General features: G+C 33.7%; 6 protein-coding genes across 9 annotated transcripts; 3 read left to right on the top strand and 3 right to left on the bottom strand.

Annotated features, from left to right (window-relative positions):
- Positions 1-29,506: 29,506 nt before the first annotated feature.
- On the top strand, positions 29,507-54,061 carry LOC124359737 (cysteine-rich protein 1-like). The gene is made up of 3 exons (XM_046812731.1): positions 29,507-29,658; positions 52,385-52,537; positions 53,931-54,061. The coding sequence occupies exons 1-3, from the start codon at positions 29,619-29,621 to the stop codon at positions 53,969-53,971; spliced, it is 234 nt and encodes a 77-aa protein (XP_046668687.1). The 5' UTR covers positions 29,507-29,618; the 3' UTR covers positions 53,972-54,061.
- Positions 54,062-82,693: 28,632 nt separating this feature from the next.
- Positions 82,694-204,515, top strand: LOC124359736 (protein piccolo-like). 4 transcript variants are annotated; one of them, XM_046812727.1, is made up of 14 exons: positions 82,694-82,819; positions 92,425-92,542; positions 106,184-107,769; positions 177,450-177,508; positions 182,439-182,539; positions 183,123-183,944; positions 184,536-184,894; positions 185,843-185,967; positions 186,836-186,952; positions 188,985-189,104; positions 192,344-192,412; positions 193,601-193,729; positions 195,438-198,470; positions 203,213-204,515. In XM_046812727.1, the coding sequence occupies exons 2-13, from the start codon at positions 92,435-92,437 to the stop codon at positions 198,383-198,385; spliced, it is 6,543 nt and encodes a 2,180-aa protein (XP_046668683.1). In that variant the 5' UTR covers positions 82,694-82,819; positions 92,425-92,434; the 3' UTR covers positions 198,386-198,470; positions 203,213-204,515. The 4 variants fall into 4 exon arrangements, with proteins under 4 accessions (XP_046668683.1, XP_046668684.1, XP_046668685.1 ...); XM_046812728.1 differs by lacking the exons at positions 82,694-82,819; positions 188,985-189,104 and adding an exon at positions 187,667-187,759 and having other exon boundaries at positions 92,336-92,542; XM_046812726.1 differs by lacking the exon at positions 82,694-82,819 and having other exon boundaries at positions 92,338-92,542.
- A 6,776-nt stretch (positions 204,516-211,291) lies between these two features.
- Positions 211,292-218,813, top strand: LOC124361473. The gene is made up of 2 exons (XM_046815523.1): positions 211,292-211,417; positions 216,962-218,813. The coding sequence occupies exons 1-2, from the start codon at positions 211,400-211,402 to the stop codon at positions 218,261-218,263; spliced, it is 1,320 nt and encodes a 439-aa protein (XP_046671479.1). The 5' UTR covers positions 211,292-211,399; the 3' UTR covers positions 218,264-218,813.
- Positions 218,814-222,723: 3,910 nt separating this feature from the next.
- On the bottom strand, positions 222,724-228,225 carry LOC124361472 (glycine-rich RNA-binding protein 8-like). The gene is made up of 2 exons (XM_046815522.1): positions 228,043-228,225; positions 222,724-223,462 (listed from the first exon to the last, which is right to left on the bottom strand). Exons 1-2 carry the CDS (start codon positions 228,061-228,063, stop codon positions 222,887-222,889), a joined length of 597 nt encoding a protein of 198 aa, XP_046671478.1. The 5' UTR covers positions 228,064-228,225; the 3' UTR covers positions 222,724-222,886.
- Positions 228,226-251,599: 23,374 nt separating this feature from the next.
- Positions 251,600-258,987, bottom strand: LOC124361471 (prismalin-14-like). Its single transcript, XM_046815521.1, has 2 exons — positions 258,906-258,987; positions 251,600-252,335 (listed from the first exon to the last, which is right to left on the bottom strand). Exons 1-2 carry the CDS (start codon positions 258,915-258,917, stop codon positions 252,000-252,002), a joined length of 348 nt encoding a protein of 115 aa, XP_046671477.1. The 5' UTR covers positions 258,918-258,987; the 3' UTR covers positions 251,600-251,999.
- A 9,515-nt stretch (positions 258,988-268,502) lies between these two features.
- Positions 268,503-278,923, bottom strand: LOC124359735 (shematrin-like protein 1). Its single transcript, XM_046812725.1, has 3 exons — positions 278,763-278,923; positions 277,062-277,221; positions 268,503-269,482 (listed from the first exon to the last, which is right to left on the bottom strand). Exons 2-3 carry the CDS (start codon positions 277,080-277,082, stop codon positions 268,961-268,963), a joined length of 543 nt encoding a protein of 180 aa, XP_046668681.1. The 5' UTR covers positions 277,083-277,221; positions 278,763-278,923; the 3' UTR covers positions 268,503-268,960.
- Between the last annotated feature and the right edge of the window lie 9,435 nt (positions 278,924-288,358).

Below are 288,358 nucleotides of genomic sequence, written 5' to 3'. Positions count from 1 at the left end.
TGACATTAAAGTTAATGAATTATAACGTTACTTAGAAGGTACCCTTTAGATTGACGATGAAGATCATATGGATGCCATTAAGTAAACTTATACATAGGAGCATCATCAATAAATCCTTGTTTGAAAATAGTATCATCGTTGGACAACTTTGTTCAAAAGTTTTCGAATATTTATAAAAATGAAGTTTTGCGCAGAAAGAAAATTTACGTACATCTTGGCTATAAATCTAGGAAATATTTTATGGTTAATATAAAAAGGGAGTTATTACATTGAATCGTTGGATTGGGGCTATTAGTTTAATAACTGACTAAATCCTGACAGTTTTAATGATTAATTACTATACTAACTGTGACAAGTGATGACTATAACAATTTCTGTCTTTTAGTTATTATAGGATGCTGCAAAATTGCTTGTAGGCAACCGGAACGGTACCAACTCGTCAATACACTATTAATAGATTTTAGATTCAAGACTGGGTCCAATTTCTTAGAGCAACAAATATGAGCCTTGAAAATTGAGCTAAAAATATAAATTGTACCATATTTTCAGATATTACGATGACACATGCTGTGTATATTGCGCCATAGCCATAAGTACCGCCATAAGACACGTATCAGCAACAGTGGCCTGTCCTGCAATTTGCTGTTTCCAAGGACACCGCCGACAAAGCAAGGCGGCTCCAGGACCACGGTTCAGCAGCGTCAGCAGCCTCTCAGCACTTTGTTCTGTCAGCCGTCCGTCCGCCGCCGACCAAGAATGTCGCCTGTTTAGTTAAACTAACGTAAATTCTCGGCAATTAACACGTTCAAGTGAGCTCAGTTAATGGGGTATTGCGAGTCTCTATTCTTTGGTCATTAAGGAATCCCTTGAAAGCTGGTTCCCACTATCTCTTTATAAATATTGGACTTTTGTATCACCAGGTAAATAAATTTAAAAAGATAAGAAAATTAATTTAAGTAAGGTGCTGAGTTGAGGGAAAGGTGTATGAAGGTTATATACGAGAACAAAATACACATTCTATTTGAACCAGGAAGAAGAAGTTAAATTATCTTCGAATTACAACTCTATTAGATATATTGGTCCATTTATTTACGTTCACATGACTGCTGATTACTTTAGGTAGTCAAATTGTAACATCTCCGATGTCAGAGACTAGCGGATTGCGCACGTCTCCGAATTGCTTAAATCATGAAAAATCCTCTTTTAGTTCTAGTTTACGTCAGACAATAACTTTCAGTCATCCGAACTGGTTCAGTACAATGCTTTCACCACTAATCAGAAGACAGAAACACATTGAAAGTGGTTAAAACATGAAAAAATATTCTAGAACCAACCGATTGTAACCAAAAAGACTAAACATAGTGGAAACTGAAAGATTCTAATAACTTAGAGGAGTGTTATATCCTCAGGTCCTGTTCAGAACTCAGGTGATATAGAGAGTGATATACCGAAATGAGATAGTCCAAGAAATAAGTGGTACATTGGTCAACAGCCTGCAGAGGCAAATGTCAAAATCCAGAAGTTAGGGGACTGTAAAGAGAAAGCCTTGCATGTGGTTGTAATGAAGTCAACGTATTGAAGGTTTAGCCCGATGGAACAATGATCCATTAAAAACCATGTGTCTAGAAATATAATGCCCTAAGGACTCCAGGAAGAAAAAAACGCAAGATACCCTGGGAGTAATATGCTTCAGAGCGGCTTCCGCTAGAATATTAATTAGTGTTTTACAAATCATGAAACTCCATATACACAAACTTTCAAAGACTTTGAAATCGATTCGGAAAATGGGACTTTTGTGCTCTAGGATGGAAAAGATCTTACTTACTTGGAGAGTGACTTGATAAACTTAAAACAGACTTTCATTCAAAGATTGGGAACCACGATTTAGTAGATTTTACAGACGTGGTGAGTAAAACAACCTACTGAGAAAAGATTCTGAAAATCCGGCGGTAGTTATGAATCAACCACTTAGTTGTAAAGAGTTTAGAACTGATAAAATTTGTAATCGACAAAGATTACAACGCCCGAAGATTGTGTTCTTAAAAAAACTTAAAACTTACAAGACAAGAACTGTGAGCTCTGAAGAAATTGAAGTTAAATTGGTATAATGATTACAGAAGCACTTTATTTCCCATAAAACCTCGCAGCGCAGCAGTAAATCCCTATATCTGGATCTGGGAACCCTGTTAGCGTCTTATATGGTCTATGACGAAGGTGAATCGAATATCACAGGTTTTAAGTACCTTTACAGTACGATCAGTCGTTAGTAGTCAATTTGTACCTCGTAAACTCTTTTATGCAAATTAACCATTCCGAATCAACAAAGACAGTAAATCCGTAATAGTGCTATCGCTTAACGACCGCATTGTTACGTTACGGCACACCCGCCAGTGTGGAACGCTACAGCACTTATCACAACAGCGCTACGGTAAACCACATAAAGTTCAAGGCGCCTGTTTAGTTTGTCTACGTATGGCCGCTTTGCCGCGGTTTTTAAGTTTCCCGCCATTAATGTATAGGTTATGTTGACGCCATATTCTTATCCTTGTTTTTCACTCCAGTACTTCTTATTTGCTCCTGTCACTTGTCAAAGAATTACTACTGAAAAAGTTTTTCAAATTTCAAGTCTAAAGCTACTTGAGTTATCGTGTCACATGGTAAAATATCAAATGATTTTACTTAGCTTGTTTACAAATTTATTAATTCTGCCATATTTTTGTTGCCATCAGACGATCAATGTAAAAATGATCACTAAAATACAAAATCCCATGGAGTAACTTTCACCACTAGATGTTACCTATATAGAAATAAAGCTTCATCCAAAAATTCAAGTCTAGTCAGTTGGTTCTCGAGATATCGAGGACAGACGGAAGACAAATTCCATTTCTCCAGCTTCTCGAGGGATAGGCTTCGCTAACGGAAATATTGTATTATTCGTCAGTATACACATAGGGAAAACCCTCACTGACCTAATTTTCGAAACCTTGTCTGCTTCTAAATTGCCTGTAATAGACTTCTAATCTTGCACCAAAAAGAGGTATTAGGCATTCAGATTCTGAGTTTAAAATGATTTCTAAGTCTTTAATATGTTTCAATTTTATAATTAGTTATTATTGAGCTTATTATTGGAAGAAATCCTTTACACAAGATTTTTTTCCATCTGAAAATCTTAAACATAAGTTTAAAAAGTGAACATATATTAGCTGTGGATGCTTTTAAAATAAAGCAAACTATTAAAGTTATATCGGTCTTTATACTAATACACAGTGTTTGTATAAAGACTACTAACTGATGGTAAGTTAACCTATTCTACCAACAGTCTCTCAACTAAAATATAATGTAATTCTTTCAAACAATTAAAAAACTATTGAATAAAATCAATTTATTTTTTCTGCGATTCTTAGCTATCATGGATAACTATTACAACCCATGAAGTGAATGAAATTTCACATAGTAGAATTCGATGTTGCCTGGATAAAAATGATGCTTAATGCCAAATTTCGGTTCTCTAGGTACAGACAAACAGAAATTAAATTTTTCCAGCCTCTCGATTTATAAGCTTCGCTAACTGTTGTACAATATAAATTTATACATTGGATTGACAATATAAAAACTAAAATAAAAAAGAATAGGTTAATTTATTAAACATTCAAAGGAACTCCGTTCCCAAATCTAAAGTAATTATTCGTATCAGAGAAAATGAAAAAATATAAAGTAATCAAAGCCTGATCAAGATAAACATAGCTTATAAAAGTACCTGACCATTTTTTCAATAAGCTCAATATTGTTTTTTATTGACGATGGTGGGTTTTTACAAACCCACTCCCTTACGGATAATAGGATTTCGGACAGTTCCTATCGTTACATGCTACAAAATGTATTATACTATATTTCGAGGATTGAAATCCATTCTCTTCGCCAGGATTTCTTTTCTTACTCTTTATTTTTAGTGGTAGTCCTTGCCGCTTGTTATAGCTTTCAAATACATGAATATGCACTTTGGGATAGATTTCATTCCTCCAAACGTAGTTTTATACATTTTGTAACATATAACCATGGGAACTGTCCAAAATCCTATTACCCTTTCAAACCCCATAACCGGCTAAAGACTATTTGGAAAAGTATATAGTAGTCAAATATATAATCTTTGGATTTCTAGCTTCGTTAACAAAAAAGAATGGAGTGTAGTGATGATAATTTTTATCAATACGTCATCTTTGTCTGTATTAGTTACACAGGAGATAAATCATTAATCAGACGAGAAGAGCTGATGTCCAGGGGAATATATCAGTTAGTTATGAAGTCCGACGCTAGGCTGCGCTACGTAACTTTGATTGTTATCGTTTAAATACAGGTATACATGTGCTACCTAAACCTCTCAATTTATAAAACATTCCTTGCCTCAATTTATAGTATTGGATGAGTTACTTTGTGTAACTAATACTATCAGTAAACTTGTCATGTTATAGATGCACAAAGACGGCTCGTCGTTGAGTTAAGTTTAGCGATGGTTATTAGGTCAGAATTCCTGGTACAATGAGAAAGAAAAACTGTAGTATTGGTTACCGTGATATAACTCAACGTCTGTACTTGAACTCAAACGTCATTTAAGTTACTGTGATCAATCTTAATCCTTCAAAGACTGAAGTATTCTGCTTTTATTTCAATTACAAGTTGGAAAAAGAAATTGGAGTTATGGAATACAACTTAACCATAATGTGTATTCTAAGTACATAGGAGTCATACACTTTATCGTTCACTAACGTATAAAAGCCACCTACAAATTACTGAAAATTCAGAACCAGGGCCAACATAGTACAGAATCTAGTTGGGTTGTCATGGGGACAACAGAGTTTTCTGCATAATCAGCTCTTCTGTCTGTGGTCTCCCTGCAGTTAACATTGGACTCCCGCCTGGGCAAACAGTTCCTGTACTGGGAGAGTTGCGAAACAGAGTTATGACTATAGTGGCACTCTGACTTCCACTCTCGTTCCATGGTAGTAACTTCAAATTCCTACTATACACTGCAAAGAGGCTTTACTAAGAATATGACAAGATTTTGTTAAACCCCCAATTGCCTATCTTACAGAACCTCCCATTCGGTAAAATGCGTCTGGATGTCCAGATTCACGACTACAAGTTGCCAGTTACCGTACCTAAAAAAGTTTACTAAGTTTACTAAAAAAAATAAATTATCATCCAAAATGCCTGGACGACGTATTACAATGTGTTTGATGATAGACCAAGTTCTTAATTTTTTTATCCAAAATATACTGTATGAGGGTGGTGTGAAATTCCCTCAGAGGAAATGGACTATGTTAAATAGATTTCGTACTGATATGGGTAGGGTGGGCCTTGGAAGTTTATATAGAGTCAGGCTCCCGTTGAATTCTGCAACAGCGAAGTCGATACCCAAACAATGCGCCATAGAGTGGAAAATGTGTCTTTCCAGGGGGTAGTCTAGATTCACATGGCACACGAAGCAGCATTATAATGGATAAGAGGGCTGCGCTGTACTTATAAGGATGAAACAATGTTCCCTAGTTTTCTGTTTAATTGAATTTCTGATTCCAGCTTTTTTGGCACATAAATATTTTATCACCTTACTTCTTTTATTTTAATTGGACGCTGTTGCTTTGGCAGTCTTGCGGTTTACGTTTTCAAATGAGCAGGAGCAGGCCGCGGCAACCTTACCATTGCTCACTTTGCCACAATCCTCAATGATTGCTAAGCAAAATATAAATTTCAAGCGTATATCTCAATCTATTTTTGAGATATCATACTGAATTATACGCTTAGCTAACACTCAGCCTAATCCCAGGGATGCACAATCATTGGTTTATTCTACGTTTTATTGTCGCTATTATGGCTACTTATAATAACAATATAAAAATGTTCGATAACACTTAACCAAATCCCAGATGCGCATCATAATTCTCTTTTCAGTGTTCAAAGTCTTACCAATCGAATAAGATCTCCACATTTTAAAATGTCAAAATACTTTCATTATAGTTTATTTAGAAATTTGTTTATCCTACAACTTTCTAGTTCCCACCATGGCTACCCATAAAGGGAAATAAAAATGCATGAAATAAATGAGTTGGTATGTAGATCTTTATTATTTAAACACTTACATGAAAACCAATTTAACAAACATACTGAAACATTTGTATATCATGAAGCAAGATATGTCGACGGAGATTTCATTATGTAGACTTTCATATGATGTGTAGTTTTTGTGTCAAGTTCTCTTTTGTATGACTGTCTGTGTGTCTATTTGTCCGCTGGACAACTCGAGAGTGAAATAAGTTAAGGATATGAAATTTTGCAAGCAAACCTTAGTGGAACCCGTTAAGACACGTGGTGGTACACCTTTAAAAAAATCACACAATTTTCAATGTAAATTTGTATTTCGTGCGATGTAAGTATTTGTGGAGTTGCCTAAATATGACGTCTTTGATTTCGAAAGATCTCTCACTAAATACACATTTAAATTGGAAAATTGTGTTTGTCACTAGTTGTAACGAATTAAAATTTAACCAATTGCTCTAACAATCTTAAATTCATGGAAGCAGACTTTGAACATAATAAAACAAAATTGAACTAAAACCACCTGCAATAAATTTATAATTTTCTCCATAACAAGATTCACAATTGTAGTAAAGGAAACAGAGTTCACCTGTCTCCAATGTTGAGCAAGAGATAAACCTTGCACAGAGCGGTGCGTGCGTGCGTGCGAAAGTGTGCGTGTGTCAGTGAGAGAGATCCAATTCCGATCAATGTTTTAACATGAGCCCCCCTCTATCAACAACGCAAGGGTTGTTCTGCAATTTAAATAACCCCCTCCCCCGTCGGCGTCTCTTTGAACTTTCGCTGGACGAGTGGCTCGGGCCTTATATGGTGGATATCTCCGTCTCTGTCCCTCGCACGGGGACAGTGGCATTCTTGCGAAAACACTGGACGTCGGTCCCGCGTCACATCCCGACAGCGCCTCTTTGCTGTAATATTAGCGATTGCTTACCACAGAAACTTGAATGTGTGGTAGTGTTAACGCAAATCTTGGAAAGACTTCAACGGGTTCAGGAGTGACATCATTCATTAAGTACATGGACTTCGCTATATAATAAAACATGTGAAATAAAAAAGATACACACATTGAAAAGTTGTCCAAGTAATATATTCTGGGTGGAAAATCCAGTACTATGCCCAGCTTATAAGGTAAATACTGGTCGTTGTAAAGTTTAAATGCAACACGTGTTGAGCTCCCCTCTCAAAAAGTTTGAGAAGCTCTTCGCCTTACTTTCACTAAGCCATTATTATTGATCACTACGATAAGTTGTTTAACACAATGCTTTAAACAAGCCTAGCCTAGCAGTCCTATCTCAGAGAAAATCTAACTGGAATATCACGATCCAACGGTGTTATTAAGTATATCCAACGCTACACTAGCGAATTATGCTAACTGCTCCTACTATCCTTCGTTGGTCTTCTACCTAGAACTATTTTGGACTGTTATTGTTTTTCGTATTCTTGATATTACGTTGTTGCTATGATGAAAAATGTGTGTAGAACAATTTCTACTGCACATAACTGACCTATGGTATCTATGGTAAGAAGGGTTGATTTAATGCGAGGTTATTTATTTACAATACCGTGACCATGAAAAATGGACTTTTTTCATGGGTTGGGCATTTATAGCCAAGTATTATTATCACAGGTGCATATAAACTGGGGGGAAAGTATATCATTGTATTATATTGATGCCTTTCGGGCATTATTGCATTAAGGATGGAAAATAACCGACAAAATTTTGTCGAACAACTACTTGGAGGGTTAAGGATCAGGGGCATCACGTGAACTGGGATTCGACTTTTGCAAGCTCGAGTTAATTTTTTTTCTAAAAGAGCAAGCAGTGCGCAGCACTGCGCATCGGGCAGGCATCGTTGACAGGATTAACGTCATCATTTCAGTAAAATTGCCAGAGGTACTGTCAAAAACAGAGTTTTCAGAGGATTTCAAAAAATCGTAACTCCTTTGATTTTTGTTGCCGACGAATTTTTTCTTCACTATTGTTTTCAGGAAAAATTGTAGTTTTCAGGAAAAAAAATTGAACATACCTTTCAATGGTCACGTTATTGTAAATTGATACCAATGCGAGTTTTGATTATAGCCAATTCCCGTAGTCCATCGTCTGAAATCTGACCCTGTCACATCAAATTTACTCCTGAATTTGGAGCCGACGTCTGTCTGAACGAGATCTAAAAAAGTCTGGTTTACCCAGAAAACATCAAATGTACTCCAGATGAAGGGGTATTTTCGTTTTCTCACAAGTACACAACTGAGTTAGTTTTGAACGAAAACTACCTTGATTACAAAAGAGGTATGTCTGGTTTACCCAGAAAACATCAAATGTACTCCAGATGAAGAGGTATTTTCGTTTTCTCACAAGTACACAACTGAGTTACTTTTGAACGAAAACTACCTTGATTACAAAAGAGGTATGTCTGGTTTACTCAGAAAACATCAAATGTACTCCAGAAGAAGGGATATTTTTGTTTTCTCACAGGTACACAACTGAGTTAGTTTTGAACGTCTTCGTTGCCGAATTCGTTTGTATTTCTTCAGATTCAAACAGTACAGTCTGTGACTTCGCCAGATTGCACTCTGCTCTAAGCAGTGGGTGAACTGGAGCTAAGCTCAAAATTCCTAATTCCAACTGATTAGAATTACTATTGTGCACCTGATGAGTCAATGAGAATACTTTTTCACCTAGTTTTCACTATATTTTGTAGTCTAGACGCCTCTGATGTCGAAACGATGTTGAGTGCATGTTGAGCTTCTTCGTCGCCAACTTTTATTGGATTTCTTCAGACGAACATGTCTCCAGTTCCCAGGAGTTTCTAGATGTTGCACTAAGAGGAAGGTGAACTGGAGCTAAACTCAACATTCACAATAAATCAACCCTTCCCACCATAGGTACGTTATATCTAGAATTGGTTAATTTAGCTGTAATTGTAAGTTCCTTTTCTTCGGCGAATTTCTTTGTGAATTGACGGAAGGTGTATAAACATAGAAAATTTGAGTTCGTTAGTAGATGCTAGATTTTATAACCACACGTTTATGAAATTCCTCTTACCAGGAGTTTGAAAAGTTGTAATTTTTATAATTTAAAAAACAATATCCGCAGCCTATAGACACCATTCACAAAATTACCCATAATCAATCATGAACTTAAAAACAAACTAATTCTCATTACATCTTATTTATTGGCTGAGCGTCAGCGAAGCCTATCCCTCGAGAGGCTGGAGAAATGGAATTTCTGTCTTCCGTCTGTCCTCGATATCTCGAGAACCAACTGACTAGACTTGAATTTTTGGATGAAGCTTTATTTCTATATAGGTAACATCCAGTGGTGAAAGTTACTCCATGGGATTTTGCATTTTAGTGATCATTTTTACATTGATCGTCTGATGGCAACGGAAATATGGCAAAATTAATAAATTTGTAAACGAGCTAAGTAAAATCATTTGATATTTTATCATGTGACACGATAACTCAAGTAGCTTTAGACTTGAAATTTGACAAACAACCTCAGCAAAGCTTGTTATGCGACACGTGGTGTGGCGTACTCCTACATTGTTATTTTTTAGGATTTAAGGAATTTCCTGTAACGATTTACTGCATTATTATCGATAAAACTTATATCTTTTCAAATATTATTCACTGAAATAAATTGACGACTTTTAGAGAAGTCACAGAATGAAATAAAGATCTCTAGTCACGTTTAGTGCATATATTACCTCTACTTAGTTCATTTTGTTTTCCTAAAAATAGTACTTGAAATATATATAACTAATTAATCATGTAATTTAAGTTCATTTTGGTCCTTAAATATAAGAATCGGTTACAGTCATACATTAAAAATCCATTCGCTACGAACATAATATAATGCTACATTGCCTGAAAATGTATAATAAGTTATAGATTAAGTTTTTCTAATAAATGGTTAAAGCAACGTATGTATTTCGAACTGTATGATCATTCACCGTTTTATAGTACTTCAATGGAAAGAAAACGTTGAAGCTCATTATTTCAGTGACGTTGTATTCCCAAACGTATTCTCGAGTGTAATTTGAGCTATGAGCTGGTTTAACGTTATTATCCATTGTTCCGATGTCACGTAAAACATCACTACACACGTACAGTAAAGTGTCAACTACAGTACACTGAGGAAACCCGTGATTGTTAGAGGCATTGATGTGCGAGTGCTATCCTGGGATCATGGATACAGTTTACACTAGGCTAACTATTCGTGAGTGCCTCAGAGGTGGTCTACAGGACTCTGGCAAATCCAATGAATAATCAACGCCTCCCATGTCCGAAGGGCCAACCCTTTCCGGGCCGACTGCTCGGCCCTGAGCACACAACCAACTCGACGACAAACTCAACGTTTAATTGAATCGATACCATAGATCCACTCAAATACTAGAACTCACGCTACATTTAAAATAACTTACTATTCAACTATCATTAACGAGCAATGAATACTTTTAATTTAAAGTAAATAAAAATATTCTCATTTTACGTATTGTTCTTGATCGTTTGAGAAGCATAAAGTAGGCAAACTAGTATAGAGAAAAACAGTTGGCAAAACTGGTTTCTTTTTTATAAGAATTTAAGTTGGTAAATTTGGTATTAGTCTTGATCAGATGATGAGCGAGTATTGGCATGTTCACTATTTAAAAAAAAGAGTAATAAAGGGAATTAGTTAATTACTTCTTTACTGTTTGTTTTTTATGTTAATTTTTGCTCTACGTTTGTTATTCTATATTCTTAATGTTTGTTTGGTCTTTGTTGTTGTTGTAGTTTCTTTGGTCTTTGCTCAATATTACCAATTGATAGTTTAAGAAAAGCAGATGATGAGCGAGTATTGGCATGTTCACTATTTACAAAAAAGAGTAATAAAGAGAATTAGTTAATTACTTCTTTACTGTTTGTTTTTTATGTTAATTTTTGCTCTACGTTTGTTATTCTATATTCTTTAATGTTTGTTTGGTCTTTGTTGTTGTTGTAGTTTCTTTGGTCTTTGCTCAATATTACCAATTGATAGTTTAAGAAAAGCAGGATTTATATTCTTCAAAAATAGAAAACTGCGTTTCGAGAATCAAAAACCATCCTCTTTTTCAGGTGGAAAACCCCTTAAGATATAGGGTTAACGTGCGCAAAAATGAAAAATAATTAGTGTATGGTGATAAACTTGCGAAGGCCAAGCATGCCAGCTGAAAGATTGGTACTTTCAACATAAATTAAAAATTTGGTTTGAGTATTCGTCAAATGTCAAATGAAATAAAATCCGATTTATTGATACCATAACAATTAAAAGTTTTGTGCAAAGTCATAGTAATAAAATAATACTAAATACTAGAAAAATCTTATATTTAAGTAATCAATGTAACATTGACATACCCATTATTACAACATTTTGTTCATTAACTAGCTGTTTCCCGCGGCTTCGCACGCGTCTCTTAAGCTTTGCCCGTATATTTCTTTGCCTTCAAATAGTGTTTGGATATTTTAATATACGTAACTACTGTGTTGTAATTGCAGTTTATAATGTGCAGGCGCTTTGATAACTTTTATATCTTGCAGTACAGCCTGGTGGTTAGTTACATCAATGGGCATTGCGTATAAACCTTCTACATAGAAAAATACAAATTTTCATAGTGATCGGTCCAATAGTTTCTGAGTCTATAAAGGACAAACTCACAAACATTCATTTTTATATATTATGATTGCAGAAACAGTTTAAACAAAATTTGTCGTTTCTCTTAAGCTTACTCTATGCTTTAAAACTATAAGTGTAAAGAAATTTATATATAAATATATTTTTTGTCGCATTATATATGTTTACAAAGAACAGCTGATTAAAAATTTGAAAAGACTCTTTCACTTAATAACATATGTTTGCTGCAATGCATTTCTTACGGGTATTTCTGTAACCAGTGGGGCGGAATCCTGAATCGGGAAAGGGATAAAAAGTATCCTATAACCTTCTACAGATCAAGACGAACAAATTTAAAAAAAAAATTAGGCGAATCCGTCCAGCCGTTTGTGAGTGATGCTGTTACACACGAACAGTTTCATTTTTATATATATAGATTCTACGATTAAAGTTTATTATCGTCGATCGATCATTTGAAAGAATGAAATTTACAATAGTTATATGGTAAAATAGAATACTACATTTCGGAGATTGGAATCTATGCTCTCCGTAAACTGTCAAAAATCATAAGACATAGAATTAATTATGTTTTATAATGAAACCTAATTAAAGAATGGCGATGAACTCACTAAACTCAAACGTTACAACTTAAAAGTTATTCGTCAGAAAAAAGAAACAAGCGTACACCTGAAAGTTTACAGAGGTCAGAAGAAGCACAAACCATGTTACTACTGCACAACGCATGCTGCACACACCAGATATAGTGAGAGACGGGAGTTTTTAGACACCTGAAAAAGAAGATAAATTCCAATCCTTGTAACGCAGTGTTCTATTTTCTTAACACGTAACGATTTAATTTAACGAGTTAATTTAGTTATTTAAATAATATACTCATGTACGTTCTTCATGGGCTGAACGAAGTTAACAATAATGACAGTTTGCTGTTGTTTAGCTCTGTAAAATTCTGTAAAATATTTACTCTATAGTTATAAAATTTTGAGCAAAAGCTGTTTGAATTACGGTAAATTATGTAAGTGCGCAGAACAATGCATACATGATCGAGACTCAGTGATTGATTACCACTGATAGGCATTTAAATTCCATTACTTGAAACTCGATAACAATATATAGTACTCAAATACTCTTATTAAAAGACCAAGCTGCAATGTGACAAAAATATCGTTAGTTTCAGAGAATTTCGTGTGATTATTCAGCACAAGAATGTGCATACTCGTGTTGCTTGACTTTCGCAACCAAAAGAATCCAGAAACCATGCACCTGACAGCCCTCATACGATACCATCTGATTTTCACTTCCTCGACAGACTGAAGGATGTATTACTTTGAACAAGTCCCAATACATAGCGATTATCAAATCAATTTGTGGGAAATTGGCTCATAAAATGTAGACAACGACTTCTTTTTGGTTCGTATTAAAAAGGTAGTTGATCGTTGGCACAAGTTCATTATGTTTTGTGTGAATTATGTAAAAAATATAACAAGTAAATTAAGAAATATATATATATATATATATATATATATATATATATATATACATATATATATATATATCCTTTTCCTTAATCTTTTCGCGCCATGATGGGGTTCAACCATAATCATTAATGAAGTCAGGAACCTCAATTAATCAAAGAGAACAATTACTGTATATCTATACAAAAATATATATGTATATATATTTCTTAATTTAACTTTCTTAATGAACTTGTGCCAACGATCAACTACCTTTTTAATACCAACCACAAAGAAGTCGTTGCCTTATAAGAATTTAAGTAATAAATGGGGAGTCAGTGGTATGCATATAGCCAAAATATTGATGAACTGAGGCTGACTTTTCTTTAGCATTCGAAAATAACTGACTTGTATAAGTTGACTTTAGCGATGACGTCTTTTCATACGTTCGACCCCCCTCCCTACAACTCATAAATTATGTTTTGCACGTATATAAATTATAATTGAAAGTAATGCCACCACGTTATCCGAGCAGCCATTTAAAGTTCATTAAGTGGAAAAAAGAAGAGCATATGAAAAAAGTAAATGTAAGAAAGGCTTGTGCGAGGTTAGATTGATTTCAATAAATCAGATTGTTGGACCCAAGTTCTTTCTATGATTTATTTCCTATATAATCCTTTTCCTTCATCTTTTCGCGCCATGATGGGGTTCAACCATAATCATTTATGAAGAATAAGTAAGGCTCCTCAATTAATTAAAGAGAACAATTACTGGGGAGGGGGGGGGGGTCGAACGTATGAAAAGACGTCATCGCTAAAGTCAACATTGTTATTTTCTAATGCTGAAGAAGAGTCAGCCTCAGTTCATCAATATTTTGGCTTGATGCAGACCGCTGACTCCCCATTTATAACTTAAATTCTTATAAGGCAATGAAATTTCGCCGGCTTTATATACCTACCTTTATATCCCACATCTGTAATTGCTTAAGGCATCACAGAATCTGTGTAGATAATCGGGTCTAAATCTTAATCCAGAAGGTATGGTATCGTACATGGTCAATGACTCACGGATAAACCTCCTGATGTTACGATGAGAACATTGTATCCCAGACATATTCCACAGTTTTGTTATAAAGCGACGAATTTCTATATCTGTTCTAGAGAACCTTCCTTACCATCCTTATCAGTTCTAGGCTGGGTAAATTTATTCTGGAAAATGTCACCTTTATGTCTACCAACAGTGGTACTCCCATAACCATGTAACCATGGTATCGATTAATGTTCAATTTAAGGACATAAAATGAACACTTAGCTCTATCTATACAGGTGTTTCCACGCCCTAAAATTATATCGGGAGTCTGTCCCGGTTATAACTAATATTCAAGATATATACTGGATAGAAATATATAATGCCATATCTGTTATTTAAAATTTAAGTGTATAGTTGAAAGGACGGCTAAAGTCCAGCATTAAATTGTGGAAATGGCCGCTTGCCTTATAAAAAAAACCAACATTGAACGCGTAATAATAAAACTGAAAAAAATGGCGAGAGCTTAGAATGTCCATGTAAAATTTTACAAAACCCGCAAAAATCAATATAAAATTAAGAAATGGATACAGACATAGCATCTAAGCCAAAAAGTGAAATTTTGCATATCTCGTTTGTTAAAATAAAATTACAAAAACACCGTGAAAATAGAATGTTTAATTATCGTGGTCCTTTAGATGGATTTATATAAAATCTTTATTTATACTCACTGTAAGTTTATATAGTTCTTGGTATTTTTCAGCGGATCCTAGAAAACGAATAAAAAAGTATTTTTTGTAATTTTTGAGCTATATTTAACGAATACAGACTTTATTATTTTTGTGAAATCTTGTCTTCCAGCTTTGGATTTTGCCACAGTATTGAAACATGAGAAACTATATCTTTTCGTCCAAGGTTTGGTTCTGATAAAACACACAGCTATGCCAAAATACAGTATCATAACACTATTTTATTTATAATATTGATTAAATATAAAAAACACAAATATTTATAGGGGCAAATACAATACAAATGTATTTAGCAGCTGTTTTTTAAATCTTTTCGAACCAAGAAAAAATCCTCAGTCACCAGGTAATTAAAAATAAATTTTATGTTGAAAATTTTCAGTCACAAGATTAACTTTTATAATAGAACGGTTTCTAAGTTTGTATAATAGGGCAGTCCTGAATGGACATGCTAATTTTATAGTCTTAATTAAGAGATAAATCAGTTCCTAGTTGTGTTGGGTTGCCACTGAGTTTTAAACGCTGTTACATTGTTATCCTAATGAACATTCACTTCCTTTTGTTAGTCACCATTATTTAGATGGAAAACTAGTTTTTATTACAGTGATCTAAGGCCATTCGGGAGAAGTTGAAATCTAGTATTTATCACACTTTCACTCTTAATTATATAAAAAAGCATCATTCATAATCAATTGACAACATTGAAGTACGCCACACCATATGTCACGTAACAGGTTTCACTGGGGTGTGATACAAAATTTTTAAATCTGTAGCTCATTTCATTCTTGAGATGTCCTGCGGACAGGTAGAAAGACGGAGAATCATAGAGAAATGTTCAATCCACTCCGACAGGCAAAAGAGAAATTGTGTCAGGTTACTGAGTTATAGCTTTCAATAACGCTCAGACAAATTTCATGTTTGGACATGTACCAACATATAACTCATTCTAGTCTATATAGAAATTAAGTTATATGCAACAGGGGAAATCTTTCACGATATAGGTTGATCCATAATCCATTCTAGTTTTGTTCATTAAGTTAGGTTTTATAACAATGTTCACACAATAAAAGCTTCTATGAACTACAACGAAAGAGTGTGCTGTAATTAAATATTGCCGCCGAGTTTTAACATTGACTTTCCACCCTACTTTTTACTCTATGAATAAAAGTCACATGTTTAAATCTCAATTGATTGGTTCAAATTAGATTTTATCCAGTGGTTTGTTTACAAATTTATTTATCCTGCTATTTTCTCGTTGTCATCATACTAGTAATTGCCCTTAACAACAATGTACGTAAACATATTCGCTAACACTCAGCCTAATCCCATGGAGTGACATGCACCATTATCGACCTCATTGTTGCTAATATATATATATATATATATATATATATATATACAGGGTGATTCATGAAGTTCTCCCCCACTTCTACAGCACATTGTACTAGTAAAAATAATGAAAAAATGTTATATAAACATAGGTCCGAAAAACGCTTCGTTAGCGAGTTACAGCTAGCGAAAGATTTCGCCTGAATTCCTGGGTAAAGAGTAAAATAAAAGCCATACTGAACTTTTGGAAAGGTTAATTAAGTAAGAAATATCGTGGATTCTTATGTATTTTTACCTGATAAAGCTAATAAAATAGGTTTCAGAACTGTACCTGTAGTAGTTTTTGAGGGATTCAGGGTTAAATGCAAAAAATTGGGGCACGAAACAATGTTTTTTTAAGTTTGATGTACAATAACTTTGTTAAATTGGTAATAAATACATAAAATCAACAAACATTAATTGTAGAGAATTTAATTCTGAGAAATTGATATAATCAAAGTCTAAAATAAAACAGAAAATAAGTACCAAAAAATCGATTTTATTCAGTATAATACATTACTAGTTTTAAGCAAAATTAATCAGGTTGGGCCAACCGTACGCACCTTTTTATAATAGATGTTCGAAAATGAGGCCATCATTATCAATACATTTTGCAGCACGTTTGTGTATTGCTTTTGTTGCGTTTCTTAATTTTTCAGGGACTTCCCTGTATCTGCACAGCCGAATCCATTAATACGGGCAATTAATTCATCACGAGAATTCACTTTTGTCTTGTATACAATGTCTTTCATCCATCCCCAGATGCAATAATCCAATGGAGATAGATCTGGTGATCTTGGTGGCCAAGGGTGAGGCCCTCCACGACCAAATCCAGTGTCCAGGAAATTGATGATTTAAGTAAGCAGAAACGGCATGTGAAAAAGTGGGGAGGTGCTCCGTCATGCTGGAAGTACAAATTTTGTCTGAGATGTAAAGGAACATTCTCTAACAGCTGCGGCAACTCTTCTTGAAGGAAATGCAAATAGAACTCAGCATTTAGGCGTCCAGGTAATATGAAAGGTCCAATCAGCCGATTGTGCAAAAGGCCACACCAGACATTGACGCTAAATCGGTGTTGAAAGTTCTGTTCCACTACCTCATGTGGATTTTCTTCTGCCCATGAGTGTTCATTGTGCAAGTTATTGACACCATCCCGAGTGAATTGTGCCTCATCCGTAAACAAAATACGCTTGTAGAGTTGATTATTAATATTCAAAAAGTTGCAAAAACTCCAAGCGAAGCGGGACCATCCCCTAGCTGTAGATGTTGAACCTTTTGTTTATGAAACGGATAAAATTTGTTTCGATTTAAGTGACCTCCACACCGTTGACTGCGAAAACTCCTATCCGCCTAGAAATACGTCGTGTACTTACACCTGGACTGCGATGATGAACAGCATTAATAACAATATCATCATCGAGTTGGACAGCTCGTTCATGATTGGTTCTAGTACTTGGTAGTGATCCTGTTTCCCGAAGAGTACGAAAAGTTCCTGAAATTGTTTTGGTATCTGGAATCCTCCTATTAGGGTAACGTAGTTCATATTCTTCTACAGCAGCTCTAGCATTACCATTACAGTAACCCAAAATAAAAACCATATCAGCGTATTCCTCTGATGTAAATAAGTAAGGCATTTTTTCGCTGAATAAACAATTGAATTATAACTCACAGAAAAAATTGCATTTAATAACACGATTCACAGAACCCGATCTCCTGCTGTAGCTTGCAAAACACCACTAATTACACAGTTCTAACGTAACAGTACAGAATACCATTGTTGATCAGCTGTTATTCGTGCGTTACCAACTTAGAAATTAATAAAACAAAAAACTGCATTTCGATGATTAGTAAACAATAATGGGAAAATGTTTTGCTTCATTTATTTTCGAACATTTGATGTAAATTTTTATTTAAAAAAAAATACAACGTAATAAAAACATGATATTTTTATTTACAAACAAATTTATTTAACAGTTAATCTTGTTTTCTCAATTTATCTCATCATTAAGGAACAAACATTTTGTTTTTGTTTTATTTTAACTAAATACCGTACGGTATTTCTTTACAGCTAGATGTATTATACTGAATAAAAATCGATTTTTTGGTACTTATTTCTGTTTTATTTTAGACTTTGGATTATATCATTTTTTCTCAGAATTAAATTCTCTACAATTAATGTTTGTTGATTTTATGTATTTATTACCAATTTAACAAAGTTATTGTACATCAAACTTAAAAAAAACATTGTTTCGTGCCCCAATTTTTTGCATTTAACCCTGAATCCCTCAAAAAACTACTACAGGTACAGTTCTGAAAACCTATTTTATTAGCTTTATCAGGAAAAAATACATATGAATCCACGATATTATTTCATACTTAATTAACCTTTCCAAAAGTTCAGTATGGCTTTATTTAATCTTTACCCAGGAATTCAGGGCGAAATCTTTCGCTAGCTGTAACTCGCTAACGAAGCGTTTTCGGACCTATGTTTATATAACATTTTTTTCATTATTTTTACTAGTACAATGTGCTGTAGAAGTGGGGGGGGAGAACTTCATGAATCACCCTGTATATATATATATATATATATATATATATATATTTATATATATATATATATATATATGTATATATAAAAAGTTCATGCAATACTTCAAGTCAATAGGCCAGTTCGTTATCGCGATATCATGTGGAGAGATACACAGAAATGGAATTTTGCAGCCTCATAAGTAATAGGCTTTACTAAAGTTCAGCCGATAAACAATTTAAGTGCCTGGTAAGTCAAAATTTGTATTTGTTAGAAATGTACAGTATGAAACATTTACTTATACAAATTTCGGATGGAGTAGCTGTCGCGACCCACATCATGCTATCGCTCCATAATCACCAAAGGTACCTAAGAAACACGTTTGAAACTATTTTAAATTAAAAAAAATATTTCACACAAACCGCCAATTTGGCGAAGGGACCGGACTGTATCTACATCAACAAACCATTTGGCCATTCGACGAAATCTGACCAAGTGCGCCATATATTAGGTCATAAATCAAAAGGCCATTAACGTGTTTTACGGCGTCTGCTTTGCTCTCTCCCCGTTCTAGAGTCGCGGGTTCCCGCCTTTGTTTCTTTGTTTTCGGGATTAGACACGGGTCTGGAGCTGGAGGTCGAACGTGATTTTTTCGCTTCACTTTAAAAATACAGAATTCATTTAGAACATGCTAAAACGCTTAGCGACACGAATGGCTGCCAAACAGCCAATGGGGAAATATTCGGGTTTCTCTGTAAGTGGCTATAGAACTATGGCTCAAGTTACTGAGCGAATAATTTTATTCGTTTAAGATTTCTCAAAACGTTAATTGGCGTAAAATTTTTTACAATACGAATTTCTGAATAGGATTCCAATTATCATTGAAGTGAAAAATACAATACAAATAAGGGACAAGTGCGCGGAAATAGCGTGGCATCCTGCTCTATTCAAATTTAATTTAAAAACACGGGTGTTATTTATGAGGTTCTTGACTCACTGGGTTAACTGACATCTTTGAGGTATATTATCTGAAAACGTATATAAATAATAGAATTTTAAGTTCTATTTCTTTGAAGTTAATGTATTTATACACATTTTAAACAGAGGGTTTTATAACATGTTTCCAAATTTTAAAAATTAGATAAAAAAGAAATAAAATTACTTCTAAAAAATGTTTTTAATCACATGAAAATGAGGGGTCTCAAATCCCTCTGCTTAAAATGTACACTTTGGCTTGACGAATAAAACAGAAAAAGGATCATTCAAATTTATCAAATGGTTCTTTAAAAATAAACCCTTTCCTTAAACCATTGAAAACCAGGTTTTCTTAAAACCAACTTCAAAGTTTCAAAAAAGCTAAGCCTTTGGTGGTTTTAGAAACATTCAGCTCCATACATGGAGTTTTCTACCTCTTTAACGGTACCCTCCATCTCTTGTTCGCTATCTCTTTCTGCCACTATGTTCGTGAAACTATACCGTTTTCTGATCTACATTTTATCAGAAATATAGCAACTATATTCATCCTTTTTGTACAATTTGGTCCATGATTTACACTTTGAGTACATCGAAAAATTACTAAATACAAAATTTCACGTTCTTTTTAAACATTATCACGTGCCAATCACCGCCAATAAGATTAAGATGTGTTAAGTATAATACAACATTAATTGAGAACGAAGGATTAGTAACGTAGACATAACGATTAGTTCATCCATAATAAACGACTAGAAATTGTGTAAGGCTTATTTAGGGCAGTTTTCTTATGGTTTATTTTAAAAATCTAATTTTACAGAGAGGATGCAGAGATAATTGGAGACCATAACACTTCATCATTCTTGTAATACATTCCGCAACACTCAAATCTATAGCATCCTTTCGTTAGCCTTGAAAAAGTTTAATAAATCTAGTTCCTTACCATCAACATCATAAGAAAACGATTACGTCCAAACATTTTGTTGGTGAAAAAGTCAGATGAGAGGACTGCATGTAAACAACCGTATATGACTAATTGACAACCTGCGACAATCTCGAGAGGATGGAGAGGTGGAGAGAGGAAGGCTAGTTAGAGATGATATAGGAGGCAGTTGTCCAATATGTAATGGATACAGGGGGCAGTGCTCAGCTATGCCACTCACGTCCACTGGTCACGTGACTTCAAAGTGCCGCTGTCACAGGACAAGCTTCGCAAAAAGTTACACCCCTCATTAACATTGTTCTAACAACTAATACTGACAAAAAGCACAAATAAATTTCTCCCCCAACTAACACAGCCGGCGCGTTTCTCTATTGTTTATAAGTGAAGTTTGTGTTGCGCGAGCACGTTGTTTTTGTCCATGCGCGCCGCTGCCGTACTCAGCTACTGAAAGGTTATTCTCATTACAGGTAGATAAGGACGTCTAACCATTTTATGTCTAACCAAGTTGACGTATATGTCCTAAATACTACACTATACCCTGTACGAGTTGACTTTGCACTTTGATGAAGCTCAGTCAGGAAACGCAACGGCATAATCGGTGGGAGGGCCTAGGGGGGACCGGACCCACGTTTACTTGAAAATAAATACAATATTCTGAGATCCCCCTCTACACCCCGCGTCCAACACGATTATGAAGTAAAAATATGAAATTACTATCAGTCTCAACATCAGGGAACAACAGCGATATGACAACACCGCTTTAAATATGAGTATACAAATTTTTTGCGGGCCGCTCTGCATTTAATGAAGTTTTAGTTTCACAGAAAATTACTACAAAACAGGAACTACAATTTTTAGGGATAATACATTTGCATAATTATTTCAATTAATCTAAAAAAAAAACATATTGGTTCAGCAGCATCGTGGGACACGGCCAGCGTGCGCGCTCGCTTGTCAAATAGAGTTATCAACGTGTCGTTTATTTTCATAAGAACTTGTTTACGACTTTTATACAAGTGTACAGAAAAAAATACATTCATAATTTATAGTGTTCTTCTCATACCTTGCATGTGTTTCATTAGCGTAGGAATTGCCATTACAATTCTAACCTGATTTGGAAGTATTTTCAGAGACAAACACTGTTCATATAAGTTAAGAAATGTAAATAAGTTTGTTAATTCACGCATCGTAGTAGTTAAGGATAGCTTATAGGATAACACTTTATAGAAACACTTCTCAATCTTATCTAAGGAAAGCTTGTAAATATAGAAGTTGTGTCTCTGCAGAGTTTCTGGGTATCTAAATCATTTTACTCCTTTCTCGCACCAGATGTTATGCCCCACATTTTCCATTCAGTATCCATAACGTAATATTATAACGATGTGGTCGATGTAACCCTTTCTCCATGGAATATGAATTGCTAAGTTCAAGCCCCTCAAAATCGAATCCTGGATACACCCCTGCAATTTTGTGTTAAAGCTGTAGTGTGGAATTTCAATAGTGAGTGGATTAGATTGAAATTACAGTTTGCATCCGTTTATGACTGCATCAGATACTGTATGAAAAGTTTTGCTTTTTTTTTATTTTTTTTATTTTATTTTATTTTATTTATTTTCACGGCAATCGCCACTTTTACATTACCATTACATACATGGTAGAAATAATCAATAAACTATAAAATACAACAACAATATCGAACAATTTCAATGCAAAGACTATAATATATAACAAAGTACTACTAAAAAAAGGCGAGTAAAAACAGAAAAAAGGTATAGTTGAAACAGAATTATAGAGTGCCATATACTAATTTGATGATTTCTTCTCGAAATCTAGCAGGGCTGGTGGAGAAGAAGTCAACAAGATGTCCCATCTCATTTCCGCTGCGTAGAAGTCGAGGTATCGTACTCTGTTGTTGGTAGGTCGTTGAGTAGTACAGTCTTGCAAAGGTGTCTCGCAGTCTCGTATGCCCAGAAACATGGAAGTAGATTTTGTTGAGTAGTTGCGGGCAATCAATGCTTCCGATGATGATCTTGTGGAGAAAGATAAGATCATGTATCTTTCTACGAGCCTCAAGAGGAGCAAGGCCATGCTGTAGTTGATAACCAGCAATTGTAACATTCATGTAGTGGTGGCCATCTCTGAACCCAGCTGTTCTGACAAGACGATGCTGAACTCTTTCAAGTTGTGTTTTGAGTCCTTCTTGGGAAGGTGACCAGATGGAAGAGTTGTATTCCAGGAGAGGACGAACAAGTGCTTTGTAGAGGATCAGCAGGGCGTCTACTGAAAGATTACGAGTAGAGCGGAAGATAAATCCAAGAGTTGAGTTTGCTCTATTACAGATGTATTGGATGTGCTCAGCAGGGTGAAGAGTTGGTGTTGTGATGACGCCAAGGTCCTTTATTTTATCTACTCGATGAAGAACGGTGTTGTAAAGAGAGTAGTTGAAGAGACAGGGTGTAAAAGATCTTGAAAAGGTCATCACAGCTTTTCGCAACGTATCTTATGCTTCTTGACAATTTTTTTTTTTCTCATTGGATTATATGAAATTTCGTTTTGAAATTTTGAAAATTACTCCATTCTGAAACTATATAACGATAGACCTAAGAAAGCCCTAATAAGACACAAACGCGTGTAAACATCAAGGTCGCAACTTGCACGGTTCCTGAGAAAAAAGATACATGTTAAACGAAGTAAAAAAGGTCAGTGTTTTGTAGGAACAGCTTTGTTCATTTTCGCATATAGTATAACGATATCCCAAAATATTTTCCCATATTTTTTGAACACTACAGATTTCGCGGAGACCATATGTAGCCAATTTATAAAATAGTATTGGTAAAAGATTTGTTTTTTATGATAACAGTACTTAAACTAGTTTTTAAACTCTGTGAAATTAACAATTTTAAAATGTAATTAAATTAGTTTGAAAAGAAGCTAATTAATTTAAAATTAATTGTATTATTAAGTTTGTCTAGTTATGTTACGATATGAAATAGTTATCACTAACTGGCGTTGTTGCTACTCATTCAGTATATTAAAACAAATTACAATATGGGGACACTAATGGGGTGAGAACACATTAGCATGGCACATGTTAATTAGCGAGAGTTTGTATTGACCAGAACAACGACACTCTTTTAGCCAAATTGCACTCTACACCCTTATTTCGTACATTGTGGAGTACTTCTTTCTAATTAAATAACAGGTCGTTGCCTATAAACAACTCTCTCCTGTTCTGCATTAACTTTACAATTCAATATATTCAGGCATTTCACCTTCACACAACAAAAACTTTACCTCAGGAGGTGTCACTTCACTCTTGATCACTCATATTTGGCGCATATTGGTTGATATTTTATAACTGTAGACACTGTTACCCATTGGATTACTCCATAGTTTGATCTGTGGTATTCATTCATTGATTATATATCCGTTATTGATTAAAGTTCCAGTGTTTTAAATGTCAAGGTTGGTGTTTGTTATACAACGTACCCTCAAAACTAGGCATCATTAGACACGTTGGACACCACGATGTCCTACAGCGGAACTAGTCAATGATCCACAGTCTCTTTGGTGCACCAGGTCCACCTTCGTAAAGTACTAAACAGCTGATTCCAACACCATGTGCAGTGAGATATCAGCCAGGTTAAACAACTATCCAACATTACAGTAGAATTCCCTTGAAGCAACCATGCAAAACGCGGTTTTATGAATTATTTGACAAAACGTAAGATAAAAGTTTAACAAATATGGTATTAAAAAAATATATATATATCTTTAAAAATCTACTTTATTTTAATTAAGGAAACTTGAGTCGTTTCATTTAAAACAGATCATTTGCACCTTACACCTGCTGTTTGCTAGTCTTGAAAATTTGTTCAATATAATATTTAAAAACTAGAGGGAATTTCATGAAGATTGCATGCAAAAATGTTCCATTATAGGTACTAATAAGAGAGCTATGGCAGTTTGAAAATTTTGACCAAAAACAGTTTTATGAGCGCTGCGAATGAATGACGTAACTAACAATTAACTCAACCACATTAGTTTGTAGGTCTTGTTATTACGTACAATTTATCCATTTGATCTCTGCTTGTATTTATAGTTTCCAAAATCCCTTTAGCGCGCATAAAATTGGAACATTAGGGTATATAACCTTCTCGATATGCGATTTAAGCTAGAGTATATTATACAGCTGCTAAATGTAAGATTTCTCAGGTATCAATAATATAATAATAATAATAATAAAGTTAAATTGGGATAAATTTCATCGATTTCTAAGAATCACGTGAGAAAACAAGTAATTTTTAAAATCCAAAATAAATATAACTCCTGCATAGTTTACGGCCAGAAAAGTGGAATTAATGACTTTAGAATTTTAAAGATAAATAAAACATTAGAGATAAATATCAACGCAATTTTGACACACAAGATCGTTCTTTAGACTTAATAAATATTAATTTGATCATATATATAACATTAAGGATTATTATTAATATTAATACAATGTTGCCATATTACTCTAGCGCCTTCATATTGAAGCATGTATACATGCATTACTTTTCTGGTTGTTCAGTGCATCATTCAATTTGAAGGCGTTACCTGTTGTATTTCAAGTAAAAATACATATAAAGATATATACATTTTAGTATTAATTGATTTCTTGTAAATAATATTCAAACACAATTTATTACACTTTAAAACATGAAAAGAGTAATTAGTAAGAGTATTTCTTTGTCATATAAAATGTGATAAATTAAATTTTATTTGTTTTGAGCAAGCTGAAAAATTTTATCTGTTGCCCTACAATTTTATTTATTTTCTACGTATGAACCCATTAAAATATTTTATAATGCAAAAGAAGTAATCAATGATCAATTTATAGGTAATTTAAACACGAAAAAGACTAGATATGGATAATAATTAAAAGTGTTTAGTGAAATATCATTTATACGATCAACATATACAGTATATTCAATAATATGATAATTAATAATAGTTATGCTGAATTTATAATTTATTTTCGAACTGTTATAGTGTTTAAAAGAGAAGAACATGGACGATAACACTTAACTTCCGTCCCTAAATGAACAATGCAAAATATAAATATTGTTAACTATACATTAAGTGTAAATAAATAATAAATGTCAATTTAAATATTAGCCTATAGTATACAAACTTTAAATAGTATACTTACTTTCAATCATTTGATTTATTGATACATACTACAATAGTACAAATTATCATCATGTTCTGTATGGAATTAATAGGAGATATTATCAGTATAATTATTTCATTTCATGTTATTGAAGAAACTTTGATTGCCAAACAGCTGACCCTTTCTAGAGGCCTAGTTATAGTCCATCTATGAGATTCGTTTAAGCTTTGATAGAAGAATAGTATTATATCTGTTTTATACTATTATATTCTAAATAATCTTCTTAAAGGTTGAAAAAACTGTGAACAATAAGTTTCAATAAATAGATTTGCTGGTCTGTAAAAATTACACGAATTACAGCTATATTTATTTATTCAATAACTTTCTAAATGGTTAAATACTTGTAAGAAATAATGCAAGGAAGAACATAAAAATATTATTGTGGACAATACGTAGGTTAGATAAACAGTAGGTAATTAAAAGAGTAATAAAAACTTTAAATATCACTAGTGTATAAGGATAGTTATAGTTCGAAATAACCAAGAAAGTTAAGAGAATAGGAGATAGTTATAAAATTTGAATAATGTATTAGACGAATCTGATTTGTTAAGTAATTATCGTACCTCTTGTAGACTAACAAGCTTGAAATTTTGGCAGGATTGGGTAGCGAGTGTTAATGGCTGGATCATGTTTAGGAAACATCTTAACGTTCATGTAAAATTAGGGAATAGTACTCCTTTGGAAGACCACTAACTTATGCATCTGAATCCACTAATAGATCTGGGTTCAATAATGGAACTGGGTCCCTTTATGGGTCTGGGTCCACTTGTGGCCTGGGCCCACTTATGGATCTTGGTCTACTTAAGGATTTGGGACCATTTCAGGATCTGAGTCCACTAATGGGTTTGAGCATATTAATGGAACTGGATCCAATTATGGATCTGGGCTCACTGACGGCCAGGGTCCACTAATGGATCTGGGTTAACTAATGGAACTGGGTCGACTTATGGCCTGGGCCCACTTATCTATTTGGGTCCACTTTTGATCTGTGTCCACTTATGGATATGGGTCCACTTATAGATTTGGGTCCATTTATAGATCATTTAGAATGAGGTGCAAAAATGGATCGGAGTGATTATTTGACACTTTGGTTGCCATATTTGATCCCTATGTAAATAACAGAAAAATGACGCATTGGATGATTTGTTTAATCGTGAATTTGGTATGAAATATAATTTTTATATTTATAGCCTAAACTTGATGTTTTAGGCAAATGTTTTTACTGGATATTGCTGTTTGCAAAGTACAGTATATATCGAGAATTAAAAATATAACTAAAATCAAAGTTGTTTCTTTTGGTTATCAGTAGAATTGTGTTCCATGTGACATGTGTAAAGAAGAATTTTAATGTGTTATTGATACAGTTGTTTTCTGTCGGATGCTGGGTGCCTATAAATGAAAAAGTAGGCACAGACAATGAGTTAAGATTGAATTATTTTTGACATTTTTTAATGTTTTTATTGCATCTTATAACTGTTTTCAAACACATAATAGTTGGTCAATTTATTATCAACAAAGGTTAAAATCAACTATATGTTTTTCTGTTTTGTCCTTATTCTTCTTATCTTGTGTAGTTATGCACCTGAGTAAGGGACCATATGTCAGCTCTAGAAACGCTGCTTTTTGTTTAACCTAACGATAGTAAATGCCCGTAACAGTCATGTTATCCCCACAATTTTGTCGTAAAAGTTATCATTAAATAGAATTCTCAACAATGTTTTGATTTGCAGTAGACCACAACAAAAAGACTATTTTCCAAATGTTGGTTCTAAGGCACCTCTTGGTATAGTTTTAAACAACGAAAGTTTCCACAAACATCCAACACCAATCAAATTTGTTACGAGGCACTTTAAATCTTATCTTGGCAGTGTGTATTGGGTAGTTCACACCACTTAGTACATGTACAGTCTGGATAATGTATCTAAATAGATATATGCTAAGTAGAGTGTTAAATAAAATTCTTAGAAATCTCGTAATTTGTAATTGGCTGAAAAATATATAATTTTTACCTTTTGTATTGGCTTCAAATTTCTAATTATAATCAGCAACGTGTGTAGAAAGAAATAGAAAGAATAGTCTAGTTCATAAAATAAATAGCATGACATATTACGGTCAAAGGTTAAAAAACAATAATATTTTACAAGAATATGGTTTTACAAGTAGAGGAAAATCAAACAGGCTATTCACATATCAGAGGCCTAATAATGTGAGATGATACATTCATGGTGGCCATCTAAGGTGTGTGTATCAAGGCTAATGAATGTGAAAATGTCAAATTGTTCCATTAGGCCATGATTCCTACTCCGGATATGGAACTGTATCACTAGTACAACGAGACATATTATAGGCTACACTTTATATTTGTATGCATGAGTGAGTGGTATGTGTTGCATCTGTAATCAAACTTTCATTAGTTCACTTTGGCGACAAATTCGCTTGATCGTCTAGACACTTTTCATGTTGAGTGGAAAGAATAATAAAAGTGCCCTGAGGTGTCCTTTAGAATTACTATTTGTACAGTATATAGTTTAGAATCTTCTGGATTAAAATGTATGAAAGTGTGATAAAAAACATTTTGGAACGTGATACTGACACCACTAGAAGGAGAATAAAAAACCTTAAATCCCATAAAAAGCTGCTAAAATCCATAGTGCTGATTATACTACTGTATTAACTAAAAGTTCTATTTTTATGTTGAGCTACAAGAAAACAAGTGTTGGTTGGCGCAAGATAACGCAATAGAAGTAAAAGTTTACTATCGAAAATCTTTAAGCCCCAATTGAAACAGTTGATTGATAATCAGATAATTGTATTCATAAGGTAAAATATTGAAATTGACGTTTTATTACTTGCATTATTACTGGAAACGATGTCTTAAATACTGCAGTTTTGAGAGAAAGTTGGTGCAAATAGTTTTGCTAGAAATTAATACGCGATGCGAACTTGCTGTGGGGTTTCTACTGGATCAAAGTACCCTAAACGTTACAGAAGTTTTAACGTCAAAAATAACGAAACGTAAAACAAAATAAACACAATAAAACAATACAAAATTAATAATTATTATAATAGTTTAGGCTATAAATATAATTTTTAACGGAGAGTTATTGGAGTATTCTATTTTGTTAATGTCCTACAAGCAGCTGATGCTCTTAGATTTAAAAAGAATACAATTTTATTTTTATATTCATCAAAAACAATTTTATACATTGTACATTTTATTAAGACAGGCCAACCGCTACTCGGAATTTCTTCCTTCCCCCTTCATATAAACAATAATTAAAATGTTATTTCGGACGTCTCATTTTCAAATTAATCCAAAGATGGGTCCGTAATTCCTATACTGTCAAAAGGGGTGGGTTCACCTCACAAAACCAATTTCAAGGGAGGCTCTGGCTCGACCCTATTCCAGCTCAGATCGTGGTCATCTCACCCGATCCCGAGCCCGTGGACTGTGGAGTGTCTAGTTGACTGAACCTATTATTCTCAAGGTCAGTGATAACCGGATTGTAGCACAGCGGCGCGCGCGGTCTAGCGGCCATACCTACAGTGACTGCTGGTGTGAGTAGGTATTAGACTACTAGAGTACTACAGTGAGTGTTACAGTGCTGTGTGTCACTACTGCTAGCCAACATGCCGAACTGCCCCAAGTGTGAGAAGCCCGTTTATTTTGGTGGGTAAATAAATATACATAGCAACCTTATGTACAATTATTTTAATTAATAATACAGAATATGCATTCGAAATGTAATTATTTTCACCAATCTTACGTAGTTTGACATAAATAATTTACTGATCCATGTGAATTGGATTTTGTTTATTAGTTTCATAAATTATAAATATGAAAGAATTTAAAATTGTCTAAACTGATTTAATCAACTTGGATTTCAAAAGCAATGGATGAAAGTTTATAATTGAGTTCACGTACTGACAAATGTATTATTTAGTAGGGTACGAGAAATTATGTACATTTTCAAAGCAATGCAAAGCTTTTAAACAGGAAAATTAAAGTTGAAGATCAGGCAGATTTAGGCAGTGGCATGTTTGTTTTTTAAGTTTATGACTTAAAGAAATTATTTGTTAACAAAATATAATTTGAGAAAATGTTATTTTTTATAGTAAAATTTCTCTTAAGAACATTTATTTTTATTATAAAAAATGCGTTATTCTCACACTTATTTTATACATAGGTTATGTATTACAAAAGCATATTCAACCTTATATTCTACTGGTTTTCTTTAGGCCTGATTAAAAGATATTCCTAAATTATGCTTCAAGCAAATGCCAAACCTCATCATGGAGTGATCACAGATTTTTCTAATTTTCATACTTTCAGGAAAAGGCACCTCAAAGAGCTGCGGAAAATCTTAAAATATATAATCTAACCGAAAATCGATTACACCGCCTTACGTTTCTTCAAAGGTCTAAATTAAAAGTGAATTTGTTATTTTTTGAAATTTATGTTAAATTTTAAAACATGGCTGACGATATAGAAACTGAGTAAGAAATAGCCAAATCAATAATGGCACGTTTAGTGGACGAGTCATTGCAGTAAACGGAATTCTTTACATGTTTGGGTTTTACCCCTTAAGTGATTATTAGAGTCACCACTTCTAGGATGCCCCAAAGCAGGTAAGGGATGTTGTCCCACATCTGCGGGAGGTGTTTTGGTTGTCTAATCCCCTCATGTACTGTGGTGAATTATAGTATTATTGATTATTGCAACTTTCCTTATCTCTCCTATTACACTTTTCCTTCCGGTCCCTTTTAAGTAGTTGGCAATTCCAAAAATGTTTAATATAACGACGTAAAATTAACATCTCATTTAATAAGAGCATTTAAAGACCTGGTTAGTCGTTTAAAGGACAAAAAAACCTAGTAGTATGGTAAGTAGTATACGAGAAAATGACTTTGGGCGGCCCAAACACAAACTAAGTTATTTCCACCTTTACAATGCCACGTGGAGTTCCACGAAGTGGTACTTCCAAGTAATGACTAGTTAATAAGTAGCTCAATTAAAAATGACTGTAACACAATAAATATAGCTACAGTGTTACGTGAGTTGTAACTAAACAGTCTAAATCGTTAGGCAGTCTACGTAATAATGTCTAAATTTTATATTTTATTATTATTTAACCAGTTATTATTATCGTAGACGGCTTTCGTTAGAAAAAAATTCGCAGTCACATTTTTCAGATATGAAAAGTGTTAAATTGATTTTTCGTGAGTGAGTTTTAGAACTATCTCTCACCATTATAATCAAATTTGAACATCGGACTGGACCCGACAGGACAGGTATCGAAGACTGGAGAGGAGTGTCCTGAACCAATAAAGGACCGGTCTTGTACACCATTAGCAATAACCTTGTTGAAGAATTCCTTCTCTGGTTTTACTCAGAACTAAACCTATCTATTTATTGCTGAAGGTTTTAATAAGTCAAGATTTTTATGTTGTGTTAAATTATAATAGTGTAAGTTGTATACAGCATATTGTTTTTATAAGTGCTCCTAAATTATTTTAAACATAGAGAAGTTAATCTGGAAATAAAGGAATGCACTCAAAGAAGACTTATAACAAAATTATTTTAAAGATTCAATACATTTACAGTAAATGGAAAAGTTTGCAGGCTGTACAAGCAGTAACATATACTAATGGTATTTCTAAAACTATAGAGACCGTCAATGTTTTTTTTAATAAACTTTGTTATTGACGATGAGTAATTGGAAAGGGTGGTAAGATTTTGGAAGTTTGCCATTGTTATATGTTGAAAAAATATAAAACTACGTTTCCAGGATTCAAACCTATCCTTTTCATTACGTGTCAAACACCGGGTGGCGCGGGGTGTTTTCAGATCCTCACCTTGGTAAATCTAGAGACAACAAGGGATTAGTTGCAATATTGCGCTTCTCAGTAGTTCCAAGTTAACCCATGAGTGATCTGTTAAAGTGATTTTCGTCAGTTCATGACACTCTGCTGCAGTGAAAAGAGGGTTCGGGATGTCATGAGATGTTGGTAGACCCCCGTTCCAGCATATGTGTTTTGTTGCTGTTGAATCTTCTCCATACAATTAATTATCATTATAAAGTGATTTTCGTGTCCTATTTGCTATTTTATTTAGAGTTTACAGTTTTGATAATGGATTCAGAAGAGAAGTAATTAAGCCAGAATTAGGCGGTGTCACTGAAGACATAGAATTAAGTTGATAACTTTCTTATTCAGCAACAATCAATCATGATGAAGACAACTATTGCAATGCTTCTGATCACGACACTTGACAGATGACGATGACAACGAAAACTGGATTTGAAATGGTAAAACCATGAGCTGTGAGACAACCTGCCATTGCTCATATTCCATAATATATCCGGCAGTCTGCTAAGAAGATTACACAAGTACCATTGGAGGAAAGAAACACCAACAGAGAAAATTTGAAGAGAAGGAAATTCAATACTTAGTATGTCCAAGGAACACAGGCATAAAACAAGTGCTTCCTTTGCAAAATGTATTAAACCAATGTGAATAAAGCACGTGAGAACTGTTTTTGAAGAGTGCTTGAAACCCGAAGCTGAATCACAATAAGTACTAATTGTATACATTTTTCTGCATGAGTAATTCTACAACTTCCACCCGGTAAATTCTACTTACTTTGTATATATTATATTTTGCTTTTAATTATAACCAGAGAATGTGGTAAATAATATAAAATAAATGTTTGTTATGTTTTTGTAAACTACAAGGCATTTAAGTTTCCAAAAGTTAGGTAATTTTTCAATGTTACTTTACATTTATTTAACGTTATAAAGCCTGTATTGTACATCTTAATTTTCTAAACAAAATTATTTAAAAAACTGTTACTTTTTATACAAACTTTTGAGGATTGGAGAGAATGCAGGTAACTTCTTTTTTTACTGGTAAACATAATATAATCAGTGATGCTTTGCATTATGATAAAAGCTCGTTAATATTTAACAAAGTATATTGGTACGTTTATTGAAAAATTACTAAAACGGGGGTCTGGTAGAACCACGCCCCTGTAATGGCGTCACATTAACCAGGCCAGTACTTAAGAGCTAACATGATGACTGCGACAGACATCCTAGTGTCTCCTGTCTTATGAGATTTCTTATCGTCACCCTGTATAGACCAGCAGTGAAGGCGTTAAGATGTAAGGTTAAGCATACGTAATAATGAAAAATATGTAGTTGGTATATAGTGATGGATTTACTGAAATAATGGTTAACAACTGAAAAGTTTTATGGCAAGAAAACTTAAGCCGATGTACATCAAAGGTACAAGTTGGTACAAGTCAATGGTAGTAGTAACAGAATCAGCAGAACTGTTTTGTTGGTTTGAGGTGTTTCCCACGCAAAAAATGAAGCAGAAAGAAAGAATAATAATGCAAATAAGAACACATTAATATTTCGCATTTCTATTATTTTATCATTGCAATTTAAAGTGAAAATGGATTCTCAAATGATCGGATAAAATATAAAAAATATACAATATAACATTGCTTATTACAGTGACACAGACGACTCAAATAATGAGGTAAAGGGGTGACACATTGTGACCCATATATTCATGTTTTTGGCGTTCTAAATCAAAACTCTCGTTTGAATAGCACATGGGGTCTCGGTGTTTAACAAATGAGTTTTAGTTATCAACACGTAAGACCCAATGGATCCAATTCTGATGTCAGGTTTAAATTAGCCGATAAAAAAATTAAATGGGTCTTGTTTTATTCGCTATGTATATGATTGTACTTGATATGGTATTTATAATTCTTTTGATGTCTCCTAATTCACTTGTTGTACCAACAGTAAATTAGAACAGTCAAATATTTCTCATAATACGTACTACCTGTATGTTCTAAAATACATTTTCAATGTTCCGATCTAAACATACGCTTCTACAATCGTAGCCATACACAAAATCTGGAATGTTGATATTTTACACGATTTAATCGATCATACAACTTTTCCTAGAAAGAGACTATAATGACTTTGTATGCTTAAATGAAAGTGAATTACAATAATTGGAACACGTAACCGTACCTGAGAGGTTTCCGTGGCAGATGATGCCGTCGGATCGATGCCGTGTTTGTCATCATCGTACTAATGCCGTAGTCCACCACATGATCGGCTTAGTTTTAGCCATGATAGTGTCCGTAAGGCTTCCCTCCGGGTAAGTCGGATTTCCGGGAATTGTTTATGTGGCGTTTTGGAACGGAGATCAGGATCAGTGCGATCGTAATCCAAATCTGTATTGGGATCTCTACCTTCCCTTAGTGTCTTCTATCATATTAGCTAAAGAACAGTGTACCAAGAATGGAACGACAATTTTGGTCATCGTTTTTTGTGTGAATAAAATAGTGAATATGTTATTTTTCCTTTCAAAGAAAAATGTAACAATTTCCTTTACATCCATAACATGACAAGACACAAGTACGCCACACCACGTGCCGTAACAGATTTCGCTGATGCTGCATGCAAAATTTCATATCTATAGCTCTTTTGATTCTCGAGAATACATTCGGACAGATAGACAAATAGACAATTATCAAAAAAGAAGTTGACACGAAAACCACGTATCTTAGAACTCATTTTTGCATAAATGAAGGATCATGCAAAATATACATCAAGTCATGTACATGTGCAAAGTCTACATATAAAATCTATCTTGGCAAAACACATGATACATGTAGATTTTTGTTCATCAAATTGGGGGTTCATATAAGTGTTTCAATAATAAGAATCTACACACCAAGTTACTATAAAATGATGTAATTTGGGCTACATGTGTTAATATGTCACATGTTTGTAAAATGATGTTGTAAGTTGGGCTATATTTATTAATATGTTTGAATCTTATAAGTTTTATTAAGTTTGTTTAAAATTTTCGTTTACTATTTTATTGTTGCCATGCGGGTTACCAATAAGACCATTGTAAAAATAGTCGTTAACGCTCAGCCAAATCCCTTAGAGTGACATCACCATCATCGAACTCAGTGAGCCTTATATAGAAATGAAGTACATACGTACTTTCTAGTCATACATAACTTATACATAGGTTTTCGATATATCGTGCGGACAGATGTACAAATAGACAGACACACACACACACAGACATAAATTAAACTTTTCCAGCTTTACGAGTGATAGGTTTTGCTAAAGCTCAGCCAATACTAAAATTCTTCTTACAGGAAGATTTTGAGTTTTAATTCTTGACACAAACATCCGTCTAGGAGACCCGAAAGCTGTTAAGGGATCCCAAGTAATCAACTGCTGGAATGTACAATAACGTCGCCTAATCTCCAACCGTCTTTACTTCCTAGAAATGGTTCCTCATCCATATCATAGCCATGTACTCCTATTTGTTGTACAATATATTCACTTTACTTTTGGATATGCATTTGATCGGTAACAATAGTCCAAACGCATCTGCTCCTTGTAAAAAGTGCTTAACTATGCATTTTAAAACATTTAATACTTAATTTTAGTGAGAATTTTCGGCTTTTGGTCAACGAGGAGTGCAAGATAGAAGGAGTGCAAAAAGATCAAATGGCTTGGAGAAAACACGTTATTAAATACTTTCTTGGACAAGTCCTGCAGGAAGTGAGGCCGATAAGTTTACAGAGAGTTGTGAAATACTGGCTATCTGCAGGGCTGACATCACCTCTATTATCACCCAGATGCTACTTCCGTCAGACTCCCGCTTATCACGTCACTTATCAGTGTTGCTCTTGCCAGACACACTCACAGCCGTGCCAAAATTCACAGGGCGATCCCTATTTATCTAACTTTGTCACTGCTGATAAAATTGAAGTTCCCGTTACTTGAGGCTTGAGTAATAGCATAAACATGTTGGTTGGTGTTTTACCATAAGGCTAATATTACACCAGTGTAAAATAAAGAAAATTGGCGCAAGAGAGAATTCGGTCGTCTTGATACATTCTTTCCCTTAGACTGAACTACCCTTTTGTTGGTACTAATCTAAACTCCATGAAGTATGATTTAGATATATGATTTGAATAATTCAGCTCATATTATTGCTTATTCAATCTAACTTGGTAAATTAAAAAATTAAGATTAAAAAAAACCTTGGTTAACTATTAAATGTAAAAGAATGCACGTAAAACGTAGATGTTATTTTTGAATTGACCCAAATGAATAAATTCATATATTGTTTTTGTTTCAATACATTTTAATTGGTATGCTACTTTATTTCTGCTCACATATAAATTTTTAACTACTAGCAGTGTGTTCCTTAGAAGTGCAACATTGTTGAAAATCTGTTGTTTTTGAATAGTGCTACGAATCGGACTCCTCTACTTAAAAATTAATTTTAAAAACTTAGAGACAGATACACGGAAAGCCACATTTTTCACTCACCTCAAATGATTTATTGGCACATATTCTTGCGTTAATAAAAACACAAGAATCGTTGTAATAACCCTATTGATATAATCCTGTACCTTAAAACTTAAAATATAGGTATCGAGATTAGCAATATGTTTTGTAATTGTAAAAAAAAACACAAAACAACAACAAATTAAAAAATAAAATAAAAATATACAACAAACATGTATATAGAAATTTAACATGGTGTAAAACGTATTTTAATGTGTATTTAATGTACATAATGTGTTATTAAAATACTTTTTTTGTTTATTTTCTGTAAGTTGTATTTATTTTGTGTGTTTTTATTTTATAGCAATAAGAATAAAATAATTTTTAACTTACCAAATTCAGCAAATTGTATCAATTATTCTTTTTGCCTCCATTTGAATTATGGCAAAATTTGGTAAAAGATAGAATTTTTCATTTTTGCAACAAGACTCTCTGAAGACCATTTTAAAACAATTTAAAACTTGACCGTGACTGATGGGTTCTCGCAGGTATACGAGTAAGTGTGCTGTGACTGATCGACCGTGAAATCAGTAATGCTTCAAGCAAATCAACTTGGACACATCATTCCTGGCCGCTTTTTCATGTACCTGTCCGAGGGAAAGTGGGAACACGTTATTTTCTTGGGTTCATCTAGATTATTAACAACTGCTGGAAGATAAGCTTCGAAAGCAGAACAGGTGGAACACATTGGACTATATCTGAGACTGATTCTGCTCCAGACAAGGAACATTGTAGTCAATGACCTTTCAGTAGTATTTGGCATTTTAGAGAATGACTTGAAATATTACTAAAGGTTGCCAACCATATAAAATGAACATAAGGTGTCACAAAATTATATAAATTAGAGAGGACCGATTAGGAAAGATGTTCGCCTTATCTGTAGAGATACTTAAGATTCTCAATGTTGCCAACAATACAAGATTGGACGGTTTTTGTAAAAACATGTTGTCTCATCGTCTTTACCTTACAGATTACACTATATTTTTTAGTCTAGGTGTCTCTGATGTAGAAGCGATACCAGAGTTCATTTTGAGCTTCTTCTAGAACTCAACATTCACAAGATCATATAGATTTGTTGGAATTTTAATTTCCTCTATTACTGTATTTCAATCGTGTTCTGAATTATTGTAAATGTTTCGTTATTATCTGAGATCTCCTGTGTCTGAACCTAACAGAGCCATTTTAAAATAGGGTTGTTTGCAATTCTGTGCAATAACCATTGGTAGAAATGGCATGGAAGTTTAAAACTTATAATTGACATATAAGTTCATCTAGGTCCAATGAAGAACCCTATTTATTTTGGGCTGGGGTTAAAAAGTTAAAGGGAATTAGAATAGAATAGAATATGATTTATTTAAAAAAATATTACAATAACACATTATATTCAATGGTATACACAATGTAATAAATCAATAAAGTAACCTAAACAACCAAATGTATACACAATGTACAAATCTAATGAGCAAACTTCTTACTTTCATCTGTACGAAATCTATAGATAGGAGAGTCATGACTTGATAATCGATATGTAGTTTCCTCTTTGTCTAAACAAACCCTCCATTTATTTTGGAGTGAAAGGGTGAAATGGAAGTCCCACTCCGTTTTTTCATCTTTCCGATATAACTAATACGTTCTGTTCATGCATTCCGTTGGGCCGTTTAATACTCAATTATATTGGTTTATTTAACGTGGGTTTCGAACCAGTTAAATATTAAACTGATAATATTAATTAATCGATAAAGCTTATCTGAAATTGTAACACTACCGTTAAATAAGAGAGAGATTAACCTGAATTGCAAATAGCGCTAAAATGATAATATATGCATTAAGAGTTAAGAACTTGCGATTAAAAAAAGATGCAATTAATAATTCATATTGGGTTTAAACAATTTAATTCATTATTTTGTTGAAATAGGCTAGAGAACATTGGTAATTTATATTGTAAATACAATGGACCCCATTTTTGAACCCAATCTAATTCGTTATCTCCACACAATAATGAAACACGTCACGAAACAATCGATGGATACGTTTCATGACAAGTCTCAATAAAACGAGCTAAATAACGAGTCGTCAAGCATGTTTGCGCAAGCTCATTACTATCTAGTGTACACCTGAACTGGTTATCGTCTCAATTTATTATTGGCCGTAAAGATTAGCCGGTTGTATCGTGCCGCCCGCATGTTTACTTTTCCTTATCTTTCAGATGTTTTAATCCATTGTCTATGTAGTGATAAACACATGTTTTGATGACCTCAATTTCATTGCTTTACTCGTATAGTAGTTAAATAAATTTAATTTAAAAATTAATCTCACAAAATAATCTTAATTTCAAGGTGATGTTTGAGAATTTTAGTTATAAATCTTGTTAAATTCCACAACAAATCAAGCTAATCAGGTGGGCTGTACAAACCGTGAGTCACCAGCATATTACAGGTGGGTTGTCACTCTGTTATCTGAGTCATTAAGTCCAAGGGCGAGCGTTATTTCCGCTACTGCCGCATTTAAATGAACTGTCACGTCTTACCATACTTTAAACCGGAAAAGTAGTTTAATTTAGTGTAGCGATTGTTTAAACTTCTCAACTATATAATACAAATTATTGATTTAATAAGTCTTTTTACAATTAAAGAAATATAATTTAAATAATCCAAAAGTTTTTAAATAATTGGGTGGGTCCCAATTTGATTAGAAATTTGAAATTCGGATTTCCAAATATTATTCTTTTTTTTGTCTCTTGAGGGAAATTTAATGAGGAACGTTGCAGACGTCTAAATTCACGCCCAAACACGCGCACAACATCATGGAAATCGTGTGTGATTCAAGAAGAGAAGTAGATTCGGCAGAAAACAGAGTTTGCTCACCCGAGGAACTTGAGAAGAGGGGTGAAGCTGAAACAAGTGAGTGTTAGTGGCACTTCCTTTTCCTAAGAAAAAACGCCTTCAAGTCCTCTTATTCCAGTGTAAAATTAAAATGGTTTTTATGGTTTTAACGGTAACGGTAATTGTTTTGTTATAAAATAATCTATACTATGGGATAAGATTTATATGTTTAAGTTTGGAGTAACCTTTACATAAATTTGTTAAACATTAAAAAATATTTAAGGTCCTCAGGCAATTCGCTAAATGGTAGCCTATCCTTTAATTTATTCGTAGTTAAAACCAAATGAAAATACCAACAATTAGATTAATAAGTATGAGGTACTGTTAAAAAATTATGATTGATAAAATATATAAGAAATGTGAGAAGTTTTTATATTAATTACATTTTGAGTGTAATACTAAAATGTCCGATCCAAATATTTGATTTTTCCAAAATTTTTAGTTATTTCACAAATTTTAGAAAGAACTGTTATAAGTTACAGCTAATTCATAAGTTATTGGCCTGAAAAATAAAATTTTGGATTCCAAAATAATGTGTTTAAATTTACCCTAATCCTTAATAATTGACCGAAAAGCGAAATAAGCCCATTCATTTCAAAATGTCCGTGAACACCATAGAGACATTATTAAAATGAATAAACGCTATTAATTTATAATACAAGGTAAAATTAGGTCACAGCCACGTGTCGTAACAGGTTTCGCTCAAGTTGCATGCAACATTTTGAATTTACAGTTAATTCCGTTCTAGAATTTACAGTTAATTCCTGCGGACAGACAGGCAGCCAACAAAAGTAAAAAAAAGAGGTTGTCACAAAAATTACGCATCATAGTATTCTTATTAATTGTAGAATAAAGTCTCATGCAAAATTTAAAGTCTACATACTTGTTGCAATGCTTCTTGACACATCTTGCCACATGATCATTGAGATTTTTGTTAACTAAATTGAGTCATATAAGTATTTAATAATAAACGTCTACACTCCAAGTAACTACAAAATAATATTATATTTGTTGAGACAGTTAGGCTATATGTGTTAACATTTTCATCTCTTATGATTTGATTACAAATTGATTTATTCTGTGATTTTCTTGTTGCCATCATGGTTACCCATAAGATAAATGTAAAAATATTTGCTAACGCTAGCCAAATCCCTTAGAGTAACATTCATCATCATCGAAGAATTTAAGTTTCATGCACAATTTAAAGTCTACAGGTCTGTTCGTTTTCGAGATATCGTGCGGACAGACGTACAGGTAACAGACAGACAGACAGACAGAAATGAAGTTTTACCAGCCCCTCGAGTTATATTCTTCATTAAATCTCAGCCAGTGAAATATAATTATGCACTTTCAGTTATGTACTTATCTTCAGGGGTCGTATTTTTCAATTTCATTATTGTTGGAAAACTATAAACTTGCTACTTTTTTATTCAACGAAATACAAAAAGTTAGTATTCTTTGCACAAATGTATTAAAGCTTTGCTTGTTAAAAGGACATGGAGTAGGAATATTTGTATTGTGTCATTAATGTTAGTATTTTGGAAACTAATAAGCATGATTTATTTCCTAAACGTTCAAAAATGGAAAGGTATGGAAGAACCAGTACAGTAAACAGAACTATTACACAAGTAACCAACTGCAACCTTCAGATAGCTTGTTGACAGTTTGACAAGCAGAAAACCCTAAGAAATGCAATTGCTGTATTTGATCATGTGGTGTCACATTGTCACACGTGGTAAAAGACTGTGGAAATGAGTAAGGAAACTCAATTTGTAACACAGTAAAACGCGGTATTCATTTACTGATGGCTGTGTTCAAGTTAGTCGTCACAACTTACAACCTTGAGAAGCACTAGTAAAACTTAACAACTATCTTGCTGTAGCAAATACTCAGTTTCGTGGAGTCTGGCCTTGGTTTTAAGCCAGACTTAGTTTCGGTTCAGATGGCATCATGGCGATGTTCACGCACGCTCTCATGTCACTGATAAACAGCTTTTACGGTTTTTGGATGAAATTATCAATTTATCCCTTTTGAGTTTGTGTCTGAAAGTGAAGAGACACGAGGTGGAGATTTGACAATAGGGGAGAAAAAGATAATTTTTATGCGTTGTGACGTTTTTTAAGTTGGAGTGGCTGTAGATGTTAAAGTCTACGTTTGGCTTGCATTTGGCTATGCATATATAGGCATATCTCTACATTTTGTATGAGGTTCCTTTCAAGCCGCGTCTGTTTTATACTTCATAATTTGTTAGTTTTAATTTCAAGTGGTGTAGGCTAAATATAATATAATTTATATGTACACGTTTAAATTAAAGTATTTTAATAGCGACAACATAAAAAATACATTTTGTAAAAATAAAATATAACATTATTTACTAATAAAGCAATTTAACAATGTAGATAGAACATAATAATGATCTTAATTAAGATTGATATAATAAAGATATTTGTATTCAATGTGTTCATTTTATATTTATTTATTAGCAGATTTTAACCACTATGTAGAAAACGTAACACAAATAGAACTGTTGATATTAGAATCAACAGAGGTATTGTGTTGGTAATAGTATTGATAGAGGTACATATGCTTTTTATACAGATTGTTTGTAAATACGTTCTTTTCTTGATGGTGAGTTTTTTGTGGAAAAAAAATGTGGAAGATAACTTGCAGCAAGTTCCTACATTTTCCAAAGAGCTTCAGTAGGAGTTCCCTCTTGAAGAGAAGAGTCGCCAAATCACGAGATCCGAATTCCTTGGGGTTCTGTCCAATTTTGTCAAAATGTCTAGAATAGTGATCAGACCATTGACAATTTATATTAAAAGGCATTTTATACATATCCTGGGCTAAGAAAAGATAGATTTGATTTCATTGTATCTAAATGATAAGAACATTGCTAAGGTCGTCTTTATAAATACCAACTAAACAAAACTTTATATAAAAAATGTCCTAAAGTCTTCTCTGAACGGTCTTAACATCCGCGTTATTTGGCAAAGTAAGTTAATTAGTAGCGTATCTCGTACGCCATCGCAAGTAACGTTGAGTGTTTAATGGGTAAGTATAGTGTTCGAAAAGGTTGTTTGAATGCACAATAAAGCATGCCTGCAATGGATCGGAGCACCTGTCTGACTTAGGACTAGAATAGTTTGGATTGTTGTACCAAAAAGATGTCAAGATCTAGCCATAACGTGGCTATGGTGGGAAGGGATGATTCAATGTGAATGTTGGGTTTTGTTCCAATTCACTTTCCTTTTAGTGCAGCGTCTAAAATCTGACGCTGTTACAGACTTAACTTCTGACAGACTCTAGTCTCTAGATTTCAGCTCACATGTTCGTCTGAAGAGATCCAAACATTCCGGTGACAAAGAAGCTCAAAATTAACTCTTTTTATTTTTTTTGTACATCTGAGACACGTAGACTACAAAAGATAATGTAATCTAGGGGAAGAGTCAGGTAGAAAGTTGATTAAATAATAAATAATTTTTGATTTCACATTCAGATGTTCAATGTGAAAACTCAACATTCACATTAGACAAACCCTTCCCACCACGGCTACGTTTTGTGACGAACACATTTTTTGGATATCTTCAGATAAACATGACTCCGAATTTCAGGTGTCAAGTCTGTGACAGCATTAGCTTTTAAACGCTGCTCTAAGAACTGGCGCTAAACTCAACATTTACTTCTAGACTATATCAAATTTATATTGATTTGATTAATTTTTAAAACATCCGTAAAATATCAAATAACCTAATCACTACGATTAACGTTTGCCAATAAATCAGTTCGTAGAGCAGTTTTATGAATAGTGCAGATAAAGTGTTTTTTTACAAGCTTCAAACATGTTTTCTTAACCGTCTAAGATCTAGACAATTTCTAAAATATTTTTGATTTCAAACTTTTGATAGTCATTGTGTTAGGATACCTCCAAGAAAAATGTTGCGTATTAAGGATGACTATAGCCCACCCGACCCTGGATGAGCCAGAAAGAAAGACAAGGATGGGTGAGATAAAGGAACCACTGGCCCGACTAAGTAGCTGCTTGTTTTACGTTATTCACCACTGCGATGATTGTCTCCGCCAACAATAACTGCTACAGGACATTGTTTCTTTTTGTTTCTGGATTGCATTTTGTGTATTCAGGGCCAAAGCAGTCTACGTAGCAGCGAGTTGTTTTTTAATCTGTAGAAAATGTAAAGCGGAAGTTGCTTCTTTGTTCTCAGCTCGACTAGCATTGGTGTTTTTGGTTGAAAGAGTGAGATCCTTTTCCGTAAGCAAATTATTTACCGAAACCAGTAGCTTTGATTTTCTAATTCAACAAGCTGGAAAACGATTTAAATTAGCACATATTTATTGTAAAACATATTAGTCAATATCTTCTCTTGTTGACACAATTTTTTATTCCTACTGTATTTGACTGCAGCTATTTTTGACTCATTATATAATTTATTATAATACGATATTTTTTTAGCTCCTTTCTTCGTATAATGGTTGCTTTAGGCGATTTTATGCTTTGGGTCTACTAGATGTTCAAAGCACAGACAGTTGGGTTTCCACCTTGACCGAATGTCCTGGCAAATTATTGTAAGCGTTTAAGTTTGCTAAGTCCTCATCGTACCTAGAGTAAAGGTTGGGGTGTAGAGAGGTGGGGGGGGGGGGCAAGTGGCAATCATGACTAATGCGTCGCAGCACAATATGCGCGCACTCGTCGTCACGCACCCCAATTACGCGCTGCACCCTGCACCCCCTCCCCCTCCTGCCCCTCATACTCTTACACTCTCTTATCATGCCTTGCTTATAAGAAGCCCTATACACCTTGCTTTCATGGATTGTTGGCGAAGATGTTACGCGAATAAGTGAAGAGTGAGTGCATTATGGTCTTGTCATCACAGCTTTGGTGACAGGATAATTTTATTGTATCAAGGTATATTGTAACTCGGAATCCAACCCCGAAACATTTTCGATCAAACCACTGTTACAATAATCGTTATAACCACTTTAAGCCTATTCAAACCGATCAAAATCTGAAACGAAAGAGGTTGGAAACTGTTTTAGGAGGCCCTCTACCATTACCGTTCAACGCATTTTGCTGTGTAATGTTTATGTTAACATCCTGAGGTTCTAATGCAGATCTCTCCGAGATTATTCATACATCTCCATGCATTTAACGTATGTGCAGATGTACATGTGTTACATACAGGGTGTTTCGTAAAATAAATGAAAAAGTTCTTATATAAATTTTTCATTAAGTTCTTGTCATTTTTGTTGCACCCGTCAGTGTTTTTCTATTATAATTGGTAACCACTTTGATTCACATTATTGTTACTTTATAATCTTATTTGTCTCAGTAATATCAGACTTGGAGCTACAAGTGATGGCAATAATTTTACTAGTTTCAAAGTTACGCAGCATTCTCTAATGTTACTTGAGCTGTATGGGAGTTACCAGGAGGGAGTCGTCGAAGTTAAATTCTTACCTTCTTATGTTTTAGGGTATTTTCTAATTAGATTAGTACTTATCTAGTCGCTGAAATCTAAAACAGCGGTAAAAGTTAAGGTTAATTATTAGAAAATGTATTCTTTATAAAAGTAAACAAATTAAAGATAATAAAAAATGTTTACACAGAACAGTTAATTATATGTAACAGGTTCATTAAATTAATTTTACACAACTTTAGAGACCAAGATGGGATTTTCCATTACTATAAAGACTAGTGGGGCGTAGTCCGTGTGAATTTTCGACATAAGCATGGACCTACAACTCTCCCAGGAACCGCAAAAATGCCCATGTAGAATTTCAGTACAATCGGATGAGTAGTGTACGTGTGAAAACAAAACAAACAAAAAAAGACACTTGCGCATTTATAATATGATTAAGATTAGGATACGTTATCTTTATACCGAAACGCGTTAACTATTTTTATCTTGGATTGTACGACAAGGTATGTTTTAGTCTATAAATTGTTGTAATTTTATAATTAAAGATATTTTATGTTCTTACACTTAAACTGATAAAATATTAAATATGAGCAAAAAAAACAAACAAAAACAAAAACACCTATAAACCTGTAAGGTTTATTCTAGAAAAATTAAGACGGTACAAATGTGCAGTAGTATAATAGTTAATATTAGTAACAAAATAAAAATCAATTTATGAGTATGGCTTTTGGTTAAAAGAAATATTTATTTACATCGTACATAGGCTAATTCTAAATATATATTTCAAAAAGTATTTAGTTTATAAATTATTACATGGGGGAAACCCAAACAATATAAACACTTTGAATATAGTAAGTAAAAAAACACTATTGCCTGTACAGAATTCCTACTAATCTCACGAATTTTTTATTTAAAAAACTACATAAATGAATTTCGCAAATCTTAATTCAGAATTTTTGGATTTGTATTAGTTACTTCCCCAAGCCTAAAGAATGTCATTTCGACCGTGAGCTGCGCGGCGGGAAGGCTCATGCTTCTAATTGATTTGTATTTTATACTAATAAATACAAAATTGGAAAAGCTATATCAGGGTCACCTACATTGACTTATTTGGTTATCACAAACCTATCATAAGCATGTTTACGAGTATCACACTTACCAAATTAAATTAGGGCAATTAAGTCAGGCATCATTTATTATGTGCTTGGTTGATATAGACCTACAGTGAAAGGTGTTAGCCAAAATTCGTTTCGGAGATATGCCAGAGACGACCGTCACTAATATAAGAATGATCGTCAAGGCAAGGCTGCGGCTTTCTATTCAAGAGGTCACGAGTTCGATTCCGGGGGAGGCTAATATAAATTTGCAAATTGGTTTGGACTGATTTCCCTTAAGAAACGTCTGGTGGAGCCTAACTAATTAAAATAGTTATGTCATAGAAATAACACGTTTCTCAGACATTATTTTTCAAATTATTTTTACATAACATATCAAGATAGCACATTATACTGTACACGAAAAAACATAATTTTTCAACAGTTGTCAAAGTGATTATTTTTCAAAAAACCAAATTGTACACTAGGCTGTGCCTCAAACATCAGTTGTATTTAGTGCTTCTCCCTGGTGGTGAGTTCTGGAACTAGTTCAGCCTGTTTGTTTATAGCCTTCTCAAATGTTGTTGAATTGTGTTCTCATTTCTTTCTACCAATAAATAAACTTTGTAAACACTTCAGAGTACAGTATAGTACACAATTTTACGATTGGCCAGCGTTTATTTTACTAACCTGAAATGGATAACATCCTCCAAACTTGTGTTACAATTCCATTAAATTTTAAGATCTAATATCTTTCATCAATTTGATGTTTATTATAATGGAATATCCTTGTATTAAACAATATATGACCACAAAAATAGCTTTAATTTTCCACGTATTTGGCTTTTGTACATTTGATAACACTAGTCATAAGAGTGAAAATTCTTGTTTTGTTTTACTTAGCATTAATCCAGGTTTGAATTGAGTAAGAAACTCCTGTACACTACAGCGTGCACTGGGTTTGAGGATGTTATAATATTAAGAAATGTTAACATGTCAGTTCACGTTGCCGTCTCCTCCCTCAATTTTTACATACCGCACTGATAATATGCCTTAGACATTTATAATAATTCCAAATGAAAATTCTCTGCCAGTCATCAGTATGGAACAAAGAAAGGGGGAGGGGGGCGTGGCAAAGTTGGTCTGCAAATCAGGCAGGATATTCCATAGTAAATATTGAATTGTACATTCCATGCGCCAAGATGTATTTCGATGACTTCAGTTTTCCCGCGGGAACTCCGTGTGTTCCTGAGGGAACTCCGAGGTGAGTACGTATGTCGGAGCAAACACACGTTATGTCCCTAGCTATTTAGAGTGCACACCACACGCACGCGGTTCCTTACGCAGCCAGAACTAATTGGGGTGCGTGAAGCCGGAGAGGGCGGCATTGTCGGGAGACGCATTAGGCCTGATTGCCACTTTCATATGTCTCCCTCTCGCTCTCTCTTTCGCTAGGGAATGAGCCCTTCTCCTCTTCGAGCTTTTTCAAAACCCCTTTTCAAATATTTTTTAAAGTTCCTTTCAGGCCACTGACTAATCTGAGATGAGTTTTCTTACTTATCCAGGACCGTCGTTCCATTTGATGGGAGAATTTTAGAGTACTGTGGTCATACATTCTTTATTATACTTTTTGAAACAGTTTTTGGCGAACACGATGCCAAGGAATGGTCTCAGAATTAGTTAATTCTCAGTTATATAATATTAACATATAATAATATAGGATTTCGTACAACCCTTACTATTTCAAACATACTAAAGTCATAATTGTACAGCTAACTCGTTAATCTCTTATCTGACCCAACTGTTTCAATAGATTACCAAGAAATATTTCTTAAGATTCAGGTACTTTCTATTTATAAGTATAGTTTTTGATAAAAATGATTTACCTAGTTTATTAACTGACAGGTCTTTAAATTAGCGTGGTTTACCTATGATAATTCTTAATTGAAAGGTTCTAGAAACTTTTAGAAATTTTTACGTAGGTTTCAAAAGGTGCAAGGACAACAAAATTGCTCTTACAGTCAGTTATGTAGATGCGCTTGTTAGTTAGATGTGCCAGTTAGTTAGTTGCGCCAGTTAGTTAAATGCACCAGTTAGTACTTTTGTTACGTACTATCGGGTTCTTCGATACTCCGTTATATCGGATTATTGAGATTGTACTTTTAGTTAATAACTCTGAACATTCTGGATTCCATTTACACGCACAATTTGATGGCATATCCATCTTTTATAACTCAACATAAATCATAAAATGCTGTGTATTGTAATGGAGAATATGCCTGGAAATATCTTTGTGAAGGCCAAAAGTAAATATTGCACTCCTTAAACCTTAAACCTCTTTCCCTGCAAATATGTCAAAACAGTGCAGCTTTTATTAAAACAACATTGATATATTCATACTTTCTTTACGGTTTATTTTGCGTTCTGAGGGAAAATCTTACAAGACAAAACCTCTTAAAAATTAACCATAAGTTCAGACACAATCTCTGTACAGTTTTTGTAGTAGTGTACAGTCTTGTACAGCGGACAGTTCTTACCTTATGCCAGCATTAGTCTTTATTGAATTAGGATCACCCTCAGGTAAGGAAGGGAATAGCTTCCAGCCAAAAACAAAGTGGTGAGATATTTTAGCAAAGTACCCAACTCCGACCGCATATGTGTGAGATCCCAGGAGACGGCTTTGTGTGGACGCATTAGCGGTGATTGGCACTTGCAGTGGTGCATCCCCCGGCGCCGCGACTCTCTCGCAGTAGGCCTAACCCTTGGCCTTCCTCGGGGACTCCAGCACGTCTACTAGCGCCTTCGACAATTGCAGCAATTACTTAACCGTCAAGGAGTCACACTCTCCGCGTCATCTTTGAAATTAATTGCTATCTGATTGAGGTCCGATGGCAGTGATGTCTCCTGTGGGAACTCCTGCAGACAATTCTGATGTCGACGATTCTACTTGCATTCCTAATAATGCAAGCCCACACTCACTTTAAGTGGAGGTGACGCTCATTTCATGCTGTACTCAAAACCAATATCAATCTCTTCGGAGCTTCCAGCGAAGTGTCCAATAAATATCGTTATAGATATTTTCGTAAGCGCATATAAAACGTAAGACTTAGTAAATAAGCCATGTTCTATAAACGTATTTAGACCCAGGAAGTCACAGTTGGAATTACAATTGATATACTGAAGTACCAGATTTAAATTAGGAGCGCAAAACGGCGTCAATGATAGAAATAATGTGAGGCATTTTCATTTTTTCCTTTATGTCAATTAGAAACAGTCAATAATTTGGGTATTTTCAGTGAAAGGAAATGGCTTAGGAACTTGTCAAACATATGTGCAAGTAATATATCCGGAGTACTTAACGTGAGTGTGATTCCTGATGAGAAAATGAGAATACCTATTCATCTAAATTACACTGGATGGATGGCTTCTGAATAACCAGGCAGGCCTCATTAATGGCCTTGGTGCCTTTGATGTCGAAACTATGCAAAGAGTTTGTTTTGAAAGTCTATGATAGTGTGAGATTTCAGAAATTGGTCGTCAAATGCCACTGGTTTGGGTTGGGGGCGAAGTGGAATGGTTATCGAAAGGGTTAAAACATTTTTAGCTTTACAAATTTAAATGCAACCTTTAAATAATAGTTATTTCACCTTCAGTTAACGATTATAGAGACAGAAGTCGTCATTAATGCCACGTAGTTGGTTTTATATGACTGACGTGGTTTTGAATTTTTATGACGTATGTGACAGTTGGTGTATCAAGTTAAAAATACGATAAGAGAAAAGAATATGGTTTGATATTTCTAGCCTATAGAAATCCTTTTATTTCGACCCCCCACCATATACAGCGGTTTACTTTCTTAGAGGAAATTCCTCTACCTATTTCAGGAAACTGTGTTGTATGAATAATTTATTTATTTGTACGTGAGGCATTGGGTCATATGGCACTTTCTTACTTTTAGCGCCAGAATGAAAATTGGTTCTTGACTGTGATTGAATTTGTCGGATTCTATTAAATATACCTAAGTACACATTATTTTTGTTCCCATCGAAAAGGTAAATAAAGAAACACTTATTAAGTTTTAAGGTACGAAACAACATGAGTAGGCCTAAAACATAGTTACCTAATCGCAAAACATCAAAACATAGATAATAATATCTCAGTGCTTTGTACTCTACATTAATGCTTATTGTTTAATTAAGTTTGTATCATAAACTCAAAAAGGTTTCTAGGCGGAGTATTATTACCAATCCTCACCCAAACGTATTTTTTATTTTATTTATATTTATTAGTCATATTAGTTCACATTACACTAATATGACAAATGTAAACATATGACATGTCAGTTTGTCATATAAATTATGCTAACCTACAATAAAATCAATTAATTAAATTTCATACATATAATCTACAATATTATATATCTACAATATATAACCGTACATCCCTGTAATAAAAATATCAATAATTAAAGTTCTATTCCAAAAAAGTCAGAAACACTGTAATTTTCCCGGGTAATAAGTTGCTGTTTTAGGGTACTTCTGAATTTGGAGATAGACTTTTCCAATTTTAAATGGGAATATTATTATTGGAATATTAATACATCATTTATATAACAGGGAGTTTATTAGATAATATAAGAGTAAAATGCTCCATAAAATGTAAAAAGATGGATTGGATAATGTAATTTGACCATGTCTTAGTCGGTAATGATGATTGACTTGTTCATTGTATGGATAAATTTTGGTATGGATTTAAAACCAAACTGCAACCGGCTCCTAAAAGAAGAAGCGAAAATAATGAGGAAACAAGGGTTTTGTCATATCGCAGAATGACTTGTGTCAATAGGAAAAGAATATGTGCAACAGACAGTGAGAGAGGTGATAGATAGAGAGAGACAGAAACAGTTGATGAGTGCATATAACGGCCGCCATCTTCACATTACGTTGTGGACTCTTTATTAGCTCTCTTGGCTGCTAACAATGACAATATACGGAGCCGGCATTGTCTCCCGTCTCTGTCTTGGTCTCCTTTGTAATTACAACAAGAAAAGAAAGATAGGCGGATCGACAAGTTTTCTCTTTAGACTGCTCTGACAAACATTGTCCAACGATGGAACAATGCGGATGATAATTATTTTAGATGTTTTTTATCGATCTTTTGAGTGCGTAATGAGGAAAATTATTGATGAAAGATGAAAGGACGTGATGAATGAATGTGTTATATGCTTGTTGGTAACAAAAGTTGAGTGTTTGCCTGCAAAGGTAATTATTAAGATCACGCCAGGGGCTTTTTGAAACCGTCGTTGTCAGTTCGTCTGTCCGTCGTTCTATAAAATAACTCTCGGTAGAAAGTTCTAGCAACAATTTTGATACATAGGTTCATATTTGTCTAAAGAAGACCATTATTGATTTTGGCGTCAAAAGGTCAAAGGAGAGTCCTTCTCTCTGTATATTTATCCTTCTGCCCATGTATGCAAAACTCTCGTTAGAATAGTCCTAGCGACTTCAATTTTGATACATAGGTTCATCTTGGTCCAAAGAATAACTATTGATTTTGGTTCAAAAGGTGAAAGGTAAATCTTTCTGTCCGTCTATCTAAATTAATTTTTTCGTAATCGTTGTCTTCCTATTCTCCACCCATTAGTTTTCTGAGATCTGTAATGAATAATAACAAGAAATATAGGTGAACCAGTTCTACGCTATGTGTACAGTCTTAATAGGCAGTGGATGGCAAGGAAGGAATCGGACCTAATCGCTAACTCAAACTCAAACATCCAACCCTCTCGGTAATTGATACTTCCTGCTTGAATATGTTAGACTTGTTAGGACAATCAAGGCGAACGAAGCTAAAGGATAACCAGTTAAACAAAGTGGTTGTTAATGCTATGAAGTTGTTAAATTCTTAATACTGTAGATAAATGGTGAACTGTTATACTGCTGTTTTAATAACTGTTTACTAATAATCGTAGCTATGTGCTTCAGTTGTCATCAGAATTCGATTATCAGTCGAAAGAACAATCATAACTTTTATACATAACGCAGCTATGGTAGGAAGGGTTGATTTAATTGAATTTTGAGTTTAGCTCCATCATTTTCCTTTTATTGCAGAGATCCAAAGAAAGTCTGTGCCAAAGAACCTTCTTGAGTCGACTTCTTTGGATGTCTTCAGACGAACCTGACTCCAGAATGCAGGAGTCATGTCTGAGACCGAAGCTGCAATTAAAGAAAAATGACCTGGAGTCAAACTCAAAATTCAATCATACCTTTTAAATTTTTCTCTTAGAGAGACTAGTACCTATTTCCTACATGGGACTAATGGAATTTATCCTGGATCCATAAAATGCCTATAATTTTTTTTTCTTTGTAGATTTAGAGTTTGCTTTTCTGAGACAGGAATTTTGTCTACAATTTTTTACAGCATTTCAAGAACTTATATTGTGTTGTTCGATTGTTTTCTAATTTCAAATGTTAACCCCAATTTCTAAATACGATGAAGCATGGTGCTAGAACGATGTGTTTGATATCATCCTTGCCAACCCAGAAAATACTGCCATACAATGATGGTCCTGGCATGTTTCAGCCGAGAGGAAGACGTCCCTGGGCAAGGACTGGCATGCGGCATGTCTTCGGTGCGAGAAATGTAACAAGACCTTGACCCCTGGCAGTCACGCTGAACACGATGGGAAGCCTTACTGCAATCAGCCCTGCTACGCCGCCCTCTTCGGTCCTGGAGGTATGCCTTTGGAGTAATACTCTTGTCAACAATTTAGTCTTAGCCCAAACAATAAAGGTGGGTAGAGGATTGATCCACAATGGAACAGTGTTGTTCAATTTTCGCTGAATCGATGTAATGTAGCAGGTGATCTAAGATTTAATGTTGCAGTATTAATGGGACGTGAACCTATGCAAGATCTCATTGTCAAACCTTACTCGACTCGGAGAGTATATACTTTTTCAAATGTGCAGTACTTCACCATGGTGTGTAGAATGTTGGGATCATTGGCGAATAGGTGTAAAAAACATCTATCCTAGATAAGTATTTTTTTTTAAATTTGTTATTGACGATGGATGATATAGGCATAATATAGGTGTCAAAAACCCTAAGACCTAAGGTTAAACAGACATAAACACTAAAAAGGTTAGATTAAAGGTTAGATCTGTGAACTGTGTAAATACTCGAATAATCATCAAGAAATGTTCATTGTTGTAGTTTCGTGAGCAGATGGTGTTAATGAAATGTTATTATTATTCGTAAAAAACATTTATAAACACAAATTAAAGTAATTGTCTGATTATTCTTTGTGGAAAATCCAACAGTCAAATTTGTATCGAAATTGTTATTCCGTAATTAAGCATATTAAAATGTATTATTAATTTATGTCGATTAGAATATTTTGGCTTAAGTTACTAAAATTTAACTGTCCTAAAATTGCAGTTTAAAAAGAAAAACTTAATAAAAGGATTGTGAAAAATTGATCTTTTTTAATGTGAATACTATTGGAATTTGACAAAGTTCAAATAAAAAAAGTGATAAATAAATACATTCCGTACTCTATCTATATTTCAGTAACTCAAGAACTTTTTATATTTGGAGAAGAATTTGGCGCACCTTGTGTTAGATAGTTATGAAAGTATTTTAACACTACTCATAACAACTGACAGGGAGTGTCGATGGCCGAGCACTCTAAGACGTTGGACTTTGGGTCTGAGATAGCGCAGGTTCAAATCCTGTCTGTGACCGATGCACTTTTTATCAGTACCATCGACCTTGAACTGTATTGACTCTCCTCCTTATTCCGTTTGATAAGATTCTGGCACAGGCCAGTGGCCCATGAGGACGTGCAGAATAAGCCTTAAAGGTGGGGGATTGGGCTCTCCTTAAAATAACCTGCTTCAAGAGATAGTTTTGTGAGGAAACTGTTTAGTTCTCTATTATATGATAATCCATGTATTCACAATTGATATATGAGATTCCTTAAATGAAACACCCTGTATATTATACAATTATTTGAAATTTTCAAGTTTGTAAATTAAGCATTAAGACAAATTTACTGTCTTACTTAATGTGGACTTCAAAGAGTTTGTTTGTTAAGTAAGTTCTCACAAGAGTCTGTATTTTGTTTCAGGATTTGGTCGGGGAGGTGCAGAGAGCTATGTGTACAAATAAATTTAGCGTCGAATCTCACTTCATTCCATTCCTTATTTAATTTACATTTTATACATTCAGAAAATGACAAATATATAGAGTTTAGACCCATCTTTGACGTTTTATTGTCTTATTCTTTCAATTTAACTATACTCAACACCAGTGACAAACCTATGAACATACAACTCTTGAAACGAAAATAACAGTTTTTGTGAAAAACTTCTCATTATAAAATAATGATAGGCCTACATTATAAATCTTTTACAATTCTTATTATATTCTATTTTATGAATTTAATCTCACGAATTAATTCCAATGAAGGACATTAGAATGTCTTCTACAAATGCCAAACTAACAAAACATATTACAAAATATGAATATGCAGAATACTCTAGATTAATATTAGACTTATCACTTAAATTGTAATAAAACTAACAATGTTGCCTGCACTAATTTATGTTATTGATTATGTAATATTACGATAATTAAAAAACTGATTCCAGATTGTGGGTTACGTGGATCATCATTACGAAATCATAATGTAAAGGTCACCTATATAAACGACTGACATAATGTATGAGATATATGGTTATAACGTAATGGTGTATCTAGTATAATGCTCAACAGTAAGTGAGGTGCAATGATTGCTAATAGAGATTGCTAATATTGTCAGTACAGCAGTTAAGCTCAAACTCCCTCTCGTAAGCCGCCACAGACTTCCTGCTTTGTCTATAAGGTATCAAGGCCAATCTGGAGCTTGTGAAGAGAATAGAAATGGTGTATGGGATGCTGTTGGGTGGTGATGTAATAGTGTATCTAGTGTAATACTCAACAGTAAGTGAGGTGCAATGATTGCTAATAGAGATTGCTAATATTGTCAGTACAGCAGTTAAGCTCAAACTCCCTCTCGTAAGCCGCCACAGACTTCCTGCTTTGTCTATAAGGTATCAAGGCCAATCTGGAGCTTGTGAAGAGAATAGAAATGGTGTATGGGATGCTGTTGGGTGGTGATGTAATAGTGTATCTAGTGTAATACTCAACAGTAAGTGAGGTGCAATGATTGCTAATAGAGCGCCTTGTGGGAGGATGTTGTCATTATTTGTCAGTACAGCAGTTAAGCTCAAACTCCCCCTTGTAAGCCGCCACAGACTTCCTGCTTTGTCTATAAGGTTTCAAGGCCAATCTCCAGCTTTTCAAAGGATTTGAAGCGATAAGATTTATATACGAAATGGATTTTAGATCACTAATAAACAAATAGTTTAAAAATAATCCTTAATAAATAATTACAAACACAAATATTACGAATAAAGGTAATGCAATGATAAATTTAACTTACCTCTTTAAATATACTTTTGATCAGATATGTGTTATCGCTTGTAAAAAGCTATTAACTCATTACTATTAACTCATGAATAGACTGTTTATTTACCACCAGATTAAAATGTTTTTGTTAAATATAAGTACTTCATAATGAGCTCAAACATAAAGGAAATTTTAAAATGTGTTTACTTTAAAACCCATTAAAATGGGTCACTATGTTCTATATTGAGATGCAGTTATGATCCAAGTTACGAAAATCTATAAATAAAGTTAAGACTATGTTCTAGGAGTTTGAAAGAAAGATTAAAAGTGAAGATGAAATCAAGAAGTAGTCTGACAGAGAGTCCAACCTAAGGCTCTTGACTTTCCAGCTTCCAGATGTTTTGAAAACTATAGTCCTGCAGAACGAAGGTTCTTTTGAAGGTATACATGTTACAAATCCCAACAAATTGTCATTGTTACAGCAAGGATTCAAAGAGTACGAATGCTGCTGCAGCCTGAATACTCAGGCTGCAGATTTTGGAGATCTTAGGCTCCTGCTTATGGTCTCTAATGGCCAGCATGTGTGATGGATGAAGGAACTAAATGATCGGATACACATGCTAGAGGTGTGTTGTCATTATTTTCATTCTGAAGTTCACGTCAGTGCCTTAACAATAGTCATAGATCCACAAGCGGTGGCACAGACTAGATGGAAGGTCAAAAATTTACCAAAAAATTTCTGCCATGTGACAGATGGCAGAATTCTGCCACTGTATTATGTTACAACAGAGTGCACAGATATTTAGTGACAAGGAAATTTGAATGTAGGTAAATTTAAATTCCATTAAATATTGTGAGCTTGTTTTTAATCGAATTAGCTTTAAAGGAGTTTGGGTACAATCTGTGACACTAAAAAATGTATGACGTTAAGAGTGGAATTCATCAAACTCTAAAAAGATTTCAAGATTTTCACCACACGTACATTATATTTGTGCGTAAAGTATATTTAAATCATTAATATAAACTAATGTTCTATCTTACTATATTGTAATTTGGTTTACATAGAAGTAGATTATTTATCTATCTAATAGCATTTCGCACAAATGTATCTTTTTTTATCATTTAATCATTCTGTTTACTACGTCTCAGACGGCTCATCTCTTGTCTATACCCCTTGTTTTTATTAAAGGCAAGAACAAAAGGACAATGTTCTGTATGAAACACAAGTCTCTTAAGTTTGTACGATATAGATATTTATTTAATAACTTATACTGTCTAACGTGCGTATATACGAGTAGTTTGCACCTCAAGAAACCACCAAAAACAAAATGTTCGCAATACCAAAAATCAGTTGGGATTATAAGAATAACAACACATTATACATTATACTATTTAAATTACAACACAAAACTTAATATAATAAAAACTGAACTAAAATTTAATGTCTTATACTAGAGTACAAGTAAATAATACAATTTTTATAAATAAATACAGTAAGAACTACGTGCACAGTAAATTGAAAATCCCCAAATTTAGATATGAGACATATTTGGGATTATTATAATTATTAAAATTATTATTACTTTGAACTCTTCTTTAAGTGTTCAAAACAGTTGATATTGTAATTTTAATGTGACAGCAAACCGTGAACACACATCCATGAAGCTAGAAAAACAAGACAAACAAGGGAATACATTAATGCTAAATACTTGCACGATGTGCAAAACCTGTTACTTGAGTAAGCGGCTGTCACTCATATCACTGTAATTGAGGCGATCAGGTTTGAGCATAAATGCTTCTGCCGCTTCTGTGGAAGTGGAAGGTCTAGCGGATCGAACCTGTTTGGCGCAGTATATGGACGGACAGCTGATCTATTCATTTGTGATGACCAAATCAGCTGACGTGAACTGGTGGGTGGAGATGACATCACCTATGACACAACAAACTGTTGTAAACGGTGACAAACCCACTGCAAAGTTCATCTTGTGAAGTATTTTAATCGTTCGTCCAATTACAATTGGTGACTAACTTCTTAACCAATAACGCAACAGTTTTTTCGACTTTGGGAACTTGGGAACCTTAAATGTTCGAATTACTAATCCATACATTCTTCTTAAAAGTGAGACTTGACAAAATACCTTTTAAGAATAGCATAAATCTTGTTTATTTACATTGTCAGTTCACTGTACTAATTAAAAATATATACATTTCTGTAAAAATTGTAACTGGATGACAAATATCTATGCAAGCAAAATTTCAGTGATAAGAGGCAAATCATAAAGATTTTATACTAGGCAAAATAAATTGCCGTCACGTAATAAATTTATATTGGTAATGAATATATGTTCTGGTTTATTCTAGACTACTAAATTATTTAATAGTGAAAGCTTTTACATTATCTCCTTACACTTAAGAAATCCACCAAGTCACTCGTACCGTTTATATTGTGAATCATACATAACTCTCCTAACTCATCCTATATAATTATATTGTCAACATTGCCCTAAAGACTACGTTGGAGAAACATCAACATCACTTAGGCTAAGTATGAACATTGTAGTGTCGATGTTCAACATTAAACTTTATTTAGACCCGTGTCTGCAAATGCTGTGCTACACACAACATATTTCTCTCTAATTGGCATGAAGAAGTTTCAAAATTATGAAAATAAAGATTGCGCCAACTTAACGGAAAATATGAACAAGCCAACATAAAAAATCACCAGTTGGATTAAATCTTAAGCATAGTTAATTAATAAAAAAATATTTAAGTCTTACTTGGTGCTTAGGAAAAGTTACGTTTTATTTACTAGATAATATGTCATTGTTATTCCGAAACTATTTAATGTGTTTCTAAACTTATATTCTTCTATTTTTTGTTATTTTTAATATTCTTAGTTTTGGTAAAGTGACGAAGTATTAGACTCTAAAGTTGAAAAAGCGTGTCCAAGGAAAACAATACACGTTTTTTTTAAGTTAAATTAGTTTATAATTTTTTTAAGAAAAGTATTTTTTTCTTTTGATAACGTATGCATACAAAGACTTACTGCCTGTTTCGTTCTCTCTATTTTACTATTCGTTGTATTTGACAAATCATATAATGTGTTCTCCAATTTTATTCAAAGCCCAATATAATCACCTCGTTTTATTCAAAGTGATCTTGAGTCTGAACACCTGTAAAGTGCTATTCATTGTAATCGATGATCTCATTCTATTGTGCAGTCTGTGAATGTGACCTAAACAATAACACCCACTTGCAACTCCCGTGAATTCTCTATTCAAAGCAAGGTCATGACGGTGATAACGTCTGTGTACTTGATTGTAAACCGCCGTTTACATCTTAGGTTTGATAACGATAAGCTAGGTACTTTGTGATAAACTGTTGGAAATATTCAACGTATGTCCTGGTCTACAGTTCGGTTAATTTCCGTTTCTAGTCCATTTTACTTTTTTACTTTGTCAAAAAGCCTTTGTTATCTTTCTCAAGCATATTGAAATATTCAATCTCATACATGTCGTTCTATTATCATTTACCAAATTTGGTTTTCGCCTACGGCTTTAAGGTAGTACAATCGAATTTCGACCTCGAAAATATTTTTTTTTTCATGTTAAATTCATAGCTTTTATCCTTTTATACAAAAGAATCTAAAACCTTTAGACCATTCGCAAAGTTTAAAACCTTTGATAAAATTTAAAATGAGACATTTTTACAGAATTTGTGTTAGATATAGCTTCAGGGAGTGAAATATTTGTACTCATTTATGACTTAAGGAAATTATATTTAACTTAAATATAAACAAGAACACTAAATTATCTACATGGTGTTCTTGAAAATAAAAAAATCAGAAAAAAACATCTCACTCCCAGAATCTATAGGTTGTGTAGGCATTGTCATCAGCCGGTTTTCTGACATGATTATCTAAATGTTTGTTTTGAATGCATGTAACTTCACTTGGAGCAAACAATAATCGTGGTTACTTTTTATGTATAAAAGAAAGTTGTCTTAAATTAATATTTAAAATATTTTCCAAGCCCAAAATTTATTGCACCACCTTAACATCAAAGATCACCTACGATAAAAAAAACTCGTGACCATTTTTACATAGTAACGACGATCTATAAGGGCACAGAGCGCCTACTTAAATATATACAAGGCAGGCTTTCACCAAACAAGGGTCGAGGAAAGGTTTCCAGTTCAAGGTCAGTGTGAAGCTGGAGGAGAAAAGGAAGGTGAGTCATGTCACCTCGAGGATGTGAAGGTTCTTGTCCTTATTGGGCTTGCTTAATTACAAGAGAGCAGAACACTATATCGCCGCGCAGGGCCTAGGGCCTTGCTGATAACATCTGCTCTGACGCCTTCATCCTGCCCAATTTCTGCATCACATAACAGGCGTTTAAGGTGGCACAATTGGTTTTTGGTTGTAATATTGATTTAAAATGTTTAAAGACTTGTTTTATTCGCAGTCTTTTAAGGTACCCTTTCTGAAACAAAGCAAATAGAAAAAATCTTGTTTTACAAGAGGAGTGGTTTGAATAAGATTTTCTAGACACCTTATAATGAAAAACGGTTAAAAGATTTGAGTTTTTAATAATATGCTTATGAACGATACTGCAATGACTTTTTTGTTTACTAAAAGAATTTCTTAAGGAAAAATACTAAGCAACACTTCGGTTTCTGAGATAATGTATCATTGGAAACGTGTCACTTCTTGAAGTTACAACGCATGTGCATACTGTAATAATACGTTTTTAATCTTAAGCCTTTTTTATTTGGTCCAGTTCAAAAATTGCCCACTCTAAATATATGTAATTCTTAGTAGAGTAATAAAGTAAGTTCTTTTTACATTTCCGGGCGCCAGAAAAATTATTTTAAAGGGCTAAGACAATGTACTCGTAATGGAAATGATCTTTAACCTTTTTTTACACAGTACATTTATCCATTTAGATACATCGTCCTGACTGGTGTCTACTCTCAGTTTTGTGACACACTGGTATCATGTTGTCAAATAAAGAGTGTATAGTACGTGATATCAGTTTTTATCAGCAGCAACTCATTAACTCTAGTTGAATCATTGTGTATCTTATTATTTTATTTCCTTAGTTATGCATGATACTGTGACCATCCTTGTCATTATCTTATTGAAAAAACATAGAATAAATTATTGTGCAATGTGGAAAGGACTTTGTTTAGTAAAGAACCCGAGGACAATACACACTCGGAGGTGTACTCCTATCGGCATTTAATTGTACTGCCCTGTCGAATATTTACCTCGAGTAGAAAATGAACATAAAGTGTATGCATTGTTTAATATAACCAAATTTGATGGAAATATTACGATTCTTATTATTGGAACATAAACCGAAACGCCATTAGATGATGCATTGCTATGCCGCTGCCTTAGAAATTGAACGATCTCGGTATTCTTGCTATGAATTCATATTTCAACACCTGGATTGCAGTATTCAGTATTCAAATAGAGCCTTCAGGCAACAATGGAAAATGAATATTATGCTGACGCGTTTCGATGTTATACACCACATTGTTTAACATATTCATCAATTAAAAAGTTACCAGTTCCGAGTGTCGCTTTTATAATAAATATAAAACACAAACTTGAGTGCAACAGTGGTACCTGTGCGTTTGAAAGCCGTACTACTAAGCTTAACAAATGTGTGTTTTTTTAATTTTGTATTTGTGTGTTTTTATGTTCTTTAAGCTTATTTATTAATGAAAAAATGATTTGGTTCGTACTAGTGAATTGAATTAATATTATAGAAATTGTGTGGCTAAAATTGGATAAAATTAACGTTTAAGAGGAAAATTCATTGTAGATAATGAGTTACTAATAGTAAACAAACAGAAAATAAATAATCACAATTTATACCAAGAATTGGTAATGTTCGAGAAAATCAATTATTATATATATAATTTCTTAAAGGTAATAGGTAGTAACGTAACTAATAATTTGTTGTCAGCGCATTTATGACGTATAAATACGGCAGAACACAAACGTCAAATATGGCAGGAAAGCACAAGTGTAGTGGTGTAAATAATTATACTCCTACAAGAAATAGTTCTTCTTAAGTTTATAAAGTCAAATAAAAGTATCGTGAAAAATCAAATATTGGAAAAATATAAATATTGAAACGCTGTTTTAAAATAGTTAAGTCGGAAAGTTCAGGAATACAGTGGTAAAAACAGCAATTTATGCAAATGTGGTCGGAATGGAGGAGTTTCAATTAGTTGCTTTCAGCGAAGGCAGTAATTCTCTCTCTTAGAACAAATAATACGGGGGCAGGAGTACGGAAGGATAATAACATTGTTAGGTGGTGCATTAATATAAATAGTAAGAAATGAACTTGTATCTTTCAACTTTGTTACAGTTTCCAATCACAATATTTCTCAAGAATTGAATTTAAGAGTACTATCTAACAGCCAGATTAGTGGATTGTTAAATACGTTTTAGTATAAATTGAGATTGTTACTAATCTTCTGAGAAACAGACGTAAAATCGCCGTTATCGACAAGATAGTCTGCCTCAAAATGGTTGGATGACGCTGATTATATTCGTCTGATGGTCGGGTTTAAAAACGCGATAGTAAAAACAAATTGTCCGATAAAGTATTATAATTCTTGTATTTTCAACCCTTTCGATACCCCCCAAGTTGGACTCCACACAAACTAGAGCATCTAACGGCCATTTTATTTCTTAAAGAAATTTCTTTATTAATTTCTCTAAAACTAGGTTATGTCCGGATGCAATTCAAATTGATTCGGCTTCTGGACAACTACAATGGAGGTGGGTAGGTTTCTCTAATAAAACCGATAACAATTTATGTTTAAAAAATAAATATCTAGGCGAAGCTAGATTTAATTAGAATTTGTGTTTTTTCAACTAATACAATCTCCCAATTATATTCAAATTTTAACTTAGGTAGCAATATGTTAGGTTAGTTTAATTTATTAATATCTAAATACATTTAGTAAAAAAATTAGTAAAGTTAGACAAATATAACGTATTTGATGTGAACAATTTATTCATTTTTGTTGTTTCACAATTGCCTATTCGTTTATAAATGGGTTATCTTTTACATGCACTATTAAATATGTTATTGCTGATAAGACCTATCTAGAATTATTAATTCTCAAATTCCTTGATTTTCGATATTCGAAAATTGGGCCACTCGTGAAACTTTCCTATCTATTTTCACAGATTAGATTACACACACACACTTGACATAACATGACGGATTATAAAGAATAAATGAAAACATTACAAGAAACTAACAAATTATTGTGAGGTATAAGAACTAAATTTAAAATTAGTCACTCTGGTGTTGGTTGATCACATTACTTGAAGTAAAATAATTTTACTGATTAATTTTATATTTACCAAACTCTATCAGTATATTAAGTGTTTTAATGATATTGATAATTCCCATATTAATAATTGGAAGTTTATTTGCAATTTTAAAAACAACCATTTAATAATATCTCATTCTGATGATCTTATTGTAAACAATCATTATTAGCGTTATCGACGCGTCCGTGTATCGATTGACTGTTCTGTAATTTGAACTACATTCCTTTACTTTAAAACTTTAAAATTTCATTGATCGTTACCTTAATTCTAAGGCCTGTATTAATAACAGTAACCAAGATTTCTTCCTTAGGATCTTAAACCATAAGGGGGATGCGCTTCTCCCCACAATTAAAAAATACTTTGTGAATTTTGCAAAGTTTTGTTTTATCAAAAGGTTACAAAAAAATAAATTCGTATTCTTATAAAAAATTTTACATAACCTGAAGCACTTTAAAATAAAATAAGTTATTTTTAGTGCTCAAACGATAATAGTATTAGAGCGTAGGAAAATAAACAATAAACCACTACAAATGAACTTTTATTGCTTTCTTTCCCTTTCGGAAATGTCCTAGTAATGCGTAATTGTGTGTATTAATGGGTTAATCCGTGATTGATCAACAAGCAAGCAAATGTCGTTTCCCATATTAATACTCACTGGATTAATCATATAACTTGTGAGTATAAGATATGGAGAAGAGTCAAATTTTCTATGACAACTTTTAAAATTTTACGGAAGAAGATGCATTGTAATTTTTCCACCGGGGTTAAGAATAACAAATTGTTTAAAATGTTCAGGCTGCAGAAGAAGAATTAAATAAATATGCTACAACTTTCGAATAGTTAAAATTTGTTTCTTAAAATCATGCTTGTTATTACTGAGACAAATTCTACGTATACTAGTCAAATCTAATTAATTCGCCTTTATTAAAAATATCACAATTTATAATATAATATTAATTTATATAAACCGGAAAATTAAATTAGTTTTATTATCTTCAAAATTTTGCACCTCATTGGCTTCGGCTCCCACGCTCATTTTTATCTTGCCACCAAAACCTCGTATGCACTATGATATAGCTATTACATACCCTCTTGTGTTTTATTAACATGAAGCGGCATGAGAATTTCTGTGGAAGGACGAGAATATTGAGATGAAATAGTTCGCTTGGGTTTCACCAGTAGGTAGTTAATTAAATTAAACAACTTTACATTATCGACCCAGTTCGATCGTGCATATATTTCAAAGTATTTTCCAGTCTTTTTCAGGATAAAGGAATTTGTCACCGCTCAGTGATACAAAACGTCATTTGTACCACATTTCGAGAACTGCCATCTGATCTCTTTCTCTGGTGAGTAACTAATCTAACATATAAGTACAATCTAGGGTAATATAGACACATCATACCCAACAATTGCAACAATCATAAGTAAGGAGTGATGTATGTTATGTGCCAAATTCGTGCATTACTCAAACATGTCATTAATAAAACAACCTGCTGTCAGTGGTTGTTTGTTAGGGGTAGAACTATTGGGACCTGTATTTTTTAGTTCAATTCATAATACAATCAGTATTAGTTTATTAAGTATACGATTGATATATATTTCAAGAGATCAGATTGTAGGTTTTGAAACGTAGTGTTACTATTTTGTATCACAGAACAATGGCAGATGTCTTAAAAATCCCGTTACCTTCAAAAACATTCCATACTAAAAAACAAACCTTAAAAGCCAGCTTAACTCCCCATAAGAAGGGGTTTTAAACCTCATGCGGATTTACGGTCTATTTTATTATCGTAGCGTTACAAAAGATGTCTCACTTTAAAGATCTATTCAATAAGCATCCAAAAGCTGGTTAGTTTTAGCATAAAGTGTATACTTTTTGAATATTTAAACGATGAATTAAACAAACCTTCAGATTTTTTCTAAATGACCCTGATAAATAATAATAATAAAAAAAAACATGATCACCCTCTAAAGCTATTTAACTCATGTACATTAGCACCAGTCGTTTCTATTTGGGTCTAATTCAAAAGTTGCCCAAATTTGATACTTTAAATGCCTATACATTTCTTAACAGGTCAAGAATTTCTACTTTTTTCTGTATTCAGGCAAGTTATCTTAAGGACTATGAATTTAAAATTAAGAAAATATTTTCCCGAAGGATAAAGGAATAATCCTCGGTCAAATGAAGTATTCGGCCCCAATTAAACTTCAGTGTTAAATTTTCATACCTTTAGATCAATGATCGGAGATGTGGCTAATCAGTATGGCCCTGGCGTTGTATGAGCAAGGAGGCATCGCACAGTCTGGAGTCACGGGTGCTGGCTGTATTTCTCGGTATGCATCTCCAGTGTCCGTTTCCGCCGACGTCATACTTCCGGCATACTACGTGCGGTCTTCGCCCATGATCGCACATTTTGATAATGCTTTGTCAACCTAAACACACCTCGTGTTGGAGAAGTGTGCCGGTAATACCTAATGCGTTCATTGATAGCTCAGAGCTTGTACAACCAATCGTTTGTTTCTATTTTTAAACTGGTCAGCCAATGAGTAAAAATATGATTGTTACAAAGTTTTTTTAGAACGATACCTGTAGACAAATATAAATGTAGAACCGATTATAAATTAGTACCCGTATAATAGTTAATACGTTTCAAACAACTAATGACCGAAATGGCTACATTGTTAGACCTAAAAGAAAACCAATTTTTGGGCGAATCAATTAATTTTATAATGCCTTGCAGGTCTTTGTCAGACAGTAACATTCAAATTTTACTAATTCTGGGCAAATATTTATACTCAATTGCCTTATCTTTAGGTTTTTCCGAAACGTTTTACGAACTTCAATAAGGATGTATTTCGATTTGCACTTAAGCCGAAAATTATTGTACTTTGTTATTCCTATCTGTGCAACGCGACGTATGTTACGAGTAATGTACAAAGTTTCATATTCTGTGAGGAGGTTACTATTTGGCTGCAATTTCCGTACTTAATTATTAAATACCGACTGAAATGGAAGTCCACGTTATCAGCAGATGAAATGACAAATTTATCATGATGAAATGAAATTGCTCAATGATGGAAATGTATGATAATAAATGCGTAGACTGATGAACATTGAAGGTCTGAAGGTTTATACCATTTATTTCGGCCTTAGTAATGCATTACAATGATTTTTTGGGAGGGGGTTTGAACGCATTGCTGTTCGAATGTAATACATAGGATGACATGAAGAGGAATTGCAAAAGTGTCTAGATGACTGACGGATACTTTAATTTATTAGGTTAATAAAAGGAATAATGTAGACAATCTATATATTCATTTTTACATAAATAGCTTATTTGAAAGAATTGTGTGTGAGAAAACCAGTCAGCTGGTTGCTTTAAAGACATTACCAAGAGGTGAAACGACAAAAGAATCGTTGAATGATAAAATTTGAGAATGTTTATAGTGACTGTACTTTAGTCCAATGACATGGTTTTGTTGAAATATTGTAATAAAAATGCAAACAATTAATGTCCCAAGTTTATTTTGACTTCCGTAAATACGGCGTTTGCCAGCTCATGGGTTAAGTGTAATTTTGGCCAGACGAATTATCAATCAGATAGATGTAATTTGACAGATAGATAATAATAATATCGAATGAATTTTAGGATTGTGTAACCCTCAGACAATTAATAAATAGTAGTCAAAGAAAAGAGACAGCCTTAGTAATAATATTGCCTATATTCCTTTCGTTACATCCATTCTTCATTCACGTCTCAAAACGTGATCTGACATTGTCTAGTACACACTAGACAATGTCGTCGCGTGAAACAAAGAATATATAACCGCTTTGTTGGAGATGTGAACTGGTTTTTGTGTTTACGCTCGTATTATTTTCTTTCATACATCTTGTGAATACTTTTAGTATATAATTAACTGATACCTTTGTGTACCAACATGAGATTTTGTTACAATGGCAAATGCGAAAACCAGATATGTAATTATAAAATGCTGTTACTTCTGTGCATGCAGTTGTCTTAATTTATAAGGCGTATGTAAACTAAAATAATAAAAATATTAAAGTAATAAAAAAATCATATTTTATAAAGTGAACATTTACATTTGAATAACGTGTCTAATTCCAAACATGTACAAGAAAACAGTTTGAAATGTTATAATTGTAGTAAAAAATAAAGATGAATTAACCCCTGTCAATATTTTATGCTGATAACGTTTGTGAAAGTACTTGTTAGACTGCGTTAGTTTTAGTTTATTTTATCAGTATGTAGTTAATATGATTTCACATTAATTAACACACAAGACTTCATAACTCAGAGATTCAGGATGAACGTTTATGAATTGTAAAGGCACTATATTTTAGGCACAGTTAAATAGACTACATATAATTTGTAATATTTTGTAATTAAACGATACATTTAAAGTGATGTAGCTGATCAAGAATTGAATTAAATTTATTATATTTGACTTATATATACTAAGACGCCATTGTATGGACACAGTTTGAATAAATTGGTAATAAATTGTAAACTAGAATATTTATTTAAGCAACTGTTAAGTCTTAGATCATGAGCAGAACATGTTTACGAATAGAGTTTAACTTGAGATAACTTTGCCACATCTTGCGATTTCATGTGTATAAAGTTTACTGAAACTTAGTAATATAAATTACATAATTATGAAAAGTTCTGTTAAAAACTGTTTTAGAAGATTTGAATTCAATCCTTTAAACTATTTTCGATTTAGCAACATAAATGTGTGTATCAATGCAATGTCACACTCCCTGAACTGTTCCTAAGACATATTTAGTTACTAGTTATTGAACTTATGAAAGTAAGACTTACAAGAGTATTTAAATGATCGGATGTTTATTAAAATCTCTTGTTTGGTGAACGATAAACATTACCTTAATTTATGGTCTCATATTAATGTGGTCTCCTCAAAATATGGAAGGGTTTAAACTCTTCTAATTGAGATTCGCTCTCGATTCTCGATGTGTTAGAACATTAAAAATGTAGCAGATTTTATTGATTAATGCTTAATACTACCCATTAAAATGAAATAGATGGATCCCACTTCCCAAAAAAGGAGATAAAGAAATCCTTTATGTACATTGGTAAAGTTAACTGCTATTATTTTGTTGTATGTTGCAGTATAAAAACTATAAATTCCTTTATATACTTGTAAAATTGCTATGACATTTTAAAGGTGATTACTACACCCGAACTAAAAATAATCACTATTTACTAAAATTTTCTTGCATTATTTTGGATAATTATTGCCCATTTCGCATTCGGGGAAACCAGCATTTCTATAGGATTAATATCCATCGGTATACCATATCTAAATAATTTATGATTTTATGAATCATAGTGGTAATTTTATTAATTTGCAATGATAATAAAACATGTTTTTCAATATAAATTGAAGTAGAAGTTGTTGCTACATAGCAACATTACATGACATACTCTGAATCACTACAAATGTAAACAAATTTTAATACTGTACTGTTCTAAAATAAAATTATGTTTTGAAAATTTTGAATGCCTGAATTTACTTAGTTAGATGAGATTACAACAATTGCGTATGTTCATTGCATCAGAAAATATTGCAGGCGTCTCCTGGGACTACAAACCCCACATTGCAGTTGACAGAAAAAGAGAATATGTTTTAAAGATTACATCGATGCAAAAATAAGTAAAATATAACTCAATTATATATAACCAGTATATATTTGTATTGAAAATAGCTAAAAATATTTCTTAAATAATAATAAATAAATGTCAGTGTTCAGGTCCGTGTTTAGTATACTTTGTGAACCAACAACAGTTCCGTACGTTAGTTTTTAACGTGGAACATTATTGTACGTGTTAATTAAAAAATAAATTTAATAAGTTGGTACAGTTCATTATTAAAACCTTATCGGTATGTGTTTATATTACAACGTTTACTACAAACTGTTCTTCTGAAAGGTTATTCAATTCAAATTTGAAGTCCAAGGAAAGGTTAAGTACTAACATTTTTACAAATAATTAATTTTATTTTATTGTAGTTTTAAATTATAATTTTAAAAAATTGTCTCATAAATAAATTTTAATTTTAAAACTTCATCGTAGTCCCTTATCAAATAAACAACCGTTTTATCTATCGCCTACAATTACTTATTCCTCAATATCGGTGCACACACGAAAATAAGTTGCACATAGCGCCGCCCGATTAAGCATCTCGGAGAGCCCAACATAAATAAAAGATTTGATAAGTTTATTACTTTTGTCTTTTGAAATCAAGGATCACATTATTATGAGGGCTATTATTCAACAGTCGAATTACAATCGAATAGAAACACCAAGCATCTAAAAATGCAAATTCCCAGACGCCTGTTCATTGCAGTGCACGCAACAGTAGAGATAAAGGAGCAGGAGTAAATGTAATATTTTAGTGTCATAATCCTTTAATTACCCTCCCTGAAGATACCCGGGTCAATTTTTAAGGAATTATAGACATTTTAAGTAGTCAGTTTGGCCCATTTTAAAATCAGGCCCATTTCAAAATGACTGAAGAAGAAGATGTGAAACGTTTACAGTAGGGCATGTGAAATATAACCGTAGGGGTTGAAATGTATTTAATAAAAAAAAAACATGATTTAATATTTCTATCATATAAAATGTCACGGAAAATATTAATTTTATACTATTTAAAAATTTAAACCCTCTGTGAGCCTGATATTTAAAGTTTGGAATTTTTAAAATGTTAAAAATATATTTATAGAGAATCTGTATTTATAGAGACTGATTTCTAAAAAATAAAAAAAACTTCTATATAGGCAGCACTGAGTTCAACGATGGTGCATTTCACTCCATGATATTTGGCTGATCGATAGTGTTTTCAACATGTGAAATATTAACACGTGTAGCCTAACTACCCCAAACACATACATAATCTTTTATTGTGTAGACTTTGAGTTATTTGAACACTGTCATGAAACCCAATTTAATGAATTGAGCATAAATGTGCATGAAGCATGTGGAAAGGTGTCTCGAGATATATTTAATATGTAGACAATAAATTTTACATCAAACTTCATTTTGTACATAGACGAGAATGAGTTCTACGAAGGTGGATGTCCAAGCATGGAATTTGGCTGAGCGTCATTGAAGCCTATGAATCAACAGGCTATCACAATTTCTGTTTAGTCTGCCGAAGGAATGAAAAATATATTTTCTATGCTTGTCTGTCTGTCTGTCTATTTGCAAGGCATTCCACGAATGGAATGAGCTACAGACTAGAAACTTTGACAGCAACCTCAGCGAAGCCTGGCGTAGTGTGGCGTACTCGTACCTCGTTTGTAAACAAAATAAGTTCGATGATGGTCCATAATGGAATTTGGATGAGCGTTAGCAAAGCATATAATTCATGGTGAATAATTTCTGCGCCTTTTACCAGCTCGAGATTAAAATGTTTCTCGAGATATCGATCTTGGCAGACAAATAATCAAGGAGTTAGAGTTGCTTTTTCCTACTACCTGAGTTCAAGGACGTAGCCAGCGAGGGGTTCAAGGGGTCCGGACATCCCAAAATTTTAAATTATTTTTATAGCAAACAATTATTATTATTATTAATAAAATAATTCAGTATTGCTGCAATTTACTGCTGAAAGATCGTTCTCAACATTGAAATGGGTCAAGACCTTTAGAGGTTGACTGCATTTGCCTTACTTTCTGTCCACTACGGGAAAATATTAGTCGTCTTGCCCCCCCCCCTTTCCACCTAAAATATTGTTTCCTGTATACGTTATTGCCTGAGTTATAGGCTTCGGTAATGTTAAGCCAATTTATTAACGCTACTTGGTGAGGAACATAGACAATCTTAATTATACCTTTCATCTCCCCACATTACATTCATCCCTCGTCCACAATTCGTCTTAAAACGTGTTCTTATTGTGCATTGTATCTGTAAAGTATCTCCAACGCCATGTAGCGAGCCACGAAACAAAGAATATAGAACCGCATTGTTAGAAATGCTGGTTGTTATGTTTACACTAGGATATTTTAATATTTGTAATGCTTATATATACTTTTTGTATGTTATACGCTATCAATTGTGTGTACCAACAGAATCCTATGTCACAATGTTCAATTCGAAAATAACTGGATACTACTGCAATGCGTGCTAAACAGTTTAGACATAAATTGGGATGATGTCATCAAAGTGCTGTAGTAATTAGGATTATCGCTAATCAAAGGTGTTGAATTCGAAAGTTAACTTTAACTAACTCATTTAATTTTGCGTTATCATAAATATATCCCTTACACCAAATACGGAATGAAAATATTATTAGTATTCAGTTTTGAGGTGCTTATTATATCTTCCGGGTTCCTGACATTGGGAGCCAGTAAAAATTACGGTACACAATTTAAAAAAATAGATTAAACTAATAAGGCGTTCAATTTTGGATTTTTGTCTAATACTAATTCTCGCCTAAGAACCGTTTGATGTAGAATTTTTATCTTAAAAACAGAGATTATAACTAGTTTTCGGACATTTGCCATCGGTATACGTTACTACGTTTCGACCATTGTAACCTATCCCCTTCTTCAGGTATATAAAACGCAGTTGGATAAATATTTTACAAAATATTTGTTTTATGTCGCTGTTAGACTCAAAACCATTTCTAATCATTCAAATCAAGATAAATTATTGGTGAATATTTCTTCCATTAAGTTAAAATAAGTGCTTTAAATTTTATAGATCGGCAAGTATGTCGTAAACATAAATCAAGGTAATGAGTAGTAATAAAACGTTTATAATGATTTATTTTTATGAATTTCTATACATTTTTTGCAAGAAGAAACATTTATGTTCTACACATTTAATTTATACTTCTATGGTTTTTGTAGATTAAAATAATTCAAAGTTTAGATTTTATAATGAAAATATTAATTTATATTTGATTGTTAAACAGTTATAATTAAATAAATATTTGAATAATCAACAAAGTTGTGATTATCACTAAAGAGGAAAGGTCAATTTATTAAACTCATATTTGAATTATTATAGAAATGTGGACATTCCTTGCAACATTTTGTACTTTGAGCATCAAACAACTTGTTCTTCATTATGCATTTTTTATGAATATCAATTCATTTATCCACATTAAAGCTATAGAAAAGTTATATTTCGTACTGAGTGCCTACATTTAGTGAAGTACGTGAGTTACTAACACAGTAGTACTTATACTGCATCACAATATTGAAGGCGTTTTACTACAACTAGTTGTTTAAGTCAGGACACACAACGTTTTAGAAAGTCTCGTTCTGTTACAACACATATAGAGTAGCCAAAGATAATTGTATAGTTGAATATCTAATGACTACCATGTTCATCTATTACAATAATGTAAACTTTTCAAATGTCTATCACTGTCTGTATTAGGTATTATGAGAACTTTTTAATTTTTACAAATTAATAATGCGCTTTAACTAATGCAATTTTAAATAGTAATTTAAATACACAAGAAAAATTACATATTTACGTTAAATAACGCATTCATGTTTTGGAAATCAATAACAAGGAATATAAGAAACTAAGTTGCGTCTAGCGCTTGATGAAGAATCCTTGCGAACCTAATATCAAGGATGATACAATTATGTCCTTATTTCATATTTCTGGTGACATCAAAATATGTTATCATCGTCAATGAAGCATGTTGATATGTGTGTATATAAAACATATAAGGCCAATTTAACAAGCTAACAAGAAATAAATGTATGTTTGAATAAAAATCCACTAGAGTGAACGAAATATTTCACACATGTATACGATAAAAAAGATATTCTATCCAATAAATTAAAAAAACGCTACAATTCATTGAAATAAATTAGGATAATTATCAAAATCATTTCAACAGTAATAAAGAACAAACAACAAAACAAAACGCAATGTACGTAACCAGAGAGAGTAGCAAAGAAACTTTTATTTCTTATAATTAATTGTGTATACTGGTTTGTAATGATATCCCATGAAAATTTAACAATACAATTTTTATTTGTATAATTTCACTCACACTTATCCGAGTTTTCTAACTGGTTAGTTGATGCAGTTTTGTGTTGAAAGAATATTACGTATACCGGTGGGAAGGGTTAATTCAATGTAAATGTCTCTGATGTCGGAACTTCTTTTGGATCACCAGACGAAGATGACTCCAGATTCCAGGACTCAAATCTGTATCAGCGTTAGGTTCAAGAAGCTGTACCAAGGGGAAGGACAACTGGAGCTAAACTGAAAATTCATGTTAAAATGTGGTTATATTTGGTATATAACAGTATAGAAAATGGTGAACTATTTGGAAGAATACATATTTATCACGAAAGTATCACACCGTTAATTTTTAACAATTCAAATAGTAGACCTAACAGAAGCGATGTTACTTACTCTGACATAACTATGATAAATCTTCATACTAACTCTATTACTAGTATCTGTGGATTAATCAACCTACTAGGATGACGTCTCTGTTAAATTGCCCACTTTGTAGTTGAGAACGAGCTATACGCAACCATTTAAAGACTAACTGGAGTGGGCCGTGCAGTGTGGGTGGCTCCGAGCCTGAGAGAACTGACCCACACCGTACTGTACTTGCAGTACACTGCACTATATTGTACTATTGTTTGCTTCAGCAGTCCGAGACTGTACTCTATTGTTCTTCATTGTCCACTACTATTCAGCAACGCATGCCTATAGCGGTGTAAGTAAAGGTAAGAGCTTCTACTGTGAGTAGTTGATTGCAAATTTTGTGCAAAGCAGCCTACTTAGTGTCTACTTAGGACGATTTTACCTGTACAGATTAGAAAAAAGGGTCAGTACTGTGTGAATTGTTCAAATAATACACATATAACACCTTCCATTACACCGTGTTCTACACTGTTTGATACAGCTGGCTACTGCTAGCTCGGCTCGGATCAAAATGGTTTTAATTTAAGTTTTAAACGAAATAAATATTAAATTTACATTTCATTGTAATTGTTATTATTGAAGTGTTGCAATCCATTTTAAATCGAAATAAGTATTCGACCTAATAAAATTCTTAAGACAAATTTTATTGGAAAACAAATAATTTCTTTAAGTCATAAGTATTTTAAAAATATCACTCACATACTCGAGTGCAAACTGTACACAATTCCCATTTTATATTCAGATGTTTTCATTTTGGTTCAGTTACGAATATTAGCTTTCACTAATATTAGATTAAAACCAACAATATTTAGATACGGGTAAGTCAAATCGTATGAATACTTGTGATGTCAAAAGAATAGAAATAAAAAAATCCTAATACTAATGAACTGTTCTCCCACACCCCACACGTTGCAACGCAGGAAGTTTACAATATTTAGAAAGTGTGCAGGGGTTGTTATTGATATCTTTTCACACTCGAGTGTTATAAGGAACTCCCACGCAGCTTTTTCCAAGGGGGTTGTAGCCCTTTCCATCCTAACTGAAAGAGACAAAGAACCAAATAATTACAGCTATAAAACTTTCTACACATATAGAACAATCAATTTACGCCTTTAAAAATAAAATCGTGTATTCACTACATATTTATGATAATATTTTAGGTTCCAAAACCTTTACAAATTTGGTTGTTTTTTTCTACTCCAATGACAAACAAATAGCATGAATTTTAACTTGATGTCCCATGTGTAGCAATCCCAATTGAGGAAATAATACATTAAGTTTTAATTAAAAACACGTTGTAACAACAACAAAACTGGTTAGTATAATAATTTCAAAAGCTGTTTTGTGATTATAACACATTACATATTTGAAGAGTGGAAAAAATCTTAAAATGCTGCTTTTAGAACAGAATGCCATTTTGTAAGTAAACACAATTAGTGGGTATTAAATTCTCAAACATTAAAAAAATAATTAAGATTTGTGGGATATAGAAGTGTTCATAGACTGTTTTTAAATGTCGAACTTCATCAAGATAAACCCAACCACGTAGTAATCTCTATTTAACCACGTGGTCAATTTCTGAATATTTTGTCAATTAATTGTTCTAGATATCAAATACGAGTAGTTTTACCATGTTAACCCCACATACGCAACACAAATTTACACAGAATTTGTCTTTAAAATGTAGATTTTGTTTTGTATTTATTCTTACTTATTAAGAGATTCCATAAGTGAATAGTTTAAAATAATTGTAATTATTTCAATATCTCTTGCTACTGACATTCTACAAACAGATATTATGTATATATTTCATGTATAGCCTATATTGTTCCACCTCACGTGTGTTCACTATGACATTGTTTCTAACTTCTCAGGACAGAATCTCTAACTTTTAAGCCAGACATTTAATAATTTGGAAGTAGTTTCTCAAATGTTTTGCATTTTCAAAAAGACACCGTTTATCTCAGGAATACGAATTGGCTCTGAACCCACTGTTTTACTAATTGGAAATGTCTGTGATGCCGCGGGTAACAGCTAATAGTCTCCATGTTTAAAAAACTCTCTAATCATCTTGAGTTGGATCATCTGATTGGTGAATTATTTTTATACTCTATAGAACATTCAGTATTGTGGAAAGACGTATTGTTCACGAAACTTATGTAAATAAACGTATTATGGAATTTATTGTTAATTCATAAAGAGAATTAGTGGTAAATTACATTTTACCAAGTTCTAAAAGTCAAACATTTATTATGACTAAATGTATTATACAATCAACTAAATTTAATGTTGTTCGAATTCAAAATAATATGTAACAATCCCTTAGAATAAAAACACTGGTCTACACATTTTTATAATCAAATTGCGATGTTAGTAGTTTTATGATTTGCAGGTACTTCAATATTGGATCGTAAAAATTATTAAATCTTGGTTATAAAACTGTACAATAACCAAGGTATGACGTGGCAATACAGCATTCGACAAGTAGTTTGTATCGAATGCAGAATGTATGTAATACCTCAGTGTGTGTGTGTGTGTGTGTGTGTGTGTGTGTGTGTGTGTGTGTGTGTGTGTGTGTGTGTGTGTGTGTGTGTGTGTGTTTACAAATACAGAACAATGTTCTATGGCGAGTGTTTCTCCACTAGGAGCCTAGGTGCACAATGCACTTGGATGGATCCCACAACACATGCCATTTTATTGGGACAGCGAATACTGGTCTTCTGCCAACTCGGAACGACATCTGTTCTGAACTCAGCTTCATCCAACCAGGTGTGAGATGAAGTAATGTTTTTCAATTGTTTTTAGGATTTCCAAAAGGAAAATGGTAGGAGCTGTATTTCCGTGTGAGCGTACGTTTATGTACGACGTACGTGTTCTTCTATTTAATATATTCCATCACGTCGTAGGTTAGATACAATTATTTTATTTCTAACAATGCCCTTTTTTCCATTAATTTTGAGGTAATTATTGTTTCCAGTAGTCAATTAAATATAATCTAATTCAAGTTTCTAACATACACCATGACCGATCCAAAACTTCTCCAAATATAAAGTATTTAAGATTTTCAGTCGCGGTAAAATTTTTAAATATTTTATTTTTCTTTAGAGAAACTAGGCCAACTTTTTTATCACTCCCCAAGGAATTTAAAGAACAGAATTTCGGCAATTTTATAATGATGCCTAATTAAAACTACTGAATAAAAACATATGAAATTTTACAATATTTACACGAGATAAAAAACATCAGGGAGTAACATGTTCTTTTATTGTATTTTAAACGATTTTAAAAATTAAATATAATTTAGGAAAATGATTTCTTCTTAGTCAACTTAAAAAGCATGTTATAAGCACATAATATATCTTTATATTTAACAGATTTTCTTTGGGGCTGACTATAAAATGACCATGAAATACTGCTGCCATAAATTCCTGCCGGTCCTCACGTATGATAAAAAATATTATTCTAACAGAAAGTCGATTGAACCGTTATAGCAAACCACGTAAGATTGTTGTGTTTTGTTAAAAAAAGAACCGTAAGTAGTAAAGTCAAAGCTGTAGTAAATTTGGCCTTGGGCATTGGATTCTCCTAAACAAAAGCAAAAGTTTCATTTATCTTCTTAGACCTGAAACAAAGTAAAGTCACACAATGTTGTAAAAATAGGACGGCAACAATAACATTTACGTACACACAGACAGAGCGTTCACCTCAGCCAAACCCGCCATAACAATGTGTAGCATTGACGAATTCTTGTTCATTACAGAACAAATCTCTCAACTAAGCATGTATAATTTTTTTAAATGTAAAGTGAAGGAGCGCCGGGTCTTAAACACACCAATTCGTTCCGTTTTATAAATCAACGATCCTTTTGGGGATCATCAAATCACTTTTTGCTGCGAAATTGCATTTACGTCCACTTACAAAAAAGGTATTTTAGCCTATAGGTGAACGCACATACCTTCTTTAAAATTATATTTAGTAATGTGTAAAAGACTGAAATTGTTCCTAAAATACTCGTTACTAAAACGCATCTATACTGATAGTTTTGTATTAATCATTTTATATCCAAATTGTGTAATTTATTATAGCTTTGCATGTTTATGGATGCTGTTAACCTAAACGTCGAAAACTTACTCATTACCCGTGTAAAGGACGCCAACTACAAATTTACTAAGGCAAAATTATTTGATTTTATGTCTTTCTATCTTTTTTGATTTTTTGTACTGGACATTTTAATGTTTGCAATAAATTACCTACGTTATAACGACCACTATTATAATTTTATACTTCGTACTCACCCATTCGGATCTGTATTTTAATAATGACGGATTTGCTAATACACTATTGTACGTAATAGCCTAATTTTTAGAAACCTAATTTCTTAAAATACAACTTTTGTTTGGATAAAAATGTTATCCCAGACAGGTTTGCAATTGTTGTGAAGCTTAACCAAAAACGGTATGAACCACTTATACTATGTAAATACTTTAGTATTTTTAGTTGTGTGTAAACAAATTTATCCCCTCTAAAACTGGAAATGGGAGTGAAATTTCCAGAAGATTGCAGTTTATCATTAAAACAACATTTAGATTAGAGCTGAAAGATGATTCAAAAGACAAATATTTGGGCTTGGCGATAAATTTGCTTGATCAAAGTGGAGCCAAGATACGAGTATTTGCAGTTGTTTACAGTTGTCAGGGTGGTACACTGTTACTGCTACTGCTTCATTGTTGGCAGCATTGAAATTGGAAAGTGACCCAACGCGATTTCCCTGAGTCATCGCAGACCGTGTTCAATCTTAGTGTTGTGCTTGGATGTTTATTTTGCTTTAACAACGCAAGTCAACTAACACTCGTCGACTCGGGAAATGTTAAGTTTGTTCCCTGTATAACTAAACATTCGGAACGGATAACTTAAGATAGATGAACTCCTATTTTGAAATTATATTAGCGAAGAAGTGTGTTTTAGTAATTTTATTTCAACACAGGATGTTTACACTGTCCAATTCCAAATGCGAGGATCTCATAAGAGTCCTATCTATCTACCTAATTTAAAGTAAGAAAAATTATCACTCTAAGGATCAGTAGTCATAAAAATGTATGAAAAAAACACCACTTAAAATATCAAAATGGCGGCCATAGCATCTTAAAAATTAAAAAAGGTACACGTAATTGAAAGATTGTAAGAATAACAAAAACATAGTTTACTTTAGGTTAACATTAAAAAAGTTTATTGCGCTTTAAAAAATTTAATATCAACGGGATGTTGAAGGTTTTGCTGATCAATATGCTCCCTAAATACTATTACTAAGTTTTGCTGCAAAATCAGCTGTAATTTTATCAAGCATACTTACTCGATTACGATTCTACAATATTTTTATTAAATATAGGTTACGGTAATACAACGTAAAGAATCCAACAAATTGCATAGCAAGTTTGAAGATGGTGTGGTAATTTGTATAATTTTAATTTAATTTAAAAGAAGGTAGGTGTACGCCACACTACGTGTCGTGTATCAGGCTTCTCTGAAGCCCAATGCAAAATTACAAGTCTATATCTCATTCCAATCTAGAGATGTTTTCTGGGTAGACAAATAATCATACAAAAAAAGAAATTTTCACCATTCCAAGGCAGGCAGAAGATAATATCTGCCAGCCAAAGTTCAATGACGCTTGGTCACATCCCATGGATGAGACATGCGAACTCAATCTTGTCTATGTAAAAATGAAGTTTCATGCATAACTTAAAGTCCACTACTCTATATCTAGAGATATCATGCAGATTGATAGCTTAGAATACGTAAAATCTCAACCAAATACCATAGAGGGAAATGTCCATCATCAAAATATGTGACACGACGTTACTTATTAAACATGATTATTTGCAACATTTCAAGTCTATACCTAAATTCGTTCTTGAGATATCCAATGCGAAAAAGACATAAATACAGGCAGATAAACAGAAGATGGATGTTCACCAGAACCATCAATGATAGCAAAGGAAATATCCACAATTCTAAGTTTATAGTGAATACATTCTCAAGATGTCCTGCGGATAAGCAGACAATCGGACGAAAAATAAATTCTTTTACCTCCAGGCAGACAGAAGAAATAATCTGCCAGTCTAGTGAGTTATAGGCTTTGCTTACACTCATCCAAATCCCATGGAGAGACATCATTAAACTCTATCTAGTATCTATGGAATAACTGATAGGATGCGTCGCGTCGTACGAAGGACCTGTTAGAATGTAACGAACACAGTACCTACCAAAAATCCCAATAATACATGATCAAATGCCACATGAGTGCATTCAAATTGATTTTCTCGTTGGCAAATGTTTATCCATAAGACCAGTAAAAACGTTTGCTAACACTAAGCCAAATCACATGGTGTGACATGCACCTCATCGATCTTGATGTTCCTCATATATAAATAAAGCTTCATACAAAATCTTGAGTCTATATGTCAGGTTTCGAGATATCTTGCGAAAATACAGACATAAAAACCTTTCAGTCAGTCCCTCAAGCGATAAGGCTTCGCTAATGCTTAGTTAAGTATATAGATTTACATTATTTAATATAAATAGAATTACTTAATTCAGATAAGCTATTTTTAAATGAGAGGATATTCACCAACACCTTTATTATTCCGTTTTTATTTATTGTCGGACAATAAACGTGGTCTTAAAATGTTTATATATAATGAGCAATGATTTGTTATTCTTTTAAACCTTTCATTGAATCTGTAGTTTTTGAGAACTATTAAACACAAAAAGTGTTTTATGGCCACCATTTTGAAACCTGAAACCTTATTTGATAATAAGAAAGTCTATGAGAAGATATTGCATTCAATGATAAAATCTGTTGTTAGATGAAACGCTGATTATAAATAAATCATTGTATTACAGGAAAGTATTAAACACGTTTGTATAAAGTAAGCTGTGACAACAAGAATCCAATATTTTAAACAATTCGCACAAATAAGATACATAGTAGAAATTTAAAATGGATTACAAATAACAAAACATTTAATTTGGTAGCTCTATATGCGCGTTACCGAACGTAGATTTTTGCAACACAATCCCATCATCTTGTGAAGTGTCAGGGAGAAAAGTATGGTGTTAGTAAACATGCAAATGTAGTTTCATTTTGAAATTAAATTGTTTTCAACAACGTTATTTAGATATCATGACTTGTAATTATTTGCACGGATCGTTAGATAAAAATATTTGTTATTGATCGACATAACCTTCATATAAGCTTCCGTCAATATTCACTCCTCTTTTTATAATCTGGATTGTTTTATTTATCTTCAAGTTTGAAGAATTTCAGATCGTATTTAACTCTTTCCAACGCGGATTGATGGCTAAATATTTACAACTCTCTTTTGTTCTCAGTATTGCCAACGCTGGGAGAAGCAGGGCTGCCACTTTTCTGTAAACATCCTTAAATAACCGTGCAAATCTCGGCCGTCTGCGGCTAAATGTCAGTGCCTCCTAGAATTGTGCCCGCTTAAATAGATTCACACGAGAAGTGAATACTCACACACAAGTAGCCTACAATACACAAACCCCTAATAATCTTGATTCCAAATAATTACCCATCCAAAAAAATATATTTTCTTTTGTTCTGACATAAAATGATTATAGTTGCAGCATAAACATGCTCTAAGCCGGTATTGTACTGAACTGTACCATCAGAGGCCTTGTGGAAACAACTCACCATAAAACCAAGAAAATCAAATAAAGTGGAAAGTCCGTGTTAAAAGTGGCTGCCAAATTTTTTTAACGCACTCTCGCAATTTGGTACAAACTCTTTGACACAAAGGAACAGATGCTCTTTGTTTTCAGTATGTGCCATATGGCGCCAATATATTCAATCATAGGTACTATAATACTGTTTCTGTAAAAAAACTTCTTCTGGTTTATAAAAAAATTACTTCAGAAGTAAACTTTCTTCGAATGTAATTTTGACACTTTGCTGTAAGCAATATAAAAAAATTTTACAAAGTGTTATAAATTAAATTTACTTCTGCTATGTAAGCCTAGGATACTTCAGTACCAGTTAAAGATCAGACACTTCATGGATGTCGAACACTAAATAAATTTTATTTACAAAATAACATACTAGAGGCATTATGAAAGAATGAATCATATGGTACAGTTTAAAGATACTTACTAATCGTGTAAGATCCTAAGACGATTGCTGTGTGTATTTAAATACAGCCTATTTAGAAGTTTGTAATATGGGGAAATTACTAACATGAAACTATGACAATGACAAATCGACGGTTTACTCATCGATCCTGGTCGATTCAAAGATACTACCATTTTAAGGTATCCTTGTTGGCTGAGCGTTAGCAAAACCCACCCCACTGAAGATACTGAAAAATTGTTATTTTTACCTCAAGAATAAACAGACCTATCTAATTGAATTTTTATTTATATTTAAGCAACATGAAATTCTATAATGGTGCAGTCACTCAATGGGATTTGGCCGAGCGTTAGCGAACATGTTCATATTGATCTTATAGGCAACGATAAATCGCAGATAAAAAATTTGTGAAAAAACTGAATACAACCATATGTAATTTTGTCACAGGTACTCTAATGAAATGGGTAATAGGTAATAGGCTTACAATTTTGCATGCAACCAAAACAAAGCCTGTTGTGCGACACGTGTATGGCGTACTCCTACCTTGTATGGACTCAATGGCTAGTTAAATAATGTATTACTTTATGAAGCTATCATTGAAAAAATACAGCTCTATGCAAAAAATTAAAATGAAGCTTCATTTTAACCTTAACTAATCAAAATTACCCACTCAGTTGACTAAAAAAAAGACACATATAATCAAAATAATGTTAAATGTAAGTTGACACTAAATTATGTATGTAGAGAATGAGCAAGAACATGTTTGTATCCGATCCAACAAGAAGGAATAGTCCATCAAATGTTTGATCAATATTTGAATTGTAAGCGATTAATGTGAACTTTGGATGTCTTTGGTGCTTGAACAAACACACAAACAGGCGCAGAGATGCGTCAGATAGGTCAAAGAGCAACTATTAGAACATTGCAGAAATTTAAATAATGAACGCAGTGACACAATTTTTAGAGTAGTTTTCTTTAATTTTCAACTGTTTCCTCTAACAACATCAAGCGGTTATGCCTCAGTTGTTTTGTGATGGAAATTGATGATTGGTTTAGACAAGATTAAACTTGCAGCAGTTATCAGTTCTACCGGAGATTGCACATTACAATCGAATATTATTATTTAATAATATTTAGTGTTGTTACAATATAACTAATTAAATTTTAGCATTGGACCATTCCTTCATTTTACTGGCTGTGATGATGGTTTTAGTAACAGAATACTTTATAAAGTTATAATAGCTTACAGGATTTTTATTAATCACAATAAAATTATAATATCCTGTTCTTTTCCAACAAACATAAATTTGTCGTGAAAACATGACACAACCGACATTTACGTCCATGGGAAGGTCGTGTTTCTTATTCAAATTGGTGTGGTTCATTCGCACATGTTTATGCTAATTCCATAATTGTCGCCTGGCCAGTCGACTTTGTGATTGGAAGTGTGCCGGGGAGTGGTGGGAGGGGGAGGGGGAGGATCAACAATGGACCAGGGTCTGAGTCATTATCAGTACAAGTGACAAGACCACGGTCATCGCTTATCAGACGCCCCTGAGCCTTACCCGTTGGAACATCGCAGAGCACGAGCGGATACTCTGGTTAGTAGAGACATCTTTATTCTAAGGGTGTTTAATGGTCATTAGTTAAAAATTTAATTTTTTTGTATACATCTATTTATATTGTTCTACTAATTTTAGCATTTGGCCAAAAATTGTATTATTTTAGTATCTATCTGCATAAAGATGCGTTTAGACAATTAATGTATAGGTGATTTCAATTGTTTAATTGCGATTTTAGGGAAATTTCCTTTGGTTAAGAGATAATTTTCAACATAGCACAGCCTATTCTAAAAAAAGTTTTCAACATCATATAAAACATCCCTTCCGGCTCAGTCGGAAGAAAGGTAGATTTTACGCGAGGCCGGCATCTCTTAATGTCAAACTGAAGATACAAAATTATTACTTTAGATGTTTTGAGTTGCACAAAACTGATGGACAAATAACTCTCAATATTGACATGTTAATATATTCGTAACACTTTCAAACAGTTAGAAATCCATAATATTCAAACCTTATTAGAAAAAAATTATTACAAGCATATACATTCCTTGTAAAGACGTGAAATTGATTTAGTTACAATTGATCTTAAATTATGTTTGTAATCATATTCTCTTTAGATTCAGTTGAAAGTTTAGTAAAAATAAATGTTTCTTAAAATTGTTTGATAATTTTTAAAAAGTATACATTTTTATTTATGTTGTCAAATACGCGAGGTAAATTTTATGCCCAAATTCGAATGGACCACCATCTTGAAAAGTTTTATATTGGTTAAGAATGGCTCCCGAACTCATCCAAGTCACATATAAATAAATACTAACTCGGTACCAAGTGGAGAACTACGGTACTTATCGTGTTCATAGTAATTCCCGTAATGCTGTATATATATATATATATATATATATATATATATATATATATATATATATATATATGTATATATACTTTTATGATTCAATGTTTATATATATATATATATATAAACACATGATAGCTTTTATATCAAACAAATGGATTAAGAACAAAATATAAGATATTTTTCAATAAATTGAGATTGGATAAAGTTTTCCATACACGAGATCATAACAACGAAAGGTTGACTTTGTCTTGTCTTATATATGTATTGAAAATTCAGTAAGTTACTCGACCACCGAGAGAGAGCCAAGTGCGTTTGTAAAGTGATATGAAATATTTTCCCAAAATATAAAACGATTGTCAGTTTTATTTTGTGAGGGTCAAAGTGGAAGAGAATTATACTTATTAAACTATAATAATTTTTATTTTTTTAACTCAAATCATATTTTTTAGCATAACACGCATTAATGAGACACGTAAATGAAAGTAAATCAGAGTTATTCAACTATGAGAAGCTTTACCATTTTTGGATAACTTATTATTTACGTTTAATACGCAAATATGGAAAGTTTAAAAATATGTTAAATTGGAAAATACTTAAATTTAATAGTTTTAATCTTTTCAACTACCATCTATTTCAATCTCCACCAAAACTAGCATTGGTGACGATCGATTTCCTTAACGGGAAATTGTTTTATCAATTTCACGAATAACTGGATTGTGAGCTAATGCATGCGAATTGGCTTTCAGCTCCTATAATGTAATAGTAGCATACTCGATCGGACAATCCATACACTTTTTCACAAAGGTTACATTACGCCTTCATCTATCACCGATTCACTCATCACAGCTTTTACATAAAACAAATGGATTAAGAAAAAAATATAAGATATTTTTCAATAAATTGAAATTGAATGAAAGTTTTCCATACACGAGATCATATTAACCAAAGATTGACTTTGTCTTAAATAATGTTATGTAACTGCAGTTAACTCGGACGCTAGTGGATTTTAGTCTTTAGGATGATAAAATAAGCATTTGGTTGAAGTTATCTTTTAAGTAAAATTTTTGTTCAAGACTTCTGAAGTACCTCTTCTGAACACCAAAATAGACATATCGCTATTGGGTCCAAAACAGCTATCACGACTATACTAAGGGCACAGTTTTAGTACTAGGAGAGCACAAAGCTTGCACAGAGCACACTACTTTTTGCATATAGCAACATAGTCTGGCGCAATAATTGCGTCTGCAGTGACGCAAAGGCTTCTTAACTAGATGCATACTGGATTTAGGGCACATCCTACACCAACGGAATCATTCAGAGGCCAAAATAGACGTGACGATAGTGTGTCACGTGACCTAATTGATCGGAGAAGATAAATCCATCAGCTGTCTACTGTCACGCCTGGCCTTCATTGCTGTGGACCAGCTTGTAGGGCCTCACAAGTTGTCCGCTTAGGGCAGTCACGATCAGCGTTCTTGTATTTCTAAGCCTGTGGATCAAGATAACCGGCAAAGCTACAGGTGCTGCGTGGTGAGGGCTTAGGTAGGATATCTATCTATGTACAAGGTCGGTGAATTTCAAGGATTAGAACTGTTGGTAGGGCGTGTTTTCTTATCACTCCTCTTCCAATAATTCCATCGCGCATCCTCCTTTAAACATTTATTGTTTAGTCACCAATTTCATTCCTTGACACGTAACGGATTTCATTATCTATATTTTAGGTTGTTTCCAAATTATTGTAAACTATAATTTAATTTTGTCCCTTCTTAGAATTAGAAGACTTAGACGGATTAAAAAGTTATTAAGGTTTAAGGTATTCTAAATGGCATAAACATTTCACCGGTAGATGACGATGTAATCTCAGATGAATACTGAGTCTCATTATTGATATTAGATACAATTCCATTTTCTTAGAATTAATCAATTTTACAATGACGTAGTGTTATAATAAGAGCATGTAACAGGCACATGACATGTAATGTCACAAAAGGCCATTCAAAGAAAGGAAAACGGTCATCATAATTGTATTTATTTATTTGCAGAAAACAACTTGCAGAAAAAGTATTTTGTTGACATCGAAGGTCTATTAACATGTTGTAGACAGACACATGTAGGTCTAATAATTTTACAGAACTTACAAAATAATAATGCAATTAAATATTTGTATATTCTTTTACAAATATTTCACAAATATAGCTTTTATAGTTTGAACCCAACAAAATGTGGGTATGCGCATAGCTTATAATTAATAAGAGATATTCTGTGTTCTTATTAAACCTAAAAATTTATAAAAACGGATAGAGAAAATATTGTAATATTTTCGAAAATATTAAGGTACAGAATCTCCACTGAATTACTTGTTTGCGGATCCAACTCGTATTTTTCTAAACAATTCCAAATCGTTTATAACAACAAAAGTTTGTTGCTTTATTTCATTGTTTGTAGAGAAAGTTTCTACTACAATTGTTTCATGTACCTTGTGTGTTGTGAGGTATGTGGAACATGAGGATGCATGGCAGGTACGGTTTAGACACGGACTGGGACTGTAGAGCATGCCTCGGCTTGTCGAATATGTTGTGTCAGTCGAATCCAGGCACAGGCAGCTGTGTTATCGGCTAGGGGTATTTTTAATAAAAATCCCATCCTAATATATGAAACTGCCGAAAAAAACCAAAAAACAAAATCTTTAAATTTGTATCACTATAAATCTGTGACCATCTTTCCAAAAGGTTCCTTAAGTAATTGAAAACATCTTTGAGATAGCTAGATAAAATTGTTATTGTTAAATATTCGGTACTCATTACAGGTTTCCTAATCGAGCTGGAGAAAGTTACACATTTACCTTAATAGAAAGAGATTTTGAAAAGTAGGTGTATGGTGGCCATTTCAAGGAAATACCACTCAAGATGTAAAAGCGTTTGTTGTGTTTCCAAATAAATTTTGTGCACAAAAGCAATTCGGATGTTAACTGCTGGCAATATTTTAACAGGATAACATTCAAATTTCAATGTCTGTCATACAGGAAAGAATTAAATATACACAAGCTTTTACAAAATATACGAAAGTGTCTTTGCATTTTATTTACGTATATACAGATAGACGCGCTAACTGCGACAATATATGATCACAATGTATGGTATACACTTTACTCCATTCTTACAATATATGGACTGGGAAGTCAATATTTCGATAATCGTGGTTTCAACTCTTTTATGTTGACGTTGTTTTCGTCAATTTAGCTAAAGGTTTAATCATAATCATCATAGCTGTAGATTAAAATATGATTTTGAAATTTATAATAATTATTTATTTGGAATTAAGAATCCCTTTGGTTACGGTCTGAAGAAAGGAGAATTTTGTTTTTTTTTATCATAATAAAATATTAAACTGGAGGGATATTATCCGAGTTTTGAAGATTAAATTGAACAATATTGATTAATATACTTTCAAAAATTTAGAAATCCTGAATTTTGTAATTGGCGAGATTTAAATGGCAGAAGATAAGTGGATTCTTGTTTCTAACAGTTGACTTTTGATTTATTCTATCATATCATATACTTCTTAAAGCTTTGCACGCCAAGCATTTGGAAATATTGTGGTGTATGAACGTACGATTAGTTGTAAATGCCCTTAAAAATACAATGTCTTTTTGATAACTTTTTGTTTCTAAAAAGATCCATTATACGTAGAGAGTTTATACAAAAATCAGCCTATTTCAATTGTCTTTATGGTAGCACTTACCGAAATGTCTGCTTAAATTTACTGAACATGAATCTCAGAGCCCGAAACCATCCCCGTTCCAAAGTTTATGTAACTCGGCTTGTGGATAACAATAACTGTATAAAATGCGCAACTAAATTTAAACTTAGCTAAGTACGTTGGCCAGCTTGAATTAAAAAAATCACAACTTTGTTTTTTATGAAACTGAATAGTTTTTGAGATATCGTTACTCCGTGTCAGAAATATGAAGAGCAACAAGATCATAGAAACAAATTAAGATATTATTCTGAAAATATGTCGAGTAAGGAAGCGCGGATGTTTAGTTACGATATAGTGTCTCCGTGTCTGAAATATGAAGAGCAACAAGATCATAGAAACAAATTATGATATTATTCTGATGATATGTCGAGTAAGGAAGCTCGGATGTGCAGTTCCCGATATTGTGTCTCGGTGTCAGAAATATGAAGAGCAACAAGATCATAGAAACAAATTATGATATTATTCTGATGATATGTCGAGTAAGGAAGCGCGGATGTGCAGTTCCCGATATCGTGTCTCGGTGTCAGAAATATGAAAAGTAAGAGATCATAGAAACAAATTATGATATTATTCTGATGATATGTCGAGTAAGGAAGCGCGGATGTGCAGTTCCCGATATCGTGTCCCGGTGTCAGAAATATGAAGAGCAACAAGATCATAGAAACAAATTATGATATTATTCTGATGATATGTCGAGTAAGGAAGCGCGGATGTGCAGTTCCCGATATCGTGTCTCGGTGTCAGAAATATGAAAAGTAAGAGATCATAGAAACAAATTATGATATTATTCTGATGATATGTCGATTAAGGAAGCGCGGATGTGCAGTTCCCGATATCGTGTCTCGGTGTCAGAAATATAAAAAGTAAGAGATCATAGAAACAAATGATGATATTATTCTGATTATATGTCGAGTAAGGAAGCGCGGATGTGCAGTTCCCGATATCGTGTCCCGGTGTCAGAAATATGAAGAGCAACAAGATCATAGAAACAAATTATGATATTATTCTGATGATATGTCGAGTAAGGAAGCGCGGATGTGCAGTTCCCGATATCGTGTCTCGGTGTCAGAAATATGAAAAGTAAGAGATCATAGAAACAAATTATGATATTATTCTGATGATATGTCGAGTAAGGAAGCGCGGATGTGCAGTTCCCGATATCGTGTCCCGGTGTCAGAAATATGAAAAGTAAGAGATCATAGAAACAAATTATGATATTATTCAGATGATATGTCGAGTAAGGAAGCGCGGATGTGCAGTTCCCGATATCGTGTCTCGGTGTCAGAAATATGAAAAGTAAGAGATCATAGAAACAAATGATGATATTATTCTGATGATATGTCGAGTAAGGAAGCTCGGATGTGCAGTTCCCGATATTGTGTCTCGGTGTCAGAAATATGAAGAGCAACAAGATCATAGAAACAAATTATGATATTATTCTGATGATATGTCGAGTAAGGAAGCTCGGATGTGCAGTTCCCGATATCGTGTCTCGGTGTCAGAAATATGAAAAGTAAGAGATCATAGAAACAAATTATGATATTATTCTGATGATATGTCGAGTAAGGAAGCGCGGATGTGCAGTTCCCGATATCGTGTCCCGGTGTCAGAAATATGAAAAGTAAGAGATCATAGAAACAAATTATGATATTATTCTGATGATATGTCGAGTAAGGAAGCGCGGATGTGCAGTTCCCGATATCGTGTCCCGGTGTCAGAAATATGAAAAGTAAGAGATCATAGAAACAAATTATGATATTATTCAGATGATATGTCGAGTAAGGAAGCGCGGATGTGCAGTTCCCGATATCGTGTCTCGGTGTCAGAAATATGAAAAGTAAGAGATCATAGAAACAAATTATGATATTATTCTGATGATATGTCGAGTAAGGAAGCGCGGATGTGCAGTTCCCGATATCGTGTCCCGGTGTCAGAAATATGAAAAGTAAGAGATCATAGAAACAAATGATGATATTATTCAGATGATATGTCGAGTAAGGAAGCGCGGATGTGCAGTTCCCGATATCGTGTCTCGGTGTCAGAAATATGAAAAGTAAGAAGATCATAGAAACAAATGATGATATTATTCTGATGATATGTCGAGTAAGGAAGCTCGGATGTGCAGTTCCCGATATCGTGTCTCGGTGTCAGAAATATGAAAAGTAAGAGATCATAGAAACAAATTATGATATTATTCTGATGATATGTCGAGTAAGGAAGCGCGGATGTGCAGTTCCCGATATCGTGTCTCGGTGTCAGAAATATGAAAAGTAAGAGATCATAGAAACAAATTATGATATTATTCTGATGATATGTCGAGTAAGGAAGCGCGGATGTGCAGTTCCCGATATCGTGTCTCGGTGTCAGAAATATGAAAAGTAAGAGATCATAGAAACAAATTATGATATTATTCTGATGATATGTCGAGTAAGGAAGCTCGGATGTGCAGTTCCCGATATCGTGTCTCGGTGTCAGAAATATGAAAAGTAACAAGATCATAGAAACAAATTATGATATTATTCTGATGATATGTCGAGTAAGGAAGCTCGGATGTGCAGTTCCCGATATCGTGTCTCGGTGTCAGAAATATGAAAAGTAAGAGATCATAGAAACAAATTATGATATTATTCTGATGATATGTCGAGTAAGGAAGCGCGGATGTGCAGTTCCCGATATCGTGTCTCGGTGTCAGAAATATGAAAAGTAAGAGATCATAGAAACAAATTATGATATTATTCTGATGATATGTCGAGTAAGGAAGCGCGGATGTGCAGTTCCCGATATCGTGTCTCGGTGTCAGAAATATGAAAAGTAAGAGATCATAGAAACAAATTATGATATTATTCTGATGATATGTCGAGTAATTCCTTATAATTAATAATAATAATTAATAATGCGCGGATGTGCAGTTCCCGATATCGTGTCTCGGTGTCAGAAATATGAAAAGTAAGAGATCATAGAAACAAATGATGATATTATTCTGATGATATGTCAAGTAAGGAAGCGCGGATGTGCAGTTCCCGATATCGTGTCTCAGTGTCAGAAATATGTAAAGTAAGAGATCATAGAAACAAATTAAGATATTATTTTGATGATATGTCAAGTAAGGAAGCGCGTTTGTGCAGTTCCCGGTATCGTGTCTCGGTGTCAGAAGTACAAAGAGCAGCAGATCATAGAAACAAATAATGAGATTACTCTGATGATATGTCGAGTAAGGAAACGTGGATGTGCAGTTCTCAGTATCGTGTCTCGGTGTCAGAAATATGAAGCACCAGATCATAGCAACAACTGATGATATTATTCTAATAATAAGTTGAGTAAGGAAGCGGAGATGTGTAGTTCCCGATATCGTGTCTCGGTGTCAGAAATATGAAAAGTAAGAGATCATAGAAACAAATTATGATATTATTCTGATGATATGTCGAGTACCTAATGAAGTGCGGATGTGCAGTTCCCGATATCGTGTCTCGGTGTCAGAAATATGAAGAGCAGGAGATCATAGCAACAAATGATGATGTTATTCTGATGATATGTCGAGTAAGGAAGCGGGGATGTGCAGTTCCCGATATCGTGTCTCCGTGTCAGAAATAGGCTGTTCTCGGCTGCTTGGTGATCGGCCTATTTATTTCTCCCGGTCACTGGACGAGTTGACAACGTGGCTTTGTCCCGTCCTTTCCCGATATAACTCCGACACTATAATCGGCAAATCCTTTATCAAATTCAATATAGAAATATTACCTTGGCTTTCGTCCCACAATATTAAAATATGTATTTCTGTTTTATTACGTTAGAACCAAATGTGTTGTATAATTTGTTTTATGTGTGAGTTTATTGGAAATTTAAGAATACAATGTAGCAAGTGATACATACATAATCTCTCGAGGAATTGAAAATAGGTCTTAATCTAACATATTAAATGGATTATAATTTTTTCAATGTTTGTGTTGTTCAATGTTTCTTATGGGCATTGGAACTTGAGTACTTTTATTGTATTAGTTACTCATGAGATAAATCATTCTTACGGAAGATATTATGCTGAAGTTCCGGGGATTATATAAGTTATTTCTGTGGTCCGACGCTAGGGCGGCGCCACGTAATCTGTATTGCTACTGCTCAAATATTTAATACCTGAGCTACTCCATAGATGGCAGCCCGAGCGAACACTTCTCCGTGCTAAAGCAATGGATTGTTCATCTCCGTGTATCTAGACTCCAGGCTACACAGCTGATGTAGACCTAAGCACATTTGGATAACATAGTTTTATTACCAAAAGAAAATAATTGTTATACTTTCATTCTCGTCTTCTAAATATGTGAAGACTTCTATTTAAGTTATCCTTATGGGACAATAGAATTTAATCATTAATTTGATACAGCTTCAATTTTTCCAGTTCCAAACCTGTCGTCAACAAATGTCTTCTGGAAATTAATACATCTTAAAAATGTACAAGATACAACAATTATTTGATACTGTAGTTTCTAAATTATTTTAAAATGTTACCCTTAATCAAATACGAGTACAAACTATTTAAAAATAAAATATTTGTTTTCTCATCGTAAGCTTGCTTGCCTAGCTATATATGAGATTAACTGTCATTGTTTATTATACAGTGGCTCAATTGTATTCCTGAGAGTGAAGTTGTATTTCCTAAGAGGGACCCTAGGCTACCTTAAAATGTATCACACTTATTCTTTGTAAAGTTACCAAAAACCTAAATTGTTAAGAGAAAATTTCAAAACTAATTTTGAACTTTTTGAAAGGATTCCAAATATAAAAAGATGAAATGTATTGGCTATTATAGATTAATGGTCGTGGAATGTAATAGCGATTTGTTGACTATGTTTTAATCGGGATGGCAGAGCGGTAGCGCGGTGAGGTTGGACGGAGCGATGCCTCCCGACGCCAAGCAGGTTAGGCAAGCGACTGCGGACTGTGGTATAGTGCCAATAGTCGAACAGTAGCAGTGCGGCACGAGCACAGCAGCGGCAGTGAGATGATGTACACTCAGCTGTGTCGGGGTGTGTTTCAGTGACGTCAACATGGCTAACCTGCTCAGCATCCTCCTGCAGAGAAGTGACCCCTCCTACGGCTGGGGGTTCGCGGTTCGTGGAGGCCTTCAGGACGGCACCCCCCTCACCATCCACCAGGTAAACATAACCTCACTCTCTCCGCTTATGTCCGTTTCCTGAGTTCTTGTATTTATATTTTTATTCACGCAATGGGGAAAAGTATTTGCTCTCCAACTCTCTTAAATATGTATTGCCTGTGTATTGTTACATTATTTGTATCTTTGCAAAACATCAAAATATACAAACAAATTTTCTTGTTATATATCAGGTTAGATCTTTCTTTCAAATAAAATAATCAAGTTGAGGGGGAAAAGGTAGATTTAAAGAAAGGAACTTCCAATCAATACGGATTAACCTTGTTTTGGAATTTTTTTTATTAAATAATTAGAAACTAATTACTTAATTACGTCATACTTTAAATTGTCTGATATGAAACTTAGACATATTATGTAGGCTATCATCAATATTGTTCTTGCTATATTTTATTTTGTTCAGCACAGTTTGAAAATTAATATTAATGTAAAGTTTCATCTTTACTATTTATTACTATTCACGGCAAAGTTTCTATCAGTTAAATTATATATTAGTTTAGTAATATTTGTTGTATTCTTAATATGATGGTTACTATAGTAGCTTAAAATACATACTCCTACCTGAAGTTCGTTTATTGTCTGAAATAAAATTTGTTTTAATAAGTAAATAAAATAAAAGTCCTAAGACATAAGTACTATGTGGACTTGCGTACTTCTGCGCATTGTCAACACCAACTTCGCACTTTCCGAAGATATTCTGGACCCAAACAAAACCACTTGAGAGTTGGCAACCGATGTTATTGTCGCACCAGAATAATAGCAGTGTCATCAGCTGACCAGGGAACCTGTATCATCGTACTTTTACCCCCCCCCCCCCGCTCTTTTCAATGCTAAAATAATACTCTTGGAATTTCCTAAAGATCGGTTTATTTTATCTTGGTTTCCTTGCACTAAATCTTGTAAAGAGACAAGTTCTTTATTTTCGTAGAAGCACCCATATTTATATCCGTATGTGTGACCATTGTTTATGTTCTTTCTTTATAAAGAATGTTTTTTAAAGTTTGGGAAAATCAATAACCAAATATATGGTCATTTCAGACCCACGCCCTACTTACGAAAACATTTTCATTTCGATACGGTTTCTAGACGCATTCATTAAACATAGCTGCTTCAACAGTTAAGGAAACTAGGGCGAAATTAATGAGACATCAGGTTCGTTGGAATAAGGTAATGAAACATAATGTTGTGTAACAAACTACAAGGAAAAAGAGTATAATATTTATCCTTTTTTTCAGAAAATAGAGGTACATTGCATGCCAATTAGAGATCATCGTCAAGTTCATTAGGGGTTAGAAAAACAGTCGTAACTTTTATAATTATATTTTTTATATAAATAATTCTCTTATTCCTTAAATATTCTCAATCAATCCTAATACCATATGGGAGAAAACATAAATAATTAATCGTTTTTGAATGATAGAACTGTTTATTTCAGAATTATAAAGTCTTAGAGGCTAAAAGGCGTTATAAAGTTTTTCCTTAATTTGCTAATTATGTTTTATAATTTCAAGATTAAGAAAACATCATTTGGGAAAAACACCGTTGAAATTCTCTCAATGTTACTTTAAATTTAAAATTGAGGGAATCAGCCTAAAATGAAATTAAAATTTCGTTAATAAGCGTTATTATAAAGCATTTTGTCATGGTATACAAAATGTATCTCCAAAAAAGCATTTTACTAATTTTCTAATTAAATTTATTACGAGTTTTACATTTCGTGTCCGTTATTGGGATATTAAATTTGTTAATCTAAACTTATTTTTTTAATTTTTGGTTTCTTATATAATTATTAGAGTATAAACGCAACGTCGCTCTTCATGACAAGGAATTGGACGTGGTTCCACTACTAACGTTAAAATAATTACAATATTCCAAATACTGTATAACTTTCTTCCAGTATTGAAGGAGATCACTTCTAACATTCAGAGCACTGGCATGAGTAAAGAACATGACACATGTAATGAGAAGATTAATGAGTTTGTACAACATCTCATTGTTTCTGACAGTAGAATGTATAATGTGAAACTAACACGTACGACTAACTTTCGTGCATACTTGAAACTTCAAACTGTGTGTATTTTAGTTCACCAAGATCTTTTTTGTTTTGTTGCGCGTTCTAGTTGTTAAAATTGTTTGAGAATTTAACTTTATTTCAGACTAGTTATTCTTAATCTTCTTTGTATTTGTAATAAACTAATATTACTGAATTGATATTTTATTTTTTATTTAAAAAAAATCCATTTTAATAATGTAAAATAAAACTATAAATATATTGTATCTTTAGTAATGGTAATACTAACGCAGTATGACGTATTTACAGTTTTTTTTTTATTGGAAGAATATCGAAATTTTTTCCAAGCAGCTAATCCATATAATTTTTATTGTTATTTAAACAAGTGGATGGCAAAATTGTTGACTACTTCTTCACAATTATAGGAAAACCTAACTTTCCTAAGGGTCTCTTATAGACATGTTCCTGAAGCTTTGTATTTTCTCGTTATTAATCTAGTTACAGTCAGAAAGTTCATTTTACACAAAAAACGTTAGGTTGTATTTTTAAGCGCCAAAATTATTTTAGAGATATAATATTAGCGCTGCACATTATAACCGTATACATTGTACACAGTAGACAATGCCTTCTCTAGCGGGACTTAGTTATAGATGAATACAGAGGGAAATAACAATCATCATAGATTGGTCAATGTTTATACATTGTTTGTATTCGTAAACCGCCAAAATAATTACAATTAACCTTGCTATCAACAAATGGACAGACGTGACATGATATTAACAAGGACATGCTAGGTCCTTAATTACAAATACCTGGGCACAGTTCACTTATCAAGACCATGCCAAGTACAAATGCCAAGTGAACTTTGATCTAGACAGGTCCGTACGTGATACGGTTTCGATTGAGTATGCTATCTACATAAAGACATAACATAGAACTGAAAACGTTCTACGTTGAGTGTTTAATTTTAAAAGTACTTTTACCCAATTGTATATACAGAATGTGCGACGCATTTTAGCATTTTATTTTTCGAGTTACTTAATTTTATTTGAGCTATTTAAGTATTGTTACATTAAACAAATGTCCTACATGGATATTGTTAAAACGATACAGAATAAAAAAAAACTTATTTATTTCCAATACACGTTTGAAAATTACATGGGTTTAAATTTCAACATCAATATATTTTTAAAAATCGCGTACAATCTTAATCGCTCGAACAATAACTAAAGTAATTAAATCTAACGTTAGATGTTAAATGAAATTTCTTATTTATACAATACAGTTACATATATATATATATATATATATATATATATATATATATATATATATATATATATATAGGTAAAATATTTATACTACTAAAAGAAATATTTCGTCATAAACAAGACATTTTCAAGAGGTACAAATAGGTAAACATACTAACACAGGAGGTCCATGACCTAGTGTAAAATCTTTTTGTACGTGCTAATACAACATAAATGTGACTCAAATCTCAAATGTGGAAATTAAAAAATTATTATTTGCACACACCCAGAGAAAAAAATGGAACATTTGTACGTCATTTCGATGCATTTCTGGAACATTATTACCACCATTGTATTATAAATTAAATTTTGAGTAAGTATGGATGACTTTCAATGGGTCTGAGTCCCCAGAAATATTAATTAAATCGACTTAAACAGGGAAGTTATCTCTTTTTATTAAACGAAAAAGCAGACATTCACAGTTCTTTATAAAAAATGCTGGATAGTAGCAAATGTCATAAAAACTGCTTCAAAACATAATCTTTCAGAAAGTACGATACATCGTTTTATTTTTTTATCATTTAAGTACAGTTATGTGAGTTTAAATAGTGTAAAACATGATAAGATCAAAATTTCGCTAGCAAAACACAATGCTTTTAGTTCTCTAAATATTTATAATACAAATTAATAAGTCACATCTAGTATTTTTTTTATTATTGAAGTAGAGGAACTTTTGATTAGGATCCAAGTTGCAGCACAGAAACTTAGGAAAAAGCTGAGACATAAAGTGGGAGGAATGCGAAAGAGAGCCATGGCCTGCATACGAATAAATAAAATAATGCATTAACACTTCTATTTTTCAAAGATATAGTCGACATATACAACTTGATGCAATTATGTAATCAGTTTAACCAGGTACATGAAGTAGAATTGCTTAAGACATCTCATACGGTGAAGCAACTAGGATGTGAGCAACAGTGGGCTGACAGATAGACCTTATCAGGGTATAAAACGTTATCTATTCTCAATAACAGATCATCACAGTTACAGGTATTAGCAAACAACAATAGCTATTACAGACAGAGTGGTACCGTAGCAAGTTGTCTTTCAATATCATTTCATACAGCCAATTACATCTCTACAATGATGTTTTGTTTTACAATACCTATATGTTTAATAGCTATAAGTTGGATTACTTAGTGAACAAACACTGTTTGTTAACAGCTTCTCTGTTTGGAAACTAGGTTGGATTTTGTTGGTGGTTTTCTGGGTCTAAGTAAATCTTATGATTGCCTCGACGACATTATTTGACTAAGGATCGTATAAATAAAAAGCCTCCTCATTTTAACGCTACTTGTAGGGACGAGTGGATATATGAGGGCTAAATATACACGGAGAAAGCCTTACAAAACACTCATTCTCTCATTAGGTGTAGTAGCGTTAGTCGGGGGGGTGGGGGGTGGGGGGAGGTTACGGCTGATTTATCAACGTATGCATAGTGTAAATGTGCTGTAATTCTTCCTGGAAATGTAATTCAGATACGATTTCGAAAAGTAATTAACCCATTTAACGTGTATTCATGCATCTCCATGAGTTTGTCCGATGACTACAGGAATGACAAATTGAGTCCTTAATAAATAACAAACTATGTTTTACTTGGAAGGTCCGAGATGGTATACTAGGACCTCCTAACCGTTAAGAAATGAAATGAAATGAAATGAAAATATCTTTATTACTTCTGCAATATTACACTTCATGCATCATATAATGGTAGGAATATACTCGACCATCCTACACAGTTTTGATGGCCGGCAATCAAACAACAGTCACTACTTTTCTGACACTGATAATTGGCATTCGGCCTCTGTAGTGTCATCACTTTATTTGTTTACAAACTACTGTGGACAATCTTAAACCTTACCTATCAATATGAAATTAAGCAACTAAAACATAATTACTAGAACAATTATACACACTTAACAAATTACTGCTACTTTCGTAGTTTGTTTATTTTATTTTAACTCATGAAACCTACATTTCCCCTATACTCCATATACAACCTTTTCAGCACTCACATATACATTCAGAAATGTTTTATTCAATTATATCTGTTAATTGTTTGGTTTCCTCAGAGTTCATTAGCCATTTTTTCAGGTGAACTTTAAATGTTTTATTAGATTTACACTTCTTTATATCAATTGGTAACATATTAAAACACTTTGGGCCTAAAAAAACAAACGATTTAAAAAAAAGATTTTTTAACTTTTGGTCTTAAAACTGCTTTGTTTTTTACGTTCCGCGTCATGTGCGTATGCTTATATAAATGTTCTGTTCTATTGTTTCCTCTTCTTTTGTAAAAAAATTGTAATACTTTATAAATAAATAAATGTTGGAGTGGTAAAATATTTAGCCTTTGATAAAGAGGAAAAGATGATTCTCTCTTGTTTTTATATAAAAGTATACGCAAAAAATGGTTTTGGGTTGCCCTAAGTTTTGCTATTTTTAAAAGCTCCTCCCCAGCAGTGAATACTATATTGCAACCTAGAATGTATAAGAGTAAAATATAAAGTCCGTAATAGATCTGCGTTACATATATTCCTTTTATAATAAAATTTCCTAATTTGACGCTTTAAAGAATTTTGTATATATTCATTATGTTTTTCCCATGACAATTTACTGTCTAAAAATACTCCTAGATATTTAAAATGCTTAACTATCTCAATTTTCTCGCATTTACATATGTTTATTTGCTTACAATCAAATTCATGAAAAGTTATATCATTAATAAACTTAAAATCTCTTAAATTAAAACTAACTACTTTAGTTTTAGATACATTTACAATCATTTTATTTTGAACACACCACAACTTCAAAATGTTTAAGTCTTGTATTATACATTGCCATATCTCCTCTTCGCTTTCATCAGAACAGAACCAAATCATCAGCAAACGCATAAATTTGCCCTTTGAATGGTTTTTTCAGCAAATCATTAATATAAATCAAGAATAATGTGCTCGAGAGCACAGAGCCCTGTGGCACACCTTTTTCAACTATTTCTGGATTACTATAACAGTCTTTAAATTTGACAATTTGTTCTCTGTTTGAAAAGTATGTATTAAACTAGCTGAGCGCCACTCCTCTTATTCCTGCATGTTCTAATTTAGAAAGTAAAAGAGTTTGGTCCACCAGGTCAAATGCCTTTTTATAATCGATAAATAATGCAGATGCCTTTTTGCCAAAATTGATGTTATTATATAAACATTCTACGAAAACTGAAAGTGCATCTTCCGTTGATTTTCCCTTCGTGAACCCAAACTGATTTTCGCTAAAAAAGTGTTTACTGTTTAGGAAACTAAGAAGCCGTTTTTTCATAATTTTCTCTATTATTTTAGAAGTTATCGGTAGAAGGCTAATAGGTCTCAAGTTGTCTAATTTTATTGAATTAGGTTTTTTCAGTAAGGGAACCACAATACTCTTTTTAAAATAAGTTGAAAATGGCCTGACTTAAAACTTAAATTAAAAATATGCTCAAGTGCCGGTGCAATACTATGACTGATTTGCTTTAGTATATCAACAGAAATTTTATCCACACCTCGTGATTTTTTGTTTTTAAAATGTGTAATTATATCCAGGATTTCTTCCTGGTTAGTTCTATAGATAAAAAAAGATTCAAGAGTTGAGGTTGTATCGCTGCTGTCCCAAGCGCCGGCACTGGGAAGGTTAGCTGTCAGCTGATTAGCCGTACTGGCGAAATATTTGTTTACTTCTATACTGATAAGAGTTGGATTATCAATTACAATGCCGCTCTCTAGTTCTATTTGACTCAACTCGCCTTTACTCCTATTTCCTGTAATTTGATTTATAATTTTCCATTACTCTTTATTATTACCGCTGTATTTATTTAACAAGTTAGTATAATACGAATTCTTAGTTAAATCTATTTTTTTGTTTTAATCTTTCAAGGTAATTTTCATAATATCTCTTAAGATTAATATCGTAAGGCCTATTCAATGTGGCTTTATATAATGTGTTCCTTTCCTTAACTGCATCTAAAATGTGTTTGTTTATCCACGGACTTTTCACTTTGGCTCTAGCTAAATTATTCGGTACTTCCATTACATACGTGTTATTTTCTATATATGTCTTTAAAATCACATAAAAACTTTCAACACTTAAATCAACATTAATACTATAGAAGTGGATTCAACCAAATATTTTGAAGTGATCCTGGAAGAGCCAGTGATTAACTTAGTAGTTCAAGCTTAGCTGCAGATTCTTAGGAATGAGAAAAGTAAAGGCGCCCAGAGCGAACTCCGTTAAAATAACAACCTGCTAATTATAGTTTGGAACTTATTTAAAGGTTGACTTGATAATATGAAGAAGCTGAAACGTCCAAATAATACTATTCTAGCTGCAGAATGTTTTCAGAATAGCAATGGTGAGGAGGAAGTCATTTTGAAGATTTGTAGATGTTTCTTTAACTGCGTATAAATGTTGTACCTGCTGATTAAAGAAGCTATTTGTTTATGGAACAAAATAGGCCCAAGTATGTTAACTTTTTCCATAAAAAGTCCAGAGAGAAATCTAAAGTAAAAAGAGAAAATTTGTTAAGAGATAGCTACCGATTTCTGTCGACTCACTATGGAGAGATTCTGTACATAGACAATTTTCAGAGACCTCGACTGACAGCGTCGACAGAAAAGAAGTTTTTTACATAAACAACCGGGTAGCACAAGCTTGCTCGAGCTTTGCCGAAAGACAAGTTTTGAGTGAAAAGCAGGGAGGGTACGCATATCATTAGCATTAACCACAAACGTCGAGATTCTTGGTAATTCGATAGGTCTAGTCTAGTCAAAGGTTCTTGCCAGCCAGCCACCCCCTGCCTGATTTGACTGGATAGGCTAGTTCAGAGCTGGCTTCTCCTTCTTCCGAGGGGATAAGACTTGAGGTTAGTGTCCTAAATTCTTCCTCATGGATCTCGACAGGAGGCGGCTCCTACCCCCAAACATCGCCCATCCAGAATATTCTGTCACTCCGGAAGTAGCGTAAAGATCCTTATATGACTAGGTGAATTTTTTTAAGCTTCTTGTCCTAATTTGTATTGTATTTTGCATAATTGTGCAAGACTTAATTTCACGTAGTTTACGTTATAATAGTGGATTGTAAAGATACACATAGATATCAGAAACATAGTAAATAAATTTATATTTAAATCAATATTACTTGGTCATGTAAATATAAACTTTTAACGCTAAAAAAATTGTACAAATGTGTTTTGAAAAAAACAATCCAATTGTTACTAATAAAAACACTCATCGTATAGGAGAAAGGACATTAAAACTGAATTTGTCATGGTCAAATTACCCACCAGTTTATTTAAAAAACCAATATATTTCAGCTTTATTTCTTTTTTGTAATCTACATTATATTTAGAATATGTTTTACCTTATTAGTTTTATTCCATTTCACAAGTTTCTTCCAATATATTTGTATCTGTGCACAAAGTTCCAAGCTTATCCCCTGATAATCTTTGTTTTTAAAGTTGAAGATGACATTTTTAGCATTTGGTAAACTTTTTAGATACACATTTTTGTAATTGTTTGGAAACATGTTTGTTTCACACTATACGTTTAAAGTTACAACTTGAAAATACAACATAATTTAATTAAAAATTTCTAACATAAAATTTAATGATTTCACTCTTAATATGTGACAACACATAGCTTACTATATTGAAAGAAAAATAAAATAAGGAAAACAAATCGTATTTCAAAGAAATCACCCGTTTTACATTTTGAGTTGACTCATTAATTTAAATAAAATAATAATAAATTATGTATTTCAGTTAAATATTGTGTCATTTTAATAAATGATTTCGGTTTTGTTATTAAATTTAGAAATTATTATCAATAGTTAATTTGTAATGATAAAATATTAAGTTGTAATAGTATTTGTATAATATAAAAACAATATAATTTTAAAGCAGTTATATTTTGTTCACATGCACAAACTATGGATAGTTCGTTCAAAAATTTCAACTTTGTGTCATACCTTTGTAGAAGTTTTTCCAATTACATCTTCAGATAAAGCCGAAAAGAAACAATACTTAAACATTAACCTGTACTGGTTATCCCTGTGTAATCGATATGACGGTATACTTTATGTATTTCTGTTAATACAAGTATAGTGATTTCCATAGTTAAATTCATCTTTTTAAATCTCCTCCACATAATTTGAGAATTTCTTCCCTGATAGGTTAAGGTAGAAAACGTTAAGGGATAAGATTACGGTTATTGTGGTTTTCGGTCTGAATCGGGCTGGTACATAACATACGTTTACAGAAATCGGGATTATTTATAGAGGTTACGTCAATTTCTATATAGTTACTTTAGTGGACATATACCATGAATTTATTTGAAAGTATAAACCGTTTTGTGTAATATTTATGGTTTTGGTCAGGAATGTAAACACGCTCAAAAAGAAAATATAAAATTATACTCGCCACTTTATAATTCAGGCCTATTTATTTCTTAGAAAATAGTGTCGTAAATCACTAAAGTAATAAACTAATTTAAAATTTTTAAATTAATAATTTTTTATTAATAACAATGATATTGTAAAAAAAATAATATTATTATACGTAGATGGGTGGATTAAGCAAGCTAGAATTGGTACTATATTAGAAGACGTTCTGCCTTTGACCGCATGTGTTGCTAGTTCTGCAGAAGTACGACGGGTAGCGCTGGCAGCTCGAGCTGACTACACACCAGTACAAGGAGGTCGGTACGACAGGAATTGACTTCACTATTCAGGACACCAAGAAGGATAATAAAAATACTTTATTCTGGAATAAAATCAGCCTCTGCGAATTATCTGGATACAATTTATCAAGCACCGTTGGTGGAGCTCAATATATTTAATATTTTGTTTTACATTCAGAACATTTATAAACCAAATGTCCAAACTATAAACAAGTTTGAAACAGGACGATTTTAAAGCGTAATATATAAATATATCGCAGTGGTCAAGAATCGTGCCAGACCACCGCCTCTCACATTAAAAAAAAATAAAAGCAGTTAACTGAATATTTTAATCAGATGTGTTTATTTAAACAAATTATTTTAAATAAACTGCTGGTAATCTTTATTTAGTTTTAAAGTAAATACATTTTAATTTAAATACAAATTTTCACAAACGCTAAAATTAAAATGTTTTCAGTGTTAAAAAAATTTGGAGTACAGACTAAATCATGAGTCTACATACTCAGCTAAGGGTTTCAAATAAACAATTTAAAATGGGGACTTATAAGCGATTTTTTAAGTTAAAATTGTGTCTAATTGTTGTACAAAATAATTTTCTGCGTACATTTGGACGAAACATTCATAATTATATAATCTATGTTCATACTGTTCTGATCCATATCTGCAAGCAACATAAACGAAAATTACAGGAAATTATAATATAAAGAGACAAGGACGGAAACAACAGAAATGGCACTGCACTTCTTTTAATCCATCCAGTCTTACCGTGTAGGGCCTCCTCTACCAGAATATAATAGGACATTACATTCCTATTTGTTGTTGTCCTATTTGTTTAAAAAAGTTTCAAATGTATTGGTTTATGCATTAAGTGTTTATGTCTCTAATGAGTGCGTAATATTACGAGTGGACGCCCTGCGAGCATTTGTCCCTGTATCTCTAGAAGTCATATTAACTACATTGAAGTTAATACGGAGAGTCCTAGAAGTAAGTCCTCCAAGATGACAGACAATATCAGATCCCAATAAGCAAGGATGTAAGGTGACTAGATTTCACGCATGTTTCCTCATTGTTTGTTTCATACAAAAAATCCCCATCGATACTAAACAACTCTGTTTCTGTAATAACATTGCTGAATGTTAACGAAGCATATCACTCGAGGAACTAGAAAAGATTCATTTCTGCCTGCATGTTTGACTACACGATAACTCAAGATCAAATGACAATGGACTTGTAATTTTGCTTGAAGTTTCATTTCCATACAAACATCATTGAGTTCCATGATGGTGTATGTCAGTCCGTGGGATTTGGCTAAATTTGTACTTTGATCTTAAGGGTATCCACGATGGCAATGAGAATATTACAGGGCATATAAACAAACTGAGTATAATCATACTACATTTTAGCGCGGGACTTAGTAATACATGTAGCCTAATGAAATGAGCTATGGCCTTAAACCTTTGCTTACAACTTCTAGCGGAGCCTATTATATGATTGTGGTGTACACCTTAACCTGTACTAGTTTTAGAACGGTAAATAGGGCGTTTAGGCAAGACGATACTCAGGAAAAGCTTCTTTTCGGTTTTGATTTTCTACTTGAAATGCCTATAATTCCTCGTCAATAGAAAACAGTGTATATAGGCAGGACAAATCACAGGAAGAACTCCTTTTCGGTTTGAATTTTCTACTTGAAATGTCTATAATTCCTTGTGAAGAGAGAAGCAAAATTTGCTTTCTATTTTGTTCTTTAGAAAATAAATGTTAAAGAGTCTTTCAAGAAAAAAAAATTCCAAAACCGATTGCAACACATGAATAAAAGTTATTACATTGGCACGCCCAAATCACATCATGTGAATTTTACTTTACACTAAAAAATGCGTAAAACGGTCCAATGTCTGTCCTTTTATTTTTTGTTTTCTAACTGTTTACGTTAACGTGTTTGCTGTTGATAAGCAAAGTTTGTATGAAACATAAGTTTATTTGTACTGTGTATAATATCCGGCGGTTTGTTTCTCTGTTGACCGCATGATCTTGGTAACCGTGAGTGTATTATTGCAATTTGAAGTAGTTTATTAGATACAAATATATTCTACATTTAATTATCCGTACAGTTCATTTTCTTTTTGCTTTCCTAAAACTGATGATTAATTCATCAAATTGCTTTTGATCACTATGTATTATATGCCTAAAGAAATTGTAGAATGCAAACGCTTATTATCTTAATAGTTAATTTTTAACTGTATAAATTGTATTTTTTGTTAACTTAACGTAGAAATTATTGCATTGCTGCAGAAACAATCCATAATTTATAACTTACAGCAGTATTAACAGTAATATTAAGTTAGCGCCTGAAATCAGTGACACGCTTTACACAGTACAGAACTGTATCGCCTGTTACAGATATAGCGCCGTATCAAATTTAATCTAGTTACGAAGAAATAACAATTAATTAGTTCCTATTTGACTTTTATTATCTACTTTAAATCACGTTTAACAAACGTATAATAATAAGGATTAAAAATGTTTTATCTTGTGACAGTTCAGATAAACATATACAATAATAATTTATTGGTAATTTTTTTCTACTAGAGTAATTTTATTACAGTTAATTATGAACTTAGCCGGATTTTGCTCAAATCATCTAACTATATTTAACAAAAATATATACGTAACAATACAAAAGTTTAAAAAAATAAGTAAAAATACAAATTATTTACTGGATGTCTATTTAATGATTTAGCCAACTGCTACAGTACATCTTAGACAAAATACCTTAAACTGAATAATAGAGAATACTATCTTTGTTGAGGAAAGGCAACCCATTAAAATATGATTTTTTGCGTAACTGTGACATTACATTTTTAAAACTATAGCATTAAAAACCAGTGGTTAAAAAATATTTAAACTTCATACAAATAATGTTTTAGACAGTACATTCATAATATGAGCGTAGGAAAGAAGGGTGATGTCATAAAAAACAGTAGAAGTTATATTTATAGTTTATGTGTTTATTTGACTATAAAATATATAACCGGCAATACGAAAATACAAAATAATATTTAGAATTTGTAATATTTTTCTCAGACTTTACATACATGTCAAATGTATACGAGTGAGGCTAATTGACTTCTTTAAGTAAAATGTAACAATCAATCATACTCCGCGCGACAACCACGGATACTAGTGTTCCGGTTGAAAAGCAGAAATCATATTTGTTTGTCGTGTGGTTCGTTTTTCCCTCAAATTTTGTGTGTGCAAATACTAAAAGATATAAATAGATGTGATTGGTGGGACTTCGGGGTTCTATGCCTGCCTACACTATGGATGGTTGCGTGAATACAAAAACATTTTTGTAAATTGTTATGATTTATTGTCAAGAGGTCAAAAATAATGGTGGGATTACCAGAGAACCGAGAGGAGTGTTGCAGAGTGGCGAGCGAGATTTGCGAGTCTGCCAGGACCGTGAGTCACCGGCTATCTTGGTCGATCTCCACCCGGCCTTACTCTACAGCGGCGAGGGGAGGACCCTTACATGGCAGCATCGTCGTCAGCTGTCAAAACATGTCAAAATGTTTAGCAATGTGACATTCATTCGTGTTATATTTCAGGTGACGCCGGGCACTCTGGCCTCTCAGTACTTGGCTCCTGGAGACACAATCCTTCAGATAGAGAAGGTCGACTCCCGTATCCTGACTCTTCACCAGGTGGAGTCTCTAGTCAGACAGCCCAAGAAGAGCCTGGATCTGCTGATCCTCAAGGGTAATGGAATCGTCCAGCCGCACCCTTCCGCTTCCAGCGTGTCCCCCGGGAGCCAGAACTCTGCCGATTCTGGAGTCCCCGGAAGCTCCTGGAGCGAGAGAGATCCTCGGGCGAGGAAGCAAAACTATTGGGAGCGAGTGAGCGCTGATCCTCCGGACTTGTGCAGGGAGGGCTTCACGAGACTAGAGACCGGTGGCAACAGTCCGTACAAGACCAGGTCGCCGAGACTCCACAGGAGGTGCCAATCGGAGGAGAAGTCCAATGCCAAGTGGGAGGATAACTACTCTTCAGTATACTCCAGCAGCAGCGAACGTGACAGGAAGATTTCTGATTCAAGTTTTTACTCCAACACGATCCGCAGCATCTGGAGTCCCACTCCGTCAGAATCAATGAAGACACCGAACTCGGACTTCTGGCCTGATAAGGTCGGTGGCAGACGCCAAGGTGACGTCACTTTCTGGGAGTATACTCCGGACACGCAGAGTCGAGCGTCCAGTTCAGGTAGAACGGAGAGTCTGAACAGGTCGTATAGAAGGCAGAATTCCGACTATAGTTATCACTCATCTCGAATCTCAGAGGATGCTGCGACGCCAAAGTCCGAATTCACATCACCGTTTGACGCCAAAGGGTCTTCCATGAGAAAGCCTTCTGACTATTGGGGAGACCACTACAGAGATCAGCAGGGTCGGATTCGCTTCGATAGGCTGACATCTCCCTCGAGGGACGTGGCCAACGTTTGGAAGAACACAAACATTTCGACTAAAACGGAATTCAAACAGAGCACTTCAATCAGCGAGAAATCCTACTCGAGCGCTGAAGGGACGAAGTCGTTTGAGACATACGAGCACCTCAACAAAACCAAAGAAACGGAGAAATCCTCGAAGAGTGTCGATGGTGGCAAAGAAGAAGTGGTCGAAAAAACAAAGAAGAATAAAGAATACGTTTTGGCCAATAAGGATGAGATTGACGGTCAGCCCCAAGAGTCTAAAAAGGTAGTTAGCGACTTCAAGATAATCGAAAGAGTTATGGATGGCGACCACGAGTATTGCAACAAGGTGAAGGAACGATCTGAAGAAGTTACCAACTCATCGACTCCTGTCAATTTCTACGACAATGTCCAGCAGCATACAGTCGAGGGTCCGGAGATCCAGAGAGCGGAATGGTGTAACCATTCAGTGAATCGACATAAGGAAGTGGGTATCGTAGGAAAGGAAGGTTCCAAAAGTGCTGAGGAAGGAACTGAAGTCGATTCTTCAACTTCTTCGCCGATCTTCAAGAAGGACCCCAATCAAACCAATTGGGCGAACTCTACGCCGATTCCGGACGCGGGTTATGTGTACCAACAGGAGGGGCCTCTGATGGAAAATTACTTCGAGGTGGATATCCGCTCGCCAGTAGAAACTCAAATCACATTTGCTTCTTCTGAAGATTCAAGGTAAGAATGTGATTCGCAATATAGCTCTAAGTTAAACTATTATGATTTGAAATATTGAAGTGGTAATTTAAAGTGGTATCAACAATCAACTCGGCTGCGGTTCGATCAGGTTAAGGAAATGTGATTGGTTCAATTTATAGTTTTAAACAAAGAGCTATGTTGAACATAAAGTTCATTTAAAAGTGTTATAATAAGTTAGAAGTTAATGGTGAGCAAGCGAAAACTCAATATTATAATTGAAGTTTTAATGTTATTGGAAAATGTGTGTAACCCGCTATTTTAATGTGGCTATGTTAATGGCTCATTATCTTAGATAATTTACTGACTTTTTCAATGTATTGTGGACATGATTTTAAATACACTTTACCAGCTTCAAAAGGTTCTGGTTTACCAGATTTTCTTGTATGTGTTTATTATTTTATATTTAAGTCATTACATCAAACTGATACTGTAGGTGTGCCCTAATATTAAAGAAATGTTGTAACAATTTGAATCTGATATTATAAGTTATTTCTGAGGCAATCAGTTATTGCAAAGCGTAAATTAAGTCTTGGTACGTCCTGGATTGAGATATCGATGTACAATCTTAACCATACCTATTAACATACTTTTATAAACTTTTTGAAGAGAAGGGGTCACTTTAAATTTTTAAGTTGTTAACCCACATTTCATAGAATTGCCGATTAAGTGTTAAAGTACTACCTTTATTATAAATGTTTCTTGATGGCTTATGAATAGTAATTGTTGAAAGTTCTTCAACTACTTAAGTCTGACAAGTGATAGTTCTACATTATCTTGTTTATTGAGTCTCTCCTGCAGAAAAATACGTATGTAATATTGCTGAAAAACATGAGGGGGCTTGTTGTTTTAAAATATATTCCTGATAAAACTTTAGTGTTTACTCCGCTGATGTAACCAGTCTCGCTATGGGGGGGCCGACTAGCGCGGAGGTCATACATTAGATTTACAACAGTCGAAGGCTAGTATTGTTTTCGAAGCTAACCTACCTATGTTTTTTAACGCTATTTGGAAAAATGAGTCCTTGTTCAAGTAAGTACATATCTTATAAATAAAAATGAATCGTTAAATGTGTTGGTAAGCGCAAATCTTGATAACGGCTGGACCAATTCGGTTAATTCATTTTGTTAAATGTTCATTGAAATTTGAGGAAGGTTTTTGTGAAGAAAAAGATAAGAAAAGTTGCCTGGAATATTTTGGAATTCACAAAAATTGTAGTTTTTACGTTTTACATTTAAAATTGATTATATAATATTATGTAAACAGTGCTTGATCAATAGTGTAATACAGATAGTAAAAAAAAAAATAATATCAAAGTTTCACTCCAGATTGCGCCAATGACGTATTTAAATCACCTAACGCATTTCAAGTATTATTTAAACACTGTTATGTAACAAACCTTAATGAACAAATTTATGGATGTTTTCACTTAATTTACTTTAAACTGGTGAGCTTCCTTAACATTGTGATACGGCATTTTAACATTAGCTTATGGAAAAACAGAGAAATGAATACTAAAATGCCTCAACGACTCAATCTTTCCCTAGTTACAGTCCAAAAATCAAGTGTAACGCAAAACTTTAATAACGATTATTTTGGAATTTTGCATATCCTTAATAAGGATTACCCCCTCAGGCTATACCGAAAGCACATAGTAAGTAGGTAGGACTTCTTTCTCCCAAGGCCGTAATAGGTTTCTCAGTCCTACTTTATGTGTGTAAATTTTCATCATCAGGACAACAAAGCTAACTCTACTATGGTACTGAAAATATCTTAGACCCAAAATATATGAAAAAGGCTTGAAGTAGACGCTTTTTGACCGAAGTAGGTTTCCGAGACCTGTGTATTGTATTTTCTTTATCAGGGTAACAATGCAGACTCAGCTGGGACGTATATGTACGGTATACTTATTAGAACCAGAAATGCTCCTACACGTACAAAACATGATATACGAATTTAGTTACACTCTGATCCTATTTACCATGAACGTAAATAATATCTACCATCAGCATACCTATTTTCGTTTTAAAATTTCCATAGGACTCCATCATATTACATCATAAGTGCTTTTATTAAGTAATATAAGGACTTCGTCTTTAAAATTGCGTGCAAAGCCGGCGGTAACAGCTAGTAATAAATTTAAAAAAAACCTCTATAGAAACTGCATGGAGTTACTCTTCTGGTAGCAACTACAGATATTTGTAGATTGTCTCCGCTTTATACAGTATGGTCGGCCATTTCATCTTTTACAGTATTGGAACTTAGAAATATGCAACTCAAACTTTAGATGCAAAGTTTTGGAGTCTTCTATTATCCTTTCAAACTTTCCATCGTCAGTAACAAACTTTTAACATAGAATACAACCTAGTGTTACTTGAAATCAATGAAGACACTTTCCCTGAGGAAGATATTAATCGTCAACCGCGCTAGTTCTGGAGGAGTCGAAATGGGACAGTCTTAAAAGGGTTAAAAATGCGGAATGATAATAAATATTTTCTGAAGGTTTTATTCTTTAGCTTTCCACGCTTATAGCTAAAGACCTAAATAATAGTTAAATCATCCGTAGATACAGAGCCTGATACTTGATATTTACGCTAAAATGACCAGTCATTGTCTTTGTCTGCCTCTGATGTGATTAAATGTCAATATGTAGTTTGAAATATGTTAAACTACTTAAAATGTGACCTGTCAAAAGATCGTTTGATTTTTTGCTCTTTTCTATAGGCTAGTGTAAACGCAAGGCTACTTTGAGTTGTTTAGGTATATTTTTGAGGAAATCTTCTTTTGGTAGATTAATGCCGAATGAGTACTAGTTGCTGCAGATTGCTTGATTATATTATTTAATACATCCTAGTAGAAAGCATTACTGTCACCAAATAAGGAACTGCTAACATTGCCACAAGCATAATATTGATCCTTAAAGCTTTTTCTTCTCTTATTTACAAATAGAGAAGAATTTACTTGATGCGGTTACCTTATTTATTTTAAAAGTTTAATTGTTCTCCATTTTTGTATGTTCCCAAAAAAGCAAAGTTCTCATGGACGATAGACACTGGTTTTGGGGAGATTCCTCGAGAACTTTCTTGACTCTCATGCATATTCACATCGAATACAGTCATGCGAATACCATTTGCAGTAATCGTTTTATCGTGAATCCTGATATCGACAGTTTGCTTTCATCCCGTTAGTGAATCTTTATTCTCTTTAGGAAATCAGGATTTAAGTTCTGTAATGGTTGCTTTTTTACACTTAGTTATGAAATAGAAGATTACAATGTCCTAAAAAACATAACAACCTTGTTTATACACGTTGTAGTAGTTCTGCTTGGTCATCGCAAATACAGTAATATTTTATCCATGTTGTCATTCTGATTCAAATTTGCGTCATTGATGACACCATTTTATTGACGCGACGTTCGTGAAGGTTTCAACTTAGCGGTAATTATCTACAAACTTTAATCTTCTCAAGTCAATCCATTATCCCTTTCTTAACTTCAGTATTTAATTCATGACTTAAAGTTTCCGTATTCTATTCTTCCATTTTCATCACATGTAGGTATTAATGTTCGTTTTCCAGTAATATGTTCTAGTTACCTAATTTCAGTAATCTGGAAAGCTGTAAATAAATCCTATTATAATGGAGATATTAACCTGAATAACAAATACCTTTTATTGTATTAGTTACACTGGAAATAAATCATTTATACGGTAGAGGTGTGCGAGGTTCGGGGTATTATTTCAGTTAGTTCTGAGATCGGACCCTGGAGGTTGTGTCACGTAACTTTGATTGCAACTGTTCAAATATTTACTTCCTGAAGTACTTCAGCCTGGCACTCCACATATAACATTTGTAGTATTGAATGCATGTTCTGTAATACAATTAAAGATATTACTCATGTGGCCTACAGAAGATCATAGACAAACGACGTCGCGAGGACGTGACGTGCCTCACACTATTAACGCGACTGTTGGCACACATTTTTAGTTGCATCAACTCGTATAAAATGCACTTCCCGAAATAGAATGACGGATATAGAAGATCCGCGAACCGCGGTCTCGTCGACAAACACGCATTGGCCACCGTATCGCACGCGGACAGTTCACGACGAAAACAAATTGGAATTAGCCCAAAAGTAGGAAGCGGGGCTGAGGTTCGCCTACTCGCGCCCACGGCCGGCTATTCTGGGCGTCGCGTCGGTGTCCGTGTGCATCGGTCAAGCGTCGCGGCGCATCTCGTCTCTGTCCTCATAGTCGCCGCGCCGCTCTACCAGCGTCTCGCCGGACTGTAGCCTTCTGTTCGTACTGTCCGGCCGCAGACATCACATCGTGCACGTTCCTCCACAAACCTGCCCTCGGTGTCTGCTCAGTGCAGTGCAGTCGATGTTGGAAGAATAGCTCCCAGAATAGCTCCTGGGAACGGTCCAGGACGTAATGGGAGATTCCACTTATTGTGATATTTATTGGAACGGGCGCCGAGCTAGAAGCCTTCGCATTCTTCCTGTCAGCACAGAATGCTCAATTTATTATAAGTGTCTTCTAGAGACTCATTAATAAACGTTTTAATCTTGTTTGTTGCTGAAATTCGTGCACTTATCCAGGCCAAATGTCACAGAAGTTTTAAGCCTGATTACAAAATACTCACCGAAGTTTTGAATTCTTTCAGAGAACTGTTGGGTTTGAGCCAAATTGCGGACTTAGAGACTTTGGAAACGTATCAGGTCACAGCAATTATCTCTAGGTCTGGCTCAGGAACATTTCGTCAATTTTTCTTTTACTAACGAAATTGTATACAAAATAAAATGTATTAATATTAACATAAGCTGAAATTCTGTGCTTCTGGGCTTAAAGCGCGCGATAAAACTGCAGGAGACGAGTTTAATCACATTACCACTGAATGTTTCAAAATAGATCTTATATCAGACTTGAATTTTAGTAATATCCTTGCTTACACCCGAAGCTTTAGGCCCTATCGTCGCTTTGGTCAAGCCGGGAAGTTTTTATAATTATTTCTGGTTTCAGTCCCAAAAAGATATTAATATATAACAGCAGTGGAAGACAGTGAACTAATGTAGTCGATAGTAAAAATATAATAGCTGCTAGAATTTGTCTTCAGTGTGGTTATCTATGTCCTTTATGTATGCACTGTTTTGAAAACACCCGAAAAAAATGTAGTTGCCACTATCAGAAAGAAGATTATGAAACAAGTTTTAAGGAAATCACTCCAAATCTCTACCTGCGTATTCACGGCACTGGCATCTGAGCAGTTCTAGCAAAGACACAACCAGATCTTGAATGGTCCAAAATACAAAAGTTTCCTTCTAGGAATATTTTTCAAAGCAAATTTAGAATGAATCTATGACTTATGGTTTGATTTATGAATAATAAACCATGGTTTACAGATTATATTTTTGAAGATCGATAAACAGCAAGTATATTCCTTTCAAGATCTGTGTTTTCTTAGACACCTTATCGAAGGGATTTAAAAGTATCCTTCCAACACTCGTCAGGATATTTAGACACTTGTCAACGATAGATACTAAGAGCCCTCATTCAATATCTGGGAATCCGAGGTACTTAAGGTGTGGATTTGTAAATATTAAAATAGACCCTACCTACGTCAACGGAAGCCATATATAAAGCATAGCTACTACAAGAAAATAAAATGTAAAAACCCCGCTGAATCAAAACTAATAATAGAATGTAAACGCGGGAATCACCAGTCGTAAATTAGAAGTAAATTCCCGTAACAATCGCAAGAAATAAGTGTCGCTGCTTCGTAATATTGAGGGTGGTATCGCCACTTAACGAAGGAAAAAGCATTCTCCATGCTGCTGCGCCACGATCGTTGCTTTAGTAGAGGTTTGAGAAAAACGAACCTGTTTTGTTCATCGAAGGGAGCACCTAAAAGAACCTAGCCTTTAACAGTTAAACACATATCGCTTCTATATCGATTAAAATATCAGTAATATAAATAAGTTATTAGCGATATATTAATGTACATAATACACGCTACACTTCAGACGTAACAGGCTTCGCTGGTGTTACATGCAAAATGTCCAACCTATAGCTCAATTCTTCCTCGTGATATCCTTCAGATTTTTAGGTTTCGATAACGTTCACCTAAATTCCACGGGATTCCTATATGCACCGTCATAGGATTCTATCTTGTCGTAATATAAATAATTTTCTTGCAAAACATAAAGCATTATAGCCAATTCGTTCTCGATATATCCTGCGAACAGTTAAGCTTCGATGCCGCTGAGCAAAATCATGGGAAGGAATGCACCATTATCAAACACCATGAAGATTTATGAAAATTTCAAATCTTTCTCTAGATTGGACAGACAGACAATGGCTGACTGAGAGATAGGCTTCGCTGCCGCTCAGCCAATAACAATGATGGCGCTTCAATCGCAGATGAGGACTTGCGAACATAATTGATTCAGAGGGTCGTAAATGCTACGAACTCAACTCCAAAGGTGATAATTCATCAGTAAGTGAGAGCAAGAGTGGTACTCAGATACATGGTAAGCGGTGGCTCTTGCTGTACGGTAATCGATCTGAGCAGCTCTGACGTCCGTGTCCGCTGCCAAGGTGTCCGCGGCCTGTCTGATCCACGGCCAGCCCAGCCCGCACCGACACTATTGTCTCTGGCCCGATAAATCAAGCAGTAGAAACAATATTCTTAGATGTAAATAGATAAACGGTTACAGATGCCAGAATTGTTCCGGATTAAAAAGTGAAAGCGTCATTCATAGGTAACAAACAAGAAGCTTTGTCGACATCTTTGCAAATCTGCATTCCACCTGTAGCAAAAATATTCTGATCCCGCTCGCAAACAATCCACGATTTCTTGCACCGTTGGATCTGCAGTCTTTGAAACCTTAAACCAATCAGTTAAATTGTATTGCATTTTATCCATTGAACTTTTGTTTTTGTATAAACCAATGTTGTTAGAGTATATGATTTAGATGTTTCAGTTAGTCAAAATACGTATGGTTTGAAGACCAATTTGACATTCAAGTATTATTTTAATAGTTGTTGCAAATTTCAGCCGAGGTGGATGATATTTTTGTGGTATATTGCAATTAGATCGATCCTACAGCTAGGTAGAGTTATTCTTCCAAAACAGGAACTGAAGTTTTTTTAGGATTTCAACTTTATACAGTTAAATTCCAATATTAGCCATTAATGTTTCAGTACAAATTTTTTGGTTAAAAAGTTTCAATCTAGTGTTCAAGCCAAGTAGTGGGGACGTCTATTCATTATATTTGTCTTCATTCACAATAATTTTCAGCTCTCGATTAATATTATAGCTATTTATGTGATCTTCTATCACTTTAAAGAAAACGAAAATATATCTGGTCGATATATAACCTATTCTTATTAAATTTCAAATCCTAAAACGTTAACTCAACATTTATGTCACTTTTTCAGGTAATTCAGTATTTTGTTAAATTCCAAGTGGTAACATTGTTGTATTTTTAAATTTTCCACCAACAATTAAATTTATACAAATAATTTATTAATATACTCCAAAACCTTACAAAAATGTATACGAATCTATAAAATTATAATTCAATAACATTTGTAAAGCGGTTGTAACTCACCGTTATGAATGTGTTGTGTTTTGGTTATAAATGTGCTGTGTTTAACTGGCTTTGCACTTGTACATATAACATTTTTGACTGAAGATTTGTAGATGTAGGGCTACTTGCTAGATCTCCACACCGACAGTTGATCAATGCAGTATGTTGATGAATATATTTCAACAAGAACACATATGCAAGGGCGTTAAAGAAAAAGTCAATAATATTGATTTAATGTGAATATAATACATCTTTATGAGAGGATCTGTCTGGTTAGTTTTGACAATATCTGTTATGAGCGGTCTCATAAGAAGTCTCATGTTAAACTACACTATTACGCTATTATTTTAGGCGCAGAATTATGTTAGATGTCTCATTTCTTATAGTTAATATGCATCCAAAGCAATCTTTTAGAATTGTCGATATTTTGTTAGTTTTTCGGAAAAATGTAATATTTTTGTCCTTTTTCATTAAATATTCAAAATGTTTACAAGATAAACGAAAAGCGTTTCGACGCTTATTAATAATATAGTTAAAATTGGCAACAGCCATAATTATATTATTAGAAATAAGGGCTTTAGCATTGTTTGTGGTTTGACTTTTATCATCTTATCATCTGATATCTTGGTAAACCTACAAACCCTAATCGTGTACAATTGACCTTGACATAAATAAACATATTAAAATAAATTAATAACAATAATAATGGCCTTTATTGCATAATCAATCATACAACTGCATTTCATTCGTCAATAACTATAGCACTAATTACAACGCAAACAAATAAGGTTTTGGACATAGCTTTTGATACCAAATCTGAGATTTCACTTTCACTATCACTTATAATATTTCCAAAATTTTCTTCTCAGCGGACCATCATGCACTTTTCAACGAATTAAAACGTCTTTGATACCAAGAGGTGTTTTAATTGAGATTTGAATTGTTTGGTTATTTAGGTGTTTAATACTTTCTGGGAGCTTATTGATTAGTCTCTCACCAATATGAGACGGCAAGTATTGAAAAGCTATCGTTCTGTGTTGTTCATTTCTGAAATTTCCCTGCCTTTCTCGTATTGGTAAACGTTCCTGCACTGACCATTTCGAATTTAAAAACTACTGGACAGGGTGAATCCGAGTATATAGAGACAAGGTATACGTAGTTAAAACTTGAAGCCCTCTGAAAGCATCTTTGCACGACTCTCTAGAATTCGATTTTAAAAGAATTCTGACAGCTTTCTTTTGTGCTCTAAATACTTTTTCAAATTTGTATTTAGAACAGCTGTCTCATAATATCAATACCCGAAGATAAGTATGGAAATATCAGGCCATAATAGGCCGCCTTTAATACATTCATGGATCAAAATTTGCGGATATAAATGCTGGAAGCAACCTTTGAGCAGACTCTTTCGATACGATAGTCCCATATCAACCCTCAATCAAGGTATACCACAAGGAACTTCTTGGATTAAACTGCTTCCGATAGAACGTCATCCACCATACCGCGCGGTGGACCTATCTAGTACTACTCTTGCTCCAGTTGATGGTATGAGTATACTCAATGTATAGGATTTGTGTTACCAATATACACTATATACATACTTCTTTGACATTCAACATTTGTTTATTCATTATTTCTTTGGATTATTCTGCTCTAAATGAAACCAAATAATATTTTCATTGGTTTCTTGGTGTTTTTTGTGCATGATCTGCCTTTATTCCAGAACCGTTTATTACAATGGGCCTCTGCTGAATATGACTACTTACCGCACAATTATTTCCCTTTTGACTTGCTGAAATTCTGCATGAACATTTTGTACGTTTTTATATTATGTAATCAATATTGCATATAAATATTGAATTTTTAATAGCATATACCAAACATGACGTGATTTATTAACTTATTAACCTCAACAAAAGTTTATTCTTTCTTCCTCATTTTTCATTATTGTTCCTAAATCATATTCCCGACGATTTTGTCATGGACCAGAGTTATTGAGGAACATACTTTGCAGTAAATTTAGTATTGTATTTGAAATATAGTTGAATTCATGAGTTATTTCAAACACGTTCAAATTTATAAATTCACCCTTAAGAATTTTGAAACTTTAGTATCATATTTTTGAATTAACTATTTCAAATTAAATTATACTGGCAGGCCTCAGCTTGAGCTTAATTCTGTTGATGAAACACGAATTCCTTTTCGGTTTTTAGCCTATTGACATCCAAAAAGATAAGAAATGTTATGCTTCGTGAGGAAGACCGTTGATTTATACTGCCCTTGCAGCTTTCCCTGCATTTTAAAGTACTTCTCCGTGTATCTCGGAGCAAATTCATCCGCTGCTCATCTGGAGAGAAGATCTTGCCCTGACCTCCACAAGGTTAATGAAGTGCAATCTACATTAAATCAAACGGAAAACCCCGCGAATGTTGCAAGTGGCAGTGAACATGGTCCGGCTGAACCGAAATTAGCCAAACTGCGGTTCGACAACCTGCTGTTGGCTGCAGGCCGAGGTAATTTTACCCAGTCCTCTCTCCACCGCTCCCGGTAGACTCGTCCGACACTTCCTCATTCCCGCTCATCGGGGACGGGATGGGGAGGTTCTCATCCGGGTCTCAGCAGTAGAGATGATGTTACTTGTCCATCAAAACGCGGGTAATTTAACCTTGGAAGGGTCCAATGAAAACTTTTGGCTTTCCTCTAGACATAAATAATAATTAAGGAAGTAAGCAATGGTTTTCAAAACACTTGTAAAAACTCTAAAGTAAGAATTTTGTGTGAAAATGTCACAAATATTGGTTTTGTTCTATGCCATTCTACTATTTTTTGTACTTATGCCTTTACTTTTATTTTATTGTAAAATAAAATTGTTAAATTTTATTTATTTTAAAAGCCGTGGGACTTTCCAATCAGCCAAAATGATCAAATCCGTGAAAGGCCTTCCCAAAACAGTCCAAATAAGAGTATATTACATTTTTGGTTATTATCTCGAAATATCAAACGGAAGAAGTGTTATTAGTTTTGAAGGTTCAATATTAATACTATGACGTCTTTCACAGTTGTCATGTCAATTAACTCGAATACCTCTTAAAAATCGATTGTCTTGAAAGCTAATAACAATTTCCTGTGTAATAATTTCATTGTAAATAGGCATACTATAAATTGGTTTCTAAAAATTTTGATTCAATGTTTTTAGGTTGAATTATTTTTAAGTTGGTTTGAAGCTAAACAGTTGGATATTACGTTTGAGAAAATATTTAATTGTATTGCTACTATTCGATATTATTTCATATGTTCCAAAATGCAATACAGCCTCTATCTTGAAACCGTAAGGGATATAAATGGGAGTCTATTAAAGTTGAGTCTAAACATTACTTGAAATTTAAAAAAGTTTTATTACTTGGCCTTGGTCGTGAAATATTCGAGATAAAAATTTTACACAAATGTGAACTATCGATTCTTGACAATTGGTGTTAGAGACTGTTAGGTTGGCTGGCGAACTTACCTACAGTAAGCCAGTCCTACTCTCTACGAAGGTAGTTAGAAAGAATTATACATCACAGAAGTTATCGCCTTTACACGTCTGAATTATACTTCAGAAACGTTTAAGCTTTGTAGAGCAAAAAGTTGAGAAATGGATTTAGAATTCTTATCTGTTTTGAAACAAAATTTTAGTTTTAAAATCTGTCTATATTTTGTAAAATTTCGAAATGTTTGTTGTACTAAGATTTCAGAATTGTACGATAACATCGAAGCAATACGCGTGACTATATTTACGAACGTAATGACTAGCTTATTACATCCACGTTTTTGGACCCCCACCGATGTGTTATAGCTATCAAAAGTTTCAATATGAGGAAGTTGTGTGATTTTTTAAAGTATTATTTTTATATGTCAACCAATTAGGAGTTATCTCATCAAAGTGGTTTAAGTTCAACTTTTCACAATAATGTCGCACATTCAAATATACATTAAATTTCCCTTTCTTCAAAATTTGCCGGAAGGAATTTGTTTATTTCCGAACAGTAAATATTTTACTATCTTTTGTTCTAAACATATCTCCGCCCAAGTATTTAGATATCTTTAAAGTGTTATTTATAATGGCAGCGATAGTGTCTTTAGTACACCAGTATAGTTTTTATGTATACTTTCACATTGGCAAGAATCAGAATACGTTTGTAAAATAACTATGTATTAAAAATGTTAACTAGCAAGTGTGTGTGTTCATAAATGTGCATATTTTTTATCTAAACAGGATTTACCAAAATTTTGAGAATTGATGTTCTCCGAATATCCCAACACTCACAAATTCTTATCAATCTATTATAGTAGCAACTAAATATTTTCTAATACCATACTTTTCTAATATTTGAATGCGTGTAGGTCCAAATTATTTCCTTTTACATTATTGTAAAAAAGGTTGTTTTTATTCTGAGTAATCGTTATATTTTTTACATTTGACGAATTGTGTGTTAACTTTGCTTTCACTCGTAATAAGCTATCATTTGAAAGCCTTTTTTAATCTATGTGTGAACGTTAAAGTTATCTATAACTGTTTTAATCAACTCGTCTCCCATCAGTGTTTCGGTGAAATATAACAATATGACACAATCTTGGCTCAACTCCATAAATTTATGACGCTATTTTATGTGTTGACGCTATGTGCTATTTTTGAGCAGCACCAAAAGTTTCCCAATGTGTTATTTGCTTTTCCATATATACTTATATTGTTGTATTGCCTCATTTGCTCAAGGCCCGACGAATATTTAGGTTACAAATTTTTCCTCTATTAATAACATGCAGGCTCGTCCAGTGTTGCAGATGAGCATTTATCAGCATGAGTATGATCATCTGAAGTATGGATACTACGAGGAATTAAATAGTCTTAACTTATTTTACGTTTTTCAATGGGAGTATCTTTGGAAAATGTTGGATTTTGGATATGAGTTAAACGGATTCACAATCAAGGGTTAAACATAGATTACGTTCAAATGCTCTCTGTTACCAAAGCAGCTTTTATCAGTACCATCGACCTTGTACTACGACCTCGTATATTGACTCTCCTTCTTATTCTGTTTGATAAGATACTCGCACAAGCCATTGGTCCATGAGGACGGACTCAATTCACTTTTTCTAAAAAAGGGTGTAATATTGAGGTTCAGGGTTCCTTTGTTATTCGTTTTCTCTCATGTGTATATCCATCTTATAACAATTTATTCCCGTACACAAAACAACACTAAATCCCAACGACACCTGACTGTGACTTGATATGACAAGAATTACATCAATTATTGTAGAGTAGATAGAGTACTTCTGAGAAAAGGGCTTTAAATACACATTGCTTAGGTTGTAAAAATCATTTTAACCTCTTATGAATACAGAATTTACGTGTCAATTTATACCAAAACAAACATTTCTCCTAACCGGTATTTCGAACACATCGTCTGACGTCAAGGAATGTCGCGTCAAGGAATGTCGCCCGAGAAACACCTGCCGGTTTATTTTTGCCGTTTGAAAAGTGTAACAAGGCCAAAACAAGACAACTAAAGGAACATAAGATAATTAAAGAAAGACGTTTGGTGTTTGGAGGACGTAAATAAACGAGAGCCATCGAAGAGTTCGGACGCGTCTGTACGGGCGCGATATTGGGTCGTTAACCTAAATAACGGTTTGCAAAGGAATTTTAGGACCACCCCCCACATCTATTCTTGCTAGCGTGCATTCTTTCATTGATGTTGTACACCGTGAGAAAAAAAGAACATTAGAATGTAGATACGTTTTTATTTTCAGCACAGTATTTTGGTTTTGTCTCTTAGCAGTAAAGAAGTATATATTAGGCAATTTGTTCTATTACTCAATATTTTAGCGGCAGATTATAAATTCCTTAAGAATGGGTGATTTCTGTATTACTATGTTAAATTAGATTATCCATTTTCCTATACTTCAGTGTATATTTATATGTTAAAGAAGGATCTTTTGAAACTTTAGCATCTCCGAACGTTTTGCGCTTCTTTTCCCTTCATAGTTTTGTACTGGGTAAAGTTGTGTTAGAAAAGATGAGGTTTTTGTGTTCTTGCTTCCCTTTGAAGTGACGGTAGCTGCAGCAGCCGAAAGATGCGTTATGAGGCTGCGGTGCTCGGAGTTGGGCTTCAAGTAGTCCTCTCTCTGGATTTCGCAAACTTCAGTTGGTTGATTCTTAGCAGATTATAAGTCCATATTTCTATTATTTGAATTTTTGCAGCAGTTTGAGTCAAGAAGTTAATTGATTTGGTAATGACCTTGGAAGAATGTGCTATAGAATAAGTAGTAAATTAATTAGAGTGCTTCATACGGACATGATTGAATTCGGCTAGAGTCTAAAACTCATCATGTCAGCAGTTTGCTTCTCCATGTTTCTATATTTATATTAAATCAACAAGACCTTCATAAAAATGAAGGCTGCTTTTAAAATGTATAAGCCGTCCTCACAATTTCCAATCCTGTGGACGATAACACAATGGTTTATCCACACATTTAACCAATCCTCATTATTGAGGAAGCTGAATTCATAAAGCATTGTACACGAGAAAGAATAGAATAAAACCAATCCAGCATAAACAACCTGAAGCAAGGGTATGACGTTTAATTCTGGGTTTATAGATAACAACCCTTCATAATCTTCGACTGCATTAAACAAAGTCAAGGTGAATTCCGAAGTCGGAATTCAGCCCCAGTTTAAGTTCCATAACAATTGGTGCCAAATCGCTTTTGTTGTTGATCTTAGCCTCAATCATAAACACTATGCAGACTATTCCTATGTCCATGGCCATGAAAGAAACAATACTAGAGAATGTATCGTTTTACTACCTACGATTCAGTTACACAATAGTTCGTGCATCATTGTGTTGGTTTTACAGTGGATGCAGATATTATCTAATTAGGATGATTTTATAATATGCATTGCTTTCATAAACAAAAATGACAATTACTTATGTTTGGATTGTTGCCGCTTTATTTAATTGCTAGATATGTTTAAGTAATAGGTGAATTTTTGAAGCAGGTTATTATGAAACATATTTTTCTCACTGATGCTAGTGATGATCACGGCGCGGCGTGGCTTGACTTTGGTAATAGTGTTCGCGTATTTTTGCGATCTTCGAAAGTACAATTACATATTTATCTGTATATTTAATTCTGATTAATTTTAATGGTGATCGTACAGACTATTTCTTGGATTCCATAATTGTCAGAATAAAATGCATTTAGTTTTAAATAGTATTTGCGCTACCCCTATTTGGACAAAAATGCTATAGAACGTTGTTACCAAAAAAGACTTTTTGTCCTAAAATGCCTTTCATAGAAATACACAGAAATGTTTGAAATTCCAATGCTGTCTAAGTATTTATTAGATAGTTTATTTTATTCTATCAATTATTTGTTATTCCTAGTTTCATATATACATCACTAGCAATTATTGTTTTAAACAGAGTCAGTATATGTGTGTTTTTCGGTTGAAGTTATTATTGTGTCGTTTTTCAATAATGATACAGTAGTTAGTATTTCAGTAATAGTTTGTTACACACAACTCTCCATAAATTAACTGTACAAAGAAACTATAAGTGCTTTGGCTAAATATAATTCTATAATTAATAAATACTGTACAATTAAATACAAATGCTTTACGAAATATTATTTTATTTTTATTTCATTTTGTGTATTTTTCGTTTTAGAAACATCTCCCTACATAACTAGTTAAGTACATTTATCAATCTTTCCTATTGAAAAATTAATTTGATAAAAGTCTGTTCATAAAAGTATTCGAATTTTGATTAGGAAGTACTAAAAAAAATACTATGCAACATATTTTTCTAATTCGTTTAGTTATTGCTTATATGTTAACAAATTTCATTAGGTTTTTAAAATTATTTTATTTGCTATTACGAATGATAGACGATTTACTATTACCGTAAAGTTGGGTTTAAGGACAGGTGTCAGTAGACTATTAGGTATTGTCTCTGTATTAAATGTGTCTAGATCCAAAATCTGCCCAGTTAATTGTTTTTGAACGTAAAGTCCTTTTAGCCGCACATATCGATTATGAATGAAAACCTTTTTGGCTTCAGAGGTGCTTGGGACATCTCGCTGTACATGATGACGCTATCGATACAGACCGCCAGCTTCTGGTTTTGGTGATGACTTCTTTAACAGCTAATTTTCTGGATATTTGGTAAAATCTTACTACTCTACAATGAATCTCCTATAATGCTCTTTCCGATGTATACTGGACAGTTTGTACCCCAGTTAAAGCTACAGTATACACAGTGTACGAATGCCCTATCTACATGCCCTATATCCTCATTCGTCCGGTTGAACATTGGAAAGTGCTCTACTCGTATGTAGAGTCAGTGGTAGATTCTTTTGGTACGCCATTTCGTTTCAATATGGCGGCCGTTTAAACTTCATTTTAATTCACAAATCCATTATTTATGAACCTAGGGAAAGCACAAAAAGCATTCTGCAATGCATACCAGATATGCCAAACACGTTATAATAAACCATTTTTGTTGTATCTTGGCCAGTTTTCGAGATATTAATTATATGTAAATCCCATGAGAATTAATTAATAATTTAATTGTCTCAAAATCTAACTGCTTCTTAACGACTGGGCCAGAAGGGCTACTTTGTGTTAATCTCAACGTTAGCGCCAATCGCTCTGAGCCAGGGATGGACTTTCGTAGGTGTACTATTCCCCTTTCGCTGATCCAGGGGTCATTTTTGCAAAAATATAACCATAGTCATTTTTCTCATCCATACAAATTTCTTGTACGCATCAGAATCTTCAGTACACAATTCTTGCGATAATTTATCGTGCACTCTCTCGTATTCTCTTTTTGATATCCAATTCCTTACCCATAACATTTTTCTTCGTTTCTTTCAGCAAAGACACATACAACCACATCAGCTGTTGCCCTCTTGAAGACATTGCAACATTAAAGTAACCAAGATACCTAGACTCACACTACTCTCAGAAATTTGTGACGCTGCTCTTTAGAGAGTGCTTCAGCTAAATTCGTTCCAATATACGAATGTTCTATCTAGGGAAAATTATTGTACAATATAAACGCACTATAACTAGCTAGAGCGGTCTAAATAAACTTGCTTTATTAAAATCACTCTCCAGTGTACAAGCACCTAGATGCTGACACTGCAAGGGGGGGGGAGAAGATAAGTTACGTGAAGATTGGTATATAAACAATGTGAAGATTTGTGGAAGTCTCTTCTACTGAACATTACTGGACTCGTATATTCTTGGAACATCTTGCTATTTGTATTTTAAGGATCCTTGATGACGCCATGTTAATAACGACATGTAATATATGTCTTATCAACGGTATTTATGTTTAATTACGTTAGATACACCTTTATTCGTGTAATGTGGAAATAATGTATTTAATAACATTAGGCAATTCTGTTTAAAGATAACCTTGGATATTAATCTTTTTAATCTTTATCCAATTCTATTCCTGGTGATGTTTCTAATGTCATCAAATGAGAAGAATTCTGACAATTCAACTTACAGTCATACAAAAATGATTTCTAACTCAACTGTTAGAAACTATTTTTTTACTTACTATTCCAAGAAATTAATGGCTTCTAACATTAATAAATAAGTTTAACAGAATTTGTTCTAATATAATATATTATTTTAGTAAGGGTTAAACTTATACTAATCTTTTCCACTTATTCCTTTCGCATTGATGACGTATGTCGATGTTCAAAGTAGTAGTAAAATGAATCAAAAGCATGATTTTAAGTATTTGACCTTGGTTTGTAAAAGTTATAGAGTTGAAATACGAGAGTGTGAATCTGTACAACAGTTTTGTACTTAAAAATCTGTTGTAGCCAAATCGCAAACGAGACTCCGGAATTTTCTTTTCTAACTCAAGTAATTGTCACGACGGGCGACCAGAGTCGTTATTCACCTCCGATTTTAGACGGCCGATTGCGTCGGCCAAATGAATCACCGACCACGGGTGCAATGTTTGCCCGTTTGTTTTGCAACAAAGCCGCCATTCTGCAGAAACAGCACACGTACGTTTGGCGGGGTAGCACACGCCAACTCGCCTGGAAGCGGAGTGGCCACGGGGTATTTATATCCGCTAGCGATCGCGGGCAGCTCGCTCAGCTCGGCTCTGGAGACACGTGGGAGCGGGAGAGCGGGGACCCGAGTGGGGACTCTCGGTGGCTCAGTAGCTCTGTAGCTTTAGTCCCGTGGGATAACTCTCGTCTATCACTTTACTTTACACTTTTTTATATAATATTTTCAATTTTCATGTAACGCGTTAGTGAAGTGAACAGAAACTTTGTGCTTTCGGAACGGTAACGGTGGTGACAACTAGACGAGATGAGTGAGGATCAGACTCCCTGGAGGTGAGTGAGTGAGGAGTCTGTCCTTCGTCTGTTTTGTGTGCAATGTCCGTGTTGCTTGAACGTAAGACAAAACTTACACGAAACCAAAATACTCGGATATATTTGCTCTACTGTACGAATTTTTTTACAATTTAGTTTAAATAACTTTGGACAATGAAATCTGGAGGGATTTCGTATTGATGCTTTCACTGTTGGAAGCTATCTGTAGTAAGGAAGTAATTAGGTTCATTAGGGCAAGACTGTAATAGCTATATGGCAGTGCTAATTTGAATTGTAAACGTATGATGCGAAGGAAAGTGTTTCAAAAATATTATTGAAATTCAACCCTTACACTATATAGTCCCCTGTACCATTAAATGGCCTGTGTTACTCAAGAGAGTTATATGTTAAAATCTTACTAACTATAAGTAGTAAAAGATATATTAACGCTTGGAGTATATTAGGCCGGTGTTATATATCAGCAGTAAGGCTTGTACTTTGACTCATGTCGTCCTGCAGAATATTGTAAGCATAAGACCTACAGACAATTAAAGATACAGACCCAGGTACACAGTTAAGTTCACCTTAGTTAAATGGTCATCGTCTCTAACTCTCAAGAGGGTTATGTCAATATCCACAGGGGGGTTATATCTGTCAGCAGAATGGCTTATATATTTAAAGCATCATCGTCTATAGCTTTCAAGAGGTTTGTGTCAATATCTCAATAAGTACAGTAAGTGATAATCTACGCTGTATCAGAGGCCGGCGTGATCTGTCTGCAGTGTGGCTTATGTCTTTCATGCATCACCGTCTATAGCTTTCAATACGGTTATGTCCATATCTCAATAAGTACAGTAAGTGATCATCTTTGCTGTACCAGAGCCCGGTGTTATCTGTTAGCAGTGTGGCTTATGTCTCTAATGCATCATTGTCTATAGCTTTCAAGAGAGTTATGTCAATTTCTCAATAACTGCAGTAAGCGACAATCTTTGCTGTACCACAGGGCGGTGTTACCTGTCAGCAGTGGGGCTTATGTGTCTAATGCATCATCGTCTATAGCTTTCAAGAGAGTTATGTCAATTTCTCAATAACTGCAGTAAGCGACAATCTTTGCTGTACCACAGGGCGGTGTTACCTGTCAGCAGTGGGGCTTATGTGTCTAATGCATCATCGTCTATAGCTTTCAAGAGAGTTATGTCAATTTCTCAATAACTGCAGTAAGCGATAATCTTTGCTGTAGCCTACCACAGGGCGGTGTTATCTGTCAGCAGTGGGGCTTATGTGTCTAATGCATCATCGTCTATAGCTTTCAAGAGAGTTATGTCAATTTCTCAATAACTGCAGTAAGCGATAATCTTTGCTGTAGCCTACCACAGGGCGGTGTTATCTGTCAGCAGTGGGGCTTATGTCTCAAATGCATCATCGTCTATAGCTTTCAAGAGAGTTATGTCAATTTCTCAATAAGTGCAGTAAGTGATAATCTTTGCTGTAGCCTGCCACAGGGCGGTGTTATCTGTCAGCAATGGGGCTTATGTCTCTAATGCATCATCGTCTATAGCTTTCAAGAGAGTTATGTCAATTTCTCAATAACTGCAGTAAGCGATAATCTTTTCTGTAGCCTACCACAGGGCGGTGTTATCTGTCAGCAGTGGGGCTTATGTGTCTAATGCATCATCGTCTATAGCTTTCAAGAGAGTTATGTCAATTTCTCAATAAGTGCAGTAAGTGATAATCTTTGCTGTAGCCTGCCACAGGGCGGTGTTATCTGTCAGCAATGGGGCTTATGTCTCTAATGCATCATCGTCTATAGCTTTCAAGAGAGTTATGTCAATTTCTCAATAAGTGCAGTAAGTGATAATCTTTGCTGTAGCCTGCCACAGGGCGGTGTTATCTGTCAGCAGTGGGGCTTATGTGTCTAATGCATCATCGTCTATAGCTTTCAAGAGAGTTATGTCAATTTCTCAATAAGTGCAGTAAGTGATAATCTTTGCTGTAGCCTGCCACAGGGCGGTGTTATCTGTCAGCAATGGGGCTTATGTCTCTAATGCATCATCGTCTATAGCTTTCAAGAGAGTTATGTCAATTTCTCAATAACTGCAGTAAGCGATAATCTTTTCTGTAGCCTACCACAGGGCGGTGTTATCTGTCAGCAGTGGGGCTTATGTGTCTAATGCATCATCGTCTATAGCTTTCAAGAGAGTTATGTCAATTTCTCAATAACTGCAGTAAGCGATAATCTTTGCTGTACCGGAGCTCGGTGTTAACTGTCAGCAGTGGGGCTTATGTCTCTAATGCATCATCGTTTATAGCTTACAAGAGAGTTATGTCAATATCTCAATAATTGTAGTAAGTTATAATCTTTGCTGTACCACAGGCCTGAGTATCTGTCAGCAGTAGATCTTGTGTATTTACTGCATCATCATCTCTATTTCTCAAGAGCGTTACCTATTTTTTACAGTTAAACCCATCTGACAGTAGAATTTCGTGTATTGTACAGGATCATCAGCCCTGGATTCAAGAAGGGTTTACCAATACACCCTAAAACTTATGTTTACTACAATAGTTTCAGTATAATATGAATATATATTAATGCAATTTGTATAAATGGCAAGAGCGTAATTTAATTTTTTCGATAAACATTGAATCACAAAAAGTACTTGCTCCGCCGGGACTCGAATCCTGTCCGATATACAGTAGTACTTAGATTACTGTGATGTATAGTCTTTAATTTGACACGTGTAAGTTGGCGTATTTTGTTGTTGTTGATTTAGGAGATTTTTTATTGGCAAATTATAGTACTAAACGACTAGTCGGATAACTCATTTCTTATAATTGCTACTCTTTTCCTTTATATCTAAAATTAGAAAAGTTTACTGAAATACAGCTGTACTATTTTTTATATTTAGGCTTTAATCAAACATTAAATAAAGTATCAATTATAATCCGACTTAGTTTGTTCACTTCTACATAGAACCATAGATTGCTTCTAAGGCCTTAGCTAGAAACGGAGTTGATATGGAGCCATCCTCCTCCCCCCATCAGAAATGCGTTGTACTCACAATAATGTTAATGTTAAGCTGGGGTTTCATAAGACCGAAGTTGCGTAGAAAACCTCTACTAACGCACTAAGCTTCATGAATTGGTATATGTTTTTATGTTATTATTATTTTATTTGTAAAGGCAGCTAATCTTTTTATATAATATTTAACATTTTTTAAATAATTTGTAAGCTTTTTGCTGACAGATGAAATAGTAGAAGCGTACGAATTAAATTTAATTCCAACATTAGTGTAACGCTTGTTTTCTAATCATTCAAAGACGGTATGGTTGATTATAATACGTTAAACGTCCTCCTCGAACCTTTTTTGGTAGCAACAGCGAGTGGTAAGTTTTTATTAAATTCTTTCAGCACATTTGTCGTGTCCAGCATACCAAGTATGGTTGGCGCCAAACGGCACGAGCGTAGCGAGCTGATTTATTTGCCGAGTCTCTGTCTCTGATGCCAGCAGACAAACAACAAACACTGACACTTACTTATCTTGATCAGTAGTATCATTAACAAAGATTACTTTTTATGGTAACGGTGGAAAATGTGAACCGACGTCATCATCAAAGAAAACAGGTGACTTAATAAAACTTGTTTTTTAAATGACATTTACATACGTGCTATTTTTTCTTTTTGTTTTAGTGGATAACAGACATGCAGTTAATAGTCGCATAATTATTAATGATAGTAAATTTGGGTTATATTTGTTATTAGTTTTGTTATAATTTAGCTTGAAGTAGTTTATATTATATAAATAACCCAAAGCAACTAAAATAACATCAATAATAACTATTATATAAAATAATCATTATTATAATTCTCACCGATTGTAAAATGCATGTCTTTGGTAAAATAAAATGAGTTAATTTATAATATATGTCGTTAGCTTTGTTCAATTTAAGTTTTGCAGCAATGATATTAATTTTAATGTGAGTATTTAATATATATATATATATATATATATATATATATATATATATATATATATATATACAGTATTTAATGTATATAGTGTAGTCTAATTAAATATATACAGGGTGTAGAAATATCCCGCACGGGCTTGATAATTCCCAAACAATTACAGTTAAAGGAATAAAACTTGGTACATAATTACTGCACCTATAAATGTACTCCAAAACCAATAACTAAATAACTGGTAATGTACTGTTTGAAATAACTACCAATTTTTTGTCATGTCAGGGGAATGGCTCGCAAGGAGTCAGAAGGAAATCTTAAATTAGAGCATAGTTAGAGTAGTACATCAACTCAAAGGTGTTTGTAGAGTACAATGCCTTAAATCCGACTTAAAAAGGTTCATTCTTTAAACAATTGCGCTGGTTTAAAGTTTGAAACATTTAAAATATAGGTTCTGTTCTAGGTGATTTAATATTCTTGTCTCAAGTTTTGAAAGTTAAAATCAATAAATGAATACTGGACTTGAGAAATAGTTTTTAATGTAATTATTGACTCTTTACATCCAATGGAGGATGGTCTACAAGGAATTCGGCAAAAACTTTTAACGCAGGTATAGCTCAATATTCTGAGTTGGGTTACTATCCTTCTTCGGTGGCCAATTTTAATAACAATACAAAATTATTAGCTGATAAATTGTAAACCGGCATTATATTGTGTTTTAGTTCGATGTTATCCAAAAATAACATTGGGGTTGGAGAGCAGCGAACAACAGAGTCATATATAAAAATTAAATAATAAAGGTGAATACGTATAAATTAAATCCACCATAGAACGCATTGTGACGAGGACGGGGTGCGGGTTGTGCATACAATAAACATGGCCGTCTGCATCATTAATGGACATTCTGCATATTTTACTATATTTTAACTGTTGTGTAAAAATGTCTTTGTTGCTGTCCGCACAGGGTTTCACATAACAACACAACACGTGTTGTAACACAAATATTACTTCGCTATTGCGGTTATTGTACGGATACAGTGGATTGTATATTCCTGATAATGGAGCTGAGTACCTCTGTAATACATATAGATTATAAAGCTGTTTTAAATTGGTTTAGGTCGTGTAGTGTCTCCATCACTTCTCATTTAATCCTATTCAGTACAGTTCTTCTTGATTAATCATAAGATTTACCCGCATCAATTATACGCAGTTAACCGAGGCTACACTAGCAATGCGCAGTCAGGCCTGCAATCTCGTAGCTCCAAACTGTAGTGTCTGTCGTTGGCAATGGTTACCTTTTATGCAATAGAATAAATACACCTTTGCTCCTCCCAAGATCTCTAGTACAACTTGGAGTGTTTTCATTACTTTTATATGATACAGAGTTTGTTTATAAAAATGTGTATATATTGTTTTGGGCAGCAATTCGTCAAACTTTAATCTCAAATACGATAAGTGGTAAATCTAAAATTTTCTCGATGTTTGTGTAATGTATAAGGTTAAAATGTATTTAATTGTTACGAATATATTTGTGAAGAACAAAGTTTTCACGAAAAACTTATTTTGGAAAACATTTATGCAAAAGTTTAGGCTAGAAGTGAGTCTTGTAATGTTTTCGATCTCAATTTTAAAATTTAAAATAAAAATTAGACGAAATGGTGGAACATAATGAATTAAATTAAGGGGTTCTTTAGAATTAGTAAATTTTTAAACTTTGCAAAAATAAACGATTGTTAAAATTAATCCCTAACATTTTATCACAGTATTGCCCAACTAGAAGATCACGATATCTATTGTATAAAGTTATAAATAAATGTTTTCTAGAACACTAATTGTGTATGTTAAACTATGTGTATAGATGCAATTAATTAACCATGTGTTATTGTACCCAAAAGAAGTGTGTATAAATGTTTTTACATTCTAACCTTAGTTGCTTACATTAAAGAGTATCAGTCATTTTCTTTTGCACTCTTTTTGGGGCACAAAATTGTTCTTAATTAATAAATATAGGATCATTATGGTTGTTGGCGTGCTTAAGATATAGATCCAAATATTGTATATTTTTATCTTTTTAGAAATTTTACAGTAATCAATATAGTACAGTACATAACATTAACGCTGACTGGATGTACTTAATTAAAGTTAGTTTTGTAATTGCAAGCATGTCGAGTGAGAAGATCAGTTATTGTTTATCACTAAAAAATCGAACCCGTGACCTCTTGGTTACGAGCCGCAAGTTTACCCCTTTGTTACATCTAGTACATACAGTGTGTTGCAGATATAATTAATAACAGAAGGAAAAAAATTAAATAAAAAACTAATTTTAAGGGCTGATTAAAAACATCAGTGGGGAGAAATGATTTTAAAGTACTGTATAACTCTGAAAACAGTCGCCAATTAGGCCCAATACCATAGATAGCTTATAAAATATAATAAATTACATCAATAATTTTACATATAAAACCATTGACGTAGCTAGGGAGATGTGGGAGGTATAATTCTCCAAAAGGCCTTAAAATTAAAAACAAACATAAGTATAACAGCACCCAACTTGTTTTAATAGCTACATCAGTTACTATGTTTTACTAGAACTAGGCCTATCTGATTTATTAAAATTTATTCTATGGATTCCAATGTGGTGTGCACTTCAATCAGTTTCACCCCTCCCCACTCCAACAACCCCAAGTCCTAGTTACTCTACTGTACAAAACCAATCATGGATTCAATGTCAGCTTTACAGAAAATGTCCAGATATGGTAGAAGACAAGGTACTGTACAAAACACAAAAGCCTTGTACTTGGTGTGTACTCCTACAGAGCGCATGCTACATCACTTCCGTGCCTCTATAGATAGTACCAAGGCTGTCCGCTTGGCACGCTGGATGTCACTAATGCCACTGTCTAATTTAAAACGCGTTTCATTAATTAACACTGAATCAAAATCACGTCTGTTTGTTAACTTTAATTACTTAACAGCCTATTGTTTTGACCAATCGTATCGCGAATGCAAAATAATGAGCAATTTTTCTCACTAAAGCAAAATGTGGTTAATTTTTTTCTTAGATGACTAAGATACTAAATCTCTTCATCTACTCTACTTATTACTGTATCACATCTTAACATGTATAACGGTATACGTTTCTACAATTTATGTCAATATCCACTAATACTAAGAGGTTTTATAGTCTAAGATTGGTTTACTTGTCCTCAAATTATTTACATTTAACAGGAAAAACATTTAAAGGAACGTATGTAGAATTTAAATTTGGAGGGGGCTTGCAGTATATACTTATATATTAGTATTGTATGTAGTAAACATTGTTAACTTTATTATTATGAAGTCAAGTACAAAGTAATGCGTTTATTTAATATTGGCTAAATAAACACATGTCCTTGGATCCAATCTTGTTGCTTTAACATAACTTTCAAAATTTACGGTGGATTTTTTTGTATATTTCTCCCTTTGGCACCCCTTTGAATTTATAGATACAATCTTTAATATCCATAACTTCTTTGCGTATTTATTTATATAGATTACGTTATTACCTAAACTTTAACTAGGTACTCTGCAATTTAGGTTTTATAGGCTAAATGATTGATGATGTGAGAGGACAGATATTTAAACTGTTATCTATTTGTCATAAACACTTCTGGTCAGTAGGAATGTTGTAAAACTAAAATCTTGGAAAACGTACTATAAGTATTGACGATAACATTGTTATTGATTGTATTGGACCACTAGACTTGAGCAAATTCAAATGTAGGTGATGTACCCGAAGTGTACTGACATCATTCATTACGGACAGAGATTCATTCGGGGGAGATGTAATTATAGCCTATTTTATACTTGACATCTTTATCAGTAAAAAATGTTGCAGCATGCTCCCCGTGGGTAAGAAGTAGCAGTTCTCCAGAGCGGTTCTAATCCGGGACGATGCCTCATCCTCCTTACCATCCTGCCTAAATAGTTTTGCACATTAATACGCCATATGTTCCGGCGCCACCATGCATTACGAGTGACTCACATCGACTGAAATAGTTCGGCAGAAGAACAGCAAAACGTGTGATAGGTTAGACGGGACGGGAGCCTAGGCCGCACGTGGTCGGCCTGCGGCCAAAACATACATGGAGATCACGTGACACGTGAGTGTGACGTCACAGGCGTATCGCCAAAACAAGCGCTTGGTCGACTATTAGCAAACACTTCAAAGGCACTTTTTTGAGAAGTGAAATTCCAGTGACAGAGTAAGTGTACAACAACCTACACATCCACAGTGACTCGTATGCACCTGGATGTCTATTTGGAGATCTGCACAAAGAAGCGGTGAAGGTAGTACTGTGAAAGTGAATTTCTTGGGCAACAGTAGGACTACATAATGGCTTGTATCCAGCATGATAGGATCTCTGCTACCCAAAAGAAAATAATTTTCAAAGTTACGAAATAATTTACAGACTGAGTTTTAAGTGAGTGGCAGAAAATAGAAGTAGCGTATTAAAGTGATATAAACAGAAAGAGAGTTAAAAGAGATTCAATTACAGTTGATTCAGAGCCAACTGGGAAGCCTGCAAGAACCCTCCTTCCCTTCTTTGGTAGGATCAACACAATGACTCATCGGTAGCTGGGGAGACTATCCCTGATCGGAGATGTCTTTCGGTGGTATCCCAGATGGTAATCTCCTCGAAATAGAGCTAAATGGACATCTCCCTTATTATGTTTAAAGGACCGGTTCTGTTGCATCCACAATCGCGACAACGGCCGAAACTTTCTTTCTAGGCTTAAGTTGATATGCCAGGCTAGTCGGATAATCCAATCGCTGTCTCGGCATGGCAACACGTGACGGCAAGATGGTCTTGCGTTGGTTTCGGTCTTTCTCATTCATCGATGGTCTGTACATTACCAGTGGGATGTCCTCTGGAGCTTGGACGTCGAGGCTGAATCGCCGGCCGGTGGTCTGATGGCTTCACGCCCGCTCTCGTCCTTGCAGCCCCGATAGCTGTGGCGTTGTGTTGCCCACATCGGTTGCAGTAAACTTCCTTCTCTACCACAGGTTTGGAGCGGTTCAGTCGTGGGTTGTTCCCGCCGCATTGAACGTATTTGAGTGCAATTGTCGCCAAAGCAAACCCTTGGCAAAGGTAGTACTGGAAAGAATTCAGAAAGCAAATATGGTAACATAGACAGGCGCCGGATATCAAAGATTTCTCGTTCGCTTCATGATCTGGCTTACGGACAGGGTAACAAGCCAGCTTCTTTCTGATAAGGCATCTTTTACTTCGGCTAACAACAATTCCTACAAATGCACATGTACTTTGCACTCAGAAACGTAATTTCCCATAAACTATAATCACGACAAATGTTGCTTGAACATTTTAGAACTGTGTATGTATGTGTACGTTTCCCCTTTATGTTTCAGCATTACACCAAGAAAATGTATTTGATTTTGTTCTTCCATTCCGAACATTCTTTAAGTACAAGTACCGACAGATCTGATTGGACAAGTACTACGTGACGAGTGACAAGCGTGCAGGTGGTTCTGCTCTCTGGGGACAGACCAGTTGGCAGGGATGACCGCGACGTCAATAACTCGATTGCAAAAATAAAGTCACGTGTTTTAGAGATCACGGCCGTACAATGTTTAATGGAACTATGTGACTCAATGAAGGTCGAGTACAGTCGAGTCCACGACAGAATAACGCTTGCATAAATGAAGAGTCATATTCTGAATTTAGACTGTAAAATAAATTAGAACTTACACATTCCAGCGAATCGGCCTATTGCGTATTGGATACAATTTGAGAATCAATAGGCCTTAACCTGAAGTTGGACGTAAATCCGTTTATTGGTGAATATACGAAAAGGCTAAGCAAATTTGTATAATTGATTCCGTAATTTCTGAAATTTACAATTTTAATTCTAAAGGGGTGGAACCAAAAAATAAGTCTATAACTTGTCTAAAAACACTGACCGAATATACTTGATTAGACTATAACTAACAATTAATCGGCCAATAAACTTAACTATAATTTACGGAATATTAGTACTTTGGATTGTGTTTGTAGTAAATTGTCTCTTTGCTTATTGTGTATTAAATTTACTTTTTTTGATATTGAATTTTCTGAAGAAATCTTTTTATATCACAATTAAGTTTAAAACGCCAACTCGGTTCGGTAAGCCAATTCTTAAGTCTTGTTTTTCAATATCGCTAAAAATATAGGCGGCTAAAAATAAAATATACATTCATGCCGTATCACTATTTTTTATACATAGTTTATTTTTGATCATAAATATGAAATAGAGTGAAGGTATCATACCATCTGTCTCACTCAAGTATCCGTTCTTCCCTTCAGTTCACGGAGTCGTCTGTGCTGGCAACCATCTTGATTTGAAGCCTATAAGAACAATGTTATACTTCAAAGACCTTTACGCTCTTGCTTTCAGGCGTAGAATTATGGTAGACGACTAAAGAAACAAAACCTTAGACATGTTTTTACATCATCGTTTAAATATTCAAGAGTGTATAGTTTAAACTTGTATACAAGTATAAACTTTACATGAAAATACTAAAATGCCTCTTAATCACTACTTAAAAATCAAACCTTTCTCATAATACTACACCTAAAAAGGGCATAAGAATGTTTGAATTTTAATATTGTACTTATGTGTTAAAATCAAGGTAGTTTTAAGACAACGAAAGCCGAACAAAATTCAACAAGATCTAAGCGGGTTCAGTGAGAGTGGACCCGGTCGAGTTTTACTCGTCCTCACCTCTTGGCAGACTCCCGAGGCGACAGTTGACAATGACCTGATTCAACAGAAGTCAAAATAGTAAACAGCTCCGCGTCGTGAACGACCAATGGGATAAACGAGGGCAGTGGAACCATCTCGGGAGCAATTACAGTATTCGCAACCTCGGCCGACAGGTACTCGCGCTTCTCCTTCGCTCCGTGTCGCAAATAGAACAGCTCGTATGAGAGCGACCTAGAGCCGTCATGGGTCTGTGATAGGTGGCGGTGGCATCGCTATCAGCTATCAGTCTTGTCAGAGAACCGGCCAAGAGCAGCATCTACAGGTTATGTCAGCAACACGCGCACGCACACGCACACTCACCATTTACGTAAGCGATTATCTCGAGATGACCGACTCTACTGTTCAGCTCTGAGCAAAACAATTCCAATTAAAGGCACACTCTATGACGGAACGAACATACTATGAATGCATTGCCCTTGAGAAAATAAGTGTCGCTCATTTCGCACCCACGGTTGTAACAAGACGGTATAGTTTACGACCGCAAATCGTTCACATTCCTTACAAAACCAGGGTTTTTATCGGTTCCTGTTTCTCTGACATGATACAGTTCAGTTTATAGCTTACTGGACGTGTGTTAAAGTCAAGGTGTGTTACGAAACAAAAATTTATCTTAGGTGCAAAAGTCTTGTATCTTTCTGTGGTTGGTTTAATGTTGTTGATAAATCAATCATGAATTTCAAAAGAGTTCTTCGATTCTTTAGGGTTCCAACCACTATTACTAATCTCTGGAGAGAGAATATTTCAAAATAATATGCCCATGGTGTTCCTGTTTCCATTAGAAAATTGCGTATTATGTCGAGGGTAACTATTAGTATTTTAATAAATTTTCCCTTAGGCATATTCATTCATTCGATAGTACAGGATGAAGATAAACATGTATTAAATAAGAACTACGAAACAAAATTATAATGAAAAATAAATGTTACGTATAATTTGTAAAGATTTCGAGAGGGTTCAATGTAGAGTAAGAAATCGTTTGTTTAGAAGTGAGTTTAAGAGCAAATGGAAAGTTCTTTTCGAAACTGCCCGGGCGAGTTTTTAATTTTAGCGTTGAAATAATAACGCTGCGGTTGATATCTTTCACAGGTTTGAATGGTTGAAAGTTGCACAGCTTTAAATTACACGGGTAGTAAAAAATGACGAACCATTAAATCCAGATTTAAGATAATACTACCCCAAAGAAATAAACCTATTGACCGATAAGAGAACAGGAACCTGCGAGAAAGCTGTCCGCAAAACGTTCGCACTGGACGGAATCTTGGGTCGGTTGAATGGAAGGTCGATAGGATCAGCAATTACATTAAACTTAGCGCTTAATTAGTTAAGGTTTGCAAAATAAATAAGGGGCGGGGCCTAGGAACTTTCCAAGCCTTGGGAGCCGCCGGCCACCCAGAGATCCCAATCTGGACCGGCCCACATTCGGTGTGGGCTGCGACCCTCTGAACAGTGATTTATGAACAGTGATCGTACCATTGATGGTGCCAAGTGCATACCAAACACACTTGCAATATCATTAGTTTAATGTGGGTTTCTCCATACAATATATTTTGCTATGATTTAATGTACTTTGTTTGAATCTTATTATAGAAGGCGACGTTGGTTGACAGGTACTTATATATTTACCATCTATAGGTTTAAAAAAAAAAAACTGACGTACTAAGTTTCGAAAACTAGTAGTTATCCTATTCATTATTTGTCACACATCTATAATATAAAAATGAAACTGTTCGTGTGTAACAGCATCACTCACAAACGGCTGGACGGATTCGCCTAATTTTTTTTTAAATTTGTTCGTCTTGATCTGTAGAAGGTTATAGGATACTTTTTATCCCTTTCCCGATTCAGGATTCCGCCCCACTGGTTACAGAAATACCCGTAAGAAATGCATTGCAGCAAACATATGTTATTAAGTGAAAGAGTCTTTTCAAATTTTTAATCAGCTGTTCTTTGTAAACATATATAATGCGACACAAAATATATTTATATATAATTTAATTACTATTTTAAATTTCTTTACACTTATAGTAATATATAAAAATGAATGTTTGTGTGTTTGTCCTTTATATACTCAGAAACTATTGGACCGATCACTATGAAAATTTGTATTTTTCTATGTAGAAGGTTTATATGCAATGCCCATTGATGTAACTCACCACCAGGCTGTACTGCAAGATATAACAGTTATCAAAGCGCCTGCACATTATGAACTGCAATTACGACACAGTTACGTTTATTAAATAGCCAAACACTATTTGAAGGCAAAGAAATATACGGGCAAAGCTTAAGAGACGCGTGCGAAGCCGCGGGAAACAGCTAGTTTAAGTATAAACTGACCTTAGCAAATCATAAAATACCATGAGTGAAACGCTAATGTCATATTTAACAACAAAAAGATGTACGTAAAAAATCAGATACATGAGAAGCACACACATACACTTTTTGCTTCATTGAAAAACAATTTATTTTCTGTTTACGTTTTGTTCTTCTAATATAATCGCAATATTGTATCAACTAGGTGAAAAAGTTTTATTAGTAGTCCAATAATTAGTTTTTAAATAATGTACTGCATTTATAGATTATCCTTGAAATTGAAATGTTATAGAAATAGCTCATCTAACAAGAGATCCTGGGATGTGGTGCTAGTTAGTAGGCCCACCTTGTGGTTGCTGTGGTCTGTAACTGGATAAACATACACGGCCACCGGCCATCAGATTCGTAGCGGCCTTCGTCCTTTCACATTGGCTCTGTCTGTATTCTCTGAGAGCTGGGTACAGACAGTACAGTTATATTACGTCTTCTCAAGTTAAGCATGAAGTGAAAACGTCGACTAGTCGAGGGAGAGCATGTCTAAAACATCGGAACTTGAGACTAGTTTAAAAATACAAATTTAGACTAAAAGAAAATATTGTTAAAAAAAAGTTTCTTACGTTTTTATAATCTCGAGACCATCGACGCTTCCAGTTTTAGAGGCGATTATGTTCTGCCTATGTCTATGGAGAAGAGACGACAGAATAAAAATAGAAACGGCCATTCCTACAAAATTGGATGTTGGATGGGTTACAATAACGGTTTAAATCTAAAACCAACTTGAGAACCTTAACGATTATGAGTAATGTTAAGGAGTGACAATATTAAACAAATAATTTAAAAAATTGATTTAACCTAGTTGAAATTATTTTAGTGTTGAATATAACATTACAAAATAATGAATTACAATTTCCAACTATTTTATTAACTTTCGGATTTCGGACAGTTAATATTTTTTTATGTTACAAAAAAATTCTTATACAACGATACAAATGTCTGAAATCCTTTTATCCTTTCATAACGTCCATTGCCAATAACGAACTGTAAACATAGAGTATAACTTAAAACTCAGAGTAACTTGAAACGCAATCATCTATAATTACTTTAATGCATAATTTACTATAATACTTATTTAGTTTTCTACTTAATGGTAGTGACAGAATTAGTTATATACTAGTCACTATCTAATGCTGTAGTAGTGGGAGAATGAGGTATATAGCCTTGCTTCTACTTAACTGTTATAACCGAATGGTAATGGATTCAAGTGATGTAGTTGCTACATAATTGTAATTAGTAGAGTAGAATGGGTGAATGTCTATGTTTAATTCATTGTTGACAGATTCTTAGCAAATATGGTATATACAATTTATTTAATACCACTAACCAATGGTTTGAAACTCTTTTGAAATGGACTTATTACCTGAAGCTACGTTATATTATTCTACTCTTAAGTGAGTAAACGAAACTAATAGGTATTGCAAATAACAAAACCATAAAATAAAAACTAAATTCTTAGAAATTTTAGTTTAATAATTGAGGAATATTGGAGAATAAATAGAATGAGTAGTATACGTCCAGATTAATTAGGAGTAGTTTGATTAAGAGATGAGACAGGCCAGAGATGTAGAGTAGAAGTGGAGGACTGGTCTGGCAAAGAGGGTTTGGGTCAGAAGCCAATCAATGGTTGAGATTAATTAGGAGTGTTCTGATCAGGACCTAGATAAAACAGGTCACAGATGTAGAGTAGAAGTGGAGGGCTGGTCTGGCAAAGAGGGTTTGGGTCAGAAGCCAATCAATGGTTGAGATTAATTAGGAGTGTTCTGATCAGGACCAATATAAGACAGGTCACAGATGTAGAGTAGAAGTGGAGGGCTGGTCTGGCAAAGAGGGTTTGGGTCAGAAGCCAATCAATGGTTGAGATTAATTAGGAGTGTTCTGATCAGGGCCTAGATAAGACAGGTCACAGATTTTGAGCAGAGGTGGAGGGCTGGTCTGGCAGAAGTTTTGGGCCAGAAGCCAATCAATGGTTGAGATTAATTAAGAGTGTTCTGATCAGGACCTAGATAAAACAGGTCACAGATGTAGAGTAGAAGTGGAGGGCTGGTCTGGCGAAGAGGGTTTGGGTCAGAAGCCAATCAATGGTTGAGATTAATTAGGAGTGTTCTGATCAGGACCTAGATAAGACAGGGCACAGATGTAGAGTAGAAGTGGAGGGCTGGTCTGGCAAAGAGGGTTTGGGTCAGAAGCCAATCAATGGTTGAGATTAATTAGGAGTGTTCTGATCAGGACCTAGATAAGACAGGTCACAGATGTAGAGCAGAGGTGGAGGGCTGGTCTGGCAGAAGTTTTGGGCCAGAAGCCAATCAATGGTTGAGGCGTCGCAGAAATAGAACAACTACTTGTAACTCCTCCGCTAACCACACCACAACAGTATGGTCAGAGCCGGGATTACGAGCATAATTTTTTGTGTATATACAGTATGGTTGTTACTATATTTTACTTAGCAAAATCAACGATTACTTACTTCTAATGATCGAAGTCCATCTGTTTATGGGATGAAAGATGGTTCAACCATGCTTATTCTCTACAAAATAAATACAAACATATATCTTGTTGTTGTCATTCAGGAGTTAAAGTCAGAACCCCCATTAACGCAATATAAAAATATATAAAATGCATGTTGTGATGCCAACTCTAGTGATTATATCATTCAACAGTTGAATGATACACAAGCAAATCCAAACTGTTTTGGTAACTTAAGAAAGCACCCTTCCTTGCCCAGAAAGATAAAAAGTTGGCACCCTTCTTTAAGCCCTCCTTTATTATTCGTTAACAGCCTTTAGTGTTTGGAAAGAGGTTAGAGTTGCTTAGTGAAATTCTATCACCCTGGCGCTTTATCTAGTTTAACTTTCTCTGTAGGGCCAGTCTCATCTTTACCAGCAGCACACAGATAACTCATGTCAGAGAGATTTGTTCTAAAAAGCTTGACAGATAAGTTCCACCAGATCTCTTATCCAGCTAATAGTGCCATGACATTGAGAGAAGACACATTGATCACCTACGTTAGAAGTGACACTTTTGGCAGATACACTTGAGTTCAAGTTAAACATTACACGTTTAAGCAAAGGTAACCACTATCGTTTTACCAATAATATTTTGTATATTTGTATTAAATCTATTAAGTTAATTACTATTAGCTTCAGTATGACTAAAATGTACAGAGTACCAAATCAGAACGTTCTATAGGGGAAACTCTTTCTGTGATCACGATTACATGCAATAATTTGATTCATGACTTTTTATAACTAGAATACAAATACTGTTGTTACAGGATTTTAGAAGGATCTTCTCCCTGAATAGACTTCTGATCCACCTTATGCACATTACCTTGAAAAAGTTATCATATTACTAATAAGTTAGTCTTAATCAATCTCGTTTGTTACAGGTAAGCTGCCATAAGCTGTATTCACTGAAGTAAAATTCGTTATCAGAAATTATGGTAAGTTTCTTTTAACGTATACCCAATGCAACACTAATACTACCTAATACTTACTGCCTTCAAGAAATGTTTTGTAGATTTAAAAGATTAGCCTTAGCAGCAAACGGAACTTCAGGTAAATTTTTTAGTTGTAAATATATTTTAGAATTGTACGCGTATTATTTTTCTTACAAATAATAATAGCTGGAAATAATATTAGAATATGAAAAAGATATTGTAGTAATCTTCGATGAAATTTGCTTTTAAACGGTTAACGGCATGTTACTGTTATGAATAATTTCCTTTTTTTAGGAGTGCTGCAAAAAGCTGTATGAGTTTCGCATTTTTATGAGTTCATTTGTATGCTTCTATTTTGAAATGATTTTAAACTACGCGGTATAATGTTAATTCAACAAAGGCTTGTATAAACAAAAATATAAAAACTGTTTTAAGGCGTTTCTTTAGGTCCTGTGTTTTATACGTTCATTTATTTTTCCAAGAGATTCGTTTCAGTACTTATCATCTTTTACATCATGACCCGAATAAAATCTGTGATTTAAAAATTGGTCACGTTTTGTACTAATTCTTTCCCACGCCTCTTTCAATTTTTTAAACAAATGCAAATGAAGAAGTTTACTTAAATAATTGTTTACATGATCTAAGTAGCTGTCTTTTGGTGCAAATTCCTTTTGCAGCATCCAAAAATGGGTGTTTGTAAAAGGGTTTTTAAAGCGACCGCGTCGTATGGCGCATGATCGATTTTAAAGACCTTGATAAAGAAAAGGGTGATAAATATTAGAGATCATTCCGTTATTACATTCTCTCCAGCCAACAAAGCGTCTAATTTAAGTTTCATAATCTTTTTCTAATGTTAAGTATCCCGGGTCATTCCATTTAAACATTGAGCTACTCCTACTATCTCATATTTTCGAAGGTATAGGTTCGAAACCATTAAAATGTTTCCAAAAGAGATATACAAATTCTTAAACGTTGGAAATGTAGGTTCAGGGGAGGACCTTTGGAACACATGGCATAATCGAACGGCGATGTTTATGTTGCTGTGCCTAGTAGGTTACCGTGAACCTACCACCTCTTATCAGAAATACGCATACCGGTACTCAGGCTTGCGGAAGTCCAGCCAATGTGGTAAGGTCATGGCCAGATGAGGCTCGCCGGCTTACATCTCCCCGGGAGATAAGCCATATGTTGCAGACAAGACAGGGAAGGAACAATGTGGAGCAACAATGCGATACGGTGTTATCTATTATTGCGATCAGCTAGTTGCCTTCTACGGGTTCTGCCTTTCTGCCCTTCAGCCATTCGCCGGTATCTGGCCTGCCGTGGCACAGCACCGGTAACCGGTACCGTTGTGTTCCATCGTGCACCGAGCACATCCAGGAGCGATCACGTCGTCACGTTTCTGGACTCAACGTGTCTTGAACATTTGTACCATGTGTCCCAAGAAGCCGCTTACATTTTTAAAGCCTCCAGATGAGTACAGGCCAACCAGTTTGTATACGCGTTGGAAACGTATTAGATATGTACCTTAAAATTGTGTTGTTGTCATCTGCAATAGAAACACAGCCATGCAATAGTTTATTCCGGAATACAAAAAAATTTGGATCATAAGAATTTATATCTGAAGATAAAAAATTTTGTTTTAAGAGGCAGTGTCATTTGACCCTTGACAATTTTCTCAAATTAGTTTTATATTATTAGTGTATGTCATATATATGTATTGTTTTTATTTGTTAGCAGTTGGTAAGGTAATAGTAAGATAAATCACTTACCAGAAAGAAAAAGACCAATTACAGTTGCCTGGATAATTTAGAAACGGTTGACATCTTCAGAAAAACATATTGATTTTTAATTTTAAGCATTGGCTTTTATTCTTTCTGTTGCCTTCCACATTTATTTTAACGTACAGCGTATTGTTTTCCTGTGTTGGTAGTCTGCCAAAGTAGAAAATATCCAAAAGTAAATCATTGACAGAAACACTGGTCATATGTCAGAAACTACTCACGATTGTAAAAGTATTAATACGGATTTACTAAAGTTGTAAACTTGCTGCCAATCCTAACTTTTATTGTACTACGTCTTATTGCACAACTATACCACCTTGCTTATAGCGTATAGTGACACGATGTTCCTTTCATTTGAAATTTCCCTTAAAATTAATGAATATGAATAAAACTCTATTTTTTCAATAATTAATGATTTTTAAATTTGACTTTATCTAACATTATCTTAATTGGGTCTAATTCTGATACTCAATTACTGGCTTGGTCACGAATTCTGGTAGTAGTTGAAGGAATATCCTCGTGGAGGTGTGGACAGAAATGTTCTGAGTCCCTCACGTAACGACGATGAGCCCGAGACGACCAGACGACCTTGTCTGCCTTAGCAGCTGCACTTTCCCAAATCTCGAAAGCAAATAGGGAAAGTGAAAGCGAAGCCCGTAATCCTAGATTAACCGTGTAATACAGAGTTATCTGAAGGGTTGGGTCATCCGATAAGGAGTAATGTCGCTTTCTCTTCAACTTTGAGAGCCTTTTGTGTTGACTCTTCTTTGCATAAATACAAAGACAAAGAAGCCACATTCTACGGCTTTTATTCATTCTCTTTGTTTAAAATTGTAGGTATACAGTACGCACATATATATATATACGCACATTGATATAGCTGCGCGTGAACAATTGTTCTAGTAAGAATTTCATACGACGTTCCTGCTTATATGAGTAAGAAAGATTCAAACTTTTGGATTGGTACATAAAAAATACATGTCAATGAATACGCCGAAATAACTAATAATCCAGGACAGGAGAGCTAATTTGCATTGCATAAGAACTGAATCGATAAAGAAATTTCCCTCAAGAAAGAAGCAGTCGTGCAAGTTTTCGCGAGGGTTGAAATGGGACGGCAGCAAAAGGGTTCAAATACCAAAATATAATGTTATTTCAAAGGCTACATACAGTTAAATTACATTAAAATCAACCGTTAGACGTGTAGTAATAGTTAAATCCGCCAACAAGATAAAGAGACTGAAACATTGTCAAAATGGCGACTTATAAATTACGAATATAATGAAACTTGCCTTTATTTGGAGCTAAGTTAGGACTACGAACCCTATTAGGCTTCCATAATAGGCCTACGAGATGTAGGGTTCTCGTTATAAAATAAAAAATAAATCATCTCAGAAATTTTTGAGTTGGTTTGTTGTTTAAAATTAATTCCTTTTAATTAATTTGTACTATTATTATAAATTAATAACATAATATATTAAAAAAAGAATATGGCGTTTCTCCTCACACCCCCCCAAAAAACAGTAAAAGTAAGATAAAACGCAGCAAGATGTACAATAATTTCTAGTTACGCAAATTTTAGCATTATTGTTGGTAACTTTGCAATGGCCCTATTCCGACCGCCCCTCAAAAATAATTTATGTTGCGCTACTGAATCTTGCCATCTCATCCTGTTAGCTGACGTTTACTGGGCGGCTTTCCTAAATGTTAATTAAAGAGCGGTTAAAATTGTATTCATCTATCAAAATCTCATTATTTTACCTTCCTGATAGTGAAACAACCTTACTCGATGGACACACGTGTACCGTGAGCGCGCGTGCGGGCGTCACATACTCTATCTCGTGCCGAGGTCTCTGACTAGATCGCAATTAATGCACAATTCCTATTATATGTTTACTTTTTTCTTTGGGTTATACCAAAGAGAATAATATTTTGTATTTTAATAAGGTGATTTGTTTTGTTGTATATATAGTTTTTAGAAAACCTAAATGTTTTTTATATATCATCCTTTCATAATAGTATTCAAAATTATTAATAAATCTGCTTAAAAATCTGGTAATTAACTTAAAATTTATGTTATTCGATTATAACATTATGACAAAATGATCTTCGTTGCTTTTAAAATAGAGGTACACGTTTAGATTTGTTTCAGCATTTACATATAATCAATATCTTGAAAACAATTCAAGATACCAAAATACTATAGTTACAAAATGTTTTGTACATATTGTATGCATTCCAGAATACTTTTTTCTTTTTCTTTAGGTTCATAAATATAAACGGTGTTTTAAAAGAAAATTAAAACGGCTGCCAAATTCAAACTAATGGCATACCAACAGCTTAGCCGAGGGGTTTATAAGACCAATATTTATGTACTAAGTTTCAAGAGGTTTGTTTTTCTTTTTGGGACAGTTTTTATTTCCAAAAGCCACGTTATATAGCATATAATCGTGCTCGCTCATGCGTTGATAAATATCGTTCACACAAGTACCGTTGGAATTGTAATTACATTTTTTCAAATAGTTGGTGTCTAGTACATTTTTTATAACTATAACGGATTTTTTTGTTATATGACTTTTAAAATTTTCAACAGGGTCCATTATGTAAATATTAAGGAAAATAACACAATGATTCTTTTTATTTTTCTCTTGTTTATTCAAACTTATGTGCCAAATTTGTTTTCTTTAGGTTTAAAGATAATAGATTTTTTATAAAAAATACAAAAAGGCGGCTAGTGACTAAACAACACTTCTCTCGACCTTTGTTCATGTGACGTTTTTGTTTGAAATTATGAGTACTATTAGCCACAGAAGTTTGTGACACCCTTTTGTGAACACTGTGTACATATGATTGTGAACTGGGGTTTTGCACTCTGGGGATCATATTTGGTTAAATTTTATGCGATGGGGTACGGAAATTTTATTCGTAGTTATTTTAGGGGAATTGTAGAAGAGTCGTAAAATACACATTATAATATTCAATATCCATAAAATATACTTCATTTTGGTTATACATATGCGCTGCTCCATCGTGTAAAAGTTCGACGCCTATCAACTTCTATTTTGGTATTTCTCAATTTCTCTAGGTAAAAATATTTACAGGAAACGAAAGAAGTGTAACAGTTATGAAGCAAACTACATTTCGCATCAAAGCGGCCGAAAACTGAAACAGCGCAACTGACATACATAAGCAACCCGCACACAACTTACGAGATAGTAATCTGCTGCGGGAATGCGGAAAATCGTGAATGAAAAGTCCTTGATGAAAGCGAAACTGTCTGGGCTTCTGCAGACAGGCGGAGGGCGGCGGGCGCGGCGGCGGCGAGGTTCCAGACAAAGGCAGGCGTGCTCTGTAGTAAAAGTGCAACAAAAACTGTTACTGAACGGGGAAGGCGAGTTCCTCGAATTCCTCGCACGCTTGACCGGAAGAAACCGTGACCGGATGACTCAGAGACCAGGTAGATCCCCACAGGAATGTGTGGGAATACGGAGGACTGAATCATCACGCGTATGCGTTTGGAGGTGTGTGCTGCGCGCGTTATCACAGGACAGAAGGTATGACTCACGCACGCATATGTGGTATTGGATTATCCGCTACCTCAGTCACTGGTGAGACAGAGTTGGAGACCTAGTCGTAGTAGCCCTGATCCAGTAAAACTCACAAAGTAATATCGACCAATGACACACGATTAGAATCTTCTTCAATTCAAGTTTTTGTTGGAATAGTTCAATTGAATTATAAAGTCTCAGAACGTTAAGACAATTATCCTATTCAGATAAAATAGTGACTTTTATCATCCATGAGGAATTAGCATACATCTAATTTAAAGTACTAACGTTGGTAAATTTTGTAATGAGGCCCAAACAAAAGCGTCTGAAGTTAAAAATAAAATGTCTTATTACGAAATACATGAATAACTTAGTTCATTGCCATTCAATACATAACCTAAACATGGTTCCTGTACGCCAGGTCATGTGAATAAATCACCCTAACAGGAGTACAACAGTTATTTACACGTGACTAATCATTAATAGTATTTATTACATTAAAATACAAAACCAATATTTAATACATTTTATTGTGAGGCCTTTCGATATCCAAGATACCTTCATCAGACACATCACAAAATAAATACAAAAAGTAAATTTGATTATTGATAATAGTTAACATATGTGATTTAATAATAATTTGTCTTGGGTGGCGTAGTGTGTAAATATAATTAAATTATTACTGGTATTATACTATATAAATAATTAATACACAATAAAATGTATTAAATATTGGTTTTGTATTTTAATGTAATAATTTAACAGTGACCAATATAAGCTCCATCTACAGCATTAATAGTATTCATTAATCATATGTGATACTTTGACAGAGTAAAAATATCCCAGTCATCTAAAACGATGTGATAGTCCATATCACTCCTTTCGGTACAGTAACCAACTAGCAACCACAGACGAAGATGTAGTAAACAGTAATAACAGCCATCAAGAGAGTTTTATAGTCCGATCCGGGAATTTTGATTGTAGCATTAATATAGGCAACTGACATCTAATTTCCAATGATTCCCTTCATTGACCATTCAAGGGTAACGTCAAACCTTCAAATCCTTGCAAATACCCATACGAAGACATAATAGTAGCTCTTATGGATGTAACTTTACATAATTAGCTCTAGCTCCAAAACCATTCTCAAAATCCGACATCCAAACTTGATAGCTAGATTAAAGAAACGTGCCATGATCGAGTAACAAGGAAAAGGTGATAATTTATGTTTAAAGCGAGGATAACAGACGAAGCATTGTGAATAAAAACATGCAACTGCTAGTCTATTCTATTGTTCGCAACAAGGGCGTGTCTACGTCTGTGCGTACGCGCCAGTGACTCATTTGGCCGTGATCACTATGATTTGTCAGCATTACCATAACCTTTGATTGCCCATGACGTACAAGAGACTAGTTACAGACGATCCTGACCATGCTGCAATCAAAGTCCAATCTAGTTAATGAGGATTTGTTGGGAGTGAAAGTTTGTCACTTGCAAAACCGTGGCATTAGTGACTTAACACCCTCATACTATCGTTTTTCCTCATCATAGATGTGGGTTCTCTTCCAAATTAAATAGGTGGAGCTGACGTAATCCTGCTTGGGTAACGGGTACCGTTTGTGGCTGAAGAGGTCGCAGGTTCAATTCAAGTGGAAGGATAGAACAATTTTGTAAGTACTCCTTTTATGATTCTAGGTACCGTATTGTTAATTTAAGGATATGTGGATAAGAGTGGATGACTTTCAGTACATTCATCCATAGTGTACCCCACATATACACCATGTTTAACTGCAGACTCTTGTTAACTGTGCAATCAGTAAGCACGTAATTATCACTACTGGGATACTATCGAGTACTATCAGCTATTCACGATTATCAGTATTGGCTGTTTGGTAACTCGTTATCACTAACTCACGATAGATCTGATTGTAGTAATGACTATCAGGAAATGAGGCTATCCTAATGAATAGTGGGTAGGACATGTTAAGAAACAGAGAGAAGCGTGGAATTCGGCCTTGAGTAGACATTACAAACTGAAAAAATCTACATTGTATCCATCTAATAGTCGTACAATGCCATGCTCATTTATTATTTACGAGTTCTGGACGATAATTCTAGAACGAGATCTTCAAAAACTTCATTCCTTTGAGAGTTTTCTAAACGAGCAGTAAACTTAGAGTAACCCGGTTATCTCTTCCATGACTTCTTGGACATTACGTTCTAAGCACACAAACTCAATGCCGCAGCGATATTACCATGCAAAAGCATGACCGTATGTCTGAACATGGAATGTATTGGAGTAGCGGATATGAACCGCCTTGAGATCCATGTGAAAAGAAAGTATGCCATTGAAAAGTTGCCCATCACCGCGATAGAATGGCCGCATTCATAGTCGGGAGATTGAAAACTGGCACATGCACTGAAGAGGCGTCCATGACACTGCACGTGTGGGACAACAGGCGATTGACTGTTGACCACACGCTGGCGAGTCATTCACAATAAATTACATTAAATCCTTCTCAGGAACTTGTAGTTGGTCACTATCATCGTCTATCTTTATACTGCAACACATCTAGAGCAAACTTGTTATAAGGATTGAAATTATATTTAGATTCGTTTTGATCTTTAAACATTTTTCGTTATCTTAACTTGAGAAAAGTGAGAAATATGGATGTAGGCTACGTAATTTGAAAACCTTCAATGAGTATATGGATTTGTTGTCCAATTTTTTTGTGACCAGTATTATCAGAGGCCTTCAAAAATCCACAAAGGATGAAACTCTTTAAGTATGGTATTGTATAGACATTATAGCGACTAAAAGGAGAACTTGAAGTTAAATGGTATACTGAGCAGTATTTAAAACTACACTTATCATTGTTTCTATGGAGGGATGCTATTGTAAGTTGGTTGGAAACTATAAAAGGTCTACAATACGATGTTGGCGACCCATGGGTGGTCCAAGTCACTAGAGAGATCTCCCGCCCGTAGCCGGATGCTGGAATGCCGCTGGACTGCTGGAGGCTCTGGAGTCTGGAGGCAGTAAACGGCCAGTCATAAACCGCGGAGGAGAGGAGAGGAGGTGACGTCAGTACGGGGTCACATCACGCCAGAGGTCGAGGAAAGCGGCGGAGACCGTAGCGCGCAGTTGCTGACTCATTATTAACATTCTTCAGCAAAGGATCTTTGGTCTGGCCACGGAAGGCTGAGGTGGGTGGGCCGACCGAAGCGGACACGCGATTTTTGAACCTACAGCAGATGAAGCATTTGATTGTTTTCATTATATCCACGAATGAGTTCTCTTTTTTGGGCCCTCATGATGGATAATCTGCCGGGCCTATTCGGACAGATTAGAAGATGTACAGCATCACTATCGCGTAAACAGAGATGGTAATGTTCACCTAAAACACGCCATATACAGTTCATCAGTTAACGCTAGCAATTAATCCGAAAAATATCTTGGTTACAACGATTAGAAGATGGTTACAATCACAAAATAAAATCATAATGTAAAATAATAATGTAAGGTTCTGTTATATAATTTCATATAAGAAAATATTTTTCACTCGTTCATAATGACACAAAATGGAAGTTCTATTTGAGCATGACAATTTAAAACAAGATTTCCGAAATTAATTCCACATTTGAATCTTTTAAAATCATACAGAAGTCTATGTTATTCAAAATGTTATGGTCTATATCGGTTAATAACTTGAATAATACATCCTTGTACTCACGAAGGTGTTTACATTAGCCGCTCTAAATTGTAAGAATGTTTACATACAAGAATAAACATATTCTAAAGTTTATTTAGAGATTTTTACGTTGATAACTGCAATAAAACAAAATGGCGGACAGCAATGTTCAGTTCAAACAACAGTGCCGACCGCCGCAGAACAAGGTATCGTAAGAATTTCACTTGTTTAAAATAATATTAATCATAAAAACCAATAACATCATAACAATAAGGTTTACAAGCAATACTGTTATATTGTAGTAACTAAATTAAAAATAATAACAAATTTGGAAATTTCCGACAGAATGAAACGTTAGTGTACTGTCAGTTCTTGCTGTTATTGAATGTATACATTGTGACATCATTCTCCATATGGAAACATATTAAAAAGGTACACTTTTTAATATGTTTCCAACATGTACGCAAACTTTCATACAAATTGGCTGACGTACGAAGCTCGTTGGCTAGCAATTGGCTAATTGGCTGTATAGTCATCTGATTCCTTAAAAAAATGTAAACACCTTTGTGGGAGACAGAGTATGTGTATTTTTATTCCCATGTAATGTTTGCTATTACAAGATCACCTTAGTCGTATTAGGAACCATTAATGTAAAACATATATCTCATACTTTATATCATTCAGGAAATAATTTCTGGGCGTGCCCAAACACGCATATACCGCTATAAACGCACATAATAGACTGAATGTAGATTGTAAGATGACTCATGACTTCTCGAGCACATATCACTCATGACGTATGTTATTATCTAGTAAACTGTTCGGTCAGTAATGAAGGGACTACTACTCGAGTCAATGACGTTGACAGTTCTAAAATGAGCTATTAGCGATAAAGTAATCTTCGGCATACCACAAGCTAAATAGCGAGAACTAGATAACGGAGACGATATTCCAAGTTATATCGCTGATCAAATTAACTGAGATTTTCATGACTGCGATACCAAAGATAGTTTGTTATGTCAGCAACTAGTGAAGGCCTTAAGGTCCAAATGGATGATCTTAAGATATTTTACCTTCAAGTAAATTGAAGTAAGATCTGTTTCCCGTTGTGGAATTTTAACTCATATCTAAATATTTTCATAAAAATGTTGAGGGTCAAGAGCATTAAAACTACTACCATACCGTTCTTGACTACTGCTCTCATGTTGATCCATGCGTTGCATTTCGCTTCCCATGTCTTTGAATTGAAGTTCTCTGAAATCAGTTATTGCATTAAACTCTTCGTCAGGGCCAGAAATAGTCTTGGAGCAAGGACTTCAGGATTTACACCATCCATGTTACTTTACATGTTATTAGTTAACATATTTGTGAGTTTTAACAAGTTTTCAGTTAAACAAATCATACGTATGAGTTCTTTGATCCCAGTAGCTTACTAAAGTACAAGCCCTGCCACCAGAGTCACCATAATAATAGCAATGAAGACATAAGTCTTCGGTGATAGTAGTCATCGAACGAGATCGAACTATATCTCTCCTCCATGAAAGTTTTTTCTAGCTACCGCGACTCTCTAGCGTAATTGTGTCTGATACCTCATCAAGAAACTTCACTGACTATGTATGATATACGACCCACGAGAGAAAACCATAACTGTAGAAAGAACAAGCATTGTTACAACCTGCCCGTATATCACTATGTCTAATGCCCAGTGGTAGACCCCTGGCCTCATACTGTCCACTGCCCAGTGCCCAGGTTCCTGCCCTCGGATTGTCCAGTGCCGGTTAGTTAGCCTGGACAAGAGGTGAAAGTAGTAACAACAGCCGCCACGCCGTGCCCTGCCGTCACTGTCCAGGTCTCATAAATCCCGTCGAAGGAATCTGACCCCTACCTCGAACTTTATCACCGGTCGCTTTCTCTGTATAACACCTGATTAGACCGTGTTGAAGGACTGTTCTTGAGGAGACACGTGGTCGTGACAGTATCTCACAGCATAGCGGTGTATAATTAGCAGTTGAGCAATGTAATTCCTTAGTTTCACTATTGAGACTTGTCAAATTGCAGTGAAGGAATGTGGTGAAATTTCACATATATTCAATCTTTGGTATGTCGTTAAATTCTTCCAAAAAAATTGCTTCGCAGAGACGCACAGTAGATTCTTTTAAGATTACTCTTTTAGTGGGTTTGACATGTTGAATATTTATAAGATTCATTGATTAGATTTTTGAGGCTACAGTATCTTTGTCATTATAATAGCACTACTCGTTCGGAGTAATCATCTATTCAAGGATTGAAAGAGGTGCGACAAGCTGGAATGTTCTATGAAACTAGGAGAGAAGTTGGATGCAGGTAGACATTTCTTTCTCTCTAATATTTGCAGCAGAAGATTGCTCTTTTAGTGGGTTTGGGATGGTGAATATGTATAAATTTATAAGAATCATCCAACAGATTTTTGAGAAGGCTAGAATATTTGTCATAATAATAATAATAATAATCGTTCGGAATAATCGTCTATTTAGGGATTGCAAGATGTACATAAGGAATATTCTATGAAACTAAGAGGGAATTTGGATGCAGACACGGATTTATTTCTCTCTGACATTTGCTGGAAAGGCTAGAGAACAAGCCTGTAGTTGTAGAGTTTTATCTATATTGATCAAACGTTTTATTTACCAATTGCAACTTTATTGGTGTAGATACTCTTAATCACTTTCTTTATTTAATTCGAAAACGTGCGTACACGCTTTCATCGATTGTTGGGTGTTATGTTAAAACTTCTTCAATGTTCAATCAGACTCAGTCGTGTGACCTAGTAAAGGTTGTTGAGCAGGAAACGGTCCAACACTTAGGTCAGAGAAGGAAGGACCTTGAATCATAGTAGGGACTAGGCTATGTATTGACCATACGTTCAATAGTATTCTGCTAACCTCCCACTGTGACCGCACGACCACGACCTTGACAGCTGATTGTGGTAACCATGGCAACAGGCATGGCTGAGACACGAAGACGTGACTGGCCTTAGCCGGAGACGAGACTGTGATGTCATTTATGCTGATTGAGCTCATTCGAATATTTAAGTCTAAGTGCATTACTATGCTTCGTAGATCTCAATTGTCCATTATATAAAACAGCTAAATGAAAATGTGGAACAAGGCTATTTACTTTTTGCACACCTTCAAAGTCATAAGGTCTTTGAATCGAAGAGTCACAACAGGTCTAATAATTAATCATTGTTACCAAAAACACAGAACATCTAAACGATTAAGCAATTGGGACATGTTCATGGGTAGCAACAGCAATATCTGCACAGTAAAAACCTTTATAACAAACAAGAACGGTTAAACTTCTCATCATGTTTAGTTGTTTCCTAATTTGTTTTTCTTGTAGTTTTGAACTGATTTCAATATGATTATTCAATAAATGATTCTTAATTATGTACATTTACAAGACGATATTTACACTGTAATGGCGATAATTTTAGAAAGTATTTCCTTTGAGCTCCAAAGTAACAGAACTAATGCTAGTCAGCTCTCAAGCTTATCTTACATTCTGATCGCGATCGGGAGAACTCAGGCAGGACGCTGAACTCTAAAATGATCTCGTCATTAAACGAGATCGGAATTCGTCAAGAACCCTTCGTCGTCGTAAATACGGTTCGCTCGCTTGTATTAAACCTCACAGATTGATGTTATATTTAGAGTGATTTCGTTTTTTACCATTTTTACATCATGTTATTTGTTATCACATCAAGCTCATACAATCTCGGAGTACGCTCATACACCATGTGGGGTGTAACAGATTTCGCTGCGTCGAGACCATGGACGTTCTCTTGACGGTATTCTAGTGGGTTATGCTTCACCCCACTGTCCGAAAAGCTGTCTTAATCTAACTGTTGATGCTAGGGAATCTGATGTCTTCCTGGTCCCTTAGAGGCTACTTTGAGGCCATATGTGCACCCTTTATACAAGAAGAGTGACATCCTATAGAATGATATGCACCATGATCTAGCCTATGCAGAAATGAAGGTTCCATTAAAAATATACAGTAGGTATACAGCTCAATTCGTTTTGAGATATCCTGCTGATAGCTGGCAAGCAGACACAAGAGAAATTTATCCAACCTCTTCAGTGACATAGTTCAATGTACCGGTACTGAAATAAAAACTATACATCATTTTTGTTCAGTATTATCAGGCGCAGTTGTGTAACATTCATTGAACATGAACCCAGAATGTATTCATAAAAACTCTACTTAAGAGTCCAGTTGTTGAGAACGATTGAACAATTATCATTCCTTCTAGGATAAAGCTTTGGCATCATAATGTGCGCTAGTAAAAGTACTTAGTTTTCAAACTACTGTATTGTCAAATTTTATTGTAATACCTGTTGATCATAGATAAGATAACCTAGTCTGCGGTGTTATACATTTTGTAACATATAACGATGGCAAATGTCCGAAATCCTATTGTCCTTTCAAACCTTCCGTCGTTGTTACTAAACTAAACAAAGGACCTTGTTTCTTGCATTATTAATTTGCACAATTCCCCTATAGTATATATCGCAGAAGTACCACAGGAACCTCGGTCCGCCACATTGCCACTGCCTCTCAGATAACGTAAGTGTTAAGAATGATTCACGTCACTCTCGCCCGTGCCATGACGTCACTGCTGGAGTGGCTGGTGAGGGGGGGAGTAAACGCTGAGGCTGCCGGCCGGTCGACAGACGGTATTCGTATAGTGCGCTAGTCGCTCGTAGCTCGACCTTCGACCGAATCGATCGGGCTTCCTTCCTTCGCACGTATTTCTTAGTGTTCAAGTGTCTTGTTTGTTCCAGTAACAAGGGTAATACTACTATTTTACTGTGTATATTTATTGTTTCTAAGCAAAACAATATTCTATAGTTTTTATTACACAAACTTTAAATATATCAAGTACACTTCATATATGAATTATATTTTTATTAAAAATCAAGAACTATGTTTTGGAACCGATACTTTAGGTAACAATATTTTTATTTAATTGTGTGATGTGAACCAAATCCATGGAACCAAATATATGGACGCTAATCTCTGTTATTATTCCGACATCCCAAGGTTTCAGAAATCAAGTACAAATGTATATATTACGGAAATTATTCGACAGAATAGACTTTTGCTTGAAATAGTGCGGTACACTATACCTGCTTAACATTTTTAAACGTTTAAAATAACCAATATATATCTTTTATATATTATCAATTATAATTATCAATATAATTCTTTTACATTTCTTTGATTACTACCTTTACTCCGCATTAACTTTTTCAAAATTTTTGCGTTAATTAAAAGTAGTACTGAGAGATACAGAATTCAGCCTGCAATAATGAAATAAAAATTGATATTCTTGTAGGGTCTAATCTACGAGTATATACGCAGGTTTGAGGAATTCGACCTTCTTCCCGTATCTGGTAAAAGCTTGATTATTTTGCAAAGTAATCACGCCCCGTGCAAACAGCGGCGGTGTTATCATCGTTTACATTACATCCATAGATACGTGTGGCGAACCGAGGTCACCATAACGCAGTTGTATAACGGCTGCGTGGTCCTGGAGGATAGCAACGTAATATGTCATATTAAATTATAGGCCTTTATATTAATTTTGTTTCATCTCATAGTTGTATTTTCAATCTAATTTCATCGCAGAGTTAATTTTATAGCCATTTAAATCATGTATTTCTATCAATATTTTAGTTAATTACAATTCCCTATTTTAATTTTGTATTTATTCCAAATGATTCTCCTAAGGGGTGTGATGTACATGTTCAAGGTTCGGAATACAAGTTCAAGCTAAATGGTAATCATAGAAACAATTATTTCATATTTGCAGTCTATATGTTTTAAAGGTTATATAAATTAATTTTTCTTCAAGAAAAATAAACATATGAACTCACCACTTTCTCCATATATTTTCTTGTCCCATAAAAGTGTATTATTATTGAAGCACTTTTTCGCTTTCTAGAGTAGCCTGTAATAAAAACCTTTTAAGTATGCGCCTTTTGGTTTAATCGAACGAATTTTTATATTATAAAAATATTTACCACGTAGGCTTTTTCATTTCACTTCATTATTGTTTGAAATATGAAAATATAAAGCGATAGGCCTACGCGGCTAATAATACTTTAGCTTTTTATTAATAAAATTTCCGAAATTAAATCGGAACCCAATGTATAATATTGTCAATGCGTAAATAAAACACTGACGTGTAATTTATGAAATGGTTTCCTTGACAGTTATCGTCCACTTACAACGACATATTGACGTCCTAAGAGATTAGATAACATCCACAGTTGTAGTGAAGTAATGAACCTATAGACTTCTAACATCAGGTTATCAATGGGTGTTATAAATTGAAAAAATAATTAATCATTACCAAAATAACATGCACACTGTTTAAGAATTATGCTAGGTTAAAAATTATACAAATTAGTGTACTTGAATAGGGGCCATCCTTGGAAATTTGCAAACATCAGAGGGGCAGGAGACTACCTACTACGCTTATCTTAATTAACTACAAAATTTGTTATCTGAGAACCAAGGCGTTTAATGACATCCCCAATGAGTTCCTTGTAAACATTTAAAGTTTATCTTACCATATATATTTGCTAAGACTATTGATATTTTACGTAATTTTCCTCATTCGTTGTATTAAAAAAGTAATAAATAATAAAATTTTGTATTTCCTTCCAATTATTGAAAATACCTCTTGATGAGGTGAAAAGTTATCATGTTTCTTTCACTCTGCAAACTCATTAATAAAAAAAATTACACCCAAAGAAACAAGAGAATCTTTTACAAATATACATTTACACATGCATGAATGTTTATTAAAATGTTATTTTTAGTACCTTTGACAATTAATTTAGGGATTAACCATACAAAAGTTCTTTACTAAACAACATTTACTGAATTAAAAATAGGTTAAAATTCATTATTTTACATTGTATGAGCCTAAAAATGATATGTGCAGATTTAATAGATTAATTTTTATTATAAGTATCATATCTATCAGAACGAACCGAAGTATCAATCAAAAGAGTAAGTTGTAATTTATCTACCGGAAGCATATCATGGCGGAAAGTTTTAACCACTTTACATAAGATAGGAAGAGGAAATTGATACTCGGGTTTTTCCTTTTACAAAGAAGATTAGATGTCTGTCGAACTACACCACTTAGAATGTCACTTATATTATTTATGGTGTTTAATATTTAGAGAAAAAGCAAATATATCGCAATTCTTATTTGTGAAATAATAATTCTAGGTAAACTTTTACTTGACTTGCTTCTTTTTCAGTAGTAATTAATGACACAATAATACCAAGAAAAAAGTAATTTGTGATTGAAAAGTTTTAAAATACGCAAAACTCAGATGGTAAAGTTTTAAAAGAAATTGCTCAAGAAAGTGTTTAATGTAAAGCTCAGTGAGATGCGCCTTCGTCTAAATTGCGCTTCATTGCTCAGTTTAAATAAAAAAAATATTAGAGTCAAATAAAATTAATGTTAAAAAAGATCTAAATCAAGATCGCTGAAGTGGTGATCATCTTAATTTTATCTCCATAAGAATAAGGTTAAGCTTACGCAGATTTACGACCTTACTTTTAGTCGTTGAATTATGAGGTGGTAACTCATTTTATAGATATAACTAATACGCATAAAACCACTTTTTTAATTTTTCCAATATTTTTATTGGTTATTCAGAGAAAATTTAAAACTTCTTTTGTAATTTATCGTTTTTGTAAATTACGCTTTACAAGAAAAACAAACAAAAGAACGTTTGGAGCGTATTAAACGTACTTATATAATAAAATATAAAATACGTTCAAATGAGACACCACCCATACTGCTATCATTAAAAAATAGGAGGTAAAATTGGATGAGGTTAACGTCGTTCTTGTGGAGAAAAACTGTCTTTTCACAACATCCAGCGTTTTAACTTAAACGTATAGCACTGCTTTTTACATTGGTTAAGTTTCCCAGAAACTGCAGTGCCAATTGTACATTGCTTCATTTGATGTGCACAGTGGATACTTTCCACAGAATATGGTCGGCAGTGTGCCAGTAAGCAGAGCTTACCGTTTTTGTCAGTGTTTAGAGAAATTCAGGCTGTGTGGAGTAATGTTAATCTGATAGCCCTCGTTCTGGAAAGACCTTGTATAACAGGCTCAGGTGTTCTTCTCGGAACTGTGACATCGTCCGCTCTGACTGTTACTTTGCGGTCACTGTCACTGTCACTGCTACTTGTGGTCAATGAATATTCCGAAAACGCAACTTGATATTCCGTAATGTGGCTCGGTGACTACAGTTCAACGTCACGTAGACCTATCCTAAACGAATGCCAAATTCTCTCTCTGACCGGAGTTCGTATTTCCTTTCCCTTTCACTCTCTTTGGACACAGTCCAAGCCGTTTTATAATTATGCACATAAATAACTTTTCTTTTTCTCGAACTGTACATTGTTTCCTAAAAATAAGTACCTTTTGTTAAGTTGCTAAATTATCTTTGAATAAAGTTAGATTTTTAAGATTACGTTTTAGAGGAATTCAAAATTCCGAGTGAATAGGTGAGAATATCCCGATGATTTGGAACCTTGCTTAAAGTTTCAGTTATAATTAATATCAAGTTTGGGAGGAATAAAAAATTCCATACGAATTAGTGATAACGTCTGAAAGATGATTCAGTTGCACGCTTAAAGTTAGAATTGGAAGATTAAATTCAAGTTTGAGAGAATTCCAAAATTCCGTGATCTTACTTTAAAAACATGTGAATCCACAATTTGGGCGTCAAAATGAAAGGCAAGTCAGGCCAAGCAAACATTATAAAACTTCTAATGCCGAAAGAAACACACACTGCTATTTTCTCTTAGGACTAACCCAACAAACTTACCTGGTGGCCGTTTATTTTCCCGCCAAGTGAGCTTTCTGTGGGAACCAAGGTCAACTGATGATGCTTTCAGTTCACACGTTACCAACAAACTGCACTAATAGGCTTATTATTTCTTCGCTTCCTTATTACACCTCCTCATGTTGATGATAGAACAGTAATACAGTGGTAACCATGTGAACATTGCTGTCCCTCTCACGACCACTCACGTAAAACACTTTCACCTGGGGACAGCCACCTCTGTAATTTGACATCATCATTGTTGTCATGCTATTCTGGCTGGATTTTCTTACAGTTAATTAAGCATGCGTGAGGGCAAATCCGTTAGGGAACAAAGTATGACACGAATGAAAGTTTTTCATGTTTTAGCACGAGATTTTGTAATGAGCATTTAGACGGATAAGAATCCTAGTTGAAATCGGCTTATATGCGGGATAGCTTTTTTGTAAATTACACGAATAGTTAGTGTCAACAAGTAATTCAAGATTTCTCATGTCCGCTTGCTTATTTATTAATTTTTCAGGATCGTCCGTATATGAATAGGCTATTGTGTAGAATGAGTAAGGGTGTCCTGTGTAGTATTTTTACTAAAATCCATTGATTTGTAAAAACTGTAATTGCTAAGTGACTAGAGGAACCGTATTAAATCTTAGTGTTGGGTTTATATAGTTGGTGTAATCACTAAAATTTAAGTTTTCCAGCCCATACCCTGTCGTAACATTGCTTCTATTATTAAATCCTTATTAAATTATTAAATCTGGGGAGCCATTCAGTCGAGAGATATTAAACCGAAATTCAATTGTTTATAGAATGTTTCAATTTGTTGTGAACCTGAAAACTTGGATGTTCCGTAAGGAACTCGAGTTTAACGTAGATCCCGAACCACTTAGATGTCGGTCTGATTGTATTGGTCAAGTAGAGGTCCAGGAGGTACCGGGACATACTAGACTTACCAGACGGGTCGGGACAGTATGAGAATGTCGTAATCAATCCGTACCGTCTCAAATCTCCCGAATGTCCGTCTTGGAGACTGGATTACATACGTGTCGCTAACATATGTTTGCGATTCTGTCTTCTACGAGACATAATGGGCTTTAGTGAATTTATTCAAAGATTAGTAAAGTAACAGACATAAATGGCGTATTCAGAGCGAGGGCCGGAGTGGGGGGTTGCCTAGGGGAAGAATCCCAATATAAATACATGCATATACTGTACAATGTATATTTTCTATTCCGGAAACGTCTTAAGATTACATTTTATCACAAAGCCATGTGACAAATAAGTTTTACTTCTATTATGCCATATGTACCATGCAATTCAATAATATAATCTGCTATGTTATTCACATCACACAAATAAATTTAAATATACATTTCTCTTAATCATGCATTAATATCTACTTATAGTTAGTTGCTTCGTCAAATTGATGCAGCACCTAAATTTGCATCATGATACCGTAGATATGTAACAAATGACAATAACATTTCTTTATGACTGAAAATGTATCATTTCGCAATTAATAATTAACCAACAAGAAACTTGCCAAAAACTAATGTTGCGATACGATAAACAATACTTTCAATTTCATTATGGCTGCATTCAGTGGTATAACTAGGACTTGGCTTGGAAGGTGGGGGGGAGGTAAATCCCTTTGAAGAACACATCATATCGAGGGGATTCAATAAATTTGCATGAATCCAAATTTGAATGAATTAGTAAAATTTAAACATGTAACTACATATTCCAAACAAATTGGATGGCTGTTATCAAATACTTTTCTGTATTTTAGGGTTAAGGGGGGGAAGTATAGTCCTGTTCTCTCTCTGCTTAGTTACACCACTGGGTGCATTAGTATGGTGCAAAGATAACTTTAGCCTGAGTTACCCTTGTTACTGGAGTGAATTTCGTGTAGTTGAGTGCAATGTCGACGGGTGGGGTGAAGGTAGACCCCAATGACCCCAACGTCCGGAGACTGGTGTACAACATGTACCGAGGGATCCTGGGTCAATACAATGACAAAGCTAACACCATCGTGAACAGTCTGCCCCGGCACGTCGTCAAGGAAGACCAGGGCATCACTCGTCAGATAGAGAGCATGATGTGAGTTGTAGTCTATCTAACTATTGTAGCCTAAGTACGTTAAGTAAGGAGGTAACAATGATACTCTTACGGAGTGATAATATTGTCGTGGTCAACTGGAATGGCCATTGATGTCAATATGTACAAATTTAATTCATTTATTTATTCAAGAAAACTGCATTACATATTGGATACGGAATGCAAATTTTAAACCTAGTACAGTAAAATGCAAAACAGAAAAACCATTATTAGGCTTATACCAACTACATAATGACAAGTCATAAAACTTAAATTCAACAACTATGATAATTTAATAGAAACAAAATAGGAACAACTTGGTTTGAACAGCTGGGCCAATAACAACATACTGAAAATATCAATAAACAACTGGTCTAACAATGACTGACCTAAGGCAAATACGATTTATAGCAATAAAATAGCAACACATAATAAAACATATAATAATACAATAAATAATAAATAAATTAACAGCAGATAATAAAACGACAAATAACATATGCCAATATTAATTCAAGTAGAAACATTCATAAACTGATCTTAAAACATTATAAGCCTAGTTCATGAGCCGAGAGCCAATTTGTATTTTATAAGGATCTTTCCTGGTTGTTCTTGTAATCGGTAGAGAAATTTTTTCTGCAAAAAATAAAACGGTCGCGATCCGCGTTAGTTTTGGGTGAGGTCGAAATTGTTGCCTTGTGCAAAATACCCAAGTTTTGTGCTTATACAGTGCAAACTGGCTCTAAGGAATTGGACTATTAACTGGTGAGTTTTCTCGCCACTCTGAAATATTTCCTCTGTCTCAAAAAATGTTTTTTATTTGTTATGTTAATTTCAGTAATACAACGTTATTTCAAATAGAGCTAGTAATCCTTTGTATAAAAAATAAAAATTACTGGTAAACTTCATAACCTCACGCAATTTAGTTTTGATCTATTTAGCATTTTTTTAGCTAACCTTTTCGTTTAAACTGTTCCTGTGCTAGATAGTAACAAATACTTTGTTTTATTTATGATCTGAACTGAATTGGTGACACGTACTTCGTTCTACATTGCTGTTCTACCAGAAAATGATTTATTCTCAAAAATATACATAACAATATAGGAATTACCTAAATAAAATTGTAAAAAGAAATTGTTAAAAAAATCCGGACATTTTTTCACATGGACGAAGAAACATGTAAAGTAAATCCCCACATTTTTGAGTTATGTGAGTCATAAATTGGCTTGTTAGAAACTGTTTGGTTGTTACAACTTAGATTAATTTGTTGCCAATTCATTTTGTCTCTTTGATTCAATTTTTTGGATGTCTTACGTTACGAAATTTCTCGAAGGAAAGGGAAGTTTATATTGTTAGCCTCATATTTCAAATCTGAAAAGACTGTAAAAACCGGCTGTTGTGAAGCGACCTTAGGCTTTTTGCTATAAAAACAATGTTAAACTTCATGCACTTTAGGCATTTATCTTAAATTGTAGCATAATGAGAGATGTCTCATTTTTAGTTTTATTGAGAGTATACTTTTGAGAATTGTTTTCTGAGTAGTCTTTAACAATTTCGAAAAAAATTAAACAGTTTTTCTTCGATGCGTATTAATTGTGTCTTAATTGAGACACCTCCTGTAATCTTACGTTACAACTAAGGTTTGTAAAGGTGCATGAGGTTTAGCGTTGTTCTTATGACGTTACAACCAAGATGGCCGCCAGTGCAGCCGGCTCAGTGTTTTACGTTGTAAGTAAGGCATGGCCTTGTTGAGCAGCGTAGATACTAAAAAACAACTCGACCATAGCCGAGAACAGGACCCACTCCATGGCGTAGTTGTTTTTATACTCATAAATTATTATCTCGGTGGCAGTTTAAATGTTACTTGTCGAATGGAAAGCAGTAAAGCAATGCGGACTGCAGGCAGAGTAGCGAGTGAAGAATTTAGCATTTCCCACGCGTATATACATAGCCGGTCACGTGAAACCCATAAATCTGCCTCAGGAGAGTGTAGGAGTCGCAGCGAGGCCCTGCGGTCAGCTTGCATGCAATGTGCAAGTGCAGTGTCTGGAACCTTTGGAGATTACGTCGACAACAGTGTGAAGTTTCAACACTACACTCTACTGCCTCTATTCTGCGGTGTCATAATACACTGCAGCTGCAGTACAAGCGATAACATCACAATTTGTTTCAGGATTATGCTTGGCTGTTGTGCATTTGTAGGTAGTTCATTGCGAGCTGAGTTCTACCACTACATTATTTATTCAACAAAATTATAGTTTGTAGAACTTAAAATTATTGAATTCTCGACGTGCTTAGGGCATGGTTTACATTATACATGATTTTTTGTGGTATAAAATTATAAAGTGAAATCCGATTTATTTATAAAAAAAATATTGGTATGTTGTCACAACAATGTTTGTTTTTATTTCGTACCAAACATTTTAATGTAATTTACGAATCACAACAAAAATATCAAAGATCTGAATCCTGAAAGACAGTTTTTAAGATTGCCTGATTCATAAGATATTGTGTGATATGAAGGATTAATGCCCTACAAGAACCAGGGATATCTGTCTGTTATTATTTTGAGGTGACTTTTACCGATAATATGTAAATATATTCAACAATTGTACCATTAACTGTATTTTATTGTTATATCGTCGACATAATCTGAGAGGGTTTACTCTTCTGTAAGGATTTCTTTGTATTCTGAAAATAATCGACCGTCTATCGTAGGAAATCCACACAGAAAAATACTAAAAGTTTATGATTCCATTTAAGACGTGAACTTTTCCTTGACTGTAAGGTGGAATTTTAGTTACCTGTGATCGGAAGAATATTGAAACTGTCAATAAACTCTAGATTTGTGCGGATTTAAATCCAATTTAAATTCTCAATTAATTTAGTTGTCCTGACTTTCGGGAACAGACCTAGTCAGGAGGCAATATACCCTGCAGCTGGCTTTGATCCTCATTTGAGTTTGTCAACAGAGGTAGAAGGCGCCAACTATGGAATCTGGATACTGGAAAGTGTGCTACAGGTCATTTTGAACTTGCGCTATCTATACATGGCTTACCTTTAATTTTAAGTACCGTAGTTTGTTCTCTTTGATATACCTTCTTCTGTTCTTTGCAAAGAAATAATTAAGTTACTTCCTATAGTTGCTTTGTGTATTTTATCTTATTTAAGATTTCGTTCTGTTAGAGGTGACCACAGACCACAGAAGGTGGCAGGAAGGCTGGTCCTTGGTGTAGAGCCAATTGCAATGCATTTCCTAGAGTTCCTATCGCTGCTTTATCATCTCCTTTACAACCTACATTTACACCAACGAATTGATAAGTCCAGCTTATTATATATGGGTTCCCTTCCTTGAGCCAAACTATTGTAAACACGTTTCTTTAGTTTTAATTCGTTTCAATTATCAAAGCACATCTTAATGGAAACAAGTTTCTCAATTGATGACTCTCCTGTAATTACACAAGAAATAAGATGGTTAATTAAAAAATGTTTCCCACGGATGTAGTTAAACATGTTTAAGTCACGTATTTTAATGTAAGAATAAACAATATATTAAACTGGTTGTGGCTAACTTCGAAAAGTACATGTGGTTGCACACGATCAATAAAATGATTATGTTATTTTAACGTTTTGGACTGTGGCCGCAGTGCGTCACCACTCTCAATGACTCTCGATGACTAACACGGTTTGACTTTGACATCGACTTTTAAAGCAGCAGAGTTTGTGTCCATTGCAACCGAAATGCATGTTTTAACTTTGTGTAGTCTGCATGGATCGCAGACTACACAAAGTTTGGTGGACAATAAATTATGTGTAATAAGACACCATTAATTATTGTTGTTGTTAACTACAAATACATAACACCGAAAAAGTGATTGGGAGAAGTTAATTTGTTATTTAGTACTCTATAACTTGGTTCCAGCTACCTTTCCATCCAGATAGACGAAGAGAGTACAGTTTTTGTAAAAGCGTTTTCTACCTTCTAAATTAATATATCATGGTTTCTTTAGGAAATTAGATCAACAAAAGGTAAGGAAATTTGAGATTTGAGAAGGAAATTAAGGATTTTGAAATGTAAATAAACCTATAACAGCAATCCAACTGGTTTAAAATACAACAGTTAAACGTTTAAATTTAAATTATGCATATCTAATTTATTTAAATTTAGATTATTTCATACCATTCTGAGTGATTTGTTCTTCAACCAGATCCATCTCCCAAAGACAAGCCTAGTCTCGCCTCAGTTGAAACTTATTTATAAGTACTTATCTCGGGAACTATAATAATTGTTGGCACACATCTTATGGGTTTAGTTGCCCCTTTAACATACTTAAAAGAACCAATTCAGTATAAATCTTTCAAGTGGTTTAGATAAGCTTTATCACCGTTGTCGGCAGGTGTGGCGGATCCCTGGGAGGGGGGGGACGACAGGCGGTCTAGGTAATGATATGACTCAGTCTAGAATAAACCGCACGCTATCAATTCGTGAAACTATCAAGGCGTTTAGCCAACTAGCCAGCCACTATCAGCATGACTAACGTCCATTCATACGACTACCGGGACATGACGTCATAGAATATTGTTAGCTTACGTTCAAACGGAAGGTCTTCATTGTAGAGGAAACACCATTAGTATCCGGCTCTAGTGAAACAATCTGTTAGAATTGAGTTAACATTTTACCTCTTATTTTTCATCGAGGAATTATGATAGGTATTTAATTTTTGTGATATGATTAATGGATGAAACGCTATTTTCTTTATTAATTTTAAAGGTTTTGTACGTTAACACCATGGAGTACCAATTGTCTGTGAGTAATTGTCTGTATAACCAATTAAAAATATCGGAAAAGCTTAAAGGTGTTTCGGTGCGTATAATCATATATTTAAAATGAGTCGAAGACTGAAAAGAAGGTTTTAAGTGTCGAAGGTTTACATTGTTTTGATGGGGCTAAAGTCAAGGTGGACGCCAGTACAGCCTGCTCCGAATTATGTCGAAAAAATAGGAAAATACAGAATGAGAGTTAGGCCTGTTCACTTGTACTAATTCGTCCTTTAACAAGAGGGTAATTTTTCATATAAAACATAAAAATCATTGCTATTAAATCGTAATTAGTTGACATCAAATCAAATAGAGTCTGAGCCGGGTTGTTTTGGAAAACCAAGTTACATTCTCCAATACTGTTTACTTGTGTTAGTGCCTTGACTCGCTCCGGGTCGAGAGAAGTACCAACAGGCTGACAGTTGCCAGATCCTGTTTCCTGCTGTTCACGGTCGGGAGGTGCGGCTCCCCCCTGGCGCAGGCGGGTGGAGTCAAGTGTGAAGTCGACCGACGGACAGTCGGCGAGGGTCAACGGTCCGACTATCGTTGGTTCAGCGGTCCGCGATCAGTCAGTCACCTGGATAAGCGTGTCATGACTGTGACTGATGCTTTGGAAGCAGAAAATAAACCGATCGCCAACTGTGGAAATTCCTCTGCATTCCAGACTCGGCGAAGAGTTGTGTATTTTCGATAAGAAAAAAGTACAAATGATTCACTTGCTAATCGGAGATAATTTTAGTATTGAATTACTTCAAATCAGTGCCTTTAGTGAACAAGTTCTTGATTAGTTTTATCCAGTAACTGAACTTACTGTCTACAAAGTGTTATACTTAACAACTTATAACCTATTTGATCTTAAATATGCTAGTACCCTGTTACTATAAACATGCTGGTACCCTATCCCTATAAACATGCTAGTACCCTGTCACTATAAACCAACTAGTACCCTGTCACTGTAAACATACTAGTACCTTGTCACTGTAAACATGCTAGTGCAATGTCACTGTAAACATGCTGGTACCCTGTCACTGTAAAAATGCTAGTATCCTATCACTGTATACGTTCTCGTACCCTGTTACTGTAAACATGCTACTACCCTGTCACTGAAACATGCTAGTACCCTCTCATTGTAAACATGCTGGTACCCTGTCTGTAAACATGCTAGTACTCATGCTAGTATATAACTCATATATGCCTATAATTCTATTATTGAGACAGCAGGGAACTCCAGAAAGTTGCCGGTGTATCGTAAAGTTCTGTAGGTCCTGGGATTAAGTTTTAACATCCTAGTATCCTGTTACTTTAATCGGACTGCAAGTTTCCGTGTTATGAATTTTTATAGTTGCAGTTTGGTTGAAAATCGCCAAAAACCGGGATCTTTTTTCGTTCTTATCGTAATGAAAATTGGAAGTTATTCGTAAATTATTTGCTTTGTATCTCTACAAGTAGAAATAAACAAGTTAATATGCTCATGTAACTCTTGTTATTGCAGCTCCACTGGTTAGTTTGTGGTTAACTTTCAAAGCCGGGTACCCGAGAGTACAACCCTGGCGGCGGCGGCGGCCAACTATTGTTCAAGAATACAAGAGCAGTTGCTGAAATCGAAAGCTGTTGAACTGGTGGAGGTCGGAAGGTATCATGTAAACGCAAACCTGCCCGAGAGTCTAGAATAGCGATTGCTGAAAGTGCTGTTAGCGTCTACGATAAACTCACCACTAACTTTAGCTGTTCTATAAATAAACACCGACTTATGTGGTCTGCGTCAGGATGTATTTCCATAAAGTTTGTTTGTGTAAGCGCGGGAGCGGCAGCGGCAGGTCGAACGCTCTGTCTGGCTGGGCAACTGTTTGGCGCGAACACGAGGCCGGGCTGAACCGATAAATTAAGAACTGCTATTGGAGGAGGCTACAAGGCAACAAACAAAACCGTTTATGTTTTGTTTTTTCAGTAATTGTGGCGTTTCGAAGTAATGGCTTCAGACCTTTTTCAAGAGATTCAATTACAGTGCACCAACAAAAACTTGAGCTACTTCGACATAAATCATGATCAGATTGGCGGTTTTTATGTTTGTCCGAACAAAAAAACATTTATTGCTATTGAAAACATAAAATATTACTTTTCCACATGGTTTTTTTCACAAAGTTTCAAAACTTATTTTCCCATAGAAATCCATTAGAACCTCGAAGTAGCATCTGTACGTTGGAAAAAAAACTATTACGTCCTCTTTACGGCATGATGTCATCTCTAAATATGGTAACAAACCGCGACTTGCGGCTTGTCAATCTGCCTCTATGATTCATTTTCTGTCGTTACCACCTTCTCCTGATATCCTGCTCTGCCACAGTCAATAATCTGAAACACGACTTTTTTAGAAAACATATTTTTCACTTAATAAAAATAACACAATGATATGTTTTTCTAACTTGAGCACAATGCGTGATATAGATTCATTGTGCTATGAATGATGGATTAGTGCATATTCTGTAAAGTTTGGAAACAATGGGTATAGGGTTATACAATTAAAATTTGAATTTTAGGCCAGAAAGCTTTATATATTGGAACAATAAACAATATAGTGGTGTATAAAAGATAAGAATAATTGCATTAAACGAAAGCTTTAAAGTCAATATAAATATTGGTTGCTAAGGCGGAGTTGAGAGTTCTAATAGATTTTTATTTTCATAATCTATACATAAATAAATAAAATTCGTTTTACATACTGAAAAACCTTCGCAATATACAACTTTAAGTATCTGGATGAGAGATCTAACTTTTGAAGACTTTGGTCCGAACTACACCTGGTCTTCATCCGATGATTATCCATTTCCAGTTTATTTTCGATCAGATTGCTGTGTATATTAAAAAAGAATATTAGTTTTTTCACGAATATAAATAGTGACCTTTGTGTATTCCAAATTGACTATTCACTACGACTACTGACTATCCGAAAAGACCTATTGCATTTTTCTCAGTCTGTGTATAAAGTATTTATGTACTGTACTATTTGTATTTTGAGAACACCTAAACATTGTAAAATAGCCAAGGTTGATGGACGACAGGAAGACTTCAAGGTCTTGTAAACACATGACGAAACCGTGTAAGTAAACAGCTGACATCGCGACATACCATGTGTTGTTCCTCTACACCTCTTTGTCTCCCATTCTGTCGTCTTTGTCTCTCGTTTCGGCGGTTGAGTAATACCACACGTCTTTGTTGATGGGTTACGTAATCGGTCGGTAGCTCACTTGAATCACCGCAGAGAGTGAAAGAGGACCGCCCCTCTGTTCCACTTACTGTTCAACCTCCTCTTCTCGGTCTTCCTCGCCTAACTGGATTCGTAGCAGCACTTCTGGTAGCGATAATATTCCTACTCAATCTATACAATGATCGCAAGAAATGTATTTTAAAATTATTTACTTTTCGTTCAGTTTGAACTTCTGAGGAACAATCCTCATCGAACATGTAAACGAAATTATTTACGCTTATACAGGTATCGCGCTTTTCGGAGCAGAACGTGTCTAGCCAGAAGAGTTTGCGACTACACAAATGAATTGATGAGGTAGTTAATATTGTCTATAGAACTAAGCATATCCACAACTTTTGTTGCTCAGAAAAATGGAAAAAGTGAAAAATGTATTCTATAACAAAAATTCACACCAATTTTGTGTACAAAATATGTTACAGATCCCGTGATAAGAACTTTGCCACTTTTAACATTTTCTCGCGTTGAAATCTGGTACTTTACACTTATTATTCTGAGAATGCTTTACTATGTGGAAAGGAGCTGAGTAAAAGCTTTGGTTGTATTAGTTACAGAGGAGATAACTCATCCAGTGCTATAAATTGAGGCACTTTCTGGAAAAAAGTGAGCGCTTGGACTAAACTCTGCGGAATGAGAGGCTCTGGTCTAAATATTCAAATGGTACAAAGTTACATGGCGCAATCTTTGCGTCGGATCTCAGAACTACTGAAATCCCCCGGACTTGAGCACATCTCGAAGTCCGTTTTAGTTACACAGGAGTATGAGTGGTTTACTCCTGTGTAACTAATACAATTAAAAGTAAAAGCCATACAAATTCAAGAGGCATTGGAGAGGGCTCAAAAGAGAGAGAGACTACGAAGTGAGGTCACGCACGACTTTTGCTGTACGATAAGTTAGAAATAAGGAAAAAATTTATTCCATGATTGTAGTGTACCGTATGACGATAACACATGGGGGTGGTGACTTCTGAGGTCGTAGTAATAAATACTAGAAATGCAAAGTTTACTTATAAGTTCAATTTAATTTACTAAACTTACAAGCACCACTTTTTTTAGATGGTAAATGAAAAATATGTATTGCCACGTTGCTGCCAATTAGAATGTAATAACTAAAAGTATATCTTCTAGGTGGGCCTAAAATATCCAATGTTCTATTGAATTATGCGTACGACGTTTTACTTTACAAAACAATAATATTTCACTTCCCTTCACAATAGGTAGACTCACAACCCGGGTATCGGCGTCTTGGCACGAGACATTGAAGCTGTAGTCTAAGAACGGTTACTTCTAGAAGAGGAGTAGATGTTGGGAAGTGGTAGCCATCTATTCAAACAACACGTGAGATACATCAGCTACGTAAACTCGCCTAAAACAAATTCGCGACGGTATTAGCCATTTAATGATACAAATTACTATTTATAACAATGTGCTCGTCGCCATAAGGACGACGCCACAACCTTTATCTATCTCCATCAAGCAAATAAAAGATCTTCAAGGGTAAGTTACTTTACTATTCACATCTTTACTTTACGTTACATTCATTTTATACGTTTGGCATCAAAGGGCTAATTTAATAATACGAAAAGATAAATTTTACTTACGGACAAAGCGCGCGAGGTCTGATGGGTTACGTAGTTGGGCTGCTACAAAGGGTTAGAAGAAAAAATTCATACGCGTGCCAATTAGGTAGTTACTCCGCCCAATAATTTAGTTCCGGAACATTGGATGTAAAATAATAATATTATATAATACTGGCTGATTAGGTTGCGAAATTTACATTGTATTAAATTTAATTAACTAATTTACGGTACAGTAGTTATTGATTTCAATCCTCATGCTTATTCCTTTATCTTCAGAATGATATCTTCCATGGAGCATGAGTTACGCTGTCAAATAATACAAACAAACTGCAACACACAAACACAAAAGTTCACTAAAATTACTTGAATATAATAAGAACAAGCGTGATTGTTTAACACGATGTGACGCTGGGAAGACCGATGTATTAGTTACACATCGAAGTTCACTGATAAACATTAATTCTAATAAGATAAAAGTCTCTGTATTTCTGATATCTGAACTGGGTGATGAATTCGATCTTATAATTGAGGTTAGGTGGCCGGATTCGAAAGCACACCGCAACACTGAACCTACTAACCTACGGTAACCGCGGGAACGTTGGAACATGAACTTTGGAACTGGACTGTCCAAGCCGGGACAAGTTGTGGGTTGATGCTGTGCGACACTGAGTAGGTTCGATTAACCGCGGGGGGGTCTCGGATAATGTGGACACGGACACGGCATCACAGCTGAGCGGTCGCGGCGCGGCGCACGATGTCGCTACAGCATACAGGTGGCCGTGACTTTGTCTAATCAGCTGATTGGTTGTGATCTAATCAGCTGTGGTAGCGGTGACTCAACAATCTCGGTGCAGAAGAGTGTCACCCTCGGATGGAGGATGGTAGAGTGTGTTCAATTATAGTGCGACATTCATTAATACAGAAAATACACTATGGTTATACAGTCATGTTTGCAATATTATATTCTGATTATATTTTCAAACAATTGAGAATAACATCCGTAAAAACGTATCGTGAGTTGATATTCTGTTACTTTGATAGGTTGATAATTTCACTCACCAAACTATGTTAACAACAAAGAGTGTTTGACATATACAACTACTTACTTAGGTGTTAAAGAAATGTCGGATTAAATAAAAATTGTGTCTCAATGTCGTTATTCTATACAAAATAGTCAAGATAGAAATAAATATACATTATGTGAATACAGAATGTACAAAAATGGCTTCAATAAAAGTATTTATCCATTTTTATTCTTATTTAACCAAGATAAATAAATAACTTTACTTGCACCCTAAAAAGAGTGTGTATAAGATTTCATCACCCAGTGGTGTAACTAAAACTTGACGTTGGGGGATGAATCTGATTGAAGAGTACATCACACCGGGGGTATGAAATAAATCTGAATACATCTAAATAAAAATTATGAAATTCAAAGTAAAACACTTAGCTACTGTATTTTAAACAAGTTGAATTGCTGTAATACATGTAATTTTTAATTTTTACGACTTTTGGGGGTTCTGTTCCCCACATCCCCTCTTAGTCACAACACTGTATCACCTGAAGGGATCATTGTTACTTTTCATTTGGTACCTACCAAAAAAGCTTACCATTATTCTAAACGGTTTTTGTGGAGTACGGATATTATAAAAATCATCTAGCACATTAGGCCTTGTACGGGTTTCCGAACATACAATTTCTCAATCAATTCAAACAATGAGATCTCAAGACTGTTTGAAGACAAAATCACCATATACTTTTTCCAATTCTCGAACTTCCGGTTGTTCGGTCCATATGGTCTAGGTATGTACTTCCTGCCACTTCCACTCCACAAGGAGGACCTTCCATGTCCATGTAGGGCCGCGAGGACAACTAGTGACTGCGGGCCTTCCTTGCCCCGTAACCTCCGCCTCAGCAGCACGACACGGCGAGGCGCCTAGGAACCGTCCGGTCCTCGTTTATTTTTTTATTTTGTCTCGTTCTGGAGGTACTTATTACAGGCGAGGAAGGAAATCATTACACAGCGTAGCTTATATTCACCCATGAAAATATCGCCTACTAAAACTAGACAGGTGTTAATGTGAAAGTACACATTTTGCAAAAGCAAGTTTTGTAGTCTGCAAGCATGCTCCACTTCATAGTTGAATTACAACAGAGAAGCTTTCATCTATTTAAAGTAGGATAAAACCATCATGATTAGTTTGCTTTTCGTTCACAAACTATATTTTCCAAACAAACAAGGTCCGTTCTGGGTACAAACCTTTTATATACACAGGATGTTTACAAACTCTCTGATAATATTTGGGGAATTCCTTCTTCGTGTCAAGGCAAACAAAAGATGTAACATAAATATGGGGAAATGCTTAGTTTACTGTCTGTCTGTATGTTTTTTTTTTCTTTTTGAGAAACTATAGAAATTAAAATCTCAAATTGGCATGATTATATATATATATATATATATATATATATATATATATATATATATATATATATCTTGCAGTCTCGAATCAAGAAGATAAGTTGTATTATATTATCATATCAAGTTTCAAGATGGCGGACAGAAAAGTGTTTAAAGTTTAAGCAATATTGTAAAACCAATAAGATTATAACATTTTTATAAGGATAAAGAAAGTGTGCTACATTTTATTACAAACATTTTGACACTAAAACCATAAAAATCGGTCAGTAAATAACGTAGATATAATGATAACTGTTGTAATGAATGGCTACATTTTCATTGCATTTTTATGATATCAATGGTAGTGCACTAAAATAGTGAAAAGTTTATATTTACGTTAGTTACTGACCGATTTTTAATGTTCGGGTGCCAAATTTTTGAGATTTAACGTAGAAACTTTTATTAACGTTTAATTTCATAATTTTATTGGTTTTTACGGTTAGAAGCTTTAAAAACTTCAGCAGTTCACAATTTTCGAACGTGATATGATAATATAATATTATCTTTTTCTCCTGATTTGAGACTGAAAGAAAATTAACTGTACAAAATTACAGTTTTTTATCTGTTCTAGTTTCTGAAATAAAAAATAAATCTAAAAAAACATATTAGATGATAGTAAACTAAGCATTTTTGACCTATTATATATTACATTTTTTGTTTATCGTGACACAAAAAAGTTCCCAAAATATTTCCATAGAATTCGTAAATACTGTGTATTATACCTCATGGACTTCCTCTCTGTGCAGGCCAGTTGACAAGTTGAGTGAGGAGTGAGTCAGCTGATTTATCTCATTGTTGTGGCCATGTGTTTGTCGAGTAAGGCAAGGCACAGCTGCACATGTATGTTTTCATCTGGACGAGCCGCGAACAGTCGCCTGCCATATATGGCAGAAACCCTGGCCTTGGTCGGGCAGCTATACCGCCATACCTACTCTCCTTCCTTGCGAATTGCTATTTGCTTCCTCTCCAGACCGTCTGACAGGCTTCGCAACGTAGGAAGAGAGAGTATGGGACGTTTTAGGTCACTTATGGTGAATACATTATGAACTGTTGTACAATGCAACTGTTCCACCTGATAAATACATATTAGAGACGTAGCCCCGAAAAGTGTTTGATACATAATATACAATAATAAACCTTTTTAACACTTTTTTATATATTTTATGTTGTACAATTTACATTTTAAATTCAAAGAATTCATCATCAGGTACTTGTAGGTTAAGGTGAATAAATTATGAGAATATGGGAATATTATTGTATATTTGAGAAATGCATTTAAAAAGTAATATAATTCCAAACTTGTGTTTGACATAAGAGAGGTCCATTTTCACATACTTCTATTAGACCATCATTTTGAAAATAAAGATAGACCGTTTAAAATTTCTTACGTATGTATCAGTTTTAATAGTGCAATTAAATGTGTAATACGTGTAATACATCCCAATGCTTTAACTGTTTTCTTTTCACAGAGAAAAGGATTTATAATTTTTCTACAATTTAATTGAATTATTATTCGGACTTCGGAGTCTGACTTAAAGTGTTTTTGGAATAATACACAAGTTATTCTAACTGCAATTATCTCTTATTCCATATATCCTGGTATAATTGTCAATGTTCTACTTTAATCTTATATGTTCCCAATGATGACCATTGCATCGTAGAAGAAAACCCCCATCGAATGAACCACTTTCTCTTACCAATATACTAACTTATGCTGAGTAATCCTCCCCCACCCTAGTCCATCACCGATATGGTGAGCCTATGGTCCAGACCCCGGCCTAGATCCCCGACCTTCCATCCGCACCGAGCTACCTTGACCGTCTCCCGCTCCCGGAGTTGTCTGTACCTCTCAGTACTCTCTGGGTCAGTGTCTAGTGAGTGTCTATTTGTGCGCATCAAGTTTATCCAGCCTCCTCCGCAGCCCGAGGTATGTTCTGCTGTGTCATTATCTTAAACATCTTTCCGGATTGGAGTGAATTGTGCTTCAAAATCAGACAGGACCATTTACAAATCATGTAATTGCCTGTCCGTCTGTGTGAAATCTTGATAGAAAGGTCCTAGATACTTGAGTTACCTCAATAGGAAGAACTCTATTGATTTTGAGATCAACATATCTGAACCTTAGTATATAGGTTGCTCAAGGTCCAAGGAAGAACTCTATTGATTTTGAGATCAACATATCTGAACCTTAGTATATAGGTCTTTCAAGATCCAAGGAAGAACTCTATTGATTTTGAGATCAACATATCTGAACCTTAGTATATAGGTCTTTCAAGATCCAAGGAAGAGCACTATTGATTTTGAGGTGAAAATGTCTGAAACATAGTATATAGTTCATGAAGTTCTAAGGAAGAGCTCTGCTGATTTGAAGTCAAAACGTGAGGGCGACTGTTTGTCGCCCCTGTTTGGTTTTGGCTGTTTAAATGGAGATTAGCTAGGTTTGTAATCAACGGTTAACTGTTATTATAAAATATATTCTTTCCTATAGCATAAGAGGAGGTTGTGGCTTTTGTAGCCGAGGCGCTATGTTTTCGATTACCGAAGAGGCCATAACAATTTTTAAAAACGGGTTTGGACTGTATCCCAGTTTAAAACTTTTCTTATTATATATTAAAATTACACTGTTGTATATATACACATCTTTGAACTAGATCTTGAATATTTAGAAGTCAATGTCCATGCAAAGTCTCAAATGTAGCCTACCGCTTAATTTAAAACATCTCTTTAAGAGATATGCTTCTCGACGCTCATCAAAATCCCATGGAGGTACTTACACCGTAATCACGTACTACTCCTATATCGTGCAGACGATCAGACAAAAGTAAAATCTTTCCACCCCTCCCCCCCCCCGGAGTGATAGGCTTCTCTAACGCTCAGCCAATAAGTTATATAAGTTAAGTGATGATGTAAGCTATTATTAATGTCTCATTTAATTATTCAATTAATAATGATCGTTATTAATATTTTGTTTCAGAAGACAATCCAGTCAAATATCAGGAGGAGGAGGTAGTCCCATTCCAGTTTCCCCTCAAGGTAAAGTGTTCAAGTATTATATTTTAGAAAATAAGCTTATTGTTTGTTTTTAAATTAGGACGGTAAATTCAGCATTCTGTACAAGCTACGATATTTTGGGGTAATTTCGTTACTATTTTTAAAATCTAAAACTTAATTTTTCTATAAAACCCTAATTTCTGAGATTGTATGAACAGTTTTATTTTAGCAAATTAATATTGGACTTTAGACTCATAATGAAAAATTATTATTTACTTAAATGATTGCTAAAGTTTAAAACGTAATTCTGAAAACTGATATGTTATTCCAATCTTCATATACTGAAGTCTGTTAAGTCAAATATATCATGTCATTAACATTTCAGATAAATACACCATTTCACACAGTTTACACTAATTGTTTAAATATCTTCCAAAATTGAAAATTAATCTTTCTTTCTAATTTTTCAAAATTTATATATTTGGCTGTTCTGAACAAACCTGAGCAACTCAACTTTACGTCAGCCACAGTTACTTGTAACCATGTAACTTGTAACTCTTGTTAAAGGTTCCACGCTAGTCACACATTTGCTGGCACTCAAGTCCCCTCCCTTCTGCTACATTTTCTTTTCAGTGGCCTATATAGGATTTAATTTGGGAGATCCAACCCCATTAGTTCATATTTCATGGAAGAGAGGTAGGGGGGGGGGTAAATCAACCTAATCGTTCTTAATATTAAATATTAATGGTTTAGGATCTTTGGACATTATGGATAAAAACCTCGAGAAATGGGTAAAGGAATTTTATAAGATACCATCAGGAACTTTATTAATCGGATTACTTTCTCCCACCACACGAGTCTTTCTCTCTAGCTTACGAGCAGGCTGTAAAGAAATGGCCTTGAGCTTTATCCCATAAGACCAGTGTTAAACCTCCAACAATTTTACGCCCTTATTACGTCTTAGAATCATGGAAGATGTCTCATTTTAAAGATATAATTAATACGCATCCAAACGCTTTTTAGCTCTTTATATAGTTTATAATTTTAGACTATTTAAACAATGAAATAAAAACAATTTCGGCTTTTTTAATACCGTATAAAAATGACAAAAATTTAAAAGCTTTTGGACGCGTATTAATTACATCTGTAAAATAAAACATCTTCTATAGTTCTACGACTAAAAAAAGATCTTAAAAGTGCATGAGGTTTGACATTGTTCTCATGGGGTTAATATCTAGGAGGCCGTCAGTACAACCTACTCTTAAGGTGCTCGAACTTGTCTTTATGGTGCTATGAAATAAAACAACGAGCATGTGTTATCCCTGATTTTATAATAATGGCGGACATCTTTGGGAATATCTCCGTTTCCAGTTCTAGATGAAATTACTCATAACCTTAATAGCCGGATGTATTGGCGGCCATCTTGTTTGTAGTCCTATGAAAACAATATTAAACCTCGTGCACATTTACAACATTATTGTCATAAAATTAAGGTTGATGTTTTATTTTAAACATGTCATTACTATGTATCCAAATAATATGTTTATAGGTTATTCAGTAAAGAAAACTCAAACTTTTTGGTGCTTCATCGTTTAACTATTCAAAAATTATGCACTTTACAGAAAAAAATAAAAGGAGTTTGGATGGGTGTTTATTATTTGTTTAAACTATGATGTCTTCCGTAGAGCTACGATTAAAAGTAAGGGTATAAAAGTGCATTAGGTTTAACGTTGTTGTGGGGGAAATTCAAGGTCGATGCATTACAGCCGGCTCCTAACAACACATGCGAGCTGTATCGAACTAACAGGCTATAAGTAATGCAAGATTAATTCATATCTAATTTTATAGATTATTATGTACGCAGGGAGTGGAAAATGTATTTTATGCCCGTCTAGTGAGAACAAACTTACATATAGAGTTGTAATTTTGCACGAGACTTCATTTCTGTACACGCAAGATTAAGTTCGATGACAATTCATGTCCTTCCATCGCATGTCCCTCATTCTATTCTTGGCGAAGTCTCTTACTTTACACATAGACTAGCGGCACTTTGTTTCATTGTATACATATTATCTTACAGTATTAGGAGGCAGGAAGATTAAACCGTTTATTCTAGTAATTCTCTTCTGTGTATTACAAAAGATAAATGTCAAAAGTGTGAAGTTACTAATAATCATTATTGAATAGTACCTACTTATTTAAACAAGATAACAATTTTTTTAATGGAAAATGAGTTTTCATCTTGATATTATTCGCTCTATTTCAATTTGAAAAACAGATAAAATAAAACATTTACATTATAAAATTCATATTAGGCTGCCTATTATAGAATTTTCAATAAGTTTAGTTCTAATTTTGCTTGTTTAGATTTTGAAATGAAAAGGTGGGATCTTTGGGATACACATGACTAATTTAGACTTGTTTTTACTTTTTAAAACTTTGAGTGCAACATGTGCTGCCTGTATGTTAGCTCTCAGAAGTATCAATATCAATCAATACTTGCTGGTAAATTAAGTGTTATGAATTCAGGGAGGAGATATAAGAATTCAAATTAGATAAAAAAATAAGCTCTTTTTATGCTATATTTACAATTTTCTTATATTTACTATGAATGAGTCTAGACATATTGATGAAAGGAACCCCTCTACATAAAATTTTTTGTTCTCATATAAATTAAATAATAATTTTAACATTGTCTTTTGTTTTCAAGGTACCTAACGTATTTTTAATACCACAAACAGATTTACTATTTCATATTTGATAAGTGTTATACCATATCCTGATTTCTTTGTTTAAAGGTTATTTTTGACGATGGAAGGATTGTGAAGGAAACAGGATTTTTTCCGGACATTTGCCATTGTTCAGTGAAACAAGAAAACAGTAACACCTGTTGTGTTACTGTTTTCTTGTTTCACTGAACGATGGCAAATGTCCGGAAAAATCCTGTTTCCTTCACATATCCTGATTTATTTTAGAAATAAGATGGTAAACATTTTCTTTACCCAGATTGTATTAATAACTAATTCTAGGATTTTAAAAGCAGTAAGCAATATTCTCTGTTTTGTTATTGTAAGATTAAAATATCCAAATTAAACTAAAAACATACGTACTATTGTTTGTTAGACTGTAGAACTGTTTTTATATAACTGCATTAGAATAAAATAATCAAATTCATTTAAAAAGTTGTCTAGAAGTTGAGAGAGGGAGTGAAAAGCCATCTCACCAAGGTTAAAATGTCTGGGAACACTTCTTAGATCTTTTGGTGAGGTTATTGTTTGTAAGCCTAGACCATTATGTATTGATATTGATTACGGAAATCAATACTCAGAAATATCAATTGACATTTGATCTACTTTAGCTCCAACTGTCAAACTCAATTACACACATCACTCATAATCAGATAGGCCTACTATCAAACAGATTTGGTTGACTCATGGATTTTATTCAGATGTTACAGATGTTAATTGTTAAAATATTCCAAAGAAAAACAAACATACAGTATGTGCAAACCAACGAATAAAAGTATGTTATGGTACACTGATTTATTATTAATCAGTAGTATTTTTTAAAGCATGCACAATATAAAATGTTACTAAAACAATATTTTATTACTGTATAATGGTTAGATAATAAAATATCAATTCATGCCAGTCAGATTATACTGCACCTAAATGTTGGTACTGTTGAATGTTTTCACAAAAGTTAAAGTTACAGTTTGTTATTCAAGGACTGGCTAATTAAGGTAAAGAAAGACATTTAGACACAGGTAATTTCCGTTATTACTAGGTATGGTCATTCAGGAAACCCTTGCACACCTTAGGATTCACTACTGAAACCTAGGTGTACAAGTAGACTATGTAATTGACCAGAGGAGACTGCTGAATGGCTTGAGGTTATGAGAAGAACACTATTTGGAAATTAACTGCCAGATGATGAATTCAATGTCAGCATTTGGTGGAAACTCTGGATCTTGTTATAGGTTTGGGAGGTATGGCAGGTTCTATTAGCAGAACTTGAGTGTGCATTAAGTTTAGGTTCATATACTGTAACTAAGAGTCCTTTATACTTTGTTTCTAATCTTTTAATCTATATTTTTTTATTAAAGAATCAAGAGTCTTAATACAAAGTTACAGTGCCAAAATGTTGAGTGAACACTGGTGAAGTCTATCATTCAAGGAGTTAACAAATGTTCATTTCTGCCCGTTGTCAGATCATCTTGAGAATGAACTGACCTATAGAATTTAAATTTTTCATGAAGTTAATTTCTATATAGGCAACATAGAGTTTGATGATGGTATATGCCATTCCATGGGATTTGGCTGAGTGTTGGTGAATACTGCCTGAGATATGAGTAATGAGAATATCGCAGAATAAATTTGTAAACAAATTGGGTATAATGCTATGACTTTTTAACATAACTGTCACATAGAACACATGTGGCTATAGACTAGAAATTATGCAGCAGCCTCAGTGACACCTGTTATGTCACACAGTTTAGCGTACTCCTACCTTCTATACTACATATGTTGCAAGCTTCAGTCATCTGCTTCTGTGGTCACACTGATTTAACTCATTAATCATTAGCAGACAGCAGTCATTGCAAAAGTACATTTTTAACAGAGAAATAATAGACTTCATAAGGTTTGGTCTAACTGAGATTTCTGTTGATTGGGAAGTAAACAAAAATAATATATGTTTTACATACTATGGGAACTATGGTTTGAGTACATATGAGAATTAGGGTACATGATCAGATTTTGCAAAAAACAAGAAGAGTTTTATTTTACACCCCACAAATATTTGGTTCTTCAAATTTGCTCAAGTTTTTAACCACAAGTTATTTGTCTGATATTGATATGGTGTAACTAATTATGAAAGAATATAAATTATATTGTTAGATACTAATAGTTATTATGTTCTTAATGATATGATATGTGATTAAACAATAATAAATTTATTGTTTATTTTTCAGGGGACACACAAACAGCACCACCCCCTTGCCCACCTGCCCCACCCCCACCTCCACCACCAGGTATTCCAGGCTCTATACCTGCAGTGCGACTGTCCACTGAGGTAAGACAACTAAAGGAAGATGTTACATAAAATTAAATTACTTCAAAGTATTCAATGTGAAGTATCATTAAATAAATTATTTAAATTTTATTTTCAATAGTTTTAATTTTTATACAAATATTTTTTGTTGATTGGTCCATATGTATACATAAGATCAATAAGATTGCACAAGATAAAAATAAATTGTGTATACATAGGTTCTTTTGTGCTTAGGGTAGGGAGGAGGTTGTATATAAGATACAACTGTATGACAATTATTGTAGACCTATCTTCTACATTTTTGAATATTTATGATACGATCATACTAACTAAGATTTTATCTTTAATAGCTTCGCATTATACCATAATAATATTAAATAAAAATCTCTGAATTAGTAAATAATCTTAAAAGAGTTATCTTATGCCACATGACTCAAAAATATAAATAAATACAGTTGCCTTTTCTTAATTTGTGATCACTCCATATTTATTGATAGTAATATTAAGTAAATAATTCATTGAAATATGGATACAACACACTGTATATGTGTGTCGTATAATAATGTGGTAGAGTCTTTAAAATTTATAAATTTCCTTTTTTTAGATCCCTGATAAAAGACGATCAGCCTATGAGCCTCCTGCTGCAATCCAGAACGCAATGATGACGAAAGACAAGAAACCCTTCACCTACACCCCAGGTGGGCTGGATCTCTCAGAAATCCGGTCCCCTAGGATGGCACGGAGGATAAGCCGGAATGCAAATGCTCCTGACTTGGCCCCCTGTCCACCGAAGCCTTCTCCTCTCTCCAACCAGCCCTTACCCCCCTCAGCAGTAGCAGCCATGCAACCCCAGATAGCCATCCCTGTGCTTCCCCAACCAGGGGCAACTCCTCAGCTGCACCATGTTACTCCCGGTGGTTATTCAGCACCTCCCCCACCACCTCCACCCCTCAGTCATCCTGTATCACCACCAGTACAATCTCTGTCTTCCCCTCCTCCACAACCCTCTTCTCCACAGAAGATACCACCTCAACCACCTTCTCCTCAGAGAGTATACAACCGCCAGCCCTCCCCACCTCCGATGGCCGTCCCAAAACTTCAACCCCAACACAGACACTCAAAGAGTGAACCTCAGTCCACCCCTGGAAGTATATATGTGCCTCCTATAGAGCCACAGCAGCCCAGGTCTCAGCTAGGATCTCTGTATATCCCTCCATTGGCTCCTCAAGAACCACCCAAACCTCAGTCTCCGGTTCCGGTGAGCCAGTTGAACAAGGCACCCACACCGTGGATGTCTCGGCAGACTCAGCAGGCACAAAAGGAGGTTCCTCCTTGGGTCAACAGAGATAATGTCCAGAGTCCCCAGCCTCAGCAACAAACAAGCCCGAATTCTCAGCAGACTCAGACACGAATTATCCCTATTCAGGTATTGTTTAGAGATCACTATATAATTGTACTAAATATCTTAAAAGACACTTCATTAAAACTTCACTTTATATTAGTGTTTATTTTACTCATCTTGTTTACTGCAATGTTTATAACATTGTCAATGGCTGTATTGTTTTTGATAACAAGGCAGGCTTTAAATTCTTATTCACTGTATAAAGCATTTTTTTCTTTTTGGAAATTTCCCTATATTATTAACATATATAATGGTAGGGGTGGGGCAGAATTTAATAATCAGTGTATGGAATAGGAAAATCATCTAAGGGGTGTTTCACAAGGATTTTAAACATAATTTCTTATTTCCAGTTCAACTTTATATTTGACTTAAGATCAACAAAACAAAAGGGCACTCTGGCAGTAATGATTCTTGCTTACACATGGCCCTATTGTCAATGAACATTGTCCATTTTTGTAAGAATGCTTTGTATATTAATGTACTCTGGAAGGGAAAATCAATGCCAAATAATAATTTACTAAAGTATGATATATTCACAGTTGTCTTTTTAAATAGTACTAGTTTAGAAGTGAATGATTAAAAGTTTCAATTTTCAAGAAGGTAATGTTGGTTTAGATTGAGGGATCGTCTGGTTCTTCTCAGCCAGTCACAAGAATAATTCCAATTCAAATGGAAGGGACACCTTCACCACAACACACACCAGCTCAGCCCAACTTTAACCAGCAGCCACAGTATCAGCAGCAGCAACAGCAATATCAGCAGCCACAGTATCAGCAGCAACAATATCAGCAGCCACAGTATCAGCAGCAACAATATCAGCAGCCACAGTATCAGCAACATCCAGTGTATCAGCAGCAGCAGTCCTACGAACAGCCGAACCAAGGAAGAAATACGCCCAGATGGATGAACCAACAACCGATTTATGTCCACAACAAGTTCAACCCTGGTACACAGTCTCCTGTACCATCTGAGCAGTGAGTTCACTTAAAAAAATACTATTGCATATTTAAATTGTGTAATCGGAGCATTTAATATTTTAAATTACAGTAGCCTCTGTCTACTTCAGGACTGTAGGCCCAACCGGATAATGATGTGGGCGGATACATTTTTGTGCTCTAAAACTCATTATATTACGGTTTTTTGTTATTATAAATTCCCACATTGGAAAAACACATATAATCTACAATTGTATTTGTAAAATCGGTGAATGTCAACACACCAATAATAAACTGTAGACGAACTAATACAGGATTCAAGACTTTATGGGAATAAATCAAAGGAATTCACGTTGCAATAGATTTGTATGAGTTAGAGAGTTTAACTGAAACATCGCTGTCATTCATTTTCAGCCAATCATGACCTATAAAACACTGTCTTATTATAAAACAGAGACCGGTTAAAGCGTTGGCCGGTTGAAAGGTGGCCTGTTAAGAGGGCTACAAACACAATTGCTTATAATTTTGTACTCTTTTAGAAGTAGTTATGATATTGTTACATATTATGTACAGAAATCGCGCTATTTTTATAATTTACTGGCTCCAAATGCAAAGATAATAGAATATTTGTTGAATAGATAATGAATCCAAGTATGAATAGAATATTTATATTTTTTATTAAATGTGGTCTGGAATTATATTGTAAAGAATTCTACTAAATTCAACTCTTCAATACAGTAAGTCATTTTTGACTTCACTGATAATTTAATCCTTAGTTTTTTGGGCGAAGAGACAGAGATACCTTTAACCTTAACACTAGGCTACAGAGGAAGTTAAGCAACATTAGAGGAAGGATTAACACCTCCGTGCAGATATTCATAGATACACACTATCTCTTTTTTCTACACCAGACTCTAACTTGTCATTGTTTCTCAGCTTCCTTTCTGGACAGTAAATAGAAAGTAATCTCAACTGTTTTGTCCCTAGGAACCACTCAGATAGTCAGCCTGGTTGGAGACATTCGCAAACAAATGGAACTGTACAATCTCCTCCAGCTCCTGTGCAATCACGATCTTTCAAAGTGCTCGAGAAAATCCATGGTTCAGACAATGGTCAGTGTATTAGCTGAATGATATTATTCATAAAACTTATTCATTATCTGTAATAATATTCTTTACATTATGAGGAAATAAATAAAAAATAAATAAATGATACAAATTCATTAGCTTTAGCATATAATTAATTATAGGCATTAAAAACTCATTTTTATGAAGTTTCTAGTGTTATTGTTATATTTGAACAAACATCTCAGTGAAATAAACTTGATTAGTACTGCTTGAAGCTCTTAGAGGAATAACATTTTGATCAAACAATTAAATTATTAAACACTCTATTCTAACATATTTAACTGTAAGAGTGGAGTATTTTTATAATTCGTAAAAATAATCTGATAAACCTTACAACATGGTATGTACTTGCTTACAATTTCTTTGGGTTAGTTAATTAATTATCATAGTTAGCACGCTAAACCTTTGTGATAACTTAGGCCATAAATTAAGGATCCTTCCAACCTCTTAGAATTCCATACAAGTACTGCATGGTCCTACTTGTTCCTCTTCAAAATATTGTTTTCTAAAAATAATTTTCAGCCAAGAACCTGATATCTATGTATAGAGAAAAAGAGAAGGAATTATACTCATATGGTGAATATAATGAAAACCATTGTTATTTCATTTTATTTATTTCACTACAATTATCACTATTCCTGGCCTAACAGTTTTAGTCTCTTACGAGCCTATTCAGCAAGGAAAAAATCTAAAAATATTGGCCAGCAGCTGCATCAAAATGTGAAGCAATAGTCTAACATGATGTGATGGTTACTTTCAATCAACACAATATAATAAAACTAAGCAAAAATATGAAATTTTCAGTTTTTTGTTGAACTTTCAAAGTGTTTTTAAATGCTCTCTGATCCACTAGGTGGAGTAGATCAAAGTGATGCTCCGTATAACAGCCAAGGCGTGCCTCTCAGCCAGCTGCGCAAGTTGCAACTCTCAGATGATGACCGCGCACTCATGAACAAAGTCAAATCCCAAGGTATTCATTATCAGTTATCAGCAGCTCTTGATGTAGAAATATTTTCCTTATACAGTTATTTAGTTGTTCGTGATTGGTCTAGAAGTACTGAGAGAAAATTGAATGACAAGATGTTAAAAATACAACATTTATTTAGAAGTAAGTTTGATTTTTTAAGACTTAATATGTTACTCGCTCTAGAAATAATTATGTCTCTTGTAACTAATATTACTTTTTTGAGGTAAAGGCAGTAGTGAAACTACTCGTTAAAAAAAGTACTTCTGATCCCTCAAACAATGCTGTTTTATTATTGGTTTTGGAATTATAATTTTTTTATAAAGTTAATCAATCCATACACTCCTTCCATCCGGTGCTCGATCTAAGGCCATTTTTTAATGAATTTCTTACTGGACAATAGGAATTTAAAGTCAGTATTGAAATCCATATTCAGGTAATATTCATATAGTAAAAATACATTTCTCATTTCCAAATTATGTTGAAATATTTTGCAAGAACAACAAAGAATTGATGAGCTTTTCAAGAAATAATAACTTTTGTTTTAGCTGAAAAACACTTATGTTTATGAACGAACACCTACTCGTTTTACGGTTAACAAGTAAGCACTGGTTACTTCTAAGATTTTTGTATGAATATGTTAAATAGTTTATGACTAATCGAGATTACTTTGTACTGCAAACATTGTGAAAAACTCTGGTTGGAGAAATTTAAATTTAGTTTCAGACTCAATCATACAAGATAATGAAGAAAATCCAAGGTACAGGGGCGGATATATTCCATCTAAAGTCTTCAAAATGTTGGATGACAGTGGTAAATTAATTTTATAAATGGACTTGCAGGTTATGGGGTTGAATACAATCATGGTAGAGGTGGAAGATTATTGCTTGTGAATATAGGTGCTAAGGCAGCATGAATCATAATTATTACAAATGCCGTCAAAATCACTGCCATATACTAAGGAAATAAGTAAGGAGACATAAAATACAATACATACAATATGGTGTAAGATGAAATACTTTTAATTAGTTAATGTACTAATTTTTTAAGTTAGCCTGTAACTTTCTATTTATGGTATTTTCTTAACTACGAGTACATAAATTACTTATAACAAACTCACTAATTTAGAAAATTGAATAGAGAAAAATATGAACAAAGTGTCTGTGTTTCAGTTTTTTAATGTTTTGACACTAGAATTAGACTTAGAAATGTATAGAATAATAAAATGTAATGCTTTAAATAACTTAAGTTGTGCTTTCCATAGTTAGATTCGTACATATAATAGATGATGCCTAATATAAAAAAAATAAAAAAGGAAGATTCTCACTCTTTTAATTTTAAAGTATTAAAATGTAACTGTTCTCTAAATTCATTCATTAACTTAAAAGTGCTTGGTTAAACATAAAAACATTAATTTGTAGTTTACTATTTACAGAGAATTTTTATTGGTTTATTGTACAACAAACCATAACGGTTGGTCCAGGTTGACATAGAAAATACTTATTTAAATACACAATCAATCTCTTTCTTCACAACTTTCTTTCATGTAAAAAAATATTTATGATATAAATTTACAAGTAATTGATGTTATTGTTTCCAAATAACGTTGCTTTAACATCTGTAGTGAAACAACCTTGAGTATTTACTCCATAAGAACAATGTTAAACTTCAAACACTTATTTTTGGTCATAGGGTTTGTGAGAGATGTCTCATTTTAAAGATGTAGGTAATACGTATTCTTACGCTTTTAGTTTATACTTTTTGAAGATTCAAACAATGAAGTAAAGTAATTTTATCCGAATACCCATTAAAAATTAAATTGCATTTGTTTGTGTATTAATAATATCTGTCAAATGACACATTTCACAAAAATTATCTTACTGAAACATAGTTGAAGTTCTTATGGGGTTAGAACCAAGATGGCTACCAGTAAACGCATCTCTGAACATATCACTTTATTGAGCAGAGACAGGCCAAAAGCCTGTATAGTGCATGAAAAGAAATTGAAACGTTAAATAATTCACTACCATTATGCTAGTTGACGATGAAACATATCTCCACAACGAATCCGATCCGAGGTACAGAGGGTCTGCGATTCCATCAAGAGCCTTTCGGATACTGCAGACTATGACTGACAGTGCGGGAGATGACACGGAGGGTACAGTCGTCACTTATCGTCGTGTGTTTTGTTGTTTTGTTTCTCTAACTATATGTATTTGTATTTTTGACTAACAAGAGTAGTAGACGTTCTCTCCACAACACAAACAATACTAAGAAATATAATTCAGTACCTAAGAATAATTATCTTTGTAAATTAAGGTTACAAAACAACAACACATCAATCATCTTAAACTTCATTCACAATGTTATTCAAACTTCTGGTAGGAAAATGAATTGAATTCCTTACATTAGCTCTTACAACTGAACATCGATTCAAGAAACAGACACACACATTGAACATTTAGAAATTGTACTACAGACAGTGATATGGCAGTGGTAATGCATGAGGAAACAGTAATCTATAAATTAACAGTTATTGGTAACAAGTAACCTACTAAAGTTGCAATATGGGTAAAATGGTTTCTTCATTTATTCGTCTATGATGTAGGAATTATTTTATTAAACTAATACAGTGTGTTCCCAAAGTATGCAATATATGGAAAATCTTAATAGTGACAGAATTAACCTTTCTCTTTTAGTTTGTATCCTTAAAATAAAAGGTATTTATTGTTTGGCCAGTTTTGAGTTTTGTCGGCTATGCTGGTTCAGCTATCTTGGATTTACGTTTAATGTTTCAAGAAAAATAGGGTCTTCAGACTTGTGACATATTATTTTAATTACATTTATTCAGTGGTATAAATGTTCAATATATCAATCCAATGAACAAAAAAATGTAAAATTAAACGTCACATGACCTATTAAAAAAAATATGAAACTTAAGTCCAATATTGTGGATCCAAGATGGCTATCATAACTAAGATATGGCCAGAGTAGAAGTAAATTTTATTTTAGGGACACATACTTAAATTTAACGTATAATTCTGTCACTTAATAATTTTCATGCATTTCATACTTTTTGGACTTACTACATATACTCATATGGGATTATGGAATTACCTGAGAATAATAACTACTGGGTTGTACTGTCAACACTGCAAAACAGTTCAACTGGTTTAATCCATTCTGGGATACAACCGATTGGAGTGGTGAATAATTGCAATTTTAATACTATTACGATGCTCACTCTAACCCTTCCAGGTAAACTTCATGCATACTTTGTAGTTAACAAGTTTAAAATCTGGTTCCTACCAGCTGCATGTGGGAATGTGGTATGTAGGAATGAAATGTTTATATTGAGTTTTACTTGCCATTTTAGTTTATATGTGAATGCTTGTAATTCAATGGATGAAGTAATATTAAAAAATTCAATTATAAGGTAATTTTTGTCTTTTGTTATGTTGCCTTACATTATGTTTAGGGAAAATTTACTTTTAATCATCATATGTATTTGAAATATAGTAAGGTATATTTCTCTAATTATTGTATTGCTACTAAGATGTTACAAAACAATTAAAAAGGCATTCAATAATGAAACAATTTTTAGTTTTCCAGAACTGATGGGAACATATTAAATAATAAAAAGTCTGTAAATATAAATAGGATTATTTGTATTAAAATATGCAAAATTTAAAAATTCCAAAAAGACAGTTAAATTCCTGAGCTGGATCAGTGTTTAAGTTAAGCTCCAAAATTTTAAAGAAAACTAGTGATGTACTTTTTAAAAATTTAAAAACATGCACTATCCCAAAAGTAATTAGAGGTGTTATACAAATTACGTTTTAAAATATAATTACTGTATATTGATTCTTAAACCTCTTTTGAATTTTTCTTCTTGATTAGATTGCATGTACAATAAATTGGTGCAAAGTCAAATCCTATCCTAATGAATATCAATCTCTCAGATTAAATATCAATCTCTGAGATAGAGTCTTAAAAACATTCAATCAACCTGAACTGAGTTTTTGGCTAGTCAGCACTCTATATTTTAACAATTTATATTAGTTTTATATTGTGATGTATATACCTGAATATCATTCTAGAAAAAAATATATAATTGAAAGAAATGTTTTAAATGTTGTGTTTTATGTAGGGAGTTAAGAAACTGATGGTAAGATGTGCATAAGTATTGAAACAGCTAATTTGTATTAACTGCTAAAGCAATAATGTTTCATTCCCCTCTGATGATGTTCCTTTCAGCTCTAAAGTTCCATCTGTCTACACTCTAAAAATGTTTCTGTTTGATAATTGAAGCTGTATTGGTACAATATTATCATTTTATTATTGCTAATGGTTACAGACAATAGTATCAGAATTGCAATAACCACAGATGATAAACCATTCACTAAGTACAGGGGCGTACATTGGATAAAATATTAATTAAAGCAGCATTTTTTAATGATGAATAATTGGCTTCGTCATCAATTAAGGTGCGAGATTCAAGAGTTTAAGGAATATCCTCCATTGAACAGTGGTTACGAGGTCCACCCATGGAATTTTTGAGAGAATTACCACCTAAAAACTGTATTACAAACCACTTATTACTTCAATTTTGAATTGAAGTCCAATTCTACCGTTTGGTAAAGAAGGCACTCTCTTGAATTTTTAAATAGCTTTTTTTTATGAACAAAAACCTTGTTTTAAACCCTATTTTTGTTCATAAAATTATTATGTTTGTACTGTATTTTATTTTTTCTGGAAGAAATAATAGAATATCTATTCTGACCAGGTTACAAGTTTATTTCCATATTGACGCATGGACAGTAGATGTTAGAGGTCATGGATGCTTAAAAAGGTTAAATTAATTTAATATATTTGTTTGGTAACCTCGTTAATGTACTAAGTAATGAGCATTACATAACAGATGAGAGAACATGTTGGGGCTAAAGTGGGTGGACACGGTCATGCTCAGCATTCTGCGTTAACCAAAAGAAACTTTATTCATACTTGTAAGGATTAGTAAAAGGTCATACTTTTAAACATGATATTTATTAATACAAGAGGGAAATCCCCTCCATCTTCCTCTTATTCTGCACATATTCAGTTTTTTCCTTCAAGTCATAACCAGTGTAGGAAATAGTATTCTAGAACCTTCTACCAAATGTACCCTTAGAAGTAGTTTAACTTTTTCGTACATAATTAATATTAAAAACAATAAACCATGTAATATGTTTGGAATTCTAATTTTTAACCCCTCTTACACCAGGATGATGCAGGAAAGATTCACAGAGGTTCTCTGTACTAAATTGAACAACAGTTGGGTCAGAGAAAAAGACAGTGTTCTCTTCAATGAATTGAAAATGTGAAATGTATTTGATTGAAAAGTGTTTTGTTTTTCAGTACCCCAAATGTACAGTCCCGTGCAGCAGAATCAGAACAGGCTCTCTATGAACCGAACCCCTCAACCTGGTGAGTATTGCTTTCATCAAAATATTAAATATGTCCAGACAGTCACATATTAACATAAAATCTTGTTAAATTCTCATTTTTATCATTATAACAAAATTTAACTAGTTCATGATGCTGGCTAAAATATCCATTAACATTTAATTTCATATGAATTTGTGATATCAATTCGTTCGAAGATAATCTCATCTTTTGCTGTGTTATGAAAAGTGAGTGTATGACTTGAACGTATTAATAAATATTTGTATAGATTTGGCCATTTCCAATGCTGGAATTTGTAAAAAAATTCATGATCGTATGACATATCACCCTATGTGTCATGTACCCTTATCCCTCGTAGCCCATTGGAATGATTTGTATGCTCTCTCAGTGTCATGATTGATCATTCCATTTTGAAAGTATTTAAAAATTAACAAGAACGTTTAAAAAGTTTCTATTAAAAGCAATATTTTTTCTTCTGAAAAGTTTATTTAAATAGAATAAAATAAATGCACCACTAATGCTGTTAACACGTGAGAGGTCACATGAAGGCAATTTGCTCACAATCACTTTTTATAATTTTTCGCTTCACTTCTGCACGAAATCTTTTTGAAAAATCATGTGATTAGTTTCACTAACTGTGTCCCATAATATACTACTTTAAATTATCTGCAAAACTGAGTCATTAAAAAATATCATAAAAAAAGTACCGTACAATTTGTTGTAAAATTTAGACTACGTGGGAGGTCACGTGAGAGGGAATTGCTACATGTACTTTTTTTAAGCTTTTACAAGTAAATAAAAAATGTTTTTGTACTTAAAAGAAAATGTGTCTTAGAAAAGAACAAAATCTTAATTATTTAGAAAACAAAGTGAGTAAAAGACTAACAGATGTCAAGATCTTGTGAAGGAATATATGAGCAGAAATAAGAAGAGTTCATTGTTCATTGTATCATTATGATTAACTAATGATATTGTTAATCATAATAATACTACAGAATTTCAAAAATTGAGGCAGACTCCTACAGATACGACCTTTTATGTGTTAATTGCACAAAAAGGACCTGATTCTAGTGAAGAATTTATTCCAAATGTCTCTTCCTGTTCTCTCAAATGTTACTCATGTACATGATATTTGTAGTTATGGATTGATAATGTTGTGATTATTTTGTTATCTTATCAAGCAAAAAATAAGTACATGATGTTTTTTAGATGCCCCGCAGCAGTACATACCTCCATCGGAACAACAAGCTCCAGAACCCCGCAAGTATATGGGTGGGGCCATCCCCTCCCGGTCTTTCCGTGTGTTGCAAGCCATGACAGCAGGTCATGAGGCTCCAGGTACATACATAACTTCTCTCACTCACTGTACATAAAATATGTAATCTGTATATATTCATACATCAGTTATGTTGTGCATTCATTGTTGAATCTCATTATTCAATCACTATTAATATTTAATTACAATATAAATATCAAGGAAGCACTTACAAAATGTTACCAGTATTATATAATCCAAGGAAATTTTTATCTTTGAATGAATACCAATGCAATATATATATATATATATATATATATATATATATATATATATATATATATATATATATCATATATATATATATATATATATATATATATATATATATATATATATATATATATATATATATATATATATCATGTTTTAAAATTAATGTTCATCAAAAATATGAAGATCATAAGTTTCTTTTCTCAACTTGTTTTCAACAGAATTATTAATATAGTTTTCAACAAATCAATGAAAGGAGGTTATTATTTAAGAATAAAAGTCGTAATAAAATTAAAATGTTTTGATTTATTTTGTTCAATTCAAATGACAAGTGTTAAGACAGTATAATACTGACCAGTAAGTTTGAAAAGAAATGCATTAAGTAAAAACTTAAATAACATTAATTTGCACAAGTATATAAAAATTAAAATTTAAGTGACATTTGAACTTAAAAATATAAATGTTTTATTATTAGCTCCTTGATGAAAAAATAAACGTATTATTTTTACCTAATACTTTAAGCGCATCTTAAACCTTTGCCTTTTATACTATAATGAGGAATATACTATATATTCGTACTAAGGACTCAGTCTATGATTAATTCAGTATTTTTATGGTATATGGAATGCAAATAGAACTAAATAATTTTAATTTTGTAAAAAGATTTTAACAGTGTGGGGTATTGTTGCCACAGGCCAGCCTAAACATTTAGGAATTATATAACATTTTACTTATTTAACTGTATACCTATATATGAATGCACTGTTGTCTAAAATTATATTAGTTTTTATAACAACTTACTGATTATTGTAAATTATATTGATTGATTTTTGCATCAATACAATATTCTTTTATTTCAGACATTCAGAACAAATGTTTTTATTAATATAATTAATCGTAAACTTACATAACCAACTAATTTTTAATTATTTTTGAGGGGAGCTATTATTTCTTTAACAAAAGTTTAAAATTATACTGATTTTGAATACGTTTACTTTTCATGTGTATTACAATTATTTTGTATCAATCTGAGACTGACACTACTACTACTGTAATAGGAATAAAAAATTAACATATTAAACATTTTGTAATTACAGTAATTTCAGTTAAAAGAGTTTGTCGTTAAAAGAGTAACACAGTAATTCAACTCAAAAAGTTACCTTAATGTTACTGGTTGTGTCAGAAAAAGCCTATAAAGGAATGAATAAGTAGCAATCTTAATGTATATTTCTTCTGATATGAGTTATTTTTTGTAGAAGTAAAAGTTTAGCCTATATATAAAACAAAAAGAAATGCTAAGGCCTCCTCAAAGTTTATGATTGTTCTTTTTATCTAATTTTATGGCACTACACTTAATATATTCAAATAACATATTAATTCTTGTCTGCATTTGAGAACAAATAAAGAAATTGCAGTTTAGTGGGTTGATATCATAGCCTGATGCCACACAAATTTGGATTTATTGAATTTGAATCTTTAGACAGGGTGGTTGATGTCTGGTGGTGTTATTTGTTATAGCGGTAATGTCAGACGGACGGAAAACACCGCAATTTTGTAGTGGAGGAGAGGCTATGTGGGCTCCTAATGGTTATCCTTACCCTCCTCCTCCTCCTGATCCTAACTATTATTACTACCCTCCCAACTATCCCCAAACTCCAGAACAGCAACAGCAGTTTTGGGACCATTACAATGCCATGTGTTCTTACATGGCTGAAATGAATCAGAACTATGGGTACTCTCCTTACGGTTACCCTCCCCACCTTTACACTCCACCACCCCAACCACCACAACATTTACAGTACACGAGTGACTCTGATGAATGTGGTTATTCCTCTACAGATGAGATGAATTATTATGCAGCTTATTTCAAAAAATACCCTCCACCAATTCAGCCCTACAGGGGATATTATCCAGAACATCGCAATCAGACTCCTCAGATCATCATTACTCCTAGTCAAATGAATGAAAATGGTGGATACAGTAGTGATTTTGTGTCAGATTCAGAAAGAGAGGAAAAAATGAGTCAAGATTCAAAATCTATAAACTGTTCACCCAGTGTGAATGGGGACTCTGGAGAGACAACAACTGATGATGGGTCTGACACAGAGGTAGAGGATGATAATGTGCAAAGGCCACAAGGTTTGCAAACCATTAAATCAGTTCCAGATATTAGGATCTATAAAGATTCTAGTACCTCTGATATTCAGTCTCAAAATTCAGAGACTGATGATCCTGATGAGGAGGAAGCCAATGAAGAAGAAGAGGAAGAAGAAGAATTTGCAGATCAAGATAGTATTCCTCATCAGCTAAGTGTTATATTTGAAGAGAGTGAACAGTCAGAAAGTGAGAGTATAAAAAAAGTCAAACAAAAAGAGGTAGATGATTTAGAAACAAGTGAAAATGAAAGTTCTACAGCTACTCTTGACAACGGTGATGATACAGATGATGATTTGGTTGACCCTGAGTCCTCCATGGTACTTGTTAGGTTGCCTTTAAAACTTAAATTCAGTAAAACTGAAAATGATGAAGAAGTAACTACAGTTATTGTTGGAGATAGTGAAATAAAGTCATCCAGTTCGGAAGAAGAAATTAGAGAAGGGGATCTGATTATTCAAGAAATAAACAGAGTTGAAGAAGAGGAACCTGAAGTTTCAGTTACCTTCACAATACCTAAAAAGAAATCTATATTATCTGAGGAAACTGTTTCTCATAGTTTGGATGTAAAAGATGACAGACATGGAGTGGATGTAAATAAAGATAGCAATTTGAATGAAGACAATACCAGAAATACAATGGAAGATTTTAAAGATGGAAATGAAAGTATCTGTGATATTGAACCGTCTGTGGTTGTGAGTTGTAGTGATACAAATAATGATAAGGAAAATAATGATATTGCTAGATGTGTTTCAGAATCACCTATAGATTTTTGGAAAGAATTAAGCTGTGATGATGTTCCATCTAAAGTTCATGTACCTGCTGATGTTAGTATAAGTATCACCTTGCCTCCAAAGCATTTAACAAAATCTGGCTCAAGATCACCTTATGATAATCTCACTTCTGAGAGTGATGAAAGTAGACCAGAAGAAAGTGATTGTCATTGGGAAGATGATTCAAGCAGTACAAGTGTACAAACAGTTAGAATTGGTAAATTATCTGGTAGTGATAATTTTAGTGGAAGTGAAGTTGAAACTGCTGGAACAGCTGATGAAGGTGAAGAGACAGAAAAAACATTTGAAGTAAACAAAATTGAAGATTCAAAATCAGAAGAAAATACAATCAAAGTAGATGAAGAAGAAAATTTGGATGATGAGCATGAGAGAATTCCTATTGAAGACTTATTGTATGATGACAGCTCCTCTAGTGAGGATGATGAATCTACTTCTTCGAGTTCTTCAAGCAGCAGTTCAGAGGAAACTAGTGAGCAAAGCAAAGAAATTGATGAAACAGCAGCTGTGTCGTTGGATAATAGTAGAGCAGAGGAAAAAATTGATGATGATGTATTCTTTAGTGAAAGTTTAAAAACAGAAGCTAATAACCGATTGTCTGTTGAGCAGAAACCAAGAAAGGCTCGTGGTAGCAGTTGCAAGTCACAAGACGAAAGTGAAGAAGATGATTCTGGTGTCACCTCAGATATGAGCAGGCATATTTCTGAAACTGACACAGATCCAGAGTGTGGAAGTGAATTAAGAAAGTTAACACCTTATCAAAGAGCCAATACTCATTCTAGGCTATTCAAGTTACTTCAAGATGAATGTAGCCAAGAAGATGATGAACTTAATCAAACTACTACAAATGAACGCAGCTGTGCAGATGATGAATGTTTAAGTTCACTTAAAGAGAGATTGTCACTACCTTTGCAAACTTCAAGTCTTAGTGATCCTGATAGTTTGTCCTCATCATCTGGCATAAACTCTCCATCTTCTCCAACTGTAAGTGATAGGTTAGTCAGAGAGCTTGTACAGAGTTTGCTTCAAAAGAAGAAAGGAAGGCATTTTAGAAAATTACCAATGGATAAATTGTATGCTGCAGCTATGAGGATTCTTCAGGAAGACATGGATCCTTACGACACAGTCAGTTCAACATCTGACGACAGTTTTCGACATTCGCCCATTAGTGAATCGACTGCCAGCCAAACCAACAATAACACTGCCATTAATCCTCCCATACAAAACCATGAATTGTATGGAGGAAACTATTATGATTATTGTGACTACTACAATACTTGGGGCAACCCTTACTATTACACTGGTGTAGATGACAGTTTAGGCTATGATATTCTTCCTTCACGTGCATTTAGATTATTACAAGAACGTGCTCAAACTCCCCATGGATTTAGTTCAGGGGTGATCGAAGGTCTCATGGCTAAATGCCCCAGGGTTTTGAGTTCAAAGGATGTTCCTAGAGATTTCAATGAAACCACCTCTCCCAATTCTTCCCCACAAGCCTCTTCCTCGTCTGAAACATGAACTACCAGAAGGAACTCCCATGGATTTTATCGGTTGGCATTTGGAAAAATGTCTTGAATCAAAAAGTGCAGGTTGATCACTCAAGGTAGCCTATGTGCAAATTTTCTCTAATTTGCTGTGTATGTAGGCATAACAATTTGATGTTTTATCACTTCTTTCTGTAAAACCTCTTATTAGAATTGTTATTAACTTTATTGTTCCATCTCTTTGGAGTAAACTCCACCTTTTAAAATGTGAAAATAGCTCTTTAAAATGTTTATATGCTGGTTTTAATTTATAATCTGTGTTAATTTTAAATACTATAGGAAACATTCCTGTAATTCCTACAAAAATAATTCTATTAAGCGCTGGTTAGTTTTGTGAACAGTCTTAATCAGTTGAAATAAGATTTTTAAACGTCATATTAAATTTTTTTGGCTGAAAATATTTATTTTGCAAAGCTATATAGGGATATACCAAATTTTGGAAAAAAATAAATCTGTATGAAGATAAAAAATTAAATAATTAAATATTTAACAATAAATAACCTATCCTTCTTTTTCAACTGACTGGAGTGTCCACAAAATTTCAGACTGTGGCAACATATTTTACAGCTGTTAACATTAACATTAAATTAACATTATTAATCTGATGCATCTTGAAATTTTACACAGTATATTAACAAACTACCCTTTTCGAGTGTTACGTGTCAGTTTAAAGCGGATCTTCCTTCACCTTTTATCATTCCTTATGAGCTTTTATTTTGAAAAGGTGCAGTTTCCTACAAAGAAGTTAGCATTAACAGGCTTTGTTTGTGGTTGGTTATTTCTAACCATGTTGCTTAGTAATCTGCGTGGTTTTTTCATTTGAATATCATTTACATTCTTCAAATTCTTCACTTACAAAATAATAATAAATTTTAAAAGAAATTGAGTATGAAATACATGTAAAATTTATTTTTTCTTTGTTTTTGTTAAAATCATCAATGATCATGTTTATGTTAGTAACTTAATATTGTGGAGAAAACCGTGTTATTCATCGTTATACCATTTTAGAAGTAGAGACGCTTTCCATTTTTATGTACAACTTTATTTGTTTTAGTCATATAAATTTTACTACTATACATGCTCCAAACTTTGTACAGTACAAAGTCTTTAAACCACTGACTGTGAAGCACTGCCACTAGGATACTGTTGATTTATTTAAGAATATTTGTACCATTATAAAATTATTAATTCCTATAATTCATCAGGAGCAGAGAGTTATAATGTAATAAGGTATAGAGCAATTTTATCCTTTAATGTTTTATGCAAAATAAATCAAATCAATTTTCTGTGAAGATATTTTAACATAAACATACCTTTATCAAATTTGGACATTGGTGAAAGGTTTCGCCTGAATATATTTCAAGTACTAATTTCCATTTGTGTTTATGGGGTGTAGATTTTAACCATTGACCAGTAGGTAAAATATTATACTCCTAATGGTCTGTTAGCAGAGTCAACCATGGAGTTTTAATTTTGATTATATCTTAATGTTTTTATTTTCTGCTCAATCTGAACTTGTGAAGATCGTAACTGTTTGTTACATTATTTCAAGTCCCTGAGGGAGTAGTCTGAGATGCTAACATATGCTAAATACTCAACTAACAGAGATATTCTTATCTTTACTTAGCAATTATTTATTTTATATGAAAGACAATTTACACCCTATAAATAAATAGATTTCATATTCATAAACAGTAATAAATATTATTACTATTAATTTTATAATTTCACACATGGATCAGTTTAAAATAACTACCATTTGCATGATCCGTAATAAAATTGGTTATTATTATTTTTACTAACTGTTGAGTGTTAGGAATAGAAAATAATTTTAAAAAGATAGATTTTGACTAAAAACTAATCTACGTTAGATTTATATTAATTATTAGTAATTATGTTATATATTATTATAAAATAATTGCATAGTATTTATAAAATAAATTCTTTAGCATAAGATTAGTTCAAAGAAACAAAAAAGTAGTCACAAAACAAAAAACTCATTTTTTAATTTAAGTTGTAATTTCAGCTGGTGGAAATGGTTCTGCATTCATGAGAAAAAGAAGTGATGTTTTCAGATATCTCAAACCTTAAAAACACGGAAAAAGGATAATTTCAGTTTAATGAATATCTATTTTAAAAGTATCCAATTTTATGTGATAAAATCTTACTAACTCATCAACGTGTTTATCAAGTGGTGTAGCAAAAGTGATCTTCTTGGAAGCCATTACACTTCCAATTTACATGTATAATTTTTGGAAACAAATCTGGGAGTTATCTAGACGATTTTAAATAACATCTTTAGTGAGGGAATAGGAGATACTCAACCATATCTTGATTGATACAGAGCCTAAGATAACATCAAAGTAGTATTGTGTTTGGACGAGAAATAAATAACTACTCAGTTTTTACCTTATTGTTGCCCTACTACAATGGGTTCAGTTGAGTGCAGCCTGTTGTACCTATCCTTTAGACGTATTGTTACATATTACTCATAACATCCAGTTAATCAGTAGTTTGAGTTCTTAGAATAGTATCAACTTTGAGAATAATGGAGCACTTTGCCAAATTTGATGCAATATCACATAAGTCAAATCTCGATAAGACAAACAAGCAATAAGCCTCAGAACAATGTTCACTGTTCAAATGTGTGCTGACACCATGTTCCAGTTACTCCTATACATGTGCACTAGATCCATTAAGGCCTCTGGAACCAAATCCTATCATTATAACAGGATTCTTTGAATATCAGGATTTTTCTTGGTCCAACTCTAATATATTCTTGAAATAGTTAGTTAGAGTGGGTAGGTTCAAGTTTTCGCTGTCCAGCAGATGTTTAACACCTTCACCGAGCCTCGCTCTGCCTTTGTGCCATAAAGCATCTGCAGCAGTCAACATGTTAAATGTTTTTGTAACAATGTGATTATCTACATGATTGGCGACAGTATTTGTGCAGTCCAACTATAATAAGTAATTAGTACAATGAAATCCTCACATTTCATCTTGTTGTCTGAATATAATACTCTAATTTTTAAAACTATAGTGACCTCTTATGTTACATTAACCGAAAGAATGAATGCCAAAGTTTGAGATAAATAGTTCTACACTCTTGAGACTTTACTTTAAAAATATATTGAATGAATTTTTAATTGAGTTTTAAAAAGTAGAGACCAGTATAAATTTTATATCAACAAAGAAGGCTCTTCATTTGTGTTTTTTTGGAAGGATTTTGACGTGTTTTTAATTGCAGAATGTCTTTTTCTAGTTATCAATCAGCTGACAATAATTTTGATATGGTGCAAATGTCAGTTTGATCAGAATGTATTTCTGGACAATAGTTCCAATAAATGCTCTTTAATTAATACTAAATAATTGTGTCCAATTGTTGAACTACTTTCATTGTAATACATGAACTGGGCTTTTAAAGAATTTGGTCAGAAAGCTGTTTAGGAAGGCATCTTTATAGAACAAGAAAAAAACTATACCTCAACATGAAAAGTTGAAGGAAGACAAGTTTTCTTTATCACTTTCACTATGATGATACGTGGGCACTATTTAAGTAGTAAGAAAACAATATTTGGGACCTACAAAATTACTTTTTTGTGTGTTAAATTATTCAATCATAAAGAAATATTTGCAGAGTTTATGTATTTGTTCAACACATGGTAATAATGAAGTGCTTGAAACTGTGCTTGAACCTTCAGCTTCTATATTCCATTCTGCAAGAGTGAAGGTTTAGCGTGGAGCAAATAACGAGTTAGTTTAATGACAATAACATTCATACCTTAATAAAACCTTGGGCAGATATTGTCAAGTTTGAATGGATAATTAAAGGTGTGTTTGTATAAAGTATTTTTACTTTACAAATGGAAGTTGATTAAAAATAAGCAAGGCAAGTAACAAATCAGACCAAATTGGTCTATAAAAAAGGTTTCTTACTGCTTCATAACCTTGTATATACACAATATAACAAAAACACTATATATGCACACAGATGATCTTAGTATGCTGAGTAAACTAGTGTTTCAATGGCAGTACAGTAAGAATTCCTGAACTTTTAATTATCTAATTATCCTTATAGTGTTGAATTTAGAAAATGGATGCAGAACAACATAAGAATCTTTTATAATGGAAGGTTTTTTGGGAATAGATTTGGGTTGATATTTCTATTCCCTTTGCCTTTTTCTTTGAAAAAGTCTCTTGAAAAGCGCAGCTTTGCTTTGGAAAACACAAATAAGTAAATTATTAAACCAGTACAAACAAAGTATTTGTGCTAAGCATGATTTCTCTTCTTGGCTTTTACACTGGGTAAGTACCATTGGATCAAGGAAACCTAAAATGTACTCTAATTCTGTATCTCAGATTTCGCTTTATAGGAGTTTGAAGTAATTTTTTTACTTACATTATGAGGTAATATTATAAACTGTTATAAGCCAATAAAGCTTAATTGCTTCAAGCTATGACTTAATATTGTAACTCATAGGAAATATACCAATAAAAATTTATAATAATGTTTAAAGTAATGGTAATAAAATATTCAACATCAATTTTCAATGATACAATCATTATTGTACTAGAGGAAATACATAACCTCAACTTTGCTTTATTTTGGATTTTTTTTTGGATCTGGTTACAATACTAAATTCATGAAAAATTAAGTGTCAGTATTTAAAACGAATCAACAGTATTTGAGTTTAAGTACAGTTTGTGTAAAGTTTTATATTCTCATTGAAGCCCATGTTTTAAATAAATAAATTCTTCTTCAAACATTTGATGTTAAAAAAAATAATTTTTTTGATTTCAGATCGATCGGGTGAATCAGAATACTGATTGCAAGAAAGGTGCTTTAGTTGAATTATTGTGTGCCGTTGCAATTGCAAACTTTACTTCGTCAAGAACTGCTAAGAAATATTTTGTGTGATATTTCCTCAACCAGCTATTGAAATTAGCTGATTAATTTGTTTTAGTGAAATGAATTGGATATGTTTTAGGAGTTATTTAAAAAAATTACTACACTGTTATTGTAGAAATAGTATGTACAAATTTGAAGTCAATTTTTGAAATTTTTTCATATGAAGTATTAAGTTAATTTTGGCAGTTGATTTTTTTAGCATAATTAATTATTGCATTTCATAAGTCATTTACCCATTTATATAATTTGTTTTGATGTTTTGTGTGCTGAATTTTGATAAATGTTATATGTAGTACTCTCTACTTTTTAGAGCCCTTTTGTAATTTTTTACACATTTTATATTGATTTGAGTACCATTTTTAATGTGTGTGGTGTGGTATTTTGTTTTTATGCCTGGAAAACTAAACTTATACTATTATTATTGCTAAAAGTTAGATTTTTAAACAAGTACCTGCTATCTGTGCAAACTTTTGTGTTTTACCTAACAATAATGTTTTATATTTTCTTGAATTTTTCTCGGTTTAACTTTAAACATAGCTTGTTGCTTCTTTCTCATCTTTAAGAATGTTTTGTAGTTTTGCTTTTTGAAAATTGTTCACTTAATTAATCTGAGTACCTTTACCTTAATTAAAGTAACATATGTAGAGTAATTTTACTGTATTTGTGTAATTAATAACACTTTTTTCAACTATTACCTGAAATACATTAACTTTATACTACCCTATGAATTAAAAGTAAGATTTAGTTCTGTGAAATATATCAAGCAGTTTTGATATTTAAATATAGTGAACTACAAAATACTAAATCTACGTGTACAAATGTAACCTACACAATGTTATTTATATAAATGAAAATATCAGCACATAAAACGCCAAACAAATTATATAAACCATTACGGCCATTATTTTATCGCATAATTTCTGTTTTTATTTTATATGATTACATAGCATATATATATATCTGTATAATTATGTAAACAACTGTGTATATTTCTTGTTGCAATTTTTTTTGTTTATGAATTAAACATGTTTAATCCAAGGCTTTGCTTGTTGCATATTTTATTTCACTTGTTATTTTGTAAGAATGTATTGTAACCCTGTATCAGTTGGTTCTAGTTCTAGTTATGTTTAATGTTGCAAAATACTACAGTAAAGAGTTGTTAATTTAAATAATAAATTCATTTTTGTGTTTATAATTATGTATTTCTTGACCTTTATTCTCCAATAATAAGGTTTATAAATTTTTTTAAATTATACAATCCCCACAACAGCATTTTTAAGCAGCCAACTTCAGTATCTACCGGACTCTTATTGCAATATATTAGTTATATCAAATACAGTTAATTTGGTTTTCTTTCATTCTGTATTTACTGTTATTGAAAGGACCTTAACATGTTTTCAACACCCTTTTTAATATAGTAACTATTTGACGATTTTTTCCTCTGGAAGTACTCAAAACTGCTCGTACAGGTACCAGGGCTAGTAGCAAAACTCATACCGCCGATACTTTTTGGTATATCCCTAGACTGACTCTAGTTAGAATCTTGGTTCTTGCACTTCATGACCAAAATCATCTTCTACTGTAGAGGATAAGAACATATTTCACTCTTTTTACCCTAGAGCAAAGCAGATTTACAGATGGAATGTTGATGATGTGAAGAAGACTGCCAATATGTCTAAAATATCTACCTCTAATAACCCATGTAGAGCAGTGTGGCAGCTTATCATTCAATTATACAAGCAGAGCCCTTAAATGCCAGACTAGCCCTGATGATTTCAACCAGTTTCTGCTGGCTGAGGTAGTTGAAACAATTGAATGTCAAGACCCCTTAAATCCTATCTTACTGGTGTGCTGAATATCACTGTCAGTATGGGAAGCTAGAGGCCCATAACCCCTTCTGATGTTTTAAAGATAACAGAAAAATTAGAAATTTCAAACTCCAGTGATGGTTTTGGTGTGTCGGTCTCTGCCCTTAAATACATGGCAGATGCCATAGCAGAGGATACTGTTGCTAAATTAATGAATGCCTGTCTGAGAGAAGGAATATTTCTTAATGTATTGAAGGTCTCCAGAACAGTACCAGATTTTAAAAAGGATCCTGAATCAATGGCAATTTATAGCCCGATATCTACATCCCTGCCTTTGTAAAATATATTCAAGACTAATCACAGCTTCTTAACTTCTTTGTGTGCAACAACCCTTTTTCTGAAGCCCAACATGGATGTAGATGGTAGAATGGTGTCAACCATGGCAAAACTAGTTTCCAAAATCTTATACCGTATATGTTTGAGGCAAAATATTCAATAGCCTTAATATTAGCTGACTTAAGTAAGGATTTTCATTGTGTTTCTCACAACATTCTTATCGATAAATAAAATAAAAAATGGAATAAAATGCAAAGTTCTAGCAAGTCATGTCAGTTGGTGGAGCAGACCTGAAACGCTTACCTGTAAATCATGGTGTCCTGCAGGGTTTGGTTTTGGGCTCTGTTCTCTTTCTAGGTAATGTTCTCTTTGTTGATGATAAAACCATAAAGGAGACACATCAAATTCTACAAGAACATCTGCACTTTGACAGCATAAAGGGTTGGTTCCTATTGAATAAACTGAACCTTACCCATTGTAAAACTCAGGAAATTAATTGTACCTGATCTCTGCGAAAAACTTAAGTTCTGGAAAAGTTAAGTTTTTGGGGTTTATGGTGGACAGGGAATCTACTTGGAATTGTCACATAAGCAACATCTGTTCAAGAGTAGCTCATGTAACACTCCTGCTGCATAGGCTTATGTCGATGCTATCTAGACAGTATTTAATTACATTCTAACATGCACTTTTCCACAGCCATATCTTATATGGCCAGCAGCCCTTGAGCCACACGCCAGAAAGTAATAACTTGAATCTCCAGAAAAAAGCTCTGTCATTATTACATCAGCAGGACGACAGGACCATTGTAGAACCATATGTGTGAAACTTGGAATCCTACCAACCAATCTATAGCCAGTATATACCTTTCAGCTTGCTTTCTGTTTGAGATAAACTGGACCTCTTTTCCTTGAAAAATGAGATACTCTCCCATAACACCTGTGGGAGACTGGAACTCGATATACAGTACTGTTTGCTAAACAAAAATAAATACTGTACATAATGCCTTGCCAAATGAAGTAAAGGAGTTATATCCTCATGTGTTTAGGTGTAAGTTTGAGTCTCATCAGAAGAATCCAATCTATTCAGTAAAAGAATTTTTTTATGTCGATGAACACATAAACACTAACTCGCTGCCATCTAAAATTAGTTTAAGTTAGTAAGTATTAGTTTTATTTATTGTTAACACAGTCTATCCAGGATTGCTGGTCAGATATGAAGAAGAAAGTATTCAAGACGTTCAAGGTATTTACAGTAGAATAACTCCAACAGCATCTCCATCCAAAAATCCTGCAGTCTGCACTGCAGTTAAGTCTTTTCTACCCTGAAATCATGTGAGATCTGAAATGAAGCCGATTGTATTCTAATAACTTGAGTATTTGAGAAATAATTACTTTTTAAATTGTTTTATGTAGGTAGCCTACCATTTACTACTTATTAATTTATCATCGTTTATGACAATTGAGGACCTGAGGGTTAGGCATGCCCAGAATCAAAACAGGGGGGGAGGACAAGCTATGGCAATTTAGTTTGTAACATATTCCTTTATTAGTTGCTAGGTGGCTTGTATTTTAGGTAGCCATGACAGTGTGGTAAACAACTGTTATTGCCCTAAGTAATTTCAGAATAGTTTTTTATTTATTGTCTGGGATTACTTATCATTGTGGAATTACCCATAATTATGGCTTAAGTTTATTTTGTATTAACCCTAAGTGAACTTTTTACTGATTTATTTACTTGACCCACATTGCAATATGATCAAATTCGGCATTCTATTACTCATAGTTTTTCATATCAGTAATTTCCAAAAGATCGTGAATATGAAAACCATCAGTGTTTAAGTGAAAGCTGCAACTGTGTCAGAAATACACTTTTGTGGAAATTTTAAAAGCACTGATCTGAGTAAAGAGGTTTTTAAAAATCTTAATTTACAGATTTCAACAGAGACTCAACAATGATTAATTGCTTACTAATAATGAATAATAGATTACAATTCATCATAATATTTTCATTGATTGGACAATACTGTTATTTTTAGTAGTTACAAATTTAAAATACTTTACTTTTAGTCAAATAAAAAAAATCAATCTACTCAATTGTGATCTACTTCCGGTGTATTTTCAATTGCCACCCACAGTAGAGTTTACTTTATTTTTCCAGTGAAGAAAATACAGATATAGAGCATAGCATAGGTTGACTGAGAAGCATACTACAGTCAGTATTGTCTATTCTGGCCATTTAAACTCACTTCTGGTCTAATGCATTTATGACGAATATATTAAAATACCAGAGTTCTCGAAACCCACTTTGGTCAAAAAGTGTCTACTAACGACTTTTGTAATTTACTTTTGTTGTAATCCAATTTCAATCCCTATAGGTGGTTTATTCTGATGAGAATGCTTTGGTTTATTTCGGAGAATAAGGTGTAAAATTTTATCTTCATAAGACATCGGAAGTTGAAAAACAATATTGTAGGTCTTCTAGGGGTTGCTGCATATTTTAACCCCTAATCACTGGTTAATATTGAATGACAAGCTTTTGTTTCAGTCAAGTCATGAGGCATGCATGTGCCAAATATCAACACTTTCTGAGACATTGGGATACTTGTATGTATATATATATATATATATATATATATATATATATATATATATATATATATATATATATATTCACGTTGACTGCCATGAGGACCACCGGTGGCTCTCATGAACGTGACCCATGAGAGCCCCCTCTCACTGGTTTTACATCTGAGCAATTGCATTGTACTAGTAAAACGTCATAAACTGAAAAATTGGTTATACATAGGTCCGGATCAAATACGCTTCGTTAGCGAGTTTATAAGCTAGCGAACAAGATTTGCCTGAATTCCTGGGTAGGCCAATTGTAAAGTTAAAAGTTTAGCTGAAGACCACCTGTGGCTTGCCGGGGCAAAGGTTAATTAAGTAAGAAATCCATCGTGGATTTTATGTGAACTTAACCATTACTAGTTTTAAGCAAAATTAATTCAGGTTCCCGCCAATTCTCGTCACGCACCTTTTTATATTGTGTTCGAAAAGCGTGGCTCTCATGGCACAGCCAAGTCATTATATATCATTTTGCCAGCTACGTTTGTGTTCTAATTGCTTTTGTCTAGATCATAATCTTAGTTTTTCAGGACTTCCCTGTATCTGCACAGTGCCGAATCGATAATACATGATGACGAGGATTTAGGGGATTTTGTGATCACGAGAATATTAGAGGGAACACTGCGAGTACTTGTACAGAGCAATTTTGAAGAGGAGTGATAATAGTGAATTTGACCCCAGATGCAATAATCCAATGGAGTCAATTCAGATCTGGACCCTGAATATCTTCCTTCAGAGTGGCCAAGCGTGATAACGATATGAATACCTTGGACCAAAGGCATGCTCGGACCACAATTGATGATTTAAGTAAGCAGCCCAAACCCACACCCACGCCTGAAAATGGGAGGTGCTCCGGTAAACATGCATTGAAGTACCAAAATTACTTAGCCTTGACCTGGGGAAATACTAAAAAACATTCTCTAATTTGAGTTCAATGCGGCATTACCTCTTCTCAAGGAAATAAGGGACAAAATTGAGGGTGCTTCCCCATTTAGGCTACAACCAAGTAATATGAAAGGTCCAATCAGTCGAAATTGTGCAAAAGGCAACACCTATATGCACATTGACAATTGAAATCTGTGTACCTTCTGATAAGTCTGTCAAATCCTGGCTTCCAACAGACGAAAAGGAAATTAAAGCAATTCTTCTGCCTCATGAGTTAGTTCAAATGCCAAGTTGTGCAAATTGTATTGGAGCACAAAAAACATATACAAAAATGAAATTGTGCAAAGTATCCTAGAAACAAAATTTGAACGCTTACTTAGAATTGATTATTAATTTCAGCGATAATACAAATGCAGATGAAACTCCAAACAAGCGGACCATACAATATACTTGACTGTAGATGAAAAATTTGAACCTCTGTTTGACTCCACAGCAGCAACGTATTGACGAGAGTTTGATTCCCTTAAGTGACCTCCACACCGTTGGGACTAGACAACTCCTATCCGCCTAACAAGGCCAGCCGCTATGGCATTAAGATCTTTAAGCTATGCACTGGACTGCGTTGAACAGCATTTTAAGGTGTAACAATAACATCATCGAAGGAAGGACAGTTGGTCTTCATAATTGGGTTCTAGTACTTGGTAGTTGATTTCCCCGTTACTTGATGCTGTACGAACACTGTATGTTTGACAATTGTTTTGGTACAGCGCAGCATAGCCTCCTACCTTGAAAGAGCGTACTCATTTAGTTGGAATTCTTCTAAAAACAGCAGCTCATAGCATGCATAACAAAAATAAAAACCAAACAAGGGGTGATTCCTCTGTGTAAACAAAGCAATAGCATTTTTCGTCAATGAATAAAATCGAATTATAAGAGAGAAGTAATGATGATCATAACACAGATTCACTGATGAATGTATTGTAGCTTCCTCAAAGGCGAGGAATCAAAACTAAAACCAAGATGTGTCTACAACACAGGCCAAATCTTTCATAGATTTGTTCTGATCAAATGGCTGTCATATTCTAGACCTCTGCGACTTAGAAATCGTATAAACAAAAGTACTGTTTCGAACTGACTTAGTAACACAATAATGGGAAAATGTTTGCTTCATATCTTCTGTACGAACATTGTGAATGAAATTATTTTATTTAAAAATGCAAATCACAACGTTCAGACAGGAAACATCGCAGATTCTCTTATTTAAACCAAAGAGGGAGAGGAAGATTTAACCTCAGCTAATCTTGTTTTCTCAAACATATCTCATCATTAAGGGTCCTAAACGCTTTTGTTTTCGGAAGATGCGGCATTTTACTTAAGCTACAATACCGTACGGTATTTCTTTTCAGTGAACATGCCCAGAAACAGTGGCAAGAGAGTAACCACAAAATTTTTTTGGTATGTATTTCTCGTTTTATTTTAGACTTTGATTATATGCAATTTTCTCAGAATTAAATTCTCTACAATTAATGTTTGTTGATTAATCTAAAATTCTGAATACAACCAATTGTAACAAAGTTATTACATTCAAACTTAATTATAATCTAATTGTTTCGTGCCCAATTTTTATACATTTAAACCTGAATCATGTTCAAAAAACTACTACAGGTACAGTTCTGAAACCTGGGTTTTACTTAGTCCTATTCCTAGTGTAAACCACAATTAAACATAACCCAATTTTTATCCAGCGATTTATTTTGAGTTGTAATTAAACAGTTTCCAATATGTTCAGTATGGACCTTTTTTATCTTCATTTAATACCCAGCTATCAGTTAGTATAAATATAATTGCTGGAATGTGTTTACAGATACTCGCTGAAAAAAGTTTTTCGGACCTATGTTTATAACCTGAACATTTTTTCCTCATTTTTACTAGTACACCTGTGCTGAGAGTGGGGGTGAGAACTTCATGAATCACCCTGAAGTATATAAAATTTATACCTTGGCCTACAGATACAGCAAAAATATATTAACAATCTGTGGCAGTCAACGTGAATATATATATATTATTCTGTCTCTTTGTGTTTATATATATATATATTTATATACAACACAAAGAGACTATATATTTATAAAGAGGATTCCCTCAGCCATGTTCATCCATATGTAAATGTAAATGCGTAACATACAAGCTGATGGAGGGTCAAAATACTTCCACAAATTGATAGCCATATCGACCTCTGTAATTTATTTCCATAAAGAAAATGTATGAACAGTTTGTAGAAATGTTTACCAAACTTGTTTGACACACAGCACCTCAATAGCAAGTTACTACTCAGCAGACCTGTTAATAGTGACCTAATTTTTCTGCTGATATTCCACTGCAGTAGGTCTGTAACAGTGACACACTACCAGATACAGCCCACCAACATGTTCACTCTTTTACTGGTAAGTTTTGAAATACAGTACTGATGATCACAACTACCACTAATTTGTAGTACTGAAAGTAAGTCACAATAAGAAAACTGATAACGGTTTTATTTTGTTACTATAATATTTTACATAATTTACTAATATATAGAGTAATATTATTAAATTTGTTTATGAAGTTAAATGTTTGTAAAATAAAATAATAAAGTTAGACAGTTGTGCTAGACAAATCTTCAATAACATTGATCACTGCCTATGTGTTTTTCTCAAAATAGGGAGAAAAAAAACATAATCAAATGATTAAATTGTACTAAACAAATCTTTATTAAAATTGATCACTGTCTATTGTAATTCTTGTCAAAATAGAGAGAAACTTATTATGGTAAGTAGATTATGCTAAAGTAAATAATAAATTATATCTCTGAGTGCAATATATTACGTTATAGGTACTATTAAGTTATTTTTTCCATCCTTCTCTGCAATACTTGAAATGGAGCTAGCCATGTTGTCAGATAATATCAATGTCCCAAGTTAATACTGAATATCTGTGTTGTTGTCATCACAGATTATTGACCAATCTTTATAGATAAAAGGAAATGTCCTGACTGATTCATCAATGCCCAACAAAAATCATGAAAGATGAGGCATGGAATAGCATAGAATGTCTATATTGTCTTTTATCAATCTACATTGCAATTGAAAACAACAATAAAACTAACATTACATAAGATCATGCTCAATTTAGCAAGTAATTACAGACAGTAGACTTGTCATTAAAAAAAATTTAATATGGGTTTATTTATTATTATTGCTAGACAATAATTTTATTTTCATAAACCAATAAATTTAAACATGTAACAATATGAATAAAAATATAACAGTATAAATTAAGAACACAATGGAATAAATAAATAAAAACACAACAGTCTAAATAATAAGCAAGAATTAAACTATAAAACGATTAACAACTGCTTAGGTAATAGTATCAACAAGGTTAACATTTGTAAAAAAATCTTCAAGGGAATAAAATGCCTTACTTTTATAAGGCCTGCCAGACAACTTAGCTGCAAATGGTTTTCATTCTAAGCTTTTAAACGTTTGTGGTAATTTATTGAAACACTTATTATTAAACACACTATTTATTGTAAATAAATATGGCTTATTAATGTTTTTCCTAGTCTAAAAGAAGGTGCAATAATATTGTGAGCTCGGCTAGTATCATAATTATGGATTCCTTCAAAGCAGTTGAAGTTATTCAGGCTTTCCCTCCCATATAATAAATTTTGAAACAATAAAATGTTGGGAACTACAGTATCATTATATTATAATTAATAAAACACTGTTTATCTTCATAACCCAGATTGGCTAAAATTCTCACTGCTTTCCTTAAGGCATGAAATATGGTAGGCAGGTTTATCTTGTATTTTATAAATACTCACATTGTTATCAGAGACATGAGATAGTACTGGATGGTTGCTAATAGGCCAATATTTTATTTGGACATATTTTTAAATATGTCAAATCTCACTCCCAACTACTCCATTGAAAAAACGAGGTTTTGTTGTTGCTTTGTGTAAGACAAAATTTACAAAATTTATTTCAAAGTCCAACTATGTGCAGACAAAAATGGAACTGGAAATGGTTTGGCAAAGATTTCCCCTTTCCCCCCTCAAACATTAACCATATGTCTGAGCACTTCTTGTATTGTTATCCAACTCAATACACTGAAAGGTACTGAAATAATAATAAATTATGGGTTTGAGAACCGCTATTTTTTATATAAAAAAAGTGAATTAAAATTTCTAGAAAGTTAAATATATAAATATAACCATTTAAATTTTAATCAGTACATTATAATAATCACATTACAGATTATACATAAAGTTCAGATACACACAGCTCTATTTAAAACGAACCTGAAACTAATTTATCAAATTATCATTAGACGAACGAATAAATATATCACGTGGTTTTATTATAAAAATCATCATAGTCTGGCTTTTGATTTTGCCAATCAAACTGTTATAGAATAATTATGTTATCATGGAAGAATATATTATAATGTGTTGCTATTTAAATAAAAAATAATTTTAATACAAAAGATTTTAAGAATATTTTTTACCAAGAGTATACGTGGTAACGTGTATTTGTGGCATTATTTATATGTGAAACATGTGCAATGTACACAATTTGTCTTTTATAATATTGTGTTCTAGTAGAGTTATTGTAAAAAAATAAATTTAAAAAAAGAGATTTTCCATTTTTTCTTAATTTCATTTAGTAATGACTATATTTTTTAGTGTTAGAGCTTCTTAGTCCTAACTTTGCCTGGTACAATAAGACATTGTTGCTTTACTATTTTGTTTATTATCAATATAAAACAAAGCCTAAGTTTTGAATTGAACTGAACAAATATTTGTTTGTTTTAGTAGTAGTTTTTAAAGAGTTTCTACAAAATTAAAATAAACCAATAAAACAGAGTTATGAGGAACCAACAGAACTCGTTGAAAGTCTTCAAACCAATAAAACCAACAATGTAACTTCATCACATATGTTACTAAGTCACATGATGAGATGTTACAGGATGTATTTAGATTATTTACCAATTTATTATTTCTTCAATTTTCTCCTTGACATCATGGTTAACCATAACACCAGTGTAAAATATTCCAATTTTGTTTACTTTAAATTAGGATATTTAAAGCCCAAAATCATAAGACTAAGAGGAACTTATGTGTCAATTTTTCAGGCCTCTAGGACCTTTCTATTAAGAGTTACAACAAAAATGGACAGACAGAATGGGCAGACAATGGCAATATTTTAAGAAGGACCTGCCTCATTTATAATTCTTTTCATATGCCTAAATACATAATTATATAGTTTAATACTTAAAGTAGTGGTTTGGATAATGTAGGGTATATTTTCAAAGAATAAATTTCAAGGAATGAATAAGCATAGTGAATTAAATTAGCCCAATGAAAAAAGAATAAAGTTGTATAATACAGTTACATGTAGACCAAATCTGTAAATATTAATACTACTTTTGTAAAATTGTTCACCCAATAAAGAGTATTATAATTATTGTTCAGGAAATGGTGTAATGAGATTGGATGGAATACACGATGGGGATTTTAGCCGATAATCATTCCTGATCTAAGGATGTATCTTGCCCATTACCATTCAGGTAAAGGAGTGCTGTAAAACTTTTTAGTCAAGTTCATAGGTATAAAAATGTGATCAAGAAGGCGTTTCCTCCAATAGACATCGGTTATATCAGAAATGGTTGGGTTGTATCACCTTCAAGTTACGCCACTTTACTGATTTTGGGCTCTAAATACCCTAATTTAACACTTTTACCGTATCACCGGTCTGTGAGACCGGAGAGGAATTTCATGTTTCTGAAATTGGCACTTCTGGTGTTCGGTTGCCCCTTCCACGCTCAGTAGCTGTTAATTGGTTTCTCCTGAGCCGTTTTTCATTGGTTTTAATTTGTATAGGGCGTTTGACCTTGAATCAGTCCTGTTATTTTGTGAGCACTATGGTCTACTGTAACGGACGATACGGTTATTGTAACTATTCTACCGGTCTGTCATACCGGGTGATACGGTTAAAGTGTGAATAGTTATTATGTGTTTATATATTATTGTTTTTATGTTTTATTATAACTTGTTATAGTCATGAGTGACTCGGAAATTTTAAGAGTGAACGATGGAAGATTTAACGAGCGACTTTTACAACTCCTACATAACGTTGAAGGGGATGATAGTGACGATGAGCCTGTTGACAATTCGGATGAAGATCCAAACTATGTAGTGTCTGATAACGAACTAAACCAAAGTGAAAGTGATGATAGTTTTGCTGTTGATGAACCCCAACTGGAAGATAAAGATGACATCCACTATAGTGTCGAAAATTATTTGGTTCAGGAATCTGAAGGTGACTTTTTTGGGGGAAAGATGGTAGCGTATGGTGCAGAAAGGAGCCACCCAAGCAGCGCAGAACACCTCAACATAACATTTTGAGGGGACCATTACCCGGGCCTACTGCAAGAGCAAGAGCCTTAGGTAACAATCCACTAATTACAAGACTTGAATTCATAAAATGTCTGACCTTAAAACTTATAAAGCCTCACATGACAAGATGCCTAGAAATTCAAAATTTGCCAAGAGACATTAGACGCGTCATCACGGGTACGTTGGAGAAACAGAAGCTGCAAATCCTAATGAATGTGTTCCTAATGACAAACTGGAAAAAACGGAAGACATGTTCCAAGTGCCCAGCTGCTAAGGAAAGAAAAACCAATTACAAATGTATCAAATGCGGACAATCTGTTTGGAGTGCAGCAGAAAGTTATGCATTTCATGTGTTCAGAATATCTAAAATCTGTGGATACTTTTGTTGTGTGTACTTATGCCTTTTTTTTAGTTTTAATTGCTTTGGTAAAAATGTATGTGTATTTCTGATACTTGTATATACAGATTTATACTATACCAGTATTCTAGAATATAATTGTCCATCCTAAATTCCCCAAATTATTAAATTTTATAATTTTTTGCATATATTTTGTGTTTAAATCTGAACTAAAAAACAAGAATAGCCCAAAAACAGCAAAAAACCTCCCTCAGGTCTGTGAGACCAGATGATATTGTAAGTGATTGTAATTTCATGATACAGTAAAAGTGTTAAAGTAAACAAAATTGGACTATTTTTACCGGTAACCATGATGTTATGAAGCAACAACAATTCTATCTCTAATATTCCAGAAGTAAATTTCAATTAAATATGAACTCTAATTCAATTAATTGTAATTTTGTATTTTCAAAATGAATAGAAATAACTTAATTTTAGTATTAAGCTGAGGCCTGTACTCAGATCGGTTTTTGCGGACAGTTTTACCAGGGCCCAGGCTCCCTGCCACACTTGTACGGAGGCGGGTGGCGGGACATGACGGGCCCAGTCAAATATCTTTCTGAGGGCCGCCAAAGTTGAATTTGGCTCTCTGGTCATACTCCTATCCATAAACAACACAATTATTTTACTTCATTTATCTCAGTATTTAGTATAAATACTGAGATATATCATTGAGAATTATTTCATTTATATTTTATCATATTATAATAGTTATAATTGAAATATTCTACAGGGAATAAGGAAATTCAGTAAATTATACTACTTGTATTTTTGTTTAAATAAATTGCAATGTGGAGTAACACTGGTGGACAATTTCATTATATTAAAAATGTTTGACTTCAATCTATTTTTGTTTTATTTTTTACTGTTTTATTTTTAATGTTTGTGTATTTGTTGATCTTTTTAAGAATGAAATGTGATAAATATTAAATACTTGTTTTAAAGGATAACATTTTTTTTCAAATTAAATCAAATTTAATTTATTGTCATATAACTTTTACAACCTATACAATATTGACAATTCTGCAACCTAGCCAAGTTAAATGCACTAAAACAATTCAACTAATTATTAAAATCTTATATATTATGTAAAAAAGACAATTTTTTTACACCTACAAATAGACATGTATTATTAGAGTTTTTTAATTGCAGGCTATTCTCATCTCTTCAGCTGCTAGAATAAGTTATGGAGCTCCTGGTTTTCAATCTTCAGTTGACTCCGGATTGGGAGAAGGTCATACTTATAGCTTCACAAGACCTTATTATGGATCACCATACAGCTATAACACACCAAGCTACAACTATGGACCGCAATGGCCGTATGACAACAGCTACGGACATGAAAGATTATTTGACTACACATACTTTCCAAACCAATACATTTCCTCCTATCCTAACCTAATGGCTAGATCAAACCAATCCAAAACAAAAGAGGAAATACTCATGAATTCAAGAAAATCCAGATCTCCATACACAGTTTTTTATGAAACTTTTCAAGAAACTTCCAATGCAGACTATCCACATTACACAGTAGAGGAATACTACAGTGAACCTTTTTACTTTGATGATGATGAAAAAGACAAATACAATAATTCAGAATTTTTCCAAGAACATGAGAATATTTCAAGCTCAGAATATGATCTTAACAATAATAAAACTTTGAATGGAACATCATCAGAAAATATAAAAGAGCCCATGCTTTCAGAAGGTGGTGGAACTCCCAAAATAAGTAGAGATTTTGTGATAACATACTTAGGAACTGTAACTCCATCTGATTTTCTGAGTGTATCTCATTCCCCTGCTGATGATCCTCCGTTAGGAATCCCGTTCTATCCCCTTCAAATTGACAACGTGAATTCAAATTTAGGAAAAGGTTCTGCACCACCAATTCTTGTTTCCCCTCACACTATTGAATCTGACACCCAACTTCAAGACTTATACCTCAAACCTTATTCAGCATTTTCAAAAAAACCTGCTAACACATTCCAAGAGTCTCCTATACCATATTTTTCACCTGTTTTAATGTCAGTAATATCAGAGCAACCCTACAAAGTCTCAGAGTTTGCAGAGCCACAAAATCAGAAAGATGAGTATTTATTGTTCGACTTTCAACCTGTTTTCAAAAGTTCAACTGTACAGCAAAACGATCCCCACAGATTATTCAGTGAACAGGTTTTAGGCAGTGTTAAACCAGTTGTCCCAATTGTAATGAAACCTAAAATACACAAAGTCATAAATACTGGTGCATTTCATAAGTTTGGTGTTATTGAAAAAGGAAAGAAATACAAAAATTATCATAACCAAAAGTACGACGCAGGATTTGAGACACATTTGCCTAAGGCATATATTTATTCAAAGCTGCATACTGACAAGGGAGTTGCCACTGAAATATTTGAAAAGAAGGGAGAGAAAACGTTCAGTACTGGAACTGATTTCAAATTAGGTTGGTTCTAATAGTTTTTTAAATAAATTATTTATGGAACTTTTTTTTATTTCAATAGTAACTTAAAATTTAATGTAATTTAATTAACGTTTACTTGATAAAAATTTAACCTCTTGACATTTAATCTTGTATTGTATTAGTTCAGAAGCTGAGAGAAAATTTCCATTGCATAAGCACACAACATTTGTTTTGAAACGATAGAGAATTTTCCCTTTTTCAGCCGTGCTTTTGGTGGAGGGAAATATGTGAGTGATCAAAATAGTTACAAATATGATAAATATGCGTGTTTTTTTCTCAAAGCATATTTTTCTTAACTTGCCACACTTAAAACCAATCATCAGATACTTAAATAAATTTTAAATCAGCATCGACTAACCACATACAGACCCGTAAAGTTTAGATATTCAGTCTCTTTATCTATTTATCTGACAGTGATGAAATTATTATTTATGTGTTTGACGGTTGATTTTTAGTGTCTCAAGATAAGAAGAATGTAATCATAGAAATAATTATCGTTCTGTATTTTTTAATCCTTTCAATACCTACCCATTTTGACCTCCACCAAGAGTAGCTACTCAAGCTTGATTATTAATTTCATCATCAGGAAAATCTTTTCAATTGATTTAAAAAAAACCCGCGTTATGTACTCATTAAGTGCAAATAGGCTCTCGGATTGTAACTTATACCATCAGGTGAACATTGTATTATTTAAGTTTTATAATTTTGAATATTTCAACTTTACACTCTACAGACCCCATTTTATCAGTTGGCCTATATTTATTTTAATTTATGAAGGGGTTTGAAAATTTGTACAACCATACTGGTCCAATTTGGAGAAAACTGGTGTTAGTTTACTCTAGCTAGAAGTACTATATAAGAATTAATTAATAAAGCAATAACATAGTTTTTTTAGTTAAACTAAAAAGCATTATGAGATTTTTCCAAATTACTAAATTTCCCAAAGTATGATGATCATAATTTGATGCACCATGTTTTGCTTAGGTATAAAAAACACTTTTGTTTATAAAATGGTGCAATGTGACATATTAAAAATACATAATTAACGTTACTTATAAAACAAAATAACTGCATGCAGTTTAAAATTCAAATCATCAGTCATACACTAAAGACACACATTCTTTCAATTACCTTTATTCTATGTTACTTAACTGTTATTGGTTTGTTTTACTTTTATACCTGATGATGTTGTTAATTAAGAAAATGTATATGGCAGTTACTAAAATGTAAAAAGGTATTTAATAAGTGTAATATTAAATATGATTTATATTTTAAAATTTTTATGAATTTTTTATTCGCCATTATCACCAGGAAGGTATATTCCAACATCTTACCAAATCTGGTTAGCAACAATCCACTCTACGTGACATATATTTTTTCGAGTACTTTTCCCACACCTCCGCCTCTTCACAACACACTTCTGAATAGATGTAGAAATTTTTATGTGCCCCCTCTCCCTTCCTCAGCATTATTTATTGTCATTGTTATGTAACAAATAATAGTACATACAAATATATAAAACTATACAAAATGTCATATTATGTCATGTATGAAAGATATAAAACAGATTAGTTACTGTACTGGTAGCTATCTTCATTTTAGCCCCATATGAACAATGTTAAGCTTTAAATACTTTTATGCAGGCCCGTACTTAGACTGGGTTTGCAGGGGGCAAGGGTCGGGCCCCACCACATGTCCTTTCCAAGAGACCGTGTTAGTGGACACGTCGGTGCCCGGGCGAAGTATTTTTTTCCGGGCCCACCAAAGCTGAATATGGCCCTGCTTTTACGATATATTATTTTTAGTCTTAAAACTATGGCAGATATCCTATTTTAGAGATATGATAATATGAATGCAAATACCTTTATATTTGTTCTATATTTTTATTGGTTATTAAGAAAAAATATCAAAACCTTTTTATTTCTTTATTTAGTATTAAAAAATATAACATTTTCAAGAAAACTACACAAGGTTTGGATAATAAAAGAGTCCTAAGATTTTAAAAGTGATACTCTCCAACAATCAATTCTACAACTAAAAAAAGGGAGTGTAAAGTGACAAAACCAATTTTAAGATTGTCTAACTTCCACTACATGTAAAAACCTGAATTTCATCTCTGTTGTAGTGATTCTTATCCAGAGCCGTTACTTTATGAGATCGGGTACGGGACTACACACAGGTCGAGGGCCCTTAACCGATCGTCGACTACACCATGTTTTCCAGCCCCCTCACTCCAAACTACCCGTTACATTTCATATACCAAGTACACATCTTATCAAGCACTATTAATCAATAAGTTATTAGCAATTTCTTAATCTAACATAAAATCTTATTAATTAATATCTGTTATATTTTATCAAATTTTTTGTTATTAAAAATTGTTCATTCAAAAGTAAGGAACAATTTGGTCTACTTCAACATTTTTGTTACCTTATGTTACGTTACTGTACAGTTAGTTACCAAATACAACAAAACGTTCCAACCTTTTTACTAAGCATTTTAATTTTATTTAATTTTTTGTGTTAAATGAATCCTGATAGATTACATAATTTTTTAAAAGGAGTATGTTAAAAAGCAAAACATCACAGTGCATTGAAACGGTTGTATCTGTTTATTAAAAATTAAAATTTTAACTGATAGATTGTCAGTGTCAATTTTTATTAACTATGCAATAAGATTAAGTACCACGGTTCAACAGTTAAAAAAAAGTAAAATTCCTTTTCTTACTAAAAAAGTAAACATTTTCCAACAGTATTATAACACAACTGCTGTTTGTTGTACTGTTTAAAAAATAAAATACACCTGTTTGTTAAAATATGATTGTACACATTGTATATGGATCACCTTTATTTTTTGGTGTAATTACCTTCGGGAAATACCAGGTTCTGTCAAAAGGAAAAAAATAATAATTGTGGAAACGATAATTGATTAGATATCTTCATGCTTGCTCGTGTGGACCTAAGGTACATCATATCTCAACAGGTAGTGCTCGGCTGGGGTCCTCTATCTGATATCTCAACCACTGTCATTGTTTCTGCTGTGCTGGGTGGCACTCGTCTTATCTCCTTAAACCCAGACTTATATCACTCGGCAGTATGACAGAACGGGCACGACGCGTTTGTATTTAGAAATACAGAATATGGAAATATGCATATCAGACGACCACAGCACGGGAACGCCCATGTAGGATTCGCCAACAGTCGACGGGTTCGGCCGAACCCAGACGACTCATTGCCGCATTCTCCGCGTCGTTCTTTTCGCGGGGCCCACGGCTTTCTGATGTTCTGGTTGACATTTATCTTCACTACTTTTAAGCATAATTTTCTCTTTAAGAAAGTATGAAGGAAAATTAAAACTCTCTTACATATACATTGAAAAAATTAGTCCATGAGTCTTTTTATGGAGGAGATATTTCATTCTCTTCATAAAGGACAGTGAATTAAAACTGCAGTTAATTTTGCGATTGGTAAATTTACGGAAAACATTCAGTTAGTATATTAAGTTGAAGCATTGAACATCGGAAAAGAACATTTTTAATGTGTCACGGACAATATTTTAAGCTGGACTTACACATTTTATGTTCGTTCCGTCCTATACTGGCGCTCTTGAGCACGTATAATAAGTTTATAAAAAGATCTTAATGTGATTTTGTTGGAATAAAAAATGTTTTTTGCCTTTTCTCAAGTACAGTGCATTAAGCACAACAAGAAATAAGCCTTCCTTTATTAATTGGATGAACCCAATTCGTTTTATATATTTCCTCCGAACTACTAAGGCACAAATAATATTTTCACGTCTTTCCACTGTACTAACGAAGTAATGAACTCAAATAACACTGCCCCGTTGAAGTCATTGGCGGGGCGGCGCGACAGGCCTAGGATGACGCGCTATTACGAGTATAACACAACTCGCTGTAACTTATTTTTAAAGACAAAGACAGCTGGGTTCCTTCGTACCCTGGGTCCGTTCCCCCCCCCTCCATTACAATGTGACGGCGCTGTTCTTATCAGTTTAAAAATCAATTTCCATGTTCATCAGAACTGTTTAAATGATTATAAAAAATGATGATATATTTGTTTAATACATATTATAGAAATTTTTCTTACATTAACAGTTTTAAAAATACATTGAAACAAATATCCTAACTTGCCTTTCATTAGTTGTTTAAAAAATCAAAAGATCATTCAGAAAGAAAGTTTTAGATCCAAACACATACAACACACGTTGCCGTGTTTACATATTAAATACCACGTTGCCGTATCTGTACATATGTTTAAGTAAAGATTAATCAGTATACTTAAAACACATAGAGGTTGCTGTGGAGTACGTGTTACTCTCTCAAGCTTGTGTTCCGTGACCACAGATCTGGCTTGTGATGTCAGTGTGGAACAAAGGCGCCTTTAATAGCTCAATTTAGCTATGGGAAAAAAGTAAGTGAAAAAGAAAATATTACTAATAATTATATTTCAGATTACAAAACAAAAATCTTATAACAATTACATTTTTTTGTATTTTCTAGTTTTTAAGTCATATTATTACACCGTACAATAGTTAAAGCTGTGTAGTGAATATTTGGTTTCAGTAAATTCCCTGTCACACAAGACCACCCCCAATGTTTAGAAGAGTCTGTACAGTGGTCTCAGTGACCTGTACAATGGTCTGATGATGTACCTGTTGAGATACCGCTCTGGGTTTTCAAACACCGGTCTTATACCATCCCCCACAGAACTGATGAGGTTGCTGGGGACCTGGCTGACAAGCGATCCCAGGTTGTTGATTCCCTCTCCGATCCCTCCGAGGCCGGTGCTGCCTCCATCGTCTCCATCACCTCCGCCTTGACTTCCTCCACCATGACTTCCTCCACCCAGCTGGCTCAAGCAGTTTTGGTACCCACCACCTCCACCACTATCGTCATTGTAACCTCCGTTTCCCCCTCCGTGTTGAGTGTACTCCAGATTCACGTAGTTGAAGAAGAGCGTTCTTGCGTCAACTTGGGGATTGCTCCTTTGCAAGCTTAAAAGGCAGTGAAGGAGTTTCTTCTTCTTGCGTTTTCTCATCGCGTGACCATGGAATCTCCTACTCTCCTCGTGAGGGTTGACTGCTTGATCGGATTCTTGAATTCTGTGCTCGTCTTCGAACTGGACTGGTACACTTGACACGTATGACAGCACCATCAGTGCCGTGGTCAAGACCTACAACAAGACCCACACAAACGGCATTAAGTAAGTATAACAGTTATCAAGAACTATGTACAGGCACTGTTTGCTCCTTATAACAGCGAAGTTTATCATTGTTAGAATTTCACATTTAGATAATTAGGCTACTTAGAGTAATGGGAAATTTGTTAGTAGTCTACACGGAGTCAGTAATTTAGGATATATTTAAGAAAATTATCTTTGTTTAACAAATAGCTCAATTGTTAAAGAGCAAAACATCACAGTACATTAAAACGATCGCATCTGTTTATTAAAAATTACAATCTCATCGATAGCTTTCAATGCCAATTTTTATTAAATAGCAATAAGAATAAGTACCATAGTTCAACAGTCGTTCAAAAAGTAAAGTTCCTTTTTTTACTCAAAGTAAAAATTAAACATTTTTCAACAATATAGTAACACAATTGGCAGAATTGAAAAACTATGTATACTATATTAATTTATGGTATGTACTTCGAAGAATGTAAATAAATAAATATACGGAAGAAGTATAGAGCTTATAGCAAAAGCTGTACAGAAAAAAAAACGCGCTGACAAAATTGTGTGACACAAGGAACATCATTTGAAACCAAGGAAGAATGTATTTCTGCATTTTAATTTGTCCAAGCATAACCCCGTAATAAATAATAAAAAAGATTATCTCCTAAATGTAAACCGCTTTATTGGTAATACACCTATTTCTAATTTGATAAAAAACAGGTAAGTGTTTCACCAAAGACCAAAGATATTCCTAAAGAAACATCTTTACAACTTGACCGACACTGTCACAGTGACACGTTGTTTTTATGTTTATACATATGTTTTGTACTTGACAGTTTTCCTGTCCGACACAGTTCTCCAGTATCACGAAGGACTGTCAGACACTGACTGCAACACCGCTCATGATAGTCTTGCACCAGTTTAAACTAGTAATGTTTACTATCAGGCTCAATACTTGGTCAATTTCCTTTTAGTTACGATAATGATGGGTATCAACAATAAAAAATTAATAGCAAGTTGATTGTTGAACTTAAAAGACGAAACAACACACCATTTAATTCTTTGATTGGAGATTGGCCAATATATGACCATCTAATAAAGTTGGTTATATGTGGAAGTGGTAGGTTGGTAGACATTTGTAACACATGTCTTACGTTACTGCGAAGCAGTTATACTCTCTAGTTGGGAACTTTCCAATAGGTAACATCAAAGTTCAATATGGTGTGGACTGGAAGACTTTGATGTTATAAAACAAGCCTAAGAACTAATATTTCCAGCAGGGTATCCCGAAATTATTGCATTCGGAAATGTGTAGCTCTCACATTAAACCTCTTTAGTTAAAATAAACCGGGTGTACATGAAGTAGGTAATAAATGCCAGAGTTATATAAATAACAACATAGAATTTATTTAGTTGTGCATAAGTTTTGTAACAAATAATATAACTGTCCCCTAAAATTTCTTAGGGATCTAATTAGGACAATATATAGAAAATAATAGACAACGGTACCTAAAGGGAACCAGTGTCCAGTACATGGCAATCGTTACAGAACTAAATTAAAACCGTCTTCACTTTAGGGAAGCAGTTGATTGAACTGAGGTCAAACTGTCAGTTCAACATCACATCCCCCCCCCCCCGAGCTGGGACTCCAACAGGCTACTAGGTAAGACGCGCGCTGTGGCGTGGAAAATGCTCCACAAATAGTGATGGAAATAAAAACGGAACATGACGTAGTCGGTTTTCAGTTTGAATATTGCTTTTTATTTTTAAGGCAAATTTAGGTCGTATCCGTATAAGATACCATTTTAAAAGACAAATAAATGAAAAATGCTCTGCATAATCCTTGAGGTGTAGGCATTTAAAGTATAATTTTGAGACATCGCATAATCAAGTTCAAAGAAAACTGTTGAAGATAAGGATATGATATTTTTAGTGTATGTAGGTGATAGGAGACTGGAAAGAGTGACATATATTTTATTTATGACAATATTTAATCTCAACAATAAAGAATTATTAAAATTATGTAATTGAAACAAGTTTTGCTTACTTCAAAATATAACTTTCTTCAAGCCATAAATAAATTAAAACATGTCACTCCCTGAAGTTATAAGTGTGAAGTATAACTCAAGTACGTACTGTAAAAATTTCACATTTTTATTATCAGTGATTTTCATTTTGGACTGATAACAAAATTACCTAAATGTCCTACTTTAAATGTCTGTCGTTTCTCGTGGAGTGATAAGAAAATTCGACTTTTTTGTCTTCATAGATCTTCTTTTAGACTATGACTTTAAATATAAAAGATATTTCCAAACAAAAAAATCGATTACACTGACTTAACGTATAAGCAGAATATGGTTGACAATTTATAACAAATTATGTCTGGAGAGTGTGTCATGCTCAAGGGTTTAGTTGCGTATTATCGGTTTACTATTGATTTTCCTAGCTTCACACTTTTACACTGCTTTAGTGAAGTGTGGAAATTGTGTCATGCTTTTAGGACAAGCACTTCATACAATTGTGTTTGGATTATTTCCCATAAAAAACGTTAAAAAGGATTAAAATTGAATACATTACTTCTGTATCTTACAGTCAGTAGGAATTAGTGATAATGGTTTGGAATCATCAACTTTAAAAACATTCCAAAGACTACCTATATCCGGTAACGAAACTTGCCATTTTTTAATTAAACTTAATTATTTTGTTTAGATTAAAAATATAACAAAACTGTGATTTGAATATAAATGAACCATTATCATGATATGAAGTATTAATGCTCACATTCGTTTAAAGTATTTCATCCCTTTGACTGCTAGGGCCCTACCGTTCCAAGAACTACCAGCGGCCGACCTTATCGACTTTCCTATATTTGTTCCTATATAGTTTTCGCTAAACTTTAAGTATATTGTTACACTACTGTATAACTCAAATGAAGCTCAAAATTGTTCTATTTAAATGATAAGTTAATGAATTAAACAATGGTTTATTCGTTATAACATTTGTAATTGTTGATGTTTCACAGCCGACTGTGGCGCACCTAAACAATACTCCGTATTCAAGTACATAAATTATATTCATGGCAATTCACAGTAAAGGAAAGAACACATTTTTATTCAATTGAAGTGGTTTTGTGAGTTTTTGAGTGATAACAAATTTATAATAATCATGTTCACAGGTATTATTTGTTTCGTTTCTGGAAGCATTTTAGCTCATCTACAAGTACTGGTTTTGTCTAACTGTTTTTCAATTAAACATTTACTCATTTTTTTACTTTTACTTTTTGTTACGTTTTAATTTAGTAAAATAATAACATTATGTTTAGTGTAATATATCCATTATATTACATGAATGATAATTAAGCTAAGAGTTTGCTAGTTTAGATTGTGTCTTTCAAAGTAAAATTTGACAATTAATTCAAGCTTACATATTATATTGTATGAATATATATATATATATATATATATATATATATATATATATATATATATATATATATGTTTATTTTTTGCAGAAGTTAATAAAAAATTGTTATAGCAGTAAGTAAGATGCTGAAGTAAATTGAAATCATTTTTTAATTTGTTACAAAATTGGATTTTTGTTTTCTTAACAAAATAAATTAAATGCTGTATATTATTAATTAATATATGATTATTGTGCATATTAAAAAACTTAAAAATAAAACTTATAGTTTTGTTTTTACTATTTTAAGGGACATATATAATTTTAAACACTATAACGTTACATAATTTTGCCTGCAGTACTGAGTAGCTGTATGGTAAATAAATTACAATGCAGTTGGATGGCTCATTCTGTTGAACTCACTTAGTTGTTCTAATATCAAAATTGTAAAATTGCTTGGCTGCCAAAGGGTTAAACCATTTTTATTAATTTACTAATAACTAAATTTAAAATTAGTATTTTAATAATTAATTAAATCTTTTAATTTATTTCGATTATTGCATTAAGTTGCTGAATATTAAAGTTAATATAAATTTTATCAAAATAATAAAAAAATAAAAACAAAATTATATTATATTAATAAGAATTACAATGAAACAAAATTAATTAAAAAAATTATTTTCATTTCATTTTTATTGATATTAATATAATCTAATATTGTTTTTTGAGTTATGCAAATATGCTTTCAAGTTTATAAGGCATGATTTTAAAAGAGAAATATTTTAAATACGTTTTTAAAACTCTGTTTGTACTAAACATTTCTAATGAAAATTCTTTAAAAATTCAGAAAGAGAACGTGGGGCTCATGGTTGGTAATTTATGCATAATTTATCCATTTCAATCAAACATTTGTATTTAAATATAAATTTAGAAAAAATATTAAACATCAATATCATAAAATTATTTTTACTGTATTAGTTCAAAAATATACAAAGCTAGGAAAATACACTACATATCCGTATTAGATGTCTTAGAAATTAAGAATTATTCTTGCTACATATTATTTGATATTTTGTAATAAAAATTTAAAAAAAATAGTAGCGAAAATAATGTTAGTTGAATAAATAAACAAATCAGGAAATATGCAGCAGTGTAACCGTGTCAATGTCAAGACTTACATAAAAAAGCAGGGTCCTCATGGCGCCCAGAGCGATCTAGGAGGCAGAAGATTCAGCGTCGGACTACGACCAGATCAAGTTTGTACGGCCCTCATGTGAAAGTTACATAACAAATCACTTTCGGCCCTAGACTCGCACTGCGCCCACACGGAAGTCAGACCTACTTCTTGACTTAGCAGAGAGACGCGGAGGGTCGACGCGATCGTTTGATTTGTACGACATTCCCTGAGATTGCCCTTATGTATGATTTCTCCTTCTATTGTGTCCCGTGGTGATCCTTATTAAATCTTTTTGCAACACACAAACAATAAACGTTGTTATTAACTTTGCATGAAGGCTAATTACAACAACATCGCCGTATGAAAATGTAAGCAAATATTTGCATTGATTTATATTACCCATTGTGTTGGGTTGCTGGAACTTTCAAGAACGGAATTCTTAGAAACGTTCATAGTCTGATTGATGATACAGGCATTATACTATGTATATTTGTGATGTATCGATTCTCCTTATTTTGTTTGGTAAGATCCTCGCACAGGCCAGTATCCCCATGAGGATAGCCAGAATAAGGCTTAAAAAGAAGATCGGCCTCTCCTTAAAAATTTTCTTCTTCAACGTACTGCGAAAACACAGAACGTCTAAGGCGACTTTCCCACCACAAATATTGAAAATTGGTCTCAGTGACGTAGTAAAGTGGGTGGATTATGGGGTTTAACCCCCTTACTACTTGCGTATCATAGGAGCAGTGCCGTACCCAGAATTATTCTCTGGGGGATGTTCGTGACACCGTGGAGTCGGGGGTATGGAAACACCCTAATCAGTAGAGGGTTCTGGAGGCTCTCCCTGAGATAATGTTTGAAATACTAGGTCCTAAAAATAGTTATATAACGGTACTTCCGAATTAATGTAAGAAGGACAAAGATCAAGTCAGAATGTAGGAGAATACTTTACAGTAAAATCACTTTACCACCACCCAACAGGAAGCTTATACAAGGATAATTTTTATGCAACAAATACAGTTATTACGAAGTGTATTTAACAAAAAAATTGTATTCAAACACAAACAAAGTATTAAACAAAATATTCATGTTTAAATTACAAATAAAACCATAGCTAAATCTTGACGTCTATCCTCGGATCAAAAAGTATAGATATACGAGTTTGAAAGTTGATCACAAAACTTAATAGAGCTACAATATCGAGAATTATATTAAAATTTAGCTTGTTTTTTTGTGATTTTACATATGTTTACTAACAATAACTTCCATTTTTTATATCGATCAAAACGAAAAAATACCGTACCAGTTTTGGCGCTTTTTAACCAAACTGCATTTTTGAAAACTCATAGCTCGGAAACCTGTGATCCGATTTAGGCAAAATATTTTATTATATAAGATACAAGTTTAAGGTATACAAGTGTATTTTTAGTGAGTATGTAATTTAATAATAGTATGAAAATAAAGTTATTATTACATTACCATCTTACCTTTGATTCTTGACCGGGTGGAGTTTTTCACAAAATTCGGTATTAGTGAAGCTATGAAACTCTTTGTCTCTTTGTCATTGTCTTGAGCGTGTGATTTTGTAAACAATCCTTTAAAACATTTCCATTTTAAACAAAGATTAAACAAAGCATATTTATAGTATCCGGTAGCTGCTTGTCTTAACGCACAAATCGCTAGACTGCTCAGGGCTGTGTTGCCTCGCCTCGTATTGTCAACAAACTAAAACAATACGAAACTGCTCAGAGCTCGGCAACTCACTCGCTAGCGTGACAACCGGATCAGTTAGATCAAACTGATGATGCCTTAACCGGCGAAAGCGCTTTTTAAATAAATTAAATGTGGAAGAATGAAAAATGTCTTTCCTATTAAAACCTACTCACATCCATCAAGAATACAAAGCAGGTAGTTGGCTGTTCCAAGAGTATAAGTTACAGCAAATCGAAAATATCTGGTATAGATTACAATTACAGGTGTTTTTACGGTACAGGTATTTTTTCACGTTTACCGCCGATCCTATTAGAAAGTATTCGGATTCGTTTAGCGGTAGCAGTAACTGTAACATGTACGAGTACATTTTGTACTCGGTTACTGAAAGTAATGGGTACAGGTAGAATATATAATCAATAGTAAGAATTAACCTCACTTTCGTAGTTGCTGCGTGACGGTAACTCAAATATTTAGCGTTTTGAATCAAACTGAATTATTTTACGAGCAGCGTGCTGTGTATTTCGTAAATTAAAATGGTTATAAAGTTAGAATGTATGTATTTGATTATGTTTGATTTCAAATTTCCAAACTTAATATTATTTTTAGTCGAAAATATACTATTATGCAATCGATTATTTAAAATAAAAAGCTCTTAGGGGGAGGGGGCAGGTCCCGTTCGTTCCCCCCAAAACAGTGTGCCACTGCACAGGAGGGCCTCAGAAAAACTGAAAAAATTAAGAAGCTTAATAAACCCTGTAGGAATTAAAATAAGCTCATTTTTATACTTGACATAATTTAAAATTATGAGGGTTACTCTGGTGAGCCTTGCATTTTGTTCATCACTGGTATGTAGCTAAAATACATAATATTCTATTAAAATCTGTGGAACATTAAAGTTTTCAGTGGTCAGAAAAGAACATTTTTGAATGATTTGTAGACTCATTAACTCTATTCTATAATTTGAATAGTAAATACTATATGTATTTTTATGTATTTGTATACCCCTAGATGTTAATCTAGAGGTTTCAGTTTAAATATAAAATCGAAAGCGTGAAAATCTAGCAAGAGCAAGAGAAATTGAGTCTTTTAATCACATTTAGTAAATAACAATCTGTTTATTTTACTTTTATTCTCTATGTAGTCTGTTAAATAAGTAAATAACATTCATAGACTACATGTAGTACATGTAGTAACGCTCATAGACTACATCTAGTCTTCGGTAACACCATACTTCGTGTCGGGTAAGAGAATTCCTTGAGGTCACATGTTAACATCTCTTATGATTGTACTTACTTTGTTCACAAATTTATTTATTCTAGAATTTTCTAGTTGTGATCATGAGTGTAAAAACGTTCGCTAACGCTCAACCAAATCTCATGAAGTAACATGCATTATCATCAAACATGATGTTGCCCATATAAAAATGAAGCTTCGTGCAAAATTTCAAGTCTAAAGTTTAGTTCGTTCGCAAGATAAGTTTATCGTGCAGATAGACAGACATAAAGAAGTTTTTACAGCCCCATCAAGTGATATTATTCACTAATGCTAAGTCAAAAATAGATTTCTTCCAGTATTTGAAAGTTAGAAGGTTGAAATAAACCGTAACTGTATTTTTGTTACGTCTCAGTGAATCTGTGAAGATAATGTAGGCAGGCAAACAGAAAGTCACAATCAGGAGCAATCTCTGGGGATATGGGGGGGGGGGGGGGGGGGGGGGGGGTGTAGTAACGGTAACACACATACTTGGGGGGGGGGGGGGGGGCGTGTGTCGCGTTAAAGAGTAAATTCCTTGAGGTTCACTACTGTTAACATCTGCTTATGATTGTACTTACTTCTTGATTCACAAATTTATATTATTCTAGAATTATTCTAGTTGTGATTCATGGTGTAAAAACGTTCGCTAACGCTCAACCAAATCTCATGGAGTAACATTGCATTATCATCAATATGATGTTGCCCATATAGAAATGAAGCTTCGTGCAAAATTTCAAGTCTCTAAAGTTTAGTTCTCGTTCGCAAGATAAGTTATATCATCGTGCAGATAGACAGACATAAAAGAAGTTTTTTACAGCCCCAACAAGTGATATTATTCACTAATGCTAGAGTCCAAAAATAGATTTCTTCCAGTATTTGAAAGTTAGAAGGTTGAAATAAACCGTAACTGTATTTTTGTTACGTCTCATGTGAATCTGTGAAGATAATGTAGGCAGGCAAACAGAAAGTCACAATCAGGAGCAAATCTCGTCAAATGTCAATCGGCAACTGAAGAGCAAATGTCTGCCGAAGAAGACCATTATTGCACGCGCCAGTTCCGCGACATCTAGCAGATTATCTGGTGGAGAATCCTTCCATCAGGCGCGCAGCACGTGTCCACTGGTTATGTATGCAGTATTGAACATCCATCGAGCCCGCACTTTCTGGTTGAGTCATGATTACCCATAAACCTTTTTGTCTTCCTCTTGTCTTTTTTTATATATTTCCCCTCTGTTGGGCGGATCTACGCTCCAAAAGCAGCGTGAACGTTTTTAAAATTTTCCTAGGATTGGTGATAGTGGTATCACGCTGTTATAGATTAGACACAATGATACAAAAAATTTTTTTATACCATTTCTCCAACAATGATAATATTGTTTGTGCCCTCTCAATTTTCCTTTTAAAACCCACAACTCCCTCTAATATAATTTTGTGGCCTTAATAAAAAACTAAAATAAAAACTTCTTGGTATACATATAAAAAGCCATTATTTGGCCACTCTATAGTAAAATAACTGTAATGTACAGTTTAAAGAAAGTTAATAAATTAGTTAAAATATGTTTTTCCTACATCTTACAAAAATCTAGTTTACATACTATGAACATCACACCACACACACACACACACACACACACACACACACACACACACACACACACACGACACACACACACACACACAATTGGATTTACATATCTATTGATGTTACCTTATTTTTATACCCAGGTCTTAGACTATCAGCGCCATTGTCTCGTGCAAGAACGCCCGACACCCGGGTTGTGAGTCCTAAAAAAAAACACAATGCGAAGGAAGTAAAGTTTTTGTTTTATAAAATAGAACATCGTAGGGATAATTACATAGAACATTGGATATTTTTAGGCCCACCTGGAAGATATGCATTTTTAGTTTATTATATTCTAATGGCAGCAACGTAGCATTACATACTTTTCCTTTACCATCTAAAAGTGGTGCTTGAATGTTTTTTTTTAATTATTAAAACTGAACTTATAAGTAAACTTTCAATTCGAGTATTTATTACTAAGACCTCAGACCTAACCATCATCAGAAAGTCCAGTCACCACCACCGGCAGTGCGTGTGTAATCGTACATCACCACCACCCAGTACAAGTGTTATCGTCAAACTGTACAAAATGTTTATTTTTTATCCAAATGAATTACATATCGAATATATACAAGGGAGGTTATATTATGTCCTGGGAAACACCCCAAATATATCCATTAATAATTTTAAAATATAAATTTGAAACCTCTTACAATCGTGATAGAGATTGGGCATCTACTTTTTTGGAACAATGTTTTGTTATGTCACACACCAACGGGGGGACGTCCTGCGAGGTATCGTGAATATTCTTAATGGAAGCCTATACCTTTGTTATACATAAAAATTTTAAAAAGGTAAAAATAGCTTACTGAATTGAATGCCACAACACCGCATACATCTTATCAAAGGAATTATTCTTATCAGAAAATAGAGCATTTTTAGTAATAGAAAATTTACTGATGTTCAAAACAATGTAATATTTTAAATAATTTAACATGGTTCTTGCCACAAAAATGTGTTACACTAAATTTTTTAGCATTTTTTCAATTGGTTCAATTAAAATAAAATAAACAATTTATTTTGAAGCTGGTTTCATTAGTACAAATTTACCAGTTTTTATTACAATGAATAAAACTTATGAGTCACTTTTCTCTGATTACTTATGAATCTGTACTTTGGTGTTTTCCAGTCAGCAGGAAGTTTAAAGAGACAAAGGTCACTAGCCTATAGAAAACATTATTGTGTTATTAATCATCTGGTCTACAGTTTCAGTTTGTTGAGGCATGGAGCTTTCACTAGACAGGTCTAAGCTTGGGAATTACAAATGGACCAAAGGTCATATCATTCCCTGTCGAGTTAATCCATGTTGTCTCTGAAGCATTGCTGTCAACAAGTTATCTAATTACAGTAGTTTACAGGTTTTATTATTTGGCAATTTAATGGAATTGTCTGAAGAGAACGAATTACTCTGTTGATGATGCGAGGATATGGCGATCGTCAAAGATCTTATCGGGAAGTAATTTTTTGAAATTTGTTTTAATGTAATTATTCCACTTTTATTTATATGTGACTAGTTGTGTCTTTCCCAGAAAGGAATCCCATAAGTGTTTCAACAATATCAAAAACTATTGAGCGATTTGAAATGACAGGGAGGTGTACGTAATCGGCCAAAGTCGGGTAGGATACAATCTGCAACAAGATGAAGAACATGCACTAGATGTTTTGCAAACATTTATTGAAGACCCACATACATCGCTCAGAAAAGCTGCACAGCAACATGATATGCACCCTATGTCTGTGAGTAAAGATTTTGAAAATTAATAAATACAAACCATTTAAAGTTCATTTAGTCCAACAGTTAAGTGAGGATGATTACGACAGAAGAGTTTGAGTTTTGTGAACTTGTGATGCGCAAATGTGATGACAATAGAGATTTTCTGATCAACATACTATTTTCTGATGAGGCAACTTTTTTCCTAAATGGCAATGTTAACAGGCACAATTGCCGTTAACAAGGGCTAGTGAAAACCCACATTGGATTACTGAGTCCCCATTCACAGCAACCACAAAAACTGAACGTATGGTGTGGAGAATTTTAGTAACAAAATTTGTTGGACCCCTTTTTCATCAATGGAAATTTAAATGCCGAACTTTACTACAATATGCGCCAAAATGAAATAATCCCACTATTCAAATTGCATCAGGAGAATACTTTTGATAATGTATGGTTTCAGCAGGGATGGTGCTCCACCCCATTATGGGAGACAGGTAAGAGAGTATTTGGATTTAAGGTTTCCCTCATAAATGGATTGGCCGAAGAAGGAGAAATCGAATGGCCTCCAAGATCTGCCGGATTTGTATGTCACCAATCGATTATTTCCCCTATGGGGTCATTTAAAATCCAATGTATATAGAAGAAAGCCTCATAATTTGGAAGACCTAAGAAACAGGATTATAGAGGAGATTGCTTTGATAACTGAAGAAATGTTAGGCAACTCTGTCGAATCATTTTACACAAGATTGGCTCATTGTCAAACCGTAGAAGGAACACAGTTCGAACATTTGCTTTGACCACCAAATGCAGGTAAAACGTTTTGTTGTAAGACTTTTTTAACAGCATACATTATTTTTTTATTTGTAATAAGAAAATCAATAACATAAGTATTTCCATAATTTGTACTGTAATAAAAACTGGCAAATTTGTGCTAATAGAACCAGCTTAAAATAAAATTTTTGTTTTATTTAATTGAACATTTTAAAAAAATGTCTAAAAAATTAGTGTAAAGCAAAATTTTTGTGGCAAGAACCATGTTAAAATTACATTGTTGAACATCAGAAAATTTTCAATACTAAAAATGCTCTATTTTTTCTGATAGAATAATTCCCTTGAGATGCGGTTATTGTGGCATTCAATTCAGTAAAGCTTATTACCTTTAAAATTAATGTATCACAAGGTATAGGCTTCCATTAAGAATAATTCACGATACCCTCGGCAGGACGTCCCCCCGTTGGTGTGACATAACAAAACATTGTTTCCAAAAAGTAGATGCCCAATCTCTATCACGATTGTAAGAGGTTTCAAATTTATATTTAAATTATTAAAGGATATATTTGGGTGTTTTCCAAGACATAATATACACCTCTGTAAAATGCATGAGTCATACCACCATCCCTTTGCTCATCAATCTTTACAAATTAAGTTGAGATTAACTTTTTTACAACTAAAATGCAAGACCTGTACCTGCACAAGAAAATTACCATTCCAAAAATATAATTATTAAAGACAAGCCATTTTATTAAGACTGATAACACAAACACGTATAATGTACCCCCCCCAAAAAAAAAAAAAAGATTCGCACATTATGAAGCACACACATAACCAGCTTAACAAAATAAAAGGGAAAATTAATATTCACCTCATGTATGCATTTTCCTTAAGAGAAACATGTGAATTCTCTGGATTCATTAGGATTCTGTGGAATCTCCTCAAAAAGGAGCTGCAACTTACCTAAGATCTTTTGAACATGTTCATCATTAGAGCCAAGAATCTTCAGTAATTGCTTGCTAGCAAACTGATCGTGCTTGGACTAGTTCATCGGACAAGAAGTGCGGTAGGCAGTGCAGAAATGTGACCTCGCCTAGAAAGTGAATGCAGACTCAGACTCAGAGAGAGGTGAGTGACCTAGTGCAAGTGTAAACACGCCGGCTGGACCGGTCAGGTGAGGTAACCGTATGGGGGCGACATGGCCCACATAGGACCCACGCCACTGTCCAGAATCAGGGCCACGACAAGGTGTGAGGCAAGTGACCTGGCGGGCCATCTGAATCATCCTATTATACTCACCTAACAATGTGACTTTGCTGGGAATAACAATGACTCACATTTTCGTCACAATAGTTGGAGACGATTTACTTTCGGAGTTGTTTTGAAATACAACTAATGGATACTCTTTGTTATCAAATATATAAATATCGTATCAAATCCTATGTTATTGATATGATTTACTTTCGAATTTGGTATATTGTGCATAAGAATTTCTAAGGATAGATCCCATGGTGTCTAACATACCAGGGACTCTGCGTCTTTATCCTTAGGACCTAGGACATAGGCCATGTTTCCTGAATCTATCAATATTCTTGCACATAATCTCCACCCTTCCATGCCCACCCTTAGGCATCCTTAATTATGTGTTTTTGGGTATTGATACTTCACCTCAAGCGAAAATTTTGGTTTCTAAAATCTGTTATTAAAATTACACACACTGTTACATAACATTTTGTTGGGTCTTGGACCATCCATGTCTCTAATATAGTTCATGGAACGGGTTTATAGATCCCGAGTATCTAGGCCTCACTCTATCATGTACAACGCCTAAGGTCCTACTAATACACTCAGTACTTTTGACATTTATCGTCCCTGATTCTCTTACACTTTTCGAAATATTAGTTATCTCAGTGGCTGGGGCTTTCGCTTATTGGTATTGTACTCTAGTTCACTATCACTTCAGACAGAAACGTAACCAGGAAAAAATTTTGGTAGGTATCCAGACAACTGATATTTTCCTGTAGTGAACAGAAAGTAAGGCACCATTTTGTTTCTTAAAAAGTCCTTGACCCGTTTCTTTTTTGAGAACGATCTTTTTGCAGTACATATCAGTAATACTGAATTATTTAAATAATAATAATCGTTTACTAAAAAGTGATTGAACAAATTCAACATTGGGGTTCCGGATCCATTGGAGCCCCTCGCTGGCTACGTCCTTGACTTCAGTTGTATATTTGTCTCTTTGTTACAGAACAGTGTAACACTTCTTAAATCTGAAATTTTAACTACTATAATTTTGTGTTTTCCGGTCTACAGTACATCAATATCAGCGATGAAACCACAACATTGTTACTGTACAGTTGAAATTGTCAAACCTATACACCCTGTATCTGTTAGTACACATTAATAAACAATTAAATTTTAAGATGGAATATTTTTTTGAGTACTTGATACGTGCGCCATTTCAACGGCATTTAATAGCGTTTTAATGATACAACCTCAGCCAAAAGGATAAAAATAATAAATTGATAGGAAACCAAAGTAATCCACAATACTGTGGGATGACAAAAACATTATATAGAAGCTTTCAACTTTGTTACACAATACTAAATCAACACAATACTAAATCAACACGATACTAAATCAACACAATATCAATTTTCAGCAGTGCTACTAGTTTTGTCTTTTCAAAATACGTAAGTATTGAAATTGTTATTCTAAAATCTTTGAGACATAAATTTTGAAATTTAAAGTCCAAAGAAAACCGGAAAACTGTTATTATTCTATGGACTATCCACAAATAAGAGTTTCAATTAACCAAGTAACTTTATGAAATCCAATAACTGTAGTCATTTTTTGGACAAAATAAGTATGTTATGGATTATCTAACGTTTATTTGAGAAATCAGTTCTAATCTGGAAATGATAGTGACATATCACGTGATTTACTGTATTTGCCAAAAGTCCTACGTATAGACTACTAGCTCTATCTTTGAACCTCTGGTTCTCGAAAAAGCGAAACATCTCATTCCTTCCGACAAGCTGTTATCTAGTTCTAGGCAACTGGACTTTTCCAGCTGCACTAGATACCGGATAAATTATGTGTTTTCTACTGGACGGTAACTATAACAGGCCTAGCTTTAAATGCACGGCATAAATAAATATCTTGGTGAGGAATTTAATGCATTCAAAGCCACAGTTTTGTGTGCATGTGGTGGTGGCACGGTTTCGTGCGCGTGCGTGCGTGCGCGTGTGTGTAAAGGAATCAATCAAATCAAATCAAATCGTTTAATTGCAGTTGACAATATACATTGCATAGCAAACGTCAATTTTCATGTCTAAATTTTTTTCATTCATCCCACATCAAGGCCACATTTAAACTTACAACATTCAAACATTCACTCCCCATTCATTTCATGCCAATTACGCCCACTTTCGGCGCTGGAGTCAGTTTCCTCATCGCGTGGTCTCCTAGTTGAATGCCAGAAACTCATCAACACTGTAGAAAGCGTTTGACGCCAGGCATAGTTTGATACGAGTTTTTAACGCCTTGGGCGTTGAGGCATTTTTAATTTTGTTTGGCAATCTGTTTATAAAATGAACACCTGCCTGCGAAGGCAAATGTTCATAAACCACCGTTCTGTGCATTCCCGAACGGTAGTTATCTCTGCCTCTTGTCTCATATTCATGTATGTCTCGTCCTCTGGTTAAGGCACATTTAGACAAACAATATAAGGTTGTTTCTAAGATGTAGATACATGGTAGAGTTAACAGTTGCAAATTTTTAAACGCTGTCCTGCACGACTCTCTGAAGTTTAAATTAGCGATAATGCGAATTGCTTTTTTTTGTAATTTGAAAACTCTCATAAAATGGTTGTTTGCACAGGCTCCCCACAAAACGATTCCATACGAAAGGTGAGGATAAATTAGCCCGTAGTACGCCGTAATCAGTACCTGACTCGGACAATATTTTGCCAAAGATCTTAAGACATAAACTCCTGAGGATAATTTGGCACAAACATAATCAATGTGATTTTTCCATGTCAACCCTCGATCAAGGTGTATTCCAAGGAACTTTGAAGAATAGACTTCTTCCAATAATGTATCTGCAGCCATAACAGCAGGACCTCTTTCAATATCTATAGAGCGCATTGAAAAGTTTAGGAAATTTGATTTTGATGAGTTTATTTGAAGATTGAGGCTATTGAAATGTTGGACACAATTGTTAAGGTCAACAAAGGTCTGTATTTCTAAATTTTGTTTTGTACTTCCTCTAAAACAGAGAGTCGTGTCATCTGCGTACTGCACAAGCTTTCCATGCAGTAGTGATGATTCAATGTCATTAACATATATCAGGAAGAGAATTGGACTGAGTATTGATCCCTGGGGAACTCCATATCTCAGTGCAGTAGGTTTTGAAATTTGATTCGAAATTTGGACGACCTGTGTTCTATGGTTTAGGAATGAACTAATCCATAAAAGTGGCACGCCTCGAATGCCGCGGGATTCTAATTTGTCAAGCAGTGTTTTGTGGTCAACACAGTCAAATGCTTTAGAAAGGTCAATAAATACACTTAATGTGTGATTATGACCTTCAATTCCCGCTACAACCATATCGACAAGATTCACTATAGCGTCAATTGTCGACTTTCCCTTTCTGAAACCTAATTGGTCGTCTGAAAACTGGTTGTGCTTGTTCAAAAAATTTAGCATTCTTGACAAAAAGAGTTTTTCGAATATTTTGCTCAATACAGGCAAAATAGAGACAGGCCGATAGTTATTTACTGAATTGGGGTTATCTTTCTTATGAATTGGATGCACTTTTGCCAATTTTAGGAGAGAGGGAAAGACTCCTGTTAGAAACGATAGATTAACTAATTTGGTCAGTGGCTTCACTATATGCTTTGAGCATTTTTTATGAGCCACATGGACATAAAATTAATGTCATTAGACTTTTTGTTTGGAAGTTGTTGAATTATTTGATTAATCTCTTCCTCAAACACAGGAGCCAGCACCAATGAGGTTGCTGGGCTCTGTCTACGCCTGGGGTTTCCTCGTGGAAGTGATGAACGAGGATCTCGCCCACCAGTAACAGATGCAAAAAATCTATTAAACTCGCTAGCGACCTCTGAGGCATCACTCACAAGTCTATCCCCTATTTGGACTTTTATTTGATTATTTTCGCGACTTTTGTTGTTTATAATGTCCCAGACAGTTTTGGAAATATTTTTGGAAAAAAGAATTAATTTAGAAACATCATATGCTTTCGCAGCAATGATTACTTTCCTATAAGTTCTTTTGTAAACTCTAAAAAAGGCTTTAAATTGTTCGTTGGTCGTGGTTCTATTGATTTCTGAAAAAAAAAACTTAAGTTTTTCCCTTGAAACAAGGATGTCTTTTGTAATCCAAGTATTTTGCGTATTTTGCGTAATTTTAACTGTTTTAGTAGGACAACAGGTATTGAAATGGAAATTTAAATATGCCCACAACAATACAATTCTTTTCAAATTAGCACATCTAGTAGGTCTTAATACAAAATTATATACGAATATCAGCGATGTTGTTTTTATTGGCCAATCACATCAAATGGTACAAACCCTGCCTTTAAAGAAACATAATATTCATGTAAACTATGACTAAACAATGTGGAAGCACTTTCAAAAGACTGTCAAACATAAATAAATAGTTTGGATATAAAACAAATTTCATTTTCCAAAGGAATCTACACTTAAGTGACACATAACGTAGCACTTTATAATTATTTTGTAGTTACTATCATTTGAACTTTCAAAATTTAAAGTTTTGGGTTTTACAAGAAATAATTTTAAGTACCTATGTTCAGTGTGATATCAAATTTTAAAGTCAATTCTTTGGATACTATGCACTTGCAAAGTTCATTATTTTATTTTTACTGTAAAAATATTGATACACGGTTTTAAAACGAGGTATAATGTGATGTGCCATACCATTTAAAGTTAGTTTTAACTTTGGGAGGGGGTGGGTGAAATTTTCATGCGACTTATCATTTGAAAGGGAATTTATTGCAAACTATGATTTTTTCTGGGTTCACAAATTTAGTTTTCAATTCATAAAAAAAATACCGGGTAAAACACAAATTTTGTTATGCCCCCTCCCCCCCAATTTTGAAACAGTAAAATAGTTTTGAAAATAAAAAATATTTTTACCAAAATGTTTCTGTCGATTAGAGCTTTAAACCAATTGCCATGTCGCAGTTTTGCATTTAAAATGGGAACTCCAGTTGTGGCACACATTGTTCTTTAAATTTGATGAACATTTTGAAGTAGATTTCCTGTAAGTGATTTAAGGGTGTTCCATGTTTTTTCTTTGTTATAGTTGTAATCGTTCCATTAATAATGTAGAACACCTTCGCTGAGCCACTCTGAACGTATACAAGGTTTACGTTTAATTTTCAATAGAGAAAAAATAAAAATAAACCACATGCTACATTTCAATGTACACCCCGAAAATGTCAGTATTGTACGTTTAAGAAACATATACAAGGGTTACTTCCGATAAGAATGTTCAACATCAAGCAGAAACATTAAAACATAATTTTTTGTTAAAACTCGAAAAGTGGTTAAGCGTTCTAAGTGGAAGTTCTTAAATTTGTATCTTAGGAGTGTTGTAATCACTAACCCTTCTTCACCTAAAGTTTACTTTTTCCAATTTTTAACTAATGTTTAGAAATTAATGTTTAGTATGTCCATTTGTAATGTTGGCATTGAACATTTGGAAATTGAATAAATGATAAAAGGTTTCAGTTCAAACTCAGCTTTTTTGTTGTTTCCTTTCCAGTGATGTATCACAAAATAGAGTTGAATTTTAATCTTTCTGAGTTTGGGAGAGCCCTAATGGTCCATCCCTTTCAAATTATGAATACGCAAAAAGTTAGCCCTACTACAATATAACAGCCCTATAAAGTTTTATTTAATACTAAAGACAAAAAAATCTCAAAATGTAGGAGTTCAAATTATTTTCTTAAAGCTGGCATGTCTCTAAATCAACTGTATTCGAATATATGTGAAATATAATGACAATTCGTAAAACAAGTTAAATATTAGAAAAATATACGTATTATTTAAAATGTATTTTTGTCACATAGCTGAGTTCTTTTAATTGTCGATTTAATTTGTAAATTAAGTATATAATTCAAAAACAATTTTCGATATAACTGTAGAGTGTAATAAAAAAATAATAATTGTAATAGATGTAAATCTCAGTTCGTGCCGGCATGCCTTCAATTATGAATAGGCAAAACAAACATTGATATGTACTGTGTGCGTACCATAACAAACGCTGAGGCGCTGAGTGAGGCTGCTTATTGTTATTACTCTTACCGTTGGCTTTCTCATGCTCATGCTTAAATATATGAAATAAATCAATTAAGTAAAGGAATAATTATTTTTTTGATCATTCACAAAATAAATCAGATCCAGAGGAATATTTAACAAATTTAATTTAATTTTCTTGAAATGTGTTCCTTATTGTTATAGGCTTTTGCAGCTGAATAAATGGAATTTATTTATGCATCTTAAAGAAATGGATTTTTAAAACTTATTACACAAATTTATAAATAGAATACTAAAATTAGTAGGATTTTGGTTACTAGCAATATCACACGTATTAGCTCAGGAAAATCACAAAAATATATATTCACCGTGCAGACGGCCTATTATTGTCTGTGATATGTCTACAATATTTATATATAAGCAGTTGATATGTCTACAATATATATAAGCATTGTGCTCTAGCAAAAATTAAGTCAGAATGAGGCTTTGGAACTTCTAATTTATAATGAATTTCATGTCAAAACCACGATTTACGAGAGTCAAACGAGCAGCTCCTTTATCTGAAGGGTACCGAATTTAGAAACCATGACAGCTTCGTCGACAGACCGCTGGAAATCCATCTCCACGTGCCTCTTAAAATATGTTTAAAGCACCGTTCAGAGTCAACATTAGCTGTAAGCATTGTGCATTCATATACACTGCATAAAACTAAAATAAAGAATAAAACAAGAATCGATATAAGAAGAAGAACAACAACACATTTATATCAATATCTAAAATAAAACCCTAACTGAAAATAAGTCTGATAAAAAGCATCACATGAACCGATACATAGTATACGTGAATTTGTTCACGAAACTGTCTAGACGCTAATAACTCCAATGTAGAAAATTGTGTCTATGACTTTGGGGAAAGTCATGTCAAAGACATCTATCAATACCTACAAGAGAAATGACCCGAGAGCACAAATGTTTTTGTTTGTAATAGTTCAAATCACACTTCAGATCTTGTTAAAAAATGCAAGTCACGTGTCTTAGAAATTAACAAAACATGATATTGCTGTTCTATTGAATGGTGCAAACGATTTGTCAAGAAGTTTTTCAAGAAACCCAGGATCTTCTTCAGTGCCAAGGGATCAAATAGTGAAGTTTGTTAGGCATAACTCACACAAAAACATAGTAGTGGGCTCTCTCCCACATTGACATGATCTATCGCAGGATTGCTATATTAATCAAGGAATTTGTAAACAGAGAACTATTTAAAGTTGGTTCACTCGTATGGGCTTCGGCGTAATCACTGCACTCATTCTGCCCAGTTGGATTCTGAGAGCAATGTCGTCTGTGTGGCTTGTGAAATTTGAGAGTCATACTAGAGTCTTCGGTCAGTCTGAGAGTGGTGAATTCCCCTTATTTGAAGGTCTCATCGCCGTCTTGGCTTCCATCATTTCCCATTCAATCTACGTTGGATTTCTCCCCTTCGCCTCCCTATCGATGCGCTGGCGTGCAGGAAGTTTGTGCTCGAGTCACTGAGGAGTCAAGTTGATTACTACTGAGGACGTCTTGAGGATTAATGCAAGTAGCACAAGCGTTCTTCCTGTCCAGGACTTAAAACAGTTTTTGGTTAAATACCCGCGATTGCCTTGCACAATTGTGGGTATTTATGAACCTAGAGAAAAAAATGAAAAGTTCTGTAATGATTTTTGTTAAGCATTTTGCTATAAACAATTTATTTTATCTCGAAATGTTTTCGCGATATTGTGCGCGTAAGTCTTATGAGAAATAAATGAATGATACTCAATTTGACCATAAATTGTACATACTTCTTCCGAATGAGCTGAAAAGACTATTTTTCTGCCGTAGATCAAAGAGCCGCACCCTTACACCAATTCTACGATGAAGATTAACTATGAAGAGGGTAACTCGGATTTACGTCATCAAGTATCGGCCACACGAGAAAATGCCGATACCATGACGTTTTACACGGCCATCTGAGATCTGCACCTCGTGAGAGGATGTGTCGTTGCACACATACTTTTAAGACACATGCAACAAAACAAGCTTGTAGTACCACTAAACAGATCTAACTATTGGTGCTTTATACCTAATGAATGGTATTTTATAGTTGTGGTGGTAGTATCGCTCTATTTTGAATTATGATTTCAGTGAGCCAGCCAGAACTGGCTGCGTATAACTCTGAACTGCTTCAATATGGAAGGCAATCTCACCTGACTGGTGTGATGATTCCGTTATGTATATTTCGTAGTACATAATGTAAGTAGTATTTACTGGATCATCTCCTTGTGCACAAAGCAAAAAGCTCGTCGTACTATGGTCTAATTTACTACTGTTACTGTAGAGAGAGTAAGCTTATATTATTAACGTGATCACGCTCATATTACTAACGCGATCAAGCTCGTATTATTGACGTGATCAAGCTCTCATTATTGACATGACCTCTCCAAGGATACATGACAAAAGATTTCAGCATTTTCCGCCAGGCATATAATGCTCTTAGACTAATCACTCAATTGCCGTGAACAATCTATCTTAATAACTCACGATATATGCAGAGGAGTGTTGTTATTCCAATTAACCAAAATAGAACTCATTATAATAGGCCCTACTGTAATTAAAATAAGGACAAATTATGTTACGTGACAGGATCTCACAAACTATAATACCGTATATAAATAAAAAAAATCCTAAATCGATAAAATATTTACCATATAAGTCAAAAATGAAATAAATGCACTAAGTTACAATTATGTATATTAAAATAATGAGTTTCCTATATTTTGTGTATTGAACGTTTTGTTTCGTATGCAAGTCGATAGAACGTTTGAATGCGAGAGTAACTAAGTGGAACAAGTCACACAAAGATTAAAGTTATTCAATTAATATGTATTATTATTAAATATATTCAATTATATACAACTTAGTTTAAAATAGTCACGTAATAATTAAGCTTGTATAAATTGATGAATTAATTCTAAAATTATGCAATTTGCTAAGTTTATCAATGATTTTAATTTCCTACTTATTTTCGATACATCTTTTATAGTATATACAATTACTTACTTGATTTAAGTAACACTATGCCAAACAATAAAGTTTATATAAAGAATAATGATAATCTTAAGTCGTCCTTAGCCATTTGCTTGATTGAAGAATATTACAGGTTTAGACTTCTGACGGAAAGTATATTTCAATATTCTCTACAGCGCTCGCTCGAGTGACCAGCCGCTTTGTACTGCCCGTGTGTGTGAGTACAGTAGTTCTGTATAAACTCGTGCCAACTCACTGATATGTTCCCCACCCAGCCACATCCTCCACTAATCACATACCGCAAGTGTCCGTAACCAAACTACTTTCACCTCTTGGACATCTCGTTATTTATCGCACGTTATGGATTATATCGAAACCTAGTGGACCCCTCTCGCCAATGTGTTTAAGTTATATGTGGATTTGGCAATACCCTTCTCTGTAGTTTATGGTACTGCCTGACTTTTGATGTAAATCATATGGCAGAGAATTAGGCAAATCGACTTTGACAGAATTTACATATTGGGAGCGTAAGATTTCCACATACGATTGATATTGAACAAATCCGTGATGAGCGCGTCAGACTAATCTCAGTGCAAGGAGGCTAAATACCAATTTTACACCAAAACTGTACTAACATCACATAAATGTAGGATGAATAAAAAGTCAGGACCCCCCTCTATTTTTTTTATAAAGTGTGTATAAGAAATATCCTTTTGGTAGTAGTGAAATGTGGCAAGGAAGTTCCATTTGATTATTTTGAAACTTTTTGTGTCCCCCCAAAATACGGAATTTTGGGGGCAATTCAAAAATTTAAAATATAAATCCCTCTCAAGTGACTCCTTATTTGGAAAAACATAAAAAACTTAAAGAATTATGAAAACTTAAAGATCAAAATTATGAAAAATTAAATTAAATCGGAGATAGCTATCTCTTTCCCATCCAAAATAACAGGTTATCAAAATTTCGCTGAATTGCCTGAATTATTAAATTAAATCGGAGATAGCTATCCCTTTCCCATCCAAAATAACAGGTTATCAAAATTTCGCTGAATTGCCTGAATTATTAAATTAAATCGGAGATAGCTATCTCTTTCCCATCCAAAATAACAGGTTATCAAAATTTCGCTGAATTGCCTGAATTATTAAATTAAATCGGAGATAGCTATCTCTCTTTCCCATCCAAAATAACAGGTTATCAAAATTTCGCTGAATTGCCTGAATTATTAAATTAAATCGGAGATAGCTATCTCTTTCCCATCCAAAATAACAGGTTATCAAAATTTCGCTGAATTGCCTGAATTATTAAATTAAATCGGAGATAGCTATCTCTTTCCCATCCAAAATAACAGGTTATCAAAATTTCGCTGAATTGCCTGAATTATTAAATTAAATCGGAGATAGCTATCTCTTTCCCATCCAAAATAACAGGTTATCAAAATTTCGCTGAATTGCCTGAATTATTAAATTAAATCGGAGATAGCTATCTCTTTCCCATCCAAAATAACAGGTTATCAAAATTTCGCTGAATTGCCTGAATTATTAAATTAAATCGGAGATAGCTATCTCTTTCCCATCCAAAATAACAGGTTATCAAAATTTCGCTGAATTGCCTGAATTATTAAATTAAATCGGAGATAGCTATCTCTTTCCCATCCAAAATAACAGGTTATCAAAATTTTGCTGAATTGCCTGAATTATTAAATTAAATTGCGCATTAACACACATTAATTTTCTTTAGGCAAAGTTACTGTCTGCATGGAAACTGGTTTATTGGTCGTTTGTGTTCTGAATAAGTTAGGAATGCAATGGATTGAAGGATACAATGAAGATTGTAATACACTGATAAGAAGTTTATTTACAATAAGTGGCTACGCAGACAGTAACTTTACCCAAAGAAGATTAATGTAAGTTTAAAGACTTCATTCACATTTTGACGACGCTATGATTTTTGATGAAATAGCGATCTCTGGTTTTCACCATTCTTTAAGTTTGTTTATGATCTTCAAAAGAAGGGGCCACTTGAGAGAGGTTTACATTTTAAATTTTCGAGTTTCTCCCAAAATCTCACATTTTTGGGAACACAAAAATTGTTTTAAATGATCAAATGAAACTTCCTTTCCACATTACACCACCACCCAAAAGATATCTCCTTATATAAACCTTATAAAAATAGTTGGGGACTGAGGTGATGGCTTTTAATTTCACTCTGTACATTTCTTTAATTTAATTTTCAAACTCTGATGAACTTAAATTTATTATTGAACATAAGCGAAGCTTTATCCTCTTAGGTTATTTGGTATAAGTAATTTCACTCCGTACACATATATCTATACGAGGAGAGCTGGAAAACGGATAAAGGGAAAGTTATGTAATGCCAATAACTTAACTATGAAAGGTGAATGCTTAAAATGATGAATTTTGGGTAAAACTGCTATTTGTATTAAAAATGTATAAAGTAAAAACACCACTCCGTTTTACGTATATAATAATTACTGAACGCAGATTCTTATTCTGAGGTTTAAGTAAAAGATGTTTTTTCTTGTTAATGGAGAGAAAAATGGAGTCATGAAATGTTCTTTGCTAAGACATAAAACAAGCATGTACTTGATAAAATGTCTAAAATCTTATGCGGATGTAAGGCAACAGTAGATCTCGAAATGTGGATGTGCGATCTCTAAGTCATTCTTTATATTGTGAGGTGTGCTTCAAGGTAATTGTTTTGCCCAATGATGATCAACTTGTACTGTTCAAATTTCCCCAGGTGGGTAGAATGTTGATCCGGGCATCTGTATGTGGACGACCAGATTGTCGATTACACTTGGCGTTTGAGCCTGAGAAAATGGAAATTAACAGTGATGAAGTCAACTCCGACCTTCAAAACACCTCGACGTGATCAATAAAAACATGGTCTGCAACTTAATTCAAGCAAGTGTACATTTTTTCACACTACCACATACAAATCGGACCTTAATGACAGTGGGTGATTTCCAACGAGCGCTTTGTAAGTTGAGAGAACTCTACACTTTTGACAGAATCTACCAAGCGTCACCTAATGTATTCTCTAATAGTCTCATTATTTTTATCCTGTTGTCCAGATTTTACAAACAAAATTTTAGAGATGTCAGGGATAGAATTAATTACAAAGTAGTTCTTCCGGACCAGTTGGAAGAAGTAGGTAGATTTTTGTCATATAACAGAAATATTTATTTAATTTATATAATGAAATTAAGAAATATAATTTATTTTTCATGCGGTTTACATGTAATTTATATCTCTTTAGAGACTTAAATTACATAGAGACTTGTATTTGGTTTACCGAATACAATAAAAGACAATGACAAGTTTAGCATTCCAGAATACATTTGATTCTTTCTATGTCAAAGAGTTACGCATTCTTGAAAAAGCTAATTGATCACGATATTAAAATGAAATAGCGTATCAAGATAACAGATGAACGTGGCTGAGGTATTTATAAGATCAATGTTTGTTCCAAGTTTGAAATTGCTTTAACACACCAAGTTGTGTATTTCAGTCGCTGGTTCTTGGTGATCGATGAATCCTTACAGGATTTTCAATACCTCGAAAACAGTTAGAGGTATAAAACAATTGTCAATTGAATAGGCTTAGGGAATATTATAAGCATTCCAGAACATGATTTATGTTTTCCATAGAATTTGTGAGAGAAAAAAAAATAAAAATATTGGAACAAAGAGGCCAGTTTGGTACTGGCAAGCAAGCTTGGCCAAAATATTTATGAGATAAATTTTTGTATCAAATTTAAATTTGTTTGAGCTTTTATGGGGCAATTATCGTTTCTACAAACCACCTCAGATAGCATGTATGCATATAAACTTAGGAATGTGGGTGGCTTTATGCTGGATGGGTTTGATGAAGTTAGGTGAAAATGTTCCCTAAGTACATGAGAACTATTGTACAGGCTGATTTTATAAAAAAATATACCTAATTACAGAACTCAGCTTTAGATTCATTTTTAACTTCTGGCTTAGATCGTTTTATATCCTTAATCGATTTTCTGTATTTCATATGAAAATAGCACGTAAATTACAGATGTTTAACGTGATCCACAGGGTTCTTCGACCAAAGTTCCAGTACCTAATAACTAAAACAATACTAAAGCCGTTACACCAAGGGGAGGTTTAACGCAATATCATCCGTTATGACGGAGGGCTTCGCTTTTTCAAAGTGGAGTTGAAACTTCAGAAGAGGGGTTGGTCATAATGCCTCTTTTTGCGTACGTTGATTTGTGTAATTGATTACCTATATTAAGTAGGTATTAAGGCTTTAAAACTATGGTTTATTATTTGGCGTGTTGAATTGACAAAAGTTGATTCTAAAACTATGTTATTGTTGAGAAAGTTAAAATTAGATAGCAAAAAATGTCTACAATTCATACAACTCAAGCATTACATGAAGGATATAATTGACAACTTAGTGAGAAAGTATACCAGTACAGAAACTCGAATAGATAAACCGGTTGTCAACTAGATTTGCAGCAAAAGACTCAACTCGTTTGCTGTTGGATAGGGCCGGTTCTTTCTCTTTCAACAAACTTGATCTAGTGCATTTCCGTGTCGTGTTGTAACGAAGTGAATTTGACTAACTAGCCTATTGTTCCTAGAAATATTTTACTATATTCTATTATTAACTTCTTCTAATTAAATAGACTTCGGAGTAAATTTTGAAAGGTTCATGTGTTGGCAAATCGAATAAGTAATTTTAAAAGACTAAAAATTTTCCCACCTTTGCTGAAATTATTCTATGCCTTTATTGACATTTAATCTGATTTCCGTCTCCGTGGATGTCTGGGGCTAGGAGAACTTCATCACCGTAGTGTCTGGGTAAGTACCCTATGACTGCAGGTATAAAACAAAATTTAGATTAAAATTAAATGTTGTCCTCGTGAAGGAGGCAATTGTTTTAGTTTAGAATTAAAAAATGCTAAGTGGAAGGCGTTGTGAAGCATTGAAACATGCTATTCGGCTGCATTTTAAAGCGCTATTTCCTGAGCAAAATTTACTCGAGATGAAGGCACTTCTTAGCAAGAAAACTGCTGTGTGAAAAGCGTACGGTATTAATAAATACTAGTTGGCTGCTGCCTGTAAAGTAATGTCCTCGTGATGGTACCAAAGTTTTAATCATTTTATGGTATACTCTGTACACCATAAAATTGCCGCTAGTTACATTTGAATGCAATTTCTTAAACAAATTTTAGAACAGGTGCAATTTTGAAATTATTTAAACTAGTTCCTATATTTTACCTCTAAGACAAGACCATCTTAAGACAAATGTGTACACAGTAACAATGCTGTGATTCAAACCATTTATGAGTTATACATTTTTAAACAAAAACACCGATACACATGTTTTAGTTTGAATAATAAATCTGAAGTTTGTTTCGATGTCAGCTTATTAAATTTAAGTGAACTATCGATGTTTATTCAACACAGAAAAGATCAGATATATGTCTCATTGGAATTCGGTTCACAGTTCACTACGGCCAGACCGCAATCCTACGTTCAACTCAGTGAAACGTATGGGTTTTGATTGTCTTTGCTTCTGAATTTCTAAATAAAAGCAATTAAAACTAATGGTCCGTTATGGCCTACTCCATTTAGAATTAAAAAAAAAACAGTAGGGAAGATTAAATGCTACTACGATACTTACATTAAAAAAAATTTATCAATTTACTACCGGAAGTGTTACAGACATCATTTAAAATAAACCACTAATTACTGCCAGTTCATCTAACACTACGCAGTAATGGACTAAAGCAAAGGCTAGTTTATTTTGTTTATGCCAAGGATCCATTAGTATCGACAACCGAAGGGAAGAAATTAACCACATTGTATTTTCTCTTTTGTGGTACCTAAACTTTCGGATTTGCTACACTTTAAGATCACTGTATTCTGCCAAAACGGTGTATTTTACTTCTCACTATAATTTAGCACCAGCAGCTGTGATGGTAAGTAGTTTGGTTTCCAATAAATTAATTAATTAAAGACATAGTTTTACATATTTTAATGAGTACGACATTTTCTTTTCTTTTATAAAATTCAATGATTTAGAATTAACGTTTATGGTGAGTAGGATAACAAAGAATAAAAACAACAAATTTACCTGTTGTAAGTATAAAATGGTAGTTTATTGGTAACTTATACAAACTGAAGACTAGAAATGTTTGATATATTATGAATCTAAGTATAAGCTAAATGCTTTTGTATTTGTTATAATTAAGTGGGTGCTCCCCACTCCATGCTTGAAAACTATGTAAAATACGGTAAACATATAAATAATGTGAAGAAACAGCTTCGGTTAGTTAATTTAACAGATAAAAAGAAATCTAGTAATCAGAAGAATCATTTAAATAAGTAAAAATCTTAGAAGAACATACAAAATACATAAACCTGTTGAAATTTATTACAATTCATTATTTAGTTTTAAACAAATCTTATTTTAAATTGCACTATAAGAATAGAAATTTCAAAATCATGATAAACTTTTGGATTAGGATTTTACCACCAGTCGTGTCCTCCTCCATATCCGTAGCCACCTCCATATCCGTAGCCACCTCCATAGCCATAACCGCCTCCATATCCATAACTTCCACCGTAGCCCTTATACACAGGGTAACTGCTGTAGCTTTTGTAGACAGGGTAACTTCTGTAGCTCTTGTACACGGGGTAGCTGCTGTAGCTCTTGTACACGGGGTAGCTGCTGTAGCTTTTGTAGACAGGGTAGCTATGGTAGCTCTTATAGACGGGGTAGCCATGGTAACCTCCATGGTAACCTCCGTAGAAAGTAGCTTCAGATACCGCCAAGTAGGCGGCTGCCAGCAGCAGGGCAGCGACCTGAAAGAAAAGAGCGAAGTTTCATAATGACTGAAGGCATTTTTCCATACTTTACAGGATGATTTTGTTAAGAAGAGAAACCCAAATAGTTTGTGTTAGAGTCTGGTCTGAAACAGTCATATGAAGGCGGGAAAGTCAGTGGAAATAAGCTTCCTAAGGTATGACATTCCCTTCTAAAAAGAACTTTTGGAAAATGTATGCTTTTCCGCATCTTTTACTACAAATCCTCCTCTGTCTATAGTTACCATGGATACATATTTTTATATTGTTGAAGAGTGTTAAAAAATGTTCGACTATAACCATAGTTGTTACTTTTGATCACAAAAGAAACAAACAATACTTTTATAAAACAATGTTAATTATATATATATATATATATATATATATATATATATATATATATATATATATAAAAAAAACGCTCCACAAGGTGGAAAAACCAACACAGTTTGTTCGATGGTTATCAAATTGGCACGACCTACATTTTCTAAAAAAATCCTTCATAAAAAAATGAAGTATAATTTTTAATATGGTACTATTCAAAATTATAGTAATTTTGGTCCACACAGTAAATAGAATGTGGTCCACACATTAAATAATTTCAATTAAAATTGAACTTCTAATATATAAGAAACCAAATACCATGAATTGAAATAAACCCAATAACAACTGAGTCAGCAATTTTCAATAAAGGCTCGAGAGATTTTGATTACATTGTTATACTCGTTGCTCGTAATAATAAAAAAATCATAAAATCATAAAATCGTAATAATAAAAATAAAAAAATCTAACACAATTAATACAATTAATTTAGGTGTTAATAAAAATAGATTTGAAGCCAATGGAGTGCTCATACAACTCTTTTTCTTCCTTTCCCTAACAATTACACTAACAATTACAACTCTCTTGACTTTACATCTCAAGGTGACTGAACGTAGATGACTGAAGTGACCTTTCACCATAGCAGTACTCTGAACAGATCAAGACGTTTTTATAGTAGACCGGTAAAATGGCTAATTATCAACAAAAAATGGAGCAACTACACTAACTGTTTCATTGCCCAAGAGAACAAGTTTTACACAGGTATTAGAATGCGGTCCACACAGTAAATAACCTGTCACACGACTCGAGATGTGTTGCAACACAACGACCGGCAAAAGTGATTTAGAAATTCGCTATTAACATCCTGTTAAACTGCGGTTTATTCATAGTACGGACTCAACGTACTTTTCGACTACGTACTTTTTTCGAGTAAGATCCCACTCCGAGGAAGTTTTTTAAACAATGAAACTACTGTTCATTTTCAAGATTGTAAGTGCCTAAAGAGTTTCATTAAATGAACGGCACCTTTTTCAACAATAAATTAACCATAAAACTGGTTTAAACAGTTTCAGCACAATCACGTTTTAATTTACAACTTATTGCAATCAAATCTCAATGCAAAGAGTCTCGCCAAATTCGAATCTAAACGGTACCATCGATAAATCCCAGTGTAGGGGACAACGAGGGAAGAAAATGCACCCAAGATCGTGGGAGGTATTCAAAGTAAAATTTACAGACTAGCTAATCATAAAGCTTATAAAGGGTGTCCCGAAACTCTCTCAACAAAGGTATACCAAGCTATTGCTCAGGTCAAGACAAACATATTTCACCATATGAACATGGGATTCCGATGCTTAGTTTCCCATCTGTCTGTCATTTTCTCAGCGAATATCCAACAATACATGAATAAAGATTTTAATTTCCTTAAACAATATTTTATTAAAAACATATTAAATCAATGAAGCCATTTCCTCAAGCCGTAAATAATTCAAAGGCGTATCACTCTCTGAAGCTATAACTAATTAATATACATACATATACATACATTAATATTAACATACATATACATAATATTAATATACATAAATTTGCGCGTCTAGGCCTTCTTATTTGGGCTTTATTACAAAATTACCCAATTTTATAATTTCTTTAATTCCTCTTGGAGTAAAAAAAGCGATTTGTGTTTTTTGTCTGGTGAAAAAGTCATCTTAAATAAAATTTAAATTATCTACTAAATTATAAAAAACCATATCCTGGGAAAACTCCGATTGCGCCATCTTCTAAATGACAATGTAGAAGGATTTGCCGGGGCAAAAGCTTTCCTTAGAGTAAGGAGTAGTACGATTTTGTAAGATCCCAAGGCCAAAGGCAAGTCAGTTCAGAATCACAGGTTGAAGGTTGCTGCATCAGAACCTGTGTTGGGAGGATAATAATAATGATTCTTAAACTTTATAACCGCAAGTAAAGTACTCGTAAATTACGGTATGAAACCTTACACCATTTTGCCACAGCCGTTCAGTAAAAAAAACGTAACCGATGGGTGCATTATGTAAATCATAAATTGTTATTTTATGGCATCTGCCAGTCTTTAGATTGGCCCATCAATTTCGGTTTATTGTGCATTAACACTAATATGAGTTGAGTACCATAATTTAAAATGAAAAATGTTATGACTTTTCCAAAACTATTTTAAATACATAAAATTTCCGTTTTTTTCTTAAACAGTTAATAAACTATAAATGACGAAAATTAAACAAAAGTGTTTTTCTAGAAAACGTGTGAGTTTTCTCTTGTGCATAGTTTACAAGAAGTTGAAATTTCCGTTGTCATAGGAAAGAGTGAATGGCATTCAATTTCAAAATAGTTTTATTTTGTGTAGCATAGCAATAAATTAGCAAGCTCTGTACCATACGTTATGCGTAATATAAATCATAATTTAGTTTTTTATCATTATATACCTTACATTATTACCTTGAACTTGCCAAGACTTAACGTTATTGCACTTTATTTTCAATACTTATTCGACTCTATGATTACGTAAATATTTTACATTTGCTTGCAATCATTAATAAAAAGTAGATATTTTTATAATAATTAAATGTACCTTCTCGTTTTCAATAATGATAATTGTACCCAAAATATATAAAAAGAATTTCAATATGGTATAGTGAAGGAACTGAAAGCTATGATTTGTATGATGTTCTCTATACTTACAAGTAAAGTACTTTACTTTACTTACAACGTACTTTACAACATTACTTTACTTTACAACGTACTTTACATCCTCCCCATATACAAACCCACAATTAGAAAAATCTATATTTTATCACTACTGTTCTTGAATCGAACATTTTCCAAAATTAAGTCTGCCACAATTTAAGGCTGAGAATAATAAATTGTTTCTCAGTTAAGTGGGCCGTGGCCAAATGCAAGTAGAATAACCCCGTTTTAATGGTTTTAAAATTATGTAAATTTATCTAAATTGAACTGTTGTTGTTTGTAAAGTTCACATATATATTTAAATATTTATGTTTTATCTTTAAATAGTAAGTACATTTACACGTGGTAAATGTTAAGTACATTTCATTGTGTTTATTTGTAATGATGAATAACTGTAACTGGCTTTTATTGTTTTTAAATAAAATTACAAGAAAGAGAAGAAGTGAGTACAAATTTTGTCTCAACAAAGATAATATTTACACATTGCATACGAACATATAATAATACGTTAATACAGTCTAGATATTAACCCTAATTCGACAACTATTGTGTTTTTTGGGTTGCCAAGGATTGGGATCTATGAGTATGTTGTAATCCTATGACCTCATTTGATCAAATATCAAAATTGTGATCGTTACACAGAATGATAAAGCAAAATATTAGATCTTTCAACTCATCTTACTTTGATATTTCATCCCAGTGAAACCTAGAAACTTGCCTAGTAAATGCAAGATATATGTATGTAATCTATATTCTATAAATATATTGTTAATATTAGAGCACGGGTTACTTAAAACCGATCACCTATTCAAATTAGTTGTATAGGTATAGCACAAACCTTTTTAAACATTGTATTTTACAGTTTGACCACCCTAACAGATTATTGAAAAGTCTAGTGGCCGTTTGTTAACAGTTATTGTCCATAGCCTTTTCACACAAAATTTAAATTTTTCCAAACAGTTATTGAATATATTTATTAATAGATATATTATTCTATGAATATAAAAAATCGGACGATAGTACCATCACACTTCACATAAAAAGTATCCTAAAATTTACTTTTTTAGTATAATTTTACTTAAAATTTTAGTAAATTAAGATATTTGAGAGACGGTGTACGGTTTGTAAGCACATACCTATACATAGCGCCTTATACGAAAATCTGATTAAAAATAAGGCACATAAAATTACAAAAATGGATAAACATATTTTAATATTTGATAACAAACTATTTCTCTAAACTAAATTTTTTCAATACCGCTCAATATAACTGATGCTTACTAACGAATGCGTTAAAATAAAGAAAGCAGCAGACACCTTAGCATCAGTGTTTATTACTGAAGATGTTTCTGCACAATGATGTTTCTCAATTTTAATTGTGTTAACAATGTTTCGACGAGGTGAAAACAGGAAAAACCTTAGTTGGTGGTTATGGAATAGGCCTTGTTAGTATAAGCACTAAAGATTTAGTTTTCCTTAAAGTACAATAAAAATTTCAAAATAATTAATTAACCTCAATCGCACCAGTGGCGGACCTATGCCATGCCCCCTCCGAGATTTTGAAAAAAAAAACATTTTTATGAAATTATTTAATCTTTCGTGCAGCCTAACTTAGCCTTACTTTAACTCAATGAACTGAACTTTGAGCATTAGTAAATTTCTTTCTAAACATTTTATATTTTTGTTTTGTTCAATGCGAAATCTTCTGTTACAGTAACTTAATGGTGTATTGAACCAAAGTGAACCAAAGTACAAAGTGGCCCCTCCATAAAACCAGTACTGGATTCGCCCTTGGGTTACATTCCATATAATTTGATAAAGAACAGGAGACCAAGACAAACGTATTTAATATTGGAATGAAATGTAAAAAATTACTGGATTCGCCCTTGGGTGCATTCCATAATATAATTTGATAAAGAACAGGAGACCAAGACAAACGTATTTAATATTGGAATGAAATGTAAAAAATTACTGGATTCGCCCTTGGGTGCATTCCATAATATAATTTGATAAAGAACAGGAGACCAAGACAAACGTATTTAATATTGGAATGAAATGTAAAAAATTACTGGATTCGCCCTTGGGTGCATTCCATAATATAATTTGATAAAGAACAGGAGACCAAGACAAACGTATTTAATATTGGAATGAAATGTAAAAAATTACTGGATTCGCCCTTGGGTGCATTCCATAATATAATTTGATAAAGAACAGGAGACCAAGACAAACGTATTTAATATTGGAATGAAATGTAAAAAATTACTGGATTCGCCCTTGGGTGCATTCCATAATATAATTTGATAAAGAACAGGAGACCAAGACAAACGTATTTAATATTGGAATGAAATGTAAAAAATTACTGGATTCGCCCTTGGGTGCATTCCATAATATAATTTGATAAAGAACAGGAGACCAAGACAAACGTATTTAATATTGGAATGAAATGTAAAAAATTACTGGATTCGCCCTTGGGTGCATTCCATAATATAATTTGATAAAGAACAGGAGACCAAGACAAACGTATTTAATATTGGAATGAAATGTAAAAAATTACTGGATTCGCTCTTGGGTTACATTCCATAATATAATTTGATAAAGAACAGGAGACCAAGACAAACGTATTTAATATTGGAATGAAATGTAAAAAATTACTGGATTCGCTCTTGGGTGCATTCCATAATATAATTTGATAAAGAACAGGAGACCAAGACAAACGTATTTAATATTGGAATGAAATGTAAAAAATTACTGGATTCGCCCTTGGGTGCATTCCATAATATAATTTGATAAAGAACAGGAGACCAAGACAAACGTATTTAATATTGGAATGAAATGTAAAAAAATTACTGGATTCGCCCTTGGGTGCATTCCATAATATAATTTGATAAAGAACAGGAGACCAAGACAAACGTATTTAATATTGGAATGAAATGTTAAAATTTGTAATTATTGTACAATATTTTTAAACTTTCTTCTTGAACCTTACTAAACTATTGGAATAATGGGATACTTTTTTTATATAGCGTTTAAGAAGTTTTATTTGAAATTTTCTAATTTAATTATACCAACAAAATCTATCATTGTCAAAATCGTTTTTGTAATTCCCAATCAATTGTAAAAATATTATTACCGTACAGGCTCGACATACTGTGCTCCTTGATGAGAAATTTGTCAGTTGCAATGAAATAATTTAAATAAAATGTAAATGATATTATACCTTCATCTAAGTTATTTTAAGAACTCATACAAAAATGGAGGGTACTACAACATATGCAACTTTACACTTAAATTGAACTTATTACAACGTGATAATCATCACTTAATGTTAAAACACTATACTTTCTCTCGATTAAGGACTATTCAATTATTTACACATTTCTGCAAAGTTTAATATACGAGTATTTCTCCTGCAGATGTTATGAGTAAAAACAATTTTCGCGAAAGTCAAACCATTACATTTTGTTGCAAAACATTAAAAAAGCAGGTGGTAAATTTTCTATTTTTCTCTCTGTTATGACTCATACTCACTATGGTATTCATGATGATGACCAGCGATACCGATGTGACGGGGGAACTGCCGAGACCGGTGCTGTACACCAGGGTATAGTCATAGGTGGTGGGGTGTGCGGCTTATATGTGGCGGACAGACGGTCGGACATTGGGCAACTGACCTGCACCTGGGCACGGAGATAGTAGCTTCCCTCATACTCCAGAAGCTGCCAGAGTAAAAAAGTTGGAGGATAGGATATTGCACAAACTTTTAAAAACGGATACAAGGCAGTATCAACGGACCTGACAGAGCGTAACGAAACTGTTATCGTACAAACGGACAGATGACGGACGGACAGCCTTTTACCCTTTTTACTCCAAAATCATTAAAATTCTTACTTGGACAAGGTGGAACCTAAGTACCAAGTTTCGTCTCTAGAACTTTATTATCAACAGTTAACGGACAGACAGATGGACTGCTCTTTTGACATTTTGTTTTCCCCCCTCCACAACAATCAATGGATCTTTTCCTTATACTAAAAGGAGCGTATGTACCAAGTTTCAAGTTTCATTAATAAATTATTGCATATGCGGGTAGACAGACAGACGAACTGCCCTTTGACCTTTGACCCGAAAATCAGTAGGTTTCTACCTTGGACTAAGAGAAACCTATGTACCAAGCACAAGTCTTCAAGACCTTTCTATCGAGAGTTATTTATGGCACAGGTGGACAGAAGGACAGCGACACGATTTTAAAAGGGCCATGTCGGATTGTCAATAATGTCGATGGTGTAAAAAAATTCTTTTTCATTGTCATTTTATGTATATAAAAACTAGTTATTTTGCATTTTAACTTATATTCCAATAAATGAAAAACTAAACCAAAAATAAGCTGCACCAACTAACCAATCAATTAATATATTTAATATGGTTAAAATAATTACAAAATTGGATAGCCACAATTTACTCGTGTTTCATGCAATATCTAGGTAATAATGTACCCCAATCAGTCCGCAAAAAAAAACTAGAATCTCAATTTTGAAGTATATATACATTTTTATTTTAAGACAATTGCCATGTGTTTGTTAATTTCTGATATTGTTAACATCTCATACCAAGATATACGAACATATGATAATAATAATATGAAGCAACAGGGTGATTTTGATAATAATTCTGCCCTTTTTAATAATGACTCATCTTTCGGTTGGTACTATTTTGATTCGAGAATAGGAAGGGTGCGAAGAGCTATTTACATTCCTGGAATGAAATCTGATTGCAAGTTCTGAATGAGTGTAAGAAAAATGAGCGAAATAGAACTGTAAATTATCTTTAGAGTTGGGAGACCAAAGTCAAGTATGCTTATAGCGTGGCTGTAAAATTACAACTTTTGTCGAGTAAAGTAAGGTTGAATTTTTACTTTAGGCGATAGACACCCAAAGCCTACTTATGGTACGTTTTCATTCAAAGTGTACAAGTATTGCTTAGATACAGTTATGTATCTCCAAACTCAATTTTCTCTGCCATTAAACCTTAAAATAGAAATTCAAACTAAGAAATCAGTCTTTATGATTTTTTTTTAATTAAGCCTGAAAGTATTTCTAATTCTCGAACTGTTATCCTATCAGACTGACTTTGAACCTTCAATCATCAGTGCGGGCTACGACAGCACCTTCGTTAGCGACGAACAAGAAACACCCCTCGTAACAAGAGATCAAGTAACGGTTCAAAGTTCTAGAGGGTCTGATTACGGTTAATAAACTCTCTCCATAAAAATCCCCAGTAGGGGTTCTCTAAGTGTTAAGGGCTGTTGCTAGCTCAGACATAAGGGCGTGCCTCCCCCTGCCTGCATTGATTGGAGAGGCTGGTTCAGATATGGCTTCGCTTTCTATCAAGGAGTTTTTGACTTAGATTAATACCTAAAATCCTTCCTCGTGAATCTTGACAGGAGGCGGCCCCTACCCCAACCTTACCCATTCAGAATATCTTATCACTCCGGAAGAAGCCCAAAGGATATAGTCCAATTTGACATCTTCTTGCCCTAAGAGAGAAAAATCTTCATCTGGTCGGGTTTTTGGGGCAGATACTGGTATCTAACCCAAATGCTCTTAGAATAAAAAAAGTTAGCAATGTTAATTTCCCCCTGTTTGAACAGCAGAAGGAACAGTAGAAGTCCGGCTAACCCATCTAATCGGAATCTGTACTACCTCGGATAAGGAATCACTGGAATAATAACGAGATTGCAATAAAATATCCTAATTTAAAGAACGTTTTTTACATTTTTCGTAATATATAAGGACAACATTGGTTGCTAAATTCATTGTGCAACGAAAATAATTGAAAGATAAGGGTTGGTTGTACGAAAACCCGAACACACATCTGTTGTAATGATGCCCACCAAATGTTAACAGCATGACAGGCAAGTTCAGCCTACGCCTTGCCTTCCTAGACTTCCCGAGTGTCAATTTTAACAACGACCGTTGGCAAATATTAAATTGGACCGTCTCCAATCATTGCCGGACTACTTTTGAAAAGTCTTTACAAACACCCATAAAATAACCACTGCAAAAATGCTAAACTCGTCAATTTAATGAGGCCCTGATTAACGATGATGGTAGCACCGTGTAACCACGGATAACCGTAGTCGTAACTTCATTCCTTCCGAGCTTCGAGGAACTGGTTTGATGTAGACAACAACTACCGGGAGGGAAACTTGTTGTTACCAACTGGGTCACTGGTGTCACCAGTTAGAACAAAAACAATTACCCACATCAAAGTATAGCACATTAATATAGTGTGCTCCATAATATAAAACATAGCCTCACACATGTAATGATAAAGTATTAAATCGTGTGAATTCAATCAAAATATAAAACGATACCTCGAGAACTATAGATATAGTATAGACAACATTTATTTTAAAATGAGATTTCTCATAATTACAATGCAAGAAAATGGTGTAAGGGAAGTAATGGATGCAAACTTATACTGATTTTACAGTGACATACAGCCGAATGGATTGATAATTGATCAATAATTTTTATTTTTAACCCAGAACCATCTACGTGTGATTTCTATGCCATGATATCTAGCATACAAGGGCGTATCCAGCGAGGGGGTCCAAGGAGTCCAGACCCCCTCCAAATTTTCATTATTATTATTTCAATAACTCAGTACTACTGACATATACTGCTGTAAGACCGTTCTCAACAAAGACACGAGTCAAGAACTTTTAAGGAACAAAATGGGGCCTTACTCTCCGTCCACTACGGGAAAATATCAGTTGTCTAGACCCCTCCCCCCCCAACCTTTTCCTGGCACCGTTCTTGCTAGCATAATTCAGTCAAAGTTGATATAAAAACCATACTTTTACGTGCATTAGATAAGTTTGACACCTAGTTCAAAAAAATAATTTCTTTAATAATGTTGGTAGTACATTTCAATATTTCTGTATCGGATTTTAATCAATACATAACAAGATAAAGAGTTTGTTACAGACTTGATTCAATTAAAAACAGAAGTTATACACGTCCGCTTTGTACCTGACGTATATAAATCGACCAGATTTTACTTGTTTCGCTTCGTTTAGCCACTTAAGTTATCAGCTCTTAAATTGTACTGTAGAAACGTCTAACAGCATCTTTAAAAATAACCAAACGAAAGAATGTCCAAATCTTCGGTAAGGAGTACAAGATTGTGTTTGTGCGCATGACATCAGTTCAGATAAACTGTTATCGAGTCACATGTCAGTATATGGACTGTAGAAAAGTTGATTTCTAGGATGGGACCAGTGTTGTAGTGACGACACACGCCGGCACCGACAGACAGACACACGGACACCTCGTGCCAACTTGAGGTCGTGGTCTGGCACATGGTCTGTCCTGAGGAACATTGTGATCCCAGGCGCGGCCGTGTTGATGGCGGGACCGCACAGAAATGGTCAATTTCGAAATTCAAGTCGAAGTCCAAAACAAACGATTGTCTCGCAATATATGTTGAAACGCCGTGTATGATAGCTAGGCCTAGATCGTTTATAATTCTTAACATAAGGTAACTTTTAATAAATACAATATCCTTAGAGGGCAATTGAAACTTGTATTTTACCTAATACAAAAATTAGCAACCAAACTAGAATAATCACGTCTTTACTAGGACATTTTACTTAGTCTAAGTAAGAAATTACTACTTTACCTTGCTACGGAATGACAGTACACTGACGTTTAAAAACTCATGTCTGTTATTTAAAATAAATTTTAATTTAATTTTAAGAAATGAGCTTGCTCTCTACATAGCTTAGAATACTCTATACCATAATAAAGATATGAGTAATTTATACTACATTATTATAGTACTAAGGTACTATTTGGGAACATTTAAATGAATATACACCATTGTGGTAGTGTTTTGTAGATGGACTGAAATGTAAGCAATAAATTATTAAAAGTAATAGACCAATCCCAACGCAAAACTCTCAGTATGGCTCAAAAACTAGAACAACGTCAAATAACAGTTCACAACAATGCATTACGGTCGGCAACCGCCATCAGATATCAACGCCAAAATTTTAAGGTACGCTTTTGAGAATACTTAAGCTTGTAATAAAAACATTCATACAAATCGGTTGACATTTCCTCATCTGATGGAAGTTTAGAATGTAAACACCTTCATGGGAGAGAGACACGGAGTATGTATAATAATTTGGCGTCCTGTAATGCTCTGTAAGTTTTCACTTATAGGAATTGAAGCATTTAAATTTTATCAAGCCATTTTGTTATTTTTAGATTTTTCTTATGGCCCATGAACGAAAAAGTTTGGAGACCTCTGGCCTAAATAATTAGTAACTGGTGAAATAACAATACTAGCGATTTGAATGATATGTACGAAATGAAGTTGTGTATCCAATTGTTTACAGCAAATACATTCAATTTTATTTAGCTATAAAATAAAAATAATTTCTTAATTGTTAAAATTATTAAAGTTTATGTGTATAATTTTCAAAATTATTAAAAATTTAAGTATATTGAACGGCCTTGCAAGCAGTTCTAATAACAAGAAAGGAAAGGGCCCTGTATAAAGAGATTATCTTAAGGAAATCTTGAAGTGAAAAGGCGGATACGAAGAAAACGTTTATTTGTACCAGTTTCTGATGGTAAGGTCTCGAGGAACGTGATTATGTATCTTTGTTTACCATTTTTTCAGAATAGTGTAAAAATACTTACAGACAGTTGAGATTTTTAACTCAGAATGCATCGAGATAGCGATGATAGTCAAGGACATAGCAGTTTATGTTCCGTACCAAGAGGAACAAAGAATAACTTGACCATTTTAAGCTAAGTAGCCAGTAATACTCCGTCAACAATATACCGCAAGATCCATTATGTATGATATATACACTACTTTGTTTGTATATGGATGCCCTTAAGGAACTTCGATATCTTTGAGAGCTTTAGTGGATATTTCCTATGATAAAAGATACACCCTTAGGTAATCTTGACGTTGTCAGAGGTATGAATTTCCTTGTGGTTAGGCATCAGAGCACTGTTCTCAAGAAAACTTAACCTTTCTTCTGAATGTATCAACACGACAGATAATCTATGAATGAATGGGGATACAGAATTGAATACATAATTTGACCACATCTGTCCTACCAGAATTGTAATGCAAATCCTAAAAGTAAGTGAAGGAGCGGAAATATTGGAAAGCGTATTGAGGCTTAGCACCTGTTGACAGACTGTGGAGACAAGGGCACGCCTATGTTGATACCAATATAATAAAAAAAACCAGTCAGATTACTGGTTTCCGTTAAGTATATCATATATTAGAATCTGTTGACAAACTGACAGATCATTCGTTATCATTTGCCTCTCAATCATTATGTATAGTAGGGGAAGTAAAGTGCCTCAGAATTGTCTTCACGACAAACCCAAACTGGCGATTGGTTATCATGTTGTGTTTAAAATGATTTTTCAAAGAGGTGGTGTAGCAGGTGTCTGGCCACTTTAGAATATATAAATCACAACTGCAGTCGCTGGGATATTGTTAGGAAGTCTCCGTTTAAAAATCATGTAATCATGTTTCTAAGTTGTAAAAATTGTAAATTATTCGATGAAAATTTGTTTGGCGCTTTTCACAACCTAAAACATTTCGTTGAAATTGGGGTATCCGACGGTATTGTATGAACCTTAATGCTGTAGGTATAACTGGTATTGTAGATTGGCTATACATGTCATCTTTACCTGTCACTTTAAACTGTAACTAGTTCTCCAGCAATGCACAACTTTCATATCCGGTAGCGTACCCCGGCGGAGTCATCAAGGATCTAAGAGGGTCGGTGGAAGGGAGCTACCCTGAAGGGAATTCTGAGTGAAAGTGGAACCTGAAGGATAATAGGCTACGAAAGGTCAAAGTCTATCTTTCTTCCAGCACTAGTGTCATAGGTTTTCCCTGGTTTGATGACTGTTGTAACCAGCATTCGTCATGTGTTATGGATGATACAATCGAATATTTACTAACAGCTCCACAAAATAACAGCTGTTTTTATACTTGAGTTGTTCCGTAAAGTGATATTACCTTATGCACAACTTTCATATCTTGGACAGAGTTCTGAAAATTTAAGTTTTTCAGTCCGCTAACCTCAAAAAACTTTGTTTTAGATTCAGTGGAAGATTGCCATGTATAAATTTTACAGTATTACTGTATTGAGTAATCATGTAATAGAAATTAAACCAAATGTGTACGTTTTTAATTTGTTTCTAATATAATAATAACTGTTGTTCACAAAAAGGAGCAAAGTGTCTTTACACGACTTATCGTATTTCCGAAGTCGACCTCACCTCGTTCATAAAAAAGTTGCGTACTGAAAACGACCACTTTTACTCCCAGTAAAGAAAATTGTTATTTCATTACTTTAACGTTATCACGCCCTTTTATCTCCAATGATGAACAACGACTACATTTGAGACTCTAACCAGCCTCCAGACCCAACATGACCATCATATGAACTAGATTTTTGAACATGATATTTGTATAACTTTGTATTGTAATTACTGTTTTGGATTTCAAATTGTGAAAAATCGCCGGACATTTATTTTCATACCCAAACCCATAAAGAGAATGATAAGCTGTAATCGTGAATGTTGAGTTTAGCTCCAGTTCACCTTCCTCTTAGTGCAGCGTCTGTAATCTGAAGAATTTTACTCCAAATAAGAATGCTTCTTTATGTAAATATTATTACAACATGTAATAACACTATATTTTTATATGTTGTTGTATATGATGTCGAAACGATGTAAAGAATCAAGCTGGGCTTCTTCGTCATCGCCTTCTTTTGGATCTCTTTAGACGAATATGACATGACATTTCAGACGCTGCACTAAGAGGAAGGTGAACTGGAGCTAAACTCAACATTGAATCAACCATTCTCACTATAGCTACATTATGTGCAGCTATATTTTTTTTTTAATTATCTTTCAATCCATTTTTTTTTAAGTCTACGAGTTATCACTGTTGCTATGTGGGTATTAGACGGTTTATATTAATCTTATATTCCATTTGGAGTACTTATGGCTTCAAGCATTCCGAAAAATTCTATTCGTGAAGCTTTTCTCACAATAGTGAGAAAATTGTCAAAATTGTCAATCTCATTTCTAACTATACAAAAAGTATAATTTTATATACGATTTGTAATCTAAAATCACTACAGATTAATGTTTGTTGTCCAGATACTATTTCACGCCAAAATCACGTATAACAGCCACCTTTTATAATATAACCGTTAGCATTAGTTTTGGAAGAGTTATTTACCGTAATTGGCTTTGCCATGTAAGAGAGATAATAAATAATGGACGAAACTTGATTGGAGCGAACTTGCATGATTTGCACTCATGTGTCTCTGTTTTCCATTACGAAACATCTTAACGAATTCATACGTTAAGGTCATTAGGCATGCAAATGTTTTGTAATTAGTTTTTTAGACCGTGTTGTAATTGTTAAGTTAATAACAAGTTTAAAAAACTAAATCACACAAATAAATATAAATTTTCCTCCAAATTTTTGAAGAAACAAATGATAATATATGAACCATCGGTTTGTTTGTCTACTAATGTAACTCTAAATATGTTATATATTAAATGGAAAATTATAATTTGACTTGCTTTTATATTACTAGTATCATCATTACTCTTCACTCCATTGGCTGAAAACAAGTTTTAAGCCTCACTCTGTTTTGTCAAACCTTTCTTCTTACTCTTTTAGGATAGCATATTTGTTGTAAACAGTGACCTGATAAAGAACGAATGTCTAACATTTTTACTTAGAAAATAAATCTTATCTATTACACATTTAATTACAATACAACACATCTGTGTACATTAATCAAAACATTAAATTGGAATAGTTCAGGTTAGGAATAGTTTAGGACTTTGCCTTATATTAAAGTAATAACATGTTTAACATAATTGTGTCAGACTGGGATTAACAACTGGGACTAACATCTTAACCAAATGTGTGAACGTAGTCACTCAAACAATAGCTAACTTAAGCTACTTCGGAATAATCAAATTAGATCTATCAATTACTTGAATACAATGTTCGAAATGTAGATTGGTGTTTCATAACTAAATAATTCCCAAAGTTGTTTTACATGCAGTATTGTATAAATAAATATATCTTGATATAACTTATTTTATATCTAGGCCTATCGAAACATTAAAAAACAATATCCATTAATGAAATTTAAGAATTTCCACAAATTTAAGGAATAAGGAGGTACCCTCTTTTGACGAAATGACTAGACAAAAGAACTATTGTCCTAGTTAGTGTTTGACACAATTGTAGTGAAGGTTATTGTTGATATGCGGAGTTAAATTTCGAGAAATTTGACAGTAAACAGTCAATACGTGTGTTCAAAATTGGGACTGCACTCGTAAGTGATTTTCAATTGGCAAGAAACCAAGTATTTCAGGTTAGACAATCGGTCGCTTGTATGTAGTTTTGGACAATAGGTGTTCATGAAGTGAGCCAATCATTTTCGTTTTAAAAATATGAAACACTTTATAAAATCTATAATCATGTATTAATTTATTTTGATTTCTAAACAATTACAACAGTAGGATTATCTCAAACTCGATTAATCAATGAGTGTTTTGATTTTGCTCGTGGTCTAAAAATGACACTATTAATACGGCTAGCCGTATTTACTTTGGTATTAAAATGCAAAATATTTGGTTGTGAACATAAAAGTTCAATGTGTCGTTGTGTTTGAAGTTGAACATTTCGTGTTTTTGTGAAATTCAAGTTTTAGTTCACTTTGCCAGGAGTAATAATTTATAGAAAACGTTTGGAATTCTAAAAATCTTTTTGGCATATTTCTTTATTCTCTATTAGTGCGAAGATAAAATCTGAATTATTTTGTGGATTTTACTGATTCGTTACTGAACAATAATATTAAGAAAAGCTATTGATTGAGTTATTTGAACAAGTCAACTGCATTTCCGTACTCTTCTTATATCTTATTGACTCATACAAAAAAAATGTCTAGTAAATATTTTTGGCAGTTTACACGTATTTAATAATTGATCTATAAATTACTCTCAGTGTTAAATTCATCGTAGAAGGATCAATAAAGAATCTAAAGTTTTTAACTTAACATTTTATTATTTTTAAACTACTTAAGCAAAAAATCTTAATCCTATGAAATACAAACAGCTTTGTCATTTTTATGTCTGCTACGTGACAGATAACATACTAACAATATAATTCTAACATATCAAAAGTTTAAAATATAACAAGTTATTATATCCATATGAATTATAACCATATAAACTTACCATTTTACGTAATATTCAGTCTTATAAACGGTCATGCTTAGAAAATGAAACTAACGCAACAAACTTCTTAGACAAACGTAAATTCACCTCTGGATAATAATTTTAGTTATCAATATTGTTAAGTAAAGTTGTTTATGTCCCCTGTTTGAATATTTTAAACAAACTTTTAAATTCATACAGTTCAATCTTAATATGATCTCAGACTTAACATTATGTAAAGCAATAATGTGGTTTTATGTGTCATGAAATCTTGAAATTTGCAGGAGTTTAATGAAACTCGTCGTATCCATAACCTCCATGTCCGTAGCCTTTAACGATGGGAATAATTCCATATTTCTTGTAGATAGACGGACTATGGTAGCCGTAATGCTTGTAGATATGAAACTCTGGATAGCCCCCACTGTGGGAGCCGAATAAGGGTAAACTTGAATAGTCCTTATAGATTGGACCACCGAATCCGTGATGGGGAAAATCCTTATAAACAGGGCCGCCTACGCCGCCGTACCCGTAGTCTTTATAGATGTGACCTCCTTCGCTGAACTCGTAGTCTTTGTAGATAGCGCCGCCCACGCCAAACCCGTAGTCATTATAGATGTGACCTCCTTCGCTGAACTCGTAGTCTTTATAGATTGGACCTCCGTAACTACGAAAGCCTTTAGAGGAGGAACTGCTTAAGTCATTGCCCTTTTGGACGGGGTTGTTGTAACTCTTCAAGGTCGGTTTAGGGGTGGAGTCGACCTCGCTGGACCCACAGGCGGTCGCGTAAGCAATCAAGAATACAGCGGCTGTCTGAAAGTGACGTCATCACAATGAGTAAACATTAAAATGTTATAGATATATGGTGAAAACTAGGGTTATAATATAAAACGAGCGCAGTTTATTTAATTCTTTGAAATTTTCCCTCGTCCAACTAATTTTCTTTTTAGGCATTATCAATTTTGAAGAAAGTGAACTAAATGTTAGGAAAGCATAGTATAATAGATTAACAAATATTACATCAATATTGTTATCAGAGTATAATGAGTATTGGAAAATAACTCATAGATATGCTAAATATAGAACCAAAATAATAAATATGAAACATTTCAATGAATTTGGTACATTTTCAATACTACTTAATGATGAGAGTGTATCTCCAAAGTATATCATAAATACACAATTTGACAAGGATAAAATCTAATACTTATACTGCATATATAAATTACTTTTATTAACAGCCATTTCACTATGATTCTACAATATAACTATAGATAGAGGTTTAGGAAAATATAATGATATATAGGGCAATCATTTCGTAGTATAAAAATGTGTTATGCCATACACTATAGAATATATGAAACTAAATGTTCAATGAATTTGGTACATTTTCAATACTATTTAATGATGACAGTGTATCTCCAAAGTATCTCATAAATACACAATTTAACAAGGATAAAATCTAATACTTATACTGTTTGAAAGTTATTTTTGACGATGGAAGGATTGTGAAGGAAACAGGATTTTTCCGGACATTTGCCATCGTTCAGTGAAACAAGAAATCAGTAACAGTACGTTTCGAGATCTGCAATCTGATCTCTTCTTCAGGTAAAGAACTAACCTAATACATAATTACAAACTAGGTTAAAATAAACAAACCTATTTTTGTTTATCAGTCAGTCTCAGTCACTCGAACTGGCCGGTCGTTATCGCTCTGCGCTCTGACTCAAGGTTAAGTGTAGCACCTGCTGTGTACAGGTTAGCTTAACCTGCTTGTACTGGACGTTACAGTGAATTCGTTCATTTTCGCCTAATTATGTCGGCTAACTGCAGCATTTGCAATTTGGTGTGTGTGTGACGATGAGAAGACTTGTATCAAGTGTGTTGGGAAGTGTAGTGCAGTGATACATATTAAACTGTGTTTCCAAGCAAGACCCGTTCCAAACTCGAGTGGATGTGCGATGTATGCAGACTTGAAAAGGAGTCCGTAAGTAGTAAAAAATCGTTCATCAACTGTAATAACTAAAGACTTTCTTATCTCACCATGGAACTCTTTCAAGAACGAAGTTTTTAGTGAGCTTCAAACCTACAGCAAAGAGTTTAAAGACTCTGTTAAAATCCTCCTTAGAATTTTTCTCAGGGAAAATGGACAATGCCTCTGAATTAAGGGGATTCACCACTGAAAAAACATACTTTTTTTTAAATATACAATAAAAAATAGCTTAACCATTTTTTTTCTAGTGTGTAGTACTGTAGGCTAACAAAAAATACAAAAAATATAAAACGGCCAAATAGTTGTCACATACTTCCTACAGCGAATAAAAACGGGGGTTTTTCGCGTTTTTCAGACCATATTTAAAATTGATATATCTAAGAAAACTATCCAACATATTGCACTACTCATGGTCTAATTTTGAAGATATGGATCTAATCTAAATATTTAGGTAGATTTATCATGGTAGCATTATTCGTTTTAATAAAATAATTTAGTAAACTTTAGACTTTAAAAAAAAAAAAAAACATGCATACATATAAAATTATGTTTCTATTCATTATATATACCTAAAAATCTAATTCTACCTAAATATTTAGAAAAAGATCTACTTAATATGTGGTAAAAAATATGAACTTTCTATTTCAATTAGTTCCAAGATATATCGGGATTTTTTGTCTGAAAATTTATGGAAATTCAAACTTTTGGAAAACTGCAATAAAAGTAAAACGTAGGTTCAACACTAATATATCACGTATAATTTTTAGTTTATTGTTCTGAAATAAATTTACACAATATATTAGGTCAAAAGGTTGTATTATACACCAATATTTAGGTCATATTATTATGTCAGTGTTCAATAAAATACAAATATATATATATATAAATTGTAAAATTAAAACAGAGTTCGGTCGGTGACGTAGGTTGCAGGTTGCACCTCATACCGCTTTGCAATATTGTCCTTATTTCTTCTAGCAACATTTTGTTTTGTATTCTTGACTCTTCCCATATTTCATGGCATAAAAATGAACTAAACTTCACTCAAAACAAACAGCCTGAAACTCAACAGTAGAATGACAGAGACAGAACACCAAATTGTTTTGTTTTTATTCTATTACTATTTCTTCTTCTTCTTTAGCATAGAGTAATGAAAATTAAAACAGTACAATGATTGATATGCGTATTAAACTAGATTTAAATATCTGGTTTACATATTTATAATGAAATATATATAAATAAATTATGATGTTTTTAGTAAAAAATAAGGTATCTAGTAAAAATGTGAAATTTTGGACATTGACGCGCTTGAAAAAAAACGTTATTTTTTCATACTTAGAGTTAAAATATAGGTCTTAGGATACTATGTTTTTGTTCAGTAGGTTCCAAATGACAAAATATGATAAAAAAAAACTTTTTTTGAAAATTTCATATTTTTTCCTTATTTTCAGTGGTGAATCCCCTTAATGAATAAAATAACGGAAGAAATGAAAAGTGCAAAGGAGGAAGCCCGACTACTACGTGAAGAAAACTCCAAGTGCGCACGGCCGTGGAGGACCTAGAGATGAGAATGAGAGACATGGAACAGTATTCGCGGATCTCTAACATTGAAATTAGCGGAGTTCCTGTGTCCCAGAATGAAAATTTGGAGAGTCTGCTTGTGTGATATTTCCAAGGCCATCAACGTGGAGCTGAAGGAGGAGAGTGTCGAGGCGGCGCATAGGTGTCCCCAGCTACAACAAGAAGCTAGCTGCCCCCATCGTCGTCAAGTTCAAGTCCCGACGAGACAAGGAGACGTGGATCAACGGCTTCAGGCGACGCGACCCCTGACAGCTGACAAGATCAACCCGAGGATGCCGAAGGAGAAGGTATTCATCAATGAGCACCTTTCACCAGCAAACAAGCAACTCCTCTCCTAGACCAAGGAGGCTGCAAGGGACCGCGGCTACAAGTTCGTCTGGACCAAGGACGGGAAGATCTTCGCACGGAAGGACAGCGGCGATAGAGTATTGAAGATCACTGGTGAAACTAGTGTTAGAGACATGTGAGTACAGAGATGTACATAGTTTGTATATAACTGTATCATATAACAATCAGCCATGTATATTAGTTTAGCATATGGACCCAGAAAATAATATTTTGAATTTTGAATATCTAAGGGAAGGATTTTTTTGCCTCCACTGAAATTACATTTAGCTGCATCCATATAAATATTAGAAGTTTGAGACAAAATTTTGACATATTACTAGCCAGTTTAGCGAAATTAGACACGAAATAGATTTAATAGTTTTATCAGAAATCTGGATTTTCGAAGAAGAAATTTACTTGTACAATATACCGGGATATCCTAGTTTTGCTAACTGTAACCAAACATACCGCAGTGGCGGTATTATAGCATTCGTTCGTGATACATTTAGAACCAGAGACAAATGCATAAAAAATGACCTCCGCCGATATTTTAATTCTAGAGCTTAAAAATAAAAAATTATATTTTTAATATATTTTGCATTTACAGACTACAAAGTCATACTGCACATAACTTCATTCAAGAACTAGAACCTATATTAAACCAACTTTCAACAAATGTAATTTATCTGGGTGATGCTAATATTTGCATAAAAGTAAACAATGCAGAGGCAGAAGTATATCTTTCCTTAATGTACAATAATGATTTTCTTCCTTTATTAACAATCATACTAGAATATCGCCAGAATCTTCCTCCTGCATACACCATATTTTTTTATCAGACATAAAATCTAAACAAATTTGTATCAGGAAACTTTAAGTCCGAAATTACTGATCATAATTTAATAGCTTTGTTGATTAAAAATGAAAATAATGTTAATCGATTGTCTGAACATAGTAATTCTACTGTAACTTGCGAAAAAGTCGATTTTGAAAAGTTAAAGAATTTTTTAAATGATTATAACTGGAATAATGTTTTAACTGAGATGAATGTAAACATTGCAGTAACAGCGTTTTTATAATGCAATCCAAGAGGCCTTGTCATGTAGTAAGGAGACTAAAGTAATTAGATATAAATATCAAAAAGCAAAATACAAAAGCCCTTGGATTAATGAGTACCATTTCATTTATTGTAAATTTGTACAAAGTTTGGAATAAATATTTCTTATTCTTATTTATTTTACTGCATATATAAATTACTTTTATTAATAGCCATTTCACTATGATTCTACAATATAACTATAGATAGAGGTTTAGGAAAATATAATGAGATATCGGGCAATCATTTCTTAGTATAAAAATGTGTTATGCCATACATTATAGAATATATGAAACATTTAACTCAGAGGTTAGTTTTACTTATGATTAAGACGTTTGTGTCTTAAAAATGTATTAAAGCAAGACACAATCACACAAATTCGTAGTGAAAAAATACGCAAGAAAACTGAAAACCGTAAGAAAAGTTGACAAAATGTATTTTTCAAATAACTCATGTTATAAAAAGTACTGAACTTTTAATTTAAAAATAATATCTCTCGGCTAAGAAAATTGAAAATGTGACAAAGAGTTTCTGTATCTCAAATCATTTTAGGATTTTTTTTAACTTGTGATATAAGAATATTAAACGTTTTTCGAATAAGAAATTATAAAACGTGGTGCAATATACAAGGGATTGAAATATGATAATTATTGAGAACAAATGCAATGAATTCGTGAGATTTGTATCCAAATTTACTGTCAACAACGTTAACTTCTAGCTTAACTGACCTCTATTTACTTTTACGGGTTGAAAATCTAAAGATAAGGGTAAACGATTACACCCTAGTGTGTACCTACCGTATAAGTCATAGTACCTAGTGAGACAAATATGCAATGCCGGGTTTGTGTGACCACTTTTATATATAGAGTAAACTAGCGTATCACGCCTACCACTTCCTCATGTGGGGTAAAAACTGACAGCGTATAAAAACCTTGAACTAATGAAAAACCATTTCAGACTAGTGCCCCACAATACTTTCAAACACCGCGTCAGACCCTTAGTTACAGTGGTCGGTACATTTGTCCTGGGTCCGGGCTCTCAAAGGGCAGCTACCGTAACCCCGTTTCAAACACCGCGTCAGACCCTTAGTTACAGTGGTCGGTACATTTGTCCTGGGTCCGGGCTCTCAAAGGGCAGCTACCGTAACCCCGTTTTAAACACCGCATCAGACCCTTAGTTACAGTGGTCGGTACATTTGTCCTGGGTCCGGGCTCTCAAAGGGCAGCTACCGTAACCCCGTTTCAAACACCGCGTCAGACCCTTAGTTACAGTGGTCGGTACATTTGTCCTGGGTCCGGGCTCTCAAAGGGCAGCTACCGTAACCCCGTTTCAAACACCGCATCAGACCCTTAGTTACAGTGGTCGGTACATTTGTCCTGGGTCCGGGCTCTCAAAGGGCAGCTACCGTAACCCCGTTTTAATATTTTTTGGTTTCAAGAAATGTTGTTATCTATTCATAATTATGCTTACCAACGGTTATAAACTCCGATTTTAAGCATACTGCGGGCTTTCGCAGTTCATTGTCTTCTACTACTAACAATAGGTTCTTTGGAGACACTGCTGAGTTTAAACTTAGTTCTCATTGGATATTTATCACATGAATCCTACATTGGAGTTATAAAACTGAAGTTAACCTGTATTTCGAGGAATATAAACAATAATTTGTATTACAAAACTTGGACATTTAAATTTGAATTTGAATTTTATTACCGCATTATTGTTTAAATAGTTTGAAATTATATATTTTAGTATGATCGATTATAGTTTTTAGTGTGAAATTTTAACATTTTAATAGTTGATTTTGTTGCTACTTGATTTTATGGATGATAGAGGTTCTTTCCATATTAAAGACTATTTAATGATAGTTAAGCCGATTCAAAATTAATTACACAAAGTATTTCTAGTTTAAAATCAATTTCTGTTATATGTGTCGTAATAAGAGAGTTTTCTATAGCCTATTACGTCTTTGCGAATGACACACCTTAGTTTTCACCATAGTGATTACGAGGTTCTATCCTAACACTTACCTTCCTCTCGACTTCTAGAGTGGTTCACGACAAACAAGCTATTTCTAAACATATATTGTGAATTCCATTCATAAATATCTATATATATATATATATATATATATATATATATATATATATATATATATATATATATATATATATCTTCCTAAATACCCCGTTCGAATGTTTTCTTAACAATCCCAAAATGCATTCTGCACACAATATCAAGGGATTAATTTATATTCCAATCTAAAATGGGACGCCCACATTAACTTGCTAGTTAAACATATTAATTCTACAACTGAAGGCGCCTTTCTAAAATTTTAAGAAAACTTTTAGCTTGGGTTATAGTGGCTTATTCGATGCAGTGCTAACTCGATCAATAGGAATTTCTGCATCCAAAAGAGAGTATTTGAGGAATCTGGCGGCTGGATCAGCGAGACGGCTGTATGGGTTTCTTCCAACCAAGCGGTACTCTCACCCTGACATGCCCATTTATCACTCAGCAGTCTTTGTGTTTAAAAACAAACAACTTTTCAATCCCCAGTCATAATAATATTATACACATGGTTCACCGATTCCGTATTTCCTTTTGTCAAAATTCCGTTTTCTTTTTTGGACCTAATATTTTTAATTCCCTTCCACATTAAAAATGTTAATAATTAAAGAAATACGGTTAAACAAATTTAAAAACCACTTGATTGGGAGAGCTTTTACAGCCTTCTATTGGACACTTGAAGAACATACTAACTGACTTCAGCAGATCGCTGGCCTCTCGTGATGTTTTTAATAATTTATTATATAGACCTGTGATATGCTGTATTATCAATAAAGCTACTACAATGCATATTGTACTAATGCACGTACCGGTACTATTTTAATAATCAATGATATGTTTTTAATGTTATGACTTTGCACAAAATACTAAAGTTCCAACTGTGTTATAATAAAGAAGTTTTGATCCAGGATGATGTCCATGAGAGGTACACCAATATCCGTAAATGATAAGATATGGGAATTAATAGGGGTGATCAATAGTTTAGAGGATAATGACTGTTGGATTGGGCGGGACTCCCTTATTTTAAATGCTTTTCCAAGACTAAACTTGAGGAAGTATTGTCTCCCCAGGCCTTAGAGAGGCTGGAACAAAGCTGACATCCCCTCTTTCAAGGTAATATGGCTGAGATAGTGCCTAGTTATTCCTCATCATGGGATATTGATGGAAGGTGATTCCTATCTCCAATCTCACACTCCTGAATGTACCATCGCTCCGAAGGCAGCGCAAAGGTCCTTTTACGACTAAGTGCAATGAGGGATTTCATAATCCTCTAGTCTTAAGTGGAAAACAAGCAAAAAATAATTGTAAAGTTTTTGAGCTAACACTCTCACATCACTAAAGGTTGTCTTCATCCCTCGACGAAGGGGTAGGAACTGTGAACACCATTCTCCTTCCTTCTTGCACTATATCTGGAAGCATTTCACTCTTGTCCTCGAAGGCTGACATCAAGTCAGATAGCTGAAGTCTCTCGGATTCTTCGTAGTAAAGTTCCTGCAGGAAATATCACAACCTGATTAATTGTTTTTTATAATATACAACCTTAAATGACTTTTACCCTTCAAAGTAATTTATTTAAAGAATTTTGTAATTTACAGACTTCAAAGAACAACGCATAAAGTTAAAACAATTACGAGTTAATTTCAGGCAACTTATTGTCAATACAGTAAAGGTCCGATTAACCAAGCCAAACTGGGCTCCCTCCAAAAAAACTCGGATGGTACATAGACAGCATTAAAATACCCTAATTGTAAGAAAAACTCGATATTTATCAATAAAGGTGGTTTATTTGTAAAATAAATAATGTGACTTACTAGCCAGATGCAACCAATAATTGCGTTATAACCCTGTGCTGTTAATGCTCGAACTAACAACGACCAGAAAAACCCTTGAACGATGGGTGGCGTCACCGCAATTCGGGACACTGTCCTTACACATGAAAAACATACTTGGAATCTTTAGCGTAGTTTTGTACACTCTTCCTAAAGGGTTATAAACGAAATATTAAAATAAAACGATAAAAAAGCCCGCTTTGGTTAACGCAGCGGCTCGGATAATCGGACTTCTACTGTATTTGTTTGATTGTTGACATCAATAAATAATGTTTTATTCACATTTTAAAGATTTTTGTGTAGTAAAAAGAGACTTCGTGTTATTATTATTAATAATAATGATAATGAATAGTAAAAATAAAAATGTAAGTTCTTATTTATAACCAAATTTGTATTGTGATATATTCCAAAATACATGCCACTTTTTGCAATTAATAATAAGCAAATGAAAATTTAAATATTATTAAAGTAAACACCTGTTGTGGTCTTCGACATTTGGGTTCTGCCCTACTGGCTTTTAAAATTACAACTTTTTAATTCTCACAGGATAGTCAAATTATGCAATTTTTCACACTTCATGTTATCTCCTTTACATACAGGAAGAAGCGGAGCTATCTTCCTGTTCAATGCTTTGTCCTAAATATTTGTCACACATATTTATATAAAAATTATTGAAATCTGTTTCTTCTTTCTAATTATCTAATCTTATTAAAGTCTACCCAATCAAGTGCTATGAAATATATCTTTTTCATAGATTGTCCTCATATCTATTCACTGAACAAATGCTACGCTATTATTGAGATCCCTTACTACACTGGCATTTAAAACAGATATTTAATGATTCAAATTGATTCCAAAGAGAATGTCTTCCTAATACAACGACTTATCTTAGAAATGCTCGTCCTATACAAAGAATAATCTCTGACATACTTCTGGAAATTGGGTATGGTATATTGGTTAATAGTGGTATACTTTTGGGCATTCCCTCCTGTGACAACACCAATTTGAAGCTGCCAAGAAAATACCGCATTTTTTCATAAATGAACGTTTTCCAAACACCAACGATTAAAATGGACCTTCCGGGATAAAAACTGTCTAACATTTTTTTAAAATTCGTAATGGGTTTATAAGAAAAAATAAATATTTTTTTTTAATTCTCTAGTGGAATTTTGAAATTTGTATAATTTAATGAAGAAATCTTACCTTAGTTTTGGAAGCAAAACACTTCAGTCTTGTAATTACAGTAACAAAGTATATAACTACTTTTAGAAAATGATACATTAACGTAAAAATATGTTTCACAATTTATATTATCACTGTTCAACACTGTAAATAAAACTAATTTATTGTTCCATCCAGCTATGCCAGCTATCTAATCTTTGATCTTAACTATGACCTTGATTCATGACCAATTTATAAACAAATACATTCATGTACTAAACCTATTTTTACCGATATAATTTCATTGTTGGTTAAATGGATAAAATTTAAAAGAATCTAAGAATTTAAGAGAAACCCTATTTTCACTTTGAGATTTCGAAAACATACACTAGAAGCATTTCTGTACTATAATAATCGTTAATTTAACAATAATTGTTAAATTAGACCATCATTAACTCTTTATTTTGCAGCCTCAGTGAGTATGATGTATGTAAAGAGTTAAATACCTATTATCAGTAAACTAGCATTTTTACGTTTCTGGTACATGCAATAAAGTATGGCATATAGACATTTCGTTCAATAACAAAAATAAGTATAAGACTTATATTTTTATGGGCTTATGTTTGCACTTTTTGTATCATAGTAGTCACAACTTTGATAAAACGCAAGTACATTTGATATAGACTAAAATTAATACATTTAATTGAAAAATATACATTTGAAAAATATTTATAACATTGGACTTTTAGCATATTTAGGCCCTGGCAAAGCAGAATTTTACTTTATAAATTCAAAATTTAAAAATAAATTAATTTTGATTATAAACAATTTGGAAATCAAAAACTCATAAAATTTCATTAATTAATCAATTAATTTTAATTTTAAAATTTGTAAAAAGCTCTTATAATTTATTATGGTAAATATTAAAGTTTTCAAATTGTTTACTTATACCAGGCACATTTTTATATTTTAGGTGATTGGTTTTTTTAAGTTCCAAGTGCATTTTCAAGTTCAGGATAAAAATTAATAAATCTAATCTAATACCCGATTGACTGAAAGGCTATACATTACAAATTATGTTTTGTTCTCTAATAGATCAGATAATATAATAAATAGACCTCCCAAAACTAAACCTGTACGCGCACACCTTAGCGCTTAAATAGCGAACAAAATGTTTGAAATTATTCTGTATCTTAATCATATTTTCAGGGGAGCGGGCGGCCTAGTTAAAAAATATTAAATAAAAAATATTAAATATAACTATAGGGCGAGTACAATATCATGTAAAGCTCTTGGTGGCATGGATATTACATTTAGACTCACCTGAAGCGCTGATTTGTTTTTATATGCCGGGTATTAAATAGGTAACATCAATAGATATGTAAATCAAATTGTGTGTGTGTGTGTGTGTGTGTGTGTGTGTGTGTGTGTGTGTGTGTGTGTGTGTGTGTGTGTGTGTGTGTGTGTGTGTGTGTGTGTGTGTGTGTGTAAAACACACATAATTTTCAATAAAGAGACTTTAATCCGGGTCTCACGTTTGTCTGGCAAGCATGTTTTCCCTACACTACAGCTCTTCCTTTTAACTAATCCGTTTCTGTCACATGTGTGTTTAAATAACCAAACTAACAAATATAAAAAATAAATACTAAACGGATGCAGCTTTTCTCTCTTCAGCTTCGTCCGTTAATTTCGTCTTGCCATCTTTAATTAGTCTAGTCTCACCAAGACCTTTAAAATGGTGTGCCAGTTGACCTACTCAGTACAGCATTTAGTGTTTTAATTGATTCTTCATCAAAAATTTGAGGAGTCATTGAAAACATAAAATGTTAACTAATTGGATCAATAAAGTGGCTTCCAGACTCTCCATAAAGTAAGGATTCGAAAAGGGCTAATTAATTAACCTTCATCGAGTAATTAAGACAAGTACTTTGGTAACTCAATGCGAGCTCGGGTTCGACAAAAACAACCGATTTCTTCATCATTAAAAACAAATTTGCCGGCACCGAACAGTACCTTGGTTTAGTTTAAATCCTGCACTTTATTATGTACGATTTAGAAGCGAATTTCTATTCGGAAGAGACTCTTCAAGTCTCATCTATTCTTGTTTCACCTAAAAACCTAATTGATAGTCCTTAAGGATCAAAATATCCGGGGACGATAATGTCAAGGTTACCGAGATGCCAGGTCAGTGGGACAACTCTAAACCTGCACATTTATTCATTCATTCACATGTGAGATGAACCAGCACAATACCAGTTCTAGACCTTGAAACCTGTTTGTGTTGGTCTGTGGTTATTTGTCCCGAGTTTTTTTTTATATGTAGGCGAAGTGGTGGTGGTGATAGCAATATCAAACTCAAAAATTGTTTATTCACGAAAATATATTATTTACATTTAACATGATATATTACCTATGCAAATATACTCCCCGCATAGATTATTATAGTCTGAGCGCGGGGAGGAGTTTTAAAATTATAAGTGTAAATTATAATAGTCTTTTGAGCTTAAAGAGTAATGTAACAGTGACGACTTTGTAGGAAAAAGGCTATCTCGATATTTAATTTATTGTTATTAACAGGAATAATCTCTCCTACATACAAGTAGGCCCTACTGTATGATGACATGTACAAAATAAAGACATGTAAATACGAAATTTCAAGTTTTTGAATTAAAATATGAAAATTTCTCCCATTCACCACTTCATCCTTATATAATCTAAAGAATTATTTGACAATCTCCGATTGCATTCCTTATGCAAGAAGACTAACACGTCTAAATAGCTGATTACAAAAATATATGTCAAACTAAAATGTTTAAATACTTCAGGCCTATTATGTCAAAAAGTACAGTCTTTCACAAATAGTCAATTAGATATGAAGTCTTTACTGCATTATTCTAATTGTTAATTGTTTATGTAAGATGTGTTTATAAGGCAGGTATACTCAAACCAAGAACCAAGAACGACCCTCAACTTTATCGCAAACTTTTGTTTAATTAAAGCCAATTTTTAAATATCTCATGTCCACTAAATATAACACATTTCTAAGGACAAATTTCGATAGTATGTTCCATTTTTTTGTTTCCTACGAAAAATACATTATGTATTTTATAGAAAAAGTGTCAGACAAACCAATGCATTGTCCTCGTGACAACCGTTCTCAGATTTGTACATAAATATTTTAAGTACGCTACAACAAGGGCATACTGCAAGGGTATGGGTGTATGCAGCGCACTCCAGCCACTTATTCTTAATATTGTAGACCTTCACTGTCGCGTTGCGGTAAAGATACGGCTCTGTAACAGAGATCTCAGGTTCGATTCTTGAAAGGTCATTTGCCAAATAGGTTTGAACAGTTTCCCCTTAAAATAAAACAACAGTTTTATTATGATACATTAAAATGTTAGTAGCGCGCCATGGCGTAGGGAAAACTTCCTCAAAATATATAATTTTTAGAAACCTTGCTTTCTGGGTGCTCTTTCTTATGGGATAAATGTATAACAATTTAAATTAATAATAACTTCATTTATATTAATTTTAAATTATAAAAACTCTTGTACCTTGAAGATGGATTCTCCGAATCTGAAATATACATAGTAAAAACTGTAAAAGTGTTAAACCACACTCTTTTTCTTCTTACTTATACTTGTAAAAATCTATTTAATCTTTTATTGCAACTAAGGGGGATAATTGAGTATTTAAAAAATAACCTTTACCATACATCACGAGTAATGTTTTGTAATAAGTTAGTAATAAACTTAAATTGAAATTTTGATTGTGTTAATTAAAGGATAATTATACAACGTATATTTTTAATATCTTATCTTATCAAGCTACTGTTCAGAAAATCTCTTACTGTTGTTAAGATGGTTTTGGAATAGAGTACGAAAGTGCTGCCAAACTGTTGTATTCAGTTTGCGTTTTTTTCAGATTCAAAAGTATATTTTATCTTTGTGTGTATTGTTTACAACACCTAACGCTTATGTGTTTGATTTCAATGCTATTTTGAGAGTGAAAATAGAATAATCTTTCGTTTTAAATGTTTGAACAATTATTTGTATTGTATTATATTATTGTGTTTTGCTCCACCAATACATCAAAACTGTGAGATAGTAAGTTAGATAGTAAAAAAGACAAGATACATGCAGGAGAGTAAAAGGATGAAAAACTGTATATTATATTTGAGCAGTGGTGGAACAAAACCAGTAAGTAAGGACCACCCGACGGGTATAACAGAAAGTATAATAATCATAAGAATGATAATAGCAGCTTTGTAAGTAACAATTAAACCTTCATGAATGACATCTAGAACAAACTTTCTCTCTTTATTAGCCAACACCCCCTTTCTTGACAAATACCAAATACACATGAAGTAAGTAACTACAGGCTATCGTTGCTAGCCGTTGGTCAACTTTTTGCGTGTCTGCAGATTTAGACCACTTTTTACTGCAGCACGAGGAAATTTTCTCAACATTTAACTTGCCAATTGGTATATTATCTAATGTAGAATCCCTATTCCTTTCTTTGGTAATTGGATTGCGGAGAACTGGTCGTTTTACCATTTGATGCTTCCAATACCCAATTTGGAGCACTAGGTTAACTTTGTTAAATAACACCATCCGCAAATGATCTAGTATTGTAAGCCTAGTTTTTAACCGATGGCGTAACGATGAATGTTGTTGAATATAAAAACGTTTACTACACGTAACTCCTAGGATTCTTGAGGTGGAAAGAAGACCACTTACACAACCGTGACTAGCTGAACTACAGTCCATCGTAGATTCATAGCGATACTCCTATAAGATGGTACCGGTCTAGGTTAGGGCGTGACGAAGAGCAAAGAACTGGTTTGAGTTGCGCCAAGTGTGAAACGCCACAGCTTGTCGTAACCTGCCTGGGGATCTCAGCTGTTCACAGTAATTGATTGTCCTCCTGCCCTGCCTCCAAATCACTGGCCAAATATCTGCAGCCTACCAATGCCAAAGCTTTGGAATTGCTCTGGGATCTCAGCGTTTATAATAATTTGTTTCTCCTGACCTGTCTCCAGTCCATTGTCAAAATATTTGCAGCCTACAACTTCCAAAGCTTGTAAATTGCTCTGGGATCTCAGCGTTTATAATAATTTGTTCCTCCTGACCTGTCTCCAGTCCATTGTCAAAATATTTGCAGCCTACAACTTCCAAAGCTTGTAAATTGCTCTGGGATCTCAGCGTTTATAATAATTTGTTCCTCCTGACCTGTCTCCAGTCCATTGTCAAAATATTTGCAGCCTACAACTTCCAAAGCTTGTAAATTGCCCTGGGATCTCAGCGTTTAAATTAATTTGTTCCTCCTGACCTGTCTTCAGTCCGTTGTCAAAATATTTGCAGCCTACAACTTCCAAAGCTTGTAAATTGCTCTGCTATCTCAGCCAGCTGTTTATAATAATTTGTTCCTCCTGTCTTGTCTCCAGATCCCTGCTCATACCACCACAGCCTTTAAATTACCTGTGAATTTCAACGTATTATAATAATCTATTCCTCCTGACATGTCTCCAGATGCCTACTCTATGTATGCAGCCTACCACCGCCATAGCCTGTAACTTGACTGAGGATTTTAGCTGTTTATAATAACTAATTTATTCCTCCTGCCCTGTCTCCAAATCAATACCAAAATATTTGTAGCCTTTCACCACCACAAGTAGAGTCTTTCGGGTGGATAAATCACCTAGAACAGCCCGGACCAAAATAGACCGATGATAGCCGGTTTGGGTTTAATCCCCTTCCTTTTACACGTTCAATAGCTGGCCCACTTGCTAACTCCAACATGGCGCATACTAGTGTCTTGTGTCCTTTTAATATTGGCACAGTAGTAGACAATAATCACTGTTACAGATAATCTTCAGTTTTATAGAGATAGTAGTGGAATTGGAATAGAAGTTTCATTACTACTCGTACAACAATATTAGTTATTTCTGTGTGCAATCGTGTTTTACGAACGAGGCGAAGCCGAGGTTGGAAATGCTATTAAGCGCCTTAAGGCACTTTTGCTACGTGTGGGAAAAAAACGGTTTTTATCATTCGGAAAAAAATTAAAACATACAATTTATTAATTTTCATTACACAGTAACTCAACATTATTTATATATAGAAAACAGCAATGTTTGTGCATTTACTGTCATAAAAAGATTAATAAAGTTTTATTCAGTGTACTGAAAAAACTTGAATAGTTCGCCAGTTGATTTTTTAGATTTTTCTGTATCTCTGTCGTAAGGGAACGAAAAAACTTTCACTTTAAGGACAGACTTTAGTATAAAACAGCTATTATTTGTGCAGTAAAACAAGAAAAGAGATTTTTAGAACCTAGTTGAAGCAAAATCAGTCTCGTTATAAAACTTGAGAAGGGATTAATTGGACTCAATTGAAAAGAAAATAAGAGTGAATAGGTAAACTGATATAGGAAATATCAAAGGACCTGACAAAACAAATAAGTTATTGCATATAGGACATGTCCTTTCCTTCGACCTTATGACCACAAAATCATTACGGTTCTTCCTGAACCAATAGTTACTTCGATAATTTTACATCAATCTATCCAAACATAATGTATCGTAACTAATATAAACGCCCCACTGTGAGTTCAGATGGTTTTTACTAATTTAGGTCTAACGGCTGAAAATACTCCTTTATTAATTGGAACAATAGGCTCACATCGTCAGGAAGTGTTCATTCATAGTTTTATATTAATTTTAGTGTTCACTCGAAATTTAAAAATAATTTGTGTATTTTAAGGCACGACAGTAACTTTCTCTAGTTTTCATCAAAAGAGGCAACATTAGTTCTTTTTATAATAAGTTCAGTTAAAAAAGAGACAATCATAAAATGTAGGAGGGCTTCTAAGCCCCAACTTTGGCATTCTTTACTTTTTTATATATTTACATTTTTATCCTATAATCTCTGTGTTCCCTGTGTTAGAATATAGAAAGTACCTTTTTATAAATTATTTTTTAACTTAAATGAAATGTCTTCTCAGTTACGTGGCTACAGACATATGTGGGGATTATTATGATACATGGTTGTGGCAAGCATGAAATCCACAAGTTCCTTTCCAGTTATGCAACGCTTTAAATCGTGGGAGTGGCGTACAGCGTTTTGTTGAATACTTCATCCAGTGTGTTACCAGCCATCGACACGCCCTTCTACTGTCTTTCCACTAACGTAGTACTTTATCTGTTTGGAAAGGTTAAACGATTAATTTATCATACCAATTCAATAAAGAAGTTTTAATTGGTTATTTTATTTTATTATACAAATAAATTGAAGATAAAGTATCAACAAAAAGGGCACAGGCTAATTATTTGTTGAATTGTAATCTACAGCTATAATTATCTACATTTCTGACACCAAAGCTGAGTCCCTACCCTAATAACACGATAAAGAATGAAAAAGAAAGTAAAGGTCTCAGGACCCCACGTCGGTCAAAAGCGTGTACTGCAGGGCCCTTTTAATCTACTTCCGGTCGAAGATACTATAAGTGCCATGTGTAGATTAGGAAGCTATCTTACATGAGAAGCGTCTATTTCCGGTCCTCGATATTTCTTGTGATATATTTGGTTTTGATTCTTTACCCCGATCAATAAAATATATACATACGTACGCTTAAAGACTACTTTGTTATGTTCTTCCGGTATAATGGAAAATTCTTGCTACTATGCTCATTCCAAATTCCTAAATAGCCGTTTATAATAAGATTTGCGTGATAGATTTCTTGTCGTTTTTCGGGCTTTAGTCTGGAAAAGAATGGCACATTGAGGAATATCTTTTTGCATTCCTTTGTTTTTCCTGAAGCCGCAGTAAAATATCATACACTATGTCCAAGGAATCAACCAGATTCGAGTACTTTACGTGCAAACATTCACAGATTTGTTTAATCATATGGGATGTATAATAACATTTTAATAATATTTTCTATGCATTACAGATAGTTTAAATTGGTCACTGGTGAAATCTGTATTAAAAGTTAAATAGTAACTTTCTACCTAGTATTTTCTACAATTTAAATGTATATTGACAGTTTCAACAGCTGTTTACCGTTAGTTAAATTTCGATTGTGTTTCGTAAATATTGTAAGTATTGTTCCGAATTCTAAAATAATCCAGAAAACTTTTCAGATTTTTCTCTCCATCAAAACTAAAGAATATTGTAACAAAGAATAAGTATAAATATAGCCCGGCCGTTTTGGAGATTATCACTTAGCAACAAATATACTAACTTATTTTTATTTAGATTAGACGTATGAGGACAAACAAAACGTGGCCAAATGGCCTGTTGAATTTTTATTGTTTTAAAAATTAATTTTCTCTCAAGTTTAATTGGTCTTCGTAAAATCCAAAACAAATAGATAATTATACAGTAGTTTATAGGTTGATATAATCTTTGAACATGTATATTTATTACACATGCGGGATAAGGCAATATCAATCTCTTTGCATGGTTTGTACTTTGGTTTCAAATTACTTTTACCATAAAATAAAATAGTATTTGTATTGCCAAGAGCCTAGTTTTTTAACGTAAGCATATTCGATGCATAATATTTTTTACAATAGGCAATTAATTCCTTGTTTTTTTTTTAATGACAAAATTAATAACAAGTCATAGCAATACAATAAATATACTCATTGGCAAATCACAATATGGTTGGATGTTTATTCTTTTATTCAGTAGGGGGTGCTTCATCATCACATCAACAAGGTATAGACGCTCTTCAACGTGGAATCGGTCAAGGTGCTGAATTAGGAGTCCCCTGTGCAAAGGGGTTGCTTATTCAGAGTAAGGATATGGCCGCTGTGCTGATTTAGCACCCCCTCTGGCCGGTTGCTGACTACTGTACTAGACTATCCCAGTTGAATACGCAGCTGTGCGCACCAGCATGTGGTGTGTGTCAGCAGCCTTACTTGGGTCTACCAGGCTCGGGTCCCACTCAGCAAATGTCAGTGGTGCTCAGTAAGTACCGATCCCTTCCACAGCAGCTACTCATTGCCCTCCCCTCATGTTCCTACAACTGATTTTGCTAGCACTTTCTGTGGATTTTTTAAATATCATACTGTGATTTATGGCTTGGGATAGAGTGCACCCTTAACATAGCATTTATTAGGTTTTGTTTTGTCTGCCTGAAGCCCATTAGGAAGTCCTGGAAATACCAATAGCTGGTTTTGCCGTGTCAACTGTTATTGGTTACCAGTTAGTAAGTGAGCACATTCAGTCAACTTTGACACAGTAACTGGTCTGGCCTGGGGGGGCAGGAAATAAAAAAATGTTCATTCATAAAAAACTCCTCAGTTGATCATATAAACATCCACCAACGTAAATAACTCCATCTAAATGTTCAAAAGAAAGTTAATAGGGGGGGAGGAGACTTTTAAGACACCTGGTATGTATTTATGTACTTTTTTATATATTCTAGTTTTATTGATATAAGTACTTAAAAATCAGGTGGTAACTAATAGGGTTGTTAACGGTTGATGGTATTTTTGTATTTTTTAAAAGCCTTAGTTATTTGCATTTGAGAATGTTAAAGAATTCATCGCCAATTGTCTTTCAATTGTTATACTTTAATTTTAAAATATATCGCTGAACAAATGCGAACTTTTTGGAATTTTGTAT

This window comes from Homalodisca vitripennis, chromosome 4 (genome assembly GCF_021130785.1).
Source record: "Homalodisca vitripennis isolate AUS2020 chromosome 4, UT_GWSS_2.1, whole genome shotgun sequence".
Classification (NCBI taxonomy): domain Eukaryota; kingdom Metazoa; phylum Arthropoda; class Insecta; order Hemiptera; family Cicadellidae; genus Homalodisca; species Homalodisca vitripennis.
This window is presented reverse-complemented; position numbering and strand designations above follow the sequence as displayed.

Bases quoted from the DNA above. Each gene is read 5' to 3' on its own strand.
- LOC124359737 (XM_046812731.1), top strand. From the start codon at position 29,619: ATGCCGAACTGCCCCAAGTGTGAGAAGCCCGTTTATTTTG. The intron at 29,659-52,384 runs GTGGGTAAATAA...GGCATGTTTCAG, and splicing joins TGAGAAGCCCGTTTATTTTG to CCGAGAGGAAGACGTCCCTG. The intron at 52,538-53,930 runs GTATGCCTTTGG...ATTTTGTTTCAG, and splicing joins CGCCCTCTTCGGTCCTGGAG to GATTTGGTCGGGGAGGTGCA.
- LOC124359736 (XM_046812727.1), top strand. From the start codon at position 92,435: ATGGCTAACCTGCTCAGCATCCTCCTGCAGAGAAGTGACCCCTCCTAC. The intron at 185,968-186,835 runs GTCAGTGTATTA...CTGATCCACTAG, and splicing joins AATCCATGGTTCAGACAATG to GTGGAGTAGATCAAAGTGAT. The intron at 192,413-193,600 runs GTGAGTATTGCT...GATGTTTTTTAG, and splicing joins GAACCGAACCCCTCAACCTG to ATGCCCCGCAGCAGTACATA.
- LOC124361472 (XM_046815522.1), bottom strand. From the start codon at position 228,063: ATGAGGACCCTGCTTTTTTAT. The intron at 223,463-228,042 runs GTAAGTCTTGAC...GTCTTGTTGTAG, and splicing joins TGAGGACCCTGCTTTTTTAT to GTCTTGACCACGGCACTGAT.
- LOC124359735 (XM_046812725.1), bottom strand. From the start codon at position 277,082: ATGAAGACAACCTTTAGTGAT. The intron at 269,483-277,061 runs GTGAGAGTGTTA...CGTCACTTTCAG, and splicing joins TGAAGACAACCTTTAGTGAT to ACAGCCGCTGTATTCTTGAT.